Here is a 273,430-nt window from a genome sequence, read left to right on the forward strand (position 1 = left end):
TGATGGTGGAGATTGGCAGCCTCAATTCCATGAGTCTGCTATGGACACAGTAGTTGCCTATCACCACAGATTTTGGAGTGAATGAATAATGCATCAAATTGTAAAGCGACTTTGAGTATCTGGAAAAGCACTGTATAAGACTAGGGCATTATTATTAGACCAGTCACCAGGGACGGTTGGAGCTCCGGAGGGGGAGGCAGGTGGAATCTTAAACAGGCCCTATATTATGCACAACTAATTTCCTTATCAAAAACATAATGCAAATTGAGTTTCATTTTTGCATGTTTGAGTCCTCCATCTTTAGTCCAGTCAAAATGCTTACCTAAAATTTCTTGGTGTTAACAGGTGATCACATTTTTGTTATACAATTAATAATAATTACAAATAATTCCCAAACTCACATTGTACAACAGGATGCCATAGGAGAAAAACCTGAGCTTATGACAGATGGCGCTCACTGTACGAAGCAACGTAGGTGTATTTTTGGTCCCACGATCTTCTCATATAAGACTTTTAAACTCCCAAAACATCCTAGAAATACATTGGCGACCCACTGGCAATGCTAAGTTTAACAATACAAGAAAATTGACTTTATTTTGTGTCTACGGTGATTTAGAAGACATATCATTAAGCAGTAGTTCTCAAAGTGGGGCTTGGGACCCCGTGGAAGGCTGTGAGGCACTGCACTGGCACCAGCTGCCCCTTCTACCACCATCACTCACTCACTACATTCAGACATAAGCAAGGACACAATGACAGTACCGATAGAAAAGAAAGAAAAAACTGACCACTGAGAGACCATGCCCACAAATTGTAGCTTTGCCTAATGTCATACCTGCAAAACAAATCAGATCTAACTTATCTATGGTCTTTAAAGGTTCGATATTACACAAAATTGACTTTTATAAACTTTAAGCCATGTTAGAATGTTGTTACCTCGTCAAAAACATATCTGGAGTTGTGTTTTTTGTTTCATTCACAATCCTTTTTTTATTATTAGTCTGTCTATATCTCCAAAGCTCAACATGTTCTGTTCCACCTTATGTCATGAAGTGATATTTTTTCAAGGTAACAGCTACCTTTTACCTTTAGTTCAGATATAATCCAAACACAGTAGAGCCTGTATTACCATATGACATCACAAGGTGGAACAGAGCATTTTGAGCTTTGGAGATGTAGATGGACCAATGATGCAGGATTGGTCAAACATGTGTGAATGAAACAAAACACAACTCCAGGTATGTTTTTGTTTCAGAAAATAGTGTGATATAGGGCCTTTGCATCAAATCAGCTGTAATTATCTAGATTTTATGGGGGCCCTTTGCAAATTCTTCTTGAGGGTGTCACGACCCAGCTTGTCTAGGGTCGAGGAAGTAACAAAAACTAAATGGAAAGATGATGAAATAAGTAGTAATTTAATGTACAAGGTTGTAAAAGGGCAAAGTAACAAAAATGGACCAAAATATTTAAGTAAATGTATAAAACAAAAGAATCTAAACTAAGAAACCAAAAATAAGTCTAACAAATAACCAGTTTTGTGCCTCAGAAAACTGGTCATGTAGAACTATTAAAACAAGTGACAAAACTAAGGGACATATAACATGAAACCAAAACCACAAGTGTCCCAAAACAAACACATAGCCTACAAACAGTAAACGAGTGGCTCAAAACACACAAAGTTAGACACGTGGACAAACAAGTGACGAACTCAATGAGACACATGCAAAATGGCATAGTGGCCACAAAGTCCAGCAGCTCTGAACAGGTGTGCTGCATCTTCTTAAGTAGAAGGAGTCAGCTGCAGGTGACCCACAGGATTGGCCAGGCGGGGAAACAGTCCTCCAATCACCAGCAAGGCCTCACATAGCCAGGATTTCAGGGTGGAAAGGGGACAGATTCAGTCATACACACTAAACATAACAGGCAAATAGGGCCGTAAAAAGGGGCCCTTACTTTACCAATACTGACAGGTGGCTTATATCCATGCCGGGGTTAATCCACAGTCTCCAACAAGGAGGACAAAGGTTCTCAATGGAGGACTCTTCTTGTGTTATTTAATATATCATTTCAATTTTCAACCAAATAAACCAAAAAATCATATCACACTCTGCATCGCCATACATGCCATAGTTTCACCAGTATGCTTGCTTATATAAAACTGTTCAAACCTTAAGAACAGATGGCATAGCTTTTGGTATGACACTCGCATGATTCACTGCTCCTGTTTCCTCCTCCATACTTAGCCATTACCGCTACGCTAGCTACCTGTACAATGAGCTAACCACGCTAATTGTACCAAGATTACTCACCAACCCTGATGGGGCCAAAGACATAATAATAGTGCCATTACTTCCTGCTTGCATCTTTCCTCAGTTAGCCCAGTGCTATTTTAGTGAGTGCCCCATCACGCACAGCAGGTGGGAGCGTGCACGTAGCAGCTGCTGTGCACGTGAACCCGAGCGCACGCAGAGACACATGAGATGCTTGTGCTGTGGCCTGGTTGTGATACTATGGACTTGGAGATCTGAGAAGTTGGCTTGGCCTTTGTGTGTCTGCAGGGTTAGAAGGTAGACACTTGGTTATTTTATGCACTATTCAGTCAGGTATAGCACCTTATAGTATCAGTATTACATTTTAACTTGGAATTTAACTGTGCACATGCAAGTCAGACAGTTAGATAGAAATTAGGGTTGTCAAACGTATAGAAAATCGAATACTAATTTAAACTAAAACTAGTATTGGAAGTAGATACTCATTTAAGCAATACTGATACTGAAAAAAAACGCATAACTGGATAAAACTGGACCTTTCCTGAACTGTGTAATCTGTGCGATGTCCAAGAGATGTCATCACGCAATCACTCACACGTCAGTAATGTGACGTTTGAGAACGGGTCGGCTCTTTTGAACGGTTCCTTAACGTGAATGTTTTAAACCGGATCTCATTTTTTAAAGAAGCAACTCTTTTTCTTTATAATTTTCATGCATTTTTATACTGAGTAACGCTGAACCAATACAAGAATCAGCACAGAACAGATTTGGCATCATAATAACAGTTAGATGTATAATTCCAAAGGGTAAACACTCTCCCACGCTCTGTTTGAACCATTTTAAACACACTGAAGCCTCGGTCCTTTCTCTCCGTGATTAGTTTGTTGTTAAAATGAGCTCTCACATTGGCGTCTGTCATACAAATAAAAAATAAAACAGCCAGTCCTTTGAGCAACTCTTTGAAAGAAATGGATCCAAAAGATTCGGATCCCATAAAGAAGCTGGAAGTCCCATTACTATCAGATACATTGTGTTCACATTTTTTATTGCACTTTTTAACGCAGCGTAACCACTCCTGTATTGGTTTTTGTTTACAAGTTATAAAATAAAAATATACCGCAAGATAATTTTCCAGAAGGACAAAAATCGTCTTTTTAATCTTGCAAGATCTTGTCCATCCCATTTGTGAGCTGATACCTTGCCAAATCATTTCGTTTTTATATAAACACAGATGTCACAGTGCAAAATGAAAACAATGAGGATATATTTAAACTCCAAATAGTTTGATGTCCTTAACATTCGGTGTTTCTTGTTTCTTTACCATTGTTCTTACCAATGCTGCTATGATTTTTTGGGGTTTTTTTTTGCAACCTAAACATCCCTAATAGTCACTTATAGTAACACTGTGCGGCTAATTTATTGTCAGTCACAGTTTGATGCGTTTATTGGTATGAATACAATGAAATTATATATATTTATTAAACAGAGCATTTAATGTATGTTCTAATGGAAAACAAGGTTGGAAGTTTTCTTCTTCCCACTCCTTTTCAACCTTAAATAAGATGTGTACATGTGCGTGTGAGAAATGTATATTGCGTTTACTGGATATGTGTATACCTACATGCTCATTAATCTCTTTGAAAAAAATAAATGAAAATGAATGAATGAAGGACACCAATACAATTTGTAATATGTATTTGTAATATCAGTATTTTCAGTCTTGTGTTTTAACACCCCGATCCTCTGTTGTCTTTTATTTGTTTTTATTATAGACTGTATAAAGAAGTGGACTACGTGAGTGTGACATCACCCCTAGCATTCAGTTCCAGTCAAATAAAGCTCATCGATGCTAGCAGTTATAAGGGCAAATTTACAGCCAAGTTCTTTTTCTTTCACTTTGTGCAGCACTTTGCATACAGCTTTTGTTTGTAAAATGAGCTGTGGAAATAAAGTGAACTGGATAATGTCACTAGTCTATAATATTATGGCAGTATAATATCTTTGATCTGTAATATCACCTAATCTTCACTCTCAATCTGTGAACAACACCACGCTCTGTTTATTGTCCATATTGCTATAGCCTGGTGTTAGACTGTAGGATAGTTGTTAATTCCTTTAATCCCACTTTAATAACAGTATAAACATGTGCCATCATCGCACTTACATCAGCTGTCTATCACGCTGCCTCTCCAGTAATGTAATGCATTTTATTCACTGTTTATTCTAATGAGGTTCAAATAAAGCCTTACTGAAGAGAGCGGATCTGACCTATTTCCATATTCTAATAGAAATTGGACAAAGATGAAAAACTCTAAGGGATAAAACGCAACCAAAACAAGTTCAAGTACGCAAAGGAAAGTGTATTTAGGCTTGATACTGACTACATAGACTTGGGGGTCAGTATTTATTGTGAGTACTTTTTCTTTGTACTGGTATAGGAATTGTTCTTATTTTTCTGTACCATGATACGATTTGAGCTGTAGAGAGTTGAATAAATAACTTATATGACTCATAGATACTTACAAAAACTACATACTGAAGTGTTTAATTCAGCTGTTTATTTAAAGTAGCAATAAGATACATTTAGAATAGCTTTGGAGGGACAATGCAACCTTCAAGTTACTGTGTCGGTGCCATAAATTTGTTTCCATATTATCATTTTCTATAGCCATATTTCCTACTACCCATTTTAGTATATTTAGATGGCAGTTGAGGAGCTGATGTAAGAATGGCAACATGACAATGTATCAACAACCGATGCCAGCTACATGTTTGGGTAATCAATATTCTGGCTTTTTGTTGCTATGCCACGTTAAGTCTGGCCCAACCGTACCTCCCCGACCTCCTCTATCAGCACTGTTCCTCAGATCAGCCGACACCAACCTCAGCAACAGGACAAAGCACCGAGCCTTGGGGGATTGAGCCTTCGCTGCAGCCGCCCCCGCCCCCCGCCCCCTCGAGATCTCACTCCCACAATCCATCAGGAACTTGGACTCACTGCAGCACTTCAAAGCAGCACTAAAAACTCACCTGTTCAACTTACATGGCCCCTATGATTTCCACCATTGTTTTCTACTGTTTATAAAGCAGTGTCAAAAGTGTCCAAAAAGTGCTATAAAAGTTCAATGTATTATTATTATTTATGTCCATGGGCGTGTCTGGTTGGGGGTGCAGTGGTATATTTGGGACCAATAATAAGTTCCATTCAATCTTACACTATATTACCAAGACAAAACCAATTTTGTGAAATGGCCATTAATGAGACAAATGGAAGCAAGCAAGTTCACCAGAACTCTGAAAATTATGTTATCAAATTTTCTATTCCAATTTTGTATTAAGGGTTGCATAAGCTACAGAGCCTCAGCCCAGTGAAAAAGACATTGCTCCACACAGGTTTCCCCAGCAGCTTTGAAGGATGGATCAAATGTAGAGGACAATAAAGTGTACTTGGCTCCATAGACTGTATGTAATATATAGATGGACATAGCTAGCCCGTGAGCTGCTGTGTTCTAAATAGGAAGTGAGCATGGGTGAGAATAGGCTTTGATTCACTTTCTATTGAAAATCCCCTCTCTCTGTAACTGCTGCTGTCAGACTCATCATTCTAGTCTTAAAATAGTAACCCACTCTACATGATCCTGATGTTTTTCCTTGACTTTTTATAAATAAATTAACATATGAACATTATTAGCTCCAACCAGCATTAGCAACACTGCTGACAGCTTTCTGGTCTTGTTGTTAAAGGAAGGGGCAAGGACTCTCAACAACCTTGCTCTTGATTCCTGACTGAATTCCAAATATGACTATAACAAATAGTTTCAATCAGCTTCATTTGGCTGAAGCCGAACTCTATGGGTGACGTTACACTCCCGAATTACACTTATATACAGTGTCATTTTTTTTCTTTTTCTAAAAAAAGGGGGGAAAAAAAGTCTGGCTAATTGACCCTAATAGTATAGTATATAGTATATATAGTATAGTTGTAAGTGGGCATTTTTGTACCATTGTGACATCAGAGGAAGGTGCTCAATGCTTTGTTTTTTGTTTTTTTAATCCCACTTATACAAACACATGGAGTATTTTGAATGTTCTCCACCAAGGCAAACTTGCACTCTGCACGTGCAGTGACGGAAATGTAATTGTCTGAAGTATAGAGTGTCTTGTCTGTGGACACAAAACCAGTGTGTCTATCTATAGCATTGAGCACCCTTTCAGAAATAACCGCCCTCTCCCTATCGCATGTAAACACTTGGGCTAAAATAGATCTGCTTCACACTCATAGACACGCTTGACATGGTTTCCAACTCACGAAAAGGTAACAAATAGGATGTGAAATAAATTTAAAAATATGTTATGGAAAATTTACTTCAATGAACATTTAACCTTGTTATAACGTGTTTTCTCATGATTGTCTTACTCAAAGTTGTATGCTGGTTCAGGCATGTTTAATAAGTAAGTATCATCTGGCTCTACAGGTCAGTGTGGCTTCATTGGGTGATCAGGTTGTGAGGGCTGTGATGCATCCATTCATTGATGTCATATTTAAATCTACATTATCAGGCTAGTACTTTTATTTGTGATCTACTTTACACCATAGAGTAAATAAAGAAGTGGACTAAGTGAGTGTGACGTCACCCATAGCGTTCAGCTCCAGTCAAATGAAGCTCATCGAGGCGAGCAGTTATGGGGTGAATAGAGGCTCTTAGCAACGCTGTCAATCAAACCTGTTGCTAATGCTAGCGGGAGCCTGATTTGTCTGTTATCAATGTTCATAGCTTAATTTATGGAAATAGCAAAATAAAAACATCAGGATCATGTAAAGCAGGTAAATTCAAACATTTTAAGAGAGTCAGAGCCAATGGAGCCTATTTGGAACGTGCCAGCTAGCAGGTTAGCTATGTCCATTTATATTTACAGTCTATCCTTTAAACTCATTATATTTAACCCAAAAGATAAGACCAGTTGTCAGTATTTTTTATTTATTTATTTATTTTTTTGTTATAGATATACCTAGAATTTAGTTGGTCAATATTTATACGGCGCTAATTTGACTCTTGCAGCACTTTACATCAAAGAACCATGCACTCCCACATTCATGCATTAGTTTAAGCAGACAGTGGAAGAAAGATCTGTTAAATGTCTTGCTCATGGACACAATCATAGTATGTACTGGTGAGAGTGGAGATTGAACTGGCAACTCTTGGATATATGTACAAATGATCTACCAACTGAGAGTAGACAAATCCTATGTAGGCCTGTCACAATAAGAAATTTTGATGTAAATATAGTAAATGTAGGCCATAAGCGATAATATTGCAACTAATACAATAACCACAAAAACTATTCCACAATAGTGTTAAAAAATCATGAGCTGCAATAAATAAACTGCAGAATTAATCTCTTTAGTACTTAGCTTGCATCTGTAATGAGTCATATAAGTTATTAGTTCAACCTTTTATGGCTTAAATATTATCATATAGCAAAAGATAACCAAAAATTCCCAGTTGTGCAAAGAAAAAGTACACATGGTAAATACTGACCCCTAAAAAATATTGTTCCAGTTTTCATATACTGAACGATGAGTCAGTATCATGACAGGCCTAATCCCAAGGTACAATATTTGCTAAAATCTATCATCAACATTAACAAAGACACATTTTGTTTCACATTACTTCAAACTCTTAAATAAGACATATCAGGCTTTTTAGCATTGAACTATAACACAAGTAGATCATTGTCTTCACTGTAAACCACAATATTGATCTAAAACTAGATCCATTGACTTCCTGTTCAAAACTGCAGAGCTGAAAGCCCTCAACACATAATTGTGGTGTTTCACTGTAGCAAGCTGCAACGTTTCATTTGTGTGTTTGTTTGTTTTTTAATTGTTGAATAACTATGTGGCATATTTTTTACCCTACATGTATCACTCAGAGTCTGAATTTTTCAAATAGTCTCCACTATGTACAGGGATTTTGATTTAGATAAAGGGTGGGTGAAAACAGCAAATGTCTGAATACTCAAGCCTCAAAAACATGACAATGCAGGATTATTCAAACATGCATGTGTTGGACACAATTTTTAGGATCGAGAAATTCAAGCCAGCGTACTTTACAACATGATTTTGAAGAACGTTTTTATTCAGCTTTTTAAAATGAGCAGCGCCATGACCACAGTTTCCCATCTGGAGCCTCAAGCATTCAAAAGTGCTGTGAAAAAAATAAAATGCGCCGCAATGGTCGCAAACCTGGCAAAAGCTGGCAAGGCTCGGCTAATAAACATTTGGTCAAACAAGACGTTATCTCTAGTGTTTCGATGCCGTCTTCTGTCAAGGATGACTGTGAAAAGGCCAAAAATTATGTTGTCAAATTAAACGTAACAAACGCCAACAAACCTGGAGGAAGCAAAATACATGAAATACACGAATAACTCTAAATATAGCTTTGAGTAAGTTAATCATGAGAGAACCCCGTTAAAACATGGTTCAAAGTTCATAAAGGTTAAATTTGCATGTCACCTTAAAAGACTCGAATGTTATGATCACCTTAAACCCAGGAATTCTTAAAACACAGGTGACAGATTAGAGTACTTATTTCATTAAGACATAGTTAACATAATTATTATATTTATGTTTTTTGTAGATTTAAAATTTTGGTGAAGTTTATAATTTACTTCCTGGTTAGACACGCGCAGCAAATGTGACGTACGTAAAGGTAATTCCATAACTTTTACCTGGCAACTATAATGCAATATATATTTTGTTGAAGGTTTAAACTACCAGAAAAATGTGTTTGTCTCGTGTAAATTGTGACTACATTTTGAAAGGAATTTTCCGTGTTGACATAGGTAGAGGTAGGCTATTCTGTCTTAGAACACAGCACAACATTACATATTCTGTACTTTTTACTTCTCTTAAATGTTTTTTTTTCACAAACTGATGTAAAAGTATGATCAATTTTTACTATTCTACCAAACCAAGTAAGAAAAACATGAAAACCTGTCATATGCACTTATACATACATAACCTTGATGGCTGTCTTCATGTCAAGTCTTTTTTCCATAACACAATTTATTTCCCCATCACTTCTAGTATAATTAGTAACTTTATTGCCGGTGTTTGGTGTGCGTCAGGACAGGAGCTAAAAACACTCGCACCTGTCGCTCGATCCCAATGGGAGAAATTCCATCCCATTGCCCCCTATCTACGCCCCCTCCCTCTCCCTCTAACACTTCTGATCACTGACCTGAACTTAGCCACGGCGTAGGAATGTTGACACTGGACTTTTCAAAACATCATCCCTTCCTTTACGACCGGCGCAACACTATTTAAAGGATCAGGAGTCGCCATCTGGGATTATTGACTAGACAGACCAAAGAGGAGCACGGACAGCCACTGGAGAACCAAAGTACTGTAGGTTTCCGGAAAGATTTAGTTGGGCAAGGTGGACATTCAGAACGGACGGTAACACTGGAAGAGGAGACGCCTGGGAGATCTGGAGGTTACGGATTTGGATACTTTGGGGCAACAAATTCTGAAACCAACTAAACTAACGGTGCTATTACTTCATTTTGACTTTGGCTATTTTGGCAATAGCTTTTGAATACGCTACCAGACGTTTTCATATACTGAATATACTGTTAAAAAAAACATTTTTGGGAACAAGAAATTCAAGCCGATCAAAGTCACGTAACGTATTTTACAACATAATTTTTTAAGAACATTTTTATTTACTTTTTCAAAATGAGCAGTGGCGCGACCGCAGTCTCCCAACAGGAGCCCCAAGCATTCAAACGTGCTGTGAAAAAAATAAAATGTGCTGCTATGGTCGCTAATCTAGCTAAAAGCTGGCAAGGCTGGGCTAATGAACACTCGGTCAAACAAGATGCTATTCCTACCGGTTGGATGCCATCTTCCGTCGAGGAGGACTGTGAAAAGGCTAAGAAACATGTTGTCAAATTAAGCGTAACTCCGCGTGTGATAGAGGTAGACGCCAATGAATCCGGAGAAAGCAAAATACGGACATGTACTGTTATGAAAACTGTGCAGCCAAAACGTAGTGAGTGCAGTAGTAGTGAGGTGGTGAACGCTATCAAAGGCAGAATGGAGACTGGCGTAGAGGAGACCAAACCGTTTCTTGGGAATGAGTCGCCGACCAGAAGACGCCATATGAGGGCACTACAGAGCGGAGGGGGGGTGGTGCAGGACAGGAAGCTGAAGCTGGCGGACAGGAAGTCGTCGAGGAGGAGCAGCGTGGATACGGACAGTGGGCTGGGAGAGGAGGAAAATGAGACGAAAGCTGAAAATGAAGACAGCTTAAAGAAACCAGCCAGGCCCAAGGTCAGTAATATGTATTTGTGTTTTGATTCATTCTTTAAATCTCTTCCTGGATAACTACATGTATTACGCAATAAATTGCATCAATGTTTCTTTGTATCTTTTAAAAAGTTAAACTTTAACCAGACTCATTTTGATCATTTCAGTGGTAAAAATTATATTGCAAAGAGGCATTATGTAACTTCCGGCACCAGCTTGTTTCCATGGAGATGATATATATTGCTGTGCCTGGTATTAAACTAATCTATTTCTATGCAGACAAATAGGTACCATCATCAAGCTAAGTGACAAGTCTGATCTGTGGAGAAGTAACCACTCTCACAGAAAGAATGCATATTTTCTCTAAAAAACAAAACAAAAACAGAAAAAACATGCAATTGCATAAATCAAGCTAAATGAGTTTAATGTCATACTGTAGAACATTCTAGGCAAAGCAATAACATTACCATGGACACAGTTATTGCACCCTTCACCTAAAATGTTACACTGTGCACCTTTAACTTTGTCTCACTCCCACAGTTTCCAGCATACAGAGGATTCTATAGGGCATCTGGTCCAAAAATCTGTCAGAGCATGGGTTTTTATACGAATAGATTTAATAGATTCTAGCCACATAAATCCAGTATCTCCTGTCCGTTTCCGCTATTGTTTTAGGATAAAGGTTGTGTCTTGGCGTCTTTCATAAAATCTCTCAAAAATATACCCTATGTGGATCACTGCACACCACAAAACCGAATGTGCTGAAATAAAAGTATTCATCTTTTACACAGTATAGTTTTGTCTCATATTTGACCTTTGTGGAGAACTACACCAACTTAATCTTTCTCGAGCCTGACGCTGCTGTTTGGGCACTTTTTATAATGCACCGACCTTTACTAAAGCACAGAAAGTCAGTGTGAGAGTGGTGAGTGTACAAGGACACGGATGTCAACAGGCCTTGCTCCTCACTGCGTAGTCCTGTCAAACTCCATCTTCCAGGCAGCAGGTCAATGCAGAACAACTTTACGTAAGACATTCCTTTTACAGTGCTCAGGGCTCTCCTGATACAGGCTACTGCTTGGAAATTATGAGCAATAAGCTACGATTACTTAAGTGTGAAATTTGACTTTTACGATGCAGTACTTATAGTGAACCATAATCATCAGAAAACTATTATCCATGGGTGTCAGAATGAGAAGTTATTAAGACTGTTGCCATAGTGATCAACAATTTTAAACAAAATATTATATCTTTTGAAAGGGAAAAGTCATTAAAATAAATAAAAAAACAGGAATCTGAAACCCATGAATAGATTTGCAGCTATATATATATATATATATATATATATATATATATATATATATATATATATATATATATATATATATATATATATATATATATATATATATATATAAATAAAAGATGTGCTGAAAATGCAAAATATAAACTTATTTCACTGGCAAAAATGCACCTATTAGCGCATCACAATAGTATAAAATATAATAAAGAGCAGATTAAAGGTGCACTGTGTAACTTTTCGTACTACATTAGCATTTTTTAGCAAGTTATTTAAGTTTAATGCCAAACTGCAGAGGCAAACCAAATAACATTCATACAAACAAGCAGAAAAGTCACATAGTGAAATAGTATATTTTGTACTTTGATCTATATTTTGGTTATTTTGTTGCCAAGGATCAATAAATATCATTAAATCCAATTAAAACTATCCAACAGCAGACCATTTCGTCTAGTAGCTATAAGCTAGTCCTCTTCATTTGTCATGCAGAGTCTCGTATGTGATGACTGTTACATAAGACCTCTATGAACTGTCTTAACTGTGTGTACGGTGAAGGGGCGCCACCGTAAACTCAGTGGAACACATGTAAATAAATACACTGAAGGGAGCAGGCCTGGACTTGAGAGACCGTAATCAGAGCAGGGGGAAGGTTAGGGCAACAGAAACCAATATGACAACAAGGAAACCTATTGAGAAAGTATTACCGGTATGCTTTTTTAAAATCTGGAACAACAATTGTATCATTTAAAGAACACATATGATGCATTCTGGCTTTTTTTCTTTTTTAAACATTTAGTTCACATTTTCTGCATAAGAAATTATACTTTCTAAATTTCACCTTTGTTTCCAATGAGGGATTCAGGTGCTGGAGCTTCCTCTCGTGTCAGCAACAGGAATTAGCATTTAGAAAGTAAACAAATGAAGTCCTTATTCCCCGTGAATGCTATGCTAATAGAGCCATGCATTCATTGTGAACACAATTTGACCATAGAATGAGTCCGATGATGGTTTATGGGTTTAAAAACTGCACAGGAGAAGCCCATAAATTTACCTATGGTACAACTAAATTACTCAAAATTGAATCAGGGATTTTTAAATGGTCAGAGAAAACAAGCATAAATGAAACAAAGATAAAACTCCAGGTGTGTTTGTGATGAGGGCACAACGTTATAATATGGCTAAAAGATCAAAAAAGTCAATTTGGCATAATAAGTGTTTTTTTAAAGCCATATGTATGTGTGGAAAACATCCTATTTCAGTATGTCGTTTTCAGTTTCACAGAGAACAGTACAGATACACTGTGTATCTTTTCTAGTGACAAATACACCACTTTTTTTTTTTTTTTGTCCATGGTGATGTTATTGCTTTGCCTTGAATGTTCCACCGAATGGCATCAAACATATCTAACTGTGCCTGCACGAGACAAGTTACATAGTGCGACTTTAAGCTTTGTTATTTAATATCAAAACGAACCCAGCTCAACCCCGCATGAGTGTTGACCTTCAGTATTATCGCTTTAGGAGTTCAAAGGGGCTTCGTGGAAACTCCAAGTGTCAAGTCTTTAGTTTCATTGTCCGAATACCAAGAGGATCTGGCGACAAACTGGCAAACACCAACCCCCAACACTTGGGCTGTATGGATCTATTTCGCAGTAGGCTTATTTAAAGATTTTGTGTGGCTAATCAAAATGAAAAGATGTAGAGGAAAGGGCAAAGGTCCATGTGAGCACTGGAATACTAAAACAGACACTACATGACAAGAGCATGTGCGGCAGAGTTATGGTTTAGAACAAAATTAGCACGGTGAAGATATTTACTTTTAAATGACTTGTAATTTGAATATTTATTTTGATTTCAGTGGTTTAGTATAGTTTAAATGTGTGGCTTGACAAGTAATGCTTTACCACAGAACAGTTATAGCACAGGGTGGAAATAGCAATGAGAACTAGTATAAGGAAGTACATAACTTCTGTATTTTTTTATCAAGAATACAAAAATACTAACCATATTTCCAGTTAATTTAATGATTTCATCCTGATTTATCACAATACCACAATACCATAAATATGTGTCCAATTTCCATGAGTAAATATGATGTAATTACCATACACTGAGAACAGGCCTGTCATCATAATTACTCTCGTACAATAATATTTGAGCTGTAAAGGGTTATTTAAAGTGACCTCTGTGGCAAATTTTCCATTCCTTCTGTTATTTATTTGTTGCAGCTCAGGCCTTTTAATGATACTGTCTATTCAAAAAGGATTATCTTGCATTATTGTTACTGCAGTTAGGCCTGAAACGAAAACAAATTTTGAAGTAGAATATATTGAAGAAAAACGATATAAACGATAATAATGCAACTAATTTATGCCTCTGACACAAAAACTCTTAAGTAGAATTATCATCAAAAATTTATTTATTCAACCGTCTACAGCTCAAATCTTACTGTAGTACAAAAAAAATAATAATAATAAAAAAAAAAAATCACTATATATCTGTGGCAATATATCGTCCTTCAAAATGTGCTATCATGACAAGCCTATCTGAGACAGAAGCTTGGAAAGATGGGTTCAGTAGACCGATTATTAACCCTAACCAGTAGTTTAAATTTCCAGACATGCATTAAATCCAGTTACATTTTTTCTTCCAGATCCAAATCGCTTCTATGGGGGACATCAAGAGCCGGTGGCAGCAGTGGTCCGAGCAGCACGTGGAGGGCCAGAAGCTCAACCCTTTCAGCGAGGAGTTCGACTACGAGTATGCCATGGCCCAGAGGCTGAAGAAGGGAGATTCTGGCTACGGGCGTCCCAAAGAAGGCTCCAAGACAGCCCAAAGAGGCGACCGCGCGCACAAGCACATCCACCACGAGATGGAGGAGATGGTGTGGATTATCAGGGACATGGGCTTCAAGGACAAGCAGGGCAGAACCATCATCTCGTTCGGGAGACTGTTTGACCGCTACGTGAAGATCTCAGACAAGGTGGTGGGCATCCTTCTCCGCTGCAGGAAACACAAGATGCTGGACTTTGAAGGGGAGATGTTGTGGAAAGGACAGGACGATGATGTCATAATTACGCTAACAGATGAAGGGGGAGAGTGATTGGATACTAAGGGGTTAATTGTATTCTATAGACTACTGCCAGATAACTACAGATACAGATAACTTTAACACTAACTTCATTTAACGATGTACTATATAATATTTCTACAAAACGGTCCACAATCTGCTTGTCTCCATGGAGATGTTATTGCTTCCCTAACATTCAGTGCAACAGTATCTCATTAAACTTTACTATCTGCATTGAGACAAGCAGGTGGTGGCATCAGGTAAAGTTACAGGTTCATTCTGTGGAGAAATGAGCTCACTTAGTATAGAATAAATGCCTGATTGTAGATAACTCTAATGATATAATGTGGAATATCCTGGACAAATTACATCTCCATGGAAACAAGCAGGTGATAGACCCTGAACTCACATAATGCATCTTTAATTTGTGTATTAAAATGGGTGTGTGGTTATTTTTGTTGAATTTTGTAAAATAAACCAGGCTATCCAACATGCTATTTTAAAAGCTGTATCACTATATTTTATTTTAGAACATTTTAGGATTAGATAACACTTAAAACTGCAATCAAAATTCTCATTTCAGAGGAAAGCTATCTGGAGCACGCTAATGATGCTAACCATCTTCACCTATGTTAACTATGCTACAAGCCTTTACGATACCAGTCATGCTTTGGAGATTTATACTAGCCCTGGTCAAAGCTACAAGGCCAAAAGCATTTATTCAAACTGACAGCTAACGGCTGATGCTATTTGAGACATTTCTAAACAGGTGAGCATGTTTGGAGTGCCCTCAGCTTGGGTCAAACAAAATGGGGCTCAAGTCAAGTAAAAATAACTACACACTTGACTTTTATATAAGAAATTGAAATAATATTCTTTTTAATTTTAGCTGTAGTCTATAATTTTGCACACACACCATGTGGACTGATATCATGTGACTTTATCATATATTTATTTATTTATTTATTTACATGCATGGCATAAAGACACAGATTGGGCAGTTTATTAATTTATTATTGATCATGATTGCATTATATGCATGTTTAATTTTTCAACTTTGAAAGCATTTATAAATATTTCTTTGTTAATTTTATTGAAATTGTCATACAAGCTTAAAATGTATTATTTTACCTCATTGTGTTGTACTCAGGTTTTGTATGTTTTTATTAATTTTTTTTGTCTGTTTTTTTCTTTCAAAGTGAAAGTGTGTGAATCTTCTTACAGAAGGATTAATAAATGTTGATGAATGCAAAATGCTTTTATAGTCAGTGCTGCTGTAGCATGTTTAACAAAGCTTATTAAACCGGACTAGACAAACAACTGGAATATTTTGCTGCTTTATCAATAAATGTTTGTAATACTTCTCTGTTTTCATTGTTACTTGCTCTATAGATTTCTTTCATATAAGATATTATTGCTAAGCCACACTAAACCATAGGTTCCTGCTCTGTAGAGTCAAGAAGAGAAAAATACAACAGATGGACTCACAGGGGTGACAATGTTTGCTACATAAATAAATTACACCTTTTAATCATAGGACCAACCTCAGCATTTCACAAAAAGACAAAATTCCAAGTGTGTGGCGCTGGGAGACGTGGTTGAAGCTACAGTAAATGAGAAAACTATCTTCAGCTTTTAACACCGCATTTTAACACCAAATATTAGATACATTATGCACTAGAAATATAATCTTAACGAGTGAAACAGCTATTGCTAATGTGCTTTGTTTAAGTGCTTATATCGGCTCTTTGCCTAGCAGGGACTTAGTGTGGCACAAGTTGCTTCCAACAATGGAAACATATTCAGACCATACCAATCCACTCCTTAGTGTGCAAAAAACACCAAGATTGTTTGTACCAAGGACCCATACTTCCATCCTACATTCATGTGGACAGGGATAAACTGAAGAGGGTGTAGAATTTACCCAGAGGAGCTACAAGAAGTGTCTGAAGGGGAGTCTGCCAAAAAAAGTAAAATTCTGGATATTTCTTTCTTGGTTTCTGGTGCATTTTAATGTGTTCCAGTTGACTAAAGTGGGCTTACATTTATCAATTCTTTATGTCATAGAATGCAGAACTGGATAGAGCAGCCAAACAATGTACTTAAGCAAGAGTACACTTACTTCAAAATCATATCACTCAAGAAGTACAAAGTAATGATCCAAGTTAAGAGTTGAAAAAGAGAAACAGTCTGGACATAACATCAGATTTATAATCACCAGATCATTTGGACTGAACATTAAATAAGAGGATTATTCTCAGGCTTTGGATGCTGTGATTTCATGTAAATGCACATATCAGTGAGTAAGGATCCACAGATACTGATACCAGTATCAGGTGCCAGTACTCGTACTGTCAATGAGCTGCCGATACCAAGAGCCGATACCACTGTATCTGTGCTGGCTCTTGTTTGATGTTCACAGCTCATCTCTGACCTGAGCAGTGAGCTCTGAGCAGACACTGAGCAGAGGCCAAAAAGATGCACATTAACTGTTCTGCACATTAAGCACAGCTGTGATCAAATGTGACTGTCACATGAAATATACAAATATTTAGGACTCTAAAGGTTTTTATAGTTCACAGAGGTCACCAGCGCTGAGCTTGTGTTTACAATAGTAGCATGCTAATGTTGCTAAGTGGCCCTGGTGATTATTTGCTTGTGCTGCATTTGAACTCATTATAATTGACAAACACATTTAGTGACTGAACAGAGCGAGTTCAGAGCTTTTAAAAGATGTACAACATGAACATATTGGACAAAGTGTGGCCCTGGTAAAAGTAACACAACAGTCACTGTGAAGTGGTAAATATTAAAGCCAGATGTTTATCTAAATAAATTACCACAAAAGGACAAGCCACAACCACAAGCAGCCAGTGTAATAAACGGACTCACCTGCTGTCCTCTGTCCCTCTGAGGCATGTCCTGTCTGTCCTCTGTCCCTCTGAGGCATGTCCTGTCTGTCCTCTGTCCCTCTGAGGTGTGTCCTGTCTGTCCTCTGTCCATAAATATACAAAAACATGATACAAAATTGTACACAACAACTTGACAAACCTAATGCGATCTGCAGTGGTTAGTGATGCACGTTGATTGTGTTGTGATAGCGCTCTGAAGGGAGAGTGACTTAGCACAGAGAGTAAAGAGAGGCATCACAAACTTAAGTGAAAATTAATGTTGTTTTCAGTGAATACAGCATTTTCAAAACAATAAATAACATGGAGATCTAAATGTTATGTTAGCAATACCCCATAGAAGCAAAATACCCCCTTTTTAAAGATCAAGAAAAAATAGAAAGACTTTTATGACTTAAGATAATTGACATAAGTTAATAGGCTGATGAAACCGTTAGTGTGGTTATTTTTAGACAGCACATTTGGCGTGGGCTTCACCTGCTGTGCCTGCTGTGCTGTGGTCCTCACTGCTTTCCCTGTGTGCTCATCTTCGAATGTCACTGCTGCTGTGAGGGGCCCATGGTAAAAGTGTTTGGACTCGAGGGGTGTGAGGGAGGGTGGAAAGGGGGCATGTGAGGAGGTATGTCCCACTAGAAACTGTGGGGATTCAGGAACAGGCTCAGACTCTGCAGTTACCTGGACTGTTGATACTTCTTGTGGACAGAAGTTGGGGTTCACAGTTCAATTCCACTTAAAGCAGACTTATTGTGCTTGTATCTGCTGTATAGTTGTAATCTATGTCACGCATGGATCATTATGTTGTAATTTGCACATTTTAAATCACAAAATTAATCTAAAATGACATAATGAAAGAAATCCGCTGACTTCCACGTTAGAAAACTGCGATACCCAATGGAAGCTGACATCACCATAAACACCATCACAACAAAGACCTGCAAAGACGTTGGCACCTCCTATAAATAGCTGCACATCATTTGAACCAAAATTACTACATGACGCTGCCAAATCCTACGCATATTACTGATTAAGAAAATAAAATTGGAAACTGTAGCAAGTAGAGCCAAATGACTCATAGTTAGAAATTTTTGTTTAGTATTTCCTACATAATTGTCCATGTGGTAAAATTTGTTCTTTAACCAGGGTTGTACTCAAGTTACAATGTTTGAGTCTGAGTTATGCTGAAAGTTTGAGTCCAAGTCAAGTCCTCAGATCCCAAAATTCAAGTCTAAGTTCTCGAGTCACAAGTCCAGCCCATTTAATACCAGTGACACATATCCATACACTATTTACATTATATACAGTCCACGTTTGCTGCATTCATACAAGGCTGCTGTAGACATCCAAGGCTAAACCCATACGCACACTGGAGCTCTGCCTCTTATCTGTTCACTTACTGTGTCTGTGGCATCTCTCCAGGCTGCTGGCGCTCAGGATCCAATTCAATTAAGCTCCGTTACTCCTAAGACTTAGAAAGTGCTTAAACCAATGCAGGCTGTTACACTGACCTCTGCGGGCATGGGTGCAGGTCTGAGGGAGGACTCCACACAAACACCGCAGCAGTCTGGAGTCATTAGATGTGTGCTGTCATGTGACCCTTTGAACCCATGTGAAACTGCAGTATACTTCATTCGGTTTAACAGGCAATCTGCGAGTAAACCGCTCACAGTATGTGCCGAACGCGCCCCATAGGAATTAGACGGGAGACCATCAAGGACATTCTCAAACTAGTCTCAACATTTTAAAGTTTGTTTGGAGTCCGCGCATTTCTTGCCAAATCTGCAAATGAAAGTGGCTACTAAGATACATCTCTGCCAGCCAACACTTTCATCCCTTCTGACATAAGGACACTTAATGGAGCTCTACGGTATGTGGCTTTTTATTGCACCGCTGTTGTCTTTAAAGAAGACGTATTGTGCTTGTGTCTGCTATATAGTATAATCAATGACACTCGTGGATCATTATGTTATAATTTGGACATTTTAAATTGCAGTATTGATCTGAAATGACAAATCCGCTGACTTCTACACCAGAAAACTACAGTGTCCAATGGGAGCTGACGTCAATGCATGGTGTTTGCCCCGCCGATGGACAGCTGCACTAGATTTTAAGAGTTTGTATGTTGTAATTTGTAAGGAAATCCTATGCGTGTCACTGATTAAGAAAATAAAATTGGTGAATGAAGTTAGAACAGAGCAGTTGGCATGTACTGGTGGCGGTGAAAGATGGTTGATCAGAGCAATGACGTCTTCAAAACAGCAGTATAAAGATTACGCAAACATTCATGAATCAATCTGTGAAGGTACATGAGAAGAGGAAACAAGTATAACATGCTTAAAAGTCGATTTCGCACAAAAGGTCAATAGGCTTCAATATTTTGTTTGTTTTTTGGTTGACACAGTTGGTGCAAGTTTTCTTTTCACTGCTGTACTGAAAGCAAATTCCACCAAACTGTTTGTGCGGCGATTAATAAAGATTCTGACAATTCAACAAACACATCAAAAACTTGCAAAATTGGAACAACCAAATCAATATTAATTAATTGTTTTTGGAGACATTCATTCCTGTAACTACTTCCCCACAGCATCTCCTTCTCTTTTAGTCTCCTCTCTGCTCTCGTCTTCCCTATAACCTCACGTCGCTCTGGCTTCAGTCCTGGAGCGTTCGCGTTGGTGTTGGGAGTAACGGAGCTTAATTGAATTGGATCCTGGGCAGTAGCAGCCTTTTGGAGAGATGCCACAGACACAGTGAGCGGATGAGAGGCAGAGCTAGAGTGTATGGGTTTAGCTCTGGATGTCTTCAGCAGCTGACCCTCAAATCCAATGAAAATACGCCAACGGATCGCTTCTGTTTTCCTTGTTCCTGCACTAGCGGCTGGGAATTTGCATTTTAAAGATGACATATGACGATGGGTTCAGGATTTTTTAATATATTGCAGTTGGGAGGGCATTTGCTTTGGTCTATTTCAGATAATAAACTTTGAATGATGTTCATATATGGAAGTCTGTGTAATCTCTCGTCGTCCAAGGTTCAGTTTCAAAAGACAATTTAAGGCAAGGCACTGCAGGTGAATAGAAATACATATTGCATTTCCAGTTATGGATTAGATAGAAACTTCTATATATATATATATATTTTTTTTTTCATTTTTATTTTTATTTTATTTTTTTTTTGTGAAAGAAGTTTGGTGTGTCAGTGCTACTTTAAGGGGTGATGTCTATGGATGCAAGTTGATTGAATTTATAAAACAACTTTTGGATAATTTGTTATTAATAATTGTAAACATTATTAAATATTTATACAAAATTAAATTATCATTATTTTTTTATTATTTCAATTTTTTATATTATTTCTATTATAATATAAAAATGTATATATCATTATATACAGTTATTTAATACATTTAAACATTTTGATAGTTGTTTCCATATGAAAGCTTGTATGTTAAGAGACCAAACTGACCAACAAACAAACAAAACAAAAAAAAAGAAAATATTTAGATTTGCGTGTATTGTCTTAATTTAGTGAACTCGATAAAGGTTTTTGGAGTTGATACATTTCGGCATCTTCAGTTCTGACAGGTTCTGTTTGGAGAAAGAACCTAATTACACTGAAACTAACACCCTAAAGTAATGAGCATCTGTTATTGAACTTCCCTAAGGTGTGAACTGTCACCTACGTTCTCTTTTGCATGATGATGATGATGATATGATTTTCAAAGCGTACAGCCAGGCCTAATGCTGCGGTAGCTATAGTAGCATCTGCAAAAAACAACAAAAGCTTCTCGACCACAGGATATGACTCTCTTATCGGCTCAACTGAGACTCAGAATAGAAGAAGTGGGGCATTTTCAGTTTTCGGGGTGTGTCTGTACCTACTTTCTTTCTACTAGGAAGGAAGTGGGTGTAGGGACAGGGACAAGCAAGTACTTAGTGTGAAAAGTTTGAGAACCACTGCACGAGAGAGTAGTAATCCACCATCTTCTTACTCTAACCCCATGCCTGGAGAGAAGGACTTGTTTAAGACAGGGCATCTGGTATACAATAAAACTATTATGTAAAACTTCTGCAGACACCCCAGAAGAGACAGTTTAAAAGTTTTCTAACACACACACACACACACACACACACACACAGTTTTTCGATTGGATTCTGAACTATCCAACCAGAAAATGCATGCACTTGTGTAATATGTGAATGGAGTGTGGTCTACTCTGAAGGAGCTGAGCAGATGGACCGCCCTGGGACCCAGTCTGTGAGGAAACCAGAGAGACTGTATCTACCCACTCACATCCGATAGACAGCAGACAAAAGAGCACTGTCAAGACTTATGCAGACAAAGATTAAACGCTCTTTGAATCGTAATGCGCAAAGATTTGGAGTCATTTTTTTTGGTTTGTTAAATATTTTATGATCTAACTAGGTCAAAAACTCAGGAGGGAATATATAGGTAAAGGTAACTAGTTCACTTGCTACAGTTTTTAGGTTAACTTCATAGTGAGTGTGATGTCACCTATAACAATTAAACCCAAAAATAAATTGGCAAACTAATTTTCCATGAACAAAAATAATAAACTAATCTTAGAGTAAAGAGAAATAGCTCCTACAATACTTTAAAACCTCCTGACTATGATCAAGATCTGGAGATGGGCCCTTGAACGCCACATTACTGTCTCCCACTGCTCCAGACAGGTTGTCCCAGCAGAACTGTACAACGGGTCAAACTCCAAGGACAAATTTCCCTACGGGGACAATAAAGTGCACTTTAAAGTTATGTTGGTAGTGGAATATTTTTTCTTGTGGTACTTGACATAGTCCATTTGTCGCGTCCTGACTTTACCTCGGGCTCCTCCTGTGGAATAGGAGCCCCTTGGGGAGAAGTGCAGAAATCATCTGTGAAAACTCATTTCATTCTCCTAGCTCCCCTCGCCGCTGCCTGTTCAGTCATGGTGGATGACTGGTGAAGGCTGTATTATATGTTTATATACAGGTTTCTGGTTTATATGATGGCTCTCCAAAATCTTTAACTAAAATCAAAAATGTGTTGATGATAAAACTTGTCCATTTTTCTCTTTTTTTAAACATCAAATGTGCCCCGAAAGCTACATTTGAACAATTGAGGAAAACACTGAAATGGTTGTTGTTTATTCTCTTTAAAGGCGCTGTACCTGATTTTTACTTTCTTAAAATTAATTTAAACGGTTTGCAGAGGTCCAAAGCTGTTCATCCCTTACCTTAAGCATTCCGAGCATCCTTATAATTAACCGCAATGAGCTCATAACGCATAACAACAACTAGCATGCTAATCACGCACTGCCAGTGTATAGAACAATAGGTTATTTTAACCTCAAGAGTATATCTGTAATGGGGCAAGACAAATGATCAAATATATGGGAAAAAATGGGTAAAGGGCCTTTAATGATACATTTGATATGTGTGAATGTTTGACCTTGACTATGTCAAATGTTGTTTCCCATTAATGCAAAAACCTTTTGGTTATATGGTTGTATCAACAAAGCACCATGAATGTAGCATTAAAGAATACTTTTGAATCAAATTTAAGGGGCTTTGTGTCACTACCTCCTTGTCTCCATGGAGATGTAATTGCTTTGCTTGTAATGCTCCACTGTGCGATTTTGAACAGATCTATTTGGCATTTATTCAATTACAGGTGTTTTTATTGCTTATTGGTATACACTTTTCACCTCTCCACAGATCTGGCCTGTAACTTGGCCTTGTGGCATTACTTCTCGCCATTGAAATAGACAGATTTGATGTTGTGAAACATTCCAGGCAAAGCATATATCTTTAAGTAAATTATGTAAAATAAAAATTGTTTGGGATCTAGATCAGATCTTTGAGGGAACCCATAAGTTACAATTTTGTGAAATTAACCCCCCCCCCCCCCCCCCCCCCCCCCCCCCCCCCACACACACACACACATTTAGTGCCACTGTGCGTCACTCAGTCTAAAAAAAGACAGACTCCAGATGTGGTTTCTCATTTATCTATTCATTTTAGAACAACAATACAATGAGCATACATCCATAAGGTAATGTTTTTGTCTACATTTATAAAATAACTTCTCAAAAAGAAACAGCTCATCATTTTTGAACATCTACTCAGCAGAAAACAATTTTTGCTCAGTTTTAATCCAGCCCACAGCAAGAAGCGGGCAGTTTGTGTACCCAAATATACAGACAAAGGTAGAATTAGGTTGAAATGGCGACACTGGAAAAACGTTTTTGCGTCATTTGATTACTTTGAGAGACGTTTCGTAGTCCTTAGCCCTGACAAAAGGAGTTTAAGGCCTCTACTTACATTACAATTATACAGTTAGAGTTGACAAAGAACGGCAGACGACAGAAGGGCATTGCAAAAACACAGACGTTTGGTGCTGATAATGTTGACATCTACAATAGCTCTTTCAAAGACTTTCATACAATAGACTTTAGAGAAAATGGACAAAGCTTTGGCAATGATAAAATGCTGAGTAACATCACAACAGTACTGCATAACTTTTCTGATACTTGACTCCAGGAAGATATGATTGCTTTGTCTGAAATGTTGCACAGTATGGCATTAAACATATCTAGCTTGCATTTTTTTTTTTTAACAATGGGGGGTTTACTGCTGAAAAAGTAGCATGCATTATGACATCTCCACAGATCTGACCTGTAACTGGGCCTGGTAGCTTGTCTCCATGGAGGCATAGACAGGATTAATGCCATGACTCTGAGACATTCCACATCTCCATGGAAACAACCAGGTAACATATTCTCCACCAGAACACTCACCTTAAAAATGTAGCTTTTTTATTTATAGATTTTGCATTTGGATAGTTCTGGCTGCATCTGAAGCACGTAATGTGTATGTGACAGGACAGAATCGATCGAGCTTTTTTGAAAATTAGGCCACATTTTCAGAAACCATTAGCTTTGACCATTAGCGCTACAGTCTTTCGTAACACACACTTAATTTTTTTTCTTTTGTCTAAAAATACACCATCATTGACATTTGACATCACCCAATCCATATATATAATGCTCTTGGGTCTCTTTTATAAAACCTGAAGTGGAATGCACACTCATCATCAGAGTTTTTGTACATCAATTTAGCTTAACGTCGAAAGTTTTGTGTAGCATTTTTGCACCTACATGCTTTATAAATCAGACCCCTGCTCTTTACAAGCTCCAAAACATTATACACTGTCACAATCACATTGAAAGCGAGTGCGATTTTATTACATGGGTGTCAATTTCAAGGCAGTTTGAGCGTTTTGACTTCAACAACGTCATCTGTGTAAACCATTCACTTTCATTGGTCCTTAATTTAAAAATCAGCCCTCAAAATGTTTGGCACAAAAAACAGACAGTTCACATTCTTCGAGTCACAGAAAGGAAAGACTACAATAATTTGAATATAGATATATAGCTGTATTTTTATAATTTCCATAAATAAAGAGACATAATTCAACATTTAGCTTTAGTTACATTACACTCTCCCTGAAATAAACCACATTAAGATGTTAATGGGATTTCACTGGGGATATGACAATAGTACATTGGGAAAATTCACAAATTTAGACATTCATTTTCAGATCTTAGTTTTCAAACATATCATTTGCCTCATGTCCATTATAACTTGTTATCTTATATATTTTTCATATTAATGATGTACTTTAGTGTGTAATTGTAGTTGTATAGCAAATTACACTTTTTGGTTTACAATTTGATGAATTATTCATTTGATTAGTAACTGACTACTGTGCCCACAACTGGATGAGCAATATATATCGGTACCGGTATCGGCATCAGCTGACATCGATACAGAAACGGTATTGAACAAAGTTGATACTTGATACCATACTTAACCATACTTAACACCGATTTTTTTTAGCATCGTCCCATTCTGTGTGCCCATGCGTCATTCCCTTATTGTCCTCAGTGCATCAGGTTTGACTTTTTGAACAGACTCATGAGGAACAATAGAAAGAGCATCATATGTCTGTATGTTCACACAAACATGTAACACCTTATTTTAGATTCCAGATTAATGCATTTTGTTATTATTTTTACTGAAATAAAATGTTAATTTGTGAACTTTACTTCAATCTGAGCTCGATTTGTGGGCCTTGCTATGGATTTTAAAAGCTTATTATAGGTATCAGCAAATATCGGTTATCGGCTACAGCAGCAAGCCAAATAACGGACAACATTTTTTTTAAAACATTTAAAAATCCATATTGGCCCACTTTATCCACAACTGCCCCGGGACAGACTGACAAATGTGTCTGCCAAACTGCCCCCACAGCCCTTTCATCATGTGAGTATAACCTATTACACAGGATGTGGGTGTTTTGCACACAGACAGGTAGAGCTGGGGTCACGTGACATGAAGTGTCTTGTCTAAATGTGTCATTTTCTCATAGCTGTGTCTCCAGTGTTGATGACAATGGCTTCATTATTGCTTTACAGAATGTAGCAAACCAGTTTGGACTTAAAATATCCCTGCACCTCTGCTACGGAAAACCCAAGACACATTTAAATCTCTACAAATTTCAGTTACATATTAATACAATAGAGAAATGTTTAGTTGTCTTTTTGATGGCTTGAAAAAACGCTTTGTTTTGTTCTCAATAAAGTTTTTAGCATAAAATATCCCATACCATCATATCAGATTTCATTGCTACATGTTGATATCCGGCATATATTAGCTCATGCTTAATTGCTAAATTAATGATTCAGTCATGCTACTGGCTAATGCTACAATCTTATGGTAACTAGCATTGATATCGGCTCTCTCCTTTAAGTTTCAATAATAAACTATACAGTAACTTTGGCTCACTCCAAAAAGACAGAAACAGCAATATTTACATTTCAAAAGACAATAAATGATTTTCTGGGGTTTTGAAGGAGGCTGGAAAGTTGTAGTTTGAATGGACCTTTCTTTGCAATTCCCTATTTTAAATCTTAAATCTTAACTAAAAGCATTTAGGAATACTGTAAAAAATATAGTACCATCATCAGCATTTAGTGTAAGAATACTGCATTATGATATACATGTAACGTAAGGAATGCACAAAAGGTTAATGGACAAATGTCACGATCAGACAATTACCCATGAGTACCAGATCCAGCCTTATTCAAAACACGCAGAATACCACTTCACAAATCAGAAAGTGCCAAAAACATAGATTTCACATGATAAAAATGTAATGGTCCATACAATGAGCACAATATTCCCCTTTATCCTGCCACTTCTTACCAACAAATTATTTTCATGAAAATCGTTACTACAGAAATGCTAGCTTCCTGCATGTCAACTTCTTACCGCCTCTCCCTTTGTGTCGTAGTGTGGCTAATCACTGGTTTTCTTGAAAATCAAAGCCTGCAATTTTGAAAAAGGAAAAAAACAAAACCCGCTTCCTCACGTGTTTTGTTCCTAGCACGTTTAGCTAACAATGGCGTAAAAGAAGACACTGACGGTAGGAGATTGGCACAAAGTAAAGTGTCATTATTTCCACAATAGGGAATGTTATGCGAATGTTCTATTCTTGTAACATTGGGTGAGGTCTGAAACAGGATATGTTCCAGGTTTTCGCTCTCAGTGTGCATTTAAGCTAGGTTAAGCTAATTTTCTATTTCCATTTTCTGACATTTGTTTTGAATGCATGTTTTATAAGTAATTTGTTGTATTTTTATAGCCTTAAAGACAAACTATATTGGGAGTTCTTTTTTTTGTATTTACACCTGATTGTCTTAAAGGGCCTGTCCCAGTTTTTTTCCATGTATTTGAGCAAAATGTGTCTTGCCCTAGTACAGATAAATTGTATAAACAGCTCTTAAGGTAAAACATGTCCATGGTGTACTGCCTGTATCTAATTAGAAAATGTTTTATTGACCGATAATCAGAAAGCACACTACTAGTATGTTAGTTGTTGTTAGCTTTACCGTGGTAGTGAAAAGTGCTTATAAACTCATCGCTGTGAATAATTAGGATGCTCGGAATGCATAAGGTAAGTGAGGAATAACTTTGGACCACTGTAAACCGTTTAAATGATCTAGTAATTTTTCATGTTTTTTTTTTTTTTTTTTTTAACAGTGCCTTTAGTTAGATTCTAAAACAAGTCAAGGATTTTCAGAAAAGTTCAGTACATGATCGATTGTAACTATCCTCATAATTTGCTGAAGACATTTAAAATCTCCAATTATAAAAACAGTGCCATGATTTTGCACTTTTAAAAACCAATCACTGTATTTTGATGGATTCCATGTCATGCTAATCACATGCAAAACTCTCTTGCATTTTAAATCTTCAATTATTCTCCATAGAATTATTATTATTCATGCATACCCCTCAGTATTTATAATTTGCTTAATACCAACATCTATCCAGTTGGCCTTTCAGTGCAAAATATTAAGCATCTTAGCTTAACATTGAAAGGACATAGCCTGCTATATTAATCCTTATTTTTATATTTTTAAGGAGCCATGTTCATTTTCCATTTTGTGACGAAATACATTCAATACAAATGCTTTGATCTAAGTCATTTAGACCAACCATTTAGTAAAAACACTGGCTTTTTTGGTCTTCATCAAACTACTAAACTGTTTCTCCAAAAATAAGTTAGCACTTAAGGGGGAGCATTTAAATGTTAAAGAACACAGATGCAAAATTGACTTTTTTGAGCTTTTGACCATGTTTTACTGTTGTCCCTCATCAAAAACAACCTGGAGTTCTATTTCTGCTTTATTCACACATGTTTCATTAAACTATCTGTCATCTTTTTTGAAATTCAAAAATGCTCTGTTTGCATTTTGTCTGGATCGTTGTGTCACACGTAAACATCCAGACATTGTTTGTAAGCTCATAAACCATCAACGGGCTCATTCTACGATCAAATTGTGTTCACATGACTCTATTAGCATAGCATTCACGTGGAATAAGGACCTCATCTGTTTATTTTTGCCATTGTTCAGTCCCATCGCTGACATTTAAATGCCTTATTGGAAATGGAAGCGACGTTTATGAAGCATATTTTCCAAATGTACACATTAGAAAATGTGAACACTTATCCCAAGATGACCAAAAGCATGTTCAAAATCGAGTTAAAGCCACAATAATATGTCTTCTTTAAGGCTATTGATTTGTATTGTTGTTTTTTTTGTTCAGATTTTTTCAATAAACTTATTGGGAATACAACTGAGTATAAATTAGTTATTAATCTCCATATGAAGCCATTTTAACTCAAGCAAAACCTGACAAAACAGGTTAGTTAATACCAGTTCTCCCAATCTACCTTGACTTTTACTGTCATATCATTTCAAAGGAGGGAGAGGCGGCTTGCTTTCATATTTACAACATTAAATATGGCAAAACATTCAAATAATAAATAGCTCTATAATGAAGTTCAAAAAACAGTCTTACAGTAAAAGTGTACAGGTTTCCAATTTGTCCAATGCATACTGTCCATCTTCAGTTAACAGCGCAATATGTTTCTCCACATTGCCTTGGCATAGTTTCCAAAATTTTTCAAAATGTAACTTTAAAGTCTGTAGTCAGTCCCAAAAATCCATTTATTTCTGGTTTAAATGACTGGACATGCTGCCTCTTGCATTCAAAGGCAGCGCTACATACTTCTCTTAGTACAAAGCTAAGATCTTTTGTAAAATGTCGATGTAACATGTTTTTAGGATCTTTCGCAGCAGGGAATGTTGCTTTCCAAAGACATCTGTGAGGAGGACTGGCGTATTAGGGGGGCCATCGTGGGCTCGACCATAGAGGAGGTAGGGAACAGCTTGTACCAGCCAATCACCATCGAGCTCAGGTCCAGCTCCTCCAATAGGATCCGAGCCACACCCATGAAGCACTTCCTGTCCATGCGTCCATAGTTGCCCCACACAATTACCTGAAAATGAAAGAAAAACTTAAAATTTGTAATAATATCTGAATAATATTGGGATGTGCAAGCATAACTATATCATCCAGGTATGTTTAATTGTTGTATTTGTCATCTTGGCCAGGCTTTTTTGGTAATGTCATCTGCAAACTGTACTATGCTATGATTAGATTAGATTAGATTTGAATAGAATCACTGTTCCCTTTACTCAAGAATGTACAGTAGTGGGCCAAGAACACACCCTTGAGGTAAGCCAGCATTAAGGATTATGAGTAATGAATAGGATGACAAAAAGGCGTAAATACAATCACAAATGAAAGTGTGTATGCTAGGGCTGGGTCAAAATATCAGAGAGAATTTGATGGAAATTAGCATCTTAACACATGTAACTGTTACGGATGGTCATTAATATGTACTGTCCCTATCAAATAAATATATACATACAAAAATAACATGATTTTCTTTCGCCATATTGGTCAATCTTTTATTTTTTTCTTTTAAAAAACAAAATTGATATGAAGTGAGTTGATCTTGCTTCACCGTTGAATCCCACATATAAAAACAGCCTGACAATAAGTAGAGTTTTACCAAAGAAAATACCAAAGAACATTTCAGGTAAATTAGCTTTAAGACACAAGCGTCCTCACCTCCACTGTCTCACTCTTTATGTGTTGTACGAAGTCTCTGTATAGACTTACATTGTACTGAAAAAAAACCCCATTCTACTCAGCTTAACCAGGCAAAAATATTTAAATAAAATAAACCATCCATCACTAGGACGGACAAACAAACAACAGCAACAGCGTGCAAAGGGGTAAGTAGCAAAACAGGTATTAGCCTAACATGTATTAGATGCTAAAGATGCTAAACCATAAAGGCAATTTTGGTGCAAAAATAATCACAAGTATCAACAAGTATATGGAGGGAATTAAATCATACAGAACTGTTTTGATACTAAGGATTCATACCTGATACCGATAAAAAAAACAACACTTATTTTCAAACATTTTCAACAAATAAATCTTTAGTAGTACCATGTGGTCTTAAATTAGTTCTGACATAGATCAAGACCTTTCTAAAACTCAAGTAATCAGATTTTTAATAATGTGATTTTGCTTCAATAAGTATTAAAAGAAACCTTTACAAAACCAATTTTTCAGACATTTTACCCATGTATAGTTGTTTCAGAGTTGTATTACTTGTTTGATTCGTGCATATTTGAGTAATTTTTATAGTCCTGTATTCAAGACGTCATTGTTCTGATCAACCCCTTGTTTTCACCACCACAGTGCACGCCCACTGCTCTGTGCTGGCTTTGTACTCATTTTAGCACAAATAGAAACCTAAACCTGCTGCTTGTTAGTGTGATTTGCCGATAGGTGGGGTATACTGTACGGTAAAGGGGCAGACGGAAACCAGCTCCCATTGGGCACCGCGATTTTACAACCCAGAAGTCAGCAAACTTGTATCTTTTATTAAGCTGTTTTAAACCAAATGCAATTTAAAATATCCGAATTATAACATAACGATTTAGTTTGTATCATAGATTATAACTATATAGCAGACAAAAGCACAATAGGTCTTCTTTCATTTCTAATTGGGAACAGATTTTGTATCTATCTTCTCATCCCGTCTCCTCACATGTCCCGTGTCACATGTACCTCCGTCTGCTATGAGAACGAGACACAACAATCGATCTGGCCGAGCTCACCACTTGAATACTAACAACTCTGCCACCATTTCCATCTGGACGCAAATCCATTTCGATCTTCTCCTCCATCTCTCAAGAACACGCGTATGTCAGGGTTCAACTACAGTTTCTATCTCGTGCCTTTGTGAGAGTGAGAGGCCAGACTGGAATATAAAAGAGATTGTTTTTAGGTTGGACTAAAAATATTTCCTGGCTGATCATCTGAAAACTGTTTTTTAAGACAGGTGCAGTATTTTTAGAGACGTTTTGACAGATTTTCTTTTTTGAGACAAGGATAGGAGTGTTGGTTATTTTTGCAGAGAGCATTGAATTTAAAGGGCCTATATTACACTATTTCCGGATCTATGTTATAATGTTGTTTCCTCATCACAACCATACCTGGAGCACACATGTTTAACACACAAACCCTGCATATTTAGGCCGAGTTCTTCACTAAAACACTGGAAAACACTTTGTTCCACTGTGTGATGTCATCTAGTAATACGGGATGTGCTCCACTGTCTTTTTAAACTCCCTGCATCTTCACTAGAAATCATTTGGATGATTTCAGCCCTAGAACTGCCAATCTCCACTGAAAAAGAAGTAAAAGGTAGTTGTTAACTTGAAAACTACCACTTCATGACATCACAAGGTGGAACAGAGCATTTTGAGCTTTGGAGATGTAGTTGTTTTTTTTTTTGTTTTTTTTTTTTTTGAGGTAACATCATTCTAACATGGCTTAAAGATCACAAGAGTGTGATATAGGACTTTTAAAGTCAATGATTTTGACTTAAAGATGCTTGACTCCATGAAGTTGTATCTCTATTGTTTATTTTTTTTATTTTTTTTTGCCTGGAAACTTGCATATTATGGCATTATCTATCTTCATGGAAACAATCAGATGATGCTCCAGACACAGTTCTATCAGATCTGTGGAGGAATGAACCCACTCACAATAAGAATCTAAATTTAGCTAGGATTGTTTAGTGATACAAAATATGTGTAATTAAGTAAATGATAGATATATATCCTTGATGAGATGTGGAACATTCCAGGCAATCCTTCTCTATGGAGACAAGCAGGAGCAGATCCATAAATTTTGTATCACATTACTACAACTCAATCAGTTGGCTAACCAGTGCTACCCACAGTTACGTCAAATTATTATTATCCACATATTAAAGTGGATAAAATTTTTATTTCATGATATTTATGTCATTTATCTGGTCTCCTCAGCAGTAACATGTAAAAGAGGAGGTTTGGTGTCACTAGGTGTTTACCAGAACCACACAAGTCCAGAAATCGCTGAAAGCGTGTTAGACTAATGCTAACTGCTATAGGAAAAAATACAGTGGACTGAGTGAACTGAGCATCACACTATCGTCTGCTAATTATATGTCTATGAGCACCAAAAAAACATTAAGGTGAATAGTTTACGTTACAGATATTACAAATTCAATGAAATCATAGACATGCTGCTTGTGGCGATGGTGGAATGAGAAAGTGCATTTATATCTTTAGATTTACAGTGATCAGTGAAGATAACTAGTGTTTGGCAGGAGGTCAAATGTTGGAATGATTTAATGCTTTATTGGATTTAGCTTTCAGCTCTATTAAAGGAGCATTATGTAACTTTTCTGGTGCAGGGTTGAAGTATTCATGTGCAAGCCTAAATTACTGTTAACCAGGACTGGGTTCGACCCCACAAAGGCTATTTTCCATTGGATACAAAGTCCAATGATGAGACAATGTGTTAACTAAACTGAAACCTTCAAACCCAACTGTCCAACTGTCTTTGAGTTTGAAGAGTCTTATCATTATGACTGGTACTGTATTTATTTTTGATCAATTTTCAAACTATATTTTGATTTATTCTAAATAAAATTTGAAATGTACAAAAAGTGTCTTTATTTTTATACTCTGAAAATGACTCTTTGCTTGAATCTTTGTAAGGAGTTCAGGTTTCTTCACCTCTGTCTCTCAGTCATCGCTAGTGGCATTCTCTCCTCAAGACCACTTTTTCTCGACCTGAAATCGATTTGTCAAAGTGCTCCAGTTTTCAAAGCCACGCAAATCTAGGACACTGTATTTTTATCTTCAAAAACTTGTGTGAAAATGACCCAACTTTTAAAATGGTCACACTCACGCTAGGTACAGTTTGTACGCTGAGAATCAGAAGAAGCAACATTTTTTGTGTCATATTGACTGGAGGTGAGAGGAGTAGCCAAATATTGCACTCAAATAAGAGTAACTTCAAACTAATATCACTCGTGTAAAAGTACAAAGTAGTGGTCCAATAAACTATTGAAGGAAGAGAAGTGTTTTTGGTGAAACTACTACTCAAGAAGTACAATGTTTAAATCATTGTTTATTGTCAAAATAAGGCTTATATCACGTTTAGACTCACAGTTTTAATCACAATTTTACTTTTCACTGAGAAATTTGGCACAAAATCTCACAATCATTATAGACTTTTTGTAAAATTCTGATAACTTTTCTGGATCTTATATAAGATCCAGCTTGAAGAATTATGCATAAAGTTAATGTTTTCCTTGGTTTTCATGACACTTTGCATGCTTCAATGTACCAGGATGGCCGAGTGGTTAAGGCGTTGGACTTAAGATCCAATGGACAATAGTCCTCGTGGGTTCAAACCCCACTCCTGGTAGCTATCTCTGATAACAGTATGTATGATTTTGACGAGGAAACATAACACAGATCAGAAATAGCATAATATGGACCTTTTCATTGTTGAAGACCAAGTTAACTGTCAGCTCAATTAGATCAGTACTTATTTTGATACATTTACACACTAACAGTATTTTGAGACTTGCATCTTGAACCAAACCATGACAAAACAAATGTCCCCAAATGTCCCTATGTTTCTCAAGAACAAGTTTTACCATTTTCACAGTCTAAGTCTCTATGTGATTTATACACAGGATTTAATGTTATCCGAGGACAGGAGACACATTATCCATAAAGGACAGACACTGATAGTGGAGAAGCAGCCATCTCAAAAACATCGCAACGAGAGAGGTCAAATGTATCAAAACCAAATCTCATCATTATAGATAGTTTAGACACTGGATCTGTCAGACACAATGCTTTGATTATCCTGAATTTGACAAAATAACATAACATTGTGAATATTTGGTTCTGAATTTTTTGGGACTTAGATTATAAATTGATACCATTGTTCAGACCTTATTTGGTGAACAAAGAATTCTGGTTTAGTCTTGTTTTAACCCTGGTTTAATTTTTGCTTAATCCTGGTTTAGTTTTAGTTTATACCAAGATTTAACCAGATTTAACCCAGGTTAAATCCAGTTTTAGATCTTGTTTTTTTCTTGATGTAATCTGGTTTTGGCCTCCTTTCGCCCCAGTCTCAGAGCTGCCATAGACTAACACTAGACTAACTAGATTATAGATTAAGTCTTGGTTTAATCTTGATTTAATTCAGGTTTTGTCTTAGTTTATTCTAGTTTTATTTAAGATTAGACTAAGTATAGTTTAACACGAGTTCAGTCTTTGTTTAATCTTGGTTTAAATCTGTTTTAATCAAGGTTTAGTCACTTTTCGCCCTACTTTATCCCATCTTTATTTAAGGTTAGAGCTGGTATAGTTTAACACAAGTTCAGTCTTGGTTTAGTTCTGGTTTCATCCTGGTTTAATCATGGTTTAGTCTGAGTTTAGTCTTGGTTTAAAATGGTTTTAAGCAAGTTTTAGTGTTTAATCTTGGTTTTCTTACCTTGGTCTCTGTCCTTGTCCAATCTGGTGCTGCTATAACGTAATACAGATCCGGTCCTGCTTTAGTCCTAATTTAATCCATGTTTAGTCCAACATTGGCCCCATTTTTTTGTTCCTGCTTTAATCCTTCTATTATAATCTTTTCAGTCCCTGTTTAGTCTTTTTAGGTACATGCTTTAGTTATGCAAGATAATGACTGAAAAAAAAGCCTCTGTCTCATTCTACTAATATTGTCACAATGCTAAAATTTCAAAACTCGATTTCTTTAGACAATAAAATGTGATTTTCAACATTAAACCCTCAGTGGTCCAGGTCCATAATGGTCCATGGGTGTATACTAGTCTATGTGGTCTTACACTTGTTCTGATACAGCTCTAGATCAGTCTAAAGCTATTCAGGTTCAGGTTCATTTCTGGCCTGTGAACGTCACTTTTTAGTATCAATACTTGCTCATACGAGTATCTAGCTTCGATACCAGTTTTAGTATCAATCTGATTTTCTATACTTTTGACAACCCTACATTGTACTCCAATCCTGCTGCATCTGTAGGTGCTCTGTGTTCGACCAATTAGCTCTTTGCAGTCAAAATATATATAATTAAAACACACACACAAGCTTATCTTATCTTATCTTATTGAAAGGCGATTTGGCAGTTTATTTTTGTATTTTCCAAAAACAAAAAAAATTGACGTTTGCTAGAGGGCTAATGAAATGTAGATATTTAGTCTGCTTCCTGTTGGTACAAGAGCCAAAGCCCAGCTCCACGTGACGCTTCTATTTTCAGATCACAGTAATTAAACTCAGTCTATGCACTTTTCCACTGCTCCCGCTCAGTCTCCTGTCACAACTCGCCAAAGCTTTATCTGTGTGCAGAGACAACGCTGTCAGAAAGGACCACACTAGGAGCCATTTTATATATATAGCATATTTCTCTTACTACCCAATCTCTATTTTTTATTTGATTTGATCTTTCCCTTTCCATTATAAAAAAGACAAGCTGATTATTGATGATTAGAGATGACTCCATCACAATCTTGAATAAAATTTGATTACTTGCCCAGGTCTACCATTGAAGAAAAAAAATGGGAAAGAATGTATTATATTTGGCAGTTACAGAGCTTTCCCTCGTGGGTTTGAATCCCTCTCCACTCAAGTGCTATTTGATTAATTGCCCAGTCCTACCATTATAGAAAAAAATAATAATGAAAAAGGCCCTAACCCTAACCATCTAACCATACTCAACATGGCTGCCAATCTACACCAATGGACTCTGCAACAGTTCCTTTTATTATTTTCAGTCAGGCTCCTTTATTAGTGAGATGTATGTACAAGCCATCTTCAGAATTGTTAGCTGAAGTGTCTTGCTCAATAATTCAACAATAGTAAGCAATCCCAAACCTTGAAACATGCCATATGTGTTGTGAAACATCGGTAGAGTAGCCAAAAACTGAATTCAAGAAAGAACGAAAAGTAATATTATATTCTTGAGTTCAGTTTTTGGCTGTAGAAATAGTGATCCAAGAAATTACTCAAGTGAGAGTTAAAAAAAGTATTTGGGGACTACTCAGGTAAGAGCACTGTTACACTGTATTTTGTAACATGTTTCTCAAGTAGGGGTAAAAGTACTCTGAAAAGTACAATCTTGTGAAAAAGTTACTCTAGTAAACATACTTGAGTAAATGTGAGTGAGTACTAACCCTCTCTGTGTGTAGTATAGGACAGATGGTGATTTGGGAGTCTTACCTGCATGACTTTGCCTTGGGGAGTGTGGCTGAAGACAAGCAGCTGGTTGTACAGAGGGTCCAGGCTCTTCCTCACACTCTTGGTCTTCTTCTTAGCCACACAGAGCCCGTTCTCCAGCAGGTAGACTTTTATGTACGCCGCTGAAATCAACAACAGTGATGAGAAATTAGCACAGTTGCCATAGCGATGAACGAATCAAAGCGGCATATTCTATTCACGGGTTCGAAGTGGCGTCACACGTTTGTTGGTATTGCCATTTTGAGGGCCTGATTTCACAAAAACGTCAAAAAATAACTATAAATAGCATGCTAACGCACACTTTGTGGTTAGCTGACAATAAATGCTTTAATTAGATACAGACAGCACATAGATTACTTATTTTGACCTGCGTTTACAATATATCTGTACTCGGGCAAGACAAGTTTAGCTCAAAAAAGAGCTACAGGACTTTTAAAGCTACTATTTAGCAAGAATTAAGATCACTATGGCTTTAACACTGCTGTACAATTAATGCCTTGAGGGCCTGTTTGGTATACAGAGAAGTGTTGTGGATGAGGTAGATTTAATAGCCTATAAAAGTTAGCATTAATTGTGGAAATCTTTCCCTTCTTTTAAGCAGCGTCAGCGACTCCAGGCAGCAGATAAGCATCAAATCCCCAAACTTCTGTCTCCTTAAACTATCGCCTCTTTTCAGTAGGTGCTCTATTTTTGATGTTGCATAATGAGTATTTAACAGCACTAGTGGAGATAGGCTGCAATGTATAGTGAAAATGGCCCATTTTAAACAAAAGAGTGACATGACTGAAACACATGAATAACACATTAGTTTCAGTTAGTCTCTTCATATCTGTAGCACCAGTTTGTTAAGCTCAAGGACCAGGAGTGGGGTTTGAAACCACTAAGACCACTCTGTATTGGATCTTAAGACCAGCTCGTTAACCACTCAACCATCCTGATAACAAAAGAGTGGAAACATATTATCTCAAAGGAATGGAAGAAACTAGCTTAAATTGTGTTTGATGCATATTTGAATACTAATTTTCTCTTGAAGGCAGCTCATCTGCTCAAACAAAGACACCTTTTCTCACCCACACCTCATATTGGTCAGCCTCAGCGGTAGGAGCCATATGGGTGTTTTAGGTTGCTATGGCAATGCGTGAGGGGCGGGGTTCATGTGGGCAAGGTGACGTGCTGGTACTTTGAAAGGCACTGGGTTTCCTGCTTGCTTGCATGTGGAGAGGGGAGATGCCAGGTAGCCGTAATTTTTCGTTGACCGCTTTATTTTTTGTTTGTTACCATGTTATTTTTGTGTAGGCCAACAATTCACCATCTGTATGTGTAACCTGCTTAGCCACTGTTTGATTAAACCACCAGAAAATGCACTACGCGAGTCAGTCTATTTCTTACAAACAACAACGCGTCAGACCAAGGTACTGGACCCAGATTCCTCTCTAAGCAACAAAGGCTCAAGGTCGCTACATCAGCAATGTTCTAACTGGGCGACAGGTGGGTTTAACCAATTCCAATGAAGAATAAAGCAGATGATGTTAGTTACCTCTTCAACGCGATATAAAGATAGTAAGTTTAAATGCATTGTGATGAAATATTAATCATGATCTGGCTCCAAGTAATGCTGATATACATTCATAATCAGCTCTTAATGAAGGGACCATTTAGAAAGCATACAAACTTGATAACTTTTGCAAACATCATCAGACTTTAACATGCTGAAAGTAGAGTAGAGTTTGTCAGATTCTCTCAATTTTGAAAACCCACCTCTTCTCCCTAGTATTTCTAGCTAGACAGGATATGTTAGTGTTTTCTTATTTTAATGTTTACTTATTGTTTATGTGTCATATTTTGTGTATAGCTGTTTTTGTTGACTTGAAATTGAATTGAATGTTGATGACCTGGACCTGTGGGTATATGAGTTAAACTTATATCTTTAAAATTGCAAAGTTAAAATGGGACAGAAACATTTATCTCCAATGCGATGGTGGCAGTTTTGAGTGAGGGTTGATAGATACCCGTCCCGCCATAGACTGTATGTATAAATGGACATAGCTAACCTGCTAGCTCCAGACTGGCTCTTTAGTTGATATGATACTGTGCCCCTATAACTGCTCTAGCCTCGATGAGCTTCATTTGACTGGAGCTGAACGCTATACATGACGTCACACTCACTTAGTCTGCTTCTTTGTACAGTCCATGCCTCCCACTGAAGCATTTCCAGTTGCAATCAAACTTTTGTATGTTTCTTTACTGTACGCGATGAGTGTGCAGCACTTTGTAAACCTTCTTTTAAAAGTGCTTTACAAATAAAAATCAAATATTATTACTTCCAAAGGGAATCTGAACATTGAACATGGGACTGATCCTGTTCACAAAAGCACATCATTTTGTTCTCTTCATTCTGCGTGAGTCCATTCATCTGGATCTAATCACTTTCTTCAAACTCATCTGTCTAATAGAGTTTGTACGTCCTCCTGCGGGTGAAGCATCCAGATGATTTGCTGCTCTGTATTACGTAAGTGTGGTTAATGAGTGGTGTTATACAATGCTGTCTGCTCTGTCACATATATTCACATCATTAACTGACTCATACAAACAGCCTAATTAACTGTAACATCTTGTACCCAACATCTGATGACTGTAAATGGGGGCTAAATTATTGCCAAGGAAAAACTTATACACAATATTTCCTCTGTCTTTGTAAAAGTCACAGTATGTGAATTTTATTGTCTTGAAAACATGAAAAACAGAACCAGTTTGTTGTAAATTCTTTGCAGTGGTCCAGATGTATTTCTTCACTTTCCTAGTGTATTCTGAACATCCTAATTACTTACAATGATGAGTTTATAAGTGTTTTCACAACCTTCAGAGGCCGGAACAGAGTTTTACCATCACGATACGCTAGCAGCAACTAGCATGTTAGCAGCTTACTTCGTGGTTTGCAAACAATAAAAATATTTTAAAAATTGTGCAGACAGTACACAGTGGTCTCATTTTGACCCCAAGAACTATATGTGTACTGGGGTAACACAAATTTTACTTTATTACGTCAAGAAAATGGACGACTGAGAGATTACACAGAAATCAACAAATATCCAAACATTTTTCACAGACCACCACATACTGAAACATATTTGAAGTGGAGGGCCATATTGCAGTGTTCATCACAGCGAGTCTTTCAGGTGGGTGCATTTTATGTAGTTTTGACAGAGTTACTGTGCCTTTAAAAAGGCTTGGAACACACATTTGAGGTCTGTATCAGAATGCAATAAGATGTTTTTGAGGTTGTAGAGGTAGAATTACGTACATTTGCTCTACATACTGCCGGAATTTGGATTTGGGCCAATTCAGCAGGAGGTTTGAGTGCCAGCAAAAATTGGTTTGAGGGCCACATTTAGCCCCTGGGCCATAGTATGGACACCCCTGCCACTAGGCCACCAAGTTCCTCACCTGGGGGACACTTTGAGCCGGGCTTCATGGTGAGTCCTCTGGCTTGGACCACCTCCACCTCCAGAGAGCCGTTCCTCTCCATCAGACCGATCTCCACGTCACCTGCAGGGGGCACACATGATTCAGACACATGTTGTCACAATTAGGCTTCATTTATTGCCATATAAGTGATGTTCATGTGACAGTTTTAAACTGAGCTAGAGAACAATTCTCCGGTGGAATTTGCTGTTTTGTCATATTACAGATTTGTTGAGCTGGTTTGGTGGTAAATATCTCAATCATAAACTCGCACAAAGTTCAACAACAACTCAACATAAATAGACAAATGGAAAACACTCTTTTCACATTATCTTCAAAAATGGTGCCATTATTCAAACCCAAAGACTTGATTGTTGTCAGTTGAAAGGACTTTACGCCATAAGATTAATATGATAAGTTTGTGAAGCCAGTCTCTAAAAAACAATGATAAGGTTCAACAGTTGACAAAAGTTTGAATTGTAAATTTTCCATTGAGTTAAGTAGGCCCCTGCACGCCGTCTGAAATGATGACATCATCAAATTTTAGAGTGTGAACACAATCTTTTGTGATCTCAGCCTCGCTGTAAGCACCAATCATTAGTGAAAGATGATTGTGCTTATTTAAATGAATGTGCAGGACTGAGATGTTCTGACTGTAGTATACAGAAAAGGCAAGGTGGAAAGATACATTCCAGTTGGGTGTGAATCCATGAGTGACAGCTCCCTTTGGATCTTAGGTCTAACCCCTTAACCACTTAGCCATTCTCATTATTAAGTAAGAGTTCAGTAGTATCGAGCTTTTGAAATTACAACATATATATCTGACGTATAGTTGAATACTTGCACCAATGTGAAACAACTACCATCCCAAATTTCAAACATATTCAGCCAGGAGTAACTTTGTGCTAGATCTCTCCAAAAGGTTCAGGCACAGAATATGCAGTTTTGTGAAGTTATTTTGGCGCGTGTTTATGTAACAGTGAAGCATTGGCTAAGCTTGAGTCAAGTCCAGCTGGTTTCACTGTTTCCAGGCCAAGGACGAGCTACGGACTGGGACCAGACTGACCCAGTTTAACGCAGGACCAGAAAGGACACTTCACTGGAGATAGAGGACGGATCGTACTGTACACTGGAACACGTGCAGAGAAAACGGCTTCAATCCTTCCAATTCAAAGTGCACCATTTTCTTTTTCTACTATTTATAGTTCAGTTTCAGTGTGCTTAACAGCCCATGTGTGCCAGGATGGCTGAGTGGTTAAGGCGTTGGACTTAAGATCCAACAGCAAATGTTCCTGGTGGATTCAAAGCTCACTATTGGTGTTGGCACAGAAAGAAGTCCAGGTCTGATATTCATAATCTATCCCATCTATTTTGAGTGCTGTTCCATAAACCTTTGTGTGCTGTTCATGTTCTGGTTTTATTTAAAATAACCATATTTAAGATTTTCATTCTACATTCCAGATCTAAGATAGAGTTCAAATAAAATAGAGCTTTTACTGGTAACAATTGCAATGCTGGTTTTATCTTACAAAACACAGGACATGACGGCCAAGTAGTTTATGTAAAATTTGATGCCTTTGGTTTTCAAGATGATAAATGAGTCTCATTTGAGTTGCCAGTTTCAATGCTGAAATCCAGTTGATTTAAACCTAAAAGGACTCTCTCTGATCTCACTACCTAAACCAATCATTAATGAGTGTTAGTGCAGCCTCTGCTTCTCAATGAGTGAATTCTGGAGGTTCTGAGCTTTCACATGAGCATGGACTGATACTGAGAATGATACTCTAACTAGCAACCCAGGTTCAGTTGTGATCATATTAACTTTTTAAATGTTTGAGGATCACTGGCTTTACTCTTACCCATAGATGTGGTCGCTAGAGTCTGACGGCCCACGAACTGAGCTGGTCCCATCCCGTCCAGGAAGTCACTGAACTGGGCATCGGATGCCAGGCACATGCCACTGTAGTTCAGACTGCAACACAACACACATAGTTACAGTCAGCCTTATTAGAAATACAGACATTCTCCAAATCCCATGGTTTCCATCTTTGTGTAATTATTTTAGCAAATATGTTGTGTCATTCAAGAACTGAAGAAAAAAACAACAACTCCAAGATGGATGTTGATGTCCATATGTTTATAATGTTGATAATGTGTATCAATCCCATTTACAGAATTATGTTTTTATAATGAATGTCTGAATATAAAGTAAGGTAAATGCTCCAGACACCACCTCCTTATGTCGGTTGAAAAAGAACTGAAGAAGCAACTTCAGTGAGTGGCAAAACATTTTAACACATTATAAAAAAAAAAAAAAAAAAGTTGACAGAATTTAAAGGTCCTGTGCCCATTTTTCCCCCTCCATGTATCTGAGCAAACTGTGTCTTGTCCAAGTATATTGCGTAAGCAGCTCTTGAGGGAAAAATAAGTCTGTTGTGTGGTGTCTGCATCTGTCATTGTCTAATAATCAGGGAGTGTGTATTAGCATGCTAGTTGTTATTATCTTTACCTTGTTAACAAAACTTCGCTCTGGCCTCTGAAAGTTGTGATAATCTTATAAACTCATTGAGGTGAATAATTAGAATGCTTAGTAAGGATTAAACAATGCTGTGATTGGTCAACACAAACCTTCCCAAAGAAATAACTCACTTTGGAGTAGGATACTAGACCAAACATCGGCCTAAAAGGAAGCACATTTCACTATTTCATTTTACACTTCATATTAAGTCAATATCTTGGAGCAATTTTGATATATAATTGTAACATATATTTGTGCAAAAACATCTGTATATAACTTTAAAAGCATATATTATATTCAGTGATATCCGGCGAGTGTGTATTATAAATGTTTCATCATCTGTGAACCAGGAAATAAGGCAGCGCTGTTAGCATGCTAGTTGTTGTTGGCATTACTGTGACGGCAAAACACAGCTCCGGCCTTTGAGAATTATGAAAAGCGCTTATGAACTTATCACGGTGTTTAAAATGAACTAGTCCTGTTTATATCTTTAAGAGAGTAAAAATCTGACACAGCACCTTTAAAGAGTATAATATATTCAGTGATACCGGGCGAGTGTGTGCAGACGTGTGTAGGTTAAAGGAGTCAAGAGCTAAACCCATTCATCAGAAGTGTCCCCAAACTGCCCACACAGAGCTTATTATAAACCCTACTTTAGAGACACCAGACAACCAGGCCACAACGTACACCAGACGACTAAGGGGTTTTTAAGCTGCACAATGTAACGCTGTGTTTTAGTCCCCCTCGGAGGTCTGAACTCGGAATGACATCATCTCCAACTTAAACATCCAATGCGGATTCCAGTTGTCAAAAGAGAAAAAACAATGACCATTATATCATTGTACAGAGTAGTGATGTGAGCGAATCGGCTCTTGAACGGTTCCTTAACGTGAACAGATGGAACCGGAGCTCATTTTTTAAAAGAACCAAATATTTTTCTATCTAATTTGTATACATTTTAAAACACAGAAGCAGAGCAGGTGACACGAGTGAGAGACCAAATCAACCCTAGCTCAGCCTTCTTAGCATGTGTGAATAAAAGTCTGTGATTGAAGTTTAATACCATACTGCGTAACATTCCAGGTGAACCCTATAACATCCCTATGGAAACAGAGAAATTGAAAAAAAGCTAGTTATATAGGCTAAGTTTAATGCTCTTGGAAAACCAAAAGCATCTCTATATGGAAACAAAGCAGCTGAATTAAAGCACGTTATATGAGTTTAATGCCATACTGCAGGACATACCAGGCAAACCAATTAACATCACTATGGAAAGAAGCAGGTGACAGACCCCCACCAGAAAACTTACATAGTGTACCTTTAAAATAAACCTATTGTGCTTGTCTCTGCTTTATAGTTATAATCTATGACACCCGTGGATCATTATGTTACAATATGGACATTTTAAAACGACTTAATGAAAGAAACAAGTCCGCTGACTCCCGCGTTTGAAAATTGCGGCGCCCAATGGGAGCTGACGTCGCCATAAACGCCATCACAACAAAGAGGCACCGCTGATGGATAGCTGCACACCACACTAGCGAGTAGCAGGGTTTTTTTTCAGGCTCTAAAAAGTCGATTTGCATAATAGGTGTGCTTTAAGATTGATAACACTGTACTCGTGAATATTTCCCTGTGTAAAGCAACCTTGTGTGTCCCTGGTTCAGACCCAGTTCCAGTTCAGTCCTGGTTTAGTCCATTGCAGAACTGAGTGCTTTGATGGCAACAGGCCAAGCCCCTCTATTGTCTCTTTGTATATTATTCACACTAACACTTGGCACACGTCTCAATACTCAATACAAGCTTTGCACTATTAGCCTGCTACAGTGTAAAGCAGAAGTACTTTAAAGTCCTGGGAATATTTGGGAATTTGGAGAGTATCCAAAAGGAAAATCATAAATGTTAAGCTTGATCATTTAGTGAAGGTGCATTGTTATATTTCTTCAACCAAGTGCTTGGGCAGAATAAAAGCAATTTGAATAGACGTAATTAGCAAATTGCAAAAGGTGCAATTTTTGAAGTACTATAATTTTCTCCACAAACAACAAAATCTCTTGTTTTATTCGGCATGAAAACTCTTAACCCTGTAGTTTGATTCTTGTATTAGTTTGTCAGGTAATTGTATGTGTTTAAAATGTTAAAATATTATTAAATAAAGCCCAAATCTAATCTCAATCTTGCATCTAATCCCAATCTTGTTTATCGCAAAAATGGGACTTAGATCTTTCTCCAAAATAAGTGAATGAGGCCAGAGTTGAATAGTTAAATGTTAATGTGGAAAAATGTGTCCCCATGGTTAGCAGTGGGATGGCTGAGTCGTTAAGGTGTTTGACTTAAGAACTGAAGGACCGTAGTCTTTCAAACCCTTGCTGCACCTGCAATGTTCCACAGTATTACTTTAAACTTAAAACGCCATGGAGACAAGCAGGTAAGGTGCCATAAGGCCAGGTTTCATGTCAGATCTGCAACTTCTCTAAGTAAATAAAAGAAAGTTATGTAAGTTTAATGCTGAGGAAGATTTCAGGCAAATCAAATTATATCTTTATAATCATGGGAACAAGCATGTGGTGGTCAAAATGCAGGTTTGGTCACATTTTTAATAAATACATAAAAGTAAAATTATTGTCTTTAGCAGCTTCAGAAAGTAGTGCCATTATTCAAGCCCAAAGACATGATTGTTGTCAGTTGAAAGACCTTTAGGCCATAAGATTAATGTTACTTTACTGGTACCAACAGGTAAATTTTTGTTTGGCGGAGTGTCAGTTCATTCATTCACTCATTCATTCACACATCTGCATTTGGAAAAGTGATATGAACAGCAAAGTGCACATTAAAAGAACTAAAACCTCATTAGGAACTATACATTAAAAACAAGAGTACAAATAAGGCACATGTGCAAAGGGGCATAATATAATATCACTTGTTTAGGCTTGAACAGAGGTGCTTTTGTAACTCTTGGTTTTACAGAGAGCCTCTTTAAAAGTCCTTCCTGATGGGAGCAGTTGGAACTCATTATTAAGAGGATGGGAGTCATCTTTTAAAATGTCCTCTGCCAACCTCTATACCTGCCTAAAGTAAAAAGACGCAGGGTAAAGCTGAAACTCCCCGATCCACTTGCTTGCTCATTCTACCACCTGATTCAGACTTTCTACTTTTAAGAGACGAGTTACCAAACCACGAAACAAGGCAGAAGAATAAAATGGACTTAAGAAAACAACGATACAACATGATGGAAGGATGACAATTCCCTTAAGCAAAACAAGCGCTAGTGGCAAATTTCAAGGGTCAATCCCAAACCAATACTGATATGATTCAACATTTGCGGAAAGTTTGGATATTTCTTTCAAAACCAGCTAATACCCCAAGGATTATACATGTTTAGACCCTTGTCCTCCATGTGAAATTATGACATCATCCCATTCGAGAACATGAACACAATCTAACTGTCCCAATGCCATCTGCACCCATCAATATAATGACAAAAATCCTCTTAATCTGTAGTAATCCTATATAATATCACCTACACTACTCTTTAGATTTGGTCCATATGGAATTGAAATTAAATTAGTGGTATTTAACCCTTACCCTGCCCTGAATACAATGTGATGTACGTTTTTTCTGACCCAACCCACCTGGTCTGATGTGCTTTTTTCTTTTCTCTTGGCTGTTTTCATTTGGCATCTGTTGCATAAGGAATAAAGTTGTCCTGTTTGCACAGGTAAAGACGTCTGAATACAAAAGTCCCATGCCCTTGTTTGTTAATTAAAGCTGCAGAACATGTTTAGATGATGTGTATTCGGCTGATGTTTACACCACATTAAAGGTCCTATATCACGCAGAGTTGACTCTTGTTATAATGTTTTTACCTCATCAAAAACATACCTGGAGATGTGTTTTGTTTCACTCACACATGTTTGAGTAACCCTTTATTATTACTTTGTCTATATCATTGACTATATATATAAATGGACATAGCTAACCTGCTAGCTGCTGCGTTCCAAATAGAAATTGATCATGGGTGCGCTTCCGGCTAAATAGACTCTGGCTCCAATTCACTTTACATTGAACAACTGTCATGTTTCACTGCTCATCCAAGCCCCTTCTTCAGTCGAGTGGCTTGGATGAGCAGCGAAACGTTTTCATTCCTACAACAATTTGTCCAGTTGACAGATTTAAACTTCGTCTTTTGCTATAGCCTCAATAAGCTTCAATTGACTAGAGCCGGATGCTATGAGTGACATCACACTCACTTAGTCCACTTCTTTGTACAATTTTTGGTCTACATCTCCAAAGGTTGAAATGCTCTGTTCCACCTTCTGATGTCATGTAGTGGTAGTTTTCAAATTAACAGCTACCTTTTACCTTTTGTTCAATAGAGATTGACAATTCCAGGCAAAATTATCCCACCAACACCCACTTTACTTCTTCTCATTGAATGTTTCACAGTATAGCATTAAATCCCTCTATCTTGCACATATTCAACTGTTTTTATGGGTAAAAAAAAACACTGAAAGACATACATTTTTACTATGAGCAGTGTCACCTCTCCACAGATCTGACCTGTAATTAAGCCTAGTGGCATTATCTACTTGTCTACTTGCATGGAGATAAGCGAGTTTAGTGCCATACTGTGGAACATTCCAGGCAAAGCAGTATCATCTCAGGTAAAGATCCCTTCCCTAGAAATGTTACTTAGTGCAACTTTAATGTATGAAATAAATCAACATTAACAATATAATAATGTATGAATATGAACAAGATCACATATGATAGACACTCAAAGCGCTGCATATGGAGGTGAAGTGTCTTGCCCAGAATGTGGAGCCAAGTTCCATATTTGGAATTCCGACTGCGAGTATCATAGCAACCAAAAAGGCAATCTGGAGCGACGCTGTTGAATGTAACGCCCCTTCCAAACCACATCACTGGTTTGTCAGGGGGCAGGGGCTTAGCAACGCTAGAGAGAGTGACTTTGGGGAAAGATGGCAGCTGATTTGTCTCTTATTAATGTTCATATCTTGAGTTACGAACACAATAACAAAACAAAAAAACACATATAGAGTGGGTCAATATGAACATTTTAAGACCAAAATGATGAGCCTGACAGCAGCAGTTACAGAGAGAGGGGCGGCAGCTTTCCAGTGCAAAGTGAACTGGAGTTGATGGAGTCAGAAGAGCCCTGATCACTTCCTATTTGAAACGCAGTGGCTAACAGGTTAGCTATGTTATTTATATATACAGTCTATGGTTCAATCCCAGTTTTGTTTAGTGTATATTGTTGTGGCATAGTCACCTTGTGGCAAGGGGAGTGCAGGGCTCACAGTGATGGGACGGGGGCTGCTGCCCCGGGTGCTGTGCTCAATAATGCTGCATTTCAGACACCAGGAGGTCGGCTATTTCCCACTTGCACTTTATAAGTTCCGACCTCAGAGCGCTCCAGCTGAATTAACTCATATATAAAGAACATAATGCTAAACCATAGGCTAAATAAATGTCTCTAACAAACACATTTTTATTTATGTGCAGGACAATGGACAGACTCAAGTGTTAACACACTGGATTATAAAGGCTAATTTCCAGCCATTGCCTCAAGGGGATGGGGTCACAAAAGGGCCAAACAATACAGCAAATACATTTCATATGTACAAAGAAAAAGTCATGTCATGCCTGAAGAGATTGTAGATGTTATTCATGCATGTCTCAGTAATTTAGCAATCTCTCCCGGGCCCTATGTGAACTATAAGATTCTGTGCAAAGATCAGCGCACAAGCCTATGCTCTCACATGGTAATTCTCCATAAATATACGAAAACATGATACACAACTGTACACAACAACTTCACAAACCTGATGTAATGTGTAGTAGTGTCATTAATGAGATGCACGCTGATAGTTTTGTGATTATGCTCTGAAGGGGGAGTGACTAAGGGGGGACTCAGAGCATGAAACTTATAATTTTAATACGTTGTTGTCAGTAAGTATAGCATTTTCAAAGTAACAAAAGGTAACAGGGTGATCTAAGTATTCATATGTTAGCTGTTATTACCCCATAAAAGTAAAATACTCCCTCGTTAAAATCTAAATTGACATTATGAACAACTGCTCATTTGGTTTAACCTCTAACAAATGTTTACATTGTTTATGCATTCTACCCAGACCCACTTTTTGTGATAATTATCCTGGTTGTAATAGATCACACTTTAACTGAAATGTGAGGTCTCCCAGTTCAAGAATTACCAATCTGAGTGGTATTCCAAGGCATTTTTGAAGTCAGAGCAGGGCATGAGCGTGATCTTTATCTCAGCATACTGATGGGTTCAAGTGAATAATTCTTCCTGTTCTCCAGTAGTTTAGACTACTGTAACGTCTGCTCGCTGGATTCTCCAAACGAGCATTGAGCTGCAGTACATCCAGAACACTGCTGCTCAGGTCCTGACTAGAACCAGGAAGTACAGGCACATAAGTCCTCTGCACTGGCTCCTGTGGCTCAGAGAATAGACTTTAAAGCAGCTCTGTTTGTGTACAAGTCTCTCCATGGCCTAGCAAAGTACATGAAAGGTTTTTTATTCTGCAGTCTTCTCTTATAATGTTAATTTTATGATGATGTATATACACATTCACTCTCTACATGACAATAGCAAATCAAAAGCATCACTTCTTATTATAAGGCTAAAGTAAATGAGGCTCTTGTAGCTCACATAAGTCTAACTGTATTCACTTCATTTGGCTGGAAAACATGATTTATGACAATTGCTCATCATATTAACAATAACTTCATTTGTTCATTTGCCCGTCTCTACATAATAAAATGACGCCCACTGACAGGAAGCTGCTTGATTCAATTTCCCAGAATGCATTGTGCTCCTGCTAAATCACATGTTCATTTGGATCATTCACTAAAGGCTCGTTAAAGAGACCGAACAAACGAGAGCAGGGTAAGAGTCAATTATATTAAAACAAACTGTTCAAAATGTTTTAGCAAGAAAAAAAAAACAACAACAAAAAAACATCTGCTATAGAAGATAAGCTATACTGTGGAAGTAATAACATCTCCATGGAGACAAGCAGATGACAGAAAAGTTGCATAGTGCCCCTCTGATACCTCTGATGCAGCACAGACATTGATCATTTTATATTTAGAATTTTAAACCTTTATGCTAAGAATGTGATGAAACTTGTTGGAGCTTATTATTTTTTGAAAGCTCATTTGTTCACAATCACCTTCTGTCAAATTGTTGTTACGTAGGACAAACACACTGGTTATTGTTCATTTATGAGTTTTTAATCTGTAAAACCTCAGCTCACTACTAAACATTCACATCTCCAGCCGCACCCTGGTCGTTCCTAAAGCCTGGACAGCTTTTGGCCGCTCCTCATTTCAGTTCTCTGCAGCAAGTGACTGGAAACACCTAGAGCAGACTTTAAAACTTATCTTGTTTTTAGTGTTTTACTTTGTTTTTTTGTGAGTCTGTTCTGTGCTGTATTACGCTGCCTCTTGGCCAAGTGGTTATTGCAAATGTCTAGGTGTTAATTAACTTACCTGGTCAAATATTGAATAAAAACAAAATAAACAAAAAATAAATTAAATAAAGACAAAACTAAACATTGTGTACCAGGGTGGCTGAGTGGTTAAGGTGTTGGACACAAAAGATGGTTTCTAGATGAACCATTTGTTTTCCTACAGGTGCTATTTGCAAAGTCCTTGTATTTCTAATGTATTAATTAAATATGATGGTGGTACTGCAGATCTTGTTAAAAAAGAGAAAAAAAACATTGTCACAGCATTCTATAGGCCAATAATATTTAATACAGATGTGAGCAGCTAAAATGAATATTGCTATAATGTTGATTTTTGTTGTATTTGTGTTGTAATACAAAAAGTCACTGGGTTTATTAGTCACATATAGAAATTATCAGGTTCAACATTGGTCAATTTTTCCTGGCAAAACACAATGTAATCAATAGGCCTAGGGCAGGGGTGTTCAAACTATGGCCCAGGGGTCAAATGCGGCCCTCAGACCTGTTTTTATTGGCCCTCAGACCTCCTGCTGAACCGGCCTAACTGATCATAAGCAGTACTTTTAACAGCAAATTACACTATTTCTACCAGTATGACCTCAAACATCACATTGCATTGTAATACAAACCTAAAATAAATGTGTTTTAAGCCTTATTAATATACAGCGGCTCTGTCAAAGCTGTTTATAAAGCACCGTACTGCACTGATCACTGGTCTGTGGCCCTTCCCTTCGAATATGTTTTGAGATGTGGCGCTCAATAAAAAAGTTTAGGCACCTCTGGCCTAGGGGAAACATCAACACATTCTGCAATATGAAAACTGACAATTGATACTTGCACTGACATCATTCTGTGGGTTGATGCATATATGTCTATGTACGGATGTTCAGCAGTTATCATGGTCGCACAATGCATACAAAAAAAAAAAAAAAAAAAAAAAAAGATTCAAAGGCACATTTTCATTTTCAGGAGCCTGTGTTCAACTCAAGCGTTCATAGTCCTGTTTAGGTATTTGCTTTTCAACAAAAAAGGTGAGTGTGACTAACTGAAAAACTGCTGGCTAACGCTAGCTAGTTTGCAACCATAATATTTGACTGGAGAGAGACTTGTTTCCCAACACAAATTATCTCACCTGTTGTAGTTCCAGCTAAGTCAGTTCTTTCTGGTCAGCTTGTGTTAAAATGAAGCTCAGATTAAAGTCTAACAAAACCTCAGACAGAGCATGCCTACAGTTAGCGTCAAACCCACAGGGAATGTTGACGATATCAGCTGAAAAATATCAGTAATACTACTAGTACCACTGCTGTAACCACAACTACTGCTACTACTTCTACTCTAACACTACTACTGCAAAACACTGTCAGTTGGTTTACGTGTTGCCCACACACACAGAGCAATAGAAAGAGAGGGAGGAAGAGGGAAAGAGAGATCAATACCGAGCTCCTAAGTGTGATTGGCCGCTGTTTGTGGACTGGGTTTTATTCACAGGGGGGACATCACAAAGCTTTTCAATCAGCAACACAGCCGGGGGAGGAGGGAGGGCAGGAGAAAGGGAGAAGAGGGATAGGTAGACAGAAAGAAAAGAGAGAGAGGAAGAGAAAGCACGCTATATTCTTGGTGCATTATTGTTCAACATGACGTTAGATTTATAGCAGACATATTGTGTTGACACCTGTGGATCTTTATGTTATAATTTGCACATTTTAAATCACAATATTCTTGTTACGTGGTTGCTAACATGTATGCTAATTTTGTAGTTTTCTTTTATAGTTTGGGATTTTTGGAGGCTAACGCTAACTCTCCCATTAGAGTTAACGTTTGGGACGGTACCAGTCTATAGCGTCCAGGCGATCAGTTTACAAATACTGGAAGGGTCTATATTTTTTTTTTTCTGATACAAATATTTAAAAAAAAGAAGAAAAAAAAGAAAATTATCACTGATATATTTCCGATTTTCTTTCTCTTTCTTACATCAGTTTTCCTAATCTTGCCTCCTTATTCTCAACCCTTTACCCATGGATGGATGTGGATGACTACCCCCACAGCTCACACATGCACCAGTATTTACTTCTAAATCTCCAACAGCGAAAGAGAAAAACCATTAACACCACACTTCAAATGTTCAAATATCCTCTCACTCGGGGATATACGGAAGCCATTATCTTTGCCTCTCCAAAACACGGGACAACCAAAACAGGAAGTCAGATGCAGGGAAAAAAATGGCATTTGCATAATCAGCACCAAATCAAGACAAAACCAGGACCAAATCAGGACAATACCAAGACAAAACCAGCGCCAAACCAGGACTAAACCAGGATCAAATCAAGACCAAACCAGGACCAAACCAGGACCAAACCAGGACTAAACCAGGATCAAATCAAGACCAAACCAGGACCAAACCAGGACTAAATCAGGACAACACCAGAACCTAACCCAGGACAACACCAATACTAAATCAGGACCAAACCAGTGCCAAACCAGGACTAAACCTGGACTTAACCTGGACTAAACCAGGACCAATCCTGGACTAAACCAGGATTACAACAGTAGTAAACCAGGGCCAAATCAGGACCAAACCAGGGACCAAACCAGGACCAAACCAGGACTAAACTGGGGAGCAAACCAGGACCAAACCAGGATCAAAACGGTACCAAATCAGGACTACACCAGACCAGCACCAAACCAGGACTAAAACCAAAAATAAACCAGAACTAACCAAGACCAAATAAGTGACTAATGACTAAAAGACCAAACCAGGACTAAATCAGTATCAAAACCTAACCTGAACTAAAACAGTGCCAAAGTTGTCAAGTTGTCAAAAGTATCAAAATCAGATACTAATTGATACTAAAACTAGTATCAAAACTAGATACTCATTTGAGCAAGTATCCATACTAAAAATGTCACATTCACAGGACAGAAATGAACCTTTTCTGAATATCTTTAGAATGATCTGAAGATGTATCAGAACAAGTATAAGACACATAGACTAGTATACGCTCATGGACCAATATGGAACCTACCAGGACGACTAAGGGATTACACAGATATAAGGCCACATGGGAATATAAAAGAAAGTACTACAATTTAAGGTTGAAAATCACATTATATTGTCTAAATAAAGAGTGTTTTTTTTATTATTGTTGTGGTATCGGAATCGGTATTGAGTATCGAGTCTATTCCTTAGCATCAAAATTAAGTTTGGTTGGTTTAGTCCTCTTGTTCCAATATTTACTTCAGCAAAAGGGAAAAACCATTAACGCCACACTTCAAATGATCAAATATCTGCCCGGGGGATATACGGAAGCCATTATCTTTGCCTCTCCAAAACACGGGACAACCAAAACAGGAAGTCGGATGCAGGAAGAGAAAAAATAACATTTGCATATTTGGAATAAGGCCACAATCCAGCAGTGCTCCAACCCCAGGCTTATAATAAGGATTTGAGCTCCCGAAATAAATGAGATATTAATATTCATGGGAGGAGAGTGAGTGATGCAACTGTCTGTCTGTGCGCAGTTATGTAAGCGATGGATGAAGGATAGGCAAATATAGAGCTCAAGACTGGACGTTACAGCTGCGGTTAAGGCGAATGTGGAGGCCATCTTTGGACTGTAAATTGAACTGGAGTAAGTCAGAATTTTAAATTAGTTTGAGAGTTTTAGAGGTTGAAATGCAGATGGTTGACCTGGTTTATGGTTAAAATATTTGGAATTACTGAGTCAACAAGTCTTCTCTGTCAGTATAAACAAACAGAAGTTTTTTTTTGTATATTTTTCACAATCGCCTTCAGAAATTGGTGGCACTACTGTGTTCAATCTGAGAGATATTCCAGCTCTTCTGCCCAAATCTTGGTTAGCTAGCTGGAGGATTTGCTTATTTTGTTAGCGAATCATATTTTGGTTTGAGTCTTTAAGATCATTCAAGCTACAAAAGCATAAAGTGGATGTATTTTGATTTTGATCTTGAGTGGTAATAGACTCGATTCTTGGACTAGAGGAGCCTTTCTGTGTGGAGTTTGCATATAGTTCTTTATCTTTATCTTTATTAATTTATACAGGGGAACCCAATGAGAGCACTTGGGCTGTTTTTCATGGGCGCCCTGTTTAAAATACAATATAAACTGAAAAAAAACAAACAATCTAAAACAAATAAGTCCATATAAAACATCAAAAACAAGTATGGATTTATGGATTACATGTTGTGCATTTACAGCTGCACGATGTAAATTTTCAGCATCGGGTTTGTTATCTGCTTGCCTCTATAGAGATGTCATAGCTTTGCCTGAAATGTTCCACAGTATGACATTAAACATCAATCTAGCATAGTGTTTTGTGCTTGAAAAATGTGTGTTCTTACCGTAAGAGCTGGATGTCACAGATCTGACCTGTAACTCGGCCTGATGGTGTCACCTGCTTGTCTCAATGTAGATGGATTTGTTTAATGTCATACTGTGGAACGTTCATCACATCTCCATGGAGAGGAGCAGATGGCGGACCGTTCACCTGAAAAGCTGCATAGTGCACCTTCAACTTGCTGGTTGCCTTTTATCCTCCTTCATCTACACCTCTGCTCTCCTGAGGTGCTCTGTTTCTCCTTAGAGTCGTCTGTTCAGTAATTAAAACTCATTTAAGTCCAGCGTCCTGGATTGTGTTCTCACCTAGAAACGCCCAGAAATAGAACTAAACCAGAACAAAACCGGGAATGAGGACGAGCCAGATCCGAACCAGGACTTAATCAAGACTAGACCCAAAAAATGAACTGGAAAAGACTAGACCAGGACTGACCCAAGAGAACTCTAGCTTTTCAGACGTTGTATCTGATTTTTAAAACATGAAAAACAGAAATAGTTCATTTTAAACGGTTTGCAGCAGTTTACCTCATGCATTCTGAACATCCTAATTATTCACCATGCTGAGTTTATGAAGGCTTTTCACAACCTGAGACCAGAGCGTTGTTTTGCTGTCACGGTAATGCTAACAGCAGCTAGCATTCTAAAAGCGCACTTCCTGGTTTGCATAGATTAAAATGCTTTATAATAGCACCTGTCACGTTGCTAAAAATTGATTGGGACATCAAATCACAAAACATTATGGGATACTTCCCCCATCAAAACAACCTCCCCTTTTCCCCTGTTCATTCTGAAATATTAACTTGTTTTACATAGATAATTTCTGGTTTCTGTTTAAAGGTAAAATGGGGTGGGGTACTCACTTTGACCCTAATAGCCAATTATAGAATATATCTGTACTGGGGTAATACAAATGTTTTTAGATGAAAAAACTCATGTACATTGTCTTTAGTGGGTAAATTAACTTGTCTATTGGCTTATTGTAAACATAGCAATCCAGGGATTTAAAACCAGGACAGAGCAGCTATACGTTTTCATAGTGACCAACAGTGATGAAGTTAATTATCATTGTATGTGTTATGTCTAGACCCAAGCAAAACCAGGACTGAAGCGGGACTAAACCAGGACTAAATCGGGACTAACTGGGACTAAATTAGGAGTAAATCAGGACCAAACCAGAATTAAAACCAAAGTAAACCAGAGCTAATCAGGACCAAATAAGGACCAAACGACTGCCGACTAAACCAAGACCAAACCAGGGCCAAACCAGGACTAAATCAATCCTAAACCATGACCCGATCAGGATTAAATGCCAGACAGGGTTAAAAACTAAATTTAACGTGGGTAGGTTTGTGACGATAACAAGTTTGATTTATTGCTAAAGTAAATGTAGATGATAAACGATAATATTGAAACTAATATATGCCAAAAACCCAAAGGTGATAAATATTGACCCCTCCCAAAAAAATGCGAGATCACCCGTGTCCTAGTTTGGTTCTGGTTTGGGCCCAGTTTAAGTCTTCACGTAGATTTGGTTTGGTCCTCTTCTAGTCCCAGTTTAGTTTTGGTTTAAGTACATATGTCAGGTTTGGCTACTCATTTCACTAAAACATAGGGCAGCAGATGCAATATACGTATTTCCACTGTTATCATGATGTGCACAAGGCCTATAAATTAAACACCTATAAAAAACACCTATACATTTCTCAATAGTTATTATAAGACAAATCAAAATGAATGTCAACACTTTTTTGTGAAATAATGGTTTAAACTGTCATTAAAAAATATGTCTTCTTTGTGTGTAAATCATCTCAGCATTTTGAACAGAATTTTCAGTTGAACTCACCGTTACTTCTTGTATTTTTGTACTTTCACTTTCAACTTTTTCTCCACAAACTGCCACTTGACTGATGTAAAACTATGATAAATAGTGGTAATACCTGTGGTATTACCAAGAAAAAAATTAAAACCTGCCATATGCACTTTTTAATTACAGGTTTAGTGTTAATTTAGACACAGTTTTAATGTTGTGATTGGGCCCTTAATGAAACTTACTTACTAAAAAAAACAAAAAAAACAAACAAAACATACTAAAACAGGACTAACCCACGACTTGACCGGGCCCATAGCAGTACTCACTTCCCCTCGGAGCCGTAGCTGTTCATGCTGTCTTCGATGGACTCATGGCTGGCTTGTCGGATGGTACGGCTGGGCATCTCCACAGCCAGACCTGTCTCCGTGCTGCGTTGGATACTCTTCAGCCTGCGTCCTTCTGCATCTGCACAAACACAACAGCATCTTATTCACATGTGGTATTATTAAAGGGGACGTATTGTGTAAGTTGGCTTTTATGAGCTTTCAAACATGTAGTAATAATCTTTCATCATTAGCTTACTCAAAGTTGTGTTTTGACTGACTCATGCATGTTTGAGTAATCCTGTAGTGTCCTGCAAAGTCAGTTTTCACCTACTCCCTGTCTCCAGCCACTGCTGTGAACTGACATTTTTCAACAATAAAAAACATGGAAAAATCTGTATACTGGTATGTTATCATTTTTGTACTAAATACCGGACAAGAAAAATAAAAATAAAACACTATTGGACAGTCATTTCCCATACTGTGTGTTAAGCTAGACACACCTGACTTGGGGCAAACCGATGGAGGAGTGGCTGCAAATTTGTGGTTTAGCTAGTCATATACACTACTATATATTGTGTCTCTCTCTCTTTTTTTTCTTTTTCAATTAACACACATATTTAAGTCATTAAATAGCCTATATTACACTATTTTTCTGATCTGTTATAATGTTTCTTCATCACAAACATAACTGGGGTTGTGTTTTGTTCATTTACGCATGTTTAACACACAAAATCTTATATATTTAGGTTTTTTTCTCAAACTGAAAACACTCTGTTCCATGTTCCATGTTCGTTGTCACATGGTAATACAGGAAGTGATCCACTGTGTGTTTAAACTCCGTACGCCTTAACTAGAATCATTTGGATAATTTCAGTCCTGGAGTTGCCAATCGCTACTGATCTAAAGGTAAAAGGTAGCTGTTGACGTGAAACTACTACCACTATATGACATCACAAGGTGGAACAGAGCATTTTGAGCTTTGGAGATGTAAACAGACTAATAATAAAGTGTTACTTAAACATATGTGAATGAAACAAACACAAGTTCAGATATGTGTTTGATAAGGTAACAGCATCATAACATGGCTTTTGTATTACAGTTGTCCCTCGCTATAATGCTGTTCACCTTTTGTGGCCTCGCTGTTTCACAGATTTTTTTGTGTAATTTTGCATGCTTTTTTTTTTTTTTTTACAGCATATGAATGTGCATTGTGTTCTGCGTCCTGATTGGCAAAGGGACTGTAGACCATTGTCAATCACTCTCCTTGGTGCCATGTCTCCTGTACAGTACAGAATGTGTTCAGACAAATTTACATAAATGATCGCAGTGTGACTGTGAAGTGCTGTTTGTTTGCAAGTTTTCTCCCCGACAAAACCCACAATGTCGATGAAACCTTCTGTGCCGACAAAGGCGCCTATGAAGGTTTGCACTTTGAGAGTGTTTAAACAAGAGAGAAATGTCAGAAAATGTTAATGCCTGTGTGAGAAAAGTGTTTAAAGTGTGTGGTGAGGCGTTTTACAGCCTTAAAACATATGTAATAAAACTGATTACTTCGCGGATTTCACCTATTGCGGGTTACTTTTATAACGTAACGAAGTGACCACTGTACATGCATTGAAAGAGTAAAAATGCCGTGCAATTTTCTTAGTAGGAAGAAAGAAATGGCTTCCCACTGTAACAAAATTCCCCATCAATATTCACAAATTCCACCATTTCCATGAGAAAATGATCAGTTATCAATTATTCAAATCCCATTCACCGTACGCAACCTCTATAATTGTCCTCCATTCCCATTTTCATTCACTAAACCTACCATGTTCCCATTATGTTCACATTAGTCCACACTGTATCCTTCTGTGATCCCTCTTAACATAAGTCAATGAGTTTGTCCCTTTTTGACCTCGCTGGAGGAGAGGAGGAGGTGAAAAATGGCTCTCCAAACAAGGACAAAGCACTAGATGATTCCTGGTTTAGTGCGACATAGATCTTAGCGGGACGAGAGGCTAAATCACCAAGAGACACACTTATAGGCGAGTTAGGTACAGACGGAACGGGGGGGAGAGAGAGCTGTAACGGGGTGAGGAAGGTGGGGGCTCGTCCTTGTTTTGGCAGTAAGACTTAAGATGAGTTAATTTAAAAAGAAAATATCTGTTTTTGTGAATTGTTTAAGGGGTTGGTATATTTAATCTTGAATATATTGAGGTTAGAGTTGTTTCTAGATGAGCAAACAGGAGCATTATTTATTTGTCAATTAACAATACAACATTTCTAGGCTAAATAAAAGTCAGGTTTGTGGAGATGCAAGCCCGCTGAGAGCAAGGATATTTTACAGTGCAATAAAATGGAACCAAAATGAAAACAAAACAAACAAACATGCTTTTTTTTTTTTTTTTACTTTTTGGCTGAAAAGTTACATACTGTGGCTTTAATTTTCTATTTGAGGTAATAGGAAATTTCTGTCAAGGCAAGATGGGTGAAGTGTACTATTGTCAAAGGACACAATGTCAGTATGCTGAGTTTATTATGCCTGAAAGGAATAAACAAAGCCCAGAAGAAATATATAGATAAATGAATAAATAAATGAATTAATACATAAATACATAAGCAAATAAAAATAAATAAATAAAAAAGAAAGAAAGAAAAGAAAGAACTGCTGATTTGAACATATATGCTTTGTCCCATATTTAGAGACATAAATGGGCTATCTATCTATCTATCTATCTATCTATCTATCTCCACAGAAAATGTTCAGAAGTATGGTTTTAACTTTCTATTTCTACAAAATCGTGCCACCTCCAGAAAGTTCCATACTGTACCTTTAACATGAACACAACAGCCACATTCAAAGTTGTCTATAGAATCATAACATGTCATTTTCCTCTCCCCTCTCTTTGTTTCCTGTCCTTTTGTTCTCTCCTGCGCAAAAAGGACAAAGTGTCACAGCTGTTGGTTGCCATGGCCGCGGAGTCTGCCGTTGCCGCGGGAGACCACCAGCGGCGACCACGGCGACGTCGGGGCTGCTGCGATGTGGTTATGTAACTCTATCAAGCAGGTGTGTTTGGTAAATAAGACATGACTGCAGTTTGATTCGAGACGCGCAATATGAGGCGCTCGGCCAATCAGACACGAGAACAGATATGAGCGGGGTGGCGGGTCATTTCTCACAACAATTGAGCCGTAATTCCACTCAGACATTGGGAGATAACAGGGAGGCGATGCTGGATAAGTGGCTGAGGCTTTCTAATAATACAATGTAATGGCGCGGTGGCAGCTGTGGAGGCTTGTGAGTGTTGCATCATCATTCTGCCACGAAATGAAATATGAAGTGAAAAGTCTTGTGTCAGAGTGGGGTTTTCAAGTGCTACATAAAAAAACAGGGATATTGTGCAAAAAGTGCTGTTGCTTGTTATCGACTGCACAGAATGAAATAAATACTTGTGTGCTATATACTCTCTTCAAAACTGTTGCTGTCAGACTCGTCGTTTTGGTCTTGAAATGTTTGTATTGACCTGTATTGTATTGTATTGAGGATTGGCTCTTTCATTACTAGTGGTTGGAATTCCTAATATGGAACTTCGCTCCAAATTCATCCCTATAACTGCTAACCTCGATGAGCTTCATTTGACTGAAGCCAAACGCTATGGGTGACGTCGCACTCCCTTAGTCCACTTCATTATACAGTCTATGATTTTCTCTTGTAAATGATTCATTATTAAATGGGCTGTACTTGATTTTTATTTCTTCTGGTTAAAGCCGCAGTATGGAAGTACTAGTAGTATGTAAAAACAAAATCGGCTAAAATAATAAATAAATAATAGCCTGTTTTATTATTTTTTTTATTTTTTCTAATTTTATTTTATGCACTGAACACTTAAAAACTTAAAAACACATGCATCCTTATCGCATCTCCACAAACCTGACTCTCATTTGGCCTGGAGGAGGGTCTTTCCAGTATCTATCTATCTCCATGAAGACTGGAGTATGACTTTATGACTTTAACTTTCTATTTCCACAAAATCATGCAGATGACATACCACCTCCAGAAAGTTACATAATGTACCTTTAATGAAATACTTTTGTAAAGCATTTTGTGGGGTTGCAACCAATACAGAAGTTACCGACAGATATCCCAGTTTTTGTCCATAAATTTTCTCTTTGGTCTTCCTCTAGCCCTCCTGTTTACCATGTAGCCCTCCTCTGCACCATATATTAACTCTTCCCTCCTCTGCACCATATACTCACTGTCCCTCCTCTGTACCATATATTCACTGCCTCTCTGCTTCCTCTGTACCATATATTTATTGTCCTTCCTCTGTACCATATACTCACCGTCCTAATTCAAACCAATCAACAATCATCAAGCATCTCTGGTACTACACTTTGACACGCGTAAGTAGGTTGCTTCTAAAAACAGCGCCGTGACTATACCTCGGGAAAAAAATTAAATAAAAAAATGCAAAACGTCTTGTCTCTTGCGATGACTAAGGCTGGATGATGAAAAGGCGCTGGCGCTCAAACGGTGCAGCCAGCAGAAAACAGCAGACCACGTTAATTACTTTGAGGTAGATAAGCATTTCCAAGCTTTCTCCAAATGAAGCTGTCCTGCTGAGTGCACTGGCCTATTATTAGAGACACACAGACGCTATTGTAAACGCTAAAAGCAAAACCATGAGTTACCATTTATGCACCTGGCTCTCCACTTAACGATGGGACAACTTAAAGGGGTTTGTCATTCTCCATTTTGACTCAATTTACCAAATGTGTGTCCATAATGCTAGTCGTTAGCTTGATTGTTGGTCTTAGTTTACCAGTCATTTGAGTCAGTCGGGTAGTAATTGCTAACCCATAAAATATTTAGATCACCACATTAACTTAACAGGTTCGTGAAGTCGTAGTGTATTGTCTTGTATCATGTTTTTGTATATTTATGGAGAATTGTCGTATGGGAGCACGGATTATGTACTGTAGGTTTGTGGGTTAAACTTTGGATAGAATCTTACAGCTAACAGTGAGGAGGGTTCAAATTGGCCCTAGGAGAGATCGCTAGATTACCCAAACATGTATGGATGACATCTAAAACCTCTTCACGCATGTTTTTGATTAGGGAACAACGTTAAAACATGGTAGTGGTCACAGTTTTACTCTGAGTACATTTCCAAGTTGGATTTAATCTTTTTTTTTTTCACACAAAATGTTATGTTATTGCTTTGCCCCAAATGTTCCACACTATGGGATTAAACTTATCCCTCTCCATTTACACAAACAAGTGACAGGTGATTTTAAAAAATAACTTATTATGATCAAAGCGTTTTCTATTCATTCATTTATATCATATTTTTGTGTTGTCCTTCATATTTCCACTTTGTTCTCATTTGAGTTGTTGTGTAGTGAACATAAATAACCTTTCACTGACCGGTCCTTCCAGAACTTTCTCTCTGACCGTGTGTCGTATATTATGGTCCGTCCTGGTGCATCGTGGGTACTCAGGTTGATGGAGTGGTGATGGATGTTGAGGTTAAGGCTGCGGTGTTAAAAGTCAATACGCGTCATGGATCAGGGAGCGAGTAAAAAACATCTCTGCAACTTGTCCTCCGCCCCACACGAGGCAGTCAATACACTGTTAGAGACTCAGACGATATACGAGGTGACAACAGTAATAAGTGCCACATGATTCAGAAGCGGTTGGATTTAAAATTGTATTAAGGGATATAATCATGTTTTGAATGTAACAAAACATGTCTTCCCCCAGAACAGATATATTGTATAAGCAGCTCTTGAGGTCAAAATAAATCTACTGTGTACTGTCTGCATCTAGGTATACAGCATTTTACTTCAAATGTGAAAAGTGCTTATAAACTCATCGTGGTGAATAAGACAGGACCAAAATCAGGTCAAGAATGAACCAGTTCAAATAGGGCCAAACCAATTCTGAAGTAGGACTAAACCAGGGTCAATCCAGGTCTAGTTTAGGACTAAATCAGTTCAAATCAAGACTGAAGAAGGACTAAACCAGGGCTAGACAAGAAACTAGGGCCGAAGTTGTGAAAACCAGGACTAAACCAGGACTGAAGTAGGTCTGAAGTAAGACTAAAACTAAAACAAGACCAAATCAGAACTAGATTATGACTAAACCCAATTCAAACCAGGACTGAAGTAGGACTAAACCAGGACTAAACTAGGACCAAACCACAACTGAAGCAGGACTGAAGTAGGACTAAACCAGGGACCAATCCAGGTCTAGATTAGGACTAAACCAGTTCAAACCAAAAATGAAGAAGGACAAAACCAGGGCTAGGCAAGAAACCAGGGTTGAAGTTGTGAAAACCAGGACTAAACCAGGACTGAAGTAGGATTAAAACAAGACCAAATCAGGACTAGTTTATGACTAAACCCAGTTCAAACCAGGAATAAACCAGGACAAAACTAGGACCAAACCACAACTGAAGCAGGACTGAAGTAGGACTAAACCAGGGCCAATCCAAGCCTAAATTAGGACTAAACCAGTTCAAACCAAGACTGAAGAAGGACTAAACCAGGGCTAGACAAGAAACCAGGGCCGAAGTTGTGAAAACCAGGACTAAACCAGGGCTGAAGTAGGTCTGAAGTAGGACTAAAACAAGACCAGATCAGGACTAGATTATGACTAAACCGAGTTCAAACCAGGACTGAAGTTGGATTAAACTAGGACCAAACCACAACTGAAGCAGGATTGAAGTAGGACTAAACCAGGGCCAATCCAGGCCTAGATTAGGCCTAAAGCAGTTCAAACCAAGACTAAAGAAGGACTAAACCAGGTCTAGACAAGAAAGCAGGGCTGAAGTTGTGAAAACCAGGACTAAACCAGGACTGAAGTAGGACAAAAACAACACCAAATCAGGACTAGACTAGGAATAAGCCCAGTTCAAACCAGGGCTGAAGTAAGACTAAACCAATTTACCTAGGATAGAAGAAGAACTAAACCAGGACTAAACAAGGACCAAATCATGACCGAAGTAGGACTGAAGTAGGACTAAAACAAACCAAATCAGGACTAGATTAGGACTAAACCAAGTTCAAAGCAGGACTGAAGTAGCACTAAACCAGGACTAGATTAGGACCAAACCAGGACTGAAGTAGGAGTAAACCAGAACCAAATCAAATCCAAATCAATCCAGGACTAAACTTCCGTTCTAAAATCAGATCTCCATTTTATAGTCGTGACTGGACATATATTCTCTTTCCCCTGCCTCAGCTGCTTGCGTTAGATAAATGTGTTTGGCTCTCAGTACTAGACCTGGTCTGGACTCCGGATGCTGGCTCTGAGAAGTCCAAACCGGGCCAAAACCGGGACCACAGTCCAACTAGACCTTACCAGAAGAATTTTAATATAGAGCAAAGTCATTCAATTAAACAGTAGACATTCTGAAGTAGTTGATTAAAATGTATAAAAGCAAAAGCATATTAGTAGCGATACTTGTATTTTTTGTAGCAGTGTATGAGTAACACAACTGCTAGTAAAAGTAGTTGTATAGTAGTAAAAATATAGACATTGTAATAGTACTTATATTTAGGATAGTATATCTAATGCATTTACTTAGATATTTTTATAAGTCAAGCCAATTGCTTCCACGTTTTTGTCCTCGTTGGGTTAGCTCTATTTTAGTAAATGTTAAATTGATTGTAGGAGTCCTATTTTAGACTTGGTTTAGGCCTAGATTAATCCTACATTAGAATAGTTTGGTTATAGATGAGGTTTGGATCTGGTGGTACGCAAAACATTACTTAATCTGATGACGACTACTGATACTTTAACTTTTACTTCTTTAACTTTACTTCCCAAAAATAGCCATTTCTAAATCTTTTCTGCACATCATAAACTAGAATATCAGATAGTGTTAGCGTTATCAGTTCGCATTAGCATTGTTGACTGTTCACAAATCCCTGGTCCTTGCTCCTGTCTGCTCCTCTGACCTTTATAGGCTGCTCTTTTGTTAGCTCTTAGAAAGTCCAGTATTGATGCTGTTGTAGAGGTAAACAGGTTAGCGTTAGCATCAGCCAGTCTGATTGGACTATTCCTCTGATTGGATTTGGTCAATGAGCCAATACATCACCACACAACAAGGGGGAGGGGGAAGCCACGCTATAGCTCCTCATTTGTCTTTCCATTCACCTTGGGTTTATAGATGGGATAAAATATATTCCCTTAAAGGCGCTCTATCCGATTTTTTCCCATTCTTTTGAGCAAAATGTGTCTTGCCCCAGAACAGATATATTGCATAAGCAGCTCTTGAAGTCAAAATATGTCCACTGAGTAATGTTTGCAGGTCTCTGAGAGTTTAAACTCAACACGGTGAATAATTGGGATGCTCAGAATGCATGCGGTAAAAAAAGGAATAACCAGTGCAAAATGAACTAGTTCCTTTTTTCATGTTTTTAGGTAAAAATCGGGAACATCGCTTTTAAATAGGGAAAATTGCAAATTAATAAATTGGATAGGTAAACTACTTGAAAAATCCTGAAAAAACTATACCCTATGCTGAGCACCCATTCCCTGTAAAACCAGCGGTCAGGGTGGGAAGGGGCATTCCTATCAACAGCCTCACTCCAGATTGACCCTTTGCTTGCTATGATATTCATGTCAGAATTCCAAATATGGAATTCTCAACTCCAAATTCACCCCTATAACTGCTAGCCTCAATGAGCTTCATTTGACTGGAGCCGAACACTAAGGGTGACGTCACACACGCTTAGTCTTCTTCTTAATACAGTCTATCAGAAAAGAGACTAAACCTGGACTAGACCAGGACTAAAACCAAACCAGTCAATTGTTGACCAAACGCAGCCTAAAAGCATAACTGTTCTACAGATGATCTTGGTTTGAAAGCGTAACTTAAATCGCCAGGTTGTGTTATGGCTGAGTGTCCCTGAGCGAGGAGAGGACGCCCCAGAAAAGTCAGAGTAAAAAATGTGTGTGGTGAAAAGGGGACTGCTCCAGCGGGACAGAGGCAGGTGCACGGGACAGGAGCAGTCAGGAGAAACAATGAGAGGATACAGAAGTGAAGTAGGACATATTCTTAATATGATTCCTCCTATTGCTTTTTGCCAACTAATGTCACTGCATGGATATCGGGGCAGTCAGCATCATAATGGTTCCACCAAACTATTTTTATATAGATTTCACAGACTTTAATGGGAAGAGAGGATTATTTATCTAACAACGGAAAGCAAAAATACTCCTAGAAACTGTTTTAATACATGTATTTAAGCAGCTAATGCATGTTCTCTTTGGAGGTTACATTTGTTTACATTAGCAACTAGAACCAATGTGACGTCCAATAGCAAAAAAACATAGTACAGATGTTTGTGTATTCAGACAGTAACATAGGGTTTCCATGCAAAGTCTATGGAAAAAATCAGAAAATGTGTTGCGTGTCAATGTTTGCGTAATCCCTCAGTCATCCAAGTAAGATCCATAGTAAAAGAAAAACTCAAACTTGTCAACTGGACAAAAAGCTGTTGGACTGAAAACATTTCGCTCCTCGTCCAAGCCTCTTCTTCAGTTCTGGTCAGATTTCTGATAGTGCTGCTTTATATCTATCTGAGGGGAGGAGCTAGTTAGCTAGAAGTTAGTTTCAGTGTAGTTAGCTCATCCCAGTTGACAAATTTGAATTTTTCTTTTACTTTACGCAACAATATGTTTCAAGCATCTGCTGTCAATACAAAGGCATTCAACTAGAGGCCCTTGATGTGATCGCATTACAAGTTTGATAACAGTTGCAAGAAATAAACTGACTCGTGTGCTCTCCAGTGATGTAGTAGTTTAAGGCGTTGCACATGTGGTTGCTACCATCTCGCCACTGTCAGCTTGTGTCCTAGTCATGCTTACTGAATGTCTCTACACTCTCTCTCCCCATTTTCATGCTACCGCTGTTCTGTAAAGCCTTTGGGGCAGATTTTGCTAAGTAAAGACAATTACATTGCAAGAAAGAAGACTGGAATATAAATATAATAATGCAAGAATCTTGTGCATTTAGTAAATGTTTACTCTATTTTATGTTTAATCTTACTTTCTCTTAAAAAAAAAAAATGGACCATTTAAAAGAAAAAAAAATTGACCATTATACCTTCACCTTAAAGATTACTTAAAGAGGGTGTATTTTACTTCTGTGGGGTATTAACTGCTAACACATATTTAGATAACAACGATACATTTTTTTTGCTTTGAAAATGCTATACTAGTCAAAAACAAAATATTAACATGTTTTATAAGTTTCCCTTTTGTTTCTGACCCTCCCCATCACAACATAATCAGCACGCATTCCTCTAATGAAACTACCGCACATCGCATCAGGTTTGTGAAGTTGTTTGTATAGTTTTGTATCATGCTTTTGTATATTTATGAACTGTAATGTGGGAGCATGGATTACGTAGGCTTGAGGGCTGAGCTTTACACCAAACCATAATGACGGTTCGAATAGGGCCTGGGAGAGATCTCTAAATTACTGAAACATACATGGATGATATGTAAAACCACTTTAGGCATATTTTTGGTGAGGGAACAACATTATAACATGATAATTACTGATATTTGATATTTACATGATAAAGCTAAAAGAAAATCTGTTTTGCATAATAACTCATCTTTAATATCGTCTTTTGTAGATGGAGCAATAGTTTTTTATGCTCAAAAAAGCACATTGTTTGAGTTTAAATTGGACTATTCATGACCAAGATTGATTTATTTCAAATGAAAATGTAGGCTTTGTGCTGTGTACATAACCTACACTAAAGGTGCAGTGGGGAGTTTGTCACCTCCTTGTCAGCATGGAGATGTTACTGCATGGACTAGAATATTCCATAATGTGCAATCAAACATATCTATCTTTTTTTCAAATACAGGCGTTTTTATTGTTCATAAATACCTGGAAAACATAAATTCTTACAATAAGCTTACTCCACAGAGACAGATATGTTTAACATCATACTATAGACCATTTCAGGGATAATAATAACATCTAAAAGGAGACAAGCAGGAGACAAACCTGAAACAAACCTGCCACAAGAAAAGTTACATGTACCTTTAAACTATAACCTGATTGTAACTTAACAGAGTATTTGTAAATTGATTTATTGATGTATTGCCATAATGAACAGTTTATCCATAACCCATCTCTCCTTAGTCCTTATTGGAAAGCAGTATTTTACATCTCCCTGGCTGCCTCTTGTCCATTCATCTGAGTCTCGTTAAAGTCCATGGGTGGGTTCATTCCTCTGCGGTCCCGTCACGTGCCGGAGTGTCCCCGCGGAGGATGCACTCTCCCCATAGACTCATTATACGCCCGCATTCTGACACGTACATTTATTATACGCACCGATAGAACAGGGCAAAAACACAATTAAACAACATGCGGTGATGTGTCTGCTCTACTTTTACAAACAGTATGTGGTGTTAATGTTCTTTAAAGATGCACTGCGTAATCTTTTTGGTAGAAGGTATGCCCCCCTGCTTGTCTCCAGTAAAGGATATAGCATTTATTACCTTACTTGTGTTGTTACATTGAAAATAAGCATTCTTACACGGAACAGGCTCGCATCTCCACAGATTCAACCTCTAACTTAGCCTGGCATTGTCACTTACTTCTTCATGAACACGGATGAGATTAATGTCTTACTATGGAAGATTCTCAGCACAGCACTAGCATAAGAGTGGATACAAGCAGACGGTGTATACATTATCTTTCAAGTATTCACCAAACGTATTAGGCAGTTTAAATGAGGTAATAAACAATAGCTGCTATAGTTTGGTGCGTTGGAGTCCCACCAGAAGAGCTGGAGGAAGTGTCTAGGGCATAGACTGTATAAAGAAGTGGGCTAAGTGAGTGTGACGTCACCCATAGTGTACAACTTTGGTCAAATGAAGCTCATCGAGGCTAGAAGTTAAAGAGGCAAATTTGGAACTCCGACCGTGAGTATCAGAGCAACTGAAGAGCCAATCTTGAACGAAGCTGTTGAAGGTAATGCCCCCCCGCCCTCACGACTGGTTTAGCAGGGAGAGGGCACTTAGCAACGCTGTCAATCAAACCTGTTGCTAACACTAGCAGGAAGGACTTTGGGGAAAGAAGGCACCTGATTTGTCTGTTATTGATGTTCATATCTTGATTTACAGACACAATACCAAAATAAAAATACAAGAATCATGTAGAGAGGGTTAATATGAACATTTTAAGACCAAAATATTTACAGAGAGAGGGGTGACAATGTTTCAGTGTAAAGTGAATTGGAACCAGAGTTGATGGAGCCAGAAGCTCACCAATGAGTGCTTTCTCTTTGGAACGTGGCGGCTAACACATTAGCTAAGTCCATTTATCTATACAGCCTATGGTTGTGACTCAGTGCTAGTTCTGCACAATATATCACAAAAATATCGATGTTGCAGTAATGGCTGACGTAATAATCAGTATCGTAAGAAAATACATATAACGCAACAACAGAAAGTTCTCAGTTTGATAGAAATGCACTGTTTTGTTATGAGAAGTAAAACTGACAAAAACACAGATTGTATTCATGATCTTCCTCATGGACTTGGTTTTGACCGTGATAAGTTTTTACTAGGAAAAAATAAAAGCGTGTACATTAAAAAAAAAATTTTATCTGAACTTCCTGTACCAAAAAGTTTATAGCATATTTATGTAGCATATTTTTTCATATCATGCAGCCCTATACAATGCTGCCATAAAATAACCCAGATAGTCCCTTCAGTAGCCTTCAGCACAGTACTTCAACATTTCTCTAACACTGTATGATTTAATATGCTGATTATTTAAACAGGATCAGAAGATTCTTTTGCATTGTCAAAAAGACCAAATGTTCTCCACAAATGCACAAAAAGTGTGAATCTTCAGTAGAACAATGGCGTGAGATACAGCAGGACTTCTCACTTATTAGTCCCACTGTCGAAGAGCGCAGTGAGACTTCTGCCAATGGGCTTTTTTTTAAACATTCTCAACACTTATAATGTTATCAAGCAGGAACATTTCATTTTGAATTCTTTATTTTTATTTTATTTTAAGATTGGTTATTCTACTTTTATGGGGTATTAGTAGCTAACGCCTAACATATTTAGATCACCATGTTACCTTTTATTGTTTTGAAAATGCTATATTCATTGAAAACAACATATTAACATGTTTAATAAGTTTCCATTCTGTTTTTGACGCTGTGGTCCTGCTTCTCATTGCTCCTCACGCTAAATCACTCCCCTTTCAGAGCGCTATCACAACATAATCAGTGTGCGTACAGTGGACGAAAGTGCTGCACATCGCATCGGGTTTGTGAAGTTGTAGTGTACTGTTTTGGATCCAGCTGTTGGATATTTATGGGAAATTGTTGTGCAGGAGCCTGGGTGACGTAAGCTTATGGGGAGAGAACACTAGATTACTCAGACATGCATGGTTGAGATATGAAACCTCTTCAGGCATTTTGATGAGGGAACATTATAACATGGTAGAAAGCTTTTTGGAATTATGATACTGTTAAACTCCAAAGTAAAATCATCTTATTATCTTATCGAGTATATCAAATAATAATTAAAAAAAAGAGTTAAGTTAAAACCACTTGAAATGATCTAATATGCTTTTAAGATTAATTCATGGAAGGTAAAAAAAAAAAAGAAGAAGATTATTCGATTAATCAAAGTAAATAAATGATAAATTACTTGATTACTAAAATACAGTTGTCCCTCACTATATCGCGGTTCACCTTTTGCGGCCTGGCTGTTTCGTGGATTTTTTTGAATGCAATTTTGCATGTTGTTGTTTTTGTTTTTTTTTTTTTTTTTTTTATAGTGTATGAATGCATATTGTGTTCTGCATCCTGATTGGCTAAAGGACTGTAGACCATTGTCAATCACTCTCGTCTGTGCCATGTCTCCTGTACAGTACAGAATGTGTTAAGGTAAAGTTACATAAATGTTTGATGGCTAACATTTTTATTTACAGTACAGAAATACTTTTATATTTTCATTTCTCAATAAAATGTTTGGTTTCATTCTATAATACTGTACTTTTTTTTTTTTTTTTTTAATCTACGAAGGTTTGAACATTGAGAGAGTTTAAACAAGAGAGAAATGTCAGAAAATGTTAATGCCTGTGTGAGAAAAGTGTATAAAGTGTGTGGAGAGGGGTTTTATGTGTTTAAAACACATAAAAATTGTAAAAAAAAAAATAAAGCGGACTACTTTTCAGATTTTGCCTATTTTTAAAATCCCCGGCGATAAACAAGGGACCACTGTAATCGGTAGCTCTTGCACTGTCATGTACAAATTGTATCGTCTAATTACACCTTGTGGCACACATAAAATTGAAAATACAAAATCAGCAATGTAAAAAATCTATAAACATGCAGTACAGCAGCATTACTTTCTGGTTCTCAGAAAATAAAACTCTTTATAATCAAATGCTGAGAGCACACCGCCATCTTAATTCAACCCAAAATCTGCTTTTACAATATCTGCACTGAGGCAAAAAAAATTTTGCTCAAATTCCTGGAAAAAGATCTCATCCCACCCAAAAATCCATGTTTAAATAATATGCACATAAAAATACTGAACAACATCTTCTTGAATACTAACATAAAGCAGCTCATGGCAGTGTAAAACCTGGCAGATTTACAAAGGCTTTTTGTGACTTTGATGGAAACAGTGTATTGTAGAGGCGACAGGAGAAGGATCACATGTGTCTGAGACCTGAGATCTCATCCATCAAAAACACTGCACTACACCGCCAGCAAAAAACATGTGCGTCTATGAGGGCTGAAGAAACTAATCATCTCGTACAAGAGTGGGAAGTAATGTGGAAGAGGTGCAACAATATGATTGGACAAATAATTAAATGGACATTCCTATTTGAATGATCACAATCGCATAGTTCTCTGCAGGAAATATAATAAAGCAACTAAAGAGGTCTGATATAAAACCTTCTTACTGCCCAAATGTTTTAAAGAGGAGTATTACTTCTATGGACTATTAACTGCTGACACAAAACATATTGAGATCACCACGTTACCTTTTATTGTTTTGAAAATACTTTAAAATGCAGAAAAATTTAATAACATATTTAATAAGTTTAATTTTATTTTTGATGCTCTGAGTCTCCCCTCCCTTTGCTCTCTGTGCTAAGTCACCCTCCCTTCAGAGCGCTATCACGTTATAATTGGCATGCATTGTGCTAATGGCCATGAACACAGATACATTTTTAGGCTATATTGTGGAATATTATAGCCAAACAACATTTCCATGGAAACAAGCAGGAAGAGTCACTCCTCCAGGCCGAACGAGGACACATGTTTAAAGATGCACTATGCAACTTTTCCGTAAGTGATCTGGCATCAGCTTGTCTCCATGGAGAAGTTAATGCTTTGCCTGGAATGTGCCACTGTGCGACATATATATATATATATATATATATATATATATATATATATATATATATATATATATATATATATATATATATATATATATATATATATATATATATATATATATATATATATATACCATTCATTTAATTGCAGGTGGTTTACTGCTTAAAAATACCTTGAAAAACAGGCATTCTTTGTTGAAGCAGGGTCGCCTCTCCACAGTCCTGATCTGTAACTTGGTCTAATGGCATCACCTGCTTGTCTCCATGGAAATAGATAAGTTTGATGCTATACTGTGGAAAATTCTAGACAAAGCAATAACACGTCTTACACACACGCAGGTAGCAGGCCTTCCACCAGAAAAGTTACATAGTGCACCTTTAAAATAAAAACAGTCAAAAAGATAAAATAAAAGATTATGTTGGTTTATTTTTGCCCTGAAAAGGTACACGGTGAGGTTTAAAGAGTGAATACGTTTCAATACTCATATAAGCAGCTTCTTCAGTTCTGACAGGGTTTTGATTTTACTTACATTTTTGACACCGTTTTTACAATAGTCATAATCCAAATTTTATAAGAGCTCGATTAACATAATTGGTTTTACTCACCAACATCGTCCTCGTCGAAGGAGTTCATGCAGGGGAAGTATATGGCCAGAGCCTCGAAGGACGCGGAGAGGCTGAGTTTGCTCTGGGACCTCTCCATGAACAGGTCCGTGGTCGGGGTCGGCGTTTCCACCGGCTTGGCCCAGCGCTGGCCATTCTTCACTCGGAGTACGGCACGCGGCGTTTTGGACTGGAGTCACCTGCCCCCCAACAGGGACAGTTCGAACAATACTGGAAAAAAAAGGGAGGAGAAGGCACCGAAATAAAATGGTGCCGAAAGACGTTCAAAGTTGGTACAAAAAAACGTGCTAGTCAAAATTTGGAGTTTGGATAAATTGCTAAGAGATTGCAAATGTTTAGATGCTGCTTGCAATTTGGTAGACTTTCAACCAGCCAGATTTAGCCGACCAAAAGTTGAGGAAATTTGGGGAAAAAAGTAGTTATAAAAGAACAGAACGACAAGTCCAAAAGCTGTGAAAAAACATGTTGAGGAGACGATCAGCAAACATGTAACGTCAAAGCAAGTATGGCGATCAAAAATAGCCCCAGTTTGGAAATCAAATTCTTAAAATTCAATATGCATTTGAAATATTTAAAAATCTTGAGAAAAAATCCAGTACAAATTTCTGAATCTTTTGGAAATTTTGGAGCGATGTGATCTCAAAAAATTATTGACAATTATATAAATTATTATTTCTGTTTTTCAGAATTCCAACTGTTGAAACGATATCAAATGCAAAATGGCTGGAACTTCCGTCTTTTAGATATGACTTCCACTATGATATCTACTATTAATGTGCAAAATTTTCACACCATCTTCAACAAATTTCATTCTGTCCATTCATTCCTGTAGTTTGCTTCATCTATAGCTATTGGTGAAGCTACATGCTAACATCGCTTTACAGTTTTTCGTGGTCCGCTGTAGCTGTTAATCAAGCAGCAAAAATTCTTCAATCTTCAAAATTTACTGTGCTCCCAAAACTCCTTCCGTGTTGGAGCAATTCCGACGAAGTCTCTCAGTTTTCACCTCCGAGATGGCTTGTTTTGAAGGTGACACTTGGCAAAAAAATTCCAAAAAATGCACGAGATCAAATCATTTCCTCTTGACAGCTGCTAAATCTTTGCAACTGCATCACAAAAGATGGTAAGTCCGAGAAATTATTGCCGGGATGTGTAAATACCTCAACCAAAATGAGCACAAATGAGCAATCTGTTGATTCAAGACGCAACGTTGCACTTAGTTACCACCTTCCCTGTCTCCTTGCAACCCTCGCCCAAGGTTGCCAGGTCTTGCGAGGCAAAAAAACTCCCACAATTCACATCCAAAGCAGGTCTATAACAATTGAGACCGTTACAAAGCTTGCATCCCTGTCGGTTCATTCAATCGTTGGAAGTGCACAGCAGAGAGAGAGAGGTGGAGAGCATTTAAGGCAGAATGGGAAAAGGGAGGGAGGATGGAGTCTGGGGGGAATCCTCCAATCAGAGCGCGGAGGAGAGGGAGGAAGGGGGTGGGGCTTGTCTGCTCTGCCAAATACAGGGTTCACAGCAGGATTAGCGCCGTCAGGCAGAGGCAGGGCTCAGTGGGAATGAATGGGCAAAGGTTTGTTATGGGAGAATGCATTGATTTGGTAGATGGGCAATTGGAAGTCGCTGCCAGAGTGGAGTAGTCAAAAAGTGTACGCAAGTGAGAATACTTTTACATTACTCAAGTAGAAGTAAAGAAATTACTCAAGTAAAATTTAAAAAGCACTTCATTATAGTGTCAGAATAAAGCTTTGGTCATTCAGAAACGTATTTGCAGTGGGATGAGGAACCAAAGCTTACTGAGCCACGAGTACTGTTACAACATACTTTGATTTCAGAATCAGAATCAGAATCAGAATCAGAATCAGAATCAGAAGACTTTTATTGCCATAGTCTGTGAACACAGTTCACAAACTAGGAACTTGCTTCGGTGAAAAAGTGCAACATAAACACACTGAATAAATACAAATACAAATAAGGGCATGCACAAAGTTAAAAAGATATGCTTAAAAAATCAAATGAAATACTTTAAAGATATAGATATAGATAAAAATGATTTAAAGATATTGATGAAAATACAGTGTCTGATTACTGCAATATTGGGTTTACATGCAAAAACTATGCGGAAGGCACGTCTTGATTCTAGTATTTGTTTTATCAGTTCATAGTTCTGTCTTCTCTCAAATGATAATGCTCTTGAAATTGTTTAAAATGTGCAGTTTGAACAGAATCTTATGGGAAATTGAATCCCAAAACTTGTCAGAAAAATGAGAATTAGGTTTTTTACCAAAGTCGTGCAGCCCTAGTCTTAGGTGTCAAGCACCAGTGTTGAAAAAGCTGAACTTTTAGACAAATTTCTAGTACATGAACAAGTGTCTGGTCTTAAACGCAAAGTCGCCCAACTGGAGAGGTACAATTTCATTAAAATACTTCTCAAGCAATTGTACTTGAGTAAATGCAACCAAGTATGAACCTATCTCTGCTAGCTGTAGTTTGGGGGGTGAGTGAAAATGAAATATAGATGTAGCGTGAAGCATTTAAAATTGCGCTTAAAGATGTCTGTGTAATCCCTCAGTCATCCAGGTAGCATTCTTAGCAAAAGTTTTAGAGTGAAGATGTTTTCCCGCTCATCCAAGTGGCTCCTTCAGTTCTGGTCAGGTGCACTGCCTTATGCTTCAAGACAAATTAGTTAAGCATACATGAAATCAATAAGTAGAATGGAAACAAGGTGAAAGAGAGTGCCTGTACAAAAAAAAAAAAAAAAAAAAAGTAATAGACCCTGTGTATGTTAGCAAATACTACTTCTGGCTGTAAAACTCTTCTTGGGTGACTTGTTTTTGGTTAGAATCGCACCACGGTTTAAAAGTGCAGTACAGCTCCTCTCTCAATTATTATTCAGCTTCACCTTTACAGAAACAGCAACAGCAATTGGAATAAAAGAAGTAACAGCACCAGTCCTCAAATGTTAAAATTTCATCTCAAAATATCAGCTAAATAATGAAGTATTCCCACAGGCTGAGGTCTATGGGACAGTAAGCCTGATGTTTACAAATAGCACTTGTTCGCTAATGGGATGGGCTGTTTCTCTTACACTAAATGTCTACAGTGTCTCAAAGTATGTTTTTGGTTTCAGAGTTAACAAAGCCGAGTTACTCCGTGCACTAGTTCAGAATTTACTGTACATTAAAATGAGTTGTTGTTTCAATGCTGTAGGCTGCTTATACCTCACCGTTTACTTTCTTGTCGCTTGTTGCTGTGGCAGTCTCTCCACTCACAGCCAGCGTGATCTTCCACCTGCTGCTGTGGAGAAGGAGGACACTGTTGGACCAGTCTACAGCAATAGGGAGTCATAAGAATGCAATTTCTAAAACTGCCTTTCTTGATATAATTCAAATCATCCATTCGAGGTTACATCACATAAATGTCCTTGTCTTTATCACTACTAAAGAGGGAGTAAAGTAAAAGCTTATTACTGACACTATCAATGCCGTCATGTTGTAGAATATTTTGAAACATTTATGAATTCACAGAAACACGCCCACTGAAGACACTTGTCTGATCTGCACGTCAAGAAGAAGGATTTGTCCAAGTGAAGTGACACTGTGGCAATGCAGGACTATAATGCAGTAAACGTGACAGTTATTGACTCCATTCATCACATCTGGACTGAGGAAGAGATTATAATTTGTTACCTGTTTATTTATATGTTTATGATAGTACAAGATAAAATCATAGTTGTTATAGCATTTTTATTTGGCGTGTTTTTGTTAATATTGAGGTTTATGCTACACAGCAGAATTATTGAAAATGCACAGAGGCACAAAATATGACACAATGTTCAAGTATACTGTGCTCTTATAGGGTCTTATTTCAGATTGCACAAATCAAGATATACAAATATAATGTAATGTAATGTGAAATATAATGTTTTAATAAGCATGTATACGTGTGCTCATTCCTTTACTGAACACATTCTTGTACTTGTTGCCCTTTGTCCCCAGTTCTGTTGATTCACCTATGGTCATGAGCTTTGGGTAATGACCGAAAGGACAAGATCGTGGATACAAGCGGCCGAAAAGAGTTTCCTCTACAGGGTGACTGGGCACTCACTTTGAGATAGTCAGTCACACAGGGGGAGCCCAGAGTAGAGTTGCTGCTCCTCCAGGTCAAGAGACATCTGTTCCGGATGCCTTCTGGACGAGGTGGAGAGGTGTTCTGGACATGTCCCACCTTCACATTCTGAAGACGCTAAAATCAGGTACAGCACCTTTAAATTTAAGGCCTAAAGAAATTTCACCATTCTGTTTTACTAACCTCAGCAACAAGTAAATTAAAGGTGTACTGTGTAGCTTTTACTAAATACGCCACCTGCTTGTTATTGCTTTGCCTGAAATATATAAATGGGAGAAACATGCAATCATTCTGTGAGCGAGTTGACTCCTCACAGATTTGACCTATAATTTGGTCTAGTAGCACTGTCTGCTTGTCTCCATGGAGATGGATAAGTTAAACGCCATACTGTACTTTTGAACATTCAAACAGGTGGTGTACAAGATAAAATGGAAAGATTGACTAATCTTGCCTTTGGTGTCTTGCCTTTCATACAACACTTAAAACCATGGAAAACCTCTATAAAAGAGAACTCTAAAAAGACTATTCGACTTCAACAACATGATCAGCCTTAAAAGAGATCCTACACTCCCGCTCTCCACCACCGTTAAAGGAGTACATTAAATGTAAAGACAATTTAGCACAGACCACTGCCAGAGGTGACCTGTGATCCCCCACAGACGGACCACGTTCAGTCAGAATGTATCTGTCCAAGGTGGGAGCCTGTGGAATAGTCTTCTGTTAACACTGTGAGAATGTCCTACCTACAGTTATTTTAAAGCTCAAATGAAAAACTGGTTATGGTCAAAGCAAAAATGCCACTTTATAATGGCAATGTGATTTTAATAGATTTTCTCTGGAGACATATTTGCATGTATGGGCTGAATGAAGTGGTCAGGTGTAAAATGTAAATGTCTTGTGTGCAGCTGAATTGACTCTGATAAATAAATTGAGTGTGCAATATTTAGTTTGGTTCTTTTGTGACGCCAGCCCTTTGGGACAACGGATGGAAATTAGCCTTTGGCTATAATCCTGTGTATTTACGTTCATGTCATATAATGTCTGTCCATTAATAAGTCCCAAATAAATAAGTAAATAAATATATAAATAAACTGTCAACAAATAATTACTACAATATATGCACACATTTCAATAATAAATCATTTAAATAAACACATTAAAATTGTTTTACATGTCCTTCATCTCGTAAACCTTTGTTACTCTTTTATTCCTCCAGTGTCAAAAGTTGATAAAAAATGAATGGCATTTTTGTTGTATTGACCGTGGCACAAATAAATGGCCAAACAAAATGTGCTGTATTCATAACTCATAATATATTTGTGAAATGTCAGAAGTGTCAGAAAACTTTGCCTCCATTACTCTCAAACCTTGCAATATGCGTTAGGGGAAGTTTGGTAAACACATACATCTGATGCGAGGATGGAAGATGTATGAAGATGTTGACGAGTGAATAATGCTTTTGAATAAGAATAGGTGGGTGGAATACATATATATGGAGAAGGATCTGGCTGCAGACCTCCACCAGGAGAACCCTCACATCATTTACCTCCATCCAAAAGGCCCTAAAAGTGAACAAACAGAGGCCATGCCCAAATACCTCCACAGTCCACTATTTTCTGGCCGTTGACTGTTTTTACAGTAATATTACTCTACTACTCTAAAGCCAAGGTCAAACACTTTTCCTAACATTAAATTACACATTTGTGCCTAATCTTAACCAGAGACATTGTCTACAGCAGAGGTACCCAAACATGTTTCTTTTTTCTTTTACCACCACAGTGGTAGAAATAGCTCAATTTGTTGTAAAAAGTACTGCTTATGCTCAATTGGGCCTGTTCAGCAGGAGGCCTGAGGGCCAATAAAAACTGGGCTGAGGGCCACATTTGGCCACAGCAATACACACAAACAAAAAATACTGTTTGTTTTTTTGTTTTTGTTTTTTGTTTGTTTTTTGTGACATGTTTTATACTGTTAACCTAAGCAAGCAGAGTAGAGCAGAGACAACAAGAAGCTGGTTCATTTCAAACCAAAGAAAATCTATGGTGATTAAATGTCTTTGAAGTGCTTCGCTCTAGACTATTTGAAATGAGCTTTATCGCCTTTAATCACCTTTAATAGACATTGAACTAATTGTAATCAAGCTGTTTATAAAGTAAACAAATTAAAAATGGTGAGGGACATGTGGGTGGAGGTGCATCCTGGTGGAGGTCTGTGAGTAGGGCCGTCTGGGTGGAGGTCTGCAGTCTTATATATGACACGTTTTATTTGGTACAAGAAAGTGTTCTGAAAGTCATAATGGTCAGCCAAAGAACAAGTCAGAGATTGCTCCATTCTTGGCACATACATACACAAAATTAAATAAATATAAAGAATAAAGACACTAAATTGTCCCTTCATTAAATAATAAACAAACAAACACTAAATTGAATGTAGGTAGGTAAATCACTATGGTATCATTATCATTATGCAGAATTGACTTTTTGGAGCTTTCTAACGTTGTTCCCTCATCAAAAACATGTCTGAAGAGGTTCTAAATGTCATCCATGCACGTTTGAGTAATTTTGCAGTCTCTCTTGAGCCCTATTCAAACCCTCGTTACAGTTAGTCTTAATGCTAAATTTGTTGTGATAGTGCTCTGAAGGGGGAACAAGGGGACTCAGAGCAAAAAAGAAACTTATAAAAAATAAATGTAACTGCTGCTGTCAGACTTATCATTTTGGTCTTAAAATGTTAGTATTAACTCGCTCTACATGATCCTGTTTTTTTATTTCACTTTTGTGTCCATAAATCAACTTATGAACATTAATAACAGACGAATAAGACTCCCTCTTTCCCCAAGGACACTCCCTCTAGCGTTAGCAACAGGTTTGATTGACAGTGTTGCTAAGCGCCTGCTCCCTGATAAACCAGTGGTGCAGGTGGGAAGAGGCGTTACCAGCAGCTTATTTTACAACTTATTTTAAATCCATGTCACATGTTAAATGAAGACTATCTGTACTGTAAATGTCCTGTAACTGTACTGTACTGAAAATGTACTGTAATTTCTAAATGAAGATGATCTGTACTGTAAATGTACTATAACTGTACTGTAACTGTACTCTTAATGTACTGTAATTGTAAAACTGTACTCTTAATGTACTGTAACTGTACTCTAATTGTAGTGTAAATATACTATAACTGTACTGTAAATGTACTGTACTGTAAATATACTGTACTGTAATTGTAGCGTAAATATACTATAATTGTACTGTAAATATACTGTAACTGTACTGTAATTGTACAATACAGAACAGTACAGTTACAGTACAGTAACTGTGCTGTAAATGCACCGTAAATGTACTGTAACTGTACTGCAATTGTACTCTAAATGTACTGTAAATGTACTGTAAATGTGCACTTTGGATTAAATGGAATTCAACTCTGATTATTTTTAAGGATATGTGGTCATATTGCAATGAAAAATCCAGTGGTAGAACATAACAAAGTAAAATTAGTGAAGTAGTGTACTAAAGTAAACATTTTAAGTGCATTTTAAAGTGGTAACTTTTACTTTTACTAAAGTAAAAGTACTTTTTATTATTGTCTGAGACCAGCTGAAAAGGCTGAGGGTTTGTTTTTAACATGTTTGTAATTTGAGACAATAAAAATATAGAAAGAAAAACAGTTCGGAAAAATTCAGCACAAATCTTTGTTAAAATTGATATATTTGAAGCTTTATTAGATCTCAAAATCTGCATGGAATACTTTTATTTTTTACTCTTTATGTACATTTTTATACCGGTACTTTAATGTGATATTTAAAGTGATATTTTAAATTTTACTTGAGTATTTTCTTTGCTCCGCTCCGGTATATGTACTTTTACTTAAGTAACAAAATTGAGTACTTCTCGCACCACTGGAAAAATCTAATGTAATGAATATTTATTTATATATTTATAATGTCAATGGAAGACAAGCTGAGTGCACTGCTTTCAGCTCATGGGGTTAGCTAGATAGGATATTTAAAGACACATTTACATATTCATTTTTGTCCATTTTCCCACCCCTACTGGCAATAAAAATATTACAACTATAGCTCTTTCAAATCCAGAAGAATCGTGCATGATTTGACCGCACATGTTTGGCTAATACCTGGACGTACATAGAGCCTCAGTCCAAATATTCCCTCAAAACAACACAATCCCATCTGCAGTGAGGTTTTAAAGGTTCATGTAATTTCCTTTTTGCTGTTACATCATAAATCCACAGATAAACCAGAGCATCTCGGACTTTAACCTGCAGTGGATTAGAGCCAGCGCTGGAGCAAAGCCAAAACACACACTGGAACCGAACAACTCCAGGAAGATGTTTAAAGGACATATCATAGACTGTATATCGATGGACAGAGCTAGCCGTGCTGAAGATGACAGCATTTCCTCAAAATTTCTTCACCCATATCCAATTTATTCTGCTTTACTTAGGCAAAAATTATTAAAATGTCCTAATACTACACAGTCAACAAAGATGCCCACTTAAATAACACGTACTCCCAGAGGAAATCAACGGTATATCTTGTACATAGGTTTACAGCGATGATGATGAGTAGTGGTAGTACATGTTTGGCCTGTCAAAGATTGTGTGTGTAACGCAAGTGTCGTCTCGGAGGAGCGGGGACAGATGGAGCAGCAGCTGGAGGTAAAGTCACACCGCGTGCCCACCTGTTTATGGATTAGTACACAACATGCTACATTAAAATCATCACACCAGTATCATACGACGTAAGTACCTGATCAGGACCATACAATCACCGGTGTAACATACATAAAGAGGTTTCGTATCTTAGGCAGTTTTAGATTCAGTTTGCCGCTGGATAACAACAAAATTAACTAAGGCAAATATTCTCTGGTTGCATTTTTTACACTGAAAAATTTGCATCTTCACAAACAGACTGTTATTTCCTCCTGCTTGTTTCCACTTAATCTTTCAGAGTATGGAATAAAACCGGTCTATCTGTTTTTTGAAGTATGGATTTAACTTTCTATTTTTAAAAAAAAGTACATAGGGCTGAGGTGAAGGACTGTCTACGCCCTAGATAAGGGTTAGATATCTAGGGTGGCCATGTTTCTCAAAGCCTGATGTTGTAAAGAAGTTAAGCGAGGCTGGACCGTGACGTCTTTACGCCCATGGCACCTCCGCTCTACTGCCCCCTTCCTCATCACACACTCACAAAGCTCAGTGTTCGCCTCTCCTCTCTCAAACGCACAAAACAAAAAAAAAACAACTCGCTTTGGATTGTTCTTTTATAGTGAAATGGAGGCATTAAAGGGGCGTGACACGAGGTGGGTTCATGTGCCGCAGATTTGAGCCGCAGACAGATGTTTGTTTCTGGTGTAAACGTCAAAGAGTCTGAAAGTCACACAGAAAAAGTGAATAATGAAGCAACGGAAATTATGAGAGTCCTGAGATGTGTATGTGACAACTTTTAGTGTCTCCCAGTACGTGTGTGTGTGTGTCTGCGTGTATGTGTGTATGTCTTTGTATGTGTGTGTGTGTGTGTGGGGGGGTGTGTATGTATGTAGGGGGGGTGTGTGTGTGTGTGTGTGTGTGTGTGTGTATGTATGTATATGTGTGTGTTTGTGTATGTGTGTCTCTGTGTGTGAGTATGTATGTGTGTGTATCTCTGTGTGTGAAGGTGTGTGTGTCTCTGTATGTGGGTGTGTATATGTGTGTGTGTCGGGGTGTATGTGTGTGTGTATATCTGTGTCTGTATGTGTGTGTATATGTGTGTATGTGTGTGCGTGTGTCTCTGTGTGTATCTGTGTATGTCTGTATGTGGGGGTGTGCGGGTGTGTGTGTATGTGTGTATGTGTGTCTGTATGCGTGACCGTGTATGTGTGTGCGTGTATATATCTGTGTGTGTTCGTATGTCTCTGTGCATGTATGTGTGTGTATGTGCGTGTCTGTATGTGTGAGTGTGTATGCGTGTATGTTTGTATGTCTCTGTGCGTGTATGTGTGTGTATGTGCGTGTCGGGGTGTGTGTGTGAGTGTGTATGCGTGTGTGTTTGTATGTCTCTGTGCGTGTATGTGCGTGTCTGTATGTGTGAGTGTGTATGCGTGTGTGTATATGTCTGTGTTTGTATGTCTCTGTGCGTGTGTGTGTGTGTGTGTGTGTATGTGTGTGTGTGTGTCTGTATGTGGGGGTGTATGTGTGTGAGTGTGTACCTAAAAAGGTGGATCCTGTTCTGGTGAGCAGAGCGTTATCTTCCTGAGCTTCCATGGAACCACAAGGCCACAGGAACTCAGCTCTGTCCTTGACTCCGAGCATCAGTGTCTCCTCTTGTCTGTATTTTATGTGTCTACATTTTACCAGTATTCATGTATTATTAACTTTAGTATTAGTACATTGAGATACAAGTTTAAAGTAGAGCGCACTGCTAAATGTAGATACTTTATATTGCAAACTTTGAAAGGAACCAAAAGTACGTGAGCACTTTTGGTTTTAAAATGACTGTTCAAGGTGTGGGGAAGGTTCATTAGAGAGTAAAGCTGGTTCCTTAGATAAGGGTTAGTTAAGACTTTGCTGTGTATACTCAGTATTATGCCCACACTTAACAAGCATTTATGCAGCCCTCATAAAACATCGTATTTGCAATAATTGAGTCCCATGTGTCATCATCATAACCCATGGGCATATACATTTCACTGAGTAACAGGTAGCAGATTTGTCTCAATTGACTGCTTCAGTTTTCCCTTTAAACAAACTCTCTTTTGGACTTACTTCCAAATGTGACATTAAAATGTTCCCCCTCAAAATTCTGAGGAGGTACGAGGAGGCAGTCCTGGCATAGCTGTAGCGATAAAAGAAACTCCCCATGTTATTCCAATGGGAAAATGATCAAATCTATAAACTCAACTACTAAAATGTGCTACTCACTGTACTTTTGTACTTTTCTTCTCAATTTTTTTTTTTTTTTCAAAACTGACACATGACGGATGATGATAAATATTTACCACAGATACTATCCCACCAAACCAAGTCAGAATGAGAAAAGCATGAAAGCCTTCCAAATCAAATTTAAGCTCTGTAGTTTGTTTGATGTTCAATTTCAATTGCTCTAATAGCTTTTCTCACTTCACTTTCAATTAATAGAGATCACATTAATAATTATTTCCCACTTGCATTTTATTTTTATTTTTTTTATTATTGTTATTATTTGATTGTTCTTTACCCTGCAATTTCAGATATTCTAGTAAAACGTTTGGAAACCCATATCAATATTAAAGGAATATATTTTAGATTTATTAGATGTTTCTGCTGTAACGACATTCTGATTGTCCCATTGCTTTACAAGAAGTGTTTCAGCCCATTCTCATTGAAAACACACATGACCAGGTCTTGAAGGCAGTGGCTGAAAATGTGTCAACAGCCGTCATAAACCGCAGACAGTCAGGTCCGGCCAAAAGACACATCCCCAGAGTAGAGCAGATCAAACAGACCTTTAAAGAAACAGGAGGGATGCTCTGTTCCGTCCGGGACTGGCAGATGATGGTGGATTTAGGGAAGCAGTTGAAATTCCCAGCACACATCTCAAAATCATCACTGTGCTCAGACATCACCCCGCGGTCCGTGAGCTACTGTATTGTGAGCTACTTAAAGTTAAGTCTATGAAGTTCAAGATTTGAAGATTTACATAGTCTTTATTTTACAACATTGGGGTTTAAAATGCGAAATATCTTCAATTATCCATGGGAAAAGATATTTTGCAGATGCGGTTTTAGATTTAACACAAGCAACCTCATTCAACACAGACAAATTCCGATTTTGGGGGGGAATTTTCAGTGTACCCACCCCAGGTAACAGAAAAGTCTTCCATTTCTGCCTTACAACATGTGTCTGTCACAGAGAATAGCAGCCGAGACAGCCATTTGTTGACAGGGTTGACCATGCAAAATATAGCACAAGGAAAATCCCAAAAATATGAGAAAGAGGAGAGGTAGAAGAAGTGCAGCCAACCATATGCGCCATTTTGCAAATACCATTACTAGTAACATTTCTGACACACATTTCTGATTACTTGATGTCATTTTTTCAGAAATGAAACTTTAGATACTGGCTCTGCTTATCTCTAGATGAATCCCACCAACTGTCTCTCTCAGAACACATAAAAGAAACCCTTACCATTCAAAAGCAGTCACTTGTGGATCTTCACAAATGTGAGTTCAATATTTATATAATCCATACTTTAAATATGATTATAATAGCTATTTTATTAACCGACAAAATATATATTGAAGGTAACACTATTATTATGAGTATTGTAATAATAATAATAATAATAATAATAATGATAATAATAATAATAATAATAATACTACTACTAATAATAATAATATAACTATTATTATTATTATTATTATTATTATTATTATTATTATTATTATTATTATTATTATTATTATTATTATTATTATTATTATTATCATTATTATTATTATTATTTATTTATTTATTTATTTATTTTATTAAACAATCCTTAACAAAATAATACAGTTTTTGAGTCCTCTGGTCTTTTGGGTATAGGCCTAAGAGCTAAAAATAAAATAAGCAATAGAATATAACAGGGAATGTACAACTCAGATATCCTGGAGGCTGCTCATAAAATACCCAATAAATTATGTATGAGAAAAATAATAACATTTTAAAAGTATATAAAATTCATCTTCAGATAATAAAAAGGTTTTCAGGTGTTAAATATGGAGCTATTGGATTTTAGTGCTTTAGATATTTTGAATGATCAATCAAAATAACTTTATTTATCCATCATTTGCAGAGCACCAGTGCAAGTAGAGACACATGATAGGGTTGAGGTTATTTCTAATTAAATCTTACACATGTGATGATTACTTATAGGGATTTTCACAAGTTCAGTCCATCCTGAACTGCCACCTTACCACCGTAGAGGGGGTACATCATTATGGGAGTTATGTCATCTGGGGCATTTCTCTCCCCCATGACAAAACAGTCCTGTCTGACCGACCTCATGCAGCAGGTTGAGAGGTACTGGCTCGAGATAGTCTGACTGATTTTATTTAATGCATTTTATTTGTTCTTTTATATGGGAATGTGTAACATATAATACATTCACAAAAGTGGGAGTAGGAGTAGAGTAAAGGCCAAATCTTATTTAGACAAACATAGATGGCCTCATGTGATTAACTTAAGAAATACTTTGGGTTACTAACACAATAGTTATTTTTATATCTTTTTACGTATACAGTATATTTTTTTCTTCTTTGTTTACATTTATACTTAAATTGGATGATATTTAAACTATTTTGGAGTCCAATGCTCAAAGAGTTTTATTGCTTTACATTAGTGAATACAAGGTTATTTAGAAACAGGAAAAGAATGACATCTTTCCATGTGAACATTATTCAGTATTTAATTAAGCATAATATATATATATAATCTAAGGGTGTAGCCGACTAAAGAAATTCTTGTTGAGTTAAAGACATGCTGCCAATCGATTGGTCGACTAAAAATGGGCGTGGAAAAGGCTCTCAAAACTATTGCATATCTCTATATACAGTATCTGACCCAAACTGCACTCACCAGACCACCACAGGAGTTCATGCAAAAAGCCTATATTTTGTCTCTTTACTGTATTTTAAGATAAGCGCTAGTAAACAATGCATTTATATGAAGATAGATTAAATGTGTGACCTTTTCCTGTGACCTTTTTTGTGCCTTTTTACATATAAATACCAAACATATACCAAATCTTCACCTCACTCACTAACGTCTCTTTTCTGCTGTTGTCCCATATAAATCCTCATGATCTAAATAAAACAATTAGTTGACTAAGACAAATTTTGGTTGACTAAAACTCAACTGACCGATTCATTGAAAAAGCCTAATATAGTCCACAACTTTTACAATTTCTCCAGATCTTGAGAGAAAGTTAACTGTAAACTTTATCAAATACCAATATCAATCAGAATATATTTGAACAGATTTTTAGAAAAGATAGGTTAGTGTGATAATACGAAAATATATTGTGAGAGGAGTGGCCAACTGTGGTTAATGTCTCAAAACTATCATCAACTACATGTCACATGCCTTTATGCTTTTAGGTTATAACAAGAGGCTGGAAGAGGCTCACGACAACTTAATTCATCACAAAGAGAAGAACTGACAACTATTTGCTGTTAATGGTGAGTATTATATGAGTACTATTTCCTACATGCACCTGAGAAATAAAAATAATTGATAGATACGTTTTGTGTCTTTCTTTGTAAAGGTTTACAGACGATATGGGGAGTGGAAGAGTCACAACACTGCTATTCATTTTATTGTGTAGGTTTAATTATCTATCTTTTTTGTTTACCTTTAAAAATGTACCAGATGGTGGCAGCAATAATTACTAAAAATATCTATGTATTTTTGGTTGTTCTGGCAGTGCACGGGCTAAATATAGCTGCCCCAACAACAACTGCTGCTCCAATGACGATCACTACAGCTGCCCCAACCACAAAAACAACAGCTGCGTCATCAACTACAGCGGCCCCAACAACCACCACTGATGCCCCAACAACATCAGCCACTCTAACAACCACTACAGCTGCCCCAACCACAACTACAGCTGCCCCAACAACCACCACTGATGCTCCAACAACATCAGCCGCTCTAACAACCACTACAGCTGCCCCAACCACAACTACAGCTGCCCCAACAACCACCACTGATGCTCCAACAACATCAGCCGCTCTAACAACCACTACAGCTGCCCCAACCACAACTACAGCTGCCCCAACAACCACCACTGATGCCCCAACAACATCAGCCACTCTAACAACCACTACAGCTGCCCCAACCACACCTACAGCTGCCCCAACAACCACCACTGATGCCCCAACAACATCAGCCACTCTAACAACCACTACAGCTGCCCCAACCACACCTACAGCTGCCCCACCAACCACCACTGATGCCCCAACCACAACTACAGTTGTCCCAACTACAACTGCTGCAACAGCCACCACTGCTGCCCCAATGGTAACAACAACAAACACAACAGTTGCCCCAACTACAACTGCTCCAAATACAACAACTACAGCTGCTCCACCAACCACCACTGATGCCCCAACAACATCAGCCACCCTAACAACCACTACAGCTGCCCCAACCACAACTACAGCTGCCCCAAAAACTACCACTGCTGCCCCAACACCCACCACTGTTGCCCCAATGGCAACAACAATGACAACTGCTGCCCCAACCACAACTACTGTTGCCGCAACCATAACTACAGCTGCCCCAAATACACCAACTATAGCTGCCCCGAATACACTACCTACAGCTGCCCCATATACACCACCTACAACTGCCCCAAATACACCACTTACAGCTGCCCCAACCACAACAACTACAACTGCCCCGAATACATTAACTACAGCTGCCCCAGAAAACACCACTACTGCCCCAACAACCACAACTGCTGCCCCAACCACAACTACAGCTGCCGGAACAACAGATGCCCCAACAACAACTACAGTTGTCCCAACTACAACTGTTGCAACAGCCACCACTGCTGCCCCAATGGTAACAACAACAAACACAACAGTTGCCCCAACTACAATTGCTCCAAATACAACAACTACAGCTGCTCCACCAACCACCACTGATGCCCCAACAACATTAGCCACCCTAACAACCACTACAGCTGCCCCAACCACAACTACAGCTGCCCCAAATACACCAAATACACCACTTACAGCTGCCCCAACCACAACAACTACAACTGCCCCAAAAAACATCACTACTGCCCCAACAACCACAACAGCTACCCTAAACACAACTACAGCTGCCGCAACAACAGATGCCCCAACAACAACTACAGTTGTCCCAACTACAACTGCTGCAACAGCCACCACTGCTGCCCCAATGGTAACAACAAAGACAACAGTTGCCCCAACTACAACTGCTCCAAATACAACAACTACAGCTGCTCCAAATACACCAACTACACCTGCTCCAAATACACCAACTACAGCTGCCCCAAAAACTACCACTGCTGCCCCAACACCCACCACTGTTGCCCCAATGGCAACAACAATGACAACTGCTGCCCCAACCACAACTACTGTTGCCGCAACCATAACTACAGCTGCCCCAAATACACCAACTATAGCTGCCCCGAATACACTACCTACAGCTGCCCCATATACACCACCTACAACTGCCCCAAATACACCACTTACAGCTGCCCCAACCACAACAACTACAACTGCCCCGAATACATTAACTACGGCTACCACAACAACTACAGCTGCCCCAGAAAACACCACTACTGCCCCAACAACCACAACTGCTGCCCCAACCACAACTACAGCTGCCGGAACAACAGATGCCCCAACAACAACTACAGTTGTCCCAACTACAACTGTTGCAACAGCCACCACTGCTGCCCCAATGGTAACAACAACAAACACAACAGTTGCCCCAACTACAACTGCTCCAAATACAACAACTACAGCTGCCCCAGAAAACACCATTACTGCCCCAACAACCACAACTGCTGCCCCAACCACAACTACAGCTGCCGGAACAACAGATGCCCCAACCACAACTACAGTTGTCCCAACTACAACTGCTCCAACAACCACCACAGCTGCCTCGATGGCAAAAAACATGACAATAATAATAGTAGTAATGATAATTATAATAATGCCTTACACTTGTAATGCTCTTTACAGGCTTGTCAAAGCCTCTCAAAGCGCTACACTATAGTCATTATTCATTCATTTCCACACTTGGTGATGGTAAGCTACTATTGTAGCCACAGCTGCCCTGGGGCAGACTCATGGAAGTGAGGCTGCCAATCTGCGCCATCGACCACCACCAATCATTCGTGCACATACCACTTTTATACTAGGCAATGTGGGTGAAGTGTCTTGCCTAAGGACACAACGACAGAACTTGGTCCAAGCAGAACTCGATCCTTCGGGTTGGGGGACCAACACTCTAACCACTGAGCCACTGTCGCCCCTAAACTGCCCTGATGGCAACAACCACAACAACTGCCTCAACAACCACCACTGCTGCCCCAATGGTAACAACCGCAACAGTGAATAAAAAATCTTAAAAAGCTTCCTTATTTATTTATTTGATAGGGACAGTGATTATTAATGAACATCTGTAATTACAGTGTAAATTACAATGTTGTACAGTTATTGACAAAGTGGTAAGAGCATGGTAAGGGCATTATGTGTGGTCTTGACAGCAAACACCAGACAGTAGCCATAGTGTAAAATAATAAAGATTCTGTGATGTTTTGACAAGTTTGCAAAGTTTTGTGTGTGTATGTGTGTTGTGTGTTGTAATTATGACCATTAAGTAATATTCACATTTTTATATAGCACTTTTCCACCTTCTAGTCACTTAAAGCCACTCGTCCATTCACACACACTGGGGTCGAGGAGGGTTGAGTGTTTTGCCCAAGGACACAACAACAATCACATTCATCTGTTGGAGCTGTAATCACATTACTCATCTGTGGGACAGTGGATGTGACCTCTCTACCAAAGATGTTTACGTCTAGAGCAGGATTCAAACAGGCAGCCTTTGGATCGGTGGACACATTTTCTACCAACTGAGCTACTGTTGGGATAAAAAAATAAAATAAAGAGCTACAGCACTGTTCTGTACAATACAATGACTGTTATTGTGTATAGTGCAGCACATGAACAGGATAAACAGCACACACAATGACTGCAGTGTATTATATCAGAGATGTATTCATATGATGTTACAGTATTACACATGATTACCACGAATAACATATGTACAGAGCTGACAGCAGCAGAAGGAAAGACCTGCAGAATCTCTCTATCCCACAGTGAGGTACTATTACTATTATTAAAGGGCCTATCTGTGTTATAATGTTGTTTCCTCATCAAAAACATACCTGGAGTTGTGTTTTGCTTCATTCACACATGCCCTGCATATTTAGCCTATGTTTTTAACTCTAATAGAAAACACTCAATTCCACCTTGTGATGTCATCAAGTAATAATACAAGACGCGCTCCACTGTGTTTTTAAACTCCATACCCCTTCACTCATTAATAGTTCTTTGCTTCTCGCTGCACCAGAGTATATTGCGGGATAGGATATCGTAGAGTAAAGCAGTTCAACGGAGGCTTGAAAATAACTGTTACCTTTATAATTACCACTTAATGACATCACAAGGTGGAAAAGAGCATTTTGAGCTTTGGAGATATGGACAGCTCAACAATGCAGGATTACTCAGACATGTGTGAATTAAACAAAACACAACTCCAGTTATGTTTATGATGAGGTAACAACATTACAACATGACATAAGGCTCATAGGAGTCCATTTTGATAATAGTAATAGTAGTTCTTTGAGTTGCAATGTGTTTCTGTAAGATTTCCCTGTGCATATGGTTTAAAAACTAGTGTTGAGGACTTATCTGCTTCACTTAGCATCTGTTCATTACCTGTGGAGCAAAATGTAACTACTTACCTAGGGAGGTTCTTATTTGCTGGAAGTGTATAAAAGCAATCTGTTGAAGTCATTCGAGGAGAACATGAGTGTATTTCTGTTCGTCCTTAGTTTGGTTAAATGGTGTTGCATTTTTATATAGTGCTTTACATCAAGGAACCACTCACCCATTAACATACTTGTATACACAGACACTGGGGGCACGGTGGGTTAAGTGTCTTGCCTAAGGACACAGCAACAACTTTCATCTGTGGGAGCTCGAATCGCATCCTAATCCACTTGACCAGCACATTTGATATTTTCTTATATCCCCTCTCTAAAGGAACCCTAAAGATGACCTATGTGTCTCCTCAGTTATACAGTAAACATGTTCAAATCAAACATGGCTCTTACTCGTAATAGCTGTAATGCTGATTTATTCTTAATTACAAACACACTGAACATAAGTGTCACATTCACAAAGTTGTTCTTAATTTTATTAATTTTTTTGTTCACTCAAAGCCGAAGCTTGAACTCGAAAACTTTGGTCAGAATGTTACCTATGAACATGGTAAAAACCCCTCAAATCATATGAAAAGTACTTTTCAGTCCTGTTCAAAATGTAGTGGAGTAGAAAGTACAGATACCTCCTCGCAAATGTAGTGAAGTAAAAGTAAAAAGTATCCACTTAAAAATGTGCTTAACTAAAGTGCAGATAACCTAAAAGGTATACTACTTTACTACTTGTACATCATTACGTTCCACCATTCCCATATAGTGAGACAAACGCGTATATATGCTTTATTCATGGGTTTCAGCTTCCTGTATATGCAAAATTTTGAGGACTTTTTCCTATTCAAACGATATATGTTATTTTAATGTATCACTATGGCAACGATCCTAATATTTCATCATTCCCATGGCTATGCAGGTTAAGGCACTGGCAATTGAGGTACCTTTTTAAAACAGTAAGAGCGCAGGGTATACTTAGTTCCTTTAATGCCTTCAGTGAGTCATCATCACTAAAAGTAACATTCTGTAATCCATTTGACATGGCTGCTGTATTGAAATGTCCTCCTTCTACCTGCTCTGTCCCTGTGTACTGTGGTGCAGGTGCAGAGTGGCCCTCCTCACGTGCGTCCTCTCTGCTGTTTATAGAGCCGGGATACATTCATAAAGGTGACATTGTGTTGTCTTTGAGCTCTCCCCCAGGCCTTTGCGTGTTTCATATAACGGTTTGATTTGATCATCCTTCGCTGGCCGCCCTATCTCTCTTCCACCCTCACGTGCCACCGCTGTGAGAGTGGGCCATGTTGTTTAGTCATTAGGCCCGTGTGAAATGTCTGACCTACTTTTGCAGTAATGTATATTCTTGGGTGATTTTTTTATGCATTTATACCACGATCAGGTGCGTCTATTTGAACTGAAATCACGTATGGTCATAATCACAGTTCAAAGGTAACATGGAGCAAATAAGATCTGGCAATGTTAAAGCCACAGTATGAAACTTTGAAACTACGAAACTCCACAGACCTGACTCTTGGAAATGGTGTTCCTTTGGCTATAATCTTCCACAGTATGGCATAAAACATATCTATGGCCTTGGAGAATGTTCCAAAGTAATGTTTTGACTTTCTATTTCCATGGAATCAGCCAAAATCAGCCAAGAAATGATCATTTTGTGTTTTGTAATAGGCCTAGATGGAGATTTTATTTTGATTTTTTTTTTTTCCTGGAATATTTCACAGTATGGCATTAAAAACATGCATTTATTCAATTTGCTGCAAAAAAAAAAAAAAAAAAAAAAGACTTGTGAGACCCCAAATTTCCACCAAAGCAGTAATTAATTAATTTTTTAGCATGAAAGACAGGAAGTAAGCACGTGGTATTACAATAAACGTCCAATGCCCTTTCAAAATAAGTCTCTAAAAACACTAAAAACTCCCATAAACAACGTGTGTCGCATCCAGGACCACAGGGAATGACTCGTGTTGGACTACGAAAAGCTTATAGTCCTGGGGGATAAATACACACACTTTACAACATCAAACAGCAACTTTACAAGGGAAACTTATAAAGGGAAAGGCACATGGAACAGACACTGAAACTTAGATGCTAAGTAGGCTAATTAATGCGAGCACCACAGACACGGCTCGTTATTGCTTCAAAACATCAAACTCTTGCCAACTTTTGTATAGTTTTAAAAAGTAATACATCAACAATGAATATGTAAGGAATATAAAAGAGTTTGGAGGTTAAATGTGAGAATATACAGAGGGGTACAGAGAGATACAGGAGCAGGTGTGGTGTAAATGCTTTTAAATATATGGACATTTGCAGCTTTGCCTACATTACATGTCGCTGTAGCTCTAGGTGTAAATTCCAAGTGAGCAGGGTCATATCTCCATAGATCTGACGTGTAACTTAACTTGATGGTGTCGCCTGCTGCTTATATCCATGAAGGTAGATATATTTACTACCATACTGCGGAACATTCTACACATAACAATAACATTAGCAGTAACCATAGACTGTATATATAAGTGGACATAGCTAACCTGCTAGCCACCGCATTCCAAATAGGAAGTGATGTCCAAACTGCGGCCCAGGGGCTAAATGCGGCCCTCAGACCAGTTTTTATTGGCCCTCAGATCTCCTGCTGAAACGGCCCAATTGATCATAAGCAGCACTTTTGACAGCAAATTATACTATTTCTACCACTATAACCTCAAACATCATATTGCATTATGATACAAACCTAAAATGAATGTGTTTCTAGTCTTATTAATATACAGCCGCTCAGTCAAAGCTGTTTATAAAGCACCGTACTTCACTGATCACCGGTCTGTGGCCCTTTGCTTCGAATATATTTTGAGACGTGGCCCTAGATAAAAAAAAGTTTGGGCACCTCTGAAATAGTGAGCATGGACACGCTTCCAGCACCGCTGACTGACTCCAATTCACTTTACAATTTACCTGGTATTTTTATTTCACTATTGTGTTCGTAAATCAAGATATGAACATTAACAACAGACAAATCAGCTACTTTTTTCAGTGTTGCTCCTGCCAGCGTTAGCAACAAGTTTGATTGACAGCTTGGCTAAGTACCCACTTCCTGCTAAACCAGCGGTGTGGGCGAGAAGGGGCATTACCAGATTGGCTCTTTGGTTGCTATGATACTCGCGGTCGTAATTCCAAATATAGCACTTGGCTCCAAATTCTGTTAACATTGATGAGCTTCATTTGATTGGAGCTCATCAGTCAGTTATCAACAATTAGAAAACCTTTTATGAACAATTTTTCTTTTACCAATTTCCAATTATAACTCAGTACTTGCTCGTAAACAGCTAGCAAAGTACTTCAGCAATTCCAGTCCAAACACTACAAAAAACTGAAATTTCACTACAATAGTTAAAGGTAATACATTGTAGATGAATGACCACTCTCTTGAGCCATACATGTGTACATAGGTTGTATTGGAAAAACCTTAGTTAATTGTGTGTTGTAGATTGAACCATACTTGCTCCCGGGGGGATGCTGGTTCGATTCCCGCCTCTGCCTCTTCATCAGTCTTCAATAGTAAATAATGATTGTATAAAGTGGAAGTGCATACAACTCAGAGTGCATTAGGGCGTGGTATTCATACATTTATTGTCAGAGCACAGGCCAATAGGATTACGGGCTGGAAAGTGATTATTGATTTGTGTGGTGCAACATTTATACATACGGCTCCACACAGGTATAGATCTGCTCTCAGACCACTGCAACGCAAAAAATGTGGAATATAACCCTCATCAATTTATTTCTCACCTTTGAAGTCTTGCTTTTCTTTCTTATGTCTTACTAAAGATAGATAGATAGACAGACAGACAGACAGACAGAGAGACAGGCAGATAGATAGATAGATAGATAGATAGATAGATAGATAGATAGATAGATAGATAGATAGATAGATAGATAGATAAATAGATAAATAGATAGATAGATAGATAGATAGATAGATAGATAGATAGATAGATAGATAGATAGATAGATAGATAGATAGATAGATAGATAGATAGACAGACAGACAGACAGATGGACGAATGGATGGATGGATAGATAGATAGACAGACAGATGGAGCGATAGATAGATTGATAGATGATGGATAGATAAGTAGATAGATAGATAGATAGATAGATAGATAGATAGATAGATAGATAGATAGATAGACAGACAGACAGATGGACGAATAGATAGATAGACAGACAGATAGACAGACAGACAGACAGACAGATGGACGAATAGATAGATAGACAGACAGATAGACAGACAGACAGACAGATGGACGAATAGATAGATAGACAGACAGATAGACAGACAGACAGACAGACAGACGGACGAATAGACAGACAGACAGACAGACAGACAGACAGACAGATAGATAGATAGATAGATAGATAGATAGATAGACAGACAGACAGATGGACGAATAGATAGATAGACAGACAGATAGACAGACAGACAGACAGACAGATGGACGAATAGATAGATAGACAGACAGATAGACAGACAGACAGACAGACAGATGGACGAATAGATAGATAGACAGACAGATAGACAGACAGACAGACAGACAGACAGACGGACGAATAGACAGACAGACAGACAGACAGACAGACAGACAGACAGACAGACAGACAGACAGATAGATAGATAGATAGATAGATAGATAGATAGATAGATAGATAGATAGATAGATAGATAGATAGACAGACAGATAGATAGACAGACAGACAGACAGACAGACGGAGCGATAGATAGATGGATAGATAGACAGACGAACGGATGGATGGATAGATAGATAGACAATCCAACTCCCATAAATGGTGTCTTTCGGCAAGACACTTAACCCGCCTTGTCCCTGTGTACCCTGGTGTATGAATGTGTGTGTGAATGGGTGAGTGGTTCCTTGACGTAAACCGTTTCAGTGTCTTGAAGGGGGAAAATTTGAAAAGGTGACCATTAACCATTTACCAATGTACAACGGTATAACATGGTCGTACAAGGTATCTACATTTGTGGTGCACACTACTTTAAACTTGTATTTCGATGTACTAATACTACTGTTAATAATAATACCAGTAAAATGCATTATACATTGTTGCTCGGACTCAAGGACACGACTGTATGTTCCTGTGGCTCTGTCGTTGCATGAGAGCTCACGGAGATAACTGTCTGCTGACCAAAAGATCCTCCTACACACACACACACACCCCGACACACACCGACACACACACACACAGACATTCACATATGCAGACACACACACACACAGATACAAACAGACACAAACACAGACACACACACGTGCAGACACACAGACATACGCATACAGACACACACACGCAGTCATACACACACACAGACACACACAGACATACGCACACACATACATACACACCCCGACATACACACAGACACACACAGACACACACTCAAGAACTGTAAACATACATATCTCAGGCCTCTTTCCGTAGAGTCTGTTGCTTCATTGTTCACTTTTTCTGTGTGAAACTCATGAAACCTTCTGGTTTTATGTTTCAGACTCTTGGTCCTCTTTGACATTTACACCAGAAACAAGCATCCTTACAGTAGAAACAGAAATCTCTGTCTGTTTTTTACAATCTCAAACCAAAAATGATGAAACACTCACTGCAATCTTTACGAACATTTTTTACAGTGCATTCCTGTCTACACACTTCCCCCGTCTGTCACGCTAACCCACAGTGAGCTGCTGCTTTATAGAGCCATCTCTGCTCCAAACGCCCATTATTTGACCATACACCACACTCTGCACACTTCAGCAGCTCATCCCTCTTCTCCTGCCAGTGCTTCTCTCCTCTCCCATCCATCTCCTCCACTACAGCCCTGCTTCGGTACTATATACAGACCAGAGCGGAGTCCACGCACGACACCGGGACCCCAGTAAGTCCGGACTTATTTATAGTCCTCAGGTGGGACTGGACCAGGGCAATCGGTCTCCTGTCACGAACCGAGGTCCACACGGCTCCACATGTCAGATTACATAAGAGCAGAAGAGCCCCATCAGCAGGAAAGGTGCCGGCAAGTTTGATTAAGTGTATTGGGAAGTGTATTTCAAAGCGTGGGGTAGATGGGAGGTTTTTTTTTTTCTTTTTTTTTTTTTTCATTACCCACAGCCGCCCTGGGGTAGAGTGGCAATAACGTGGCTGCTGTTTTGTGACATCAACTACATATGCATTCATAAAAAAGCATTCATAGTGACTGTTTCATTTTTTAAGTTAATGTTTGTTATTAACTGAATTCACTTCATCCATAAGTTTAATTGAGTTAATACACACTTGAAATACATTTTTAGCGGGTTCAAAATTTGATGTAAAAAAGATGATGTTAAGTGCAAAAGTATATATTTATTTTAGACAATGATCTCAAGCAGCTTGTAAACCCAGAAGCCCATTGAACCGTAGAACTGATAGGCCCCGCGTCTTTATGGCATTTCACTGTAACAAGCATCAGATTTTCATTTACGTGTTTTTATTGTTGAAAATCTTACATGGAAAGGCAAGGAAAGTTTATTTGTACAGCACAATTCGTTCACAAAGTAATTCAAAGTGCTTTACAGAATAAGAAAGACATTAAAATCACAATTCAAAGAAGTTAGAACTTAAATAATCATCAAAAAATACCATTAAAAGAGAAGATTCAAGAATAAAACCCTTTCAGTCAAATGCACAGCTAAACAGAACTGTTTAAAGCCTGGATTTAAATATTGTCAAAGTAGAGACCTGTCTCACATCTTCAGGAAGACTTCAGGAAATGTACAGAGCAGTGGGTGGAGATAAGTGGTAGGGCAAGGTGAAAATAAAGTTGATTTTACAATGTTTCCTTCAAGATTTTTCCCCTTGTTTGTGCTGTAAAAACACAATGATTACCAGAAGATGTATACCAGTACACCAGTTTTGAAAGCTGAAGACGGACAAAACATGCAGTACTAAAAATATGGTAACAAAACAAAACACAGCTCTAGGTATGTTATTGATAAGGAAACACCATTACCACACACTCCAAAAAAAAAAAATCCATAATGTACAGCCCTTAAAGGTCCTACATTATTCAAAATTGACAAATGTGAATGTGTGTTTTGTTTCTTTCAAAAATGCTCTGTTCCACCTTGTGATGTCATGAATTTGTACTTTTAAAGTGCACAGCTACATTTACATTTTGTTGCGTAGAGACTGGCCATTCCAGGGCCGAATTTATCCATTTGATTCTAGTGAAGGTGTATGAAGGTTAAAAACCACATGACATCACAAGGTGGGACAGAGTGTTTTCATTTTGAGAGCAGCAGACATCCTAAATATGCAGGGTTAGTGTGTTAATGAAACAAAACACAACTCCAGGTATGTAACATCATTTGAAAAAATAAAAAATAAACAGAGTAATATGGGCCGTTTAAATGCTAGCTTGTGTGCATTTTAGATATAGGAACAATATAACTCTAAACTATATCCTATGTACTGTCTCATGCTATAGGGATCTCTCTTCTGCATCTCGTGGCTGTTCTGTTTCCTGTAAGTCCTGTTTAAAATGTGCATAGCGTCCAGCAGCTAGTATTTAGCTTAGCGTCCTCTGGGTTCCGTCACCTCTTTACTGCAGCTCATAATTCAGTCTGTGTAAATCATTTTCTCACGTATACATCCCAGGCAGCGGCAGACTTCTTCAATAAACACAGTGCTCATAGCGTGTGTTCGACTGGAGGTCACTGAGAGCATATACGTAAAGTACAAAAACTGCTATGGAATGTGTTTGGGTGACATTGGTTCTGGTTTCTATTACTTAAAAGTGCTCTGTCTGATTTGTACTGTCTTAAAAACGTGAAAAACAGAAGTTCAAAGTTATTCCTCACTTATTTCATGCATTCCGACCATCCAATTACTCACCCTGATGAGTTTGTAAGTGTTTTTCACAATTTTCAGAACAAGAGACAATAAAACACTTTCTAATTAGATGTAGACACAGTGGACATAGTTTGATCTCAAGAGCTTCTTATTCAATACATCTGTTCTGAGGCGAGATATGTTGTGTGCATTTTTGCTGTAAAACATGTGAAAAATGTGATTATAGGGCCTTTAAATTGGACAGTAGTAGATGAAGTACTCAATTTTGGTACTCAAGTAAAAGTACAGATACAGAAGAAAACAGTTACTCAAGTAAAAGTATCACATAAAAAAATCTAATAAAGTAAAAGTTTTAAAGTACCTGTTTTAAAAATTTACTTTAAGAGAAAAAATTTAAAGTATTTCCCACAAGTGTAGTTAATTTGTTAAAGTGTTAAATATATTGATATTTATTTACAATGACACATATTTTGGTCAACAATAGCAAAATGAGTCAAAATTTTGTGTGTTTATTTTTGTTTGGTCAAAGCCAAACCTTGAACTTTGAACATTTAGTCAGGATGTTACCACGAACATGGTGAAAATAACCCCTCAAATCGAGATGAAAAGTACTTTTTACTTTTCAGTCCTGTTAAAAAATGTAGTGAAGTAGAAAGTACAGATACCTGCTCTCAAAGTAATGTACAGATACATAAATATTCTATTTAAGTGCAGTACTTTACTACTTGCACCTCGTTACCTTCCACCACTGAAAATGAGTGATTGATCCATGTTTTAAAATATACTCAACTTTTTGCCTAAGTACAAAGCAGTGAGCATGGCTGAGTAGGTTAAGTGTTGACTTTAAAAGACAGTTGAACTTGTCCCTCGTGGTTTCTAACACCACTCTTAGTGAGGCGTTGTTGAGCTTTGCATTCATATAATTCAATTGATGCAGCTTGTTACTGTTTGCCTTGATACATCTCAGACAAATTTGTGGTTCCTTATTAGCTCAAGATACCTTTAACTATAATCACCTTGGTTGACTTTAGGTTTGGAGTTGAAACTGTTTTCCATTTGTCAAAGAAGTGTGATAGACAAAGCTTCCTATTTGAAACCTTTTGTTACAACTGCCAGCCTGATTAGTTAGTACTTTACAAATAGGATACTTTCAAACACTGACGTTACTTTATCATGCCTTTGTGTACTGGAATTCCACTTTGAAGAAATATGTAAAACAAGCATCACTAGAAGTGATGGCCAGGATGGCTGAATAGTTAATGTGTGGAACTTGACATCCAGTGGACAGTAGTCCTCCTGGGTTTGAACTCCACTGCTGATAGACTTTAATTATAAAACGTTTAAAAGACAAAAGAAACCTGCTTTACTCCAATTGAACATTTTAATAGTGGTCCAGGCTTTGATGAAAGAGATTTGTGATTTGTCTATAAAGTCCACAGACATAACTGATCACTTGTGTTTCATAACTTTACTCATTTGTTCCAATGCTCTCCAGTTGGAGATGTCCTTCGTGGTTTCAAACCCTACTCCTGTGAAGGCTTTGCTGAGCTTTGAATTCATATAATTCATCTCATGCAGCTTGTCACTGTTTGTTTAAGTTGAGGTTGCCTGGCAAATCCAGGACGATCTCTCTTTGTATTTTTTATACAGATTGATCCCTACATCCCCACATCAAGTCTCAAGTCAAACGTGATTGTGCAATCAGATCAGATCAGGGTTTTTTTGGGGTTTGTTTCAGGGACACATGTGAAATGAAGGAGCTCATTGGTCACCTACGATTTACAAATAAAATAAAATGTATTTCACCTCAGATTAACAGAGTTTAGTGCATGTTTTTAACTGTCTACCTCGGATGATTCTACTTAAAGTGGTCTAAACTACAGGTTTAGCAGTTTTTGTGTGGAATAAGATGGAATGTTTTGTTGTTTATGGAAGAATATATTTCTTCAAAAATTGCAGCTTTTATAATTTGCTGATTGGATTCAATTATGATTAGTCTTGCTCTACCACCTATCTTGTTATTTAGCACTTCACACATAAATGACTTGATAGAGAATTTGCATTTCTGTGCTGTGCCAGCCCCACACTGATAGTTCAGTCCTTGTTATCTTAACCTATGTCAGAGATATAATACTCCCTACAATGGAAGCATATCCAGACTGTCAGTGTCTTGAGGGTTCGTGTCTCCAGGTGCTGGGTTCTGTGCTGATGTAAACTTCTCCTGTGTTAGAATTCCAGGCTTTTGTTTCTTCGTACAACTCTCTGGTTTGTACGATCTATTCTACAACACAACTTTCTGAGCCATATCTGTATCTATGCACATTTTGACATCTCGTCATGTCCTGAAGACTTGTATTCCTGTTTCCTACCAGAAGCTCCAGTTGTGCCCTGACCTCCTCTGTCAGTGCAACACCCATGCATCTTTGACCTTTCCGACTCAAATGCCATCTCCACACAGGACTCGGCGCATTCGAATTCTGAACAGCTCCTGACATTAAGGAGGGGACAGATCTGCTGGCCTTATGTAACTGTACCAAAGATGAGTGCTTAAAATCTGAGAAACAGCGGTGATATTAGCGAGCGCACCTGTCTTTACTCTGCATCTGTTCACTGCACTTACATAAGTCTTGTTGTCCTACATGTGAATAAGAAGATTTGGGATTTTCTAGGACTAACTCTCTTGTTTTTGTTTGTTACTTTCTTAAAGGTGCTTTACGTAACTTTTCCGGTGGAGACTGTGCTAACTGCTAAATGTTGCTTTGCCTGATATGTTCCACAGTATTGCATTTAAGTTATCATTATAGTATGCGTTCCTTATGGCTAAAAATGCCATTTATAAGTTGAAAAACATGCATTCATACTATGAGCGGGTTCGCATTTCCACATATCTGATCTGTGTCTTTGTCTGGTTGAATCCTATCAAGTTTCCATGGAGATCAATAAGTTACATGCCACCAGAAAAGTTACACAGTTCATCTTTTAAAGTACATATGACAGGTTAAAAAAAAAGAAAGTACATGCAGTTAAATGTGTGAAATAATACTTTCAGTGCCATTACTGAGGTAAGCACAAAAACATGATTATTGCATTGTATTAACTCTATAGTGTCGGATGCTATCGTCGCCAATAGACTTGTAGTTGTAGACTTTTAATTACCGTAACTCCGCAACCAATTGTGCTATCGTGTAAATTCAACCGGCGTCTCAAAGCAGAGGCATGAGGCTCTTTAAATATGTTACTGTCATTACGGTAATGTGCTTATTTTGTCCCTCGAAGATGACCAATCAGAGCGAAGGTGCTTCTTCTAGTCAGTTATTTCATGCATCAAAGGAAAAATAAGGATAGGTACCTGTAAAATAGAGGAAGTTGTGTGAAAAAAGGCAGTACATGCTGATACTTCCTTTAACATGATTTTTATGGCAAAAAAAAAGTCTAGGCGAACTATGATGGTCTATAATGTGCTCAGTCTTTAAAGAGCCTCATGCCGACGCAGTAGGGTTAAACTGTGTATCTTTCCATTGATGTAGGGATCAGCGATATTCAGACGATTTCCATAGATATCATTATTTGACCGATATTGAAAATTTAGCAGAAATTTGGCACCAATATTTTTTTCTGCACTGTCTCTGTGTTTGTGTGGCTGTTTGTCCAGATACAGATATTGGCTAAAAAAATAATATCTGACCATCCCTGCCATAGTTTATTTTTATGTACCAGGATGGCCGAGTAGTTAAAGTGTTGGATTTAAGACCCAGTTTATAGTAGTCCTTGGAGGTTCAAAACTCACTTTCCTTACTTACACACACTTCTGAAAACAGTTATTTTTAAGCTACTCATAAATTGATATCAGAAATGACTGCCAACATTAACCACAAAGGGCCATATTATCATTCAGAATGCTTATAACATGTATGTCTGTGAAAACTATGTACACATTTAGCCCTGCGACAGCTTGTTCATTTAGGCCAAAGTTTTAGGGCAGTTTATTCAAAAAGTAGGTCATGGAGTTTTGATGAGCTCTCACACGCAGTACTTTCTAATCTCCCTCCATCTGCACTCAGCAAATCCTGCACTTCCTCTTTCTGCCTGCACCTGTGAATGTGACGCACAGCCCGCATAGAACTCACAAGGTCATTTAAGGAGCAATATTCTGCTTTATGGATTTTTTTACAGGGTTTAAGTATGTTCAAATCCCTCAAACACATATCTGGAGTTGCTGTTTCATTCGTGCATGTTTGAGTAAACCTACATGTCGATGCTACTAGTTCTAGTTGTCCATTCTTGCCAAGTGTGACAGTGGCTGACTCAGTGGCAAATATATTGAGTCTGCTAAACTTTGAAAGATAAAACCAACATGCTAGACTGAATTCATGCTCCTTGTGACCAGGATGGCCGAGTGGTTAAGGCGTTGGACTTAAGATCCAATGGGCAATAGTCCACGTGGGTTCGAACCCCACTCCTGGTATTCTGATATGGGGTGCTCCTTCTTGACTTGATTTTCCATTAGTTGTATAGAGAGTAAAAGGCTTGTGAATGGGTTTTCCTTTTTTTTTTTTTTTATTTTAGCTCAAGTAGAACTAAGTAACTTTCAGCAATAGAGCTCCCCCTGCAGCTCCCTTATGAGAATACACTGACTCAAACGTGCTTGTGTTCTTTTCTTCTCTTTTTGTTTTTCTTAAAATAAAGCAGTGTCATTATAAAAAATCATATAATGTTGTCAAATATAAAAAAGAACTGTCTTCAGATCAAGTCAGCCATATTGTAAGGCTGGTTTTCCGCACAGACACAGCAGAAGGAGACTATGGATGCTTCAAATGCCCTGAAAATACATATTTAACCATCACAGGGATTTACAAAGATGTTTAATATGGTCAAAATGTTACCTTGTTCTGTTTTTAAAATGTACATTTTCATGTTTCTTCTGTCATTTTGGTGTAATTACACCTCTGTCTGAGTTTTGTTCTCAGCACATGTTTTGGAGTCTGCAGTGTATAGATCAGGAAATGATTATTTAATCATTGAATTAATTGATTATTTCATCAATATTTAATCAATTATGTCACAAACACGGCTCAGGGTTCAGGCAAAATGGAGTCCTTCAAAATGAATAAACACCTTTAAACATATTGATGCAATGTGAAAATATCCGGGTTTAGTGCTAAATGGTGCCGGCGCACAGGTGCTTTGCTGGGAGTGCAGTGAGCCGGAGACAGAGGCTGTAGGCGGGTCTCATGCAGGTGCTGTGCTACAAGCCAGACACATGCACGACCAGAGGCACTCCCCAGTTGCACCAGCACACAGAAAAACAATTAAACACACAGACATAAGGGGACAGCCAAGATGGAGCTGTGACAGTTAGTTGTTATTAATTCATTGACTCGTTTGAGCTCTGGTTTGAAGTTAAACTGTGTGTCGATGTGCATATTGTACATGCATAATATATTTGCAAACTGTATAAGAGAAACAGGAAATCATAGAAGTAGCATTTTAATTACTTTTTGTCTTTGGAAGTCATGTTTTACAATATTAAATTATATGATAAAAATACATCAAGCTGGTAAGTCACTGCCTCATCTTTGTTTGAAGGGAAGAGTTAACTACACTCAAACTAACGCACTCTAGTTTTGTTTTGTTTTGATTCAGATTTCCATTAGCTACTGAAAAAGTATTGCTATTCTTCCTGTGGTCTATATCTGCATCGACAAGAGAGTAGTAGTTAATGAAGTACTCAGTTTTGTTACTTACCATCATATGAAAAAATCTATAAAAATCTAGTACAAGTAAAGTATTTAAGTACCTATTTCAAAATGTACTTTAAGAGCAAAAAGTAAAAGTATTTCACACATGTTGTTCATTTGTTAAAGTGGAAATGTAGTGATATTGATTAAAAATGAGACAGATTTTGGTCAGCAGTAACAAAACAAATCAACTTCTACATTTTTTTATGAATTTTGTGTACAGTATTTATTTTTTGTTTGCTCAAAACCGAAGCTTGAACTCGGAACATTTAGTCAGGATGTTACCACGAACATGGTAAAAATAATCCCTCAAATCATATGAAAAGTACTTTTTACTTTCCAGTCCAGTTCAAGAATGTAGTGGAGGAAAAAGTACAGATACAGCTCTCAGTTGTAATGAAGTAAAAGTTAAAAGTACATAAGTAAAGTACAAACACCTAAAAATTTTACTTAAGTCCAGTACTTTACCACTGAACAAAAGCCAGACATCACAGAAGATTTAAAAAAATATACAAGTAATAATACAAAATACAATCATAGTAATAGCTCTACATTTGTGAAATTAGTTTTGATTAGTGATTGCATAATTCAATAGTTCCAAGTGTTTTGTTGCCGTTGTTTTTACAGTAACTTGAAACTTACCTTGAAAAACATTACTTCTTACTGTGAAGGGTCACCTCCCCACAGATCTGACCTGTAACATGGCCTGATGGTATTATGTGCTTGTCTCCATGGAGACAGATGAGTTTAAAGTGGGTGTGTTTCACTTCTATGCAGTATTAAGTGCAACACATAACATATTCATCACCGTGTTACCTTTTATTGTTTTGAAAATGTTATATTCACCCAAAACATTGCATTGACATGTTTAATACATTTTATTTTCATTTTTTAAGCTTTTGTGTATTGATTTTGAGCAGTGGACTGAATCGTACCACTAACTGTAAGGAGGGTTAAAAAAAAAAAAAAAAAAAAAAAGGCCTGGGAGAGATCACTAGATTACTCAAACATGCATGGATGACATTTAAAACCTCTTCAGTCAGGTTTTTAATGAGGGAATGACATGATAACATGGTAGAGAGCTCCAAAATTTAATTCCACCCTTTGGAACATGGCAATAACCTCTCCATGGAAACAAGCAGGTGGCAGACTCTCCACCTGAAATGTTACATAGTGCACCTTTAAATTATACAAAGGAAGAGTGGGTTTTAATCAGAAAATGGTAAATGCAACTTATCGCTACCCATAAACAAGATAATTCTTCCACCTCTTTACGTCTAGTTTCATATTTTTAATAAACGACTCACAATTTTCTGCTCTTACATAATAATAACTCATAAGTGTCCCTGTGGTGTCAGACAAGTGTTAGCTGTGCGTGATCCATCTGTTTCTCTATGGGACGTTTCTCTATTCCTCCTCCAATCTCAGCGCCTACCGGATCCGTCCCACTCCAGCACATTACCCAGGAGGCCGCGGGGGACCATATACAGTGAAAGCATTCGTCCAGTGAGCGTGATTATGATGTATGTTGCCTATGTAGTGTGTAGTGTGTGTACCTGGAAGTAGAGGTCAGTAATGAGGGAGTAGCATCCCAGATTTATGGTGATTGGAAAGTATTGATTCTCTAATCCATTGGGCATGACATCCATTGACAATTCAAACAAACATTAAAACCAAATAGGAAACATGGGTGTACTAGTTAGTTTAAAGAGCCTATACTATAACACTATTTTCTGATCTATGTTATAATGTTGTTTCCTCATCACAAACAGACCTGGAGTTGTGTTTTGTTTCATTTACACATGTTTAACACAAACTTTGTATATTTAGGCTGAGTTTTTCTCTCAAACTGAAAACACTTTGTTCCACCGTGTGATGTCATGTGGCAATACTGGATGTTCTCCACTGTGTTCATAAACTCCATACACCTTCACTAGAATCATTTGGAGAATTTCAGCCCCAGAATTGCCGATCACGACTGAACTAAAGATAACAGGAAGTTGTTAAAACTACTGCTTCATAAGGTCGAACAGAGCATTTTGAGGTTTGAAGATATAGTCTTTATTAGACAGTAGCTCAGTTGGTAGAGGGTTTGTCCACTGATCCAAAGGGTGGCAGTTCAAATCCCACTCTTGACATAAACATCATTAGTTGAGCAGTCAGATCCACTGATCCCAAGGTTGGTGATGTAATTCCAGCTCCCACAGATGAATGCTGTTGTTGTGTCCTTGGGCAAGACACTTAATCCACCACACACCCAGTGTATGGGTTCACTAATAGGTGAGTGGTTCCTTGCTTTGAGGATCTTGACGGTGTAAAAGCACTATATGTGACCCTTTACTAATAATAAAGTGTTACTCAAACGTGTGAGTGAAACAAACACTGCAACTCCAGGTATGTGTTTGATGAGGTAACAGCATTACAACATGGGTTAAAGCTTGCAAGAGTCAATTTTGTGTAATATAGGACCTTTAAAGTTCTATATTATTGCACATTATTTATGACATTGCATGAAGATTAAAGGACACACACTAAGCAAAACTGACTTTTGTATAATGTTGAACAAAAAATACCAAATACAGAGCTGGGATTGTTAGACCCTTGTTCGTGATTATAGTCGTGTCACTATAAAAGGCCTTGTACCAGATTTTTCCCATGTATTTGAGCAAAATTTGTCTTGCCCCAGTACAGACATATTGTATAAGCAGGTCTTGCGGTCAAAATAAGTCAGCTGTGTACTGTCTATAGCTAGTTAGAAAGCATTTTATTGTCAGACAATCAGGGAGTGCACGTTAACATGCTAGTTGTTGTTAGCTTTACCGACATGGCAAGATTTGTAAAAAGTAATAATTTGGATGCCCAGAATGCATAAGGTAAGTGAGGAATAACTTTGGACCATTGCAAACTTTTTTTAAATGAACTAGTTCTGTTTTTAATCACTGAATTTGTTTGTTGACATGCATGTAATACTGTACATCACAAACCCAGAGATCCATCACAGGACTCTTTCTGTGCATTTCCACGCTAATATTGTGCTCACTACAAACACATGGGTATATTAGCATGATGGCAAAATGGATTTCACAGGCTTTTTTCATCGTTCATGTCTATTGCTGTCAGCAGAGGGAGATTTAACACAAATCTAATTGAGAAAGGGAGTATTTTACTTCTAAGGGGTGTTAACTGCAAACACACTTTTAGATCACCATGTTACCTTTTATTGTGTTGAAAATGCTATATTCACCAAAACAATGTATTAACATGTTTTATAAGTTTCACTTTCATTTTTGGTACTCTGACATCCCGCTAATAAAACTGCTGCACATCGCATCAGGTTTGTGAAGTTGTTGTGTACAATTTTTTGTCATGTTTTTGTATATTTATGGAGGATTGCCACATGGAGGACGTAGGCTGATCTTACAGGAGGATCTGAAAAAGGCCCGGGAGAGATCGCAAAATTACTCAAACATCTAAAACCTCTTCAGGCATGTTTTTGATGAGCAAACGTTATAACATTGTTGAAAGCTCAATTTTGTTTAATAAAATACAAATGTGACCAAAGCGTGTTTACAAGCCCCAGAAACAAAAATAAAGCTACTTTGAATTGAAATGATGCATGTGTGTGTAGAACAAGTCACACAAACCCCTTTATGATAAACTGCTTTTATAATAGCTACTCTACAACTATTTAGCCTTAATAAAGCATGAGGAGAGACAGTTTAATTAAGGATTATTCAGGTACTGTAACTAGCCTACTTAATTAAAGGGTTAGGGTACAGTAGATACAGTAGTTGGTAGCTACCGCAGACTGTATAAATAAGTGGACAAAGTGAGTGTGACGTCACCCAGAGCATTCATCTCCAGTCAAATGAAGCTCATTGGGGCTAAACTAAACTAAAGAACCAATCCGGAGAGAGACTGTTGAAGGTAACATCCCCTCCCACCCTCGCCGCTGGTTTTTCTGTTTTTAATGTTCATAACTTGATTCACAGACAAAATGGTGAAATAAAAACAACAGGATCATGTAGAGCGACTTAATGCGAACATTTTAAGACCAAAATGATAAGGCTCACTGTAGACAGAGTTACAGAGAGAGGGGGGACAATCTTTCTTTTTTCTTTTCTTTTTCTTTTTTATTGTGATATTAGAGACAATACAAAATAAAAAAAAAGACGTGAGACATTGTGTGTGTGTGGGGGGGGGGGTGTCGGGGGTGTGCGTGTGTGTGGGTAGGTAAGTAATAAAATAGAAAAAAGAAAATGAAGGAAATAAGAGGGAAAAGGCAGAACATTAAAAAAGAGAGAGACAGGTTAAGTAATTTAGTGAGGTTTCAATTTTTTATTTATTTATTTGTTTTTTCTTTTTTGTTAAATAAGGTCAGTACAGTCAAGGGCAGCGAGCCTTCATCCTGGTCACACCTTGACCTTGAAGGGGGTGCTGACCAGGATGGCTCGATTATGAGGCAGCCCTTTGACCTGAAAGGGAGTTGGTTTGTCTCATCTGTCAAGCAGGCCAGGCAATTTATTCTTTTTTTTTTTTTCCCCTCCTTCCCTCCCTTTTCTCCTCTTCCTGTCTCCCTCTCCACTTGAAGTAAAAGAAAAAAAAGAAGAAAGAAAATTACTGATTCAGATAAGGGTGAGTTGTTTTCATAATATAATAACTGGTCATTTGAAATAATAATACATTACAAAAAATTTAAGAAAAAGTGAGAAGTTGATTGTGGTGTGGGTGACATGAGTAGTGAAGGGTGTGGGATAGATTTTATGTGGGTTGGTGTAGAATTTTTTTTATTCATTATTATCACAACAACATTTTGTATTGAATCAGTTGTAAATTTGTGGATGTCATGGTGTAAATGTTTTGGCAGATCTGAGACCAAGAGAAGGCATCGGGAGCAACTATCAGGTCCTGTTCCCATTTGGCCATGGTGAGATGAAGAGATGTATCCAATTTTGCGATTATTTGATGGGTTTTTGAGAGTTGTTTTTTTGTCTTTAGGTTTAGAAGATCAGCGTTACGTTGTGGAAGGTCCAGGTTTTAGCTGCATAAAACTGAAACGCTGATTCCCCATGTTTAGTCCTGACTCTAGGCACCAACAGGAGGCCGGTCGCTGAAGTCCTCAGAGTGTGAGATGGTTCGTATGGCACTAACATGTCAGAGATGTACTTTGGCGCTGGGCCATGGAGAGACTTCACAAGCAGAGCTGCTTTAAAGTCTTTTCTCTGAGCCACAGGAGCCAGTGCAGAGACCTGAGCACAGGACTTATGGGCTCGTACTTCCTGGTTCTAGTCAGGACCCAAATAGCAGCGTTCTGGATGTACTGTAGCTGTCTTAATGCTCGTTTGGAGAGGCCAGTGAGCAAGAAGGAATTGTTTGTCTGAAACCCATGAATAGACTTTTAAAAACTAACCAAAACACTAAAGTAGCTCCACGGATTACCACAAAATGAGGTATACCAATGACGGGCAAACTGTAAGACATTATGCTATTTATTCATTTACCTATCTCCCACTCTTACAGACATTAAATATACTGAAATCTTTTCCTGATACTAAAACATGAAGTTGGAGGACATGTTGAGAATCTACTCCTCTTCACCTGTGGTAGTGGTCGTAATGTACTGGCTGATGGTACTTCTCTGGATTCAGTTCAATGTTTCTCCCACGTCCACCCGTCCGCAGTCCTCCATCAGGCTGACACACTTTTAATCAATAGCACATGGAACCATAACTCAAGATGGCGACACAAACAGCTCCGGGAAGTCACCAAGTATGACAAAAGTGCACAACAACTCATACAGAACTAGTTCATTTTAAACGGTTTGAGGCGGTCCAAAATTATTCCAACTGCGATGAGTTTATATGCGCTTTTCACAACTCTAATATGACTTTTAGCTAAATAAAAATACCAGGATAATGTAGAGCGAGTTAATACGAACATTTTAAGACGAAAATGACGGCGTTACGGAGAGAGGGGCAAATTGGAGTAAGGGTTGTCTTCATCAACCCTGACCCTCTCTCTGACATTATGCCATCTCCTACCAACATGAACGTGAACTGAAGAATGATTTTAAAATGATCATTATGTCATTATGCATGTCAGGATCCTCTTGTTTTACCTTCTGCTGTTTTCCCTGTTGTCTCCCTCTCCCTTCTGTGTTGCCTGTCCTTTCACCTGGGTGTCGGCTTACCTGATCTGACAGCTGGCTCACCTGGATCCAGTGTCCCTCATTACTTCCTGGTTTTTCATCTCGTCCTTGTCAGTTTGTTGTGGATGCTACTCCTGCCACAAAACAAGTTAACTTTATACTACAATTGCTTCTTTTGTCCCAGGTGCCTCTTATGTGGGTGTAGAAGGTCCACGAAGTAGCATAATTTGACTAAAACTTAAGTAAGGCTTTGTATCTGACGTTTAGTTCCTTTAGTTCAGGAAAATGCACTTTGCAGATGCAGTGTGCTAATTGAAAAAATAAAAAACTATTCCAGACTGTTGAGTATCTGTTATGGTGCAACATTAGAGGGAGAAAAGGAAAGTCGTCAGAGCTAAACTGTTCAAGTTGCCTGCCTGCTAGCCAGCCCAACACCTACCTGCACCTCTGGACCCCCAGCCTGATAAACAGTTGTGTGCTGGTTTTGGGACCTAAGTAAAACCTTGACAATCATATATTTTAGTGGCCAAACCTCCTTGTCAAAGTCAGATCTCAGAAACTAAGCAGGGTTAGGGTGGGTTAGTACTTGGATGGGAGACAGCTTGAAATACTAGGTGCCAGTGTGCGGTGTGTGTTGGGGTGTGTGGAGGTGTGTGTTGTGTTTGGAGGAGCCGATGGTGCAGATTGGCAGCCTCGCTTCTGTCAGTCTACCCCAGGACAGCTGTGGCTACAATAGCACAAGTGTAGAGTGAACGAATAGTGCTCTGTAAAGCGTCTTTGAGTGTCTGTACCAATCAAATGCATTATTAATAACTTTTGCGTACAAACTTATACTGTCACTATTTCTTCACATGAATTACAGGGACAAAACAAAATGAAGAAGAGGACAAACTGCATCACTGAATGACATTTTTTCTTCAGATAATGCTCTTCTCTGAAACCAAATGACTCATGGTAAAGTGGATGAGACACTTCCTCCACGTAAGTTATAACAATCCAACTAAATGGCACTTTTCCATTATATACATCCATTAGGGCTTCACCATATTGGAACATTTTTCTGACGTGCATTATGGCTGTTAAGAACTGAGATATCGATATTTAGCAATAGTTATACTTTTTGGCTCTATGATTAAAGTGCATTTGACAGATTCATATTTTTTGGCAAGTCAAGTAGCAGTTTGTGGAAGAAAGTTGAGAAGAAAAGTACAAAATCGCAAAGTAGTGCTGAGTTCTAAAAAGGAGTACCTTTGTCTATGTCATCACGTCCATCTAAAACAGACAAGGAAGACATTTTTCTGACAGATTAAACATTCATTTAACAAACTAAAAAGTACTGTCATTTACCTATTAGTTTAATCATAAGTATTGTGCAATTTAGACCATTGTTTTGCCTTTGTTCACATAATGGTTGCTAGGTAACAGGTATCTGCTGCTCATGTCCAACCAGGAAGTAAAATCATAAACCACCAAAATTTGTATTTTTTTTTTCTTTAATATAATGATACTAACTGTGTTTCAGTGACATGTGTAGTCTAACCTGTCATAGTCACTTGAAGTTAAAATGAATTTTAAAAGTGGCATGCTTTAAATTACTAGTGAAACTGTTCAAATTAGTGATGGGACAGTATGCAGCTTTCTGGAGCTGGCATGTCTCCTGTATATTTCCATGGAAATACAAAAGTTAAAACCATACTTCAGAATATTTTCCATGCAGATGGATACGTTTTATGGTATACTATGGAAGATTATAGCCAAAGGAACAACATTTCATTGGAGACAAGTAGGAAAAGGCCCTCTTCCAGGCCAGATAAGAGTCAGGTTTGTGGAGATGCAAGTCCAATGTTTTCAGTGCAATAAATACAACCAAAATGACAATGCACGCTTTTACTTTAGTCTATTTTATGGTAAAAAGATTAAATGTACAGCGTCATGAAAATACTGAGGAAAAAAAATATAGGCCAAGGCAAAAGCATACTATATACGTGCCATTTTTTTTTTTTTTTACAACAACGTATCAAATCTTCACCTGGTTTATACTACCATCTAGTGGCTCAATTGGAGAACTACACTACAACTATTACTACACTATTGTCGTCTGAATGAGCTAATTGTTGATTTTGAGTCCTGATTTGGCACTAGCTGAGCATCTGTTATAGTCCTGCTTTAGAATTTTCTTTTTTTTTTTTTTTACTTAAAGTGCATCTGGCAAATTCACTGTATTTATTGCTTTTTCTACAAATAATCCCACTTCTTTTAAGTGAAATTTGAACACTTTTAAAAGTCCTTCTAGGAACTGATGTTGGGAATCAGCCCTGGCTATAAACACTGTGCACCACACATCAGATTACTGAATTGTTCATCTGTGTTTGTTGCATCTGTCCTTATTCAAATAAACAATAAAATAAAAGGAAATACCTCTATGTACATGATATTTGCTGCTCAATAAAATAAAAAAAACAAGCTCAAATAGAGTTTTAGTAAAATTTTATATATAATTGTGTTCGTTTGTTTTTTTTTTATTTTATGTGAAATCAATATTATGTGCACTTTAAGCATTATACTGACTGAAAGGCAGACACCAAACCACATTTTGTGATTTTTGTAAGCATCCAAATAGATTATTAAACAAATATAGTAAAAGTTGATATACAATACAATAAATATAAAGTGTATTACTGCTGAAATATGTATTTCTTTATTTATTACCTTTAAATAATAACCCCACTGTCTTTGATATAAAATGCCCTTTAGTTTGTGTTTTAGAGCCCTTATAGTCCATAAAAGTTTACGACTAAATCCAAATATGTCTATGGTTATGCCAACAGTCGACTCCTTCCTAAAATGTTTGCTTTGCTGTTTTACACAAGTTTAAATGTAGCTAGCCCCTTTAGTGTTTTATAAAAGTTGATATGGAATTCTGCTTTTACTGGAGTCTCATTTTGAGCAACATTTTTAATCAAGATTGGATGTGCTATGAAAGTGGGGCAAAAATCTTTAGGCGTGCTATGGGGGTGCATTGGCCATTCTAGGGGAAGCTAGCGCCCCCTCAAGCCCCCCTCTGGCACTGCCCATGAGCAGAGAGACATTCATGAAATTGAACTCACAATCCTTCTTGCAATACTGAAGCTACGCCTGGTTCAGTCATGGTTCTGATGTGGTTTAGGCCTGGTTTGGTTGTTGTTTTAGGTTTATTGTTATGTTTTGTATTGGTATGAGAGGTTAGATTCAATACCATAGTAAATCTTAGTAGCCTAAATATGTTTTGGGAGAGTGCATGGAATGGTGGCTGTGTTGTGTAGAGTCAAATAAAAAGGCCCCAGAGGAGGAAGTGGGTTTGTGTCCGTTTTTAGACTTCCTCTAAAATCAGGAAGTACATGGGTTTATGAATGAAAGTAAACCCACGTGGTGATATAGCCTCACCCAGGGCTTATGCTCTTTGAAAGGACTAAACTAGGACTGAACTGAGACTAAAACAGGACTGAACCAGAACTGAACTGGAAATAAAGCAGGACTAAACCAGAATTGAACTTGGTCTAAACCAGGACTAAACCTGAACTAAACCAGAACAAGAGCTAAAACAGGATTAAGCCAGGGCCAAACCAAAAGTGAACTAGGACTGAACCAAGTCTGCACCAGGTCTAAACCAGAACAGAACCAGGACTGATCGGAGCCTAAACCAGGACTGAACCAAGACTAAACCACGACTGAACCAAGTGTAAACCAGGACTGAACTAAGTTTAAAGCAGGACTGAACCAAGTCTAAACTATGACTGAACCAAGACTAAACCAGGACTGAACCTAGTCTAAATTATGACTGAACCGAGACTAAATGAGGACTGAACCAAGACTAAACCTTGACTGAATCAGGACTGAACCAGGACTAAACCAAAGGACAAAAAAAAACTACTAAACCCTTCTTTATCTAAACCATGACTTCTAACTCAACCAGAACCAGGTCTAAACCAAGACCAGGACTAAAATAGACTCAACTCAGCGCCAAAGAACAACAAGTCTGAGCATGCTCTAAAGGACTAAACTAAACCAGGACTATTTTTACTGCCCTGAATCCTGGTACAGATCTATATGTAAACGAGGTGACCAGTGGGATCAATAGTGACTAGCCAACTGCCAGGCAGCACATTCTGCCTAATGAGCACCATGGAGACTACGCTTTGTTAAAGCTCCAGTGCTTTGTTCAGCCTTTTGCTTTTCAACCTTACTCCTCTGTGGAAAGACAATGACAAAACAAAAATGCCACATCATGACATCAGCAAGTCGTTTTGAGCTACTGAGATGATGATGATGATAATAATAATAAAAATAATAATAATAATAATAATAATAATAATAATAATAATAATAATAATAATAATAATAATAATAATAACAATAATAATAGTAATAATAATAATAATAATAATAATAATAATAATAATAATAATAATAATAATAATAATAATAATAATAATAATAATAATAATAATAATAATAATAATAATGACAATATAATGCATTGGATTTATTTACCCCTCTTTTTTTCAGTCCTCTCAAACTGCCAATCTCACACAGTGTCTTGCCTATGGAGACAATGACACAGTTTCCACCAGAGCCCCTTGCGTTGGCAGCAGTCTCTCATCCAGAGCACTAACCAGGACTGGACTTGCTTAGCTTCTGAGATATGATGATGTAGTAGGACACTGACATGCAGGTATGGCTATAAAGTGGGTAGGATTACTGAAACATGGGCCTAGATGTGAATGAAACAAAACACAACTCCAGGTAAGTTTTATTGTGAACAGCATCAATGTAATGGGATATATTAAGTATCCTTTAACTAGTACTGGCTTTATGAAAATATGTTCAAATGCGCTATTCTCTTTTACTACCTCCACACCCACAATGTTCCACCTACTATTTGGTTTTAGATTGCTGTTTCTGATATAACTCATGTGTGATTTAGTCTGTGTTCACACTGCAGATAAGATGTGGATTTTTTTCCTATATGTGCCCTGGAGGTGAGTCTTTCATGTCAGTGTGAACAGTTGTGACCCAGGCCTCCTTCACATGTGGACATAAATCTGATTTGAACCTGATCTTGTGCAGTGTGAACACATTTATCTGACTTCTACAGCAAAGGATCGCTTAAGGTGCCAGATTTTTGAGGGATGCACCGATCTCATGCTGATATCTGATATAGGCGCTGATCCTGAAAAATTTGCTGGGGCAGATATTAGCTTCCAAATATCGATTTTGGCCATATCCTGGACATATAATTTGATGTAATAAGACGATTAAGTTGTTCTGTAGCTACTTGCGGGTTAAATAACAGCTACAGCAACACATTTAGATCAGTTTTGTCTTAAGTTAATTTAGTGTTAAGGAGATAAATGCTCTTTTCAGTCTCTGCACTGGTATGTTGATTTTGAGAATTGGCAGATACTTAAAGCCATAGTATCAAAATCAGTATCGGAGCTAAAAAACCTGGATCGGTACATCCCTAGATTTTTTTTTTCACTGGAAATTAACAGCTGTTGCACTGCCAGACAACAGTAGTGAAGCTAAAATGTGCATGCCTTATTTAATTATTTCTGATTACTGGGAGTATATTGAAAAATGGTGCTTGCTCATAGATCTAGACTAAACTAGTCTCATGAGACAACAGAACGACTCCTGGTCCAATCTTCTTCTGCACATCAGGACACTTCAGGGCTGACGGATTCACATCATAGACTGTATATATAAACGGACATAGCTAAGCGCTAACCGCCGAGTTCCAAATAGGAAGTGAGCATGGGCGCACTTCCGGCTCCATCGACTCTTGCTCTAATTCACTTTTCCTTCAACACCATCGCTATAATACCCACGTCGGAATTCCAAATGTGGAAATTGGCTCCAAATTTGCTGCCATAACTGTTGGGCTTGATGAGCTTCATTTGACTGGAACTGAAAGCTATGGGTGCCGTCACACTCACTTAGTCCACTTCCGTATACCGTCTATGGTTCACACATGAAAACTGATTTATATCTCATGTTAGTAGCTACACTATAAACTTGTAGGTATAGGCCTTAACAGCCATTCCTCATCAATTTTACTAACATTCAAAACTGACTGAGGCATGGAATCTGTTAAAAAAAAGTACTTTCAGGCTACAGATTATAGCTACATCTGCCACATTCTGTTTCTGACTGATGATTGCTGCATAATTATCTTGATACAAGATAAACCACAAATCTCTCCCCAGTCTACTGCAAGCAGGCAATAACATAGGCACTAGCCTAGATCATGGGCCTTTTTAAAATGATACAAACAGTCCAAAATGTGTATGATCTGGTTGGTGTAATATAGGCTATAATGGCTTATAAAAAAAAAGTTTTTGTCGCTGTGATCAAGAAAATTAGTCACAATTGGACTGATATCACAGTCGCAATTAGCAAAAGGGTGCAATTACTCACAAGGTAGCCTATAATACAATGTGCTCGGCATAGAAATAATGAGCTCTATATCAATGGCTCTTACCTACACTTTGTGAAGTCTTAGTCTGAAAGTGTTATGAAATGCATGTGATCCTTGCAGTGGCTGCTAATAAGCCTGGTCTTCTCTGAAATGTTTATACCGTGTTTAAAACATGCATTGCTAACCCTTGTGCTTTTTGCCTTGTGTGTCTCTACTTCCATTATAAACTCATGTTTTTCAGCCTATACATACTCTAAAAATCAAGGTAAAAATCATTTTTGGTGCAAATTTTCTTGAGAAAATCCAATGAGTTTTAGTAAAAATGATGTGACCCACCATGACCTCCACAGTCACACTATACATAGTACCGAATATCTCGTTGAGTTTCAATGATTGGGGTAAAAAACATAAATAATTTCAAGGAGTGTTTTTGTGACTTATACCTATAGAAAAACAGCCGATTTGTAAACAAAGCAATAAAAACAACAATTTTCTTCACAAAAAAAAAAAAAAAAAAAAAAAAAAAAAAGAATCTTTGATTGATTTTACAGCAGTTTAAAAAACGAAACATGATTTGTATGAAACGTTACGCAATTTTGCAAAATATTATCGCAGTTAGCCAACTGTAAGAAATTTTAACAGTCCTTGAGACCAGTGGTAAGCAAAATGTTACTTTGAAAAGTACCACTTAATTAACATATCAACATCAATAACGAACTACAGTATTTTTTTCCTTCTGGCTGCTGGTCCAAAATCAGAGTTGCCCACACGCTGTCAGCTGACTCCACCACCGCCGCCTCGTGCTCGTGGAGACAGTTGCCAGGGCAACACTCGGGCTGACGTCATCCCCGCAGTGGTTGCCATGGCCCTGCTGACGTCAAAGACCCTGGTGAGGCGCTTAGTAAACCCCGCGCCTTGGTTGCCTCGGATACGGGCGTAGGGGGAGGGGCGGGGTTCGGGGACGCTCTAAAACCCAGGCATTCCGTCCGGGGGCGGGTTTTAGCATCCTATGCCCCCCCTCTAAATCTTGAAAATTGTCCTGCGATAGAACACACATACAAAACAAATAAGAAAACACATTTAAACAGTACTTGAAGGCATTTGTAGAAGTTTAAATTGATATTTTTGATGCCAGACATAAGGTTATGTACAATTTGCTAGTAAATGAAGAGGCGACAGTTACTTCACATAGAGTCAACCAATCTAAACAATTAGGTTAAAGTTAAAACAAACAAAAAAATCTTACTGCTTGTAGCTTCTTTTTTTAATCACAAAATATGTTTGCATCATAAACTGTAGGCCTAATTGGCATAGCCTTCTATTTTCACATGGATTTTACAAGACTGGTGAATGAGGAACAAATACAACAGGATGTTATTTATAGGCCTACTCATATGATTTTCTTTCCATGTTGTTATGCAAATATATTACTATTTAGGCTGCAATTTCCTTGTCGGGTTGCTTGCTGTTTCCCAAATCTAAGGTCAAAGGGTTATGTTTAGCTGTGCAAGGTTTTTCTTCTGCACTCTTCTATTCAAAGGTTAATTTTATGGTGATTATTTATGTTTTTATTTGTTTGTATTGTGATTTTAATGTCTTTTTTATTGCTTTGTCACATTTTTGAAATATTGACCATTTGTGTCTGTATAATCCCTTCAGTTGTCCAGGTATGATCCATAGTAAAAGAGAAATTCAAATCTATCAACTGGATAAAAAGTTGTAGGAGTGAAATATTGCCCATGTGTCTATATTATATGCAAGTAGGCTACTTTGTGCCTGTCATGTAATATTGCCTAAATATATTTAGTCTAACTCTCAAAAGCACTCAAGGACACCCATGCAAAGGCAGCTATATAAAATGTGTGTGTCATTGCCCTTATTGTTGTTATCAGGACAGTTGATCCTGGAAAACTGAACCCAATTGAATCATTCAGTGACCCAAAACAAATATCCAAACACTGTCTCTTTCTACTCAGATCTTACCCACATAACCCAGTTCATAACCTTCCTTAACAATAATCCGATTTCTACTCCTAAACCACTTTGATGTATACATTAATTAATTTAATGTCAAAATCTTAAGATACAGGCCTACATAAGAGTATCCATAGCAACGTCCTCAGTAGCCACATCCACCCGGGCGAAATGCCTGGGCTGCAGCGAGTCCCGCGGGATTTCGGAGGAAGCGGAAGTGTCCGAGGAGCAGCGGGCGGAGGAAGTGGTACAGCCCTGAATACCCCGAGCCAGCCAGCGGAGCAGAGCGAGCAGCGGAGGACGACTGGATCAATCTCCCATCGTTCACAGCAGAGATCGCGAACGCTTCGACGCTCTAAATGTAAGTGCAATCGTAGTTTATGTCAAAGATCGTGTTTTAGATATGCCGGGGCTGGGTTTGGATGGGCGAGGTGTGGGTTAGCGGCGATGGTTTGGCCCCGCGTTCTCATCCACTGCAGCAGCGGACGGACGGATGGATGGCGGTGGAGGTGCCCATTGTGGTTAAGGGCTGGGTGGATGCATAGGAGGATTTAGGGCGAGTCTGGTGCTGCGGCAGTGTGACCCAGAACCTACTTTGCATCGGTTACAGCGATTATTCATGGTTGTAATTCACACCTCGTTCATTTAAAAGGCCCGAACTAATCCGATGCCATGCGCGATGACAGGCGGTTCGCGTAAAGAGGGCAGGGAGCAGTCAAGTTAGGCCATTTTGACAGCTTGGAATTTACGCTGCATTATTTTATCCGGGGTATTTCACTTAGTTTGTCATTAAGGGTACACGCAATCGATACTTCCAAGCTATATCAAAATACACAACCTATTTTAAAGATGCGATTTTACGCTGAATTAACGCCATTATTGTAGAATTACACCAGTACTGCCCAAATTGCAAATTTACGAAGATCCTTGGAAGAAAATGTTTAGTAGTGAAGATCTACCATCAGTTTTCCGTGTAGTTCATGTTTTTATAGCAATTTGTTGTTTGCTTTAAACATAACGGGCCCAAATACAAGTGCACTGCATTGTCTATGGACGCGCTGCTGCTCTAAAATCTACTGTAACGTGTCCATTTCTGTACAATATCAATCATTAACACGCTATATGTCAATAATTACCACTTTGCCTTCATTAAAATGGAATAGTCGAAATATTTGGGTTGGTTATTTGTAGCGGTAGGATGATGTCGGTTGTCCTTAGCTGGGCTCTGTCATGGCGGAGATGGAAGCTAACAGACCCTCCCCATTTCCCGATCGCTTCCTTTACATCAATCCTCGGTTTTGGTGCTCTGTAATGTCATTTTTCGACGGTAACTAGTGTGTATCTTATTCAGTGCAACCGGGAGTGCGGATTTTAACATTTTTCCCTGCGTTTTAGTCAATTTTCGCGTGTACATTTTGTCGAACTGGGTCAGATCCTGTTAGCATTAGCGGTTAGCATCAAAGTAAATCATATAAATCCAATGGCCCGTGCTCGATTCTGCCTCCCCCGTCGAGATATGAATCCCTAAAGAGAAACCTATCATATATTAACTATGTTTTGTGTCAAACTTTTACGCTTGCTTCGTTAAAATGAAGGTAAATATTTTAAAGGGCTGTAAAGGCAGGTGGTTTACGGTTAATAGGTGCAAACGGGGTTCAGCGCTCGGCAGGAGGAGAGGGAGGAGGGAGGGGTGGCTGGGCTTTGGTTTGACAGCGGTCGTTGGGAGTAGCATTAGCATTAGCCCTGGCTAATAAGCGGTGTGTGTATGTGTGTTACAAAGCCCCGCGGGGTAATGAGAGGGGACGGGGAGGCGGAGAGGGCTGTAATCTCGGCCGGGGAAAGTGCACCTGTTCCCCCTAGCCCCAAGGCGACTTCAGGTGCTTCGACAAAAAAATAAATAAAAAAAAAGGGTGAAAATAGGGGCGGCTAAAACGGCGTACCCTACGCTGTTAAAATGGTGTCTAGCCATTTGGGCTTGTCCTAAACTCGAACTTCAATCACAATTTATTCACGAATTTCAGAGAAGGGGGAAAAAACACGAAATTATATTAGTTTGAAATGTTTATTCGGTGTTTTGTGGCTCTTTTATTGCTTCGTTAATGCCACCATACATATGTAAATGGGGGGTTTGCGGATGCTAAATGCTAAGTGAAAGCTTGGCTCAAAGCTGTTCAGGATGTTACCATGGTAGCACAGCGTGAGCACTACAGTAGCGTCAATAATTTCCTAAAAGCTCATTCAACTTTTGTTCTCCACGTACATGTTGTAGGCCTATGCTTTTTAGTGATGGTGATACATATATTAATAATACATCCGTAACTAGGTCCAATTCTATTAGAGCCTATAGAGTAATTGGTTTCTATAAGATGGAATCATTAATTACAATTATGGCCTACTAACAATTGATCCTGTCTCTCTACAGATATCGATTGCTGTTTCGGTAGGATATAGGCATCCATAAAACTTGATGGGTTTGATAAGTCTGGTCATTTGCTACTGTTACGAACTGTACACAAAGCAGACTTGCATAGAGATTTCACATAGGCTACACACCCATTTAATTGTCTTGGCGCCTAAGGTTGCACATGGTTGTTATTTGTCTAGTGCAAGCAGCTGTTAAACCTTAGAGCAAATAAAGTCCACGGTGATAATTGGTTCATTTCTGTCAAATTGAACAGAGCAGCTACTTTCTAAATTTAAATAGTTCCACTATGCCCATGCAAATGATTAACAATAGTAACAAGCCAACAAGAGTTCGGTGTAGTGGAGGTGATAGTTGTACTGTAGTAGTAGTAGGGCCCGAACTATGATTATTTAGTAGCCCATTAGTCAGTGGCTATATGTTTCCATATGATTTTATGGAATAGTTCCTTTGAGATGTTTGTTAAATTTTAAACTTTGACTGAAAAACTCTTGATAGAAGATATAGAGGACATTTCATCAAAACAACAAAATATGTGCTAAACCCTTTTTTTTCCTAGTGCATGCCATGTGATCCTTATTATTGATTAAATTAGTCATTGATTTTTATCTATAATCAGTTACTCATGATTAAACCAATTAGTCATTGCAGCTTTAAATAAACTACACACTAGGGTTGTCAAAAGTATTGAAAATCAGATACTAGTCTATACTAAGCCTAATATCAAAACCAGATACTGATTTCATCAAGTGTTGATACTGCAAAAAATTACTAACGGGGCAAAATTTGAGCATTCCTGATCAGCTTTAGTGTGAGATTTTATCAGAACGAATGTAAGAACTCATGTTAAGATAAAGAAAGTACTTTTTTTTTTTTTTTTTAGTAACAGAATGTAATTTTTATAGATAAGAGTATTGTTTATCTTCATTGTAGTATCATAATCTGTATTGAATTCGACTTAGTATTGCAATTGTTTGAGTTTTAGTATAGGGACAATGCTACATACAAAGGGTCAATTTACAATGTTATAAAATTTGAAATCATAAAGTACATTTCGACATAGATTATTTTACAAACCTGGTGTTGGCCCAACACCTAAAACATTACAAAGAAATGTTGGAAAGGAAATTGTGTTTTATCTGTGTCCTGAAGGATATTAAAGATGATATCTCGCATGACAATAGGTGTGATTCATCAGCCGTTTCTATGTACATTTGTTTGTCCCACTGTGGTCCTTCAAAACAGATGAATAGTAGCACGAAAGCCATTACTCAATCAAATAGAATCGGGATTTCTTGCAACCAATAATTTAAAGCAATACTTAAGTAAAGAAAATTCAGCTCAAAAGTACAGTGACAGTATAGCAAACTTTCAAATTAAAATGCATCTGAATACATTTTGGTAAATCATGTCAAAATTATAAGTATGTACTCCAGCTTGGTAACAAATTAGGTTTTTAGAATTCAAGGTTTAGTAATGTATCAACAAATGTTTGGAACAAAATGCTAATTGCTTAAATTAGACATATTCTGCAAACTTTTCAGAGCTTTTAGCCATGTTATAGGTGTTTCCCCTCCCCTTTTACTCACCCAAAGTTGTATTTGGAGTGATTCATGCCTGTTTGGGCAATCTTTAATCTCTTATTTTTAAAACGCCCTTTTTCCGATTAACTCCCATTTACACCATCACCGGCATACACCCACTGCTCTGTACTTACTTTGTTTTCCAATTTTATTTTCTTAATTGATGATATGCGTAGGAGTTGGTAGTGTCGTGTTGTCATTTTGATAAAAAAAAAAAAAAAAAATCCACTACTCGCTAATGTGATCTGCTATCCACCTGAGGACTTTTCAGATGAATATTTAGATTTAAAAAATCCAAATTATAACATAATGATCCATGGGTATTGTATATTATAACTGTATAGCAGACACAAGGACAATATGTCTTCTTTAAAATGTGACTGCCAGGATTGGATTTATTGATTTTCCTGGTCACACAAACATTTGTGGTGCTCACTGACAACAAATTTAGCTAAACTCTGAATCCTTATCTTGTGTTATATCTTAAAATTGGATAACATGGCAGTTTGAAATGTAATAAATTAGCCAATGCTTTAGGGCTGTTTTAACTAATTGCTTCGTTTACTGATAAATTATTTTCAGTTTGGGATACGCTCCAAGTGAACAGAAGCTTGGAAGAGTCATACTCATTTGACAAAGCGATGCCACATTTTCAAAGGCTATTGATTCAAAACCAAGTAAAAGTACATTTAAAATTAGAAAAATCTATTGAAAAATTTGATGCAGCATTAGACCATTTGTTGGCTGTAAAATACTATCACATCTACTTGTTCTTTTTCTGCTTTTCCTATCACAACTATAATGCTAGCAGTACTGTTGACTCCTACATGAACTCATTTTACTACCTCAAAATGCACTATATTACATAAATTAATAGTGCACATTTCTTCCTTTTTAAGTTATTGATGATTTGGTTTATTCCTACTTCCTCCCACTGTCACCCTGGCCTATACCGGCCATTTTGGTTTCAATACTATGGCAAGTATTGTGATATTAATCCAATATTGATTTTTTTATATTTAAATGAGTTAAAATTCCTCTAATATAAAGAATTTTACGTTTTGCATATATGTTATTACTTTAGCTTTACACCAGCTGATCTGATTTTTTTTTTTTTTTTTTTACTGAGAACTTATACTTTTTTAGGGTCTTGTTTGATTCAATATATTCAAATTCTAGTCGCCCATCACTACTGGGTTAGTCTGTATTTTGCACTTCTGGTTTAAATAATTTTAGATTGGGTTTAATCTCAAGTTTATATTTAGTCACTTTTAGACATTATTTGGATCTGATTTTGTCCAAGTTTAGTTTTATTTATCCCTGGTTGTTGTCCTGTTTGGTCCTGGTTTAGTCCTTTATTCTTTTCTGCCACTTCAGACCAATTTGAGATCGGCTTTGGTTTGGTTTACTTGCAGGTTTATAGTGACGTTTTATGTAGATATGTTTTTTTTCTATGGCCGATGCCGATACTGACTGCACCAATATTTTTGGGTCAATATGTTGGGACAATTTTGATTCTTTTCTCCAAATTATGTAATTTAAACTCCCCCCAAGCCCCTTTTTTTATTTTTACCACAAACGTATAAGAGAACTGTGTAGTCACGTTTTGTGCAGCTGTCTCTTTGTATTAAAGTGTTAATGTAAAGCTTTGTGTGTATTTTCTAGGCAGCAGACTGACCTAAGTAAAATATCGGACCATACTGGAGATTTAAGGTCGATAGCCGATACGCTAAAAAGTCCAAACGTCCTATCTCTACTTCAAATGGCATCTTTGTTTGCACGTTTAGTAACTAAACGTGCTTTATCTCCCTGCACTGTGACAGCTTGGTAAAGAAAGTGCTGCGAGGAGGAGTCAAATCCAGGGCCACGGTAGGACTCCAGTATGTAGGGTAGCATTCTGTAAGTGTGTCATCCTGCTCTGCTCAGGCTGTTCGGGGTGAGGGGACAGGATAAAACTGGCTCCAATGGTGACTTTGGAGAACACGGTGAATACGAACTGCAAAAAAAGCACTGATGATTAGATTGTACAAGCAATAGCTCAAATGGGATTAGAACAACGCAATACCATAAAAAGGTAGAATAAATACTGTACGCCTGCTTGAATGTGTTTCCTGTTCTCCTACCACTGATCATCCACTCAATTTACCAGACAGCCCCATGGCAGCTGTGGCTACAGAAAAAGCTTTTTTTTTTTTTTTTTTTTAAATTACTATGACTACTTTTTTTCTATATTTGTAACACATCTATAACCCATTTGAGGTGTGCAAATTAAGTAGGCATGGTATGGGATTTCCCCATATACATCGGTATTCAGTGTTTCCCATAGATTTTGTTCAGACTATGGTAGTACAAATGCTTTCTATATTCATACTTTTCTTTCATACAGTTTATGGAGTTGGAATGTGGCTTATTGCCTGTAATTCATGTTTAAGCAGTCTTTTTCTACAGTTACTTTTTATGTTTTTATGACAATTCAAGGAGCAACAAACTGAGCACAGCACAGTCTTTGTGCCATTCTCAGTGTTGTCAGTGTGTCGGATTTTTTTCTTTTTGAGCAGCAAATTAGTGAAAATGATTTTATATCCCCATAAATCAATATTTTTACAAAAGCGATAGGTCAAAAGTTTACAATATTCCCCTTATTCCAGAAGTTGCCGTGAGCACTGCCATCATTATTGGGTTTGTATTATTTTGCATGAGGCTGCAAATCTTGACAGTAAATAAGTTCTATATGGACTACAGAGCCGTTTTAAAGCCCCCAGAGAATCTATGCAATGTTGACTTGTTGGTCACATGAACATAGAACATTTGACACAAATCACCACTACTTACTACTATATCATATTTTAGCAGCAAAACGTTTCAAATTCTCCATTGAAATGAAAAGAATTCCCGCTTAACCGGAAGTGCCACCACAAAGAAAGTGCAGTTGGGAGCATTTAGAGGTAAAAGTTGCCATTGCGGAATAAGATCAATAACTTAACATAAATTTGTTCTATACTGATTTTAAAAGTGTAATATCAGTATTGGCACAACACACGCTATTGGCCGTATTGGCTTAAAAAAAACAACAAAAAACATATCTGTTCATCCCTAGCACTGAGTTTGAAAAGTGCTTTATATAAATTGAATGTCATTTAAATTTTATATTAGCAATATTTTGTCTTACATTCAATAGTCAACTAAATAGTCAAACTATGTCTAATGTTACCAATGCCATGCATAAAGTTACGCTCATTATGTTGATAGCTGTACAATAAGCTGCTCCCGTTGAGGGTCTAAAATAGATGGTGTCTCTTCCCTGTTCTGTGCAGAATACCTAAACAATTCCACCCAAAACCTGTCCAAATCCCGCTAAGACCCACTCAAACCCCAGTTAAAACCAGTTCAGATCCTCACTAAGACCAGTTCAAACACTACCCCTGTCTGCTCTCTGTGCATCAAAAGAAAATCATACACTTTACTGTACCTTTTTGTGTTTCATTAAAAAGTAAAAACAAAAAAGATTTATTAATATTTTTGGCAATACCTCCCCTTGGACCATTGACGCCTCTCTACTTGGGTTGTCAGAAGTATCGAAAATCGGATACTAATCGATGCTAAAACTAGTATCAGCTTTAGAATGATCTTGAGCTATATCAGGACAAGTATAAGAACACATAGACTAGTATACTCCCATGGACCAATATGGAACCTACCTGAACAACTGAGGGATTACACAGATATAAGATCACATGGGAACATAAAAGAAAGTACTATTGTTGTCTAAAGAAAGATTGTTTTTTATATGCACATTTCAATTCAACCATTCCATTCAACGAAACTGTCATATGAATATGTGACCTTATTTTTCTCATTTACAAAAACATCAAGTGCCTTACATAACACACACTTTCAGCTCATGAATACTAAATACAAGCTTAAAACGTTGAACTCAGTGGTTCTCAAACTATGGTGCACTGAGCCACATCTGGTAGTATACATAGGTTATAGGTTAGGTTAAATCCTGCTTTAGTCCTTGTTTCAATATGAATTACACTTGGTTTAGCCCTATAGTTCAGACCAGGTTATAATTCTAGACTGGTTCATAAGGGAGTGGCTTTTAATGTTGTCACGATACTAATAGAATGTGATTTTCAACATTAAATCGTAGTACTTTCTATCACCATGTGGCCTTATCTATGTGTAATACTTCAGTCTACCAGGGAGGGTCCATTTGGTCTTGTACTTGTTCTGATACAGCTCCAGATCATTCTAAAGCTATTCAAGAAAGGTTAATTTCTGTCCTGTGAATGTGACCTTTTAGAATTGATACCTGCTCAAATGAGTATCTAGGATCTATAACCATGAGGTTGACTCTCTAGTTCCTGCTGCCATTGTATACACTCACCATAGATTGTGTGGTTGGAGGTGGTCAAAGAGGCCATTTTGGCAGCCATGTTTTTGTCAGTCAACCCTAGGGCAGCTGTAGCAAGAGTTGACCCTGGTTTTGTCCAGGTTTAGATCTGATTTTTGTCCTGTAATTATCTTAGTTTGCTGGGTTATCTTTACATTGGCTGTTGTGGTAACCACAATATTGCAATACTGCAATATGATCAATCACATCACACAAGGGCTGAAGTGACCGCAGTAACTGCATTTTAATGAGGTTCCATGCACATGTCCGGTGTAATTTTACCCTTCAGCTATGAACCATTTCATGTTTATATGGCTTTAGGCTGTGGAGATGCTGGGAATATGCTTCAGAGGACAGGGATGAGAGAGGAAAAGGTGCCTTTGCCCCCTTAAGAAAAGCCATGTCGGTGCTAAAGCTAAACACTAGTATGTCCCTTCAGTCAGATGGCTCAAGTTTTGAGTAGACGGGGGTTTACCATCAGTGTACGGGCTTTACACGTTACTTACCGGAGGAGCGGCAGACTTGAATGCCAATCCACTCATCGGGTAGCCCTAAAACCACGAGAAGTTTGGCTCATCATACGATAACCTGAGCTCAGCCCACGGAGCCGTCAATTGTTCACAACCTCCCACATGAGTTTAGTGCAGAACAGTGTTATAACAAAATAATATATCCTTGTAACTTGTCTCAGAAGTGTCTTTTTCTGTCACGGGCATATGCGCGGGTCTGTCACTCATGCCCGACTATTGTTTTATATCACCATTTTTCATGGACAACCCCAATTTACATGTATTATTATGGGCCTATGTGCTATACCACATATGCTCCATACACCACACCACGGTGCAGAGGCATGTAAAGTTATCTCAACAAAAATAATTTAAACATGACAGCCCTATTATTTAGTCCTAATTTAGAATTGGTTTAGGTCTGTTTTAATTCTTGATTGGTGCTGGATTGTGCTAAGTCCTAGTTTAGACCTGGGTTAATCGTGATTAGTGTCCTTAAATAAATGAATAAATAAATCATTTCCAGTATCACTAACGGCTGGTATTGACCAATTTTGCCGATATTGGTAACTGAAAAGTTAATTTGCTCTTTACTTCAACTTAAGATAAATTTATGGACCTCGTGATCTGCTGAAAAAAATCCATATTGGCCCATCCCTAGGCTCCTCATGAAATAGTAGGACTGGGCAATGATAAAATAAAATGTCACATTTATTTTCCTCTCTTGATCATGAGTTTAAATATTTTTTGCTTATCTTTCAATATTAATTTCCTGAAAATAAACAGCATATATTTTTAATCATAGTCAACACAATATTTAAAATTCTTCCCCAAAAATCTGAATTCTGAAATCTCATACGCTCCATTAAAAAAGACCCAAGCTGATCAAAGAAAATTTGAGATGACTGAATCTCTATTTAAAATGTGATTAATTCTACGGCTCTCAAATCTACTTGTAAATTCTCATTATTTCTCTAAATGTGTTTAAAATCCTTGCTCAGTTTTAGTGGAATAGGCTACAGTGTGGTTGGACAGACCTGCTCCTCTGTTCTGGCCCCCGGGGTTCCAACTCCAGATGAATTTGTGAGCTTTTAACTAGGACACTGCCTGGACTCATTTAGCTCCTGCACGCCCCACTAAAGACACAGCAAAACCCAGCACTGACGCCAACGTACAGCGCTTTTACATTAAGATGGGTCATAAATAATACAGTGGAATGCAGACAGACCAAAACCAGGAAAACAGCTTGTATTTAGATGTTTCATATGCAACATTATGCAATTCTGAGAATACCATGGATTAATTATGCTAAAAGTGATGCATATTTTATTTAGGACATGTTATACAAAATAAACCATTTTCTTAACCATCTTAACATTCCCTCATCAAAAACATGCCTGGAGTTGTATTTTGCTTGATTCTTGTAAAGTCATAAATCATCATTTTGAGCATTTCTGATGTCAAATTGCGTTCCTTACAATTTTGCTTATATTCACATGTCAGTCTCGTTGTTTTTTCATGGTTCATTCCCAATGTTGCCAGTAGATAGTAGGCTAACACCAAATAAACCAATAATCGCAATAGTCAACTCCAAAAATATGCTAGGGCTATGCAATCAGCTTTCAACTGAATTGAAATCCAGTTTAAAAAAATGTTAAAGGAAATATCAGAATGTACTGCATTTTTTCACACAACTACCTCTATTTTATATATCCATCCGGATTTTTCCTTTGACGCATCGAATAACTGACTGGGAAAATCCCCGCAGCACCTGCACTCTGTTTCATCATCTTCGAGGGACAACGTAAGCAGATTACCGTAATGACAGTAAAATATTTAAAGAGCCCCATGCCTCTGCTTTGAGATGCTGTTTGAATTTACATGAAGCACAATTGGCTGCGGACTTACAGTAATGGAAACTCCGCAACCGCGCTCTATCGGCGACGATAGCATCCGCCACAATAGGATTAATGGAGATATCTACAAGCCTATCCTTTGGCAGCAGAAACATGTGGTGTGAGGTAGAGTGCAAATATTGGAAGAATAGATTTGACTTTTTGTGCGTTTTAACAAGAAAAAAATTAAATTAAATAAAAAATTGTAATCAATATTGCAGTGTGTGTGTTGGTTTAGCACATTAGCCTAACATTAGCAAAGCGATAATGTATTCAACAGGCCATACTGGGTTGCATTAGCAGCTAGTTCTGATGTAATTTGTAACAGTTTTCCCTTCTTCCCACAGCGGCAAGATGGATAAGAGCGACCTGGTTCAGAAGGCCAAGCTGGCGGAGCAGGCCGAGCGTTACGACGACATGGCGGCGGCGATGAAGGCCGTGACCGAACAGAACAGCGAGTTGAGCAATGAGGAGCGCAACCTGCTGTCTGTCGCCTACAAGAACGTGGTACGTACTGATCGAGTGTACATGGGGGAGAGGGGGATTTGGGTAAAAAGAAGTTTAAATGTTTAGGCCCAATAGATGCATCAGTTAGAAACCAAAGGTTAAAGGTGCACTATGTAACTTTTCTGATTTGAAGTCTGCCACCTGCTTGTCTCAAAGTAGCTATTCCCTGACTCTGTGGCACTGGCAGTGCCAGTATCCCATTGAGTTATCACATGTGTAACGCATATAAAAAATTGGCTGATATGGATATTGATCAAAAATTTACTTTACAATGTATTTATTTGGAATATAAAATCAGTTTTTACATGTTTATGTATATATACCGTCATATCACACACAGGGGCACACACAGAATGGAGCAGCAAAAAAAAATATTTTGAATATTGACACTGAATATTGTCATCGTCTGATACCGATATGGGAGAATCGTATCTATTGGCCGATAACAATATATTGCCCATCCTTAATAACAAAATGTGATACTGAGCAGCCATGTGGCCGTGTATCTCATGTGGGCCCTAGAGTCAAAGGGAAGCTTTCAATCTGTTTGATTTCTAGATTTCCAAATACATGGTTTTGTTTTAGGTGGTGCTATTGAATATATTGTCTTATTATGTGATGTGAGCAGATGGAGAGAGGAATGGCCCTAAGTATGTACCGTAAGTGTAAAACGTGCACTGCTGTTTGTCTGTTGTACTGGTGATGGGATGGTGCTATTGACACATGGGTTTATAAAGGACTATCGTAAGATTTTGTCCAGTTTAATGTGTAAAAATATTTGTTTGTGTGGTGTCTACTTTAGGGACTCTTTCTCACTGAGGAAACCATGAACATGATTTTGTTGGAGCTGAATTTGAGTTGAAAAATGTTCTTGGGGGAAAAAATGTCTTACTTTGTCATTAAATGTGGGTTCATGGGAAATGTTTTTCAAACTATTATTTGTGTAAAATTTTCATCTCATCAGCAGATCATCTCACAGGTGAGATGATCTGTCTAATCTACAGACTGGCCTCAAAAAGCTGGCTTGTCTAAAAGACAAGCCAGACATATTTATTCAATATTTTAATAACAAGCACACGCCATATTCACTTGATTAACATCATATTATGAGATGATATAGTGATAGTGCTAGATCAACCCAACCAAATCCTAACCTTAACCGTTTCCTAATCCTAATTTAACTATAACCTAATTTATAACTCTGCTACAGTTGGTCATTAAAAGGAAAACGGTATAGGACAGCCCCCCTGAACTTGACTTGTTAGTTAATCTAATAACAAACTGCACATGTTTAGCACATGCACAGAGCACCAGATCTACTGGACTGAACATTAACACAAATGTTATGTTAATGGAGTCAACCATCTATATCTATCTATATATCTTATATAGATATATCTATATATAAATTTAAATGTATTTATTTTTAAATAAGACGGATAATGTTTATTTGTCCTACAAAAACAGTGGTAGAATAAAAAGTAGGTAAAATAGGTAAGATTAATGAACCATTTAAAATATACTTGTATAAGTATTAAATAAAGTAATATGGAACAAATACATTTGTTGTTTTTTTTTTAAATGCATTTGAACTTTTGCCATAGTAGGCCAATACGAGCTTACATGGTTATTCTTCACAGCAGGTAGTACAATATAATTTACATCACTCTTGAAACACACTGCAAGTCTCACTAACAGCATGTCCTTCCTCATATATCAGTATTGTGGTGTTGTAAAGTGTGGTTGTGTTGCCAGGTTGGCGCGCGCCGCTCGTCCTGGCGTGTCATCTCCAGTATCGAGGGGAAGGCCGACTCCGGGAACGAGAAGAAGAAGCAGATGGCCCGTGACTACCGCATCAAGATCGAGAAGGAGCTTGATGATATCTGCAAGGATGTGCTGGTAAATGCTTTCAAATTCTACTACAACTTTGGGCTGACAGTGGCTTGGTTAGTAGCACTTTCGTTCACTGATCCAAAGATTGCTGGTTTGAATCTTGCTTCTGGTATTGGTGAAGTTGAGAGGTCAGATCCACTGGACATTGGTGGTTGGTGATTTGATTTCAGCTCCAGGTGCATGCTGCAGTTGTGTCCTTGAGCAACACTCTTAATCCACCTAATGTGTACTGGTGTATGGATGGGTGAATAGATTCCTTGATGATGACTACTTTCAGTTTCCAAGATATAAATCATCATTTATCACATGGCTACAAAAAATTGTCAGGGCACTATAATTCAACAATGAGAATTTCATTCACTTGTATTTGATATAGCAACACAAATCTTTATGGTGTGATGTTTGTGCAAGTTTGAACACACCCACTTAATGTGAACTAGAACAGGACATAACTTGGACTAGAACAGGCCCAAACCAAGTCTACACTAGGACTAAACTGAGCTTAAACCAGAAGTATTTCAGGAATGTTTTGCAATTTCAGCATATAATCAAATTTGAATTCTCACAAATATACACAACAACTATTCAATTTTGCGCATAACTCCTGGAAGCATCTCTATACTGTCTCTGTGTCCTTGAGCAAGACACACCTCCAACCTCACATATATGAAAGTATTGATTTCAGAGAGGTTATAGACACAGAACGGCAGCCACTTCTGTTAGTCTGCCCCAGGACCTTTAGGACAGTTTTCTTAATATGGGTAATCTGGTGGTGAGAGATCAGTGCAGATGGAGTAAAGATGGAGGACACGTTAAAAGCAGAGTCTTGAGGAGTGACAGTGGGAGAGTATGACCTTGACCCATATGTGAGAACAGAAATAGATCTCATTATCTCCACTCTGCTGTTCATCGGGCTGTTGGAACGCTTTGTTTTAAGTAGTGCATTTTTTTATTCATTTAACATCACCAGTATTTTAGAAATGATTTAACACTAGGCTAATAAATGTAACACTAGGACTACATTAATAATCATCTACTCAATCAGATGCTTGTACTTGAATATGGACCAGTTATTACTGCTACTATTACTGCTAATACTGCCATTTTAGATAGTAATTAGTGTTAAAATATACTCTTATAACACTACTACTGCTATCACTGCTGTCACTACTATTACTTTTACTATTACACACAAGGAGGTTTGGTCCCTGCTATGTTAGTTAAGATAAGAATATATTTTTAATACTACTTATTATCAAACACTACTGCTGATATCACTGCTGTCACTACTATTACTACTACAACTACTACTATTACAGCTTCTGCTACTGATACTGCTACTACAAATACTACAGCTACATAAAGGAGCTTTGGTGGGTGTTAGTTATAAGAATGTATTATACTACTATTGTTACTTAGGGGTGGCACGAAACAAGAGAGGGTCCATGAGAATGAGATGAGATTTTGAAATAATTTCATACATTTATTTTTTTTTATATTGTCTTTTTAATGTATTTTTATGCGTTGATTATAAAAATGACCAAAATAAATCATTTTCTTTATATGTTTTTAAATAGCTTAAATGCTATTAGCTACCTTTATGCTTGAAACAGACTTTTGTCAACAGAATTTAAACACATGCATCCCTACTGATTATTACTATATATACTCTATATACAGTCATTTTATAATTTAAATGAGACTAAATCTGGACTGCTCCTCTCCTGGTTGCTCGAGCTCCTCCTCCCCCTCATCCTCCTCCTCCTCCTCCTCCCCCGCTGCTGCTGCTCTGTGCACACACAGCTCTGAGAGGGACACAGACGGGAGCAGTGCTTCACTCTCCATTTTTCTTATTTCTTCATCCATAGGTAAGTTATGGATGAAGAAGGCCTAAATATCTGTTTTTGGACCTTTTTATCAAACGATGTTTAAGTGTGGAAAACATTCCATGTTCCAAGATGTTCCTAGGTGAATTAGATGTGCCTATATTGGTTAATTTATTTTGTGATGTTTTATTTATTTATTTTTACCATCTTAGCTCTCATTTGCATCGATATTAATCCCATCACTACGAAATCTAAACTGGGCAGAGTTTAAAGTGTTCTCTGTCTGTCTTTTAGCTTCAGCTGCTCAAAGTTACTTTCCAGAGCGTGAGTGAGGTGTAATCCTTTCATGCCAAAAGTAAAGATGGAGGATAAAATCTCGTGAAATGATTTTTTCCCATGCACGTGATCTCATGGTGTGAGATCTCATCCCATCACTAGTATTACAACAACTACTACTAGAATATACATTTAATATTACTTTAACAAATTACTGCTACTGCTATTACTACAACAACATAACATTGCACCCTTGAAATCATTTTATCATTTATCTTTGTTTTTGTTTTTGTTTTTTTGTTTCTTTATTATAGGAATATATATACTGGCCCATTGAAGTCAAGTTGATACTCAAAAGCAACTATATGCAAGTGCACTACTATGACCACACTGTGGACTGTAACCACAGTCGCACACTACACATATTGAAAGCCTGACTGCTAACCCTTACCACTCGTTGCTATTTACGTTTTACTACTTTGACTATTTCTACTTACTGTATTGATATTGACTATTAAATACAAATACATTGCAATCCAATGATATTTTTGACAAAAAGAGTAAAAAAGACATTTCTACACTCTGCCCAAAAACTCCTATATTAAAAAAAAAAACATAACCTCAATTGAATTTGCTGCCTTGTGCCCCCTTGTGGCCAAGTTTGAGATGAGTTTGTGATGTACAACGCAGCGATCATAAATTCATGGGTTAATTTTTTTTTTTTTTTTTTTTTTTTTTTTTGAGGAGAGGGTCGGCTTTGACTGTTGCCATGGTAACAGAGTGGAGACTGCTGCTATGGCAACAGAGTGAGAGGATGGGACGATCAAGAGTGCATTCGCAGTACAGTATGTAGTAGTTTTTGGTACAGGTAACCCATGTATTTTCAATCTAAATGATTTTTGGAAGCAACACTACTGCTTCCTCGGGCAAATTTGGAAAAAATATTTTGATTACGATTTGAGCTGCAGTATCTGTCAACATTGGCCCATTAACGCATTGGTTAGCGGTTTAATCCCTGCTCGCGTCACTGAATACTGTGGGTATCTATTTTTTGACAACCTTATCTCATGAGCAGTTCAAATGAGCATCTGAAACTAGATCCCTGGAGTGATTCATGCCAGGGATAATACTGAAAAATTTGTTGGATCAGATACCGGCTTCCAAATATCGATTATCCTGACATTTTAATCGATGCAATAAGACTATTTTCTGGTCGTAGTTGGCCCAGAAAGTCCCATAATGTTTGAACTATTGTTTACACAAAGCAGTTGAGCACTTGAGATGAATAACAGCTACATAACACATTTGGATCGGTCTTGTTTATTTTATTTTTGGAAATAAATTTTGTTTTCAGTCTCTGCATTGGTATCGGTTAATACTAGGTATTGGCAGATACTTAAGGACATAGAATCAAAACTGAAAAGCTGGATCTATGCATTCTTAATTAATGTTTGAGTAACCTGTAGTTTCCTGCATTCAAGACGTCATGGCTCCGGAAATCGCACTGCTCTGTACTTTCTGAGATAGCCATTTTTTTATATTATGAAAATATAAATGATCAATCACTGCTGTCATGGACTAACTATATAGAATAAAGCGTAATATGTTGTGTTTAATTAAAATTCTAAAGCCAGATGATGATTTAAACCCTTGTCTAGACCTGGTTTAGTCAAACATATTATGTGATGTAACCATTGACTGTATATATAAATGGACATGGCTAATCTGCTAGCTGCCTCATTCCAAATAAGAAGAGCGCACGGGGCATGATTTGGCATAACAAACCAATAGCAATGCTGTCAGTCACACCTGAGAAAGACTGCACACTAAGCTTCTGTCCTCTGACAAACCAGCGGCTGTGCGGGTAGGAAGGGCAGTGTAGACTCAACGAGCTTACTCTGGATGGGCTCTTTAGATGCTGTGATACTCGCAGTTAGAATTCCAAATATGGAACTTGGCTCCAAATTAGACGCTGTAACTGCTAGCCTCGATGAGCTTCATTTGGCTAGAGTCGAACACTATGGGTGACTTCACACTCCCTCAGTCTACTTCTTTATACTGTCCACGGGTGTAACTTGCGATTTCTTCATATGTGTTGTCTCTTGTCAGGAGCTGCTGGACGCTTACCTCATCAAAAATGCCACTGCTGCCGAGAGCAAGGTGTTCTACCTCAAAATGAAGGGTGACTACTACAGATACCTGTCCGAGGTGGCGTCAGGGGACAACAAGAAAGGTGGGTAGCCTGATAATATGATGCATAACAAAGTCAATGATCTCAAGTTATTCTGTCTGACACACAAGCTTCTCTTTAAAAGGCCTGTACCTGATTTTAAACCATGAGTCTGGAACATGTTTTAGTTTGAACCACAAGCCCCGCCCAGAGGTGGGGTAGCGTTGCCAAAAAGTTTACTCAAGTAAGAGTAATGTTACTTGAATATATTCCTCAAGTAGATGTACAAAGTTGTGATCCAAGAAATGACATGAGTAAAAGTTATGTTCCGACAGTTTCTCTTTCTTACTTGAGTAGTACCTTTCCCAAATACTTAACATTATTCATAGTTCAAAGTTATTTTTAATGCAAGGACAAAACAAATAATGCACAAAATCTGGTATTTTCTGAATAATTTCTTATTGTCACCATAAAGCTTTTCTCATTTACTCACAGTGGGAAGAGTAAACAAAAATTTTACTCTGGTAAGAGTACTGTTACTTCAGTGAAAAAATATTACTCAAGTAGGGGTAAAAGTACTCTGAAAAGTACAGTTCCTTCGTAAAAAGTTACTGAAGTAAATGCAACAGAGTGCTACTACCCACCTCTGGCCCCGCCCATTTAGTCTTTTCTGCTGCTGTGATATTGCACCATGACACAGAAACTCTGGGATATTGTCCCTCAGTTGTTCCAATGGATGCACTTTGGGTATTGGGCTGGTATCAGGTGTTAATATTCATATTCATACTTGTAAATTGGGTAATGATATTAATTGATAAAAATGAAGAACAATTAATTAGATTTATCACTGTATTACAACCCCTTTAAAAAACTCCTGGTATCAGTAGTTGGCATTGGCAAGTACTCAAAATTAAGTACTTGTTTTGGAAAAAATGGTATTGTTGTGTCCCTACTTGTTTCTTTATAGAATCAGAATCAGAATCAGAATCACTTTTATTGATCCCCGAAGGGAAATTCTCTTAGTTACAAGATGCCACAACCACGGGATAGAATTTAAGAATAAGAATAAAAAGTCATTTAAATAAGAATAAAATTTGTGCAATAAGAATAAAGTGTCATGCAATAAGAATAAAGTGTCAGTGTTAAACAAACTCTACTCCACTCTATGCCTACTATTAGCTTTTCTGTCACTCTTGAAAATGCACCATTTTCCCATGATTCCTTGTAACGATGTCAGTCAATAACTTCTGTATTTATTACCTCAGAAAATGTATAATAAGCAGTGAGCCAACAGCCTTTTTGGTGCAGTTGATAAATCTCCACTGAGGGAGGAGACTGTTTTCTGCTGACATAAACTACATTTATCAGGGAATCTACACACATTTGTCGTCACTCTTATTTTTCACAATTTTCTTTGTAAATGTGCTTCAAAATGAGTCAGAGAAATGTTGCCAAATAGCAGACAGCCATCACAATGCCTGACATTTCCTCTGCAATCAGCCAAAAGCACATCTGGAAATATTCTCGTGCTGACTCAAACCCCGCCCACCTGTTCAACTTTTGCCGTGAACCAAACCATGAGCGAAGATGTGCTCTGTGGCCATGGTATAAAATGGGCAGCATAATTACTTTTTGCGTTTTCTATGCACTATGTATCTTGAGACTATTATGCGTCTCTACAATGGAGCTACTATGAATTCTACTTCGGACCCATCTTTAACAACAACTTTACGAACATATTAACCAGCCAGCGTTCCTGAAGGAAGGAAACCAACTAAATAATTAGTCCATTTTCACAAAAGCGTAATTTCAGGAAATTTTAAACTAATCTATAAGTATACAGCCATTACTTTGATGCACAAGATCTCTGCAATCATCGCACACTCTCATCATTCATATATGTTGAATGCTTTGTCCTCCCTCGATGCAGCCCTATGTTTTCACAAAAGAAAGCTGAGAGACGCTCTCAGCCCACCTGCTAAAATGAATAGATTATATTTTAGTCTCATTTTTTTCTTATTTAGCAGCTTTTACTATGTATAATGCATGATGTAAAAAGCATTTATCTCCACAAAAAGGGATTAAAATCAGGTACAGGCCGTTTAAAGACTGCAAAGTGCGGGCTAGTTCTAGTCATTTCTTTGTGGGTAGTCTTGAAGGTGTGACTTCTGGTAACGTGTCCGCTGGATGCCCGTCTCCATGGAGATGTTATTGCTTTGCCTGGAATATTCCACAACATGCCCATCTAGCATTTATTTAATTACGGGTGTTTTTATGATTCAAAAATACCTTGGAAAACATGCATTCTTACTGTGGGATTGCCTGTTTTCCATTCTCCAAACATCTGACCTGTAATTTCCACCACAAAGGTTACGCAGTGCATCTTTTATAATGTTGCAAGCTAGCATATTGTGCCACGTTGTTGATTTAAAACTTAGTCTTTTGGAATTGTTTGTGTATATATTTACTGTCCCTCCTCTGTACCGTATATTCTTCATTCACATTTTAGCACAAAACAAGACAGTCCAGTGTTTTGTTAACAGAATGTCCCTATTCTATAGTCTGGTATAGTTTTTGGCTCTACTACAATCTACTACAAGGGAATTAACGTTAGCCATCAAACATTTTAAACTATAAAAAACAGTTTGTTGTTTTTTTTGGCAATGGCAATTCTATCACTATAATGACTATATCGACGTATTGTTCAGCATATGAAAGCTGGAACAATATATTTTGGGCCTCACTATTTATGAGTACTTTTCTTTGTAAAAGTGGGGAGATTTGGGGGTATTTTTGTTGTAATGCGATAAGATCTGAGCTGTGGGGGATGAATAAGTCGCTTGTATGTCTAATTATTGGTTCATTCTCATTTATTTGTTGCGGCTCAGGTCTTTTAATGAGTCTATTTAAAAATGGTTTACTGTGATTATCTTGCATTATTTAAATCTTAATTAGGGGTGTAAAGTATTATCGTTTATCACTGTATTTCTCTGTAGCAATATATCGTGCAGGTTAAGGGTTAGGATTAGGGTTAAGTTCAAGAAAAGTTAATTTGGTTAAATTTAGGGCTTTTTGGACATGGAAAGCTAGTCCCACCCTGTAATGAAATGCCGAACATTTAGGGAGTCCCCACTCACTCTTCCGCATGAGTAACACCAGAGCCTCGTTAGGTATTAGTCACAAGCTGTTTTTTTTCAGTTAGTCAGTCGCTCCTTTTTTGTTCAAAATCAAACACCTAACCAGGACTGTGAGCGCTTGTATTGTTCACAGGCTCCCCTAACAATGTGAGGTTTAAATGTTTTCAGACGATCTAAAAAAAAACATAGCAGGTTGTGTTTGCTAATTTACGGTAACTGCTGAACATTCCGCCATAGACATGCATGCAGTCCTTCCCCAGCATGCTGTCACTGCAAAGTATCAATAGTAATGTTTGTGTTTATTTTGTTGTGTAGAAACGGTGGAGAACTCACAGAAGGCCTACCAGGAAGCGTTTGACATCAGTAAGAAGGACATGCAGCCCACACACCCCATCCGTCTCGGCCTGGCCCTCAACTTCTCCGTCTTCTACTACGAAATCCTCAACTCCCCGGAGCAGGCCTGCACTCTGGCCAAGCAGGTACGCCCGATGCCCTCTAGTGGACAGCACGTGACTACTCCATTGCCCTGCATTGATGTTTAAATATGTGCAAAGAGTTGCATATAATTTATTTCAGTAATATTTGAGCTAATTGTACAATAAAAATTGAAAAAAAGCTGACATGAATTTTTCAGTTCTATGTATTACTCTACTTGAGTTAAAGATTTAACTTGTACATATTCAAACTGGATGTTTTCCTTCAGCAGTATTTCTCGCAAATACAATTGAGTACATTTTACGTACACTTCAATCACAACATTTTTTTTTTTTTTTGAATACTCTTGACTTCTTTCACTACTTGATCCGTCATTGCTAAAACAAAGTCAATGCAAGTTTTAAGAATTGAAACACTTTGCTTTGCTTGTCTAATTATAGGTCTGGTCAAAAAAGTTCTAAACAACCATGATATTTTCCAGTCTTTTTGCCTTTGCTACTTAATCACTGAAATTACTTGAGTAAACATTGTTGCCATAAGTTGTTCAGATCTGTTCTTACTCCTGTCTGTCTTCTGTTCTCAGGCTTTCGACGAGGCCATCGCGGAGCTCGACACCTTGAACGAGGACTCGTACAAAGACAGCACGCTGATCATGCAGCTACTAAGGGACAACCTCACTGTGAGTACTGCCCTGAGAGAATACACTACATACACTATATACAGTACATACAGTACACACACTACACAGTAGTGTATGTAGTGTATGTGCATTGGCATTTGGATTTCATGTTGTCGAACCTGAAAAAGACGCTTATGTTTGGCAAACAGATTTTAAGTGCAAACCATTAGATTTGCATTAGTGTGCCCTCTGCTGCTGGAAATAGGCATTGAATATTGTAATATTCGATAATTTGTAATATTCAATAATGTGTTCAATTAATTTGAAAGTACATTGATGAAAGTTTGAATTTTGACACACAACTAAATTAGGACCAAAACCAGGCTGAATATGAACTGACTAATACATTTGTTCTTCTTAAATATATTTTCAAAAGATTCAGTTTTAAATATTTTCAATTCAAGTGCAATGTATTTCTGAAAATAACTTTTTTTTTTTTTTTTTTTTCCCCTTGTAGCTGTGGACATCAGAAAACCAGCCAGACGAGACCGAGGCCGCCGACGCCGATAACTAGACCCATTCCCCCTTCACTCTTTCCACTCCTCCTTCCTTCCTCCTGCTCTTCCTACTTCCTGCCTCCTACACCCTACTTCCTGCTTCCTATGCCCTACTTCCTGTCTCCTCTTCGTACACTTCGCCATAAGCCCCGACCCCTCCACATTTCCCACATTTCCCACATTTCCAATTCCTTCTGTATAACCTCCGGCATCCATAGTACCATTTTAAACCCGTCTCAATGTTAATTCACAAGAAAATTCCAAACCAAAATGAGTAATTTAATCCTGACATTCCTGTTTTAATCTAAATCTTTAACTGTTTTTCCTTCTCTTCTTGGCTTTTTGTCCCTCCTTCCCCACCATACTTCCTCCTCCTTTATAGCTAGCGTTGGTATTAGCTCCTGTTTTTTTTTTTTTTTCATAGTGTAACAATTTTATTCCACTTACAAATTATTATTAAACTATCCGGTTATTTTCAACAAACACTGTGAATTTTATTTTCTCCATGTGATTGAAGAAAATGCACAATTTTAATATTTTAATGCAAAAAGTATTTAGAACATGCTGAGGTTCATACAGAAGGTAAATCAAGGCATATTGTGACACTGTCAAATCATGAAAACCATTTTTTTTAAAATTAGGACATTAAAAGCGGTTTTACAAAATATTACAAAATTAAATAATTTCACTAAAAGGGACCTAATTGAAAATCGTGTACTTGGCCAAAAAAAAGATTTTATTTTTTTTAATTTCATGTTAAAATTTAGTACTGTTGCCTTGTATGAATTACTTGATGATAATGGTACAATTGATATTGATATTACATTATATTACATTATATTACATTATTTGACAATTTTAAGTCCAAAATGATAATGGTTTGCATTGAATAAAAGCCCAAACAAATTGGTAGGAAATGCTAATTATTTAAAAATAACCAACTGGAAAGCATTTGGTCAAAATTCTAAAAAAGGACCTGGTCACCTGGTAAAGAAATAACTGATGGTATGCTAACGCGCTAATGCAGATGCTAACCGCTAACCCTGATTAGCCGTGTCACAATCGCCTTTGCCATCGACCATTTACATTCCACCATAGTTTTAGATAACTCATGTCTTTATATGTTTTCTTTCTACAATTTGCTGGGGACATAATAATTCATGCACTATACAATTTTACAATGGAAAAAAAAATTACAAAAAAAGAAAAAAATCTCCTAAAAATTTCTTCGAACAAAGCTTTTTCCCCATGCAGTAGTGAATGTGGCACCTATATGTATATCAGCAATCATTTTGTTTTTACTGACCAGTATTCTGCTTAAAATAACTTAAAAAAAACTACATAAAATGACTTAAAAAAATACAAAAAAAAGCTTCATGTGATGGTTTTCTTGCTTAGCGCGCACGTGGTTGTGAACATTTAGACTTTAGCTGACCGACACCCATAGAAAATGAATGAAAAGTTGTTTAAAAAAAAAAAAAAAAACTCCCCCAACGCCCCAACACTGTCCTCCTCCTGGTTATTGAAGTAGGTCTGTGTGAAAGTGGCTCTAGCTCCACTCCATGTTCCAACAGGACAAATGTAAGAGACGATTTAAGTGAAATAAAGGTTTTATCAGTTCTGAATGGCCTCTGCTTATTACTCAAAATGCAGCGTACAGGTTAAGCTCGCTTGGTTAAATATTCTCCTTATGTCTTGGTTTCTTAGAAAACATAAGGAGGGTTGTGCGATACTTTGAAAGAAATTATGTCTGTACAGTATATCCTTTTACAGATTCACTTTGGAACTGGACAAGGAACCATAAACATTTGGATTTTATATTTCATATGCATAACTTAGTTGTGTCCCCAGATGCGAGGTAAACATGTTCAAACTCAAATATAGCTTTTAATGATGACAAAAGCACTGGATATGATGGCCAAGTTGTTAGTTTTAAAATTTGGGATTTTAGTTCAAGGCAGTGAACCAATCAGAAAGCAGAATGAGCCTCACGTCAACTATTTGTGTTGTCTGTTTCAGTGCTGAAATTCAGGTGGTTTAAAACTTGAGTCCTTTTAAACTGATCTGAATGGTCACTACCTAAACTGCAGCCAAATTTAAATCAGTGCTAGTGCAACCTCTGCAGCTCAGTGAGTGAATTCTGAAGATTGAGGTTTCACATGAGGCATGGCTTGTATAAAAAAAAAAAAAACAATAGGTAATGCCATAAAAACCTAAAGTACAGTTCTTTTTTTTATTTGAGGAAAAAAAGCAACAATGACTTCAAGAAATTTATTCATGCTGAAAACAGGCAGGTGTGACAAACATAACAGGCGAATTGGAGATGTAAAGATAAGGTTCTGAAGTGGATCAAACATCAACAAAAAAACAATGACACACATTCTGTACAGAAAGGCAGGACGTCTCTCCAAAGTAAGGTAAGGTAAGCAGATAAGCAGAAAAGTCAGTGATGAAGTGTATTTTAAATGTACATTTTCCTTATCAGAAACTCGCCACACTCACAAAATAAAGCTAAATTTCACCAGACAAAGGTTTGCTAAAACTGGGTCAACTTTCACCAAATGCAATAACAGTCTTTTCTCTTAATTGTCAGTCTATTTGTTTTGCAGTGATGTAAAATTCGGAAGCCAGTATTGTATGTAAAAGTATCTGCAACAATGAGTAACACTAGTTTAAAAATGAAATGGTCTCTGGTACTCAGGTTCTTTATACAGGCTTGAGACCAGCACAAACCTAGGAAACATTGGTACAGTGCCCTCCATACAGCAAGGTGGTCCCATGTTTGATTCCCATACAACTAGAGTTACATGTGGAGTTTGCATGTTCTTCTTGTGTTTTGGGGTTTCTCTCCTATGTCCTATAAAACACATTCCACCTGCCCCAGTCAAAATTCTAGCATTCAAAACAATAGGTACAGTTTTGAGGTTTGTTATTGATACTTTTATTTAAAGCAATACCGTGTAACGTTCTGGAGGTGGCATGTCACTTTATTCCATGGAAATACAATTAAAACCATACTTCGGAACATTCTCTATGCAGATAAGTTTGATGCCATACCGTGGAATATTATAGCCAAAGGAGCATTTCCATGTAAACAAGCAGGAGTAAGAGTCAGTTTTGTGGAGATGCAAGCTTGGTCACAGTAATAATGCATGTTTTTCAGTCCAATAAAAACTATTTTATTTTTGTCAAATTTCTGGTTTAAAGTTACACAGCGAGGCTTTAAAACTGCACTTGTTTTGGATCAGAAAAACAACAAGAAACGACATTAAACATGCTCCTGTCTGCTATGCTAAACATTAATAGATTTTGCAAAGTGGTGAAAGTTAAGCTCCCCCTCCCCAAAACATCCAGCATTTTATAAATACAGTTGTCATAAATACTTAAAAAAAAATGTGGAAAAAAATGTTCAAATAATCCTTAAAACATTCCCTGGATTGAATGTGGTGTAGAGTTGAGAGAAGACCATGTGACCGTGAGAGCCTCTCTGATTGGACGGTTTCTTTTTCACTTCTTCTTCTTCTGCACTTCCTGGAGTAGCTTGAGTGCGGCCGCGTTTTTGGGTTCGATTTTCAGCAGACTGTTGAGGTCATCGATACAGGATTTGAGATTCTGCCACAAGGGAGACAATTGTTCATTTTATAGTTGTAAGTGCTTTATTTTCTCCCACATAGTATTAACTGTCTGAAAAAGCATCTTGGAAATTGTCAGACAGATTATCAAACTCAAAATTTGCATAATACAGCCCGAAAGGAAACTTCCATTAATGTCTGTGCCCTCTGCTGGCAACAATAGGGTATGGTCAAGCATTAGCAACATGGTGTTAGCAGATGATGCCTCAGACTCAAGGAACTGCCCCTGACATTCATCTTCTAGGTCAATAAAATCTATTTTACTCTGTATTGCACCTTGTCAAAGCAGATACTTGAGATAATTTGAGATTTTTGCTTTGTAAAATGTAGTGGTACTAACCTGTAGCTCCCTGTGTGCCTGGGCCCTTCTGTACAGGGCCTTGATATTGGAGGAGTCCATGCTTAAGGCCTTGTCACAGTCTGTCACTGCCTCTCTGTGCTGCTTTACTGACAGGTAACACAGGGCTCTATGGAACACAATCAACAAATCAATAATGCTCTACAAAATAGACAGATGAATAGATATTGACATCATTTCTAAAGGTATAATAATATGGTGAACACTATAGCGCCACCTGTTGGTATATGTGGTGACTTCATTGGGGTAAAGCTGGATGCTCTGGCTGTACTTGTCGATGGCCTTTCTGTGCTCTCCCTTCTTCACCAGAGCGTTGCCCTCCTCCTTCAGAATCTGAGCCTTCTTCTTGTCTTTCTCACTGGGACCTGCACACACAAATGTTAGCTAGTTCTTCTGTAATATGGAATTCAATTGCTAATTTCTTTTATAAATCAATTTGTCAACATTTTTGGACCTAGTGTTAAAAGGAATATCTTAATATATAAAATTATTTACATCAGGCACATTTAAAAATATTAGAGACAAAGCAAGAAGAGTTTGCCACCAATCTGCAACCAATACATGCTTAGCTTAGATCTGAAGTGTAATAATCATAATTTTAATCAGATGAGTAAGAAAAATGACTTAACTCAAAGTAAATAGCAAAATATGAACAATTTGTAATATAATAATGTCTAAATGTTGTCTTGCTCTTGTCCTGTAGATATAATATTGTGACTTGTATTGTCTTGTTAAAGGGCTTGTACCTGATTTCAAAACCATGAGTCAAAAACATGTTTTAGTTTGAACTGCTGACCTCGCCCACTTAGTTGTTTCTGTGTCATGGTGCAATATATCACAGTGGCAGAAAGGATTATCTTGGATAGTCAGGCAGTTTTTTTCCAATCTCTGCTATTATTTGCTTTTTTGCCACTCTTGAAAACGCACCATGGCAGAGAATCAAATTTCTCCCATATGCCTTGATGGTTGTGTCAGTTATTACCTGAGAAAATGCTGTATAAAATGAACACATTATATTTTACAGTCTCAGTCTTCTCTTAGGCAGGTCTTCAGGTAAAAACTATTTATCTTGACAAGAATAAATTAGAATTATGTGCAGGCCCTTTAAATCTAGTCCCACCCAAAAACAGATGTACTTAATAAAAGCATAAATCTATAGTACATATCGACCAATGGGGTAATCTGTTTTTTACTAAATAAAACTGGCTAATATAATTTTTCTAGCAGAAAACATTTTCAAATTAGCACTGTATGAATAACGTGAAGTTGTTTTGACCAGTGGTTTAGTGCAGTACCAGAGTCGTTGGTCCTGTTATTGTTCTGCTGTGGAGAGGCAGGTTGCTGGTTCAATTTCTCCCTCACAGACAAAGGCACAGTGGGGATAGGAGGCAGCTTCTCTCTCCATGAAGGCCCGTCTGCTTCTGTCAGGGCTTTGGTCATCCTGAGGAATATCCGAAACATTATTATTTATTGTTTTATAAGAACTGTGTGTAATTAGATTTTAAATTCCATAAACATAACCTAATTGTGTCCCCAGATACGAGGTAAACATGTTTAAATCAAATACAGTGATTACTGATGACATTTACAGAAACAATGGACATTTATTTATTCATATAATTTGGATAATTGTTTTGATAACGAAAACACCAATCAGAAAGTAGAATGAGCCTCACACAAGTCTCTCACTTGGGTTGCCAGTTTCAATGCTAAAATCCAGTTAGTTTAAACCTAAAAGGACTCTCTCTGATCTGAATAGTCACTACCTAAACCCCAGAACCTACAGTCAATCATTAATCAGTGCTAGTCCAGCCTCTGCAGCTCAGTGAGTGAATTCTGGAGATTCTGAGCTTTCACATGTGGCATTGTTATGTTTTTTTCTCAATTTTTATTTTTGGTGGTAATATTTTCCCTATTATACTTTTGTTTAGTGAAGTGATTTATATATTTTTTTCCATTTTTACTACTTTGGATTAGTTACTTTTGCCTATTTTTGTAGTCTATTTAACTATATAGAATTTTTCGAGTCTCTCCTGGGCCCTTTTTGTTCAGTGTGCCCAGGTGATCATAAACGGCGTGCACACAGCGTGCTCGCTGTTCCCCACTGGTCCGACCTCACGCCACTGTGAGTCAGGATGCACACGTCTCCTGTGCACTCTGAGTCCGGCACTGCTCCCTGCTGGCACGTCCACGCCTGCTTTTTTTTCTTGTTAGCTTAGCTTTCTGTTTGACATGGTGAGTCGGACGTCCTGTTTTCATTTATTTTACGTAGGGAAAGTTTATTTTTACACAGCAGCACAGCAGGGTCTTTATCTTTGTTACTTTGATCTAGTTAGTGAGCAGGTTTTGGTTAAGGATTTTTGTTTCACTTCTTTACCGACAAAAAATAATAATAATAATTAAAGATTAAATAAAGTAAACATCCTAAATAAACTCAAGTGAACTCTTAACCTGTTTCATATCATTTTTAAATGTGTTTGACTTTGAGTCATAACAGGCATGGGCAGTCCATATACTGAGAATGAGAAAAACTTGTGTGTCCTTTATCTGCAGGTTAAGGAACTCGAAAACAAGATTCAGTCCTGACTGTAGTATATTTTATATAACTTTTTTTTTAAGAGCACAAGTTACGTAAAGTTCCTTTAAAACTAAGTAAAGCTAAAAAGAAAGTGAAAGTGCCTGTCTGACCTGTTGGTGCCATCGTGAGCTGCTGCGATGTTACAGTCGATCTGCAGGGCAGTCTTGTAGTCCACATAGGCCAGTTTGTACCTCTCCAGACCCTCATAGGCTGCAGCCCGACGTAGCAGAGATTTCACGTTAAACGGGTACAGCTCCAGAGACCTGCCGGGCACAAAGCAGGGAAGAGCATTTAGTATAGCCCCTGGAGAACAACACAAGGAAGAATGAGAAACCACTTAGATTTAGATATGTTTTCACTTGGTAAAAAAACAAATCCATCTTAAAAATAACAGACATGTATACTCTAGATAGAAGATTTAAGAGTGAAAACTTGACTTACTTGGTACAGTCCTTAACACATTCTGAGCAGTTACCATCTTTTAGATAACTGGCTGCACGGTTTGAATACAGAATCCCCAAATCCTCTGGGTTTTTCTGAGCTAGACACAAGAGAAGAAACCATTATGGTCACTGACAATGGTATGAAACACAATATTATACAGTACTTATAGTTACTTAAGAACCAAAAAATGCATATGATAAAAGAGTTAGTAGTTCTACTGTAATTTTTGGTCCACCAGAATTTTCAGTAAACATACAATTTCCCTAAATATTTACAGAAAATTGCTAATGCATTTTCTCAAAAATATCCTTTAAAGTACTGAATGTAGTAGTATCTCACCAGCTTTCTCGAGCTCTTTGATGGCCTGGTTGTAGAAGTTGATGGCCTCTCCGTACTGTCCCGTCTTAAAGCACTCGTTTCCAGACTGCTTCAGAGCTGACCACGACTGCGACTTACTTTTAGGAGCCATCTGTAAAAGTAACTACAAAGAGAGAAGACAAAATGGTCAATTCGTATGTAGGCTAGTTGGTTTTAGACACATTCCTTGAATTTTTATGTTGGCAACAGTCAACAGAAAAAAAAATACTTTTAATAATAACTAAGAGTGAACTGCACCAGTCCAAAATAAAGAAATATTGCATAAGCCATCATAGCATTTAGTGACTTTTATCAAATGGTGGGTTTTAAGTCATACAAGATAATAATATGAAGTATTATTAATTCACATATTTAATCTTAAAACTGGTGCTGTCACAATACTAAAATTTCAAACTTTGTTACTAAGAAACAGACTCAATACTCAATGATGATAATAAAAAACACTCTTTATTTAGATAAGAGAATGTCATTTTCTTTTATATTTCCATGTGGCCTTGTATCTGTGCAAACCCTCAGTGGTCCATGGGTGTATACTAGTTTTGTTCTGATAGCTCAACATCATTCTAAAGTTAGTCAGGAAAGGTTCATTTCTGTTCAGTGAATGTGACTTTTTAGTACTGATAATTACTCAAATGAGTACCTAGGTTTGATACTAGTTTTAGTATCGATTAGTATCCGATTTTCAATGCTTTTGAAAACCACATTTACAACATGATCAACACACCTAAACCAAACCATCCCATGATCAAAACAAAAACACAAAATAATACAACTACTTTAATGTCTTTTGCTGTAGTCATTGGGCTATTCCTTAGCTATAACTTGACTATAGGCATCATCTAATTGATAAGCAGTTGTGAATATCCTAGATTAGAATGACATACGAGGTAAAACTATAGAATTTGTTGGTCCCAAAGCCCCACATAAGAGTTGTTTTATGGAGCAGCTCTCATGTTACAGACCACAACATAACAAAAGGCCCAAATAATCACCAAAATTATAAGTATAATTAACTGGTATTTCTCTTTTGTATTTTATTTAATCTTTAGATGCTTAACATTAGCTATCATTGTGGATGCGATTAAATTATGAACAATTTCCATTTTAAACCACCTGAATCTAATTTAGTAATATGAATGAATTTTGATAAGTATTTAACAGACGTTGAGGTTAAAACATGAAATTGACACAAAATAATGTAATCAATTAGTTTTTGTTGCTGTCGTGAAGCTTATTTGCTAACTTGTGCTAAACGGAAGTAGCGAGTAGCCGGGTGTTGTGCCAAATTTTGCATCCCCATTGAATATTGTTAACTATTAAGAAAAAAACGAAAGTGAAACACATAAACAACCAAATATTAATAAATTATTGAGTTGAACATTATTTCAGTTAGGTTAAAACGTGCTTAAGTTAGTCGGAAGTTGTTAAAACGGCTAATTCTGGCGATGAGTAAACCGGTAAGGGATACAAATATTAGCCTAACACTAGCTAACTCACGCTGCCGAATGCTAATGCTAAACTACATGCCTCTTACCGGCGTCTGGAGTCAAGACTTTGCGGGAAAACTCTTCTCGTCTTCTATCTGTTCCTGGATCTACCCGTGAACTCTGGACCCAGCGTTATATTGTGATCAGTGACATAACATGGTATTTTTCAGTCTAAATATAAGCTCCGATTCTCGCCGTGGTGCTGTGCTGAGCTGTGCCCGGAAAGGGGTCCGCTGGTGGTGGTCGGGTGTGTGGAAGTTGCCCGGTGTCTCTAGCAACTTCTCCGCTGCCCAAAAAGGGAGTGAGGGGGGACGAACTTGTTCGGCGATCGGTTTCGTTTCAGCTTCGTGGTGATGGGTTTACCGTCTGGAGAAACGCGCCCTCTTGTGGTTTAAAGTAGAACTACCAAGTTATATTGTAATTATAATGTAGCTGTGTAAATTCTATTAAATTATAAGTAAGTGATAATAACATAAGGCATTATATTCCTTTATTGCTTTTGCTATAGATAGGCCATTCGGCTTCCTGTTATATGTGACATTTTGCGGATATTTAATTCAAATTACGGTATTTAATTATGAAAACCAGTGATAGCAGTGATTTTATTTAATAATAAAAATTTAATCAATACTATATTTTTAGACACTCATACACACTTTACAGAGCATTATTCATTCACCACAGCTGCCCTGGGGCAAACTGACAGAAGTGAGGATGGCAGTCTGTTCTGCTGACCCCTCTGACCATCAACAACACTCAAGCACTCACCACACACACCACTCAAACGAGGCAATGTGGGTGAACCAGTCCCTTGCCTAAGAACACACAGTTCTTGCCACTGGCGTCCCACTGTTGGACTTGGTATTTCAACACTCTCCCAGCTAAGTACTGACCGGGTCAGCCCTTCTGAGATTAGGAGGTTTAGCTTTGATTTCACTTTTGCAGAAAGGAAAGTAAAGGAAAAAACAGAAACTAATACTTTAAGCCTAGTCATTGAGGAGTTTGTGGTCTACTATTCTTTACCAAATGAATTTATTATGTACATAAAATCATTACAGATAGAAATATGCACATGTACCAAAATACATATTGAGAATACAAATTTTTGAGTTATATATACACTGTGGCAATTGATCATATGATTTAAGTTTCAAACTAAACAGTATCACTTTGAGAAATAGAAAGCAAACACTGCTCACCGTGTTGTGTACATGTATGTGATTAGTGATGTATGTGATTAGTGATTTTTTTCACTATTCTTTTAATAGTGAAAAAAAATCTATGTATTTTGTTTTAATCCTATGTATGTTTTATAGACTCAATATAATGCAACTCTGCAATTTTTCCTTCTTAAATCTAAACCAGTGGTAAATACTGTACATGCATTACAAACAGTGGAACAAACTGATGTTTTGAAGTTTTTACGCTATAAAATAATATCACGCAATGTGAAAGTATTCTAAGTATTCCGAATGCAATATCTGAATAGATGAAGCATCTAACAGTTTGTCTCTATTGCAGATGTGTTATTTGATTCACACATGTTTGAGTAATCCTGTGTTATTAGTCTGTCTGTATCTCCAAAGCTCAAAACACTGTTCCACCTTGTGATGTCATAGTTTTCAATTTAACAGCTACCTTTTACCTTTTGGCCAGTAGATTGGGATTTCCAGGACAGAAATTATCCAAATATGCAGGGTTTGTGTGTAAACATGTGTGAATGAAACAAAACAAAACCCCATTTATGTTTTAGATGAGGAAATAACATAGATCAGAAAATAGTGTTATATAGGCCGTGCAATAATGCAATGCATGTCTTTTTTATAAAAAGATCTTTTCATATATGTTTTAGAGTTTGTATCATCTAAATAACATTTAAAATTATCAAAATATAACTACAACCACTTTTATAGCAACTAGTCATAATTAGTTAATTAATCGCTGCAGCCCTAGAATAGACAAAGTTCATTAGTATTCTGTACCTAAATCAATTTTCAAAGTATTCTTCTCAACTCTGGGCTTACTTAAATTTACTCACATAAATTATAAAACAGCTGATTTCAGGTCATGATTTTGTTAAAGTGGATGTCTTATGCTAAAATAAATTTTTGTTTAGCTTTCTGTCATGTTATGATGTTGTTTCTCATTAAAAACATGCCAAATTTTGTTTTGTATGTCATCCATGCACGTTTGAGTAATTTAGAAATCTCTCCTGGACCTTATTCAAACCCTCCTTATGATTTGCAGTACAGCTACCCAGTGCTCCACCCACAAGCCTACGTCACCCATGCTCCCACACAACAATCCTCCATAAATATACAAAAGCATGATACAAAACTGTAAAACAACTTTACAAATCTGATGATATAGATTAATTGGCAGGATGCACGCTGATTGTGTTGTGATAGTGCTCTGAAAGGGGAGTGACTTAGCACAGACAGCAAAGGGAAGAAAGGGGAAGTGAAACTTATAAAACATGTTAAGATGTTGTTTTCAAGAAATCCAGCATTTTCATTTGTGTTATGTGTTAGCAATTAATACCCCATAGAAGTGTAATAGTTCCTCTTGAATGCAGGTTGTACTGATTAGATTAGTGCACATTTATGTTGACAGGCGGATTAGAATCTGTAGAAAATGCTGTCTTTCACAGGGACTCTGAAGCTGGTCTTGATGTCCCTGAACACAGAACAGTCAAAGTCCGCCACCAAAGTGTGCACTCCAGACTTATAGGGGAAAAATCGCACATTCACTATCACTTTCTTTTTGGGACCTACATCCGGCAGACTGTAAAGAAAAACACACAAATGTAAGGGGTTAGAGAAAGTAACTGATCCTAAAGCATGATATGTGTACAAAAATGACAATAGTTAAAATGGAGTTTAGCAGCTATAATAAGGGAAAGGTCTGGACAGATGTATTAGCTCTGTATTATTATTAGTAGTAGTAATTATTATGATTATTGTTATTATTATTGTTATTATTGTGTGTTCACCAAGTTATGTTTCAGTGTTCAGCCCTTCATCAGACATGATGAAAATGAATGCATGTGAATGTGCTGAAGGGTTTGTGAGAGCGAGGGACAAGTTAGACAGATTTAAATACCTACATCCTTCGTTTGTGTTGTAAAAATTAGATACCCCAGCATAAAAGGCCCATATTATCTAGGTTATAATGATGTTTCCTCATCAAAATCCTACTTGTAGTTGTGTTTTGAGTCAGAAAACACTCTGTTCCATCGTGTGATGTCGTGGTAATACAGGCAGTGCTCCACTGTGTTTTTTAAACTCTAGAATCATTTGGATAATTTCAGCTCTGGATTTGGCATCTCTACTGAAAAGGTAGCTGTTAACGTGAAAGCTACCACTTCATGACATCACAAAGTGGAACAGAGCATTTTGAGGTTCTGTGAATGAAACAAAACACAACTCCAGGTATGTTTTTGATGAGGTAACAACATTCTAGCCGAGTCGATTTTGTGAAATATAGAACCATTAAGGAAAAATATTGACAAGAACTCGGATGCTTTAGTTAAAGTTTTAGTGAAGAGTGGTGCTGACCTGAAGTTCTGCTCCTCTGTCCACAGGCCGCTTCCTGACAGAGTGAGAGTACACTCCTTCAGAGTCTCATTCACTGGGTTCCAGAAGGACACCTCCAGGAGCACCTCCCGATACACCCGAGCACTGGTCAGCAACTGCACACATACAGTATATGTTATACTATATATAAATGCTTAATGTCTTTAAAGTGTCTTTGACAGATCGGACCATTCATTTGACTAAAACATACTTAAGATCATTATATTTAAGATTTATATTAACAATTTTACAATTTATTTCCAAGTTGGCATTTTTTTAGGTTTAAAGTGTTACTTCCTGGTTACAAATCATGACATCACACTAGGGAGTTGGTAGTTTTCAGATTTTGGGGGCAAGAGACAGTTTTTCCTATTAATTACATTACATTCTACTTTACCATGAAATATCCAAAAGGTAAATTCACAAACCTGATCATTTATATTAGTTACTAGACCCAAGAATTCACCGTATTACAACAGAAATCTACATTTTAACAATATTAATTTTAGCTGCCCTCATCTGTATTAAATATCATTGGCCTATAGAACGTTGTGATGTCACCTGAAACCCAGCAATTTCATAACTGTTACTTAGCAAACATGTTCAACAACAGGCCAAAACTCCTTTAATGTACACAGAGATTATGATTAGACACATAAAAAAAGAAAACATCTTTAATTAGTTGAAATAATATTTAAATGTGTTTCTTGAGTAAATTGTGCCAAACTTTTGGATAAAATTCTCCCAGTGTGACGTCATCCAAATGAAACTCTCTCCAATTCCTGTAATTTTCTACAAATTTTTAAACTTTTCTTCACAAACTGACACAAACACTTGATTTGTGTAAAACTATAATTTATATTTACAATAGGTATTATCCAACCAAATTAAGTCAAAATTAGCGCACCATACTTACTTAAAGCCCAATACACACATTGATTTTGGAGCTAACGTGTTTTGAGTGTTATTCTTATGCAGCTTGAGATCACATGACCTCTACAAATGAGGCCTTATGTCAAATCTGCTTATTATATGAAGTTCTGGCACACGGCTAACACACTGCGCTATTCTAACGTTAAAGCAGTGTGTCAAGCCATTAAGGCGGCTGGTGGCATAAAGTAGTTTATAACTTAATAACATACAGCCAGCTAAGTATGAAAATGTGTCCAACGCTCCATCTCCACCCCAATAGGTCTTTTCTTAGTAAATGAAAAGGGCAGAGAGAGAGAAAAATTAAACTTTTCAAAGGTTGCTCAGGGATAGTCAGCTATGACCTATAAGACCTATAATTTTATTTAAAGTCTGTTAAAACAACCCCATTATAGATATTTGATAGTGCGTAGCTGGTTCGCCTTCGCACTGCGTTTGAACTCTTAATATTTAAATACAAATTTTAAAAGTCTATGAAAAAAAGGAAAAGAAAATGTACTTCCGGATCAAGAGAAGAACTGTTCATAATCTTTGAATGCATTAGTGCACAAAAACATAAATACTCTACAAATTATAATATATGTAATACAGAGTGATTTGCATTCAGCTGTTGGGGGCTTTTGTGGTGGTTGCCTTATACCTTGAACTGTATAAAGAAGTGGACTAAGGGAGCCAAATGAAACTCATCGAGGCTAGCAGTTATTTTGGAGCAGTTACTTTGGTTAGGCATGATGGTTTTTCAATAAAAAGTGAATTAAGATATGCCTTTATTAATCCCACAGTGGGGAAATTCCAGTGTTGCACCGCACAGTTCAATAACAGCAGGAAAATGGTAACATGCAATAGATAATAGATAAAAGATAATAGATAAATTGGAGCCGATGGAAACATGCTCATGCTCGTGTCCTATCTTGAAGCAGGTCATCTGTGTCCATTTGTATATACAGCCCATGCCCTATACATTTGCAGAGGTAGTAAATACGTGTGATCTCCTCTGTGACGTACCCTGATGTCTATGGGCGGGTCGAGCAGCACCACGTCGCTCTCTGCCAGATACACCTGACCTGGGATGGCATCGTCTGATACCACAGCAGACACCTTCATCACGTCACTGTCCAGCATGGGCTTCCAGTACTCAGCGAAGGGCACTACTACAGGGACACTCAGGTCTGCAGAAGACAGAGAGAGAGTACTGTTGCTGCACAGATACATGGACAAGTACAAAGTTGTGTCTTGCTATACCTCTACAAGTATTAATTATTACTACAGGAATGTAAAAATAAAACTTTACTTTTTTGTGACCAGCACGTATTAGCACTTTTACAGTTACTCATATAACTAAATGAGCTACTGCTATTACTGCTACTACTGGCTATCAAAAGTATCAAAGCTAGATACTCATTTTAGCATCATTTAAGTATCGATACTACAAAAAGTCACATTCACAGGACAGAAATGAACCTTTCCTGAATAGTTTTAGAATGATCTTGGCATGTATCAGAACAATTATAAGACTAGTATAAACCCATGGGTCCGCCTCTACTATTACTATTTTCTACAACTATACTATTACTAACACTACTACTATATAATCCTCCTGATTAATTGTACCTTCTCTGGGCAGCAGCATCTCCAGCTCACATTGTACAGTGAATGGACGAGATCCACCACTACTACAGTTATTACTACTACAACTATACGATTACTGTACTACTTCTACTACTATTACAACTCCTGGTTTGTAGCACCTTCCTCCGGTAGCAGCGTCTCTTCCCTGAGTCCAGACTATAGTGAACAGAGGAGATCCATCATTACCACTACCACTACCACTACCACTACCACTACCACTACTACTACTACTACTACTACACCACTCCTCCTCCTGGTTAGTTGTCCCTTCCTCGGGCAGCAGCGTCTCCTCAGAGAATGTCCACCACTACTACGGTTATTACTACAATTATACCGCTGCTACTACTACTACCACTGCTACCATTACTACCACTACTACCACTACTACCACTACTACCACTACTACCACTACTACTACTGCTACTATAACACTATTACTACCACTCTTCTTGGTCTGGTGTACCTTCCCCAGGCAGCAGCATTTCTTCCTTAAGCTTAAACTGTACAGTCATCAGAGGAGATCCACCACTACCACCACCACTACTACTATTACTACTACGACTACACCACTCCTCCTCATGGTCTGTAGTACCTTTCCCGGGCAGCAGCGTCTCCTTCTTGAGCTCACACAGTATAATGGACAGAGGGGTGGCATTGTAACTCATGGCGGTCACAGTGATGCTGATGGTCAGAGGTCTGGACACTGAGGCGTCACTGTGGAGCACCAAATTCACTTTAACATCTTCACCGTTCAGTGGTTTGGAGACCTGGAAAACAGACAAAAACAGTGAGTAAGTGCTTGTTGTGGGGGTATTTTGCCTCAGGTGGGGATGGTGTACTTCCCTAAAGAGACGGTATCACAACGATCAAAACATCATAATGAGTTTGAAGTACTTAACAAACCGCATGTCGCGTAAACACCGTACGTCGCATGCAAGACTTCAGGGAATGACTCATGATGGACCACAAAAACTTCATAGTCCTGAGAAATGAATACAACACGCTTCACGATGTCAAACAGCAACTTTACAAGGGCAAACTGTCTGATTAACGATGAAAATGTAAGCAATATAAAACATTTTGGTGTTTAAACGTGAGAATATAGAGATGCTAGCAATGCAGGAGCAGATCTGATGCTTCTGGTGTAAACTGACCTACGTTACGTTTCGCTGTAGCTCCAGGTGTAAATTCCAGGTTAGGAGCCAGCTACACAATGCTGCTGAATCCTACGTGTATCACTGATTAAGAAAATAAAGAGAACAAAGTAAGAACGTCACAGTGGGCGTGTATCGGTGGTGGTGGGAACAGGGTTTGATCGGCGCAATGACGTCTTGAATATGGGAGAATAAAGATTACTCAAACGTGCATGAATCACTCTAGATACAACTTCGAGCGGGGAAATGAGAAGGGTAATTTTGTAGAACATGTCTCCTTTAATACCTTTCACAATACTAGATAAACAACAGGCAGTTTAACACAAATAAAAATTGTGCACACACGTCTAAACAAGTCCACTTATTCACATGAATCCAATGGCCTGAATTGTCATCTTTTACGTACTTACATTCTTCATTGCCAAGTCAAGTCAAAAACAGCTTGCAATCTCCATGAACATTCCAAAAGTGGGTGTGTGGCAAATACATAAATCCAGCATGTGAAAAGGTAACATGAGGTGACGTCGGGTTCATGTTGCACCACACTGTAACATTCCGAAAGCTTAATCATGATGCTAACAAGGAATGGTATCTAGGAATTTCAAAGTCATTCCAATTAAAAGTCCTATACCCGATTGTTTTCCTATTTATTTGAGAAAAGGCTGTCTTTCCCCAGTACAGATATATTGTTTAAGTAGCTACAGAGGTTATAATAAGTCTACTGTGACTGTGACTGTGACTAGACTTTCAGATGGAAGAGTGAAGCAGGGAGGACCACCTTTAAACAACTCTTACCCCAAAGCATCATTTGTTTAAAAAAAAAATAGATAAAACCTTTATTAAAATCTTAAAATATAAATATTTGAACAATGTTTTAGTGAAAAATGTAATCTAACCTGTCATATGCACATTAAACTACCCCAAAAACAAGCTCTCACCTCTTTAAATGTCATGGTGACTTGTGGAGCAGGTTGACCGTCCCTGATGTCACTCTCGGTGCTTCCATTGGATGTACCGTGGCCTGTACCATTCCCATTCACTAGAGGTCTGTTTTCTGTTGTTGAGTTACTGTTGTTTGCATTGTCCCCAGCCTCTTCTGAGTCTTCATCAGTGTCATCATCAGATTTGGTGTAATCTCGGGTGATGGCGTATTTAAAGACAGCTCTCTCCTCTTCAGTTCCTGTAAAACAAATCGTTGAATAAAAATAGAACAGGAAGCCTAAAATATAGATGACACAGAGTTACAAAAGATAGTAGCAAACAGGACTAACAATAGAACAGAAAATTTAAAACATTGGTGTGGGTTTTGGAATTATATACAATAGGGTTATCAAAAAAGATCGCCAAATGCTAATGAAATACTTAAAAGTATTCATTATTAATACTGAAAACATCACTTAATTCCCCACAGTGTAACGTTTGTGCTAGTAAATTTTTTGGGGTTTTTTTCACTTTGGATGGCTTTATTGCACTGAAAAATGTACAAAAAACGTTCCTTTCGGTGAGCGGGCTTGCATGTCCACAAACCTGACTTTTATTTAACCTCCTGCATGTCTCCATAAAAATATTGTTCACCTGGCTATAATATTCCACAGTATGATATAAAAGCCATCTATCTCCATGGAGAATGTCCTGAACTATCGCTTTATTTTTTATTTTATTTTTTTCAGCGGAATCAAGGTGACATACCACTACCAAAATGTTAACAGTGTAGGAAACAATGTGAGTTTTCCTGAATAGTTTTAGAATGTCTTGATCAGAGCTAATATAACCCCAGATGATAACATTAAATAAACTACTATTGCTTTGTATTAAAAATTGCATTCTATTATCTAAAAAAATGATCTTTTTGTCAGCAGAACGCACATTTCACTAAAACTGACGGCCTTGATCGCTGCTTGCGCCTTTAATGTATTTCATATCTTGATAGAAATATGCCTGACCTTCTTTTTTCTTGTAGTCGCTGGTGATGTTCCAGCGTTTGTCGGAGCCCACAGATTTAGTGGAGATGTTCTGGCCCACTCGGTGTATGTCCGAGTGAATCTGCATCTTTGAACCGTCCCTTTTGACCTAATCACAAAAGGCACATTTACTAATAAAAAAGCAAATAAAAATAAATCTACACTTGAGCGATTTTCCCACCAGCCAGTCAATGCAGTCCGCATTGACCTCGGCGAACACAAACGGCACGTCGTATTTCAGATCTGTGTTTCCGTTGAGAATGGCTGTGACAGGGGCTGGACCACACCAATATATTCCTGATAGAAAGACATAAAAATCATGAAATTAAAAAGACATCATTTTTACTTTTTGAGTTATTTTAGATCACCCCTACTTAAGTACTTTCTGTTCACTCCATCCATAAAGTTTGTAAGTTGCATAATGTTTTAGTTTCAAAATCTTATATCACATTTGCTCTAATTTAAACAAATCAATATTATAGTCAATATGTTAGACTCATTTTAAACAGTTTGCAGGGTTCCACAGTTATTCCTGGCTTACCATATGAATTCCGAACATCCAAATTATTCACCATGATGAAACTATAAGCACTTTTCACAACTCAGAGACGAGAGTGGAGTTTTGCTGTCACACACTTCCTGATTATTAGACGTTAAAACACTTTCGAATTTGATGCAGTCAGCACGCAGCAAACTTACTTTGACCTCAAGAGCTGCTTATATAATTTATGTGGTCACTGTTTTGGTGAAGTACAGATATATAATTTTATGTCCTGGTTGGACATGGGCAGCAGGTGTGAAGTAATTTTAACAATTACTGTAAGCCTCACCTGAATTATGCAAGTTATTTAAATAAAAAACATGACACGTTAACATCTTAAAGCTAATATCCCAACATCCCCATTTAAATCACACATTACTTTTGGCTCTCTTAGAGTGAAATACCTTGAGATTTCTCTTGAGGAGTTGGGTCTAGGACTTGCCATCCATCAAATCCTGGACGTAGATCTGGTCTCTTCATCCAGCCCTCCACCCACACATGATAGTTCCTGTTAGCAGCATACAACAAATCATTTTCTCTAGAACAAGATTATACTTGTAAGTCAAATGTATTTTTTTTCTCAGGTTTTCAGGTTGTGGTTTTGAAGGCCCATCATTTTACAGCTGGTCTGGTCTCTCTATGGAGAAACATCTATTGCTTAGTTTAAAGGCACTGTACCTGTTTACAGTCTTAAAAATGTGAAAAACACAACTAGTTAATTTTAAGCATTTTGCACTGGTCCAAAGTTATTCCTCATTCACCTAATGCATTCTGAGCATCCTAGTTATTCACAGCGATGAGTTTATAAGTGCTTTTCCTATCTGTCAGAGACCAGAGAGGAGTTTTGCCATCACACCACTAACAACTAACAACAACTAACATGCAACTAACATGCTAATGCGCAGTTCCTGATTATTGGACAATAAAACATTCTCAAATTAGATACAGAACACATTTGTACTAGAGCAAGACAAACTTTGTTAAAATACATGGAAAAAAAACAGGTACAGGCCTGTCAAAAATATACTATGTGGCTTTTCTAGTGGAAGGTCCGCCACCTGCTTGTCTCCATGGAGATATTATTTGCCTGGAATGTTCCACAGTATGGCATTAAGCTCTTCTATCTTCATGAGGACAAACAGGTAACCGTACCAGGCCAAGTTACAGGTCAGATCTGCAGAGAAGTGACTGCTCACAATAACAATGCATGTTTTTAAGGGATTTTTTGAGCATTAAAAACACCTGTAAAGCACACACACACATACACACACACACACACACTCACCAAAATAATAATTAATACAGCTTTAAGTAAAGATTTTAAAGCTTTTTTCTTAGCCGATAACGATATCATACGGGCTATCCAAATCAATACAGAAAAGTTGTAGCAAAGTTAAAATATTAACTTGTTACATTGTATAATAATTTTACAAATATAAAGACACATAAGAGTGTACACATATAGCCCCATACTGCACTCCCTAATACCCTAATATAAAGTAAATTATCTCACCACACACTGTCCTTAGAGGGCATGTCCCTGACCCCATAGTCCGGATGGTACACATCTACGATTAAGTTCTTGTTGTTGTCGTGGGCAGACTGATAGTTAGTGACCACGCGACACGGGATGCCAAAGAAACGCATCACTGTAAGCACAAATGGAGATTAGACAAATATCCCATTACATTAAATGGTCCCTTTCTGAAATCAATTGAAAATACAGTTATTATTTACACTGTAACTGTTAAAGATGTACTGTCCTCTAATAAATACATAAAAACAACTGTATATAAAAGTGACTTCAATCGTCTGTAAACGATTTTACAGTCTTAAAAACAAAAAACTGTCATGACGCCCGCTTGTCCCTGTCCTCCCGTGCTCTCTACCCCTCCCCGACCTGTATGCCCGGAGCTGGGCGGAGTTCGAGACTTCTCCGCACGCACCTGGAGCGCATCAGCGTAATCACCGCCACCTGCCGCTGAGTACTTGAGGGCTCGGCAGTCTACACTCGGCGCCAGATCGTCCGCGTGTAAACGTGAATGTTCCAGCATAGTTTTGTATTTTGTGACCTGCCTGCTCAGCTCTCATTCTGGATTTTGCCTCCCTTTCCAGACTCCTGCCTTCGCCCGCTTCTGCACCCGCCTCTACTCTCCGGTACCGTCAACTCCCTCTGCTCTGCCTGTCCTGGTCTCTGGCGTCCCGCCTGCTTCTGACTCTGGGTCCCGCTTCCTGGACTACGCTGGTCCCGCTTGTCCTGGTCTCGTCTCCGTCTCCCTCGTCACTCCGGCCCCGGCTTCCCGCTCCCGACCCGCTCTCCGTCCGTCTCGTCTGCCTCCTGCTTCCCGGATCCTTGTACTTGTTATTAGACTGTTTAAGACTGCTTTTCACTAAAGACTTGTATAATAAACACTGTACCCTTGCCCCGAGTCTGCACCTCTTGGTCCTTCCCGCATCCGTTACGACAAAAACAGAATTGGTTCATTTTAAGCAGTTTGCAGTGGTCTAGAGTTATTCCTCACTTATGCATTCTGAGCATCCTAATTATTCACGACGATGAGTTTATAAGCATTTTTCACATGAGACCGGAGCAGAGTTTTCTTATCATGCTAATGCACACTTCCTGATTATCGGACAATAAAAGGCTTTATAATTAGATGCAGACAGCACATAGTGGACTTATTTTGACCTCAAGAGCTGCTGATGCAATATCTCTACTGGGGTAAAAATACATGGGAATATACTGTGCCACTGTATGGTGTTAAATATTTTATCTCCATGGAGACAGCCAGGTGACCACACTAGGCCAGGTTACAGGTAGAATTTGTGGAGAGGCAACTTACAGAAAACATTTTACAAAAAGCAACAGTTTCTTTTAGCAATCAATTTAAAGCCATACTGTGGAACATTCTAGAGAATGCAGTAACATCGCCATGGATACAAAAGGTGGTCTCTGCACCCAGAGAAGTCTTAAAACAAGAAAGATGATCTAGATCTAATATCAAAATAGATTTGAAAAAGTACAATTTAAATGTCAATCCATATTAAGAACTCAAATAATAAAAATGTACCTGAGCACATGACCCCAGCGAAGACCCAACACTGTCCAAACTTGACGGGGTAACAGTCAATGGTGAGCCAGCGCTGGAGGATGGTGTAAGAGCCACTCCAGTGAGTAGGGGCTGTACCTCCGACAAAGTTATCACCCCAACGGCCCTGCAGCACACCGCGGTCATCCTCACTGTTTATCTAAAAATATAAGAAACACAGGATCAGTAATGCTGTTTTACACTGACTTCTGTGTCATGCCAAGCCCACACTGCCAGCTCAGTCCTTGTTATCTTAGCCAATGTCAGAGGACCTGCAACAGAAGCATATCCAAACAAGACTGTAATGGACAACACTGTCACAGCGTCTTGGCTCTGGGTGCTGGGTCCTGTACTGATGGTAAATAAACTTCTCCTGCGTTGGAACTCCAGCCTCATGTCTCTTCTTACAACTCTCAGATTACTTCACTTCAGTTTATTCTACAGTAGTATCCGTTATTCTTAATCAGTAACACTGACAAAAACCTCTGTCTATCTAAAATACAGTATAAACGATTAATCAACTAATAATTGATAAAAAAAAAATAATAAAAATAATTAAAGATGGGCAATGTATGTACAGTACTCATGTACTGATGCATGATGTGGTCTAATTAGTTTCTATAGAAATCCCAGAATGGGGTATTTCAGTTAACGCACATTTTCCGTTAGGATGTACATTAGTGACTAGATTCAATGTGGCAATACAATACAAAAAAGCTAACTGGCTAATGCTAACTAGTTTGTGCAAACCAGCTTACCACATGTTCAATAATCAGTTAATGTTAAAACATAAATAAATGAGTGTTTCAGAAGGCTGTCCTCTCACTTCTCTGGTAAAGCAGCAGCCAAGAGCCCGCTGATGTCATGTTTCAGTACCCAGTTGGCACCATCTCCAAGGTGGCTGAATGGATGTGCCTGAAGACTGGTAGATGTGTATGCACGCAGAGTATCAGTGCAGTGTGGTGTGCAGTAGAAAACAGAACAGCTTAATTACATACTAAGACTAACCCAGGACTAAACCTTGGACTAAAGCCAGGACTAAAGCCAGGACTAAACCACATTATAAACATGTATAAACCTGGAACAACATTTCAGTTTTTACACAGAATACCCTACCATTATTTTTGTTAAATTAGGCATATCACTGTGGATGAATGGGCTATGTTCTCTCACAAAGGGACAACATGACACAACAAGTACTCTGGGTGCAATGTGAACATGCAACAGGCTGGTTTCCAGGACAAACTCTTACTAACTGTTTAATGTTGCCTTTAGCTAAACATCTTTACAGAACAAAGGCTTCAATCAGGACTAAAACTAAGACTAAATTAAAACAAAACATGTATAAACCATGATTATCCATTGGCACTGCATGCATTTCAAAGCGGCTATGCTAGTTTTTTGTTGGCCTGATCAGTTTTAACACATTTTCAGCAGCCTGTGTTCAATATGAGTGAAAATTGTTCTTGCTTTGGTGTTTTTGGGTGGATTTTCAACACAAAAGGGGAGAGTGATTAATTGTTAAGCTGTTGGCTAATGCTAGCTAGCTCATGACGAATATCCTTAGAGAGGGACTTGTTCAACGGCATAAATCAGCTCACCTGTTATAGATCACCTGTTTTGATCAGATAGTGTTAAAACAAAGCTCAGATCAGGGAACGTTGATGACACCACCTGCAAAGTATCAGTGTTGTGTTCTGTTACCATGGAGCTGATGATCCTGCTGACGTAGATGGGGTTGCAGCGAGCAGAGACGTCATCCGCCGGGTCTTTGAGATGTTTATGGCTCAGATCCAACAGCGTCAGGCAGATCTGTACCATCTTCTCTTCGAACTACAATACAAGTACAACATGTCTAAATGAGCATGAACATGTAGATTAAATCACAGACCACAGATGTCCCAGAGCAAAGTGAGTCATCTGCATCCTTCAGTGTCACAGGGAGACAGGCCAAGAGTGTGTACAAAATCCAATCAAAGCAAAACGCAGCTTACATAACTATATTTATATATTTTTTCATTCTATTGAAATGTATAATTTTACTTCCTGGCACTTCCCTAGCAAAGAAGGTGCCTGATTTGTCTGTTATTAATGTTCATATCTTGATTCACAGATAAAATAGCGAAATAAAAACACCAGGATCATGTAGAACGGGTTAATACGAACATTTTAATACCAAAATGACGAGGCTCACTGCAGCAGTTATAGAGACTGAGGTGACAATAAAAAGTGAAGGTAAAGTGGAGTCAATGGAGCCAGAAGCATGCCCATGATCACTTCCTATTTGGAACGTGGCGGCTGGAGCATTAGCTATGTCCATTTATATACAGAATCTATGATGTTAACAAGGGCCAAAATATTTAAAATTACACAATAGTTATAATAATACAAATAAAAATGTATTTAGTTAAATCAATGGTTAATCTGACAGACAAAAGCCTTTCTTGTGTGTAAATTGTCTGTGTATTTTCAATGACAGTTGATGACATAGCTAGAAGGGTTTTGTTTAAGAATTCATTCCTACTTCCTGTTTTTTTCAACATTTTGTTTTCTACTTTTCTTTACAAACTGCCACTTTAACGGTGTCAGGCACTAGAATAATGATGAATATTCACCTCAGGTATTATCTCACCAAACCAGGCAATAAAAAACGTATTAATCTGCCAAATACAATTTAAGCCATCCTTCAGAGTCACTGGGAAACAAGCCAGGAGCAGACTGTGAACGACAAATTCTCCGCTTGGTTGCAAAATTCAATCAAGACAAAACCACCAGGATAAAACCAGGACCTGAATTTTCCCATGTATTTGAGCCAAACTTGTCTTGCCCCGGTACAGATATATTGTATAAGCAGAGGTTGAGGTAAAAATTAGTCTCTTGTGTACTGCGTTCATCTAATTTTGAAGCGTTTTATTGTCCAATAATTAGGAAAAGCACGATTAGCATTCTCGTTGTTGCATGTTTCACTGATGACCTACAGTAGTGTCAGTCATCTGCATTGACCACATCCTGAAAACAAGCCAGGAGTAGAGTATGTACGACAAATTCGTCACTTGGCTGCAAAACTCAACCAAGACACACTCAGGAACAGGAGCTTAACTGCACTGTACCCAATTTCTCCCATGTATTTGAGCCAGTTTTATTGTCTGAGGAAGTGCACAATTAGCATGCTTATTGTTGTTAGCTTTACCGTAACACCAACTCTCTGCTCTGGTCTCTCTGTAGATATAAACTACCCATTCAAAAGACAATAAGTATTTAGTTTTGACAGTTAATAGCTATGGCAGCGGTGCACATCACTGTTAAATCTGTCATACCTGTCCGTAGTCCCAGTTCATGGAGGTGATATAGTTTCCACTCCCTTTGTAAATGATTCCATGTGTGTTCATCACGTACTCCTGTCGATCGTCCTCCTCTGGCATATAAACCCAGTCAGCTACACAAAGAAAAAATAAATAAGTTAAATTAAAGTGCTGCTGGTGGTGGTGAAATGACAGCACTATGAATTATGTTGGCATCAAAACCGGAACTAAACTAATTCTAGCTGTAACTCAGTAATGTTTTGGGTTGCCAGTTCAATGTTAGCTGTTAATATTAATATGGTGTTGTTGTGTCTTTGGGCAAAACACCTCAGACACTTTGCCAGTATGAAGTATATTAGTGTGATGGTGATGGTATCATAGAATCCATTACAGCGACAGAGGATTAATTAAAGTGTTTTGGCCGAGGCATAAAATGGCAGTCACTTCTTTGCAAGCCAGTCCCAAGGCAGATGCGGCCATAAAAGTATTTTGAATAAGTTGTGGATTGCTCTAAACTATTTCATCTCCCTGTAATTACATTTGAACTTTGTTAATATGTGTCTTTTCTTCCACCTGAAATGTTATTGCTTTGCCTGGAATGTTCGATGATATGACCTTAAACCTATACATCAGTTTTTATCTATCTAAGAATACCTTGAAAAACACACATGCTATTTGTAAGCAGCAGGACTCTGAATTGGCACAACAAACAAACTCCTGTTGTTGTGTTGCATACTGTAGCTCTATTCATAGTTATGACTACCTAGCTGGAGGATCCTTCTGGTGCAGGGGCGTCAAACACATTTTCACCGAGTGCCACATCAGCAAAATGGTCACTCTCAAAGGGCCACATGTAATGTAAATAAACTACTTTTTTAACTTGTTCATTAACTGTCTCTGTATTTATTTCTTATTTGAGGTACAAATATTACATATACATTTCCATAGATGTAAAAATATGGCTGTATAACTGTAACTCCTGATAAACTGACATTTTAAGACAGTCAAACCTTTTAATTTATCTTGTTGTGGGCCACATAAAGTTACATGGGGGGCCACATTTAGCCTGGGGGCCTTGAGTTTGACACATGTGTTCTGGTGCTTGCTTAAATTTAGAGCTATGGCGGAAGAACCAGGGGCCCCTCAGACACTAGTAGAACATGCGAGCTCCACTGTGGCTCACATGGTCCAGGAATCAAACCTAGAAGCTTCTGGCTGTGAGGCATGAGGGTCTTACCAGTGCACCACGGGTTGAAAAGCACCACCAGAGACCCCAGTTCCTTCTCTTCTCCTAAGTGGCTGAGCTTAAGTATGTATTTGCCCACTGGAGCATCTGCTGGGGGCATTATGGTTAAATTTAGTTTGCCCATCTGCAGATAGGACAGATTCTGATCCATGGAGACGCTCCAGACAGCTTTAGCATCAGCTGATCGCTTCACGAAGTCCGGGAGCCCAAACCTGCACATGGTTCCTCTTTTCTCCTCTGGATGTTGTCCTGAGAATAAAAAAAAAATACATACAAAATATTCATAATCACATTTGAAGATTCAAGTTTTGTTCAAAATTTGCACCACACAATCACATTCACACAGGAAAGTGCATTGCCCAAGGACACAATAATAGCATGCAAAACAGTTAGTGGGCAAGGACCAGGGCTACACCAGGTCTAAACCAGCCCTAAAACAGCTCTGACTTTGGATAAAACCAGTCTGCACAGGTCTAAACCAGGACTAAATCAGGTTCAACCCAGGACTAAATTCGATCTAATAAAGGTCTAAACCAGGACTAACTCAGAACTAAATCAGGCATGAACCGGGTGTAATCTCAGACTATAACCAGGTGTTAACAGGTCTACACAATCTTGGTGGTCCAGGTTTTACCCAGGGCTAAATTAAGATTAACTAAAACCTAACCCAGGTCTATACTAGGTCTAATGTAGGACTAAATCAGATCTAAAACAGGACTTAACCATGATAAGCAAGTACTAACCCAGATCTATATCAGGTTACCCCAGACTTGAACCAGGGCTAAACAAGATTCAACCCAGGTCTAATCCAGAACTAAATCATAACCCAAGTCTACAGAATCAGGTAGAGGTATCAGCTGACCCAGGTCCAAACCAGGACTTAACAAGATTTAACCCAGGACTAAACCAGGTCTAAACCAAATAGAGCTAACCCAGGTCTAAACCAGGTCTATTGTCAGTCCTTACCAGTAGTAACGGTGAAGATGAGGTTGTGTATACCGCTGATGAAGGGGTGGTTGAACTGGATCTGCATACTGAAGCTCTGTCCTCTCCTCACTATGAGCAGTGTTCTGGACAGCACCCCCGTGTGGTGCAGAGGGTTATTCTGCGCCGGCTTGAAGTCCACCCCCAGGACTGAAACAACAGCGTAAAACACAGTGAAAATGTATTTGCTGACATACTAGATTAGCACATACCAGATATATTAATTTAAGCATCTGACCAGGTGTGGGCTTGCATAACAAAATTAATATCACGAGCCAGATCACAATTTCAATTTTATCACAAGTCAAGTAAACTTAGTATCTTTACATTGACTTGAAGTAAAGTCATCTCCTTCCAAAACTTCACATTTCATTGCAACTGGTGAAATCCACCTGTCACTCACTCAGCGCATTACTGGGACTGACCAGTAGGAGAGGAAAAGTGTCTGAGTGTTTGAGCATAGAGCTGAGAAAGCTGAGAGCTGAGAAAAAAATAGTGAATGAAATTGACAGGTGGATTAGCACATCAGGAACACACATGGTCCGTCAGTATTGGAAAAAAATATTACAAGGGGCTGAAAAACATGGCAGATTTCTGCAGAATCAATGAGCAAAGCAATAAACTCTCATTAATCTGAAGTGAGAGAAATTATATTTTATTTGTAAATCATAAGTGACCAATGAGCTCCTTCATTTTGCATGCGTCACTGAAAAAAAAAGATATAATTGCACGATCATGTTTGATTGGACTTGAGACATGACAGAGGATGTGAGAACCAGGCTGATATCAATGTGTAAAAAGTACAGAGAGGTCATTCTGGATTTGACCAGAATAGCATATTGTCCCTAGAATTGTACAAGACTTCAATTTGTATGAGCCTGTTGCCGAGCCCGACTCATCTAGTTCAAATATTTAATACAGTACAATAATCTCAGTGATGCCCAAGCATCCAGCTAAATTTCTCTCACTACTTCACTGCCATGTGGATTAAGTATTGATGATTCACATCAGACAACTACAGTGAACACATTCCAGATCTCTATTGCAAATCCAACTGAACATCATTTGGTGTTTTTGCAGTAATTATTTCCATTGTTGAAGTACATCTGGACATGTTCTTTGTTTGGCCATGTGTGTTTTTTTTATGTGTCTATAATATCTAAACTGATGGTTGGGCCAGATTTAGAGAGTACAGAGGTGTGAGGTGGACACACCTCCAAAACTGGTCCTGCGACTTCTCCAAATATGTTCTTTTCTACATTCTACAAACATGTGTCAATATTACAAAGTCCCATATTCATAAAGGCACTTGTGAAATGTGGAAACTGTAATCATTGTTCGAAGAATTTCAATGTCACCCAAAAATCCAATAGGGCTGTGCAATTTGTGCAATTAAGTGAATTTGAGTCTTTTTAATGGAGAGGTCTACAGCCAATCCTCTGTCAGTAAAAGTATCTGGCTTGGAACAGACTTTGGAGGAAGAATTTTTTGTCAAAGTAATAATTTTAATATCTTGGTTTTATACGATTGTTAAGTGAAGCTGATTTCTAGCTTTGTTTTAACATCAAACAGGACGATAAAAATATGTGTTCAACCACAAACAATAATAGTAATAATGTAAAAATTTAACATAACATAGGATTACCAGTGTGTATATATATCACTAACAGCCAGTCACTGCTAATGCTAACTTAGCCTAGCCTAGCTTTTTACCTCAACCTTGTACACTTCCTGTCACACTTAAACCATTGTTAGCGCCAAACAACTGCAATACCTTTTCAAAGCAAGTTGTTGTTTAAAAAAAAAAAAAAGAGAAAAATTAAAAAAACAAAAAAAAATTATAAACATATCAATTTTTTTCAGTCAGTTGATGCAGCTCGGACCCGGAAGTGACATCATACTCAACAACTCTATAGCGTGCCTAAGAAACTCAAAACACTTTACTTTGCATCATACTCCAGAATCACCCTCTGATGATGAAGCACTTCCGAAAACACAGCTACCCTGGGGCTGGATGATGGAAATGCGTTTGCCAATCTGCAGCGATGACCTCCCACTGAACTCAGAATGATGTGTCAGTGAATGTGAACGTAAGCTATGGTTGGATAACACCTTGTCCACAGTTATAACAGTGGCACATTCATTCTTACTGTGAGCTGGGGCACGTCTACACAGATCTGTCCAGTAACTCATGTGGCATCAGCTGCTGGTCACTATGGAAATTGGTAAGTTTAATGCCATACTGTTGAACATTCCAGACCAAGACATAACATCTTCATAAAGAAAGACAAGTGGGAGACTCTCTCACCAAAAAAAGATGAAATGTGAACCTTTAATTATAGTGCTAGTGCTGAGCATGTCCTTACAAATACTCATACACATCTCATGAATGTTGGTTAATCTGCCTGTCTGTTGTTGACCAATGACAATGTTTCACTGTTTGATTTGAAATGTTCCTTGGATTAAATCAACTTCCTGAAGCTCTGTGAGGCGACTGCGGTTGTGATACTGTCATTTAATTCAAAATGTCATGAATACTTGATACTTTTTTCTTTCAACAGAAGTAGCTTAACATTCACTTTCTCCTCAGATGCACCAACTATTCCTGTGTTTCCGGAGACGTCACCACCTTCTATTGGTCAATAATATGTAATACCGATGGGGGCACTTAAAGTCAATATTGTTAAAATGCAGATATATGCGGTAATATGCTGAGTTCTTGGTCCTAGTCACTAATAGAAATGATCATGACAATGTACAGTGTAATCAAGAGGGAAAAATGGCTCTTGACCCCCATCCATTGACAGTATAAAGAAGTGGACTAAGTGAGTGTGACGTCACCCATTGCGTTCAGCTCCAGACAAATGAAGCTCATTGAGGCTAGCAGTTATAGCGGCCAATTTAGCGCCAAGTTCCAACCGTGAGTATCACAGCAGCCAAAGAGCCAATCCAGAGCCAGGCTGGTGAATGTGCAGGATTCATCTGTTATTAATGTTCATATCTTGATTTGCAGAAACAATAGCAAACTAAAACCAACAGGATCATGTAGAGTGGGTTAATATGAACATTTTAAGACTAAAATGATAAGGCTCACTGCAGCAGTTACAGAGAGAGGGGTGACAATTTTTCAATGTAAAGTGAATTGGAGCCACAGTTGATGGTGTCGGAAGCACGCTCATGCTCACTTCCTATATGGGACGCAGCGGCTAGCAGGTTAGCCATGTCCATTTATATAAACAGTCTATATATAAATGTGATACTCTCAGATGGTCTTGACCCCCATCCCCAACTGGTTCCTTGTTTCCTCCTCGGACAGCTTTAAAAATATGCTGACCTACAAAAACCAGCTCCGCTCTCGTCTCCAGACAGATAACAGTGGAATGAACCGTTCCTCCCAATGAAATGCCATTACTTTATTCTCTGTCTGTCGTGGCAGAGGTAAAGCAGGGTTCACACATTCACTAGGCTTGTAACGTCACGCAATCCAGTGTACTATTTTATGACACTGACTGACATATGATTTAGTAGCATGTCTGCGTAAACAACTAGAGTGGACTTAATGAACAAATGTATTTAAAACTAATCCCATGTTAATGTTTCTAAATTATATTATTCAATTTAACCTTTGTTAGGTAAGGCAAGGTACACTTTAATGTCCCTGAAGGGACATTGTCCTCTGCATTTGACCCATTCTTCAATGCCACTGGGGCATCTACTCAGGGACCCATCTCTGTGACTTTGTTGCAAGGACTTAGTTGGAGGATCTTACCCAATGTGCATGCTTTGGGTTGTTCATCTGAAGATCATTCCAACTACGGTCCTGGTAAATGCTTACAAGACAGACAGACAGACAATAGGTTCGTAAAACAATACAATCTGGTGCACTATTTTATGACACTGTCTGACATATGATTTATATTTAGTGGCATGTTTCTGCAAACAACTAGAGTGGAGTTAATGGACATATGTATTTCAAAAGTAAAGAAAAAAAAAAAATGAAAGTGGACTTAAAGCTACCATCCCTAATTTTATTAGATTTTTTGTCACCAGCAGATGACACATGTGAAACCTGCTCCTCCCCTCGTTTAAGAATAAAATCATCTCACATGTTGCAATTCCAATTAAATCAGCTCTTTCGAGTCATATTGTATTAAAACAATGCTCAGATTAAAGTCTAACAAAGACTCAGACAAAGCGTGCCTACAGTCACACCCTCGAGGAAAGTTGATGACATTAGGTGTCGAAGACAAAACTTTTGTCTTTTTGGGCATGTACAGGTGAGTCAATGATGAGTTCAAGTCACATCTAGTCTGTGTTGGTACAGTGAGCTCAGGCAGGGGGGAAACGCCACATGTGATTGATTTGGAAAGACACTGCAGGTTGCTAAAACAGGTTTTACCTAATCCACAAACATATCATTCAACTGACAATGATCCTGCAATGCTGCTATCAAATTAAAATAAATAAATAAAAATAATGCTTCAGTTTATTTGACTTGTATGTTTCATTTAAAACAATTTACCGCTGTCCAAAGTTATTTCTCACTTTTATAACATTCTTAAGCCTAATATCCTAATTATTCAAGGTCAGCTCTATGTTCTCATATACCTTATGTTTCCACATTTTAGGGACATCTTACTTTATTTTTGTTATAGTTTGTGCTTTGCTGTAGAGTTATAGTAAAGATCAACATTATGGTTAAGATTAGGGCCAGTTTTGAGATTATGGCAGGTCTGGGCAGTACATCCAAAATCTAAAAACTCAATTGTTTTGCAGACACTGGACGATTACTTATTATTTTAATAGATTTTAATTGAGTTTAATCAAAGTCAGAGCAGGGGGTTCTTGTCTTTCAAACAAGCTCTATATACTATTATTTAAGAGCGTGTAAACTGCATGCATTTGTGTGGATCTGTGATCTAATTTTAATAGTTTAAATTTGAATGAGATGTTTTGCAAAGACAGTTGTGTAATTTGCATAACCTTCTTTGCAAGTAAGAAAATCAGGAGATTTAGCAATTTTGCTAAATCTTGATTGATAAAAATATAAACTGATTGAATGAATTGGATTAATTCCCCAGCCCTAGATTATGGTTAAAATTAGGGTCTGGTTTTGAGATTATAGTTAAAATGGTTAAGATTAGGGCCAGCCTGTTTGGGTGGGGTTATGGATTTCTTTTCAAAAATATCTTGTAAATGTGACGAAACAAGGAAGTGGGAACATACAGTCCGTGTTTTAAAACCTTCTCACAGATGTAGGAACGCTCCCAGTTGTTCACCATGATGAGTTTATAAGCATGTTTCCAGTGAAAGTCTGAGTAACTGTAATGTAGCACTCCTCATGTCTGGTGATGTCACATACTTTAGCCTGGTGTCTGTGAGAAGTGATGTCTCATTCATGTTTTTGAAGAACTGACAGTAACTGAACACTCTAATTCAGGGAAGTACACATTTTTCATGCAAAGAGGGTGATAAATTGATGATTATGCAGTGAATCATTAAAAAATACCATCTATCTAAGGGCTGAACGCTCCACCACGCCTTCATTCTGTCTCGGACCGTTAACATTAGGTCTACATCACACCTATAGTAATTGTATAGAGGAAACAATGGTAGAGGATAATTAATTTACAGTACTTTTCAGGAAGATGTGGCCCAATTCACTAAGAAGGCAGAGAGCCAAACAAATGCTCTCATTTTAATCCAATTTACTACAACTTGTTTTTGTTTTTTGTAATACACAACAATTTGACCTCATTTAAATTATTTCATGGTAAATTCTGGCTTGTTTATGTTTCATCAAAATAATTAATTTCATTCATGTTATTGCATATAAGAGATCAGAGGGGGGAGTACTCAGATTTACACGGCTACATTTGCTTGAGTATCTTTTTAAAGACATTGTACTTTTCAGAGTTTTTTTTTTAAAGACATTGTACTTTTTTAGCAGTATACATTTACTCCTACTTGGGTAATATTTTTTTTTTATTGAATTAACAGTACTCTTACTTGAGTAAAAGTTTTGGTTACTCTTCCCACTGTGAGTAAGTTTACAAGTGACTTGAGTTTTATGTTGACGATATGAAATGATTTGAACATTTGCATTTCTTGCAGGTCTCCTTCAGATAGGTTTTAGTTTGTCTCATTGTTTTTGTGTCTGTCCTTTGAAAATACCAGATTTTGCGCATTACTTAATATTTTGTCCTTTTAAATACATTAACTTTATGTTCCACTCTAACTTACTTTTACTTGAGTATTGGTTTTCCCAAATACTTTTTGACTCTTTATTGTGTAATTTCATGAACTTTTTTTGTACTTTTTTTCTAAGATTATTTTGAAGTAATGTTACTTCTACTTGAGTACAATGTTTGGCTACTCTACAAAACTCTGCAAGAGACAAGTACAAGTTTAAAGATATCATGCTTCGGACTGACTCAAACTATGAATCTCCTCGTTTAGGGGTAAAGGCTGTACTCACAGTCCTAAAAAACAGGCTACAACTTACTGATGTGACCACTTCAAGTACAAGTAAAAAGGATTTAAAATCACAATCAAAGATAACCACTCTGCCACAGTAACACAGACAGGACATGCAAAGCACTCAGAGAGATCAGGAGTCTAACCTACAACCTCCTGGTAAAAGGGAGAAGACAGGATAACCACTCTGCCACAGCAACACAGGGAGAACACGCAAACTCCACTCAGAGAGATCAGGAGTATAACCCACAACCTCCTGGTGAGAGGGAAAAGACAGGATACCCACTTTGCCACAGCAACAAAGGGAGAACACGCAAACTCAACTCAGATCAGGAGTAACCCATATCCTCCTTAATGAAGTTGCCAAATCGTGCATACTGAATACAAATGTGTACTAGTATTTGCTGAAAAAACTGCAACCTACTAGAAAGCCCAATACTTTTTCCCGTGATCTACTGCAGTACCAGTTAAAGTAGTAGTAGTAGTAGTGGTAGTAGTAGTAGTAGTAGTAGTAGTAGTAGTAGTAGTAGTAGTACTCACTGGAGGACATTGGAGGTTCCGTAGTCATTTTCAGCTCCTAACGCAGTACTGACTGTAGTAGTAATAGTGCATGAAGTGCAGTGATTTGTGATGATGATATAAGTTTGAACTGTGCCAAGCCCTGCCCAAAACATGCCTAACAAGTTAACTCCCTCACTGCCAAATGTTGATACTAGTACTTAAAGCACTCGGGAAACATCTAAGCAATGACATCTCCATGGAGACAAGCAGGTGACAGGCTTCTACCAGAAAAGTTACACATAAACATAGGTATTTCTTGTTGTACAATATGGACCTCTAGGAATGGACTGATAGTTCAAAAACACATTTTCTGGCTGCAGAATGATGCCTCTTCTTAGATGGTTTCTCTATCTAAAACTGCATTTCATATAAAACATTCCTGACTCTGGTCAAAGTTGTAACTCAAGACCAATAATTTGCACTAACTTGTTAATCAACTCAAACTATTCCCAGTAAACTTCTCCATGTATTTGGAATCTAGGGGTGCAACTAACACTTATTTCAGTCGCCAGTGATACATTTTTTTAATTTCCAGTCTAGTCAAAGGAGTGTGTCTAGTTTTGTAATGTAGCCAAGTAAAAGTACTTAAGTAAAGTGCAGATACAAAAAATGTGTACTTAAGTAAATTGATGCTTTTTACTTTTACATCATGATCTCATTTTCGTCTCATTTGAAAGTAGGTATTTGTATCTGTTTCAACTCCTCTATATTTTTGACTGAAAAATAAAATTATTTTTATTTGTAGCATGTTTATAGTTTGAGCAAATAAAAATATACAAATAAAAAGAGCTAAAAAACTATCAGTTCAATTGGTTCTGTTCAACAAAATTGAGCACAAACCTTTATCATTAATTTAAAGCTTAATTAGGTATCAAAATCTGTGTGAAATATTTTTAGTTTTTACTTAGTACATTTTTAAACGGGTTCTTTAATACTTGTACTTAGGTAAATACTTAGGTTTTTTCAGGCGGTATTTTTACTTTTATCTGTATCTGCACTTTTACTTAACAAACCTGAGTACTTCTTCCACCACTGTCTATTGTACAGGCTTTTTAAACATAACATTATTTACATTATTAGCCATCTTAGATCAAGAATGCTTTACAAATAACCAAATGTAAACTCATGAACTAGGTATGTTGTAGTTGACATAATGAAAGGAGGGTGTGTACCAGGATGGCTCAGTGGTTCAGGTGTTGGGACTGTGACTTCTCGCTTGGAAGTTTTCCCTCAACTCTGTGGATATAACCTCCACAGTAGCATCAATGACCTGTGGAAGACAGGCAGGAATAGGATCAAACTTCACTCAGATTCAGTTCACACTTTGGAGGACCAGATGTGCGTTAACTGGTCAGATTAAAAGTCTGTATTACAGCCATATTGCCTGTCAAGTTTTGGCCACTACAGTCTTCATGTTTAACCCTCATGTTGTCCTCATATTCTGTATACACCCCTTGTCCTCCCGGTCAAAATGACCCGTCTTCACTAAATCCCTAATATAAGCAGTTTAATTGAATTTTAAACACCAAATTTTATTTTGCTTGAAGAAACATTCACCACAAAATATGTGAAACTTGAGTTTTCCCTTTTCACCTGTATTTCTATAGCTTTAGAAACAAAAGAAATGTGCAAAAAATAATTTTTAATGCATTTTCATTCATCCCAATGAGTCAGATTCTTCTGAATTTTTTTTTGTTTTGTTTGTTTTTGCCAGTGAACAGTGTAAGAAAATATACAACCAAAAAAAAAAAAAAAAACTCATTCAACAAATGCACAGCTCTTGCAGATATATTTCTTACACCTACAGCACACTGTATGTGTTTTAAAGTCCTTCTTTGGCAGGCAGAACTGACATCTCTTCCTCTTTCTTGCCCCAGCTGGGGCAGCGGCTGTGGCAGCTGGATCCTCAGGTTGATCAGGAGTTCCTTCACTCTGTATAGCTTTGACAACTGCTGCAGAGGCTTCTGTGCGGGGACATGCTTCCTTCTTTCAATGAGTGGAGTTACAAGTGCCTTTCCTAGCTGCTCCAGTAACACCCTCCTCTTGTGCTGCTTACGAGGCATCCAGGTTGGGTTGATCTCTCTCCAAATCACAAAGGCATTGTAGGAGGAAACATCAATGATGTTGTGGAAGATGACCAGGGGCCAGAGGGCAGTCCTCCTTCTGCAGCTATATGTTCCAATCACCTTATCAAGGTTGTCCACACCTCCTTTGTTACAGTTGTAGTCTAGGATGATGGATGGCTTCCTGTCCTCACGATCGCTAATGCCAGCGTCTGTGTGCAGTGTGCTCAGAAGTACTACATTCTTATTTTTCTTTGGGATGTAGGAAACTAGGGTGGTGGTGGGCGTGACGGCAAACTTTGATGAGAAGATCTCTCTCTCCTTTGTTGCAAGCAGTGCAGGTGGGAGCTCAGGCTTGTTCTTTCGAACTGTGCCAACCATGGTGATCTTCCTCAGGAGCTGCTGTTCGAGTTCATAAGAGGTGAAGAAATTGTCACATGTCACATTGTGACCCCTCAGTCCCTCTGTCACAACTCGCATCCCCTGGTTCTTCTCTGAGCCTCCACTGGTCGGCTTCCTGGTGTAGACTTGCATCTTCCAAGCGTAGCTTGATTTGGCATCGCAAGCCACCTATGACTTGATCCCATATTTTGCTGGCTTGCTGGGCATATACTGCCGGAAAAGACAACGACCTTTGGACAGAAGAGATTAGCATGAGTGATTTGTATCAGAGTCACAGAAAACAGTCAGAATCAGATCAGAATCAGAAGACTTTTATTGCCATAGTCTGTGAACACAGTTCACAAATTAGGAACTTGCTTCGGTGAAAAAGTGCAACATAAACACACTGAGAAATACTTAAAGGGAGAAAATATATACAACAGCAGCATCAGAACAACAGTGCAAAGTGGCTTATTAAAGTGGCCGGTGTTATAAAGTGTCCAGTTTAGTGCAGATATTATAAAGTGTTCATGAGACAAACAGCAGACGGGAAGAAACTGTTCTTATGGCGAGAGGTTCTGGTCCCAATGGACCGTAGCCTCCTGCCAGAGGGAAGTGGCTCAAATAGTCCATGTCCAGGGTGAGAAGTGTCAGCTGCTATACGGCCTGCTCGCCCCCGAGTCCTGGAGACGTACAGGTCCTGTATAGATGGAAGGCTGCAGCCAATCACCTTCTCAGCAGAGTGCACAATGCGCTGCAGTCTCTGTCTGTCCCTGGCAGTGGCCCCAGCAAACCACACAGTGATGGAGGAGGTGAGGATGGACTCAATGATGGAAGTGTAAAACTGCACCATCATCTGGACCGGCAGCTTGCATTTCCTCAGCTGCCACAGGTGGAACATCCTCTGCTGGGCTTTCTTGATGAGGGAGCTGATGACTTGAGATCCTGGGTGATGAAGGTGCCCAGGAAGCGGAAAGAGTCCACAGTGGTGATGGGGGAGTCCGTCAGGGTGAGGGGAGGCAGGGGGGCTGTGACTTAGTCCGAGTGTCCGAGATATTCTTCCCCAGCCGCACGCGCTGTCTCCTGTCCGTTAGGAAGTCAGTGATCCACCTGAAGGTGGAGTCAGGCACGTTGAGCTGAGCGAGCTTGTCCTGGAGCAGACCAGGGAGGATGGTGTTGAATGCAGAGCTGAAGTCCACAAACAGGATCCTGGCGTAGGTTCCCGGGGAGTCCAGATGCTGGAGGATGAAGTGAAGGGCCAGGTTAATGGCATCGTCCACAGACCGATTGGCTCTGTAGGCAAACTGCAGAGGGTCCAGGAGGGGGGAGGTGAGGGACTTGAGGTGGTGCAGGACCAGGCGCTCAAATGACTTCATGACTACAGACGTCAGCGCCACAGGTCTGTAGTCATTAAGTCCAGTGATCCTGGGCTTCTTGGGGACGGGGACAATGGTGGACAGCTTGAAGCAGGCTGGGACGTGACATGACTCCAGGGAGGTGTTAAAAATGTCCGTGAAGACAGGAGCCAGTTCCTCAGCACAGTGTCTAAGGGTGGAAGGAGAGACACCGTCTGGGCCCGCTGCCTTACGGGGATTCTGCTTCCTGAAAAGCTTAGTCACGTCCTGCTGGGGGGGGGGGGGGGGTCCGAGGTGGGTTTGGAGGTAATGTCCATGATGGTGAGGGAGGAGGGGGAGGGGTGTGAAACTTCAAACCTCGCATAAAAGCCGTTTAACTTGTTGTCCACGGCGGGAGGGGCTTTGGGCCTGTAGTTGGTGATTTGCCTAAGCCCTCTCCAGACAGAAGCAGAGTCGTTGGTGGAGAATTGCTGCTCCAGACGTGTATTGTACTTTGCTTTAGCCTTTTCCACCTCTTTGCTAAACGCATACTTGCAACGCCTGTAGCCCTCACGATCTTCTGCCCTGAAAGCCATCTCCCTTTCCCTCCTCAAATGTCTCAGTCTGGGTGTGAACCAGGGTTTGTCGTTGTTAAAAGTCACCCTGGTGCATCATGGAACGATGCTGTCCTCACAGAACTGAATGTATGACGTCACAGTGTCTGTGTACTCATCCAAACTGTCTGTGGCAGCCTTGAACACATCCCAGTCTGTAGTGTCCAAACACGTGCGAAGCTCCTCCACAGCCTCACTGGTCCACTTCTTAGAAGTCCTCACAGCAGGTTTGGAGAGTTTCAGCCCTTGTTTGTAAGCAGGGATGAGGTGAACCATGACGTGATCAGAGAACCCTAGAGCAGCGCGGGGCACGGCTCTGTAGGCTCCACTGACTGTTGTGTAACAGTGATCCAGCGTCTTCTGCTCTCTCGTCGGGCAATTAATAAACTGTCATAATAAACTGTCATAGAATTCAATAGTGAAAATCACTTTTATTAGAAATATGAACACAAATTACCTCTAAATGGAACCAATTGCTCATCCACTGTTACATCAGGCCCTGGGTCGTAGAGGTAGGGCAGCTGCTCCACCCACTTATCCCAGACGTCTCTTATGGCTGCAAGTTTGTCTGTCACACGTCTCGCTGGTCTTGACTCACGGTTATCACAACGTAGCAGTCTTGAATAGGTGTGATCTGCTACTGATTGATCTGAGACAGAACTAAAACATTCTCACATTCTATGGTGTGTAAATAACTGTGACCGTGATTTTAATTGAATTTCACTGTTGGGTCATTTTGACCCGAAGATGACCTGTGAACGTTTTTGTACAGCATGCATGATAATGTGAATAAAGGCAACAATTCACTTTTTCTAAAGTTTGGGTCAATCTAGGAAAAGTAAAAAAAATTCGAGATAAAAAATAATCGTTGATTCGATGATTTTTTTTTATTTTTTAACACAGTAGCGGGTCATTATGACCCGAGGACAACATGAGGGTTAAGTTCAGGATATCATCAACCCATCCATCCATTTTCTGTCACTAATAATTTGAATAAACCCAATGTGTCTTTACCAGGATGTGTCAGTGTCCTGCAGGGTGACAGCTCCAGATATCCTGCATGTGTCCCAGGATGGCTGAGTGGTTAAGGCATTTCTCTTAAGAAGCAATGGACTTATGGGTTCAAACCCCACTCATGGTACATTTAAAGGTGCTAGCTGCCTTTTTCCACAACACTATGTTTACAACCTTGGCAGTGGTATCGATGACCTGTGAGGTGACAACTCCAGATGTGCCTCATGTGACCAGGATGGCCGAGTGGTTAAGGCGTTGGACTTAAGATCCAATGGACTGTAGTCCTCGTGGGTTCGAACCCCACTCCTGGTAAGACTGATGTTTGGGTTTTTCTTATATACTGAAATCTAGAATAAAAAGTCAGTCAGAACAAAACTGAAATAAATTGGTTATAAACAGCAAACCATGTAAAAATCTTTTTAAGCTTCGTAATGTAAATAGATGAACTTCTATTAATATAAAAAGTGTACATGAGGGTAGTCACGAGCCAGTCAAATCACTTTTTTTTAATGAAATGTCTATGTAACTCCAGAAGACAATAGAACTTAACCTGCTGAACTAACTTTTCATCAAGCGCTGTTGTGTGAAAGAAAAATTACTTCACAACAATGCAACAGAACCAAACATATACCAGATGGCCCAGTGGACTTAACATCCAATTCAAATGGAGCATAAATGAAATATGTTGTAGGCTGCATATCAAAGAATATGTTTTGACTTCTGACAAAAAAACAAAAAAAAACATGCAAAAAATGTCAGATGTAGATACCAAACCACGATGATAAACTAATTTATAAATGATGAATTATAAACAAAGCATATCATTGTTACTGTGAGCAGACTGGTTAACTGTTATGTACATGTCAAGAAGAGCAAGTCAAGCCATCTCCCCATCTATATTTCTATGTAACTACATGAAGCAAAAGAACTCAAACTGCTGGATTAGAAATCAGTTTGAGGAAATACACTTACACCATCTCTTCAACATTAAACACTGTTATGATCATGTTGAGGAACTGCAGCGTCTGATGTTTTCCAATCTACCAGGATGTATCAATAGTCCATGTGGGTTCAAAATCACTCCTAGTAATGTTTAACTTTACAACTAGTAGAAATACTTTATGTGATGAATTCTGAATGTGCAAAAGCAAACTACTTTCAAGTGTTGTACATGTCCTGCAGGTAATCAATGTTAAAAATCAGGTACATTTATACATGCTAAGTTTGCCCTTGTGTACTAGGATGGCCGAGGGGTTAAGGCATTGGACTTAACCTCCAATAGACGGGGAGCTCTACCAGGAGTGAGGTTTGAAGCCATAATGAAAGAAGTCTTCATGTATGTGTGGAGCCAAGAGCAAGCCAAGTCACTTCCCTTATGACATATCTATATAACTTCAGGAGACAAAAGAATGTTGAACTGGTCGCACACATCATGTGAGTATTGTGTATAGATTCTTAACAGATTTCTGATATTTATAAAACTGAACAGAGGTCCCATCATGCTGCACTCACACAGCGGACGACAAATGCCGCAACGGGATATTCATGTTTCAAGAGGCCTCACCCACACAGAGCGCTTTGTTTGTGTCGTAAACCAAATATACACATCGATTTTGCATAATGAAATTTTCATAAATGAGGACCATCAACACTTACTTTTCATCAAGAAATGTTGTGTAAAGGAAAAATTTATTCTAATAGTGCTAAACGTGTAGTCTACCATGATGGCCGAGTGGTTAAGACACTGGACTCCAATATGAGCTGTCCCTCTTGGGTTTGAACCTCACTCCTGGTAGTCTGGATGTAGTAGTCTAGATGTTACTTTGGGTTACGAGCGGGAAAAGCCCTAAAATAGAAAGTCACTGGTTAATCTCACAGCTCAGACTCAAAGACCAGTCATGTTTATGTAACTACCTACTAATCTCACCTCATTTTATGTTTCATTACGTTAAGGCTGGGGTGGAGGATGTAGACATTTAATGGTTAACGGTTTTGGGAGGAGGGTGATATTTTATCATTTGTCTGGAATGTTCCAGAGAATGAAATTAAACATATATTTATAGTATTTATTAAACACCTTAAAAAACATGTCTATTCTTAGTATGAGCAGGGTCGCTTCTCCACTGATCTGACCAGTTACTTGGCCTGGTTGTGCCATGACTGCTTTCATGACGATAGATATGTGTGTTTCATGGCTGACTGTAGACAATAGCATCTCTCTCACAAGGTGCTGATTACACACAGTGACTTGGCAGTACAAATTTGATCTCAATTATGGATTAGTAAGACACAGAAGTGGGTAGTACTACATAGACTCGAGCAGTGTTGGGCAGTAACTAATTACAAAGGGATTACTTTTTTGTAATGCAATAATGGAACTAGTTTCAAGAATTAATGTTTTTTTAATTAATTCTTTCTTGAGCTGTATGTGTTTTTGTTTTTTTGTAAAGTAACTTATAGTAATCAGTAATCAAATTACAATCAGAGTAGTAAGTAGTTAGTTTTGCAACAGTCTGATCAAAAATGTACTCAAGTAACTTTTTCAATACATTGTGTTAATGTCCAAATAAAGATTCTTTCATACCATTATCATCATGGACTTTTGCTCCTTCAATAATGATATATTTTAAACTGTTAAGTCTTCTTTACTCTTCCCACTGTGAGTAAGTCTACACGTGACAAAAGCTTTATTTTGACAATATGAAATGATTTGAACATTTCTATTTTTTGTGTTTCTTCTCCTGCAGATAAAATTTTGTTTGTCTCATTTTTATTTCCTTTGAAAATAACAGATTTTGTGCATTATTTAATGTTTTGTCCTTCCAATTACAGATACGCTAACTCTTTCTTGAGCACAAATTTGGCTACTCTATCCACCTCTGTTAATTGCATACTGCATACATTTAGACAGCAGTCACTGGCAAACCAGAGTAAAAAAAAAAAAATCAGAAAAAAACAGAATAAAAATCCTAAGAGGCATTTTTAATCACAATCTTGTACAGTGCCTTAGAGCCATTTGCACTTTGTTGACTCATAAGCACAATTCATTAAATATATATTTTTTGTTACATGTGAATAGAACAGATTAAAGTCCATATTTGTAATAACATATTGAGCCCTATGTGCCCTGATGCATTAAGTCTCTGGCTTTCTGCAGGTTGTGGTCAACAGCATTGTCTAAAAACTGCACCCAGGTCAGCTCCGCCTCTCCGCAGACGTGACTGGACCTGAACACACAGAAACAGAGAAACAATAATACAATATGAGGAGAAAGTAGAACAAACAAGTATAGAATTATTGTACATTTGCAACAATCACCATTAGATCTGTTCACACAAAGTGGCACCTAAGATAAGATTCTAAACCTGTAGTTTATCAAATTTAAATTAGGACTAAACCTCGTCTAAAATGAAACTAAACCATGGATAAGGTGTTTCTAAATAATGATTAACCTAAACTAGGACAAAAATATAAATGATTTGTCTCTAATAGACAAATAGTCAAACTGGGGAGGGACCTGCGTACCACGAGACAGCTCACACACACCAGTCTGACAAACACTGCACTGGGTACAATATCAAATAAACACTGGCAACAGGCAGGAGCTTTGGAAAAATACTGAAAAATAATGAGGAACAGTATTTGATACAACTGCAAGTTTATAAACTTTCTATCAAAAAAGAGTTGTGTTTTTACTTTTGTGTGAAGCTAAAATTGTTTTTAATATGCTATATAAATAAAATTGAATTGAAAAAAAATTACAATTTCAATATTGTTTGATCATACTGTCACTTGTGAATGACTGAATTATAATGTTTCTTCTCACAGTAATCTACTGCACTAAAATATGATGTAACTAATCCCTAATCCCTCCTTGCTGGGTTACTTCTGCAGCTGTCATGATTCGAATACTGGACCTAAATAACATCAAAAGTAAAAAGTCCACAATACCTGACAATGTTTAGGACCTTCTTTAAGACTGAAGCAAGTTTTGAAGCCTGTCGGACAAGACATTACAGGTGTTATTTTGTGTGGACATATTTATAATTGTAATAAATCAAGTGTCTGAGTGTCTTACATTCTCCTCAACCCCACTGTAGTCCATTGGAGGATAGAGACAGAGAGCCAGGTCATCAACTCTGTATGGAAAACACACAGGTACAGGCTTCCATTAAGACCAGTAGAGGGCAGCAGAGTACGAATCTGCAGAAGTATTTGATCATAGTAGAGAAAAGGCTGTTTTCATTTGAATTTCAGAGGATGGAGAGAAGAATACAGATGTCAAATTTTAGTGTTATGGAAGTTATTAGAAAAAACATCAAATCTGACAATTATTCACTATTATTGGGACCATGACCAACACAACAGCAAATCCATCATTTTCTTTCACTACTTTTAGACTTTCTGGATGATACAGTAAAGATAATGATACCTAAACAGACAGACAAAAATGTTCTTATGAATATTGCGACCTGAATAATCACGATTAGTATGGAAAACAGACAGGTACATTTAATTAATTCTGATGCTCCTATTGACAAGCAAGGATACAGATGAGAACTGTCATTGTATTGTCATTACTAAAAGTAAAAACAAAAAAGCAAAGCCAAAATGTTGAGAGACACACTGTGAAAAAAATTAACAATTAAGTTATGGTAAAATATGAAATAGGCTCTGGATTTTTTTTTTTTATTGACAAAAGATGGGTATCCAAATGATTTTAATTTTGTTTGCACTCCCATACTTTATGCAAAATTTCATAATCCCTTAACAAATAATTCAAGTAATTATAACACGATAAAACATTTAAATTAATCAAAATCTTTGTAAAATCTAAAATTGTGCATCAGTATCCAACCTTTTTCTTAGTATGAAGCCAAGTTTGAATGTTAGCATTGTGCCAATACTATAGTACACTCTCTAAACCCCATGATGTTTATTTACCTAGGACTGATGTCTTTGGAGATGTCTGCGAGGTCGTCCAGCTGGGCCAGGCTCTGGGCAGAGGTGACGTCTGCGTTTGACCTCACGGCGGACGTCAGCTTCCTCAGACACGCCGCTGCCGCCTTCATCAGACCCTGGCATGGACCAATCACACGCCTGTCCTGCTCCGACCAATATGTATCCTGGTTTCCTCTAGGCTCCGCCCCCTCAATCACATCATCCAGGATGTCGCCAAATGGGTCCTGGGCTTCGGACAGAGCCTGAGAAAGCAGCAATTGTTTCTATGACTCTGTATTTATGGTTTGTGCCAATAGAGAGACATAACATTGCAATGAATAAAATATTTTTTACAGCTGTTAAAAGGGCTACACCAATTATTTTCATGTAATAAAGTAAAATTTGTCTTGTCTCAGTACAGTTCCAGTCGAAATGAAGCTGCTGTGTGCATTGAAGTATAAAGCAGTTCTCAGTGAACGAGGAAGTAAGGCTGGTGAACGGTTAGCATTGTAGTTGTTAGAAGTCGGGTAAAACTGACTTCTGGAAGTTGTGAAAAGCATTTATAAACTCATTGTGGTGAAAAATGAGGATGCTCAGAATGCATTAGGAAAGTGAGGAATAATGTTGGCCCACTGCTAATAGCCTAAAATTAACTAGTTAGGTTCATCAAGTTTTTAAGACAGTAAAAATCAGGTAGCATTTTAAGCTGTACAAACCTCACCTGCTGGAGCAATGAGTGAAGCAGTTTAAATAGCTAAAAACTAAAGTCATTAGCAACAAAGTTAAGGCAACTTGAGATCTGAAGGTTCAAAAACATGCCTGATGAAAATGTACAAATTCAAAAAACACAAAGGGCCACTTCCTGGATTATCACCTAATGACATCAACCACTGGAACAAAGCATTTTAAGGGAAATAGTGTAACAGGATACTCAAATATGCAAAGAACCAAAACTTCAAGACACAGTTTGGTGTAAAAAGTTAAAAGAATGGAATCTACCTCTTCGATTTCTTCAATAGCGTCTTTGATGACTCCCACCTCTCCAGAGATGACCACCAACAGCGCTGCTTTGTTATCTGTGGACAGATACAATAGAAATACAGTCTAATAATAATGCACACTTAAATACTTCATACTTAAATCTAAAACAAAGGTACAAACCTTTAGGCAGGGACTCGAAGCGATCGCAGGCCGACCACACTGTTCCTGTGGAGGTCAGCTGGTCCTGGCTCAAACTAAAGGACAAAAAAAGGATCAACAATTAGGAGTTTTGCCAACATTGCTACACTGCTAAGTGCATAACTGGTTGATTGCACTTGTGTATGACAGGTTTACATGTTTTTCTAATTATGACTTGGTTTTGGTAGTACCTGTGGTAAATCATAGTTGAGAAAAAAAGTACAAAAAACAGGAAGTCGCAGTGAGTTTTAAAACAGAATACCTCTACCTTTGTCAGTAACTCAAAAATTCCATCCAAAATGCATAAACTACGCACAAGGGAGGCACTGTTTTGTGACAGACTGAACTTTCATTTAACCAAATAAACTGGTATCATTGCTAGGTAACAGTTTTAATAATACTGTGTGTGTACCTCTCCAGTGGTGTACTAATGATGACATCTAAGAGTTGAGTGAGGCCTTCTAAAACGTCCACTGTGGCATCTCGGACCTGCCGCCTCAGAGTCACACCTGGAATCAACATGAATCGTTATTAAAACATATTTATATTCCATAACTTTGCTTTTACAGAACTTAAAGTATATTGGTTATTTTAGTTTCATTTGGTACAGATACTCACTCCTGGGCCAAAATAAAGTGACAGCACCAAAGTTTAGCTAAGCATTTAGGTAACTGACTGTCATTTTAATTATTCAAAATAATGTACCATTAAAGGAGCAATGTTGAAGAGGGGCTATTGTGGACTGGTATTATGGTCCTGGGGGTCCAATTGACTTTTGGGAGCTTTCTACCATGTTATAACATTGTTCCCCCATCAAAAAGATGCCTGAAAAAGTTTAACATGTCAATCATGCAATTTCTCCCGGGCCATATTTGAACTGCCCTAACGGGTTAGCTGTAAGAATCTGTTCAATGTTCAACCCAAAATCCTATGCTCCCACACGACCATTTTTCATAAAATATTCAAAACCATGATAAAAAACAATACACTACAACTTCATAAACCTGATGCAATGAGCAGTAGTTTTGTTAGCAGGATGCACGCTGTTTGTGTTGTGATAATGCAGTGAAGTCGAAGTGACTTACTGCAGGGAGCAAAGAGAGGGGGGACTAAACTAAATAATCATTTTAATATGTTGTTTTTGGCAAATATAGCATTTTTAAAACAATAAAACATGTTAACATGCAAAACCCTAGTAAATACAAGTTAATAGTTGATTTGCCTACAGGTCTCACCTTGACTCTTGGGGAGCCAGTAATAGATGGTGGAAAAAGCAAGGACACTCTTCAAAATGGAGTCTGAAATCTTCTCGCCGTCCTGAAACACACAATATCTTGTGATGAATTCATAAAAAACATTGTAGAGGACAAATGACTAAAGTCTTTACCTGTGGTGAGGGCAGAGGAGGTCTGGAATAGGCCAGACTGACCTTGGTGGCTTCTTGAGATACAGCTTTCACCGCTTGATCTACACAAAATAATCTGAGTAAGCAAATGATCCCTTCTTGCTGGAAAGTTGCTGTATTTAACAAGATGCACTGTGTACGTTTTCTGATTTATGGCCTGCCCCCTGCTTGTCACCATAGAGAGGTTATTCCTTTGCCAGAAATGTTCCACAGTATAGCATGAAACATATCATCAAAACATTTACTGAAACACCTATTTCAGTGAACAGGCTTCATGGAATTGTTTAATGTCATACTGAAACATTCCACGCAAAGCAATAACCTATTCAGGACAAGAAGGTAGCAGAACCTCCATCAAAAAAGTTACATAGTGCATCTTTAAAATAAGGTATACAAAAATATTTCATCAGTGTTTTATAGCACATTTCTAATGCTAAACATTGCTTCAAAATGTCTTCACTCCGTCAAGATTTGAGAGTATCTTACCCAATGACAAGTTTACCAAACACTGGCTTTGAACTGTCCACCACAACTGACAGCTGTTACAACACCACAGTAACTGTATCAAAAGTTAGATTTACATAGAATATAATATTTTCTTTTCTCGCAAAGAATGAAGACCATTTGCGTCTACTGACTCCTATATTACTATAACAACCTCTTTGAGCGTTACGGTAAAAAATTATTATTATTTTTTTTTAAATCACATGGAGTTATTGCAGTTATTACGAGACCCATGACAGAAGAAAAAGAGGACAACAACGTGTAGTCCCACTTTTTCAACAATTTCAGATGGTCACCCATCCCACATTAGACAGGACCAAAATTAAGTGACAAAATACTTTTTAAATCTAATAAATGTACAATACTAACTCAAAGTTTCCCAGAAGTTGGAAAGGTTGAACTCGGCCTCATCCTCGTTGGACTCTCCATCTGTCAACACATGTCACTGTTATTTATTTGCACTTGTTTTGAAGTATAACGTAGCTTGCTAATGTTGCTAATGATAACGACATTACTAGTCACAATTTGAACATTTTTACCTCTGACTTTGTCTTTTATGCACTGAATGGAGTTGAGCAGGTTCCGTAATGTCACGCATAAGTCCCCGTCACTGTTCTGCGCGCTCATTTTAACGGAGTTTGTAGAAATCTGACAGCAGTAGCAGCCAAAGCATGTGGCGTGTTGTGGAACTGTAGACGAGCGGAAGTACAGGGACGGACAGGTTTGACCGAAGGACCATATCCGGTGGAGGATTATTGGTGTTTGGTACCCTCTGCTGGCTGACGTACGGTATTACAGGCAGTCTATGGAATAATGTGTAAAATGGAAACAAAATAGAAATACTTTACTCCAAGTATTTTTACATAAATTCATACATAAATACAACTTAAAATAAATATAAGTTATAAAAGATAAGATATTGAGAGATCAGAGAAAGTGTGACAAACGCACAAACAAATAAAGAGCATAAAATGTGCAAATCAAAAATAGGCTTGTGTTCTACACACACACACACACACACACACACACCCCCACACACACACACACACACACACACACACACACGTTTGATTCATGATTTGCTGCAGGTGCTGGGGTTCAGAGAGTGACCCTTCAGATTAAAGAGAGTTTTCTTTTAGGTTTATTAACAAATTGGCCATAAATGTAATCAAGAATAAATCAGCATTACAATTATCAGTAAAATATATATTTGATTGCCTCTGGGGACACTGTTAGGTCATGTTTATGATTGTTGTTTTTTTAATCAAAATCTTACCTACGGTTCCCTGAAACTTTTCTAGCCAACAGGAAATTCCACAGAATGATTGAATCTGATTGAGATTGCAGAGCATACACAAGGAGAGTGAAGTGTCTTGCCTTCAGGCACAACGGCACTTCACACTGATGATTTGATCTCTACTTCCAGGGAAACTGCATCATTTCTTGCCCTCACAAATAAAGCGGCTGTTGTCTCAGACTTGTTTCTTGTAAATTGTCAGTCAGATGTGTCTAGACAAAGCATTACAATAATCACACACATGCACAAACACACACACACACAGGCACACACTCAAGCACACACACACAAGCACATACGCACACACAGGGGATAAGAACATGTGCTAATGAGTGAAAAGGTTGGCAGTTCTATTCTCACTGCTAAGAATGAACATTTCAGTCCCCATTGCTGTGAACAAAGAATGCTGATGTGTCTTTGAGCAAATCTGTGAACTGTAACTGTGATCTGTTAATCTTAGCTATGGGCTGAGAACATTTGCTAATGCAGAGGTTGGCAGTTCAATCCCCACTGCCAAGAACTAATGATTGTGCCTTTGAGCAAGACACTTCACCCACCTTGCTTTGTGGAAATGAGTACGTTTAACTGCAATTTGTTCATCTCGGCTATGGGATGAGAACATTTGTGAAAAGGTCGTCAGTTCTATTCCTACTACAGAGAACAAAAGATGCCTTTGTGTCTTTGAGCAAGACACTTCACCCACTTTGACTTGCGTAAATGGGTTATTCTGATGGCTGATCTGTTAATCTTAGCTATAGTCTTTGAACATTTGCTAATATACAGGTTAGCAGATGAATCCCCACTACCATGAATGATGCCTTTGTGTCTTTGAGCATGACACTTCACCCATCTAGCTTGTGTAGAAAAATAAGACCATTTCCCGTTAATATAAAAATGTCTCTTCCCCCGGACAAACAGTGCAATATTTCGAATCAAATCAAATTGCGTCTAGACGGCGTTGCAGACTGATAAAAACATTGAGAATCATTTGCCGTATCCCCTGGACAGTTGTTGTGTCTGGGTGGGTTAGTACCAGGCTTTTTTTTTTGAGACATCCTTCCTCCTCTTCCTCCTCCTCCTTCTCCTCCTCTCTCAGACACAGTAATAGGCTTAGCACTTCTCTCTGTCTGCTGGCAATGACACCGGGTTTAAATGAACTATTCAGACCGCATCCGATGCACCCATTTATCTGCAAGTAATACAAATAACCCATAAACCATGCATTAGAGAGTATATGAGCAAGAGTTGCCTTTAAGTGCAGTCTTTTGTGTTCTAAGGCAGGTTTAAAAGGCCCATATAACGCTATTTTCTGTTCTATGTTATAATGTTGTTTCCTCATCACAAACATACCTGGAGTTGTGTTTTGTTTCATTCACACATGTTTAACACACAAACCCTGCATATTTAGGCTGTGCTCGTCCCTCAAACTGAACACACTCCACCTTGTGACGTCATGTGGTAATACAGGAAGTGCGCCACTGTGTTTTTAAACTCCAGACACCTTTACTAGAATCATTTGGATGATGTCAAGCCTGGAACTGCCAATCTCTACTGAACAAAAGGTAAAAGGTAGCTGTTAACTTGAAAGCAACACCTACATGACATCACAAGGTGGAGCAGAGCGTTTTGAGCTTTGGAGATGTAGACAGATTAATGATAAAGGGTGACTCAAACATGTCTGAATGAAACAAAACACAACTCCAGGTAACATTATAACATGCCTTAAAGCTCACAGCTCAAGTTTATGTAATATAGAACCTTTAAAGGGAATATATTACTCAAAAATAAACATTTTATGACTTTTTAACCAGTGGTGTTCCCTCATCATTAGAATCCCCAAAGTTGTATTTTGATTGATTCATGTATGTTTGAGTAATCCTGTATTGACCTGCATTTGAGACTTTAGTGCTCAGAAAATGTCTGTTTTCACTTGCCCCCTATCCACGGACACTGCTCTGTACTTAGTTGCGATTTCTAAATGCAGACACACATACACATAGGGTCCAAAAATGTTCTTTCTTCAAAAATAATAAGTAAAATCTGCGAAATTGTTACTGTCAAATGCTTCTAAGGGGAGGTGTTGCACTTTTGAAGTATACTGGTGATAAATGGTCACTTTTTTATATAGCACTTTTTCACCTTCAAGGCACTCAAAATGCTTTACAATGGGGGTGAGGTGGGTTAAGCGTCTTGCCCAAGGACACAATAACAGCATTACACTGTGGGAGCTAGAGCCACATCACCAACCTGTGCGTCTAATGATGTTTATGTTAAGAGTGGGATTTGAATTGCCAGCCTTTGTATCTTTGGACCGATGCTCTACCGGCTGAGCTACTGACGCTGTACTCACTGAGCTACTGACTGAGCTACTGACTGAGCTACCGACTGAGCTACCGACTGAGCTACCGACTGAGCTACCGACTGAGCTACCGACGCTCTACCGACTGAGCTACCGACGCTCTACCGACGCTCTACCAATGCTCTACCGACTGAGCTACAGACGCTCTACCGACGCTCTACCGACGCTCTACCGACTGAGCTACCGACGCTCTACCGACGCTCTACCGACGCTCTACCGACTGAGCTACCGACGCTCTACCGACGCTCTACCGACGCTCTACCGACTGAGCTACCGACGCTCTACCGACGCTCTACCGACGCTCTACCGACGCTCTACCGACTGAGCTACCGACGCTCTACCGACGCTCTACCGACGCTCTACCGACTGAGCTACCGACGCTCTACCGACGCTCTACCGACGCTCTACCGACTGAGCTACCGACGCTCTACCGACGCTCTACCGACTGAGCTACCGACGCTCTACCGACGCTCTACCGACGCTCTACCGACGCTCTACCGACTGAGCTACCGACTGAGCTACCGACGCTCTACCGACGCTCTACCGACGCTCTACCGACGCTCTACCGACTGAGCTACCGACGCTCTACCGACGCTCTACCGACTGAGCTACCGACGCTCTACCGACGCTCTACCGACTGAGCTACCGACGCTCTACCGACGCTCTACCGACGCTCTACCGACTGAGCTACCGACGCTCTACCGACGCTCTACCGACGCTCTACCGACTGAGCTACCGACGCTCTACCGACGCTCTACCGACTGAGCTACCGACGCTCTACCGACGCTCTACCGACGCTCTACCGACGCTCTACCGACGCTCTACCGACGCTCTACCGACTGAGCTACCGACTGAGCTACCGACGCTCTACCGACACTCTACCGACGCTCTACCGACGCTCTACCGACTGAGCTACCGACGCTCTACCGACGCTCTACCGACGCTCTACCGACGCTCTACCGACGCTCTACCGACTGAGCTACCGACGCTCTACCGACGCTCTACCGACGCTCTACCGACTCTCTACCGACTGAGCTACCAACGCTCTACCGACTGAGCTACCGACGCTCTACCGACGCTCTACCGACGCTCTACCGACGCTCTACCGACTGAGCTACCGACGCTCTACCGACGCTCTACCGATGCTCTACCGACGCTCTACCGACTGAGCTACCGACGCTCTACCGACGCTCTACCGACTGAGCTACCGACGCTCTACCGACGCTCTACCGACTGAGCTACCGACGCTCTACCGACGCTCTACCGACTGAGCTACCGACGCTCTACCGACACTCTACCGACGCTCTACCGACGCTCTACCGACGCTCTACCGACGCTCTACCGACTGAGCTACCGACGCTCTACCGACGCTCTACCGACGCTCTACCGACGCTCTACCGACTGAGCTACCGACGCTCTACCGACTGAGCTACCGACGCTCTACCGACGCTCTACCGACTGAGCTACAGACGCTCTACCGACGCTCTACCGACTGAGCTACCGACGCTCTACCGACGCTCTACCGACGCTCTACCGACGCTCTACCGACGCTCTACCGACGCTCTACCGACTGAGCTACCGACGCTCTACCGACGCTCTACCGACTGAGCTACCGACGCCCCAATATTATTGTTTACAAAAAAAAAAAAAAAAAGGAAAATGGCGATCTACTTATGTTAAGGCGTATTTATTGTCCCCATATCGAAAATGTCACCCAGAAAGTTTGACCCATCCTTCAGCGCCTCTGCAGTGGATGATAATTGTTCCGCTTATTAATACCTACCTATTCAATTAAAAACATTTGGCGCCGGGCGAATGATCGGTGGTGGTCAGAGGGGCCCGACGACACGGATCGGCAGCCTCGCTTCTGTCAGTCTGCCCCGGGACAGCTGCGACTGCAAAACCAGGTATGTGAGTAAATATGGAGTCATTTTGAGCTTTGGGGAAGACCTGGGAAGAACACGCAAACTTGACAAAGACGTGTACCTCGCTGTCCGGCAATCAAACCACTTCGGACCGCTTCCCTATCAGGTAAAGTTCCGCAATCTGGCTTTAAACCCACAGTCCTACCGTATATGTCCAGAGTTTGAGTCCAGATGCTCAGCGAGGAGAGCAGCTCGAGCAGAAGTCCAGACAGATTGATAGCGCTGATAATGCGATGTGTTTGAAATGCTCAGAGGCATAGTGTTATTGTACAGGCAGACGTTACCTCACTCTCGCACAAGCACGATCACAGCTCCTAAACACTCGTGAAAAACTCAAGGAGACGGGAAAAGGAACGAGCACAGACTTTTAAAACAGGGATGTGACGGGATGCTAGTTCAATCCCCGCTGCCAAGACACTGTTTTTGAGCAAGACGCTTCAATAATCTTATTTTGTGTAAACTGGTAAACTGTGTAAATGTGGTAGTCTGGCTGCAATTGGTTGATCTTAGCTATAGACTGAGAACTTTTGGTAAAATGTGGAAAAAGTTGGCAGTTCAATTCCCACTGCCAGGAACAAATGATGCTTTTGGGTCTTTGAGCAAGGCACTTCATCCATTTTGATTTGAGTAAACTGGTTGGTCTGACTGCTATTTGTTGATCTTGGCTAAAGGGTAGGAACATCTGTGAATAAGTGCAAAGGTTGACAGTTCAATCCCCACTGGCAAGCGCCAATGACGTCGTTGTGGTTTTGAGCAAGGCACTTCAACAGTCTTATCTTATGTAAACTAGTTAGTCTGACTGCTGTTTGTTTATCTTGGCTGTAGGCTGAGAACATTTGGTAATATTTGAAAAGGTTCAATCCCCACTACCAAGAACAAATGATGTCTTTGTGTCTTTGAGCAAGACACTTCACCCACCTTTCCTTGTGTAAATGGAGTAGACTGGCTGCAATCTGTTATTCTTGGCTATACATTGAGAACATTTGGTAATATGTGGAAAAAGTTGGCAGTTCAATGCTCGCTGCCAAGAACAAATTATGCTTTTGTGTCTTTGAGCAAGTCACTTCACCCATTTTCCCTTGTGTAAACTGGTTATTCTGACTGGAATTTGTTAATCTTGGCTATAGGCTGAGGAAATGTGGTCATATGTGAAAAGGTTGGCAGTTCAACCCCCATTGCCAAGAACAAATGATGCCTTTGTGTCTTTGAGCAAGACATTTTACCAATCCTACCTTGTGGAAATGGGTTAGTCTGACTGCAATTTGTTAATCTTGGCTATAAAGTGGGAATGTCTGCTAATAAGTCAAAAAGGTTGGCAGTTCAATCCCCACGGCCAAGAACAAATGATGTCTTTGTGTCTTTGAACAAGACACTTCACCCACTTTGCCATGAGTAAATGAAGTCGACCGGCTGCAATCTGTTTATCTTGGCTATAGAATAAAAACATTTGCTAATGAATGAACAGGTTGGCAGTTCTATTCCCATTTCCAAGAACAAATTATGCCTTTATGTCTTTGAGTATGACACTTCATTCAGATTTCTTTGTGTAAATGGTTTAGTCTAACTGCAACTTAAAACATTTGCTAATACACAGGTTGGCAGTTCAATCCCCACTAGCGCAAATTATGCTGTTGTTTCTTTGAGGCGAACACTTCACCGACCTCACCCTGTGTAAAAGGGTTAGTCTGACTGTGATCTGTTAATCCTGGCTACAGCCTTAGAACATTTGGTAATATATAGGTTGTCAGTTCAATCCCGTCTGCCAAGAACAAACGGTTACTTTGTGTAATGTGTGTGTGATGAGAAGTGCCAAGGGAAATGTTTTGACAAAGCTGGAGACATGATAGAAAAAAAAAAAAAATCATTATGTAATCCAAATATGTTTGTTGGAATAGCGTTTGGGTTGATTGGAAATGCGTAGGATATATGAAGTACAGGGATGTAATGGAGACCAAATGTGTGTGATTTTTACATGTACAGGAAAAGCACAGTTACTTTAGTTATTCACTCACCTCGATGAGTTCATAAGCATTTTTCACAACTTTCAGAGACCAGAGCAGAGTTTTACCACCATGATAAAGCATGCAAGTAAACAACAACTAGCATGCTAACCACACACTTCCTGATTATCGGACAATATAATGCGGTATAATTCGATGTGGACATATTTTGACTTCAAAAGCTGCTCATACTGTACTGGGGCAAGACAAATGTTGCTTAAAGAAATGGTACTATTTGGCTTTAGTGGTTTTATATGTCATCCATCTGAGTATTTTAGCGATCTCTCCTGGGCCCTATTCGAACCCTCTTTGTGTTTAGCTGTAAGATTCTGTGCTATACTCAACCCACCTCATGAACACTTTCTAATATCTGTAACATTGACACTTTATAATATCTCTACTAAACTGGACACTTTAATAAGGCATGTGTGCACTGTTGTTCTGATGCTGCTGTTGTATATATTTTATACCTCTAAGTATTTTATTTTATTTTTAAGATTTTTTTTTTTTTTTTTACTTTACGCATGCCTTTATTTGTATTTATTCAGTGTTTTATGTTGCACTTTATCGCAGAAGTAAGTTCCTAGTTTGTGAGCTGTATTCACTGACAATGGCAATAAAAGCCTTCTGCTTTAGATTCTGACCTATCACCAGTAGTTTTATTAGCGGGGTGCCCTCTGTTTGTGTTGCGCTCTGATGGCGGAGTGACTTAGCACGGGTTGAATGGGGAGAGGAGACTCAGAGCATTAAAAAAAGAAAATGAAACTTATTAAACATGTTAATACATTCTTTTTTTTGGTAAATATAGAATTTTTTAAAACAATAGAAGTTAACATTATGATCTAAATGTTATTATGTGTTAGCAGTTCATAGCCCAAAGAAGTAAAATACCCTTTCTTTGAATACACCATGGAAAGAAAATTGGGTACAGGATCTTTAACAGTCATAATCCTTTGCTTTGAAAATACACACAAAATCATGATCTTGTTATATCTGATCTGATGTAATACAAAAGACTTAAACGTCCAGTAGAGGGAGACATTGGCTCTACACCCCTCACACTTGCACTCGTGTAAAATTGAATGTCCCGTATCTTTCAACCCCTGCCCTACAGTGCCCTGGTGTCAAGACTTAGTTATGGGATACAAGGCCAGCCATGTCCAGTCAGAGAATACAGACCATCTCCATATGCTTATTGTTCAGGAAGTTTAGTTTAGTTTTTGTTTAATTTAAAAATGCAGAATAAAATACTTTATATAGTACAATAGAATGTGAAGAAAGGTCTCCAAAAACCCTCAGGGGGCTTAAAGTGTGGTAACCTCCATATAAAATGCATAAGGCTCTAATAAAACAGTGTAAAATTCATTTGTGTAGCTTATGAGAGATAAAATACAACAGTACAAACACAGTTACACAGTAAGTTTAACAGGAAATGCCATATGGAAAAGTGCAGTTATTCAGAAGCAGACATTTTAAAGTGTTGAAAGCTCTATAAAAGAAGAGGGCTGTTTCATATTTTAGATCCTCTTTATAGAACATTGAGCTGAGACTTTTTTTTGTGCAAGAGAAATGAGATGATGAGATGTTATGTCTTTTGAACTGCGTACATTGCTAACACGTAACATATTCAGATTGACATGTTGCCTTTTATTGTTTTGAAATTGCAATATTTGTCTAAAACAATGTATTAACATGTTTTATAAGTTTTACTATTGTTTTTCACGCTCTGACTCTCCACCCCCTTTGCTCTCTGTGCTAAGTCTCCCCCATCCAAAGCGCTATCACAACACAACCAGTGTGCATCCCTCTAATGAAACTACTGCACATCACATCAGGTTTGTCAAGTAATTTGTACAGTTTTGTATCATGTTTTTGTGTATTTATAGAGAATTGTCATGTGGGAGCAAGGAAGGGTTTGAATAGGACACGGGAAAGATTGCTAAATTACTCAAACATGCATGCATTTAAAACCTCTTCAGGCATGTTTTTGATGAGGGAACGTTATAACATTTGAGAAAACTAAAATAAAAAATAAATCAAAGCATAATACCCCCTCTTTAATACCTGTGATACACCTGCGATGAGGAGTACTGAGCCAATGCAGTATAGCTTCTGGGTACACAGATTTTCAGCCAGAGTAGTCATGAGTCAGATTCAGAATTGACTTGTCATTTCAGTACACAGAACTGAAGCACATCACTCAGGTCCAGGCTATCAACAGCATAAATACAGTATAAGAAAGAGTTTGAAATTTTGAGCTAGAGGTGGATAGTACTCAGTTACATTTATTTGAGTAATGTTTTAAAGAGTAACATTTTTATTGAAGTAACAGTACTCTTACTTGAGTAAAAGTTGTGGTTCAAAATGAAAGGATTTGAACATATGTGTTTCCTGCACTGCTCCTTCAGATATGATATAGGTTTTTGTATCCATCCTTTAAAAATAGCAGATTGTGTGCATTATGTCATGTTTTGTCCTTCTAATAACATTAACTTTAAATAATAAATCAAATGTTACATGCTGCCAGTTACTCTTTAAAGGTTCTATATTAGATTTAAGTTGTTCTAAAACATACCTGGAGTTGTGTTTTTTTTTTTTTTTCACACATGCTTGAGTAACTTTTTATTATTAGTCTGTCTACATCTCCAAAGCTCAAAATGCTCTGTTTCACCTTGTGATGTCATGAAGTGATAGTTTTCAAGTTAACAGGTACATTTTACCTTTTGTTCAGTAAAGACAACATTAAAACCTCGGTCAGACAATAGTGTAATATGAGCCTTGTGTTACTTTTCCCTAATACGTTTTTAATTTACTGGAAAAGTTTCTTGCATCACTACTTTATACTTCTACTTGAGTAATATGCCTATGGATTATGCATGTATAGGTTAAGATCAGACATTGTTATATCACGGCACAGCTATCACTCACTCCTCATAACAAGAAGGTTTCTGGTTCCACTCCCAAACCCCCAGCCTTTCTGTGCAGAGTTTGCATGTTTCTCCTCTTGTCTGGGTGGTTTCCTCTGTGTGTTTTTTTTGCCATTAACCCAAAAATGCTCAATAAGTCAAATCTTCCAGCTAAGGTAGTGCTGACGAAGCCTAGCTCAAGATCTGGAGATGGGTCATGGCATTGCATACCCCTGACAGGTTACCCCAGCAACAGGCCTGTCACAATAACACATTTTAAAGTGCCACTGACGTAATAATCCTAAAAACCCAGTTAATGCTTTTGTAAATATACAATATTGTTAAAAAGCATAAACTGCAATAATTAAACAGCAGAATGCATCTATAGTGAGTCACAAAAGTTCTTTATTCAACCCTCTGCAGTTAAAATCCTATCCTATTACAGAAAACTAACAAACGGTTCCCTAAGAAAAAGTAACGTGATAAATATTAATCTCTCAAAAATATAGGATGTGTGACAGGCCTACTCAGCGATATTGTAGGATGGATCAAATGCAGAGGACACATAAAGTGCCCCTTACCTTATTTTGGCTGTCCCACATTCACTCTCTCACTTTCATTCATACACCAGCATACACAAACACTGTATGCAAGGTGGATGACAACAGAACTGCTTATGAACTCTAACCACTGTCTCCCCATACTGTACTTACTTTACAGAGTCTTTAAGACTTTGGAAAAACACGCTCTTGCAAATGTTATTTCTGAGCGTTCCAAACCAGACGGCGTTGCGTCAGTCTGCAGCGGTGACAGACAGAATCTGACTCAGAGCTACGTTGACTGTGGTCGAGTCTGCTCCGCTCTGCTCCCAGGAAAGGGAGGCTTTTACGGGCCAGCTGCGCTCTTCCAAGCCCTCATCAGGAAGTCCCCCACAAACATGCGCCGTCTGAACCGGGATAAGTCTGCAGACAGCTGGCCCGACGCAACAAAAACAACCATGTCATTTATGTTCGAGCCCAAAACGCACTTGGATGGCAGCAATGTATGTTATATAGTTTTCATTTAATATATAGTGTCTACTGCTTCGTCTGTATTGGTTGGGCAAAGTATGCACGTTATTTTGAGTTGAGTATAAAGCCGTATGCGATTTTCTTGGTCTGCAATTATGACAAACTTGCATAAGCCTTTTTAGACAACTGTACAAAAAAGAAGGGAGGATTTGAGTTCAGAGTTCAGACATGAGATGAATGATATGGAACAGTAATTGGTGATTTTGGCTTCGATCTGATGGCAAGTAATGAAGTGTTAAGTGTTGCTATGTCAATCGAATACCGATACCATTGGGTTTTGTAGAAAATGCATTGATTTTACCTTGTCTCCACCTTTGCTCCACCTCAGTTTGAATGAACCTGAATGTTTTTTACATGATCTATGACACCTCTGGATCATGACGTTATAATTTGAACATTTTTTAAATCGTAATATTGATCTCAAACGACTTAATAAAAGAAACAACTCCGCTGACTTCCATGTTAGAAAACTGCAATGTTCAATGGGAGCTGCAGTCGCTATAAACGTCATCACAACAAAGACTATGTCTCACTACCAAATCCTGCACGTATCAGTGATTAATAAATAAAATTGGAGAACGAAGTAAGTACAGAGCAGTGGGCGTGTACTGGTGGAGGTGAAAAGGTAGATCGGGGCAATGATGATCACGCCACTCCATGTTGTGAGGGAGGAGCTGGACTCTCTGACTGTAGCGTCGACAGGAGAATAAAAGAGTAGTCCAAAAGCAGGACTACTCTGGACCCTCCCACCCACTCCACAATGTGCTGGTCAGCTACAAGAGCTCGTTCACCCATAGACTGTTAAAGCTGGTTTATAGCTGAACGTCAAACCCCGCTCAGCTGATGTCCCGACATAGACCTAAAATATACCAGCTTCATCGGAGTGAATCAGGGCCCAGGTGCGTCATGGGAATCCAGACACTTTCATTTGCATTTATTATTTGTTATTTATTTACTGTGACAATAAACATGATATCAGGCTCATACGCAGACATTTGTGCCAAACTGTAGCTGTTTCGAGTTGTTTTTAATCAGTTGTCTGTAAAGTCTTTGCAAATCAACCAATTGTACGTGCAGAAGGTTTTTGGCTGAAGTGCACATACACGGCACAGCAAATACCCCAAGCTTTCTGATTGGCTGTCAGGTGAATCGGGGAGATGTGCACTCCAGATTTGACACTTGACCATAAACCAGCCTTTACGTCCACACTGCTCCACTGAGAACACAGGAAATACATCGAACTGCTCAACTCTGTACAGTCCCTCTGCATTATTCTGTTCCTACCTGATTGTTGTAAAACTGTATATAAAGATGTAAATATGTTATGAGGTATATTATTTTATTAGCTGATAAAGACTAATATGTTGTAACTTCTCAACCATAAAAAGATAAAAGCATGGTTTTTCATTTTTTTCACATGCATCTTTACTCTGCGTGAGCTTGCACCTCAACAAACCTGACTCTTATTTGGCATGGAGGAGGTCCTGCTCCTGCTTGTTTCTGTGGAAATGCTGTTCCTTAATATTCCACAATATGGCATCAAAAGCATCTGTGTCCATGAATGTTTATGGTTTTAACTTCTGTTTCTATGGAATGCAGGCGGCGTGTCACCCCCAGAAAGACACTGCTGCTGTATAATAATAATAATAATAATAATAATAATAATAATAATAATAATAATAATAATAATAATAATAATAATAATAATAATAATAATAATATATTTATGTATTCATTTATTTATTTTGAGAAATTTTCAGCATCAGTATCTTTGTACGAGAGTCAGTATTGAAGTATTGATATTTTGGTATTGATTCACTCATCCCTAGTGCGGAATAAGACATGGGTGTTATTCAGTTCCTAAAGTATTGCATTAGTATAACTTGTACATCTTAGAGTAGTTTTCAGACATCATACTTGTAAAGCTCTAACGTGATACAAATGCGAAAGTGTTTCAGTCTGCTCAGACAGGGATGACCTCACCAAATGTGTTACTAAAGACACTTAAATGAAACCAAATCTGCCTCCAGGTATGGCTTTTCTGAGGCAACAAACAACCATAATGCGGCTAAAAGTAAAACTAAACCGTTTCCCCCATCAACAAGCACTGTATAGACTCATCCTTCATCTAACTGGGCTCAAGATATGGAGACGGACCCAGTGCTGTACTGTGAACTCCACATTTGACCTGATGGATTTTTTCCCATGTATTTGAGCAAAGTTTTTGTTGGCCCCATACACATATATTATATGGATATTCATATATATATATATATATATATATATATATATATATATATATATATATATATATATATATATATATATATATATATATATAATATGGATATTCATATATATGTATATATATATATATAGCTACTCTTGATGGTTTTCGCGTAGCACGCTGGTGAAATACACCTTAATTTCCCGTATCTTTGATGACCAATGCCTGTGACTCAATGTCACAGATATTGGTCATCAACCACTAATATTGGTCATCAACCACTAATATTGGTCATCAATCACTAATGCATGATCCGGCCTTGAAGATAATAGATTATGTTGCATATGAAAAGTGTACATTATAGCACCCCTTACCATAGACATGAGCAGCTCTTGAGGTCAAAATAAGTCTGCTGCGCTGTCCACATGTAATTATAAAGCATTTTATTGTCCAATAAACATGGAGTGCGCGGTAGCATGCTAGTTGTTGTTAGCTTTACCATCATGGCAAACTCCAGTATGGAGTTGTGAAAACTTATAAACTCATCACTGTGAATAATCAGGATGCTCAGAATGCTTAAGGTAAAAGAGGAATAACTTTGGACCACTACAAACTGTTTAAAATGAACACGTGCCGAACAGCACCTTTAAATTACTGTTATATGTTCATAAGATCAGCAGCTTTTGCATTCTAGTCTCTTTTTGCATTGTTTTCTGTACGGGGTTAGCTGTTATAGAGGAGACAATCAGGTAAAATTAGGCTGTGTTCACTCTTGCAAAATTGGGGCTAAACTGCATGAGACTAAACCAAGAACTAAACCTGGACAAGATTATCACATAACCAGAACTACATCTGTGCTGAACAAGTGTGAACATACTTTGATAGTCCTATGGCCAAATGGAGTTTGAATCCATAGACAAATGCACGTTCAATTTAGACCAGATATGGGCAACCTACGGTCTGGGGGCCACACATGGCCCTTTGGATTTATTATTATATATAAGTAAATATAAGTAAAGGTGAACTGTGTTCAATTTACATTTTCAGCAAGTTGTTGATCTTTTGGCACTTGATAAAACTGAATCTGATTTTTTTTTTCTGCTGTGTTTATTTAACTGAAATGTAATAAATTAATTATTAATTGAATTAATGCATTTGGAAAACTATTTATACAATGAGCCTTGCATATTGATGCTTTGCTACATGTTATAGGCCAAATCTCTAATGTAGCATATACATATATATATCCTGACCCTCTGTCAAATTTTAGAACCCATTGTGGCCTATGTGTCAAAAAGTTTGCCCACCTCTGACTTAGACCAAATTGTAGATCGTCAGATTTACATATTATAAACCCACATTGGCTATAGGCCTGCATATTCTATCCACAAGCTCAAACTTCTCTGCATCCAATCACAATCACTCTTAGTACTAAGGCTATTGCTCAAGAGCACAATGGCAGCATTGAGTATCACCTTATAATAGTGCCAACATAGCCAATAGACAACACGATTTCCTGTCTTTTAGGCTTTTATTATTATGCTATGTAGGATATGCACCAAAAGTCATTATCTTAAAGTCATGATGTTTCAAACACTATCATAATAAAACATCATCCACCGTATGAGCATCTCTGCAGCCACGACAGTCCTCTGACCAATTAGATTTATGCAAATTTTATTAAAATAAATAATTCCATTACGATATTTTGCATAATATGGTAATGGCGTGGGGGGTGAGAAGGTGAAAGAGGCGAACGAGACACAAAACATTGTCCCCTCCACCACCACCACCGCCAGCCGCAGCCGTGTGGAGAGACAGAGGGCGGAGGGAGGCTGGAGAACTCCCCAGAGACAGGCGCTGTGAGCGGGCAGACAGCGCAGACAGACGCCGGTCACTCACTCACACTTGAGCCGAACACAGCGAAGCCAGCCACCACGACGAGACGAATACTGCTCTAAACATGGCGTTAAAGCTATTCCACAGCTTTTAACCCGTTATTTAGGCTCTGTATCCTGACTTATTTTGGGAAAGGAAGAGGAGGAGAGACCCGGAGGAGGACGGCCGGGCGGTGCGAAGAGGGGTGGCCGAAAAGGGGAAGCGTCTAGCGGGGAGTTTGGTGGTGCGGATTGGGTCGCTCTCTCCTCCGCATTCCCACCGCGCTCTCCGCCTCCTCGACCCCCCAGAACAGACCCGTGTCGTAGATCTCTCACTTCGGGGAGTATTCATGTCTTTTAGGACGATTTGATGTTGAACTTGATGGGTGTTTTAAACGCCACGACCGCCAATGTCTCCTGTACGTGTAACTGCAAGCGCTATACTTCACTCCAGAGCATGGAAATCAGTAAGTCACTCTACGTTTCTTGACTTTTTGGAGGGCTTTCCTGTCACGTAACTAATGTTTCTTGTGTGCAACTGTGTCAGATGAACTTGAGGGCTGTTAAATTTGATATGAAACGCTGTGATCTTGCTTGTTTTTGTGCATTTTAACCACAACTGCACAGACAGAACTTCCAGGTGTATTTCGTGTAGTTAGCCCAAACAAAACTGCTTATTTAGCACTTGGATGACTTTTCATGCTCTTATATCGACTGTCAAAGAAGGATAAACACGGATATTAATGCAGATTTATCACGTTAATATGTCTTTAGACCTTAAATGTAGAATAACAAACTGAAATGAGCAATTATACTATTTTAAATCAATTATTAGCTTAACAGTTTTAATGCGATGATAGTTGTTGCTAACCCCTGACTCAAATCCATTATAATGGGCTAATAACTATTAGCTTAAGTGTGCTAATCACTTGATGTTGTTCATTGTGATTGGACTAGAGTAGCCACTTCAATTAAAAACTGCAAAATAGAGAGATATACACATGTTTTAACTGTATGTATTTATATTCATGTATTTATGGTCTCTTTAAGTTAATTATTAGCAACTTTAGCTAATATTTTACACTGCATTCATCCCTGACAGCTTCCAGTCACTATCAAGGGCTTGTTTTAACGGCTTTATTGCTCAAATTTAGGCGTTTTGCTTGCTTTTTTCTTGTAATTTATGGTGCTAAATATTTCCAAATTAGAAAATAAGAGGGACAGGAAAGTGTGTGGGTGAAAAATACAGGTAAAGTCGTGTTTGTTCGCGGTAAAGAGGGCAGCTCAAGTTTATCGCCGCTTCGTCATTCGGGCAAAAGCAAAGCCAGACGTCTGTCTAGTCTGCTGCTGCGGCGCGTGCGACTGTGCGCGTGATGCTCCTGCTCTCCTCTCTCTCCCCCTTTGTGTGTGCGCGTGCAGACCAGGACCAAACCAGGGCTAAAGCAGGACTAGACCAGGGGGATAGAACAAGAGCTGACCAGGACTGAAGAAGGACTAAAGCAAGACTGAACCTGGGCTAAATCAGGGCTAAACAAGGACTGAACCAAGACTGACCAGGAATAAACCAGGACTGAAGCAGGACTAAAGCAAGACTGAACCTGGGCTAAATCAGGGCTGAACAAGGACTGACCAGGAATAAATCAGGACTGAAGCAGGACTAAAGCAAGACTGAACCTGGGCTAAATCAGGGCTAAACAAGGACTGAACCAAGACTGACCAGGAATAAATCAGGACTGAAGCAGGACTAAAGCAAGACTGAACCTGGGCTAAATCAGGGCTAAACAAGGACTGAACCAAGACTGACCAGGAATAAATCAGGACTGAAGCAGGACTAAAGCAAGACTGAACCTAGGCTAAATCAGGGCTGAACAAGGACTGAAACAAGACTGACCAGGAATAAACCAGGACTGAAGCAGCACTAAAGCAAGACTGAACCTGGGCTAAATCAGGGCTGAACGAGGACTGTCCAGGAATAAATCAGGACTGAAGCAGGACTAAAGCAAGACAAAACTATACCATAACTGAACTAGGACTAAAACAGGACTGAACCAGGATTAAAAAGGACTGAACCAGGGGGACAGAACCAGCGCTAACCAGGACTGAAGAAGGACTAAAGCAAGACTGAACCCGGGCTAAGTCAGGGCTGAACAAGGACTGACCAGGAATAAACCAGGACTGAAGCAGGACTAACGCAAGACAGAACTAAACCATAACTGAACCAGGATTAAAAAGGACTGAACCAGGACCGAACCAGGTCTAAACAAGCACCAACCAGCACTACATGAGGACTACACCAAAACTGCACCCAGACTAAACTAGGATTAAATAACTAACCACATTATTTCAAAACCTAACCAGGACTAAACCTCATATAAACCAGTTATAAACCCAAACTAAAACAAGTATAAACTTGGACAACCAAACTGGCATTAAACAAGGACTTGAACTAGTGCAAACCAATCCAAAACATGAGTGTTCCTTAGCAACTCCAAAAGCAGTTTTCTGTAAAGTTTATGTATTTTAGTGCATTTGTGTCTATTGTTGGATATGTATCACATCGTGGGGACTATAATCTGTATACTCAGTTCAAGTGGACCTGCCTTCCTTTTGGAGGGTTAGGTTAGGGAAGTAGGATGTGTCTCCAGGAAATGCATGTAAGTCAATGCAATGTCCCTAAACAGCCTTAAAACCCAACATATGTGTATTTTACTATGTATGTGTGTGTGTGTGTGTGTGCATGACGCCATGCACGAGCCTAGCTGAGGTCACCCTTACCAGCTGGACTGACTCACACAATCGGAACTGTTTAGACTGGGGCCGCCAGCTTTGTTATTACAGCGCAGTAGTTACCCTGGCTTTCATCACATTAGGAGATATACAGCAACGGCAACAGGACAAGCAGGCCACTCAAATGTCTTTTAGTCATGTCTCTTTACCTTTTACTCACCTAAATGATTATAGGGTTGAGTGACTGTGAAGGTGGTCTGAACAAAAGGGTATTGTACCTCCTGGGAACGGTTTTACCATAGAAACATAACAGTGCAAAATGTGAGGATATTTTGAAATAGAATGTTTTTTTTTAGCTAAGGTATTTGGCGACTTGTTTTCTTACAAAGATTACTTGCAGATGATAGTTGGTGTGTGTGCTTATAAGGATTTGGTATCTTGTGTTGCAACAACTAATCAGATTAAGTAATTATTGAGATGACAACTTATTTAGTCACATAATCTTTATCTGGAACACGTACTGAGAAAAGTGGTTTTATGTACCAAGATAAAGCAATTATGTCACAATTTGACATTAATTAAATTTTTACTCTTACAAATGTGAGAAATGGAACTAGTTCATTTTAAACAGTTTGCAGTGGTCCAAAGTTACTCCTCATTGGCTTTGACAACTGGTATGAGTTTATTGTGTTATCTGTATTTGTTTAACTTGAATAAATTAGGTATTAATTTAATTAATGCATTTGGAAAACAATTTGTACAATGAGCCTTGCATATTCATGTACAATTTGACAGAGGGGCCAGGCCAGGATATATATATATATATATATATATATATATATATATATATATATATATAAGTTTGCCCACCCCTGTCTATATTCATGTGACCAACAAGTCAATAATGCACCACTTCTCTGAGAGGCTTTAAAACGACTCTGTAGTCCCTAAAGAACTTTGCTGTCAAGATCGGCAGTCCCAGGCAAAATAATACAACCCGGATGGCAATAGCAGCACCCACGGCAACTTCCGGAATAAAGTGGATAAGAGCTTTTCACAACTTTCAGAGGCCAGAGTTTTGCCAACATAGTAAAGCTAACGACAGCTAGCATGCTATGGCACACTTCCTGATTCTCACACAAGAATACAATATGTACAATATGCAATTATGCTTTGCAAATACAAGGGAATCAGGTACAATCCACTTAAGCTCAATGCTATATTTTTTTATTCTAACTGTAGCTACAGTTGGAACAAGACTGCCAGTTGGCTCCTTGGAACAAGACTGCCAGTTGGCTCCATTGACTCTTCAGGCTACCAATTGCTCAAACACACGTAATATTCAAAGGCAAGATGACTGAAGTGTCTTGCCTGAAGACACAAGGTCTGTGCCGATCCACCAACATGCACTCTCACCACTGTGCCACTACCACCCAAAAACTTGATTAAAATCAGAACTAAGCTAAGATTACATGACCATGACTTACATAACTTAGAGTAAAAGTGTAAACCAAACCATGGAGACTTGACAACCACATTAGTCAATTCTAACAGCTACAATGTTCACAGGTTGTTATTCAGCGTTATTGAAAGTGTGCTTGTCCATAGCTGACCGCACAGAGCAGTCGGGACAGCTTAAGTGTGGTCTGTCTGATGTGGGTCAATAAAACTCCAGTTGATTTTATTAAAGGCTTCGATTGGTCTCGGAGGTGTTTAATGTGTCTGCGGTTTGAAAGAGCCGAGTGTCTTCACCACAAAACTGGAACTGAAAGATAAACAATATATGATACATAACACTTGTATAGCGCTTTACATGATACTCAAAGATGCTTCAGGAATGCTTTGAGATTATATGAGCTGTGAACCTGGAATGTTTTGTTTTGACTTCATGCTATAGGGCTTCACCATGTAACACAAAAGTATCGATATCGACCTTTTAGCTAACACATTCATCATTTTTGCAACAAACAAAATATCGGAATAACACCAAAGTTCTCGATCTGACATAAATGAGTTGCTTTTGTTTGGAATTTGCTTTTTATAAGGAAAACGTATGTAGCACTTTTCCACCTTCAAGGCACTCAAAACACTTTACATTAAGGAACCACTCATTCACTCACTCATTCAAACACCAGTGTACACAGACACCGGGTAGTGTGTCTTGCAAAAGGGAACAATGACACAATTACTTAAATTATTGTGTCAAAAATAAATTTATATTACAGATATATTGTATAAGCAGCTATTGAGGTCAAAATGTGTCCACTGCGTGCTGTCTGGATCCAATGATCAGGAAGTGCGTCTTTGCCTGCTAGTTGTTGTTAGCTTAACTACGACTAAAGCTCTTCTCTGAAAGTTATGAAAAGCGCTTGTAAACTCATTAGGATGCTCAGACTGCATAAGTGAGGAATACTTTTGGACCACTTCAACTCGTTTTCAAATTTTTAAGAGCAGGTACAGAGCCTGACAAGTGCTCAAAAGTCAATTCAACAAGTCCTGTTATTTAATCTGGTCTGATTCTTGTAAACTTCAAAGTGTCCATTGTATTTCCCGTGACTCATGTGTCTGTGGTCAGGGTCAGCCCACCTGCTCTCCTCCTCTTCCTCCTGATCCCAATCCCTCTGGTTTGAGTTTGGAGAGTGCAGACTTTGACTCACCCCTCTGTGTCTGTGGAGATAATAGCAGGGTTCACATCTGTGCAGCATGTGCACATGGGTCACATGACTTCAGCTTGACTCACTATTGGTTACTGTTACATGTACAGTGTGAGGACAAGGGCTTTTATACTGTATATTGTAGGGCTGTAGTCAACTAAGGAAATTCTTGGTTGACTAAAGACATGTCCTAGCGATTGGTTGGTGGACTAAAATGGGGCGTGGCAACAGCTCGCAAAACTATTACATATCTCTATGTATCTGACCCAAACAGCACTCACAAGGTGACACCTGTTCCTGAGTTCATGAAAAACTTGCGAATGATGACTTTTACCGGCCCTTTTACATATAAATACCAAATTTTCAGGTAACTCACTAACTAGTTTCTCCTTTCTATTGTTGTCACATATAAATCCTCATCTAAATAACATGATTAGTTAACTGATCGGCTGATTAATCGAATAAACGACTAAAGATCTACACCCTAATGGACCATAGGAATGTTAGAGTAAGTTATCATTGATGTTACATAGGATTATTTGAGTATACATTTTTACAGCAACAATATACCAAATGTAATCAGTGAAAGGACATTTTTCATTCAGGTACATGACCCACTGGCTCTTAAGTTCAATGCCTTAACCACTTGGCCATCCTGATGCTCTATTGACTAGTATGACAATAGACTGAATACTAATATCAGAATAAGCAGCAATGTAAGTTCATGGGAACAAAAAAGTTTTATTGACCAAGTTAAAACTAGAGATGCACTAACCCAGCTTTTCCAGTTCCAATACCAATATTCAAACAATGTTAATTAATACCAGTGCAGGGACTTGTATATTCCCCTCAACACACTATGAACTTATTACAGAATGGATCAAATTCTGTTATGTAACTGTTACTTATATTACTACTGAACAGCTTTGTACGACGAACAGTTTAAACATGAGAGGTTCTGGGCCAATATCAGCTTGTAAAGTCTAATTACATCCAATTAAAGACCCAAACAGGATATCTGCTGAACCAGTATGGTGTAAGATGGTTTAAAAGCAACCAAAAGTTTTATTGACTAAGTTAAAACCTCACATAACCCACACAGTACATCTCCCATTGGATCATAAGTACCTAATCTGCCACCTCATTCCAGATAGGAAGGGATCATGGGCGCGCTCCTGGCTCCATCGACTCTGGCTCCAATTCACTTTACATTAGAAAACTGTCGCCCCTCTACCTGTGTAACTGCTGCTGTCAGGCTCGTGATTTTGGTCATGAAATGTTCGTATTAACCCGCTCTACATGATCCTGGAAGTTTTATTTCACTATTGTGTCCATAGGTTTGATTGACAGCATTGCTAAGCGTCAGCCCCCTGCCAAACCAGTGATGCGGGTGGGAACGAGCGTTATCTTCAACAGCCTGCTCCAGATTGGCTTTTTGGTTGCTATGATAGTCATGGTCGGAATTCCTAATATGGCTCCAAATTAACCCGTAAAACGTCTAGCCTCGATGAGCTTCATTTGACTGGAGTTGAACGCTATGAGTGACGTCACACTCACTTAGTCCACTTCTTTATACAGTCTATGGCTGGTACAGAGACATGCTTTGTAGTATTGCTTCGACTGTGTCACGTAAGTATTCACCATTAACAGTTAATGTAGAGTTATAATTCACTCGGTCAAGCTTGGCTTTGGATGTGGGTGCATTTGTCACCATCATGAGTGAGTCTGTCATATGACCGCCCAACCCTCTTCCTGTCTGCTGGCTCACATGTTTTTGTTCCAAATCATTTTACATTGTCAGCTCTGCTCGGACCTGCATGACCAAAACAACTGGAGATTAGTCTGGGCCCTCCTTATCTCCAGTGAAGACTAAACATGACAGTTACACCGGCCTGCCTCAAGTTTGTCTGACCTCATATTCAAATTTAGGTCATGATTCCTACTGGTTACGTACTGAAATTGTATATTTATTTTAGAGACAATTCAGAATAGGTTATTGAAATGTAAATTAAGGTTGTCAAAAATAGTGAATACCCAGAAAGAAATACATTCTAAAACTATATGTAGTTTTGATCTGTATCCAAACTGGCATTATATATGAAAAAAAAATTAAAATCTAAATGTTTCTGTTAGTATCAAGTTTTAGTATTGTAACATTAAAAGGGAAAGATCTAAAGTTATCAGTTTCATATTAATCATTGCATAATTCAGACAGAAGGTTCATTTAGAAGTTAGTTTCTTAACCGCTGTGCCATCACATCACCTTATTGCTGATGTAGTTGGAATGCATGATCAAATATTAATCACAACTATGTCATTTTTATAACTTGCCTTGCTAATGTCCCCTTACCCACTCACTGACTGCACACACAAGCTATCACTTCCTATTTTACTAAAACAGTTGCAATTCCCCAAATGCAGCATGGAATGAGAAGTGCAGAGTCATTGAGCCCATTGGTGTTTTTTTTTTGTTTTTTTCTTCTTTTTTTTTCAGTCAGACAGCACCGAGGGGAGCAGCAGACAGCGTTTACATAACCAGTCTAGAACCAGGGCCAGACAAGACAAGACCGCTCCAATTCATGTGATTCACGGAGAGACAGAGACACAATCAATGACGTCTGCAGCTCCCTTCACTGCGAGAGGCATGGGGCCGCTTTTGGATGTCGATATTTAGGAATGTCTGAGGCAGGCTGTAAGAATAATTGCAATTGAAATTAAATTGTAACTTTGAATGGCGTATGCGGAGGTATATATTTGCTAGGGTGACATAATGTTTTTATTTTTGGTTCACAAATACGTCTGTTGATTCCATATGAGGAAGTCTATCAAGTATTTACCAAGAGTGGGGTTTTTAACTAGGGCTGGGCAGGGCTGTTTTATTAAAGGTGTGCTGTGTATGTTCACCATCTGATCTCCATGGATATGTATTTGGTTTGTCTGGAAAGTTGCACAGTCTGGCATTGAACATATTTAGCTCCATGGCAAAAGAGCAGCTGACACCACCAAGCCAAATTACAGGTTGGATCTGTGGAGAGGCACAGATCCATAAATGCAAAATTTATGGATAAATGCAAAAATAGACATGCTTAATGCCATATTGTGAAATTCTTAGATTATTTTCCACAACTTATATAATTAAAATGTACTGCATAGTCATCCACAATTTGTTTTACTATAAACTGAATAAGAGAGCAGTGTAGTCACATTCTGTGCAGTACCCTCTAAATACACTTAATGTATATTCTTTAGGCAGCGGGTTGGTCCAAACCAAATATCAACCTCTTCTGGACATTTAAGACAAAAAAGTGCAGTTATCGGCCCAATATATCGACTTACATTAATCTGTGGTGCAGTAGAATTAGTTCAGTTATTCAGATACATTCTGAACAAGTCTGCAAGTTTTCTCTTCCCAATTAACAGTACACAGTTTTCGCCAATTTTGTACCTTGTTTGTTACTTCCACCCCATTTTCCCATAGACATTCTCCTGCAGTCTGCTTAACTTTCAAAGCTTGATTCTGAAGTGTTAAAGAAGTGGAATCAATAGCCTCTCTCAACATAATAGTCAGCAACTAATCCCGTACCAGGCAAGCAATAATTTTTCTCTTTATGTTGCCCTTTTATTCACTTTCAAGGTAAATACTTTGATTGCGCTGTCAGTGATTTACATGGGATTAGTATATTGTCTTTGCTACAAGTCCGGTTCCCATCTTTCTAAATGCGTCCTTGTTTCTTCGCTCAGCTGTTCATTGTGTAGCATCTAGACTCCCATGACGTTTTCCTCTATAATGCATATATGTTAATGCCTCTATGTAAATGAAAGCACTGAGAGGTCAAGGTCTTGTTTTCTCGTGCCATCTCTCTGCATGTCATCTGCATACGTACCACCGTTTAGCCACGTCCCACTCTAGCACATTGCCCCATTAATTAGTCTGGAGTGTCTCGCAGAGTGCATAAATCCATACTAAAAGCTATAAATAAGGCCAATGACTGTCTGCGTCGCGGATCTGAACAACCCCATGTAGTGTTTTCCGTGTTGTTTTCCAGCAATTAGCCCAAGCTGGGTCTCTCCAGGCTAAACGTGGGGATTGTAATGGTTTTAAATGGCAGCGTCGTGGTTGCTTGGTTAATTAGTCTGGGCCAAACTGTGATTGTCTAGACCTCTAAGTGAGGGGCATTCACATCTGAAGAAGACACTGTCTGGATGCAGTAAACAGCATGTAAAAACTGTCAGGGCAAAATGATATGTTGGTTATGCTATGGGTGGAAGGAATTGTGGTATAGTCTATGCTTGTGCCATATTTCATGTTCCCTCACATTTTCACGAAGATTTCATACAGTACAGTAATGTGATACAAGCAATGGGAGCAAAAAGCTTATTTTTGCTTAAATTGCACCTCTTTGCCCCTATTGGTTAGTTGACAAAGAATTATAATAGTAAAGATGTGTACTTGGTGGTAGTGCTGTCACAATACTAAAATTTCAAATTCTATTTCGATATTTGATTAGATTTGATTATACTGATTCCAATACTGCAATGATAAGAAAAACACTCTTTGTTTGGATGATAGAATGTAATTTTCAACATTAAATTATCGCACTTTCTTTTATATAACCATGTGGTTTCATATCTTTGTAATCCCTCAGTCATCCATATAGGTTCCTTAGTGATCCATGTGCATATACTAGTTTGGAAAGGTTCATTTCTGCCTTGTGAATGTGACTTTTTTTAGTATCGATACTTGCTCAAATGTGTATCTAGGTTCGATACTAGTTTTAGTATCGATTAGTATCTGTTTTTTGAAACTTCTGATAAACCTAACACTAATACATTTGGGTGTTTTAGTCAACTCAACTGCCACTGCAATGTTTAGCCAGTTGGACTAATGGACGAATATTACAATATTAGCATATTAGCATATGCAAGTGCACCTGCGTATGACTGAATACATAAGTAAACAGTGCTATTAATATTCACATGTTGTCATGCAAATGGAGCTAATGGAGGGTGTTTGCATACGGACACAGACCATGCATCTGCGACATAGCCCCTCTGCAGTCTACAGGTCAGAGGTGAGAGGTCAGGGGTTGGAGCTGGAGCTGAGGGGGTGGGGCTAGAGATCAGAGAAAGAAAGAATACATGGGGGTTTGTGTTTTTGTTTTGGTTTGGGACAAAAATATATATATATAAATAGAATCTAGAAATAGAATATATACTTTTATTCTAGTTCTAGAAGTCAGTGTCATAATATGAAATCAAAATAAGATTGGAAAATATAGACAATAATAAATCATGAGAAATTGAAATGGAAAACTTTACAATGCTTGATTAGTGATTAACAATAACTAACATTGGAATTTCAGTTATTAGTACAACTACTTCTATCTCTTGCTCTGTAGTACTTCTGCTACTTGATTTAGATCTACATAGTTTCTGTCAAGAGTACTATCACTACTACTTTACTACATCTTACTTTAACTTCCACTGCAACAATTATCATGGACTACATTTATTAGCATTTGTGTCTGATTTGGTTTTGAACAAAGAACCTTGCAATTCCTGCTTAGGCTATGTATACAACATGACCCAGAATGCTTTGCGACTGTCACTCAGCTGGTGTAGTTTGGGTCAGGTCTAGACTCGGCCCCTCCCCCCCAGACATAGCCGTGACCGTGGGTTTGACCTCTGCACATTAGACATATATGTGTGTCTCTCTGGTTCACAGGAAACAGCTGTGACCAGAGAATTAGCATGAGCAAATTCAATCTTAGCCTTACATATATGTGAACAAATAAACCAGCGCTAGCACCTCAACACCAACCCAGACGGAGAGAGCTGGCAGCGTGTCTAGACCAAAGCATGGGCTGGAAATGTGTCTTGAAATAAATTATGTTTATGCTACACAAAAAAACTAAAATATAGAGGTGTTATAGGGCAGTCTTGATGGTGATCCCATGTCTTCAAAGCTCTGTCAAGCATTTAATTAAAATCTCTAACTGGACTTTATTTATTTATTTATTTTTAAATATTGCTAGTTGAAATACGTGTGGTCAATTCAATACAAACATTAAGCATTAAGCACCTTTGAATTTCATATACCATTATACAGTAGTTATTGCTCAGTTGGAAAAGATTGTTAAAGCTTTATTTTACCTGTGTGCAACTGAGGTTCAGAATATTTTGTAGAGGAGTCCTGGTTTCATTGTTCATGCTTTAGTGGTGGGTAGCGAGAACCAATTCAGGCAAGGAGAGAACATGCAAACTCCACAAAATTTCAAACCACTCTACCACAGTGTCAAACTAGATTTCAGTACTAAGCAGACTAGACTAGACTTGATACTCAATACCAATTCCGTAACACAATGTTAATAAAATAGACTTTTTTTTAGAGAAAAGAAGGTGATTTTCAACATTACATATAAAAGATGTAATCCATAATAATTTCATAGTGGTCCATGTGCATAATCTGTAGTCTTATACTTGTTTTAATACAGCTCAACATCATTGTAAAGTTATCCAGGAAAGGTTCATTTTTGCCCTGTAAATGTGACTTTTTTAGTATCGATGCCTGCTACTTTTCATACGATAATGCTAGTATTGATTAATATCTGATTTTTGATACTGTTGTCAACCCTAATACTGACCAAGTAAATAAAACTAAACAGAGCCACTTCAGAGCTATCAAATACAAATTATTGTTCTGAATTCAGATGTTTTTTGGCTGTTTATAATAGCATGGATATTGTCTTGCATTTTTCCCACAACATCTAAAAATGAAGCCATTTGCGTTTCCTTATTTGGTCCGTCCTAGGTTACAACTTCTTCCTTTCTGCATGTCTGTATCAGTAATTTTTAGAGCAAACAGAGCTGATTCCTGACTGGAGTTCAACGGGTCGAATGCAGCAGTCCTCCTTGCTGAAATGCAGGAATGCGCAGTAAGATGCCCAGACGCTCGCTAATGTTCCAGGTATTCCACATGTTTTCCTCGGAACCACACGTCCTGCGGTTCAAACAAGTGTCTGAACTCACCGTGAACTTTACCAACGTTTTTTAACAAATAAGTATGTTTTGGGACTGCTACTACATTAACTACTATACAATAATAATACTGCTAACTAATATAGGAATCCAACTACTACTATTCAAATTTAGATACTTTGATTATTTTAATACTGCTACTACTTTTTTCAGTTTTTAAAAGTAATTTTATATATTTCTTTACTGCTAATTGAACAATTATTACAAGCACTATAAGAATTCTACTACTACCACCACTGTGGCTAGTACTTTTACCGCTATCGCCCCTATAGCTATGATTTTTACTATGACTAATACTAATTCCTTAAGACTACATCTAATGTCATGACTACTGCTACAACTGTTACTACTAGTAGTTGGAAGCTGTAGTGGCAGTAGTAGTGGTGGAAGTGACCAAAATATTGATAGTAGCCAAATAGTCCAACATATTATCAGAAGTAGTAATGGTAGTAGTCTATACATGCTGTCATTGCTGATAGTAGCAATGTAATCCATAATGTCATGATTTGCATTTGAGGAAAAACTTCCTAAAAGTATAATATGCAAAGATAGTTCATAAATCAGTCAGAAGGCACTTGCTCTAAAGATTATATAATTATTTTGCCAAGGGGAGCAACGGTTTCATTCAAATCTTAAACTGTTTTTCTTTCATTTGGTCCCAGACAGTAACAAAAATACAGACATTATATAATTAGAAGCAAATGGCACAGTATTATGTAATTTAGAAGTCTGGTTCAACCCAAATCTCATTTAACCTCTTGTGTGCATGTCCTCCCTGCGTTACTGTGGCAGAGTGGTCCCGTCTCCTGCCTCTTATTGAGGAGGTTGTGGGTTAGACTCCTGATCTCTCTGAGTAGAGTGTGCATGTCCTCCCTTTGTTACTATGGCAGAGTGGTTATCCTGTCTCTTCCTCTTATTCAGGAGGTTGTGGGTTAGACTCCTGATCTCTCTGAGTGGAGTGGCAGAATTGTTAGCTTGTCATCGAGATATTGAGAGAGGAAAGAGCAGTTGGTGGTTGTGTTACTCTTTGTGGGTTTAGCCTGTTCTTCAATTTGCAATACAATATCTGATAGCATAAAACAGGTAAGCTTTTTTTATAAACCAAAATGATTTATAAACCACATTAAACATCCTTCATTGGAAACCTATGAAAGCGTCCCCCTAAATCACTGACACTGGCATTAGCTGGTATTAGCAGAATTTCGCCCATCCCTTCATGAGTACAACATTTTAATAACCTTTCCGACTCCATTTTACTATTCTACTCTCAAAGTGGATAGCTTTCTTAATAAGGGAAACTCCACAATGAAAAAATGAAAGAAAAATTGCAGGGGAAACACTGATTTCTGTTTAAATCAAAGTTAAACATCCCCATTGGAAACCTCTTTTTTCTGTATTGACTATAGTAATTCTTAACGAAAATGGTTTTGCTATTGTAACTAATTTTACCGTAGCATTCTATGTAACTTTTATGCATTAAACTTAAACTTAATTGTTCCAGAATACATTGAAAAACCTGCATTATTACTGTCTGCGTAATCCCTCAGTCGTCCAGGTATGATCCATAACCGCTACCAGCTTAAGGTTTAACGCCATACTGTGGAATATTCCCTGTAAAGCAATAATATTTCCAATGGCTAACCATCCACCAGAAAGGTTACGTAGTACTCCTTTAAAATCAACATTGTTTTCATGACGTAACCAGACAGAGCTGAACACGTCTCCATTTGAAGTATGTGGAGTGTCCAAAATACATTGTGTCTGATAAGTGCGTCTCAAGGCCAAATCAAGGCCTTATCTCACACCAGTCTGTGCACACGGCAACAGACCATAACAAATATAGAAACGAGAATCTCACTGTCTATTTTGGTTAAGGAAAAAGAACTGATAAAGTCAAACTACATCCAAAACAATAATGGTTGACTGTGTTTTGACTATTTATTAGCGTCAATTTAGGCATGAAGCTTTTCAGGTTTAGTGTTTCTGTGTTAAGCTTGGTTCAACTAATATTTTCAAAAATGTAAAGCATTGACTTCTTAAGTAAATATAAATGCAGTATGTGTAGTACTGAATTATGCATCTGTTACAATACCTCAACAAGTAACTTTTAACCTTGCAGCTCTATTGACCTTATTCCGCCTCGGCCACTTTTGCCTCGAAATGCTTCAAATCGAATTGCGATTTCTTTGTGGTGGCACTTCCGGTTCAGTTTTGCCACTAAAATATGATATAAAGTAGGCTGATTTGTGTAAAATGTTGTATGTTCATCAGCAAATCAACACTGCAGCAGTTCTCTGGGGGCTTTAAAACACCTCGTAGTATTTCCTGTAGAACTTATTTACTGTCAAGATCTGCAGCCCCATGCAAAGTAATTCAACCCAAATGACGATGGCGGTGCCCACGGCAACTTCTAGAATAAGGTGAATATGAAAGCATCCTCTGAAATTACTGATACTGGTATTAGCACCGATATATCACCCATCCCTACTTGAGCACAACATTTTGGTCTGCTTTCCAACTCCTACTTTACCACCAATTATATTTCTACTCTCTAGGTAGTTTTCTTAAGCATGAATGCAAGGGAAACTCCACAATGAAAAATTATAGAAAAACACCAGGGGAAACACTGAGTTCTGCTTAAATGAAAGTGTAGTTTTATCTAGAGACGTGTACACCCACTGAGCAAAAACTGAATGCCCTATCAAATCAAAACGTCAGCGTTGGCACACTAACCCATTGTTCTACCCTCTTGACAAAGATCTCTCAGACACTAATGTGAATTTGACATCTGATACCCCCCACTCTGATAAGGCCAAAGTCTGCCTGTTTGTTGACACCTGACTTTTGGTGGCACATTTTTGGCACTCGTTGCTTGCCGTATTGTCGCGCAAACTCCTCCACACCTTGTTTTAGTGCCAGTTTCCCGGGGCACGGTGCCAGTTTCCCAGCCGCCCCGCCATTCATCCAGGGTTCAAACACCTCCACAGCTGCAGACACTTACCAGCTCAGGAACAGTCTACGGGCCCTCTCTTTTGTTAATGAAATAATTGTTTTTAAGGACCCTTATTTGCTGATAGAGAGAGGGTTGTTGATTAAATAAGGCTTCGTGAAAGTTAGATTGAGGTCTTTTTGACTGAAATTACTCAATGATTGTAAATATCAGCTATGGTTAGCTTAATCGCAATTAAATCAGCATCGCAATTTGAATTAGCAATTAGCAAATCGCAAACACTGCAGTTTATCAAGTACTATAATTTCCTCCACCAACAGCAAAAACAAAATTTCGAAGCATCTTGCATAGCCTATATATCCCCACTGGCTTTCTCGTCTTGATTGCATCGTCTTGGTGCGGTTGCGTGGTTGAATTGTTTGGGTTTGTGGCGGAGCTTGTTTAGTCTGAAGCCAGTTCTCTCACGCTCTCACTCTCCATAACAGCGATACAGAGAGGAACACAGGGAGAGGGGCAAGTCTGCACACGCCGACAACTGGCAACAGCCCCAACCATTCAAAACCAGGTGCATCCTCCAGGAGCTATTGTTTAACAGTGTCCAACAATAAAGGTATTGCCAGACATGGGGCTGGGTGCTTTTGGAAAGATATTAACTTTGGTTTTAGTTGTAATTACAGCTGATCAGTTAATTGAATTTGAATCAAGAGCGAGAGTCAGTTGTTTCAGCTTTGGTCATTTTTATGGAGAGGTCTACAGGGAAATTGTCTGTCAGGAAAAGCATGTGGTTTTGAGCTGAGTTCAGACTTAAGAGAAGAAATTTGACTATTCCGTTAATAGACAATGATTAAAAGTCTGTATTGTTTATATTCGGGGAATTATTATTGACAGGCATTTCTTTTTACTTTTAAGAAGACAAAATAAAATTAAAACCAAACTCATGATTGATCAAAGACATTTTTTGGTGAACCTGTAAGCAAATGCCAATCAAGTATATATACAGTACCGTTCTGTTCAAAACGTTTTACAAATTCCTTAAAAAAGATAATTTAGGGGGAAAAAATTATAACATATGGCCCAAAGCTGAACTTTTTTAATCTCATCAAAATTGCAGTTTGAATCCTCACACGTTGCAAACACTGCAGTTATTTTGGTTGTAAATCTTCTGCGAATACCTGATCTCGTCTGAAAATGTATGCATACCTTTTAGTTACCAAGCCTGCAAACGTGCTCTGAAATGCATGACATTCTTTTTAAAGATTTGAATAATGGGAATTCCTTTAGACGCTCTTTACAATACCCCTTGATGGGAGACTCTGCAATCCATCTTTCCATGACCTGTTTTACATTAAGAAGAATGACAAATTTACAGTATTTGATCTACACATCTTGTATGCTCTGAAATGCATGAAATTCTTAAAAAAAGGAAGGAAAAAAAAAAGACAAACGGTACTTATTTTGGACGCCCTTTGTAGTACATCTGGGTGAAAAATACTGCCAAGAAAAATGACATTATTTGGTAGGTCTATCGCAATAACAAATGTTGAAGTTTGATATATCGCTGAAGAAAATATAAACGATAATATTGAAACTAATTTATACCACTGACACAAAAACCCAAGAACATATTTAAACCACAATAAATAAACAACAGAATGAAACTCTTTAGTACTTAGTTTGCATCTGTAATGAGTCATAAAAATTATTATTATCACATTGCCAAAAAATAACCAAAAAATTCCCAGTAGTGCAAAGAAAATGTACACACGATAAATACTGACCCTAGAAATATTGTTCCAGCTTTCTTACATTGAAGTTGATATAGTAATTGTAGTGACAGGCCTAGTATTTGGTCGAGTTAAATTTATTTACATGCTCTGAAATGCATGACATTCTTTTTCGAAGTCTGACAAATGGTAATTCTTTTGTACGCCTTTTACGACACCCCTCTTTGAGAACCTCTCCTATCCATGAGCGATTTTCCATTAAGAACAATGACAATATTATAGTCTTTGGTCTAATTACACACCTTTTGTCCGTCCTTCTGTAAACTGTAAGCTGTATAATGTGGCTGTGACTTGTGCATGAACCCTGTCTCATTCAGCGGCACTGAGTCATGTTGTTGTGTCTGCCGCCGACGAGTCCCGACCAGCTCCACTGGTTTTACTCACACTCACCTCCACCCAGAGCGCAAGCTTTCAAGTCAGCTCTGGACACCCATAAGTTGGCAGTGCGATTCCAGCCCCCACAGATGACTGCTTTTGTTATGTCCTTGGGCAAGACACTTGATCCATCTTGGTCCTAGTGTCTATGTACACTGGTGTATGAATGTGTGTGTATGAGTGGGTGAGTGGTTCCTTGATGTAAAGCGCTTTGAGTGTCTTGAAAGTGGAAAAGTGCTATATGCCGAGATTTTTGGGGACATTCTGGGCAAGATGGTTCTTTGGTGCCTCTTAAAGTAGGTGTTGGTGACCAAACGTAGACACGCAGTGACTATATTTGGTCTTGACATCTTGAAACCTGAATGGATTCATTTAAAACCCGTTCAAACATATTCCTCACTTTCCTAACACATTGGAATAATCCTAATTATTCACCACAGTGAGTTTATGAGCGCATTTTACAACTTTTAGAAGTCAAAGCTGAATTTTAAGAACTAGCATGCTAACAGAGCACCACCATAACTTTCTGGTTTATGTACAATGAAAGCCTTTTATGATTAGACGCTGACGGCACAGAGCAGGTTCATTTTGACCCTAAGAGTTGCTTTTACAACATATCGATACAGAAACCAAACTAACTTTAGTTTTTTATGTGACAAGAATTAGGCACAGATCTCAAAACATTTTATCATTAACAATAAAGATATAATTTATCATTAATGGGCCTGTAAATGTCTTGGTTGAAGTTCAAATATTGCTTTGATTGTGACAAATTTGACGATGACTAATTAAGGTCCACAAATTATGTTTTTGGGGGAATATCCTAACAACTCCCCCTGCTGGCAATCCTGAAAATACATCGTCTTTCTCTTCTTTACCATACAACACCATCCAGCCAGACATAGACCATAGATTTGGCCTGAACCAGATTTAAATGGGACTAACCCGAGCCAAATCCTGAACAGACTAAAACACTGTGAGCGTGCACGTGAATCCCTCTGTGGGCGTGCATGTGACCTGTGTGTGACTCCGTCTGACTGGTGTCTTTCTCATTCAAATCAACCCTGCTCATTATAACCACAGCCTCAGGACAAGTCTCTGAGACCAGGACTAGACCGGGGCTAGACCGGGACTAGACATGGGTTCTAATGAAGTAGGATTTTCATATGCATCAGACAGGAAGACCCAACACACTTCCTCTTATTTTTTGTTCACTTGTAAATTTAGACTGAAGGTTACTGGAATAATAGGCAAAAACAATGCTTGCTTTCTTCTCCTATAGCGACAATATTGAACTTCTTAAATGTTAGAAGGGTTGCACAATATATCACATAATTATCAATATGTCAGTATTGGCCGGTGCAGTAATCAATATCACAAGAAAATACATATGTTGCTACAAAGTTTAGGCTTGGGTTTGTTTTGGTTTTGTCTCTGTTAAAAAGACATTTGGGTTTAAAATTAACTGAAATTAGTGTGCCAAAACTTTCAAAATAAATAAAAAAGATATTAAAACAAAAGAAAATAATTGAATATCACATCTTTTTCTCAAATCTTGCGACCCTAGTTGGTGGTAGACTTTGTCATTCAGCATAAATTGTGTTCAAACTGTTTAAGCATCAATGTTAGCTTCGATACTTGAGACTGAAAGTTATATGAGGTATATGTGTATTCGTATTAGGTAGTAGTAGTAGTAGGTAGTTTAATTGGATGGACAAGAATAACATAAAAAATAACATAAAAATGGTTTTAGATTATGATATTGGATCTACTAATTGGTGTGTCGATGTGATAACTGAAAGATTTGCAATATTGACATCAAATACTTTTCATCCATAAATTTTCATCCATTGTTTAAAGTTCCAGTTTCAAAATCAAATCAAAGTTTGTTTTGAATGTTAGCTGCTGGTTGGCACGCAGACATTTTAAAGTCTAGTCCAACAAGATTGTACAAAACCAACACTGAGATTTTTATAAATGAGGTTTTTTGTCTACTTCCTGGATACCACCATTTTTCATTGTCCATAAACCCCGTATTAAGCTGTATCTGCTCCTTCATTTAGTGTTTCATTGCAGTCCATTAGTTCACTGTTAGCCATTGCCACTGAAGACCGTTGTAATGCGGTTGCTCCAAAATATCTACATTACTCAACCAGTCCAACCCACCATTTAAAGCAGCTATTTTCTCAAAATGTCCAACCAGCTACTCAGACAATGAACTGCTTTTATGACATTGTGTTTTATAAGGGACAGTTTCTCATGGACAATTGAAGTCACTGAATTACATTGACATAAGAATAACATTGTGGTCAAGTCGTCATAGTAACAAAACACGGAAGGCGCTGCTTGGTTTAACTTATAGCATTTTATTTCTGTGGTTTCAATGGTTCTGGTTTTGCAGTTTTCCTTGTCTACAGGGAATCATTTGTGTCTCTCCTTTGCACCATATATTCACTGTTCCTCCTCTGTACCATATTTATCCATCCTCTGCACCTTATATTCACGGTACATGTCCAAACCATCTCAATCTCAAAACTTTTATCTCCAAAACATCCATCTCTCCTCGTAGCAAGTCTCCATAGCCTATAATCCAAGTTTTGTTTTTCTCAAAAATTCAGACACAACCCAAAAATACAGGCTTCTAATTGGTCAGTCAGTGTAGTTCAAAGGTCATAGGTTGCTGTCTGCTGTTAGTGAGGTCAGAATATACTCTGGACTGTGTCAAGGTCCGTGTGAATTGAAAACGCCTTCACACTATTAGCATTAGCATTAGTCTTTCACGTTAGCATTGTTAGCTCATCAATATCTTTAGGTCTCTGTAGAATGTTTCAAAATGATCATTTCCATTTAGTAAGGAAATACATTGCTATCATGTTGTGTATTTTTTATAGCCCAACTACTAATCAGTTGTGTTACTGGTACAGCTTTAGCATTAACTTAGCAAGCGACAATCTTTAGCAATTCATTTTGTAAAATAATACAGAAAAATTAAAATAAATACAGACATTGCTAACACCACCTCTCGTCCAGTGACTCAACAGTCTGCTCTGAAATGTTCCATAGCAGAACTGCTTGGCCGTATTTCAGTTTTTCTTATGTAAATCGGGAGCGAATTGGGTGCCCTCTTGCCCCCTGTCTCACTCGAGTCGGACGCACTGTGGGAACTTAGGGACGCAAAACTCCCACCAACCAAGTCAAAGCAGACAAGGATTCTGAGCAAGATAGGAAATAAAATTAATTTCAATTTACAAATGTTTCAGAATTGACAAAGCCTCTTGGTTAAGACATAAAACATGTTAAAACTTAAACATAAAATAGTATTGTGTTATGTCATGTTGATTTTTTTTTACTTTTAAACAAACCAAATTTAATCCTATTTTATCATAAGCCTGCAGTGGATTTTTTTTTTGTGTAGGCCTAGTTAGCAAATATTTTGAGTCTTACATATCTGCTTTGGAATATTTGATTTCTTAGCCATATTCTTTGAGCTTGCAAGGCTGCTTTCATTTATCATTAATCTTACTGAAAGAGAGAGTGTTAAACTCACTTCTACCCCAGTCTACACCAGGGCAGCTGTGGCTCTAGTAGTAGCTTACCACCATCGAGCATGGAGTGAATGAATAAAGCACTATATGAGACTATTATTATTAAACAATATGATCCAGATCTAACAGTGTGCGCCAGACTTATAACTTAATCCAATATGTTGATTCTGTTGCTTCATCTTTACTTTCAACAGCACAAATATTAGCCATGAGTCGAGTCTATGAAGGGAGCTTGAAGATGTCCCACTTTCATGATTTTTCTATTTTGTCACTGTCAAAGCCATTCACTTTTGCGTTTTTTTTTTTTTCTGAGTTTCAGTGCAGGGGCAGTGGAGTGTGCTTGTCCTGGAGGAACTTTCCCACAGAAGGATGCCATAAATAAAAACATGCAGAGAAAGAGGAAGTGGAGTGACTCGGGGTTAGAAGCTAGTCATGCGATCACAGATTTAGTCAGACGAATGACCTAAACATTGATGTACAAAGATTTTAACTATAAATGTAATCTTTTTATTTATTCATTTCTGCAGTATTGGATGTGAATAAATAACTTGTTGGGGCTGGGAATCAATCTAACAGCGCTGAGGCAGATAATGTGTGCTGCAAAATGATCATGCAAAACAATTATTATGCAATTTTCATATTTTTTACACAGTCTTGGTCACAAATAGAACATTATTAGACATTCTAAAACAAAGAAAAACAAACAAAAGTAACAAAATAAAAATAATTGGTAGTTATGGATGGTTTGTTTGATTGTATTTATTTTTTGTGAACAGTATGTTGTTAGTAGGCCCGTCACGATAACACATTGCTAAAGAAAACATAGACAATAAAAAATAATATTGAAACAAACACTGATGCAATAACCCTAAAGTAGAATTATCTCCAAAAAACATTCCAAATGAACAAATAAATGGCAGAATGAAACACTTTGGTAGTTAGTTTGTATCTGTAATGAGTCATAGATGTTATTTATTCAACCCTCCACAGCTCAAGTCTAATTGTAGAACAGGAAAAATAACAAAAAGTTTCCGACTAGTACTAAGAAAAAGTCCCCACGATATGTATTGACCATCAAAAATTATTGTTCCATCTAACATATACTGAACGATAAGTCAATGTAGTTTTTATTGCAACAGGCGTAGTTGTTAGAGAAGATATACATAGTCACTTTTACAAACACCAAGTACTTATTGGAGGCAAGGCAGGTGAAGTGTCTTGCATAAGGACACACTCTGGCACCTGGTATTCCCAGCATTCTCCCATCCTAGTTCTAACCAGGCACGACCCTGCTGAATGCCTGAGGTCAGACAAGATTGAGCATTCTCAAGGTGGAATTTTTTGGATGGTTTTCTGTGGGGGAGAGGTCTTTTAGTTTTTTAGGTAATTTTAAGTAGGTCTGCCTTTCTTAGCCTTAGCTTTGGCATTATAAGTCTAATGTCTCGATTAATCAAAGGAATATATAGAAACGTAAATAAACTTGACAATCTCAATAGATAATGACATAATGAAAGCCAACATTGTTTAGCTAACATTTTACGAGCAACACACTGCTTTACATTGTTTACCCCTTATGTAAAGCCTATAGTCTGAATCAGCCAATAGTGCAACATGGCGTTTTGTCTCTTGCTAATTACCCGTCTAGAGTGTATGTCTGAAAGTTGTCTGGTCCAAGTTTGCGTTTCTCTTTCCCACGTCTTTTGGCTAGCCCCATCTGTCTGCGACCCCCCGTGCCCCCCCTGCAGTTTACGGGACGTCCCATTCAAGCCTTTTGTAAGCGGGGGGAGTTTGTTGGGGGTCGCTCAGCTGTTCTTGTCCATGGGAATTTGCCTAAAAGTCTTCTGCAACTCTTGAGTAGATTCAGAATAGAGTGTACCTAGACGAGGACACACCAACTGCATTCGGATATGTAGACTTAATCTTAGCTTTAGTTACTTTTTTTTTGTTTTGATTTAGTTTTTTTTAGTTTTTACCAAGTGCCTGGAGATATACAAGTGCCTATACCAAGTTGAATGAGTGGATTTAAAAGGAACAGCTTTAGGGAAACAGGATATTTTTTTCATCAGAAGCTTAAAGACAATGCAGCCTCCATCCGGAAGCCACAACCATGAAGACTGTGTGCCAATGCAACTTTGTGGTGAGTTCAAATACTTACCAAAAGTTAGTAAAAAGACAACTGCTCTGCAACAAGTACACTTTTCTGATTTGTGAATACTTGTTTTAGGGATTTTCAAGTTTTGTTTTGTATTTTATGATGTATATACAATATTTTGTTCTGATTTGTGTTGATATTGTGGTGACACTAAGTTCCTTTTTCACATAAGTCATAATGGGTGTTACTGTCTTGGAGCTGTTTTTTACTTACAGGGGAAGGAAATTAAATGATGAGGCAACAGAATTTTTAATATATAAAAAACTGTTAGCTTCTGTACTGTTAGCAAGTCCATACATAATAGAGGCATACATGAGGGAGATCAACATTTGGAAGTCAAATTTGTATATAGATAATTTAGGTAAGTGTTAGCTATCATAACATTCAAATAGAGGAAGTCTTCAATATGCAAAAGATAGCAAGTTGTGTTTTCTTTGGAAATGGTTTGTTATTGCAAACTATAATAATGTGTTATAGCTGGTACTTAAAGTCTAGTGCATCTACATCAGAAATGAAGTACACAGAATTTGATTGGTTCAGTGACTGTAAATGAAGTAGTTTTATCATTTATTTAAAACTATATGAATTATTTTACTGTGTCAGTCAAATGTTTCGACATATGCTTCCATGAACTCTTAGGGTAGGAGTTTCTAAACTGCTTACATCAAGTACAGCTGAAAAAGAGTAATCTGTATGTGCCTATAACTTGACAACAGAAGTGATCCCTACACTGCCAAAATGGATACACCAGCCAGCATGAGTTTGGTTGGTTTTGTTTTGACTAGTATTAGCAAAACATCTATCACTAATAAGGTTCATGTATGTATTTTGTTGAATTTTGCCATATGAACAGAACAATACTTGAAAAAAGAAATTGCATCAAAATATAAATGAAGTATCTTGAAATAGGTCAAATATAAAAAAAAGGCAAACTGGTAGAACTTTTAAAATTTTGCTTCACCAGTAGAATATATATGATAAAATATATATACTGGCAAAACCTTTGTTTAAAATTCAAGTCAGTCAAGTAGACCTCATTTGCAAAGAACAGACATTCTATAGTATTTGACTATAGCAGCCCTGGTCTTCATACATATTGATATAGTATTTTGCATTGTGCTCCTGTTTAATGAATGGGGGGGTGGTCAGGTGATGTCTAGAATAGCACTTTCACATCACTATGTCTGGTTCACTGTCTGTGCAAATGTGTCTGAGGAGGAAGAGGAGTGGTTGGAGGAAGGGCGCGACGTCTGACTCTACTGCGACCTCTGACCCCCAAAGCCCGTCCCCCTCATCTCACCCCCGTGCCCCTGGGGACAGCCTGGGGAAACCCTGTGGAAATGTGTGTCTGAATGACGGCTCTAAACAAAGAAGTGTCTGTGCTGCACATATGAGGACACTGGCAGAAGATGAAATTATATTCTTGTCTTTTTTATTGTTTGACATTTTCAGAAAAGACAGTGTTATGTGGTCTGCAAGCAGAATGTTTTCTGTCTACAAATTTCTCACTGCAAAAACTGGTTCGCTACGTGACGACAAATGGTGTGATCTTGTCTAGTTGAAAATGTGTGAAACCATTTATTTTGCGCCAAATGATTTGACTTTTGAGTATTGTTCTTGATTTGAATTAGTTTCAGAATCAAGAGTTTTTACCTATTGTGTCATGATGGCATGTTTCAAAAAGCTGTAATAACTTCAATCTATGAAGTAGAGTTGTCACAATGCAAAAATTTCAAACTTGATTTTGACACTTAGGAATAGACTTGATACTTAATACTGTTTCCAACATCACAGTGATAATAAAACACACTTTCTTTCTCCAATAGAATGTGATTTTCAAGGTTAAATGTTAGTACTTTCTCTTATATTCCCATGTGGCCTTATATCTGTGTAATACCTCAGTTGTCCATAGTGGTCCATAGTGGTCCATAGTGGTCCATAGTGGTCCATAGTGGTCCATAGTGGTCCATAGTGGTCCATAGTGGTCCATAGTGGTCCATAGTGGTCCATAGTGGTCCATAGTGGTCCATAGTGGTCCATAGTGGTCCATAGTGGTCCATAGCGGTCCGTGGGCATATACTAGGTCTATCTGGTCTTATACTTGTTATGATACGGCTCAAGATCATTCTAAAGCTATTTGGGAAAGGTTCATTTTTGTCCCCTGAATGTGACTTTTTAGTATTGATACCTGATCAAATGAATATCTAGTTTTGCTAACAGTTTTAGTATTGATTATCTGGGCTCATAATGTTTGTCCTCATATTGTCTTCAAAAATAGCTTTCAGTATAGATTTCTTGAACATAAACAAGATAGACTTTTAATCAGTGCCATTCCACTTTCTTCCTCCAAAGTCCAAACTATGCTCCAAACCACATTCTTTTACTGACAGAGGATTGGCTGCAGCTCTCTCCATCAAAAAGACCCAGGCAAGGCTGGGCCTGGTTAGTGCTCTGGATGGGAGAGATGGGGGGATGCAGATACCAATTGTTTAGAATCCAGAGCAACCAATGGCCTATGATAAGCTCTGGTGATCATTTTGAGCCCATATGTAGGTTTGATTTAGTTTATTTATCCACAGCCCTTTTTACCATAAATGTAAAAGAGAGTTGTGTAGTCATGTTTTGTGTTGTTATCTTTTTGCTGATGTACTAAAAAGCGCAAATATCTGCCAAACGATATATTAGCCAACAGATTTCTAGCTCTAGTGCAAACTGTTGTTTTGTTCTTAGGCAAGACACTCTATCCACATTGCCTGGTATAAATGTGTGTGCAAATGTTGGTTGTGGTCAGAGAGGCCGATGGCGCTGTTTGGCTACCTCACTTCTGTCAGTCTATCCCAGGGCAGCTGTGGCTACACTAATAGTGGAGTGAATGAATATTGCTGGCTGTAAAGTGTCTTTGAGTGTCCCCAAAATGCTCTATAAATTGAATGCAAAGAAGGCATCACTGAATCTCAGTTTTGAATAATATCAATGTATTTGCTCAACCCTACTTCATTAGTATCCATACTTTTGTTAGCTCTGCTCCTGAGTGGTTTCTCGTTGCATCACTAAGATTGGTCAAATGCAGATGACTTACACAACAAAGCTTCATTCACCCAGTCAAAGTTAAAGTTGCTAGTACCTGGTTCCAGTCACGCTGTATGGTGAACTGTGTCTAAACATCTTGTCTTTGTATGTGCCCCCTTTAGCCCAGCTGGAGTTTGTGCAGATCCTGGTTATCGTGGTGGTGATGATGGTGATGGTAGTGGTCATCACATGTTTGCTGAACCACTACAGACTGTCGGCCCGCTCCCTCATCCACAGACACAGCACTGAGCGGAGGAGGCACCAACCCCTCGCCAACGTAAGGCATTAAAAATCTACACTCTGAAAAAACACGGTTACTAGTTTAATTAAAATGACCAAAATAGGGTGACTCAGTTTTGCAGCAGCAGATCACAAAGATGTCTATAATTTTCTGCACAAAATATCCTGTCTTGTATAAAAGCTACTAACCCTGTAGTTTAGACCCATACAAACATGTTCTGAAATGCATGGGATTGTATTTGTAAGTGTTCATATTCCTGAACATATTTAAATGCCATTTGAACAGAATCCAGTTATTAAAATATAAATCTCAATGCTTGTCTGAAAAAGCAGGTAAAATATAATTTTCCAAAACCATTCAGCCCTTTGATTCACTTTTATTTTCAAGATGTTTCCTACTAGCAATGTAGCTATTTCAGAGCAACTCCATTTGTTTATGCAGGCAGAATTGGAACTAATATGGAGATAGTTAAACCAAGTGTCCTAAGTTCAATGCCAAACCTTAAATAATGATCATAATGTGATGTTATCATTGGAAAGACATCTAACAAGCTGCAGTTACAAAAGAAATAAACTCATCTGACAGCTCATCTCCAACAACAAGTGAATATATTCTAAATGTTTACTCATACATTCTTCCATCTTGAGTTTAACATTAGCAGACAATGGCACCAGACACTACACATTTACAATCAACAATTCTGATTTATTAACAGTTTAACAAGTCTGGCTACGTTTTTAACTCCTTTCAAATAGTCAAATAAATTTCTAAGTAAATTCACCCTAAAACCATTACCACCATAACTTCATTTGGCTCGCAAACTTGTCCAACTGGTTTTTAACTTCATATGCAAATACATTGGCCAACTTCCAGCTTCGTTAGTGCTGCATGAATGGATAAAAAGATCACCTAGATATTTCTACTCTGCACATCTGTGAAGATATGATCTGACTGGAAATGGGTGGAAGTCGGCCAAAATAGCAGACAAGTTCAAGACAGTTTCCTAATTCAATTCCAAATGATTCAGCTGAATGAATACATTTGATCTTTTACAGGAGGCCAGTCTGTGGTCCTCAGAGGGAACTAATGTGCCTATCAATGAGGTAAGTTCATCATTTAAAGCGAAACTATGAAACTTCCTGGAAGTGGCACGTCACCTGCATGATTCCATGGAAATAGACAATAGAACATTCTCCATAGTTTTACTTTTACTGATTAAAAGATTATAGCCAAAAACATTTCCATGGAGTCAAGTAGGTGAAAGGCCCTTTTTTAGGCCAAGTAAGTTTGTGAAGATGCAAGCCCGTTCACAAAAAAATTCATTGCAATAAAACAAAAAAAATGGAAAACATGCTTTTACTTTAGTTTATTTTTAGCTAAAAAGTTACATGGTGGGGCTTTAATAGCACAACTGAAACGTTATTTTATTTATAAGTTTGCATCTTTGTTTGCGAAAATGTGTTTTGCTAGAAAAATATATTGACTAGTGCATTTGTTCAACCATCGCCCCCAATACACCCACACAATGCATACAAAAATATCCACGTTAAGCAATAACATTAATACAAAAAAATCTAACTTGTTTTGTCATAGTGTAACAATAAAAAATATATCTTGTTTTTAGGGTTATCAAGAGTATCGAAAATCAAATAATAATCGATACTAAAACTAGTATCGAAACTAGATTCTCATTTTAGCAGACTTTGATACTAAAAAAGTCACATTCACAGGACAGAAATGACCCTTTCCTGAATAACTTTAGAATGATGTTGAGCTGTACAGAACAAGTATAAGACACAAAGCCCATGGACCACTGTGGGACCTACTTGGACAACTGAGGGATTACACAGATTTAAGGCCGCATGTTACTATTTAATGTTGAAAATCACATTCTGTGTCAAATACCACGTTATTTTGTCCATATAACATACCCCAAACTCTAACTGTCATATCCCTATCTCCCAGCCACAGGTGTACAGTGCGCGGCCCACAGACAGACTGCAGCCCTCCTCGGTGCCCCCGCGCTTCCAGTCTCCGTATGGGGCGAGCCGGTTCCAGCCCACCTACCCGTACCTGCCCCGCGGCGTGATCGAGCTGCCCCCCACCATCGCGTTGTCTGACGGGGAGGAGCCACCCCCCTACGCTGGGCCATGTACGCTGCAGCTGAGAGACCCGGAGCAGCAGAGGGAGCTCAACAGGGAGTCAGTGAGAGCACCCCCTAACCGGACGGTGTTCGACTCGCAACTGGTGACGCATGGCAACTGCACACACAACAGGTGAAGACGGAGAGTGTAATAAGGGATGTGACAATAATGACTTTTGAAGTGCAATATGTTTAGGGCTGCTGTCAAAATATTGATACAGAAATATATTTTTACGGACTTGTTGGCTCGATACAGAGATCAAAAATAGAGAACAAAAATTTACCTTTTGGATATTTCATGGCTAAATATGATGTAATCAATAGAGAAAACTGAATCTTGCCCCCATCTGAGAGTATCCGCACATCATCACATTCTGAAATCTGAAAACCACCATTTGCTGAAGAAAATATTGATATTTTGCAGTGACATCATACTGGGGGAAGTACTCCTTGTATGTCTATGGAGAAATGTTCTGCAGTTACCGTGGTGACACAATGCACACATCAGCAAATGCCACCAAATTTTTAGATGGTCACAAAACTCAAGAAAAAAAATACAAAATTGAAAGAAAAGAGCCTGTGATCAGACATAGCAATGCCCTTAGGTTAGCATCCTCCCCATAAAAGTATAATATTGTTAAAAAGCATGAGCTGCAATAAATAAAGAGAAGAATGAAACACTTAAGTAATGAGTTTGTATCTATAAAGAGTCATATGAGTTATTTATTAAATCCTCTACACCTCCAGCAATAAGTCAATATAGTAATTCTTGTTTAATGCAGACGCTGGTTTATGTTGGGGACATGGCATAATAGAGTTTGGCACCATTTTGAAGTCTTGGCTTGAAGATGCAGTTGAGTGGATATTGTAAACAAGTTCCTAGACTGACAGTAAATTCTTTGATAATTATTTCAGTGTTATGATGTTATTGGACAGACTTTTTACAAGTTGCAATAATGTATTTATTGACAACTCAACTTCAAAGCAGAAATTACAAATAGGTTGCCTATCAATTTGTAAATTCACCCTGTAATTATTATTACCATAACTGTGGTCTGCTCCTGCGCCTGTCTCACAAAGTATGTTTACTTTGCACACCTGTGAAAATATGGATCTCACTTCAGGTAAAGTGAGTATCTGACCAAGTACGACAAGAGATGGGAGCACATCAATGGGTCTGTGTAGTAAACAGTCAGGTGCTTCTCAAGGACAAGTGAATAACATTGAAGTAATAAGCCTCTTCTTATATACTATGACAAAGATGATCACGAATGACTTGAAAAAAAAATCACCCTGAGGCGCTGTTTTATAAATACAAAAGTTGTTTATTTGAAGTGGGAAGTCCCAATGAAGACTTACATAGGTTAAAATGCATTGGCATCCCGTGTGCCTTAGACGTTTTTGTTTTTTTATGATAATCATAGTTTACAAAAGAAGAGGTTTATTATGTTATTTTAATGTTATCTGACAAAGTAGCCAGATACCCACAGCCAGTTCTAGCTAAGTGGCGACGATTCTTAAGAAGTCTGTGATAGAGTCAGTGTAATGATCTTAATGGTGTTATGTAACCATGTAACCAGGGTCCATCGCCTGCTTGTCTCCTTGGTGATGTTATTGTTTTGGCTAGAATGTTCCAAAGTGTAGCATTCACTTATTTACTAACTGTCCATGGAGAGATGCAGATGCACTACCAGCCCATGTTATAGGCCAGATCTGTGGAGAAGTGACACAGCTCACATAGTCCAATATTTAGTTTTAAGCAATTAAAAACACCTCTAGTTGAATAAATGCAAGAAAGATGAATGTCATACTGTGGAATATTCCTGTCAAGATAAAAGAAAAGTTACACAGTGCACTTTTATGTCATGTGCATTTATCATATTTTAACACAAATCTTGTTTGTGCTTGTGTTTGCAGTTTGCAATTGCCGCCCCCTAGTGTCCACTCTGGGATGAGCGTGTTGGAAGCACAGGAGTCCCGCCTGCACAAACACTCCAGGGTCGACGGGGCCCCTCCCACGTACAGCGAGGTCATTATCGGACACTTCTATCCCCCGCCAAATCTACCGGCCAACCACAATCGAACTGCCAATCCCCCCAGTACCAGAACTGCCCCTACCCCACCACACTCCCTCATACACGGGTTGCTCCGTGGCTCCACGGACCAGCGCAACAGCCGGAACAGCAAAGACAAGCCTCACAAACCGCAAAACGTCTGACCGCGAAAGGAAAACCAGGAAGGAAGTGAGGGAAATCGAGCATGCTGATTGGCTGATTCCATGGAAAAAAGCACTTACGTTGAACCTTGGATGGTAACCGTGGGAAAATGGCGCCCCCTACTTTGCTGCCACCTTCTTCTTTATAAATATTTACCTGTTTTCATTCCTATCATAGCGAAACGTTGCAATCTTTCCACTCTGTCAGGCTATTTTCTTAATGATAATCCCCGTTTTGCTGCTTTTGAACGCATTTTATGTTGCAGTCAACTGCGGCGGCTCCTAGCTGACTTTAGCACATTAGCGCTTCCAGTTTAGACGTAGCTAGGAAAATCTTAAAAATAGCAAACTAGATGTAGCAAAAGTGCTGAAAGTCTTCCCAGCTGAGGTTCTTCCCATAGTCTGTGTAAATAATGGACCAATGAGATAAATGTAAAAATTTGCTTGATTAGGGTTGAAAATGAGATACTAATCAATACTCAAACTAGTATAAAAACTTCATCTAAGCAAGTATAAATAGTGAAAAATCTTTTACATAACTGCATAAAATTTGACCTTTCCTGACCAATTTAATCTTGATTTCAATCAGAACTAGTGTAAGACCACATGACATAAACAAGTACTATTATTTTGCGTTGCTAACACATGTAGCTATATCTCTCCTTTGTTAAAATGATCAGTCCTTTTGTTTATAATACAAACTATTCAGTAGTATCACCAGTTAGTATGTGGCTACAGCTAACTAAAATATTTTTTGTCCTATTGATGGCGTCACTGTCCTTTGGTCCAATATTTTCACACAGTCTCTGTCCTTGCCTTATTTTGACCAATTGGAGCCGCCGCTGTATAAATTCCTGAGGAAGGTTTGCACAGAAGTGTTCACCACAGGGGGATAAAAGTGAGATTACGTAAAGTAGGCATATTTTTCTAAACTTTGCTTTTATATGTCGTAGTTTTAGAAAAGAAAATCTTGTAAGCCACTAGCGTTTACAAGCTCCATACATGTCGACCTGTTTCTGAAACATGTATGCAAGCCGAGAGAAAGCACGATTAAGATTTTATTTATAAAAATGCTGAAAATGTTGCACTATTTTTTGCACAGATTTGACATGAGACAGACTTATTTTGAAGGAGTTTGTGATTTCTGCCTTGACCCCAAGCCAGCAACGGTGCACAGTATATTAGAAGCTGGACTCTACGCTATTATTATTCTAACCAATGGAAAGAAATCCCCTGGTTTATGCAAAAGTATGAGTCCTAAGCGTATTTTGTTTTCCAACATTGACCTGAGCGCCTAATCAAAAAAATCTCCAAAAATCTCTTTACCATGTTTTCATTTTCTAGACTTGAATTTTTAGCCAATCCCAAAGCGGGCTCTCACTACCTCGACCACGCAGTGAAGCACATTTTAAGTTAATCATCTTTTTAATTTGCCACATCGAACGAATGTCTGGACCAATCAAGACGATGTGTTAACTTGTAGCATTAGCTAGATGTCGTTAGACTAGCTAGAGATGTATTTGTTTTGTTTGTGGGTATCATGAAAGTGTGAGAGAGAACTGGAGTCGGATTATGAAAAGCCATTTGGTTCTCAGGATCAAAATATGATGCGATTGCAGCTGTGCACTGTTGCTACGGCGATTCACAACTGTCCAAAATTCACCTGGTTTTGCGCCGTTTCTGAGCACTTTACTGCAGCGGGAAAGAGAACGCAATCTCAGTATCAGCCCTCATCAGGCCACAAGGGAAATCAAAACACAAAATGCTGTGAAATGGTGGAGTTGGAACGTTTTAGGGCTTGATTTTAAAAGGATGCAAATAGGTATGCTACAAAATTTTATAGATTCAAATTTAATGAGAGAAAATTATTGTACAGTTTACAGTTTTTTAAGGTTACTACAGAAATAGCTTAAACAATGCGCTGCAACGAGCCACATGTGTTGTCACTGGAGTAAGCTTTGGATGTGGAAGTGTCTGGCCCAACGACACAATGCCAGTGTGCATTCAGGCGAGGTTCAAACCAACTACCCTCTGGTGGCTGGGCATGCTTTTCCAACTGTGCCATTGTCAATTGGAAACTAAACATATACTTATTTAAAGTATGTATTGATATAAATGTTGAGTAATTGGATCTAAGTAAAAAAAAAAACAAAAAAACACTGGGAATTTATAGTAATTTGGAGCTGATAAATGACTATTAAATTTAAACAGCCAATTCCCAGAATAACTAGTAACATGAACTAATTATTCATTTGTCCATTAACTATATTTTGGTTGGATGATATTTTGTAGTCAAACTGTTTGTGCTTTTGCAGCGCTGGTCGTGTTGTTGAAACTAGACACATTGGAGTGTTGACAAATGACACGAGTGTTAATAGCAGCATGTCTGGCGTCATTTCTTCTAAAACTTAGCCCTAAAACTAACAAATCCACCATTCTGTTTACTTTCACAAAGTCCTGCTGAAGTCAGAGCCTGATGTAATGTTCAGTCTTTATGCAACAGCGCCCTCCCCAGGAACCAGACCAAACTACACCCAAAACTCAAGCGTGAGAGGAGAGAGTTGAGGCCAAAAAATGAAAAACTAATCGAACATGGTAAATCTTTTATTAAAAAAAAACTTTGTCTTTACCTTTAAAACATTAACAGTCAGCAGCTATATTTTTTAACAAAATCACAAAATATATGAAAAATCTGAAAAAACACAACTCATAGTAGTTCAGTAACACTGTTATTAGTTACAATTATTTTATTTATTTTTTTTGTAAGATTTGTAGTAATTAAATTATTTTAGAACCTTTTTTTTTATTTTAGCTTTAGAGCGTTTAATGCGTTTATCCTTTTGTGCCTTTTAGATGTCCATAGAAATGTATTTAAAAACATTAATTCGATTTTTTAAATTTTCAGTATGTTGAGAATTTTCATTTCATACACTAAAAAGTATGTTTAGTAATATCCCTTTTCTTTGTAGTTCATAGTTAGTGCTAAAATAAATCTTCAGATTTTTTTAGAACAAGACAAAGTTGTTTTAATCAGAAGTGTGTGTCTGTGCTCACTTCCTCCTGACACAATGTTTACTGTCTCTCTGCTTTCAGCCGTTGGTATACATTATGTTTATATAGATTTATTTTATATTTAAGACACGTTTTCCCCAAATCATTACTTTTATAAAAAAAATCCCAAAGTAGCTCGAGCAGTGAATAATCAGATTTCACTGTGACAAGACACGTTTGGTGTCAAAATGTATATTTATTTTAGATGTGTTTTACTTTAAAATGGTTTTCTGTTGTACGGGTTTGCAGCGGGTATAAATAAAAGACTGGACGGCTCTGAATGAGGCTTACAATGTTAAGGCAATAAAACTTAAAAAAAAAAAAATCCTGGAAATTTATGGGAAAATAAATTAAAAAATGACATTGGCTGATGGTACAGACAAATGAAGAATAAAAAAATATAGATTACAGAAATAAAAAATAAAAAACATACGTAAATGGATGTTGCCCATTTAAAGTTCACCGGAAACACAAAAATATAAAAAAAAAGTTGGTATTTCGACTATTTTAAAGGAATGAAAGCTATCGTGCATCAAATTATTCCACATAAATAGTATAGACTTATTTCCTGCGTACTTTTAAATTTCCTGTAAAATTATATCTAGGCACTTCTTGTCTGTACCATAAAATCTCTTCCTGTTCTCTAGAAATGCCTGCTTTCGCCAGTATCCAATGATATCGTTAAGTCCACTCTGGTCCCGCTTCCTCTTTTTTCCCCATTAGCCAGAACTCTTACAACCCTTCATTTGAATAAGTCTGTCTTGATCAATCTGTGCTTCTGTGTACAAGTGTGCCTGCCCACTCTGGGACGACGTACATGAGTGGCTCTCTGGGCTGTCAATCATCCCAGACCACGCCCCCTTTGTGTCTCAGAGAAAGATGATTAGACGATGGTGATGATGTTTTTGTTTTCTTTTTAGAGCGTTGCAATACACCTCCATTTTGCCTTTATGATATTAGTCTTATTTGAGAGTAGCGAGTATGTTTTAAAAAAAATGTTGTTTCTTGTTGTAAAACTTTCTTTTAATCTTTCAAATGTTTTTTTTTTATGTTTTATTGTTATTTGTGAAAAACATAGAGATTAAACTACCTACCACAAATTTGAGCTGCAAAAAAACATGACTACATACATACACAAGGACCAGTTTGGGTTGAAGTAAAATTTTTGCTGAAAATATAGTAACCAATTCTTTAAATTGCTAAAAAAAACAAACAAACAATAATAAAGGATTTTTAAAGGACTGTCCAATGTGGGTGAAGTGTCTTGTCCAAGTGCAGTATGCATTGGCAGTAGTGGGGATTGAACCGGCAATTGGAGAGTCAGTAAATGCCTCTACCAATCACACCGATTTCAAATTCAATATCTTGGCTTTTTAAGAAACACATTACATGTCAAATATAAAGTTCACTGTGATATTTTTAAATGTGATTCATAAATTTTAAAACCTAATTAAAAATTGTTTGCATTTTCTCTTAAAACCCAAAATTGTCCTTGTGTGGGTGGTCCTACTCCAGTTTGTAGATTTGAAACAAACAAAATCATGGTGTGCCTTCTGCTTTTCAAAAGAGACTTCACTTCCAAAATTCTACAGAAACAATGCACCAACTTCTGCTGATATGATGTGAGACAAGTACGGAAGCCTATTTGTGCCATATTACTAACAAAATGAAACATTTCCTCTTTGACCCTTCTGAATGCCGTACAGTTGTCAAAGTCAATGTAAAAAAAAAAAAGATCAGCAATTCCTGGAGCAAATTTGGCACAATCTCGTTTCCGTACGTAACCAAATTATACATTCCCCAACTTTCTTTTTATCCCATCTTGCTCAAATGTCAAGGAATTACATTTGTTTATATTTTGACTTGGGAAACTGCAGTATTTACAAGTATGTAACGCTTCAGAGCACAAAAATGTATTGTCTTTTTCAATATAGCAACACGGAGCATGAATGGACAGGGCACAAGCAAGAGACGACTTCATATTCCTTCTAAAAACGTTTGATTTGTAGAACAGTGATTCTCAAAATGTAGTACAGGGACCAGTGGTGGTTGGTTAGTCCTGAGTTAGACCTGGTTTTATTAATGTTTAGTTCAGGTGTGTCCATAGTTTTACCATCTTAGATCTGATTTAACCCTGGTTTAGTTCTGAGTAGGACTAAATTAGGTCAAGACCACCTTTAGTCCTTGTCTCTTTCCGGTCTGGTCCAGATTTAGTCCAGATTTAGTTCAGATTTAGACCAGGGACATTTTTGTCATCGTCAAGGTCGTCAATGTGGTTGCTCAGTTAAAAAGTTAATTCAGAGCCTTTTAACAGTGGAGCGTTAAAATCTAATATGAAGTTCTTCATTTCATGTGTAGTCTCATTTTGAAGTCGAAAAATTTAATGTGTTTTGAAAGAGGGGACAACATTTTTAAGGGAGCTATAGTGGTGCATTGGTCATTCTAAGGGAGGTTTTTGCTCCCTCAAGACACCTCCTGGCGCCATCCCTAATTTAGATCTGTGTCAGTTTAAAAAAGTTTGAGAATTTTGAGAATCACTGGTCAAATCAACTTTTTAAAAATCTCAAATATATTAAAAAAACAAAACATTTAAAACAGCCACACTTTGGAAGGTAAAAAGTCATTCCCGTGTCCTAATGCATGCCTCTTTTACAGTACTATTCCGTATTTATCTCCATGTATTCTCACTGACCATAATAATAGCTATGATAATAAGTATAATGCGTTTTTGAAATGCTTGTATGTGTATTTATAATGGATGGATGTTGTTTGGTCTCGAACACAAGACAATGACTTCACACATTTCAGTTGGATTTATCAATAAAGGATTTTATAAAGAAATCAATGTGTCCTCTGCTGTCTTTATTTATCCCATCCATCCATCCATCCATTTTCTTCCGCTTATCCGGGGCCGGGTCGCGGGGGCAGCAGTCTATTTTATTTATCCCTCAAAATAAAATAAAACAGGTTGTGAACAAATGTGTGAGTGACTTAGCACAGAGAGAAGAGGGGTTACTCAGAGGGTAAAAAATGAAACAGAAACTTATTTACTATTTTAATATACTCAGTTTTTTGGTGAATATTATTTTTTAAAACAATAAAAGATAATGTGGTGATTTAAAAATGTTACACGAGCTGTTTTTAAGGCAACTGAAGGATTTTCAGTTTCAGAAAATAGGAAAAAAATCACCAAAAAAATTTAAAAGTTGAGATAGGTGGATCCCCGTCAGTCGAAAACGAGACGTTTATGTTTACATTGTGCTCTATGAGGAAAATCCTTTTTAAGCTGCAGGTATAAACTAACAATACATATATTTTAATAGATCCATGCTTCAAGAATGTCACATAGACTTTCTTCTTGTCGTAACGGCTAGTGCAGGTGCGGACCAAGGAGTGCAGACTCGGGGCAAGTTGACAGTGTTTATTTACAGTTTGTGCAAAAGACAGTTCGGATAGTTCATTTATCACACACGGGACGTAGGTAGCGGGAGGCAGACCAGACGGGCGTAGGGCAGGGCAGGAGCAGGAGAACCAGGGCCGGAGCAGGAGCGGAGACTGCCAGGACTGGAGCATGACGAGACCAGGGACAGGACCAGGGAAGACTGAGCAGGGGTAATCCAGAGAGCGGGAGCCAGAGCAGGAGACGAGAAGCAAGCCGGAGGCCAAGACAGGGCAGGAGGCAAAGCAGAGGGTCGACTGTACCGGAGCTGGGGCGCAGAGGCAGGAGCGGGAACGAGCAAGAGCAGGAATGTTGACACGCGGACGGTCTGGCTCCAAGGGTCTTCTGCCGAGCCCTCATATAGGCCGTGTCCCAATTTGCAAAACTGGCCTTAGGATCACCATTGGAAGTGTGCATCGAAGGGCAGTTATGTAATTTCCGGCGCGACAAGGGCTGTCCCATTTCAATGCACCCTACTGAATGCGGCCGAAAACCTGCCCTTCCCTTTGCACCGTTTCCATGGAGATCAGACGTAACTGAAGCGTGCATCCGTGCACACTTCACGCACTTCTATATCCCATCATGCACCGCGGTTGCGCAAAAAAGAGAAAAAGAAAATGGAGTCCACTGCGCAATACACGTTCAAATGTTCGTACTGGTTTACCTCATCTACAACAGTGTGACATGAAACTGTTAAATCTGAATAAAGATAAGTACAGGCCGTGTGTTTGATGATTAAAAAGGAGGGGAGTTACATGGAATAAAGGAATGTGCAGTTATTGCTAGACAATAAGAGACATTATTATCATTAGCAAATATTACTGCAATAAGAATAATGTAAGAATACTCGTTTCTATTGTAAGCGTCAAAGACCAAGAGACTGAAACATAAAGACAGAAGGTTTAATGAGTTCCACACAGGTAATGTGAACAATGAAGCAACGGACTCTCCAGAAAGGACAGAACAGAGTCCTGAGACGTGCACAAAATCTTCATGTGTTCCGTACATTCCATACGTCTGCGCCCCTCGTGGGCACATGTCACTTACCTTAGTGTTAGTAAGTCAAGATACTAGCTTGATGTAGCGCTGCACTGCTAAAAAATACCTTATAATAATCAGATGAAAAGAACTGGCACGACATAGAAGGGAAACAGTGCCCTCTACTGTTATTAAAGTGGTGTAGCCACTGGCCAAAATACCGAATGTTAAACTGCAATATCCCACTTTATGTACCACTAATCAGTGTTCTCTGGTTTATAGACTATGAATGTAAAAATGATATTGTTACCTCTGTCTCTGTTATTACGTTTTCACAAGGTTTATTTTGTTAAAGTTATGAAGTAGCTACAATTGAGTGAAAAAAATCACCTCAAACGTTATATTTGCCTATTGATATTCAATCTAAACAGAAAGAAACGGCTGTGACGACGACATCTTGACTTTTCTTCTATTAAATAATAAATCATTAAAAATAACGTACGTAATGTACGTATCATACGCTCAAAGACAGCGGTGGAAGTGTGGTCCCTGGTTTAGGCCTGTCCCACTTCAGCAAGATGGCGGCTACACTGAGGAGGGCAGATTCTCGACCGGAACCTTCAAACTACACTTTGAAGAGTACTTCGAAGGGACCCTTCAAAAGGTGCATTTGGCGAATTGAGACACGGCCATACTCGGCAGCAGGTGCAGGTAATTGCGCTGATGCACTCCAGGTGCGTGCGGGAGAACTCAGGAACTCCGCCCAACTCCGGGCAGACAGGTAGGGGAGGGGGAGAGAACACAGAAGGACAGGAATTGCAGGCATCATGACACTTCTACAATAAACACGTGAATTCATATCAGCTGTTTGCTATTAAGCAGTTTTTTATATATTGCAGTTTACAATGAACAAAATATAAAATAATGATCCACATATGTTACAAATCAATACTCAAAACTATCTCACAGAAAAGAAAAAAAAAAGGAAAAAAAATAATAATTTTGCGACAATATATTCTAAAAACCTGCATGGTCCACCAACCCCTTTCCCTCAGAAATATGAATACAGGACGCCATCTGCTGGACAAATGTTATGGACAATTCTGCAATGACCAAGTCAGCTCACTCTTTCAGCTCAGAATGTACATGTTTTATATCCCTAAATGAGTATTGAGTTATATTAGGCCTATAATTTTGCCATAAAAATGTATGTAATAATGTGGTTGCCATTTTTAAAGGGCTTATATTGCACTATTTTCTGATCTATGTTATAATGTCCTCATCAAAAACATACATGGAGTTTATTTAGTTTCATTCACACATGTTTAACACACAAACCCTGCACATTTAGTTCTTAATTCTCTCAAATTCTCAAAACTTGTGATATCATGCTGTAATACAGGAAGTGCTCCACTGTGTTTTTAAACTCCACACACCTTCACTAGAATCATTTGGATAATTTCAGCCTTGGAATTGCCAATCTACTGAACTAAAGATAGAAAGAATTTGGACATGTAGACATTATGCCATGGGTTAAAGCTCGAATCCATTTTGTGTAATATAGGACCTTTAAATAGCAACCTGCACAATACACCCTCAACCTTTTCAGACAGGGCCGGGCCAGCCTATTGTTCGCAGCAGCCTAAATATCCCTCTAAAACAATTTGTGAAAGAGTAGCAAAATATCTACTGCTGCTTACATTTGTTTTTGAGCCAGGCAGAGGAGACGGCAGCTATGCATTTACACTGGTGCAAGGACTCTTTATAATGTAAATGTAGGCCCACTGTTGCCAACTGGAACACATTAAAATCCACCAAAAACAAAGAAAAAACGTCTAGAATTTTAAACATCTTGACCCTCCTCCCCCTTTATATGTTTGTCTGCTGTTCTTCTTACTATGGTAGTTGTGACATTCTGGATGTTTTCCTGTCAAAAGTGACTTATTAGTAAAGTGTTCATCCTTATATGCAAACATTGTTGGATTGATACCCACCTGTTTGAATGTAAGGCCCCTGTGGAAGACGTTTCACCCCTTTTGCCGTACCCTTGCCATGTTATGTACAGATGTGTAATTGTAGTGTGAATGATGGTGGGGTTATTATAAATGAATACAACATTTTGACCAGTAACACCAGTTTTTATATACAGTATTACCGTACAATGACCTCTTGTGTCCAAATTCTCACATCAGCTAATTCTCAGATATCTTTAGTAATAAAATAATTGGACTTATCTGGTGATACAGTGATGAAGATTAAGAAAAGCATTATGGTTAGAGTGATAAGGGACTATGTGGGACTATATGGGTCAATGGGGTACCACACAGCACTAAAAGTTGTACTTGGCCTGCTTCTTAACACTACAACATTATAAAAGCTTAGACAGACAGTTTTTTTTATCTGGTTTAGTACTTCCGGATGTGAATTTGTTGCAACATTGAATTAAATAAAAGAGGGTTATGAACCAATTGTAGTCTATGTGGCTAATGATGATTAAGCATTCATAAAGCAGAAAGTTGTTTATTTTGAATTTCAGTTTTAGTTTTTTTTTCCCCCAAAATCATTACTTGAAGAAAAAATACATTTATAAAAAGGTGTATCCAAAGTGTAGTGTATTATCTAACTTTGCATTGCTTATTATTTAGATAGTATTTATATAATTGTTTTTGTTCTATTTGATCTTATTTCTAACGCTATAACTTTGTCCAAACTGCACGTGACAGGTCCAGTCTTGTCAGTTGTAGGTCAGACTTTGGAGTGTAACGTCATTGGGAGCCTCCGGTGTATCTCTCCCTGACGGCAGTTCACCTCTGGCCCTCATGCGTCACTATGGCTCTGGTCCAGACCCAGGGATATCTGGGCCTGCACCAGTGGGACATCAAAGGAACGCACGGGGGAACAGATAGTGTGTGACACTGCACTGATAACACATGAGAGAGAGAGAGTTTCACAATGTCATTCATCGATAACAGCCGTGGACATTTAACCCTTTGGAGAAATGGCCAAACATTAACAATTGCTCAGGATTGTGAAGTCAGACATCATCAGAATCTTCAGTTAGCGTAACGGTAAGATGCTAAAGATGGAGTATTGTGCAAAATTAAGTTTTTTTTGGAGCTTTTATTTATAACGTTGGTCCCTCATCAAAAATGTGCCCGAAGAGGTTTTAGAATCCGAAGGTTGATCCGAAGGTTGATCCGAAGGTTGATCCGAAGGTTGATCCGAAGGTTGATCCGAAGGTTGATCCGAAGGTTGATCCGAAGGTTGATCCGAAGGTTGATCCGAAGGTTGATCCGAAGGTTGATCCGAAGGTTGATCCGAAGGTTGATCCGAAGGTTGATCCGAAGGTTGGCGGTTCAAATCCCGCTCTCAACATAAAAACATCATTGGTTGAGCAGTCATATCCACTGATCCGTAGGTTGGCGGTGTGATTCTAGCTCACACAGATGATGATTCTGACTCCAATTCACAAACCTGAGCCGATTTGCAGTAGTTTCATGAGCCGAATGTACGCTGACTGTGTTGAGATAGCACTCTGAAGGGGGAGTAACTTCAGCAAAGAGCGGGCGGGGGAGACCAAAAATGAAACTACACCTTTATTGTTTTCTGTGAATATATAGCATTTTCAAAACAATAAAAGGTAACAGGGTGATCTAAACATGTTATATGTTATAAGTTGGCAGTTAGTAGTCCATAGAAGTTTAATACCCCCACTTTAAATACAAAATTTTGCATTCATTTAAAGTTTTCTGACACTGTAGAGTGATAAATATTTACTTTTAGTGACCCAATAGTTTATTAGGCTGACCTGGGAACACCTTGTCCCACCGGAGGAGCAGGAAGAAGTGTCTGAGGTGAGGAAAGTCTGAGAGTCCGTGTTTAGACTGCATATTGTCCTTGAGATTGGACATAAAAATGAAAGTTGAAACAGCATTGGGAATTACAATTTAAATATATGTTTTTAATCCAAATAGTTTCTACGCTGTATCATTGCCTTACCTTGGTGGTACTGTCCCAGTTCTTGAGCAAGATACATGACCTACCTTACCTTTGTTATGCCTGTGTTTGTGAGACTGTGCGACTGATGGTGGTTGGAGTAGAGGTGTCAGATTCTGGACCCTGGGTAAACACTACCCTTTACCCCACCATTCCGACACCCCGGGCTTATGTTTCAGTAGTAGTTTATCATCACAAGTATGAAAATGAAGACTGTATAATGAAACACTTTTGAGGTCTGGAGTTTGAATGGTTCCTGTGCCCTCATCTGGCAACATGTAATAATGCTAAAACTAACTGCGAGCAGAAGTTGGGTCATTAGCAACAGGTGTTTTATAGCGAAGACAAGTGAATGATGAGGGACTTCAGACCTTAAACCTATTATTTAGTTTATAATATAGTTTTCAAATGCAGAAGTTAGTGGACTTGTTTCTTTTACTAAGTTGTTTTAGATGAATATTGTGATTTAAAATGTCCAAATTATATCCACGGGTGTCATAGATTATAACTATATTGCTGACATAAGCACAATAGGTCTGCTTTAAAAACATTAACAAAACACGACTAGGTATGTCTATTCATAATAAGAATTGTATTTATAACTTATTTCATAAAGTAAGACAGCTGTTGCTTTATGTCCGATACTTGAGTTCATTGATCGCTTCTCAGTACATCAGCAGGGATCCCTTCAGTCCCCACCAACTGCTCTGGATCAATCAGAGCCCAGTAACGCAGTGATGCCATCATTTCATTGCATTGGCCAACTGTTGGTCTCTGTGTGGCATTCGGACACAGCTGTTTCATATTGACTTTGCTGCAGTTAAACTTTGAACTTTACCTATGACGCTTCCTGGGATTGCTGAAGTGCAGTGATGTAATGCAAACTATGGGGTTCAATTAATTACAGAAGTCCTTCAAATTAGCATTGTAAGAGCACACGCTACATACAGGTCATTTAAACTGGTCTGTATCTATGGAGACAAGCAGGTGGCAATTCTGATCTGTGGAGATGACTCACGGTAAAAACACATTTGTGATTTTTCAAAGCAACACCTGATATTAAATACATGCTGGATACTTCTCAGTTTTCCAGGCAAGACAGTTACATCTCCATGGGGACAAGCAAGTGATGGACTCGTCATTAGAAAAGTTTACATAGTGCCCCTTTAACCTTTCCAAATATGGCCATCAGAAAACCTGCTGATTTGAAATGTGACCAGATAAACGTTCACCTCCACAAACAAGTGGTGAGACATTAAGAGTGAGGTCATGTGCCTTGTTTACTCCCACAATGCAATGCAGTTGCAATACAAGTGAATGATTTCTGACGTGTTTTGTCCCAGAAGACGCTCAAACTTCACAAACATGTTGCATCACAGCCCAATGCAAGGTAGCCCCATGCAGTACCATCTCCTGCCACTAGGGGTATGATTTATAGGCATTTAATGGGAAAACGAGTGAGATAAACCTACTATTGGGCTAACAATGCAACAATGAAGATTCGAAGGTTGGTGGATCGAATCCCACTCTCGATATAAACATCAGTGACCCACAGGTTGACGTGTGATTCCAGCTCTCACAGATGAATATGGGAGCTGCTGAGGTGTCCACGGGCAACACACTTAAAACCCCTTAGCATTCCAGGTGATTTTGGTGAAATTGCCTTTGTTCTGACCTCTCCAAATTAAAATAATCACCATTATTGAACCCTCAGTAGTAACTGCACTAGTTTGGGGTCTTTGTAAAGGTAACACCCTCTAGTTTTACCCACAGGCGCCAGAATCACTGTAAGTTTGTCTGCTGAGCATTTATACACTTTGGAACACACATAAAAAAAAAAAAATTCTCATCCTCACCAAAAAAAATTTGTGAAAATGAAGGTGTAGAAAGCTGCAGTAGGGAGCTGGGGACAAAAATACACCATACCTCAACTGACAAGATTGTTGACCACTTACATTTCAAATTTGAGGTCAATACCTATAAAAATGAGAGTTTTACAATCATTTTATCATGAGTAAGTCCAGGCCTCTCCAAACATATCTGAATGAAGACATTTGGAGAATGTTTGGAAAAAGTGCAATAACTTTTGAATGTTTCAACCCACAGACATCAGTGAGGCTCTACTGAAAACTCACACTGAGAGGAATCTGTATCTGCACACCCAGCTGCTCTATTACTGTACATTTATATATCATATCAAAACACAATATAAAATGTAGATTTGTATATAAAATACAGTCAAAACAAGTGCTATGGGTCAAAATAAATATATATTTACAAACCACACACTGCAAACAATCAACAAACACACACACACACTTCAAAATGTAAACAAATACACACTGGAAACTGAGAACACACTGTACATGATCGTACAGTGAGACAGTCATTCTGCAACAGTGGCTCAGTGGCTAGAGCTTTGGTCCCGCTTTGGATCGAGTCCCACTCCGACCAATTTCTGTCATTGTGTCCTTAGTTCTGTCATTGTGCCCTTAGGCAAGACACTTCACCCAAGTGGTGTGTGTGCGTGATGATTGGTGGTGGTCGGGGGGCGCATTGGCATTAGCTAATGCTAATGATTGCACATGATACACATTTGACCCACAATTAAATCAATAGCAGAATAAACCACGCTTACCGATCAGGAACAGCATCCAGTCCATCAAAACATAAGGTCCCTCTACTCCTCAGTCCACCATGAGATCTTCACTCGGTTCCACGAACCGCTCTGGGTCCGAGATGCCTCTAGTTTAACTTGTACAAACATCCACAGTGTCCTCGGTCGCGCACTTCCTTTGTTTTGTCCGTTTCGTCATGTTTAAAATGCAAAACTGCTGCGTAAAATTACGCAACACGCGCGCGTAATTTTACGCGCGGATCTTTATATCCAGCCTCGGCTTGTTACGCGCGCAGCAAACTCCGTCTGTTTACAGTAAACCACTGCATGTCACGCATCAGCGTGTTCCGCAGTTCATGGGCTTTAAGTGGAAAACATCACTAAACGTGTGTAATGTAACAGCTTGATTCTACAAGGGGGAGAGTGGGGCGTACTCTTTCAGTCATCTGTAGCTCTCATTCACTGTCCGCGGCTCCAGTAACCCACAGCCCCCACCTTATTGGCCAACTTTGGTGTCAATCACAAGCTAACAAGTTTGTTTGCGCTGAGGAACAAAGTTGGCGCTGTCAGAAGTTTATTATGCCTGAAACTGACAAAAGAAATGCAGAGAAGTGACGGAACAGATTTCACTTTCCTGCAGCAGATTGGACATGGAGGCTCTAACTTCCTTTGTGGACATAATTTCTTGACTGGATTATATTCTCTGGACCTTTACGGAACGAATGAGACCAACTTTGTGTGAATATGTTGATGTTTGACAGAACCAGAGCGCTCAATGGTAAGTGAAGTCAAAATCCACATTTCTGACTTCTCTGTTAAAACGGCTTTCCTGTCAGCACTGTGGTGATTCGAGGTGTAAATGGTTTACATATTCATTAAGATGAATGCCGTAGCTTTCATTTGATGTGTAGGTTGTTTGTGTGGGTGACGCAGAAATACACGTACATTGCTGTAAAGTTGTAACGTTGTAACGTTCCGACGGCCCGCTAAGTGGTCCCATCTTGCCCCCAATTTAACTAAGGAAATAGGTACGAGTCTCCTATTGTATAATTACTGCATGGATGATTATCTTTCTGAGGTCAGCTGACTACCTGAATATACTGAATGACCAGGTTATTCCATCAATGGATTTTTTTCTTTCCTGATGGCACGGGCATATTCCAAGATGACGATGCCAGGATTCATCGGGCTCAAATTGTGAAAGAGTGAATCAGGAGCATGAGACGTCATTTTCACACATGGATTGTCCACCACAGAGTCCAGACCTTAACCCCATTGAGAATCTTTGGAATGTGCTGGAGAAGGCTTTGTGCAGTGGTCAGACTCGACCATCATCAAAGCAACATCTCGGTGAAAAATTAATGCAACACTGGATGGAAATAAATCTTGTGACATTGCAGAAGCGAAATCGAAACAATGCCACAGCAAATGAGCACTGTAATCAAAGCTAAAGGAACAACGAAATATTAGAGTGTGTGACCTTTTCTTTTTGGTGGTAAAAAAATTTTGGCCAGGCAGTGTATTACCAAGGTTTGCATGGAAAATGTTCTGAAGTATGGTTTTAAATTTCTATTTCTATGGAATCATTCAGGAAACTTGTCAACTCCAGAAAGCTACATATCATACCTTTAAAGACAATACAATGAGTAGCACAGAAAAAAAAGTTTGATGCTTTATTCCATCAAACAGGGGCAGTTTTCAAGTTAACAGCTCCTTTTATTTTTAGTTCAGTAGAGATGGGAAGGGCTGAAATCATCCAAATGATTCTAGTGAAGTTGTATGGAGTTTAAAAACACAGTGGAGCACTTTCTGTATTACCACATGACATCACAAGGTGGAACAAAGTGTTTTCTGTCTGAAAGAAGAAGTGTAAATATGAAGGGTTTGTGTGTTAAACATGTGTGAATGAAACAAAACAAAACTCCATGTATGTTTTTGATGAGGAAACAAGATCAGTAAATGGCAAACTGTATTATAAAGGTGAACATGTTTCTTGTGTTTTATGAGTAATGTATGATCAACACTTCTTGGAACAATTGAATGTGTACAACTCCACTAATCATTCACTGTGCATGTTTTTTTCACACTGTTCTTGTTTTTCACACTGTGCTTGTTTTTCACACCACAGTAATGACCTCATTTGCCTGTTGTTTTTCAGGTCTCTGAACATCTCACTCTGTATAATCTAAGTGAACTTTGACATGGCATTAATCTTGTTTTTCAGGATTTTATGACTGTTACAACAAGTAGTATATGTTTTACTGAAATATTTCAGAGATAATGCAATATGGGCTTGTGATAATGGGCCTGGTAAGCAGTGGTGGGGAAAGAAGCCAGAAATTGTGTTCTAAAGTACTATTACTTGAAAATAATATTACTCAAGTAGAAGTACAAAGTAAATGGGAGTAAAAAAAAGTATTTGAAGGAAGTAGTACTTAAGTGAGAGCAATGTCAAGTGTAATCATCTGGACGTAAGATCTGATTTAAACAGTTTATTTATTTATTGCTCATGCCATTTCATTTTCTTGGCATCATTTTAAAGAGTCATAACCAAAATAATCTGACAGCTAACATAAATACAACCCTGTGCCTTACTATTATTGTTATTGTTCCAAAAGGAACAGGGAGAAGACAAATCTTATAAGACCTGCTCCTTTCATAGATCTTTAAAATAAACATTTCTTTCATAATTGTTCCCCAGCCCAACCAAGTCACCAATGAGTCACATGCAAGTTTTTTATTTTTATGTTTTATTTTAATACATTCTTTTTTCAGACCAAGTTTGGTTTCATACCTGTCAGTTTGGACTGCTCACTAGTGCTTTTCCTCTGAGTGGTCACATGATGGAAGCTGTGACATGTGCAGTCAGCTGATTTAAACTGATTTGGTGCTGTCTTCCTACCAGTGGACACAGCGCCATCTGCAGTCCAACTCCTTCAAGACAGTATCTCAGTTGTGGGAGAGTAAAAAAGCCCTCTCGTCCCAGTTTATAGTCCCCTATGACTTTGAAGAAGCTTTTTTGAAGACTCACACAAATTCTGATTAAACAAAATAAAAAACAATTTTAAAAATGGCCCCAAAACAAACCCTAGAGAAACTCCACATTTCATCATTTTACATTATGAACTTTGCCCATTAAAATGTACATACTGTTATCTGTTGATGATGTAGCTAGTAAGCCATTTGTGCACAGGTCCACTGATTCCATAATTATATAATTTTGACAGAAGGAGCTCATGATTTATTGTGTCAAAAGCTTTTCACAAGTCAATAAATATTGTCTCTTGTCAGCTGCTTTGATAACTTTCTCCATCAGATCAATTACATCCATATTTGTAGACCTTTGGGGCCTGAATCCATACTTGTCATTACAAATAAGTTTAGATCAATTAAAGACCTTTTTAGAGAAATATAAAGTCCATTTTTCAAGGACTTTAGAAAACTGTGAGAGTAGTGATATAGGTCTATAGTTGTTAGACTAGCAGAATTTGTACACAAAGTAATTCAAAGTGATTTACAGAAAGACATTAAAATCACAATACAAACAATAATTAAAATAGAAGAGTGCAAAATAAAAACCTTTCAGTCATATGCACAGCTAAACAGAACCGTTTTGAGTCTGGATTTAAACATTGTTGAAGTAGAGGACTGTCTCACATCTTCAGGAAGATTGTTCCAGGTTTTAGCTACAGAAATGCTGACTCCCCATGATTAGTGCTGGTTTAGTCCTGCTTTAGTCAATGTTTAGTCCTGGTTTAGTCCTAGTTTAGTCCTGACTCTGGGCACCAGCAGGAGGCAGGTCCCTGAAGTCCTCAGAGTGTGAGATGGTTCATATGGCACTTAAAATGTCGGAAATGTACTTTGGTGCTAGGTCATGGAAAGACTAGTGCTTGTCATTGTGCTAGATTGTACAATGACAGTAGAAAAAGCTCTCCTGCTTAATGTATTAAGGAAATGTGAGATTTCTTTAAATTTGGATGAGCTCAAAATCACCACCCGCTAGAAAAGTGTTGTGTTAGTTTTGAGTATCCAGTAAATTTTCAAGGCTGTCTCAAAAGGCATCTATATGAGATCCTTGAGCCGTGTAAATGCAGCAATCAAGTACCTGTTTTTACATCTCAATTTCAGCTGCTACACATTCCATTATTCCCTGACATTTGTTCAACAATTTTGCATTTCAAGTTACTGTGAACATATAAAGCCCCCCATCCTCCACCTTTTCCAGGTCAATTTATGTAGTATAGGTGATAGCCTTCCATTTCACAGCACCTGTTTCATTATCAAGCCATGTTTCCGAGAGGGGCATTATTTTAAATTGATAGGCAAGTGTGCTAAGGTAATGAGCAGATTACTGAAATGAGCACAAACACTTCTTATATTAAAATAGATTGATGGCAGACTATCCCCTGAACTCAGGAGTGAGAAGAAGAAAACTTATTAGATCTCACCCTGTCTCCCATTCGAACATAAATGAAATGCTTTGTTTAAACATGACTTTAATACAATTTAATACAACTAATGAAATCATGAAGAAAATAAATATGTGGTGATTATTATTATACAGTCAAATGAGGATTACTGTTTTTCTGTCAATGAGTTTGAAATGAAAACATACAAAAAAACACTTTAGTGACTTCCCAACCCTCCCGCTCCCTCCCCACAGTCATGTACATGTTCTCCCTGTGTTACTGTGACAGAGTGGTTATCTTGTCTCCTGCCTTTAGTTTTTTGTATAACGGCAATATGTGAGGAAGCAAAGCAAGAAGCGAAGATAAAACAGACAAATGACTTGAAAAGATAAATATCTTTATTGGTGCTTAAGTACAAAAATAAATTAACCCTTAAAATACAGAGAGGGCAGAGGTGAACTCATTATAAGAGTGAGTAATTAAAACTGTGTCAAATAAGTTACTTAAATAGATAAACAAAACATTTCTAAATCTTTACCATCAACAGTCTTAAACAGAACATGAATTTCAAAACTAAAAGTGAATAAAAGTAAATAGAATAAAAATATAATAAAAAATTCTAAACAAAAGTACCACTAAAATCTAGAAATTTAAGTTTTGTTTAATCCTAAATTTCACAATATTATCTATATTTAATACTTAAAACTGTACCATCCATTATTGTAATTAACATCCCTGAGTAAAACTTTGGCTACAATTATTTTTATTTTATATTTAAAAATACTATATGAAAATACCATGGATAAGCTAGTTAAAAATATCCACTTCAGTTTGTCCATTTATTTCATTTACATCTGTCTAACCCGCTGCTCCAGCTGATCTAACTGCCTCGCGATCTCGTTCGGCAAATCAACATTAACCTGCGTCGTAAAATACTCCCTCACTTTCATCACTTCCTGTTCCCAAAACTCTTTATCCAGTTGGAACAGCTTCTGCAGATCTACTTCCTGGGTCATGTCCCGGAGGTCGAGGGACTGCTGGCAGGGCAGGTACCCCACGGTCGATGGCATTGCACCCGCTTGACCCGTGACTCTCTTGAAGATCCAATCCAAGACCCGGATGTTGTCTCCGAACCCGGGCCACAGGAAGCCAGTCTCTGGGGACTTCCGGAACCAGTTGACGTGGAAGATCTTGGGCAGCTTGGCATTTGGGCGCTGGGACATGCTGAGCCAGTGGGACAGGTACTGGCCGAAGTTGTAGCCAAAGAAAGGGCGCATGGCGAATGGGTCGTGCATGATCACTTTACCTGTGAAAGAAAAGTAAAAGAAAATTTAAAGGTCCTATATTACGCAAAAGTGACTCTAGTGATCTTTAAGCTGTGTTAAAATGTTGTTACCGCCTCAAAAACAGAACTGGAGTTGTTCTTTGTTTCATTCACATATGTTTGAGTAACCATTTATTATTAATCTTACTACATCTTCATAGCTCTGAATGCTTTGCTCCACCTTGTGATGTCATGAAGCAGTAGTTTTGAAGCATATGGAGTTTAACTTAATGGTGTATGGAGTTTAAAAACACAGTGGAGCACTTCCTGTATTACCACGTGACATCACATGGTGGAACAGTGTGTTCCCTTCTGAGAGAAAAGCCTAAATATGTAGGGTTTGTGTGTTAAACATGTGTGAATGAAACAAAACACAACTCCAGGCATATTTGTGATGAGGAAACATTATCACATAGATCAGAAAATAGTGTAATATGGGCCCTTTAAGGTATATTAGACAGACAGCTGTTAGTGAAAAAAGACCCACTATTGCTTATGCATTTAATAGGCGTTTTGTTGAATGAGAAACATAAGGAAGCAACTGAAAGGGCCAGACATTTTTTACAATTAAAAATTATGTCAGATGAGAGCTATTTGCAACTATCCCACACAGTTGTTACTCTGCCATGGTTCAACATAAGAGTGAGAAAGGGGACTGTACATTAAAAAAAAAAAAAAGCCCAGTACTGCCAAAAGAACTACAACTATCTCAGACACTTGTCTCTCTGTTATGGTTCAGTGTCAGAGTGAGAGAGGGGAGTAAGTGGGTGGGGCTAACAGTTAATTGTGAAACATGTTCAAAATTGGGTACAATGCCTTTAGCAAGAAAAGAGGTCATTGAAGAAATATGTAAAATAAGTATTCACATTTAGAACATAAGTAATAGTAGTTTAGGCATTCAAGACACTAACCCCCTATTCTGAAGGTTGGTGAGTTAACTCTTGATGCCCTACCTTGGTGCTCGGCTGCAGCCGTGGCCTCAGACCTCATGGCCGCTCCCACAAATACTCCATGCTCCCAGCTAAAGGCCTCATACACCAGAGGTACGCCTGGTGACCAAAACACACCAAAATGCATGTTAGCTTTAGCTCATTTTACAGTCCAGTTTTGCTCCAGGTGTTAGCACTCACCTTCTGGTCTTCTTCCCCCAAAAATAATGGCTTCTATGGGAACACCCTCGGGAGACTCCCATTGCGGGTCGATGATGGGGCACTGTCCCGCCGGTGTGCAGAACCGCGAGTTTGGGTGGGCACATGGTTCACCTGCAGGAGATAAGAAGTGTGGTGAATACATTTATTTAAACTTTGTATCATGTTTTAAAGGTTCACTGTGTACATTTTCTGGTCAAGGACATGCCATCAGCTCGTCTCCATGGAGAGGCAACTCATTTGATGTCACTCCTACATAGGGCTATATACAGTGGAAGTTAAGCTAATGTCTCACCATCTTCTTTGGTCCAGGGCTTGTTCTTCCAGGATGTGATGGTGACCCCCTCTGGCAGCTCCTGGTCCATGCCCTCCCAGTACACTCCTCCATCGCTGGTCTCGGCCACATTGGTGAAGATGGTGTTCTGGACAATGGTAGACATGGCGTGGGGGTTGGTTTTGGCTGACGTACCAGGAGCTACGCCAAAGAATCCGTTCTCGGGGTTAATGGCACGAAGATTTCCTGTTGGATAAAAAATAAGTTAATTCAGAATAGAAGAAGACTATGTCCAAACTGTGTCCAAACCAAGTCTAGAGGAGGACTGCACTTGGATTGCATCATGGTTTAAGACAGGATCAAACAAGGACTAAATTCAGGACTCACTGACATACGGACTAACAAGTTTAAACGCAAATCAATCAAAAAGGATTGAACCAAGTCTAAATCAGGTCCCAATCAATGTAAACAATGTAACTTTTTATGTTTAGTTTGTCCTGATTTTGTTCCCTATGGTAAACCTGTTTGAACCTACACTAAACTGGATCAAAACCTAACTAAATTAATCTGAACATATCTTGAACTAAACCAATATCCTTGACAAAAGAAGAAGTAACAAAAGGAGTTCTACATCTTCCAATCGTTCTTATAATTTTACCTTGGTCATCAAACTTCATCCAGGCGATATCGTCCCCCACACACTCCACCTTCCAACCAGGCAGAGTGGGCCTCAGCATGGCCAGATTGGTTTTCCCACAAGCCGAAGGGAATGCAGCTGCCATGTACTTCTTTTCTCCTGCTGGATTAGTCACTCCCAAGATCTGAAATCATCAGAAAAATAAAATGGTGTACAGATTTGACAAAGCAAATAGGTGTGCTCACATATGTGCTCAAAGAAAGAGTTCACCTAAACATTGGGGTCTCATTTATAAACCATGTGTACAACAATATGATGCATGTGATTTTCTACATAAATTTATAAAAACACGTCTCAAATGATGTTGCAAACACTTTAAAGGGTCCATATTACACTATTTTCTGATCTGTTACAATAATAATAATAATAATAATAATAATAATAATAATAATAATATAGGATTTAAAATGAGGTTGCAATGCAGCCTTTTGCACCCCTGTACACCTGTGCCCGATTATGGCCATGTTGAAGAGTACCTAGCTGAAGGAATGACCTATTGAATGACACCCAGACACAGGAAGAACATGCAAACTCCACATACAGAGATCCCATTTTAGATACCAAAATCTGGACCCTTCTTGCTGTTATTCTCCCAATGTTTCTAGTATTTCTCACCAGCATGTGTTCTGCGAGCCAGCCCTCCTCTTTAGCGATCCTAGAGGCGATGCGCAGGGCAAAGCATTTTTTGCCCAGAAGAGAGTTTCCTCCATACCCACTGCCAAAGGAGATGATCTGCCTCCTCTCAGGGATGTGACCGATCAGGGTCAACTCAGGGTTGCATGGCCAGTTATTCACCAAGGGCCCTATAGGACAAAAAAAAGTGTTGATAGTTTGGTGGGATAGGGGAAAATTAATGCAACACTGGATGGAAATAAACCTTGTGGCATTGCAGAAGCTTAACGAAACAATGCCACAGCAAATGAGTGCCGTAATCAAAGCAAATCAAAGTCCAACCAAATATTAGAGTGTGTGACCTTTTTTTTTTGGCCAGGCAGTGTATTTACATCAGACACGTGGCAGATTTTAGAAAAAAGCTTAGAAGATAGAAAAAAACAGGGGGTACCACTGATTTGAAAACAGAATACCTATGTCATCAACATGGTTGTTACTTCATCAAAACACTACTGGAGTTGTGTTTTGTTTCATTCACACATGTTTGAGTAACACTTTATTATTAGTCTGTCTACATCTCCAAAACTGTGTTCCACCTTGCGATGTCATTTGGTAGTTTTCAGGTTAACAGCTACCTTTTATGTTTTGGTTAATAGAGATCGGCAATTCCAGATCCGAAATTATCGAAATGATTCTAGTGAAGGTGTATGGAGTTTAAAAAGATGGTTGAGTGTAATACCCGTATGACCACATGACATCATAAGGTGGAACAGAGTGTTTTCTGTTTGAGAGAAAAACACAGCCTAAATATGCAGGGTTTGTGTGTTAAACTTGTGTGAATGAAACAAAACACAAACAAAACAACATTATAACATAGATCTAAAAATAGTGTGATATGGGCCCTTTATGTAATTTTCATGTTTCTTACTTTTGAGTGGCAAAGGACATCCGACTGAGTGCAGGCAGCGTACAAACTCTCCGTTACCCAGGTGGGACAAAACGCTCTTGCCCATTCTGGTCATCACCCGCATACTCAACACAACATAAGGGGAGTCTGTTAGCTCCACCCCGATCTTAGCGAGAGGAGAGCCCAGCGGACCCATGCTGAAGGGGATCACATACATCGTACGGCCTGTAGGGAGAAAAAGAGAGGATTAAATCTATGTAGTACTAAAGACAGAGACACAAAGTAGGAAAATTTGCTCTTATTTCAACTGCCTTTCAATTTCAAATTTTCAAAAGCTGATGGGGGAACGTGGGCAACCTTGTCTTGTCCCACGCGGAATAGGGATGTCAAGGTTAATTAGCTATTTGATCGAAATTCTGATGCAGTTCAAAATAGAATAGTATCACAATTATCGATTATAAAATTGTGAATTTTAGAAACCCAGTTAGGTGACTTGAGTTCAGTCTATACTCCGAAAAAAGTAAACCTAAGTGTCAAATGCTTTTTTATCTGGCTGTGTCATATTAACGATACTTAAAGATTCAGACATTTTGATTTGAAAAGAAAGTCAGAATAATAGTAATTAACCACACAGGGTCTAAGCACACGTGTTTTCTGTCAGCACAAATAAATAAAGGTCTTTTTTTCACAATATCTTCAGAAAGTGGTGCCATTATTCAACCCCAAAGACATGACTGAAAGGACTTTATGCCATAAGATTAACATGGCTAATTTGTGGAGCTAATATCAAGTAATAATATTGACTCCACAAATAATGATTTAAACAGAGAAACAGTAGTAAATTCTCCAAATACATATCCAGTGCTACCTTTCATGCATCCAGGAAACCTCTGTGTCACAGCCTTGTCGAACTCCTCGGGGGACATCCATCGCCCCAGCTGGCTGTTCCCTCCCCCTACAGGAGAGGGCACTGTGTCCCTCTGCTCACGGGTCACGATCACTGTCTTACTCTCCACCCGGGCTACGTCTCTGGGGTCTGTACGTGCCAACCAACTGCAAGAGACAAAATGTACAAGATTAGTTTCTATCAGAGACTAGACCCATTAACTCAGTCGGCATGCATGTAGCTAATGAAAGCACTTCCCCTTGTGTCAGGTTTGTGAAGCTGTAGTATATTGTTTTGCATCCTGCGTTTGTATTTATGAAAAAAATGTCATGAGGGAAGTCTACAGGAAAAATTAATAGCTTGGTGGTCTGAACATGGATGACATATAAAACCTCTTCAGGCATGTTTTTAATAAAAATACACATAATTTCAAGTTGTATATATGGCACTTTTCGCAGTAACTCAAAGACATTTACCATAGTTTAACATAAAAAAGGATAGGATTTTGATGAGGGAACTATGTTATAATGTTATGTTGCTGGTAAAAAGCTCCAAAAATATTACTGGCCTATAGAATGTTATAATACCATCTAAAATAAACACCGAAAATTTCTATCCAAAATGCAAGGACAATTTACACTCAAGGAACACATTTTTCTGGTGGGTTAAACATTAATTTAACAAAATAAAGGTCTTGTCATCCATTTTTATTTGTTTAATGATTACTCTTGTGTAATTTAATTTAGGCCCTTGTTTACATTATGGCTGCTAGATAAAGCAAGTGGAATTACCTCAACATATGTCAGAGTTTGTGTCCATGTCCAACAACAAAGTAAAATGTATAAACTTAACTAAAATTTAAAATAATAATAATAGTAACAGTAGGACAGATTTATTGTGAAATCTTAAATATAATGATGTTAACTACCTTTTAGTGAAATTAGCAGTCAAACCTTACATATGCACTTTAATGACATTTTGAAGATATGAAGATACATTAAAAATTACCCAGATATTCTAACTATCAAACCTGGACCTGTGAATCACTTTTGACTCAAAAGTAAACAGCAGCCAAAACATCTAGGGACAGATGGTCGGACGTCAGTAGCTGTTTTCTCCCATAACAATGTTGACATCACAGGCGTCATAGATGTGGTTAAACCAGACACTCCACTCAGATCTGAGCTAATTACATAACCATAATAATAAATACAAGTAAATACATTTTAAAAAGTAGAATTCAAACCAAAACAATGGCCTGTAACTTCCTGAAACAGTCAAAGCAGCGATATTAAAATACAGAATACTTAATTTAACATACATTTTTCCTGTAGACTTGAGAAAAATAAATAAATACATATATAAAAGTTTGAACTAAAAATCACAAGTTCCAAAATTTTATTTAAACTTTGATTCAAGTTATTAAATGTGTTTTTGGACTGAAAACAACTGTGTTATGGACTCTGTCATGCCTTTGTACTTAATATTTGAAGTGGGACTAAACTTATGAGTTAGCAGGTAATGGAGGCAGAGGCACATTTCGATTCATGTATGTTCGAATAATGGTTATACTCCTGCATTCAAGACGCCATTGTTTTGATCAAACCCTGTTTTTACCTCCACTGATACACGCCTACTGTGACGTACTTCGTTCTCCAATTTTATTTTGTTATCTGTTCCACATCTGTTGCACTGCAGTTTTCTAACGAGGAAGTCACGGGATGTTCTTCTTTTAGTAAGTAATTTTAGATCAATATTGTGATTTAAAATGTGCAAATTATAACATAATGATCCAGACACAAGCACAATAAGTTTTGTTAGTTTACAATAAATTTACATCTCACAGAGACATATCACGTATTCCTATTGACTGTTGTTGCATTACTTGAGACCCCACCATAACCTTGTTTCATTACTTACCAATTGTGGTATTTGGGCAGCTTCTTGAGCAGGCCCTGTTCCTCCAGCTGCACCAGGAGTGTCTTGTTCTCCTCCTCGGACCCGTCGCAGATGTGTACACAGTCTGGCTGGCACAGGGCAACGTTAACCTCCACAAACTCCCTCACGGCCGGACTGAGGGCGCCTAGATCTCCCTGCACCACCCTTGTGCCGATCTGGTCCCGGGACTGAAGCTGAGGAGGCATCCTGAGGAGATGAGGATGGAAGAGCTAGGAGGTAGGAGACGAGTGGATACACCTGGAGAGAGAGCAGATGAGAAATGAGAAATGTTGTGAGAAACTTTTTTTTTTTCTTAGATGCAGAACCTAAGAGCTGCATTAACAATGTATCTGTACTGGGGCAAAACTACATGAACAAATCAGATCTTAATTCTTAACTTTACAGAACAAATATTAGAAGCAACAAGCAACAAGCTTTTGCTTCTTTCTGTGCCCTTTCATTCATCTACCATAATTGTACAAACGCTGAAATACTGTATGCAGATATGCTGCATTGATTTGTTTTGTTTTAATGAATGAAATAAAATATTATTAAATATTAAAACATTATTAAATTATTAATGTATCATATATACAATTTTTATATTTAAAACATCTGATTTTTGATAGTTTTATGCAGCTAAAACCTGGAACAGTCTCCATGAAGATGTGAGACAGGCCTCTACTTTGACAATGTTTAAATCCAGGCTCAAACAGTTCTGTTCAGCTGTGCATACAACTGAAAGGTTTTTATTCTGCACTCTATTCTTTTAATGTTAATGATGATTATTTATGTTTTGATTTGTATGATTTTAATTTCTTTTGTATTCTATAAAGCACATTGAATAACTTTGTGTACGAATTGCGTTATACAGATAGACTTAAATTATTCCCAACCATCCTAGCTTTTTAAAAATAAGATATGTTTCATTAAATAAGTCAAAGGGGAAACGCACAAAGAATGAACACGTGCAAAAAAAGCATGTAACAAAAGATCAACAAACATCTTTGCAATTTAACAAAACTATGTCCTCAAAGAAAAGTATTTGTGAGTTATCTAATATGCAAATCACTAACGCTGAAGCTATGACGTAGGTAAACAGGTGATAAAAACATCTGACAAATTACACAACTTTAATTGCTACTACTGGGACTATTACTGCGATCTCTCACTTCACTTCAATAATAATAGTTCTAGTACTGATTGCTGTACTATTGATACAAATACTTGATTGTACCAACTTTGTCATGGGCTAATGCTATTGCTGCAAGACACCTGATCATATATTTCAGACAATCGTCCTCTGTCTGATACTACTATTATTTTTTCCTTACCAGGACTAAACCATGACTAAGCCGTCGAGGACTAAACCAGGACTAAACCAGGACTAAAGCAGGACTAAACCAGGACTAAACCAGGACTAACCAGGACTAAACCGGGACCAAACCAACCAGAATTAAACCAGGACTAAACCAAACAGGAATAAACCAGGACTAAACCAGGACCAAACCAGGATTAAACCAGAACTAAACCAGAACTAAACCAGGACTAAACCAAACAGGAATAAACCAGGACCAAACCAGGACTAATTCAGGACTAAACTGACCAGGGCTAAACTAGGACTAAATTGAGCAGGAATAAACCAGGACTAAACCAGGACTAAGCTAGGACTAAACCAGAACTAAACCAGGACTAAACCGGGACTGAACCAGGACTAAACCGAACAGGACTTAAGCAGGACTTTGTCTTTATATTGAGTGGGTGATGCAACACACTGCATCTCCAGCATCAGCCCTCCCTATGCCCCTGCCCTCCCCCCTCCTTCTCTTCATATCAGTGCATCACCAACTACTACATACATATATGGTAAGTGGTAAAAGGTAACATTTTATATATTGCTTTTCCACCTTCCAGACACTCAAAGCTCTTTACATCAAGGAACCACTCACCCCTTCACACATACAATCATACACCAGTGTACACAGGCACTGGGGTGAAAGTGGGATTTGAACCGCCAACCTTTGGATCAGTGTCAATACTATCAAAATATTTAAAATTGAAAAGATGTTTGTTTTAGTAATGGCAGGATGGCAATATAATTTTGCATTTTGTAAGAAAAATTGCAGTCTTTATGTTTTTGGCTATAAATGTCAGTGTTGAAGTAGCAGACAGGAGCAATAGGGGCAGTAAAAACAGTATTACACCTGCTTATGTAAGGCAGATACATGTACAGTGTGTTATGAAAAAGTATTAAGTAACAATAGTATTTGCAGTATTAGTTGTAGCTAAAAATCAACATTTTTTTGATATATTAATATAGAACACAAAACAAAAAAAGAACAGTTTAGTCCTGATGTAGACTTGGTTTGGACCTGCCATAGTCCTGGTCTAATCCAGGTTTAGTTCTGGGTGAAGTCCCAGTTTGATGCTGTTTTGCATGTATTTGAAATTTTGAACACACCCTTCTGTCTTGCATTACTTCTGTCTACGTCTGTAACGACCACAGCAATGCAAAATGTACACTAATTAACCGCAGTACTTCCCCAACCTGTTCTAATGATGTACTACTCATGATGATTTTAAAGTTAAAGCTGCACAGTGTAACTTTTCTGGTGGAGGGTTGTCACACCTGGAGCTGTTATTGCTTTGCCTAGAATTTTCCACAGTATGACATTTAACTCTATCTCCACAGACACAACTAGGCGACACGTCAAGCTACTGTACAGATCAGATCTTTGGAGAGGCAACCTGACTCACTTTAAGAGTGCAAGTTTTTCAAGTTTTTACAGGTTTAATGCTATACTGTGGAACATTGCAAATAGCATTATAGACGCTATTTGAAAGTAAACCTAAAATAAAAATGCTTTGGGTCAAAAATTTATTATTTTAAAGTAAATACATTTTGAGTGTGCAATGTACTTCATCACTACATTGCAGTTCTCCTGTTTATACCTTTCCTGCAAATTAGCAACTTGAGCAAAAAGTTTAAACTAACCTCCTCTAACCTTCTCTTTTACATTAAACACAAAAAAGACAGAGGGAGAGAGAGAAAGAGAGAGAAAGAGAGAGAGAGGGATTTTTTTTTTACCTTTGTCCTGCGCTGTGCAGTCTCTCAGGAGCTTTTTGTTGAATGGACTGGCCCCCAGTTGTATTTATGCAGCAAGGATCCCACATGAGGAGGGGCCAGGGGAACAAGGGGCGGGGCTAGAGAGTCCCTATGTGAATGAGTAAACGGCATTTTAGACGTCATGTTGTTTGGCTGGGCTCCCAATGTACCTCACTGTTACTTATGACAGATAACAAGATGTGAATGAGTGACCCGATGGAGTAAGTCATTCTAGGTTTTGTGCAATTATGTAACAAATACGCAATAAATGTGTAAGAACAATTAAAAAAAACAAAAAAACAACATGAATAAATAAAAAGGACTGTTATCTTACTTGATTTAGGTTATACGCTATAGGCATTATATGGACCCAAATGCTACTTGAAAGTACTGATTCGAAATGAAAAGAAATTACAATTTTTGTGCAATGTAATCTTGCAAGTACTTCATAATTGTAAACATGTGGAGCTCATTATCAATGGCCTCAAAGAAGTTAGCAGCTATTGTTTTTGGCCTCATTTATGCTGCTTCACTGTGAAAATTGTGGTGTTTTGCATGTGCTGAAGTTAGTGTTTTAATTTATTTTTTTATGCATTATTTTAAGTGCAAAATATCTGGCAAAAAATTGTTAAAGCCTGATCTTGTCAGATCTCAGAAGCTAAGCAGGATTGGGCTTGCTTATTGCTTGGATGGGAGACCACTGGGAATAACAGGTGCCACAGTGGGGCGCCAGTAGCAAACCCTGATGTTGTGTCCTTAGGCAAATCTCTTCAGAGATTGCCAGATTGGCAGCCTTGCTTCTATCAGTGTCCCAGGGCAGCTGAGGCTACAATAGCAGCTTATCATCACCAAGTGTGGAGTAAATGAATAATGTTCTGTAAAGTGTCTTTGAGTGTCCAAAAAAGTTCTATATAAATCTTATGCATTCTTATTGTTAAAACATTTGATCTAATATTAAATAAAACATTTGAAGAAAATATCAATTCATGTGATTTTTTTTGTTTTTTTTGTAAAACAAATCAGCAACTTGTGGAAAATTTTTCACCCCAAATATACATGTCCATAGCCCATTGTGTCCTGGTCTGCAGATCTGCAGCCGCTGACCTCTGACCTCAGATGATGCAAGTGCAATGACGTGGGCAGTGCCTTCAACCAAGTGCTCTGATTGGTGGAGACAGTTGACAAGCCGAGCAATGGGATTGGCTGAAATCTGGAGGCCTGGCCCAGAACAGAGGTTAGTGTTGGATTCATTCATAAAGCAGCTGTGAAGAAGAGCAGGTTTTCCAATACATTTGAAACCTTTCGGAGTAGAGTTATATTTTTCAAAAAATCTATGTTTTAATATTCTGTGTTACGTGTAGGCTACTTTGATGTGTGTTGCAGTAATTGCAGTAAGTATACACACGATGTAGCTACACTTTTTATTTAATATTTGGATTTTGTCATAAGGTTGTGAGTAGTGATGGGAAGCTACCAAAAAAAAAAATGAGACAAGATGAGAATTTCAGATCATTTATTTATTCATTTAATTAGCATTAATATTTTTGACATAGTTTATTTTATATTTTACAGTCACTGTAGCACTCCTTTTGGGAAATACAACTTCTCAAGAAATCTTACTCGCCAGAACTTAACCCCTTTTTGTTCAGTCCAAATGTAAACACATCCCATCCCTAGTTGTGAGACTGAATCGGGGGACCTTTCTGTCTGAAGGTTGCATGTTCTCTCTGTGTCTGCGGTCGTTTTCACACATGTTAATGGCTCTGTGGAGTGACCCCAATGCGCAATAGATTTAGTTCTTTTTACTTCACTTCTGGGTCCATCCTGTTCACATACACTGCACATCATTCACCTCAGGCATGCAACAGGAGCCACGTGAGGGTCCATCAGATGATCACTGAACTTGACAATGTGCTTCAAGCATACCCAGTCGTCTTTTCTTTCACCTGTGGCTAAATACACCATGAGGACTGTACACGCTGGTTGTGGAGAAGAAAAAGCTGTTGAACTGCACACAGACAGACTCAGGCTCACATGCACAGAAAGAGGCAGGAGGAGACAGTCGCTCGTATGAAACAAACAGGATTCAACTAGAGCATTCACTCCTGCACTGCTCTCAGACCGAATGTTCTTTTACATCAACCTCACTAGTGGCAGTGTGAAAATAACCTGAGTAGGTTTACTTCTGCCCTCATCAATCTTAAATATGCAGAACACGCTAAACCTAGATGCTCTAGGTCATAGGTGTCAAACTCTGGCTCGCGGGCCAAATTTGGCCCGCAGTGTAATTATATTTGGCCCACAAGGCAATTTCAAATTAATATTAGAGCTGGCCCACCGGTATTATATGGTGGCAGGGCTGTAACACCGCATTCACCGCTTATACTACAAATCCCATAATGCTCTGCTGTTGTTTTGGCGCATCAGTTAGGACAGAGGCAGACTAACCTCCAAATGGAGCTGATTGAACTCCAGTGTGATGAAACGCTGAAGTCAAAATTTGATGCTGTTGGGGATGCACAGTTTCCACAGTTCATCCCTGACACGATGCCTCAGCTCCGCACCGAAGTTGCTCAATTGCTCTCCATGTTTGGTAGCACTTACCTATGTGAGTAACTTTTCTCCTCAATGAAGATGACGAAAACGTCTCACAGGAGACGTCTAACTGACGAACACCTTTGTTCAATAATGAAGGTTTCTTCAGCTCAAACCCTGAGCCCCGACATTGATGAATTGGCATCCAAGAAAAGATGCCAGGTATCTGGCTTGGGCGCATCAGAGTAGATCAGTGTGTCACAAAATGAGCAGTAAATACATTTTCTATGCACTTTTTCTTGCTACTTCAAGGCCTGAATGGTTTATTTATTCATAGTTGTTATGTTATTTTATTTTCAAATTTATTAGCCTGTGTAAGAAGCTAATTTTCACATTTACCTCAGAAGGCTGCAAACAGAAAGGAGGCATCCATCCATCCATCCATCCATTTTCTTCCGCTTATCCGGGGCCGGGTCGCGGGGGCAACAGTCTAAGCAGGCACTCCCAGACTTCCCTCACCCCGGACACGTCCTCCAGCTCCTCCGGTGGGACCCCAAGGCGTTCCCAGGCCAGCCGAGAGACATAGTCCCTCCAGCGTGTCCTGGGTCTTCCCCGAGGCCTCCTCCCGGTGGGACATGCCCAGAACACCTCCCTAGGGAGGCGTCCAGGAGGCATCCTGAGCAGATGCCCGAGCCACCTCAACTGGTTCCTCGCAACGTGTAGGAGCAGCGGCTCTACTCCGAGCTCCTCCCGTATGACCGAGCTCCTCACCCTATCCCTAAGGGTGCGCCCAGCCAGTCTGCGGAGGAAACCCATTTCAGCCGCTTGTATCCGCGACCTTGTCCTTTCAGTCATTACCCAGAGCTCATGACCATAGGTGAGGGTAGGAACGTAGATTGACCAGTAAATCGAGAGCTTTGCCTTTGGGCTCAGCTCCTTCTTCACCACAACGGACCAATACAGCGACCACATCACTGCAGACCCCGCTCCATCCTTCCCTCACTCGTGAACAAGACCCTGAGATACTTGTACTCCTCCACTTGGGGCAGAGACTCACCACCCACCTGGAGAGGGCAAACCACCTTTTTCCAGTCGAGAACCATGGCCTCGGATTTGGAGGAGCTGATTCTCATCCCAGCCGCTTCACACTCGGCTGCAAACCGCCCCAGTGCCTGCTGCAGGTCCTGGCTCGAAGAAGCCATCAGGACAACATCATCTGCAAACAGCAGAGATGAAATCCTGTGGTTCCCAAACCAGGCCCCCTCCGGCCCCTGGCTGCGCCTAGAAATTCTGTCCATAAATATAATGAACAGAACCGGTGACAAAGGGCAGCCCTGGTGGAGTCCAACATGCACCGGGAACAGGTCTGACTTACTGCCGGCAATGCGAACACAGCTCCTGCTCCGGTCATACAGGGACCGGACAGCCCTTAGCAAAGAGCCCCGGACCCCATACTCCCAGAGCACCCCCCAAAGGACACCACGAGGGACACGGTCGAATGCCTTCTCCAGATCCACAAAACACATGTGGACTGGTTGGCACATACAAAGAATTACAATAATCTAGACGTCATTTTAGAAAGGCCTGGATTCCTTTTTCAAAATCTGCCTGTGAAAGACAAATACTTTAGCAAGGAGCCTCAACTGAAAGAAGCTGGACTTTATGACAGAGCCAGTGTGCTTGTCCAGTTTGAATAGTCCACATTCACCCAAAGATTCCTCACTGTAGGACTATAAGAGGACCTCACACTGTCATGTTTAGCAGTGGGTTAGTTTGGCCAAACCACACAATTTCACTTTGATTTTTATTTAAGTTCAGGAAGTTTGTGCTCAACCAAGTCTGTACATCCCTGAGACAGTCCTGCAGAGCTTTGAGTGAACTCTGGCTGTAATTGGCATTACTGGCGGATATATTTGAATGTCATTTGCGAAAAATGAAATACAACATTGTGCTTTCTAAAACGTTGACGCTAAAGGCCACAATTCTGAAGTATTTTTTCAAGAAACAGTTATTTGATCAGTTATATTGCTATGCTCTGTTTAATATTATGATGTAAAATATAAGCCATATCACCCTGAAAAGGCTTGTCTAGGAAGGGAGCATTAAATACCTAAATTAAATTGTCTCTCTTGTCTGTTTCTTTTGGAGTAATGGCTTCTTCCTGCAGAGTGGCCTTTCTGCCCATGTTGGTACAGAGCTCGTTTCACTGTGGATAATGACACACTCTTACCAGCTTCAGCAGCATCTTCACAAGGTCTTTTGCTTTTGTTCTTGGCTTGATATGCACATTTTGGACCAAAGCACCTTCCGGTATGATGTCTGGACATTCCCAGGGGTTTTATACTTGTGTATAATTATTTAAACAGATGAACGTGGCACCTTCAGGCATCTGAAAATTGCACCCAATGATGAACCAGTCTTGTGCAAGTTTACAATTTTCTTCCTTATATCTTGGCTGATTTCTTTTGACTTTCCCGTGATGTTACACAAAGAAGCTTAGTGTTTCAGGTGTGCCTTCTTTAATTAACTAAAATTAAACCTCAGAAGCTTCCAAAGACATGACACCCAAATTGTTTAAAGGCATAGTAATATTTCTGAATGTGACTTTGAAGCAAGTTATGAATTGTATGTATAAAAGTAAATCCTTGTCTCATTATTCTTAGCAAATAGAAATATTTTTGATATTCCTAATTGACCTAAAACAGGTTTAGACTCATTTCATGTCAGACAGTGAGGAAGGATGGGGTCAGATGAGATGTTTTATGTGACCTCATCAGGGTTTATTGTAGCACTCTGTTCATTCACAAAACTCCTTGTGCCTTGATGAAGATAATTTGTGTTGTCAAAACGCACAACATGTAGGGTGCCATGGATGTTTCTTTTTGGTTTATGCTTTTAAGTATCTTTGCTTTGGCATTTCCTGTTTTAGAACTTGTCTATCTATAGAAAAACCACATTATGTTCTATCGGGTGGGACCCCTGCAAAACGCTGTAAAATTACAACCGATGCTGTGGCAGTTAACAATTTAAAACAATATATTATATCTTTTGAATGGTGAATAGTCCTAAAAATGTCACTTATAACAAGAAGCTGACACCAATGAATACTTGGATTTAGTTAGGAATGTTAGCCCACCATTTGCTTCCAACAGTGGCAATAAACCATGAAAAAACATACTGCCTAGTCTTATAAGCATTTTGACTGCAGTTGTAATAATTGCAATATGCCGGTAGAAATATTCAAAATGAGACAAAGATTTATGGAGTTACAAACTGAACGGGATTTCTACCTGTGACACAACAATTTGGGGAACACTGTAATGGAGTGATTTTTGAGTTTTAGAAGAAAATGACCTTGTAATGATGAATGAAACAACAACAAGTTTCTGATTAGCTCAAAAATAGTCCTTGAGTGGATTTTTAACATTGACAAAGTATAAAGAATTACCTCTCTCAGTAACATTGTCCCTTTCATTTTTGTCTTTGTTTTTCTATAATCTCTCTCTCTGATAACTCCCGAAGTCAGATAATGACCAGAATTTCCGTGTGCATTGCTAGAGTTGTGTTGATAGCACCTTTGGAAATGTGTTTTTTGCAGGAAAATGGTGAAGCCTCCACTAATATTTGCAGCCTGTATGTTTAGAGGCTTTCTCAGTCATTGTTTCATTAGCCCTCTCTGCAGACTAGCTTGTGTCTTATCCATGTTGTGGTTAAAAGTAAGTACTGAAATAAAAGTAAGAAGCACCATGAGTCTATGGAGCTGTGCAAAAGCCATAAATTATGTGGGAAACATTTTCCAAACATACAGCTTTTATAGTATGTTAACAGCAAGTGAAGCACACCAAGGATAGGGGCCATTATTTTAACTGTGCAAAATTGTTGATTATGAATGATAGAATTGTAAATAAGCTTTAAGTAACGCACAAAAGCTATGGTCCCTCCAGCAACCTCTGAGACAAAAGATAACCCCATTAACACAGGGAGGACATGCACATGCCACTCAGAGATCAGGAGTCCATCTCATGTTAGTTTTGGGCACTTTTTCCCCTGTACTTTTCAAAAAATTGCTTATATTTCCGTAGTATATTTTCCCAGTTTCAGTTCATATAAGTTAGTCCTATTTTTTCATCTATATTTTTGTGAGTTCTGTTTTTGTATATATTTAGTAAAGTATTCTTTTCATAGTTTGCTCTGTTCATTTTTGTTTTATGCCCAGGTGCCTTTAAATACTGTGAGCTCAGTGTACTCTCTCTGATCGCCGCTGTCTAATGGTCTCTCTGACTCTCCTGTGAGCCAGAATACTCTGAGTCCGCCACTGCTCCTTGCTGGCTGCCCCATGCCAGGTCCTTAGCCTTTTGTTAGCTTAGCTTCTTTTTATTTGGCCTGGTGAGTCCGGATGTCCTGTTTTCATTTTCTATTTTGTGTCGGGAGTTTATGGGTTGTTTTTTTGTTAGGGTGTTTGGTTGGCCTACCCAGCGCACTGTCCTTATTTTATGTTGGCTGGCTCACCACTGTCTTTTTCCTTTGTTATTTATTTATTTTTTAATTAAGCAGAACCATAAAGTAAAAAAAAAAAAAAGGAATAAAAGCGCTGAGCCTTTATCTTTGTTTCCTCTGTCCTTAATAAATATGTTTTGAACTGCAGGATAGAGACAGGATAACCACTCTGCCACAGTCACACAGGGAGTCACAAACATATTTTCTTGGGCTTTTCAGTTTTATGGACAAAAATACTGATAGTACTTTGCTGACAGAAGAAACAAGCTCAATAACAGCTGATAAAAGCCTTGCGTAACGTCAGTGGTGAATACCGTGGGCTAATGCTCTACAGTAATGTTTATGTACGTGATGTTTACAGTGAAGTAGAATATTTTTAAAACAGCTTATCTGTTATCTACAAAATGCACCTCAGTAAGAATAGCTAGGTACATTACAAACCATTCAAAATATCACTGAAACTTTGTAATAATTTTGACTTTAAAAAAAAAAAAAAAAAAGTCTGTCCTGACTATTTTATTAGTTTAAAAAATAGATTTTTCGACATTGTTGTTGTCATTATGCATCTATTTATTTTCCCAAAACTGGTATTTTTGAGACAACAGATTCTACGTCTTCTTGAACTTTTTACTCTGCCCATAGAAAAT

At 38.3% G+C, this 273,430-nt stretch overlaps 9 protein-coding genes and 3 non-coding genes across 14 annotated transcripts; 7 read left to right on the top strand and 5 right to left on the bottom strand.

Annotated features, from left to right (window-relative positions):
• The first annotated feature begins 9,636 nt into the window (after window positions 1-9,636).
• abraa (actin binding Rho activating protein a) lies at window positions 9,637-16,317 on the top strand. Its single transcript, XM_033966426.2, has 2 exons — window positions 9,637-10,608; window positions 14,537-16,317. Exons 1-2 carry the CDS (start codon window positions 10,012-10,014, stop codon window positions 14,984-14,986), a joined length of 1,047 nt encoding a protein of 348 aa, XP_033822317.1. The 5' UTR covers window positions 9,637-10,011; the 3' UTR covers window positions 14,987-16,317.
• An 11,640-nt stretch (window positions 16,318-27,957) lies between these two features.
• On the bottom strand, window positions 27,958-74,349 carry rims4 (regulating synaptic membrane exocytosis 4). 3 transcript variants are annotated; one of them, XM_055221830.1, is made up of 7 exons: window positions 72,960-73,052; window positions 57,276-57,282; window positions 56,949-57,087; window positions 42,283-42,395; window positions 40,406-40,507; window positions 36,944-37,083; window positions 27,958-29,769 (listed from the first exon to the last, which is right to left on the bottom strand). In XM_055221830.1, the coding sequence occupies exons 1-7, from the start codon at window positions 73,050-73,052 to the stop codon at window positions 29,551-29,553; spliced, it is 813 nt and encodes a 270-aa protein (XP_055077805.1). In that variant the 3' UTR covers window positions 27,958-29,550. The 3 variants fall into 3 exon arrangements, with proteins under 3 accessions (XP_055077805.1, XP_055077806.1, XP_033822771.1); XM_055221831.1 differs by lacking the exon at window positions 57,276-57,282 and adding an exon at window positions 64,723-64,727 and having other exon boundaries at window positions 56,949-57,078; window positions 72,952-73,052; XM_033966880.2 differs by lacking the exon at window positions 57,276-57,282 and having other exon boundaries at window positions 72,956-74,349.
• On the top strand, window positions 34,036-34,118 carry trnal-uaa (transfer RNA leucine (anticodon UAA)). Its single transcript has one exon. It is a non-coding gene; the product is annotated as a tRNA-Leu (tRNA).
• Window positions 74,350-89,032: 14,683 nt separating the features above from the next.
• Window positions 89,033-120,374, top strand: LOC129456250 (mucin-2-like). The gene is made up of 3 exons (XM_055221829.1): window positions 89,033-89,563; window positions 119,939-120,076; window positions 120,231-120,374. The coding sequence occupies exons 1-3, from the start codon at window positions 89,033-89,035 to the stop codon at window positions 120,372-120,374; spliced, it is 813 nt and encodes a 270-aa protein (XP_055077804.1).
• trnal-uaa (transfer RNA leucine (anticodon UAA)) lies at window positions 103,895-103,977 on the top strand. The gene has a single exon. It is a non-coding gene; the product is annotated as a tRNA-Leu (tRNA).
• ywhaba (tyrosine 3-monooxygenase/tryptophan 5-monooxygenase activation protein, beta polypeptide a) lies at window positions 120,017-142,537 on the top strand. Its single transcript, XM_033966881.2, has 7 exons — window positions 120,017-120,190; window positions 130,982-131,141; window positions 132,897-133,040; window positions 137,246-137,369; window positions 140,759-140,922; window positions 141,462-141,557; window positions 142,015-142,537. The coding sequence occupies exons 2-7, from the start codon at window positions 130,989-130,991 to the stop codon at window positions 142,069-142,071; spliced, it is 738 nt and encodes a 245-aa protein (XP_033822772.1). The 5' UTR covers window positions 120,017-120,190; window positions 130,982-130,988; the 3' UTR covers window positions 142,072-142,537.
• Window positions 142,538-144,274: 1,737 nt separating this feature from the next.
• Window positions 144,275-151,294, bottom strand: tomm34 (translocase of outer mitochondrial membrane 34). Its single transcript, XM_033966879.2, has 8 exons — window positions 150,979-151,294; window positions 149,406-149,547; window positions 149,064-149,163; window positions 148,733-148,885; window positions 147,340-147,485; window positions 146,262-146,409; window positions 146,027-146,153; window positions 144,275-145,666 (listed from the first exon to the last, which is right to left on the bottom strand). The coding sequence occupies exons 2-8, from the start codon at window positions 149,533-149,535 to the stop codon at window positions 145,562-145,564; spliced, it is 909 nt and encodes a 302-aa protein (XP_033822770.1). The 5' UTR covers window positions 149,536-149,547; window positions 150,979-151,294; the 3' UTR covers window positions 144,275-145,561.
• A 648-nt stretch (window positions 151,295-151,942) lies between these two features.
• Window positions 151,943-176,438, bottom strand: tgm8 (transglutaminase 8). The gene is made up of 15 exons (XM_033966430.2): window positions 176,360-176,438; window positions 169,325-169,492; window positions 168,350-168,607; window positions 167,128-167,246; window positions 165,515-165,643; window positions 163,793-163,970; window positions 162,235-162,370; window positions 161,126-161,229; window positions 160,362-160,477; window positions 160,163-160,289; window positions 159,158-159,399; window positions 157,658-157,832; window positions 156,442-156,605; window positions 154,489-154,622; window positions 151,943-153,715 (listed from the first exon to the last, which is right to left on the bottom strand). Exons 1-15 carry the CDS (start codon window positions 176,385-176,387, stop codon window positions 153,550-153,552), a joined length of 2,244 nt encoding a protein of 747 aa, XP_033822321.1. The 5' UTR covers window positions 176,388-176,438; the 3' UTR covers window positions 151,943-153,549.
• A 5,577-nt stretch (window positions 176,439-182,015) lies between these two features.
• trnal-uaa (transfer RNA leucine (anticodon UAA)) lies at window positions 182,016-182,098 on the top strand. Its single transcript has one exon. It is a non-coding gene; the product is annotated as a tRNA-Leu (tRNA).
• Window positions 182,099-183,891: 1,793 nt separating this feature from the next.
• ccndbp1 (cyclin D-type binding-protein 1) lies at window positions 183,892-190,618 on the bottom strand. The gene is made up of 11 exons (XM_033966876.2): window positions 190,355-190,618; window positions 190,185-190,244; window positions 189,294-189,373; window positions 189,142-189,223; window positions 188,319-188,415; window positions 187,889-187,962; window positions 187,727-187,803; window positions 186,731-186,990; window positions 185,865-185,925; window positions 185,738-185,784; window positions 183,892-185,013 (listed from the first exon to the last, which is right to left on the bottom strand). The coding sequence occupies exons 1-11, from the start codon at window positions 190,440-190,442 to the stop codon at window positions 184,905-184,907; spliced, it is 1,035 nt and encodes a 344-aa protein (XP_033822767.1). The 5' UTR covers window positions 190,443-190,618; the 3' UTR covers window positions 183,892-184,904.
• Window positions 190,619-205,451: 14,833 nt separating this feature from the next.
• pmepa1 (prostate transmembrane protein, androgen induced 1) lies at window positions 205,452-242,261 on the top strand. The gene is made up of 5 exons (XM_033966878.2): window positions 205,452-205,943; window positions 231,893-232,047; window positions 233,067-233,114; window positions 233,977-234,287; window positions 236,072-242,261. The coding sequence occupies exons 1-5, from the start codon at window positions 205,847-205,849 to the stop codon at window positions 236,370-236,372; spliced, it is 912 nt and encodes a 303-aa protein (XP_033822769.1). The 5' UTR covers window positions 205,452-205,846; the 3' UTR covers window positions 236,373-242,261.
• Window positions 242,262-255,456: 13,195 nt separating this feature from the next.
• Window positions 255,457-262,903, bottom strand: pck1 (phosphoenolpyruvate carboxykinase 1 (soluble)). Its single transcript, XM_033966821.2, has 9 exons — window positions 262,628-262,903; window positions 260,690-260,874; window positions 259,843-260,046; window positions 258,918-259,105; window positions 258,264-258,426; window positions 257,627-257,851; window positions 257,314-257,445; window positions 257,137-257,232; window positions 255,457-256,165 (listed from the first exon to the last, which is right to left on the bottom strand). The coding sequence occupies exons 1-9, from the start codon at window positions 262,849-262,851 to the stop codon at window positions 255,708-255,710; spliced, it is 1,875 nt and encodes a 624-aa protein (XP_033822712.1). The 5' UTR covers window positions 262,852-262,903; the 3' UTR covers window positions 255,457-255,707.
• Window positions 262,904-273,430: the final 10,527 nt, after the last annotated feature.

Source organism: Periophthalmus magnuspinnatus, chromosome 5 (genome assembly GCF_009829125.3).
Source record: "Periophthalmus magnuspinnatus isolate fPerMag1 chromosome 5, fPerMag1.2.pri, whole genome shotgun sequence".
Classification (NCBI taxonomy): Eukaryota; Metazoa; Chordata; class Actinopteri; order Gobiiformes; family Gobiidae; genus Periophthalmus; species Periophthalmus magnuspinnatus.

Bases quoted from the DNA above. Each gene is read 5' to 3' on its own strand.
- abraa (XM_033966426.2), top strand. From the start codon at position 10,012: ATGAGCAGTGGCGCGACCGCAGTCTCCCAACAGGAGCCCCAAGCATTC. The intron at 10,609-14,536 runs GTCAGTAATATG...TTTTTCTTCCAG, and splicing joins AGAAACCAGCCAGGCCCAAG to ATCCAAATCGCTTCTATGGG.
- pck1 (XM_033966821.2), bottom strand. From the start codon at position 262,851: ATGCCTCCTCAGCTTCAGTCCCGGGACCAGATCGGCACAAGGGTGGTG. The intron at 257,233-257,313 runs GTGAGTGCTAAC...TTTGGTCACCAG, and splicing joins TGGGGGAAGAAGACCAGAAG to GCGTACCTCTGGTGTATGAG. The intron at 256,166-257,136 runs GTAGGGCATCAA...TTTCTTTCACAG, and splicing joins GGCTGCAGCCGAGCACCAAG to GTAAAGTGATCATGCACGAC.
- LOC129456250 (XM_055221829.1), top strand. From the start codon at position 89,033: ATGGTAACAACAAAGACAACAGTTGCCCCAACTACAACTGCTCCAAAT. The intron at 89,564-119,938 runs GTAACAACAACA...CAAAATCTTAAG, and splicing joins CCACCACTGCTGCCCCAATG to ATACAGGCCTACATAAGAGT. The intron at 120,077-120,230 runs GTACAGCCCTGA...ATCGTGTTTTAG, and splicing joins AGCAGCGGGCGGAGGAAGTG to ATATGCCGGGGCTGGGTTTG.
- ywhaba (XM_033966881.2), top strand. From the start codon at position 130,989: ATGGATAAGAGCGACCTGGTTCAGAAGGCCAAGCTGGCGGAGCAGGCC. The intron at 133,041-137,245 runs GTAAATGCTTTC...GTCTCTTGTCAG, and splicing joins ATATCTGCAAGGATGTGCTG to GAGCTGCTGGACGCTTACCT. The intron at 141,558-142,014 runs GTGAGTACTGCC...TTCCCCTTGTAG, and splicing joins TACTAAGGGACAACCTCACT to CTGTGGACATCAGAAAACCA.
- ccndbp1 (XM_033966876.2), bottom strand. From the start codon at position 190,442: ATGAGCGCGCAGAACAGTGACGGGGACTTATGCGTGACATTACGGAAC. The intron at 190,245-190,354 runs GTAAAAATGTTC...ATGTGTTGACAG, and splicing joins CATAAAAGACAAAGTCAGAG to ATGGAGAGTCCAACGAGGAT. The intron at 187,963-188,318 runs GTACACACACAG...TTTGTCCTTTAG, and splicing joins ATTAGTACACCACTGGAGAG to TTTGAGCCAGGACCAGCTGA.
- pmepa1 (XM_033966878.2), top strand. From the start codon at position 205,847: ATGTTGAACTTGATGGGTGTTTTAAACGCCACGACCGCCAATGTCTCC. The intron at 232,048-233,066 runs GTAAGGCATTAA...GATCTTTTACAG, and splicing joins GGCACCAACCCCTCGCCAAC to GAGGCCAGTCTGTGGTCCTC. The intron at 233,115-233,976 runs GTAAGTTCATCA...CCTATCTCCCAG, and splicing joins CTAATGTGCCTATCAATGAG to CCACAGGTGTACAGTGCGCG.
- tomm34 (XM_033966879.2), bottom strand. From the start codon at position 149,535: ATGGCTCCTAAAAGTAAGTCGCAGTCGTGGTCAGCTCTGAAGCAGTCT. The intron at 146,410-147,339 runs GTACTGCACTAA...TTGTGTGTGCAG, and splicing joins TAACAGGACCAACGACTCTG to GTCCCAGTGAGAAAGACAAG. The intron at 146,154-146,261 runs GTGGCGCTATAG...TGTGTTCCATAG, and splicing joins GTCACCACATATACCAACAG to AGCCCTGTGTTACCTGTCAG.
- tgm8 (XM_033966430.2), bottom strand. From the start codon at position 176,387: ATGACTACGGAACCTCCAATGTCCTCCA. The intron at 163,971-165,514 runs GTAACAGAACAC...TTATATTTTTAG, and splicing joins GCAGGATCATCAGCTCCATG to ATAAACAGTGAGGATGACCG. The intron at 160,290-160,361 runs GTGGGAAAATCG...TTTTGTGATTAG, and splicing joins CGGACTGCATTGACTGGCTG to GTCAAAAGGGACGGTTCAAA.
- rims4 (XM_055221830.1), bottom strand. From the start codon at position 73,052: ATGGAGAGGTCCCAGAGCAAACTCAGCCTCTCCGCGTCCTTCGAGGCT. The intron at 42,396-56,948 runs GTGAGTACTGCT...GTTGTGTTGCAG, and splicing joins AGCTACGGCTCCGAGGGGAA to TCTGAACTACAGTGGCATGT. The intron at 29,770-36,943 runs GTAAGACTCCCA...TTTCATTTTCAG, and splicing joins CCCAAGGCAAAGTCATGCAG to GTAATTGTGTGGGGCAACTA.